The sequence below is a fragment of the Mesoplodon bidens genome (assembly GCF_964165515.1).
Source record: "Mesoplodon bidens genome assembly, chromosome: Y".
Classification (NCBI taxonomy): Eukaryota; Metazoa; Chordata; class Mammalia; order Artiodactyla; family Ziphiidae; genus Mesoplodon; species Mesoplodon bidens.
In genome coordinates this window covers 15,519,565-15,790,669 of record NC_138180.1, presented here as the reverse complement: position 1 = coordinate 15,790,669, position 271,105 = coordinate 15,519,565, and the positions used below count along the sequence as shown (strand labels likewise).

At 43.3% G+C, this 271,105-nt stretch overlaps 3 pseudogenes across 3 annotated transcripts; 2 read left to right on the top strand and 1 right to left on the bottom strand.

The window, feature by feature from the left end:
- The first annotated feature begins 43,053 nt into the window (after positions 1 to 43,053).
- LOC308609640 (transcription termination factor 1-like) lies at positions 43,054 to 69,307 on the top strand (annotated as a pseudogene). The gene is made up of 12 exons: positions 43,054 to 43,244; positions 46,262 to 46,621; positions 47,060 to 47,710; positions 49,040 to 49,266; positions 50,376 to 50,561; positions 51,499 to 51,577; positions 54,860 to 54,990; positions 58,063 to 58,297; positions 61,028 to 61,117; positions 62,711 to 62,776; positions 66,986 to 67,071; positions 67,953 to 69,307. The product of its transcript is annotated as a transcription termination factor 1-like (transcript).
- Positions 69,308 to 84,973: 15,666 nt separating this feature from the next.
- Positions 84,974 to 146,541, top strand: LOC308609639 (putative helicase senataxin; annotated as a pseudogene). Its single transcript has 25 exons — positions 84,974 to 85,467; positions 86,711 to 86,921; positions 88,890 to 88,999; positions 92,515 to 92,734; positions 93,508 to 93,627; positions 96,292 to 96,463; positions 96,598 to 96,685; positions 97,183 to 100,347; positions 109,873 to 109,972; positions 116,707 to 116,880; positions 119,196 to 119,428; positions 120,489 to 120,656; positions 121,336 to 121,620; positions 124,963 to 124,966; positions 126,660 to 126,761; positions 126,950 to 127,065; positions 128,264 to 128,335; positions 130,033 to 130,182; positions 131,357 to 131,464; positions 134,723 to 134,910; positions 135,531 to 135,623; positions 137,311 to 137,475; positions 140,925 to 141,023; positions 141,629 to 141,716; positions 145,724 to 146,541. The product of its transcript is annotated as a putative helicase senataxin (transcript).
- A 6,044-nt stretch (positions 146,542 to 152,585) lies between these two features.
- Positions 152,586 to 203,046, bottom strand: LOC308609637 (ubiquitin-like modifier-activating enzyme 1; annotated as a pseudogene). The gene is made up of 20 exons: positions 202,953 to 203,046; positions 193,424 to 193,720; positions 170,080 to 170,177; positions 169,847 to 169,993; positions 169,548 to 169,723; positions 169,324 to 169,428; positions 169,153 to 169,233; positions 168,667 to 168,822; positions 166,064 to 166,230; positions 165,745 to 165,941; positions 164,041 to 164,098; positions 163,624 to 163,819; positions 162,901 to 162,962; positions 162,592 to 162,778; positions 160,872 to 160,958; positions 160,364 to 160,456; positions 160,059 to 160,240; positions 159,671 to 159,772; positions 159,494 to 159,566; positions 152,586 to 152,686 (listed from the first exon to the last, which is right to left on the bottom strand). The product of its transcript is annotated as a ubiquitin-like modifier-activating enzyme 1 (transcript).
- Between the last annotated feature and the right edge of the window lie 68,059 nt (positions 203,047 to 271,105).

Below are 271,105 nucleotides of genomic sequence, written 5' to 3'. Positions count from 1 at the left end.
AGCTCTCTTGGGGGCATAGAACCAAGTTCAGAACTTAGCTCTTTCCCATAAAGAATTAATTATCTAGCTGGGGAGACAGAATATCTATCTATATCATTATATATATGTATTTCATATGTATGACATATATATTGCTTTGCATAGCCCCTGCATCAAAGAAAGTTCTCAGGAAACATTAGCTCTTACTCTTGTGCATGCGCGTGCACACACACACACACACACACACAGAGATAAGACAAACAATGTCATGGGTCACCCCCCTGTAAGTTTCAAGTTTCTGCACTACCCAGAAAGGTTCAGATTTGTGGGGAGGAAACCCTGAGCACGACTCAGGAGGCTTTATAAAGGAACAGTCCTGAAACTGGACCTTGAAGGGTGAAAATGTAGACTCTGATCAGGAATGGAGATTGGGAGAAACTCAGCCCTCTGGGGCCAGATGACTCGCCCCTCCTTAGATCCTAAGGTTTCATAGACTTTCACCCCAACCCGAGTTCTATTTCCTAAGACTCAGCACCGCTGCTGGGATTCTTATCATCGTCTTCACGGGGAAGAATTTATTTAGAGCCAGTGTGTCCAAATTGGATGCTCTACAAAATTAGGCAACCACACTCAACCACACTAAGAGCCTAACATCTCTAATAAATATTGAGGCTGGTGAACATTGGCACATAGGTAGAGACAAATGCAAAGAAGGTGGGCAGACAAACACACAGTCGGGCAAACAATCCATCGTAGGTCAGTAGTTATTATTATTATTTTTTTTGGCTGTACGTGGGCCTCTCACCGTTGTGGCCTCTCCCGTTGCGGAGCACAGGCTCCGGACACGCAGGCTCAGTGGCCATGGCTCACGGGCCTAGCTGCTCTGTGGCACGTGGGATCTTCCCAGACCGGGGCATGAACCCGCGTCACCTCCATCGGTAGGCAGGCGGACACTCAACCACTGCACCACCAGGGAAGCCTCCGTTGGTCAGTATTTTTATCATGTTTGAATGAAATGGGAAAACGTTATATTCCGCTATGCATTGCAGAGAATATGCCTTTGATTGCTCAGATCCTTTTATGTTCAATTTACAATGTAACTGGAGAAGGTAAAACACAAGAAAGGGGGGCTGAAACTGAGCTACCCACCTTAACGACCCAGTCTTGGCAGGCTGGTGGGCAGTTTTCATTTTTCTAGGGAAAGCTATGTGGTTGTCGAGCCCTGCAACTCTTTCTCTCTCGGTCCATTTTTTTTTTTTTTTCTTTTTTCTTCTTTTTAAATGAAAGCTTCCAGCTTCCCGGCGCCTTGGCACATCCTTCGGTGAGCAAGGGTGAGCAAGCAGGGGCTGCAGCAGTGCCCAGCCCTGTGGTCGGTTCAGAAAGGAGACCTGCTCCCTCCCATGCTTTTTACCACTGGCCCGGGTGGGGGGGTGGGAAAGATCTGCTGGAGGAGGGGCCCACCTTCCTCTTTGTTTCCCTAAAAAAGGGGGGCTTTGGCTTTGCAACGTTAATGAAGACCACAGAATGTGGGTTCCTGGGGGATGAGCTCAGCCCCCTTTTGAACACTCCTCACAGATCAGTGGTGGGAAGGCCGTTCCTCCAGGAAGAATTCTGAGTCCTGGATGAACAAGTCGGCAGTGGCTTCCAGACCTTCCAGAATCTTCCAGGCTCAAGTGCTGCTCATAGTAGAATTTAGGCCCCTTTTCCTGTATTTGAAAGACAAAGTTTTCTTGCTTTATGACTGGGCCTGCGGACAAAATTTCAACCCCCTAGTTCTTTCTCTTTTAAAAGAAAATATTTATTTATTTATTTTTGGCTGCATTGGGTCTGTGTTGCCGCGTGCGGGCTTTCTCTAGTTGTGGCGAGCCAGGGCTACTCTTTGTTGCTGCGCACGCGCTTCTCATTGTGGTGGCTTCTCTTGTTGCAGAACACGGGCATGCCGTGTTATAGGCATGCTGGCTTCCACAGTTGTGGCACATGGGCTCTAGAATGCAGGCTCAGTAGTTGTGGCATGTGGGCTCAGTAGTTGTGGCTCACAGGCTCTAGAGCACAGCCTCAGTAGTTGTGGAGCACAGGCTTAGTTGCTCCACGGCATGTGGGGTTTCCCTGGAGCAGGGCTCAAACCCGTGTGTCCCCTGCATTGGCAGGTGGACTGCTAACCACTGCACCATCAGGGAAGTCCTTGATATTATCTTTAAAGCGATGAGGAGTTTCATGGAAGGGGTGTCATGACAGAATTTGTGTTTACAAGACACTCTGGCCACAGTGTGGAAGACAGAGTCAAGGGGACTGGAGTAGAGAGGAGGAGCCAGTTGGGAGGCAGTTGGAGTAGTGCAGGTGGGAGGTGATGGCTATTTGGAGTACGGTGTGTTGGTGGAGAGAGGGGGCAGTGAAAGGATTTGAGAGCCACGGGGATGGGTTGACAAGGAAGAGAGGACGAGGGGTCAAGGATAAGCTTTGGTTTCTAATTATGCAGCTGGATGCATAATGGCCCATTTACGAGTCAGGGAACAAAGAACCAACAAGAAAATCATGGCTTTAATTTTGGACTTACTGACTTTGACATATTATTGACAAACAGGCAAGGAGAGAAGTGGCTTGAGATACACATTCCTGTGTCACCTGCATTGAGGTGGTAATGACGGTGCTGAGGGAGAAAGCGGAGGGTGGCAAGAGGAGAGGGGCTAGCCTTGAGCTTAGTGATTCTCGAAAGCTTAAAGGCCTTGTAGAGGAGGGTGAACCTGCAAAGGAGGCGGAGGGGCAGGAGGAAAACCAGGACGACGCTGTATATCACGAAAGGGAAGAGAGCGCTTTCAGATGAAGGGACTGTTCAAGAGCATCAGATGCCGTTGAGCGGCCAAGCGAGGCGTGACTGAAAACTGCTCATTGTGTTGAGCAGCGTGAAGGTCATTGGTAATGTGAGAGAGCTGCTTTGTGGAGTGGAGGGATTGGAAGGCAGATGGTGGAGGAGGGTAAGAATAAGTGGGCAGTGGGGCTTCCCTTCTGGCACAGTGGTTAAGAATCCGCCTGCCAATGCAGGGCACACGGGTTCGAGCCCTGGTCCGGGAAGATCCCACATGCCGCGGAGCAATTAAGCCCGTGTGCCACAACTACTGAGCCTGCGCTCTAGAGCCCACGAGCCACCACTACTGAAGCCCATGTGCCACAACTACTGAGCCCACGTGCCTAGAACCCGTGCTCCACAAGAAGAGCCCGTGCTCCTCAACAAGAGCCCGTGCTCTGCAATGAGAGGCCCACTCACCACAATGAAGTGTAGTCCCTGCTCGCCACAACTAGAGAAAGCCCACGCACAATAACAAAGGCCCAACGCATCCAAAAATAAATAAAATAAATGAATTTATATAAAAAAAGAGTAAGTGGGCAGTGACCATGTAAAGACAGAAGGATGGATAACTCCTTTGGGAATTTTGGCTGTGAAGGGCAGGGGAGAGACAGCAATGGGTAGAAGAAGGAGGACTGAATAAAGTGATTTAGTTTTGCTGTTGTTTTAATGGGAAAGACTTGAGCATGGTTCAGAGTCAATGGAGAGCCTCCAGTCAGCACTGAATGCACAGAAGAGAGGACGAAACTGTATTGTTTAGATCCCGGGAAGGGCCGAATGGAAGTGTTCCTAATAGAGGTGGACAGAACAGCCTTTGACAGGAGGAGAAACACCACATCTGGCCCTTCGGGGGAGGGCGTGGATAAGACATGTGCCTATGGAGGAAGTTTTGTACTTGGTGTCAGGAGGGCGGGGGAGTGTAAGTGGATGACTTGAGATGTTATCAGTAACTTATAAAACAAGAGTGCCTAGTGAGAGTGAGGTTTGAGGGCAGCACTGAGATTTGGAGAGGCCTGAAGGAGCTTTGAAATAGTCATTGTGAATCATGAGAGCGAGAAAACTGTTGGAGACTACTAAGGGGATCCCAGGCAATTTGGGAGTAGGTCATCATGAGTTTAGAGTTAAGCCACAAAAGCTGTTTTGTGATTTTCTCCAGTTACACTTGATTACCACCTAAAATATGGGGTCAGCCACTTCAGTTTGCTAGGGCTGCTGTAACACAGTACCACAGATTGAGTGGCTTAAACAACAGAAATTTGTTTTCTCTCATTCTGGAGGCTGGAAGTCCAAGATCAAGGTGTCAGCGGGGTCGGTTCCTTCTGAGTTCTGTGAGGGAGGGAGGTGTTCCAGGCCTCTCCCCTTGGCTTCTAGATGGCTGACTTCTCCCTGTGTCTACACGTCTTCCCTCTGTATGTGTCTGTGACAAATTTCCTGTTCTTACAAGGACACCCGTCATATTGGATTAGGGCCCACCCTAGTCATCTAATTGTAACCTAATCACCTCTGTAAAGACACTATCTCCATATATGGTTCCATTCTGTGGTACTGGGGGTGTAGGATTTAGCATATGAATTTCTCTGCAGGGGGGGTTCAATTCAGCCCATAATATACACACGTACACTCAAGTTTTCAGCTAAGAATATAAAAAGTAAAATTGTACCGGTGTTAATAAAGGGAAGGAAGCTGAGAAAGGGAGTCAGTTTATGAGGGAAAGGTGAAAGGAAAGAAGGGAATCAACTGTTTATGTCCAGGATGAGATGTCCAAATGACCTATTTGTTGACTGGCTACTAATACTGCAGGTTTGGAAGAAGATAATGCCATGGGAAACACACCACACTTACAATGATAGAATAGCCAGGAAACTCTATCCTGAACTTTATGGTGACATGATTTATCATGGTCTCCAGTCTTTATTGTATGAGGAAGATCAGAGAGAGACGCAGACAGAGACAGACTGACACACACCAACAGCAGTGTGGCCACACTTAGAACCCAATGGGCCAATTTTTACCCCATGCCGCTTCACTTTACCTTCGGTTTTACTTCTCTTTCAGTAGGCCTGGGATACAAATGAAGAATATCTCTTCAAAGCGATGGTGTCTTTCTCCATGAGAAGAGTTCCCAACAGAGAAGCAACTGAGTAAGTAAGCAATGAAAAGTCTAAATTGACTGTTTGCAGCATTATTTGAGACAGGACGTTGATTGAAAACTCAATCTTGAAAATAATGTATACCTCAAATTTTTAGGGACACACTTTTTAATTTAACATTAAAAAGAACCTTTATAATCTAGCTCAGCTTATAGTTTATATCATGTTCTAACAATGATCTTCATTCAATAGGCACTATGAAGATAAATACAAAAATTTGTAGTTACATGTCATAAGCTTTCTACATTTATATATATGTGTGTGTGTGTGTATTATATATATATATATATATATATATATATATATATGTATTATATATATATATATATATATATATATATATATATATATGTATTATATATATATATATATATATATAATATATATATATATTTTTTCTTGACGATAGATAGATAGATAGATAGATAAAGATAGAAAGAAAAGAGTTCGCTTCTCATTCTATTGGTCTGCTCTGGCTGCCATAACCAAATACCACAGACTGGGAGGCTTACACAACAGAAATTTATCACAACAGAAATTTATTTCTCACAGTTCTGGAGGCTGGGAACTTGAAGATTAAGATGCTGACAAGGTAGGTTTCATTCTGGGGCCTCTTCTTTCAGCTTGTAGGCAACACCAAATCTTTGTATGCTCACATGATCTCTCCTTTGTTGAGGGGGAAGTGACAGGGGAGAGAGTGAGCATTCTGGTGCCTTTCTGGATGAGGGTGCTAATCCTCTCTATCATGGCTCCACCATTATGACCTCATTTAACTGTAATTATCTCCTTATAGGCCCTATCTCTAAATATTAATACATTCACATTTGGGGTTAAGACTTCAACATGTGAACTTGGGGGCAAGGGGATAAGTGCACAGCACTCCTTTTGAAAATAACTTACATATGTATTGGTTCATCGCACTGTTGGTATCTGTCACAGCACCTTGTTTATTTTCTTCAGAGCCTTAGTCCAACTTTTAATAGTTTTACATTTGAATCTGTTCTTCCGAAGGAATCTTCCCTATTTGTGATGTTTCCGTCCATCTCCATTTGTGATTAGGGTAACACTCCTGGTTTCTCTCTACTCCCTTACTTCACTCTTCCCTTGAGAGGTGAAATGACTGATTTGATTGGTGGGCTGGAAGGATAAACGGGGCATGGGTTCCCTTCTCTTGAGGAGCCGGCCTGCCCTCTGCACACATTTTTCTGTGCTGCTCCCCACACTAAGTACAGAATCAAGCCCTGCCTGGGCAAGCTCACACACCCACATGGTTGTCCGTGCTGTCTGTAGCTGTAGACTGTTTAGATTGGTAGGGGCCAGATCCTAAGGTGTTAAATATCTTGCATATTACACCAGAATATCGTGATACCTGCCTCGGTTCAGCTCTGCCTGGGTCAGTGTAGATGAATTTATCTCATCACAGGATATTTTTAAAATTAAGAAGGAAACTTGCCCCCTGATAAAAGTCATATCCTCCCACGCAGCCTTTTATTGTGGTCTCCTGTCTGCTTCATTCTTTTGTCTTAATTTTATTGAGAACTTGACAAAGAGGGTTTCTATTTATTGTCTTCCTCAGACTCAAAATGTATCATGCATGGACTGTGAATATAAGGGATAAAAGAGAAGAGTAACATTTGGGGGAGCAATATAAACATATGATATGTGGATTTGTGTGTACACAAACACACACATATATACACAGCACATGTATGTATTTTAAGATACGTAACATGCTCACATGATTCAAAAAATTAAAAGAAGGAGGTGTAAGGTAAAAAAACAAATGATGCCCTACGTGAACTTTACTCCTGTTTTATAGATTTTTAGAAAAGATATATTTGCCTTTATCTTATGCTTTAAACAGAAGCATTCTTTCCAAAACAATTTATAATAACCTTTTAAAAATAAAAAATGAGAAGGTTGCCTTCCAAGAAATGAAAAAGGGAAAATATAAGGAGAAGAGGGAACCCATGTACACCATTGGTGGGGACGTAAATTGTACAGCCTGTGTGGAAAACAGTATGGAGGTTTCTCAGAAAACTAAACATAGAACTACCACATGACCCCGCAATTCCATTCCTGGGTATATATCAGAAAAAAAGAAAATCCCTCACTCAAAAAGATACATGCACCCCAATGTACACAGCGGTGTTATTTACAATAGCCAAGACACGGAAGCCACCTAAGTGTCTATCAACAGAAGGATGGATAAAGATTATGTGGTGTACACACACACACACACACACACACACACACAGAGACACACATACACATACAAATACAATGGAATACTACTCAACCGAAAAAAAAAGAATGAAAACTTGCCATTTGCAATAACGTGGATGGACTTGGGAGGCTATTACGCTTAGTGAAATAATAAGACAAGTACTGTATGTTATCACTTATATGTGGAATCTAAAAAGTAAAGTAGTGAGTATAAGAAAAAGAAACACACTCAGATATAGAGAACAACCCAGTGGTTCCCACTGGGGAGAGGGAAGGGGGAGGGGCAAGATAGGGTTAGGGGGTTAAGAGGTACAAGCTACTATATATAAAATAAGTAAGCTACAAGGATATATCATACAGCAGAGAGAATAGAGCCAGTATTTTATAATAGCTATAAATGGAGTTATAGCCTTTAAAACTGTAAATCACTGTGTTGTACACCTGCAACTTATATAGTATTGTACATAAACCTATACCTCAATTTTAAAAGATGCAAAAAAAAGAGAAGAATATAAGGAAAAAAGCCTCTGGTCATCTCACAATGCTAGCCCCTCAGCTAGTCTCTTTTTATCTTATTGTCATGTTTGATCAACAGATTTTATACATTGCTGTGTTCATTGTATTTTACTTCCTCTTAGTACCTAAATTACACCTTGTAACTGACTGTGTTATATCACATTTCCATCCTTAGTAAAAGTTAATTTAAATATGTAACATTTCAGATTAGTTTTGAGGAATTGACTTTGGGAATTTTATTTTTCGGAACCCAGACATTGTAGGAGTCTGTGCATATGTAATCTGGTTTATTTGCAAAGGTGTTTTAATTGGAACTGGGTGCATAGGCTATATAGAGGCTTTTGTTGCCAGTGTCAGTTGAAAAATTGAAAAGTGCAAACCTAGATTGGGGTCAACAAATTGTTTTCCTGCGAACGCTCAGGCAGCTGGAGTCCCAGCAGCACTGCGCTCAGGGGGCTGGGGGCTGAGGGCTGAGGGCTGCCTCATGAATCAGGATGTGTTTAAGATGCAGTACACGTGCTGCCCCCCAATAGTGGCTGCTTCTTTACATGAGCAGGTTTCCTCTATGGGAAAGGGCACCACAGGATGCAAGATGAATTGGAAACAGCTTCCCAGACAGGCTGGCTCTCCCGAGTGTGGTGGGTAATAGAAAGACACCACTAGCTTGGCAAATGGATCAGATTTTAAACGTGCTTTTCAGAGGTCTTTTGGTGCCAGTGTGAGGCAGAGTGGATTCTACAGGGTGGGAAGAATGCCTGTTAGGATGGCTTTAGACATTCAAATCTTGAACATTGGCCGTTTTTTTACATCTATTTTTTCCTATCCTGTCACTGCTTATTCTATGGATACTGCAGAAAACTCAGACCTACTGAGATGCGCTGGGTGGAAGATGTAAAGAGTAACTCACCAAAGATAGTCAAATAATGAACAGAGTAATGAAGACTCTCCGTCCCACCTTTCACCCAGTCCTAACTATGGTATCTCCTATCGAGCGTGATGACGTCCAGTGACACAGGGCTCAGTGTCTCCTCTGCATATTTGGGAACCTACCGCCAGCCTACCCTTGACCCAATATAAGCTGGATTGACTCTGCAAGAGGGTGTTGTTTCTAAAGCGAGGTCCTGGCCACATCCATGAAGGACTTGCAGGAGAGCTGAACGGGTGCAGTCACCATGACCCCAAGCGGGTAGTGGAAGAGAATGTCGATGGTCCGAGAAGCAGAGGGCGAGGCCCTGCAGAGAGGGTGTGGTGTGTCCACGGCCTTCCCCACAGGACAGGGGCGGGGATGGGCCCCAGTGTGGGTGCACCACGCAGCCGGCTGGGAGCTGACAGCTGGGTCCATATGATGAGTTAGCACCCAGGCCACACTAGTGGACCCCTTGCGTGTTCTCCTGCCCACCTCAGGTCAGGCAGCGCTGCTAGTAGAGAGAGGAGCCGTCTGTGAGAGGAGAGAGGGGCACATCACTCCCCAGCTTGCAGACGTTCCCAGGGCCACTTCCAGCTGATGCCACCAGAGTAGCAGCACCTGGAGCGCGAGCCACCGTGATGGTGTCCCCAGCCACTGAGACTATCCCGTGGGTGGAACAGAAACTGGCGCCTAGCTCTTAGCTGGAGAGGTCTGAGGGCAAAGGCTGGCTTGAGGCTCCGTGGCTGGGTGAGAGAGGGCGGCTTTTCCAACAGCCTGCACTCGGATGGCTGCCCGGGGACAAGCAGAGGCCTCCGGAGGGAGCTGCACGAGTCGCTGCCTGTGGGGCCCGAGAGCCAAGTGAAGGGCCGAAGGAAGGCGGCAGAGCGGGCAGGGAGGGGCGAGATGGAAGCCTTCGGCCAGACTGTGTCGTCCTTTTCAGGGGCAGGGGCAGTGCGCAGGCCCCCAGACCTGTCTCCTGAGGCCCCCCGGGTGCACTCTGGGTGGAGAACGCGAGGACCCGCCCCGACAGGAGCCACCAGCGGCCAGCGGGCAGCACAAGGAGCCTGGCTTGGGAAAATGAAGCTTGCCTTTTTCTCTCCTGTCGGATCCCCGCCCTCTCCCACCTCCCTTTTCCATCCCCCAGTGAGCAGGACTGCGGGGAGGTAAGGGGCGAAGCGCAGGAGGGGTGGAGCCAGGAGAGTCAAGGAACAGAGCACGCCGCTGAGGCCAGCACGGCCGGGGGAGGGAAGCTGTGTGTTAAGGGCGGGAAGACAGTGCGTCTAGGTTTCGATCAGACTGGCCCGAGCTCTTTAAGGGCCAGAAATGACAGGCAAGCTCCGTCGCGCCTCCTCGCGGTGCTGTCAGGGAGTGAGGGAGAGAAAGAGCTGACAGAGCGCCCAAGGCAGTGGTGTGAGAAGCAGAAGCCTCTTCCTCATGGCGCTCTCCTGAGGCCGCCTGTGGGCTGCACTGCTGGATGGGGGCCAGAGAATTAAGTAACCTGTGTTGGAAGCCTGCTGTGTAGGCTGCTAGGTAGGCCCTGAGATTTAAATGATGGGTAAATCCAGGTCCCACACAGCACGGGCCCACACACAAGAAGCCGGCCCTGGGGGTCATGGAAGACGGACGAAATGTGACAGAAACAAGACAGTTCCTTTGAAAGCATTACTTACAAATCTTGATATCAAGTGGTTTTCTTGCTCTTCCCTGGATTTTCGTCAAAGTACAATGGAAGAGGGAAGGACAAGTTTAAGTGGTAGAAAGTTCTGGTTTCATTAGATCAGATTACTCGAAGGTTTCTTGGGACTTTGACTGAAGATGGTAAACAGGTGTTTTCAAGTTTTTACAAGAAGGTTTAGGCCAGATTTTCTAAAATCCTTTCATAGGAATTTTTAAATGTTGGAAGTAGTATTATCTCAGGAAAATATGATTAAGTTTAAACTTCAGTCTATTTTCCAGGTGAACTGAGAAATCTAATTGCCTAGTTTACTCCAATATTGGTTTTGTAGAATAATTTTAGCAGGAGAGGCAGAAGAGTAACTCAGGCATAGTGTTCTCTTTCTGAGTAAAATGATGTAGGGCACGGAGTGGATGTCTTCCTCTGCCTAATTAGTCAGGGATAAGCCTTGTGATCTAAGAACGAACAACATGCTCTTGTATCCACCGTAAGGGGATGAACGGTCTCGTGCCTGTTAAACAGCAGCACAGCTCCTATTTAGTCCTTTGATTTCCAGAAACAAGAGCCCGATTCTTCCCACCCTAGTTGGCCCTGTCTGGCGCCACTGATGAGAAGTGGCAGTGGAGCCAGTTCTTAGACAGTTACCTTCAGACCAGGGCTTCCCACCCTCAAGGAATGGGAGGGGACATTTCTACCCTTTTAGTTTTTGCTGACAGGAGTAATTGTATATGTATAAATATTACAGCTTTGTGAAACAGTTGGACAAAATTGTTATTCCAGTGAATACAAAGGATCCCATCAGACCCATCTATATTTACAAATCTTGAAAGTGTAGGTTTGCTGTTTAGCTGTGCTAATGCCATTTCAGGCATTTATTTATTTATCTATCTATCTATCTATTTATTTATTTATTTTTATTGAGGTATGATTGACAGACCACATTATATTAGTTGTGGGTATACGACATAATGATTTGATATTTGTGCGAATTGTGAAATGATCACCTCAGTAAATCTAGTTAACATCTGTCACCGTGCATTGTATTATATATTTTTTTTTATTGTGATGAGAAGTTTGTAAGATGTAGGCACTTCAGTTTATTTATTACATCAAAACATACTTTAAAAGACATGTTTAGTTCAGTCAGTGCTGTTGGCTGATTAATATTTCATTTTGTGCAAATCTTAGAGGACATTCTGTGATGACAAGTATTAAGGATCATTGTGATCACACGTGTTTGGAGCATTGTGATGACAGAGATCATGGATCATTTTGAGTTCAAGGAGCATGAGCATTGTGATGACAAGAGCAGGAAGAAATGTGATCCCAAGGTTCATGGAGGACTGTGATAACAAGCGCATGGAGCATTGTGATGACAAGGTCATGTAGTATTTTGCTGACACAGGCATGGAGCATTGTGATGACAAGGGTCATGGATCACTGTGATAACATGCATCAAGGATCATTGTGCTTACAGGGTTCATGGAACTTTGGGATGACCAGGTCATGGATCATTGTGATGACAAGGTCATGGAGAATTTTGATGCCAAGATTCCCAGACCATTGTGTTGTCAGGGGTCATGGAGCATTGTGATGACAGTGGTCATGGAGCATTGTGATGACAGGGGTCATTGAGCATGATGAAGAGAAAGTCATGGATCATTGGGCTGAAACTGTTCCTGGAGTATTGTGATGACAGTGGTCATGGTGCATTGTGATGGCAAGGGAATGGAGCATTGTGCAGACAAGTTCCTGAAGCATTGTGATGAGAAGACCATGGAGCCTTGTGATGAAAAGTCTCATGGAACATTCTTATGAAAAGGGGCATGGAGAATATTGATTACAGGGGTCTGGGAGCACTCTGATGACAAGCGTATGGAGCATTGTGATGAGAAGGCCATGGAGCTTTCTGATGACATGTATCATGGAGCTTTGTGATGACAAGGACATGGAGCATTGTGATTACAGGGTTCCTGGAGCATTGTGATGAAAAGGGCATGGAGGCTTGTCATGACAGTGTTCAAGGAGCATACTGACGACAAGTGTCAGGGATCATTGTGATGACAAGTGTATTGAGCATTGTGATGACAAAGATCATGGAGCATAGTGATGAGAAGACAATGAATAATTGTGATGAGCGTCATGGGGCATTGTCATGACAAGTGTTATGGAACATTGAGATCACAAACGTTTGGAACATTCTGATGAGAGAGGTCATGGAGCATTTTGATGAAAATAGCCTGAAGCATTAAGATGATGGGCATGGTGCATCATGATGACAGTTTTCGTGGAGCATTGAGATGAAAAGGAGCATGTAGCATTGTGATAACAGGGATTTTGGAGAATGTTGATGACAAGAACATGTAGCATTGTGATGAGAAGGCCATGGAGCATTCTGGTGACATGCGTCATGGAGCGTTGTGACAACCAGGGAATGGAGCATTGTGATGGCAAGACCGTGGAGCATTTTGATGAGAAGACCATGGATAATTTTGATGACGAGTGTCTTGGAGTACTGTAATGACAAGGGACAGCATTGTGAGAAAATGTGTCATGGAGCTTTGTGATGACAAGTTTCATGGAGCATTGTGATGAAAAAGGTCATGGAACTTTCTGCTGACAAGCCTTTGGAGTATTGTGATGACAATGGCATGGAGCATTGTGATGAAAAGGGCATGGATCATTGTGATGAAAAAGGCATGGATACTTTTCATGACAGGGCTCAAGGAGCATTCTCAAGACAAGTGTCAGGGTGCATTGTGATGACAAGTGTATTCAGCATTGTGATGAAAAATGTCATGCAGCATTGTGATGACAAGGGCATGGAGTATTGTGATGACAGGCATCATGGAGGATTGTGATGACAAGTGTTATGGAACATTGTGATCACAAGGGATTGGAGCATTGTGATGACAGAGGTCATGGATCATTTTGATTTCAAGAGAAATGGAGCATTGTGATGACAAAGGTATGAGGCAATAGGATCCCAAGGTTCATGGAGGATTGTGATGACAAGCGCATGTAGCATTGTGATGACAAGGTCATGTAGCATTTTGCTGACAAAGTCATCGAACATTGTGATGACAAGGGTCATGGAGCATTGTAATGACATGCGTCAAGGAGCATTTTGATTACAATGTTCATGGAGCATTGTGATGACAAGGGCATGGATCATTGGGATGACAAGTTACGTGGAGCCTTTTGATGACAAGAGTCCCGGATCATTGTGTTGTCAGGGGTCATGGAGCGTTGTGATGACAGTGCTCATGGAGCATTGTGATGGGAAGGTCATGGAGCATTGGGCTGAAAATATTCATGGAGTATTGTGATGACAGGGGTCATGGAGCATTGTGATGGCAAGGAAATGGAGCATTGTTATTAGAAAGGAATGGAGCATTGTGATGAGAAGTCCATGGAGCTTTGTGTAGACAAGTGTCATGGAATATTCTGATGAAAAGGGGCATGGAGCATTGTGATTACAGGGGTCTTGGAGCATTGTGATGACAAGGGGATGGAGTGTTGTGATGAGAAAGCCATGGAACATTCTGATCACATGCGTCATGGAGATTTGTGAATGACAAGGGCATGAAGAATTGTTATTACAGGGGTCTTGGAACATTGTGATAACAATGGTCATGGAGCCTTCTGATGACAAGGCCGGGGAACATTGTGATGACTGGGGTCATGGAGCATTGTTATGACAGTGATAAAGGAGCATTGTGATGAAAAGGGCATGGAGCATTGGTGTGAAATATTTCATGGATTATTGTGATGAGTGGGCATGGAGCATTGTGAAGACATGGGCACGGAACACTGTGATACATGGGTCATGGAGGATTGTAATGACAAGGGCATGGAGCATTGTGATGAGAAGGGCATCGAGCATTTTGATGAAAAGTGTCATGCAACTTTGTGATGACAAGGACATCGAGCAATGTGATGAGCGGGTTCATGGAGCATTGTGATGACAATGGCATGGAGCATTGTGATTACAAGTTTCATGGAGCATTGGGATGACAAGGGAATGGATCATGGGGATGACATGTGTCATGGAGAATTTTGATGACAAGAGTCCCGGATCATTGTGTTTTCAGGGGGCATGGAGCGTTGTGATGTCAGTGCTCATGGAGCATTGTGATGAGAGGGGTCATGGAGCATTGTGATGAGAAGGTCATGGAGCATTGGACTGAAAATGTTCATGGAGTATTGTGATGACAGGTGTCATGGAGCACTGTGATGGCAAGGGAATGGAACATTCTAATGAAAAGAGGCATGGAGCATTGGGATTACAGGGGTCTTGGAGCTTTGTGACGACAATTGCATGGAGCATTGTGATTACAAGGTTCTTGGAGACTTGTGATGAAAAGGGCATGGACCATTGTGATGAAAAATGCATGGGGCCTTGTCATGACAATGTTCAAGGAGCATACTGACGACAAGTGTCAGGGAGCATTGTGATGACAAGTGTATTGAGCATTGTGATGACGAAGGTCATGGAGCATTGTGATGAGAAGACCATGTATAATTGTGATGAGGAGCATCACGGGGCGTTGTGATAACAAGTGATATGGATCATTGTGATCTCAAGTGTTTGGAGCATTGTGATGACAGAGGTCATGGAGCAGTTTGATTTCATTGTGATGACAATGGCATGAAGCATTATGATGATGGGCAAGGTGCATTGTGACGACAGGGTTCATGGAGCATGGAGAGGAAAAGGGGCACGGACCATTGTAATTACAGGGGTCTTGGAGCATTGTGATGACAAGGGGATGGAGCATTGTGATGAGAAGGCTATGGAGCATTCTGATGACATGCGTCTTTGAGATTTGTGAATGACAAGGGCATGAAGCATTGTGATTACAGGGGTCTTGGAGCATTTTGATGAAAAGGGCATGGATCATTGTGATAACAAAGGCATGGAGCCTTGTCATGACAGGGTTCAAGGGGCATACTGATGACAAATGTCAGGGAGCATTGTGATGAAAAGTGTATTGAGCTTTGTGATGACAAAGGTCATGGAGCATTGTGATGAGAAGACCATGGATAATTGTGATGACGAGCGTCATGGGGCTTTGTGATGACAAGTATATGGAAGATTGTGATCACAAGGGTTTGGAGCATTGTGATGACAGAGGTCATGGAGCATTTTGATTTCATTGTGATGACAATAGCATGAAGCATTATGAAGAAGGGCATGGTGCATTGTGATGATAGGGTTCATGGAGCACTGAGATGAAAAGTGTCATGGAGCATTGTTATGACAGCGGTCTTGGAGCATTGTGATGACAAGGGCATGGAGCATTGTGATGAGAAGGCCAAATAGCATTCTGAGGACATGTGTCCTGGAGATTTGTGATGACAAGAGCATGGAGCATTGTGATGACTGGGGATTTGGAGCATTGAGATGAAAAGCGGTATGAAGCATTGTGATTACTGGGGTAATGGAGCATTGTGATTACAAGGGAATGGAGCATTGTGATGAAATAGGCATGGAGCCTTTTCATGACAGGTTTCAAGGAGCATTCTGATGACAAGTGTCAGGGAGCATTATGATGACAACTGTATTGAACATTTTGATGACAAAAGTCATGGAGCACTGTGATGACAGTGGTCATGGAGCATTGTAATGAGAAGGTCATGGAGCATTGGGCTGAAAATGTTCATGGAGTCTTGTGATGACAGGGGTCAGGGAGTATTGTGATGACAAGGGAATAGAGCATTGAGATGACAAGACCCTGGAGCATTGTGATGAGAAGTCCATGGAGCCTTCAGATGACAATTTTCATGGAGCATTCTGATGAAAAGGGGCATGGAGCATTGTGATTACAGGGGTCTTGGAGCATTGTGATGACAAGGGCATGGAGCATTGTGATGACAAGGTGGTGGAATATTTTGATGGCAGGGGTCATGGACCATTATTACGACAGTGGTAATGGACCATTGTGATGACAAGGGCATGGAGCATTGTCTATAATGTTTCATGTATTACTGTGATGAGAGTGGGTATGGAGCAATGTGATGACAAGGGCTCGGAACACTGTGATACATGGGTCATGTTGGATTTTAGTGACAATGGCATGGAGCATATTGATGAGAAGGGCATCAAGCATTGTGATGATAAGCGTCATGGCGCTTTGAGATGACACGTTCATGGAGCAATGTGATGAGAGTGTTCATGGAGCATTGTGATGACAATGGCGTGGAGCATTGTGATGCCAAAGGTCATGGAGTTTTGTGATGACAAAGGTCATGGAACATTTTGATGACAAGGGCGTGGTGCAATGTGATGAGAAGGGCAGAGAGCATTGTGATGACAGGGTCATGGAGCAATTTGATGAAAAGGGTCATGGAACATTTTGATGACAGGGGTTATGGAATATTGTGATGTCAAGGGTCATGGAGCATTGTGATGAAAAGGGTCATGGAGCATTTTGATGACAGGGTTTATGGATCATTTTGATGTCAGGCATCATGGAGCATTGTGATGATCAAGACATGTAGCATTGTGATGACAGGGGCCATGGGAAATTGTGATGACATGGGTGAGGTAGTATTGTGATGACTAGTGATGGAACATTGTGATATCAGAAGTGAGAGAGCATTTTGATGAGAAGTGCTTGGAGAATTGTGATTACAATGTTTATGGAGCATTGTGATGACAAGTTTGTTGAGCATTGTGATGAGAAGCGCATGGCATATTGTGATGACATGTGTCATTCAGCATTGTGCTGACAAGCACATGGAGCATTGTGCTGACAAGGGTCATGGAGCATTGTGCTGACAAAGGCATGGGGTATTGTGATGACATTTGTCACAGAGTATTGTGATGAAAATTTCATGGATCATTGTGGTGACAAAGGTCACAGAGCCTTGTGATGACGAGGGCATGGACCATTGTGATGAGAAAGGTCACGAAACATTTTGATGACAGGTGTCACAGAGCATTGTGATGACAGGGGTCATGGAGCCTTGTGATGATAAGGGCATGGAGCATTGTGATGACAGAGACATGAAGAATTGGTCTGACATGTTTCATGGATTATTGTGATGACAGTGGGTATGGTGAATTGTGATGACAAGGGCATGGAGCATTGTGAAGACAAGGCCATGGGGTATTGTGAAGACAGATGTCACGGAGCATTGTGATGACAATTGTCATGGTCCATTGTGATGACAATGAAATGGAGCATTGTGATGCCAAGTGTCATGGTGGATTGTGATGACAAGTGTAATGGAGCATTGTGATGACAAGTGTCATGGAGCATTGTGATGTCAAGTGCATGGAGAATGGTGATGATATGGGCCATTCAGAATTTAGATGACAAATTCATGAAGCGTTGTGATGACAAGTGCATGGAACTTGCTATGACACGGGTCATGGAGCATTGCGTTGACAAGTGCATGGAGAATTCTGATTACAAGAGCATGTAACATTGTGATGAGAAGTGTCATGGAGCATTGTGATGGTAAGGGTCATGGAACATTGTGCTGACAAAGGCATGTAGCATTGTGATGACAAGGGTCACAGAGCATTGTGATGAAAAGTTTATGGAGCATTGTGGTGACAAATGTCACAGAGCCTTGTGATGACGAGGGCATGGACCATTGTGAGGTGTGATGACAAAGGTCATGAAACATTTTGATGACTGGAGTCACGGAACAATGTGATGACGGGGGTCATGGAGCATTGTGATGACAGGGGCATGGAGCATTGGTCTGACAATGTTCATGGATTATTGTGATGACAGTGGGCATGGCTCATTGTGATGACAAGGGCATGGAGCATTGTGATGACAAGGTTATGGAGTATTGTGAAGACAGTTGTCAGGGAACATTGTGATGACATATGTCATTGTTCATTGTGATGACAATTGCATGGAGCATTGTGATGCCAAGTGTCATGGAGGATTGTGATGACAAAGGTAATGGAGCATTGGGCTTCCCTAGTGGTGCAGTGGTTGAGAGTCCGCCTGCCGATTCAGGGGACACGGGTTCAGGCCCCAATGTGGAAAGATCCCACATGCCGCGGAGCGGCTGTTCCCGTGAGCCATGGCCGCTGAGCCTGAGCGTCCGAAGCCTGTGCTCTGCAATGGGAGAGGCCACAACAGTGAGAGGCCTGTGTACCACAGGAAAAAAAAAAAGGTAATGGATCATTGTTATGACAAGGGCTTGGGGCATTTTGATGACAAGGGTCATTGAAAATTTTGATGACAAGATCGTGAAGCATTGTGATGAGAAGCGCATGGAGCTTGCCATGACAGGGGTCATGGAGGATTGCAATGACAAGTGCATGGAGAATTGTGATGACAAGAACATATAGCATTGTGATGAGATGTGTCAAGGAGCATTGTGATGACAAGGACGTGCAGAATTGTGATGACAAGGGACATGGAGCATTGTGATGAGCAGGGCATGGAGCATTGTGATGGCAAGACCGTGGAGCATTGTGATGAGAAGACCATGGATAATTGTGATGACGAGTGTCATGGAGCACTGTAATGACAAAGGGCATGGAGCATTGTGAGGACAATTATCATGGAGTATTGTGATGACGGGGCTATAGAGCATTGTGATGACAAGGGTCATAGAGTTTTGTGATGACAATGGTAATTTAGGATTGTGATGAAAAGCGCATGGAGCATTGTGATGACATGGTCATGTAGCATTTTCTGAAAAAGGCTAGGAGCAGTGTGATGACAAGGGTCGTGGAGCACTGTGATGAAAAGTGTCATGGAGCATTGTGATTACAATGGTCATGGAGCATAGGGATGACAAGTGCATGGATCATTGTGATGACAAGTGTCATGGAATATTTTTATGACAAGAGTCCCGGATCATTGTGTAACCACAATGCTCCTTGACACATGTCATCAAAATGTGCCATGCGCTTGTCATCATCATGCTGCACAACCTTGTCATCACAATGCTCCATAAGCCTTGTCATCACAATGCTCCTTAAAACTTGTCATCACAATGCTCCATGCACTTCTCATCAAAATGCTCTCTCACCACTGATATCACAATGTTCCATCACTAGTCATCACAATACTCCCTCACCCTTATCATCACAATGTTCCATGACACCTATCATCACATTGCTACACGCACTGATCATCACAATGCTCCATGAACCCTGACATCACAATGTTCCATAACCCCTGTCATCAAAATGATCCATGACCCTTGTCATCAAATTGCTCCATGAGCCTGTCATCACAATGCACCCAGCCTTTCTCATCAAAATGCACTACACACTTCTCATGAAAGTGCTCCATGACTTTTGTCATCACAATGCTCCATGTCCCTTTGGATCACAATGCTCCATGCCATTGTTATCAAATTGCTCCGTGAAACCTCTCATCACATTGCTTCATGCCATTCTCATCACAATGCTCCATGCTCTCGTCATTAGAATTCTCCATGACCCATGTATCACAGTGTTCCGTGACCTTGTCATCACAATGCTCCAAGACCCTTGTCATAAAAATGCTCCATGACACCAGCCATCACTATATTCCACGGCCTTGTCATCACAAGGCTCCATGACCCTTGCAATCACAATGTTCCACGACCACTGTAATCACAATGGTCCATGCCTTTGTCATCTCGAAGCTCCATAACGCATGTCATCAGAATGCTCCATGGCCTTCTCATCACAATGCTCCATGCCCTTGTCATTACAATGCCCCTAGTCTCATGTAGTCAAAATGTTCCATGCCCCTTTTCATCTCAATGCTCCATCAACCCTGTCATCACAATGCACCATGCCCACCCATCATCATAATGCTTCATGCTATTGTCATCACAATGAAATCAAAATGCTCCATGACCTCTGTCATCACAATGATCCATACCCTTGTGATCACAATGTTCCATAACACTTGTCATCACAACGCCCAATGGCCCTCGTCATCACAATTTTCCATGGACTTCTCATTACAATGCTCCATTAACTTTGTCATCTCAATGCTCCCTGACACTTCTCATGAGTATGCTCCTTGAACCCTGTCATGACAAGGCTCCATGCCTTTTTCATCACAATGATCAATGTCCATTTCATCACAATGCTCCAAGAACCCTGTAATCACAATGCTCCATGCCCTTGTCATCACAAAGCTCCATGATATATGTCCTCAGAATGCTCCATTGACTTCTCATCACAATGTTCCATGCCATTGTCATCACAAAGCTGCATGACGCATGTCATCAGAATTGTCCATGGCCTTCTCATCACAATGCTTCATTCCCTTGTCATCACAATGCTCCAGTACCCATGTAATCACAATGCTCCATGCCCCATTTAATCTCAATGCCCCATGAACCCTGTCATGACAATGCACCATGCCCTTCATCATAATGCTTCATGCTATTGTCATCACAATGAAATCAAAATGCTCCATGACCTCTGTCATCACAATGCTCCAAACCCTTGTGATCACAATCTTCCATATACTTGTCATCACAAAGCCCCATGACGCTCGTCATCACAATTATCCATGGTCTTCTCATCACAATGCTCCATGACCTTTGTCATCACAAAGCTCAATACACTTTTCATCACAATGCTCCCTGACATTTGTCATCAGTATGCCCCTTGAACCCTGTCATGACAAGGCTCCATGCCTTTGTTATCACAATGATCCATGCCCTTTTCATCAAAATGCTCCAAGACCCCTGTAATCACAATGCTTCATGCCCTTGTCATTCACAAATCTCAAAGACGCATGTCATCAGAATGCTCCATAGCCTTCTCATCACAATGCTCCATCCCCTTGTCATCACAATGCTCCAAGACCCCTGTAATTACAATGGTCCGTGCCCCTTTTCCTCTCCATGCTCCATGAACCCTGTCGTCACAATGCACCTTGCCCATCATCATAATGCTTCATGCTATTGTCATCACAATGAAATCAAACTGCTCCATGACCTCTGTCATCACAATGCTCCAAACACTTGAGATCACAATGATCCATATCACTTGTTATCACAACGCCCCGTGATGCTCCTCATCACAATTATACATGGTCTTCTCATCACAATGCTCCATGACCTTCGTCATCACAATGCTCAATACACTTGTCATCACAATGCTCCCTGACACTTGTCGTCAGTATGCTCCTTGAACATTGTCATGACAAGGCCCCATGCATTTTTCATCACAATGGTCCATGCCCTTTTCATCACAAGTCTCCAAGAACCTTGTAATCACAATGCTCCATGCAATTGTCGTCACAAAGCTCCAAGACCCCTGTAATCCCAATGCTCCATGCCTCTTTTCATTAGAATGTTCCATTCCCTTGCCATCACAGTGCTCCATGACACCTGTCATCACAATACTCCATGAACATTTTCAGTCCAATGCTCCATGACCTTCTCATCACAATGCTCCATGACCCCTCTCATCACAATGCTCCATGAGCACTGACATCACAACGCTCCATGCCCCCTGAAAACACAATGATTCGGGACTCTTGTCATCAAAATTCTCCATGACACATGTCATCCCCATGATCCATTCCCTTGTCATCCCAATGCTCCATGAAACTTGTAATCACAATGCTCCATGCCATTGTCATCACAATGCTCCATGAACCCGCTCATCACATTGCTCGATGTCCTTGTCATCACAAAGTTGCATGACACTTTTCATCAAAATGCTCGATGCCCTTCTCATCACAATGCTCCATGCCCTTGTCATTACAATCCTCCATGACCCATGTATCACAGTGTTCCGTGCCCATGTCTTCACAATGCTCCATGCCCACTCATCACAATAATCCATGAAATATTTCACACCAATGCTCCATGCCCTTTTCATCACAATGCTCCTTTATCACTGTCATAACAATGCTCCATGACCCCAGTCATCACAATGTTCCCCGGCCTTGTCATCAGAAGGCTCCATGACCATTGTTATCACAATGTTCCAAGACCCCTGTAATAACAATTCTTCATGCCCTTGTCATTCACAAATCTCCATGACGCATGTGATCAGAATGTTCCATGGCTTTCTCATCACAACACTCCATCCCCTTGTCATCACAATGCTCCAAGACCCCTGTAATCACAATGCTCCATGCCCCTTTTCATCAGAATATTCCATGACACTTGTCTACACAAAGCTCCATGGACTTCTCATCACAATGCTCCATTCCTTTCTAATAACAATGCTCCATTTCCTTGCCATCACAATGCTCCATGACCCCTGTCATCACAATACTCCATGAATATTTTCAGCCCAATGCTCCATGACCTTCCCATCACAATGCTCCATGAGCACTGTCATCACAACGCTCCATGACCCCTGACAACACAATGATCCGGGACTCTTGTCATCAAAAGGCTCCACGTAACTTGTCATCCCAATGATCCATGCCCTTGTCATCACAATGCTCCATGAACATTGTAATCAAAATGCTCCTTGACGCATGTCATTACAATGCTCCATGACCCTTGTCATCACAATGTTCGATGACTTTGTCAGCAAAATGCTACATGACCTTGTCATCACAATGCTACATGCGCTTGTCATCACAATCCTCCATGAACCTTGGGATCCTATTGCCTCATACCTTTGTCATCACAATGCTCCATTTCTCTTGAAATCAAAATGATCCATGACCTCTGTCATCACAATGCTCCAATCCCTTGTGATCACAATGTTCCATAACACTTGTCATCACAATCCTCCATGATGCCTGTCATCACAATACTCCATGCCCTTGTCATCACAATGCTGCATGACATTTTTCATCACAATGCTGAATACACTTGTCATCACAATGCACCCTGACACTTGTCTTGAGAATGCTCCTTGAGCCCTGTCATGAAAAGTATCCATGCCTTTTTCATCACAATGATCCATGCCCTTTTCATCACAATGCTCCATGCCATTGTCATCACAATACTCCAAAGGCTTGTCAGCAGAAAGTTCCATGACCTTTTTCATCACAATGCTCCATGAAACTTGTCATCACAAAGCTCCATGACACATTTTCTCACAATGCTGTCCCTTGTCATTACAGTACTCCAAGACACTCGTCATCAAAATTATCCATGGTCTTCTCATCAAAATGCTCCACGGTCTTGCCATCACAATGCTCCATTCCCTGGTTGTCACAACGCTCCATGACGCATGTCACCAGAATGCTCCATGGCCTTCTCATCACAATGCTACATGTTCTTGTCATCAACATTCTCCAAAATCCCTGTTATCACAATGCTACATGCTCCTTTTCATCTCAATGCTCCACGAAAACTGTCATCATGATGCACCATGCCCATCATCTTAATGCTTCAGGCTATTTTCATCAAAATGCTCCATGACCTCTCTCATCAGAATGTTCCAAACGTTTGTGATCTCAATGTTCCATAACACTTGTCATGACAATGCCCCATGACGCTCATCACAATTATTCATTGTCTTCTCATCACTATGCTCCATGATCTTTGTCATCACAATGCTCAATACACTTGTCATCACAATGATCCCTGACACTTGTCGTCAGTATGCTCCTTGAACACTGTCATGACAAGCCTCCATGCCCTTTTCATCACAATGCTCCAGGAACCCTGTAATCACAATGCTCCATGTCCTTGTCATCACAAAGCTCCATGATACATGTCATCAGAAAGCTCCATGGCCTTCTCATCACAATGCTCCATACGCTTGTCATCAGAGTGCTCCCAGACCCCTGTAATCAATATTCTCCATGCCCCTTTTCATAAGAATGTTCCATGAGACTTTTCATCACAAGGCTCCATGGTCTTCTCATCACAATGCTTCAGGAACTTGTCTGCACAATGCTCCATTCCCTTGCCATCACAATGCACCATGACCACTGTCATCACAATACTCCAGGAACAGTTTCAGCCCAATGATCCATGACTTTCTCTTCATCATGCTCAATGACCCCTGTCATCACAATGCTCCATGACCACTGTCATCACAATGCTCCATGACCCCTGACAACACAATGGTCTGGGAATCTTGGCATCAAAATTCTCCATGACCTTGTCATCACAATGATCCATGACCTGGTCATCCCAAAGTTCCATGAACCCTGTAAGCACAATGATCCTTGATGCATGTTATCACAGTGATCCATGACCCTTGTCATCACAATGCTCCATGCCTGTGTCAGCAAAATACTACATGACCTTGTCATCACAATGCTCCATGCGCTTGTTATCACAGTCCTCCATGAACCTTGGGATCACATTTCTTCCTGCTCTTGTCATCACAATGCTCATGCTCCTTGAACTCAAAATGATCCATGATCTCTGTCATCACAATGCTCCAAACACGTGTGATCACAATGATCCTTAATACTTGTCATCACAGAATGTCCTCTAAGATTTGCACAAAATGAAATATTAATCAGCCAACAGCACTGACTGAACTAAACATGTCTTTTAAAGTATGTTTTGATGTAATAAATAAACTGAAGTGCCTACATCTTACAAACTTCTCATCACAATAAAAAAAAATATATAATACAATGCACGGTGACAGATGTTAACTAGATTTACTGAGGTGATCATTTCACAATTCGCACAAATATCAAATCATTATGTCGTATACCCACAACTAATATAATGTGGTCTGTCAATCATACCTCAATAAAAATAAATAAATAAATAGATAGATAGATAGATAAATAAATAAATGCCTGAAATGGCATTAGCACAGCTAAACAGCAAACCTACACTTTCAAGATTTGTAAATATAGATGGGTCTGATGGGATCCTTTGTATTCACTGGAATAACAATTTTGTCCAACTGTTTCACAAAGCTGTAATATTTATACATATACAATTACTCCTGTCAGCAAAAACTAAAAGGGTAGAAATGTCCCCTCCCATTCCTTGAGGGTGGGAAGCCCTGGTCTGAAGGTAACTGTCTAAGAACTGGCTCCACTGCCACTTCTCATCAGTGGCGCCAGACAGGGCCAACTAGGGTGGGAAGAATCGGGCTCTTGTTTCTGGAAATCAAAGGACTAAATAGGAGCTGTGCTGCTGTTTAACAGGCACGAGACCGTTCATCCCCTTACGGTGGATACAAGAGCATGTTGTTCGTTCTTAGATCACAAGGCTTATCCCTGACTAATTAGGCAGAGGAAGACATCCACTCCGTGCCCTACATCATTTTACTCAGAAAGAGAACACTATGCCTGAGTTACTCTTCTGCCTCTCCTGCTAAAATTATTCTACAAAACCAATATTGGAGTAAACTAGGCAATTAGATTTCTCAGTTCACCTGGAAAATAGACTGAAGTTTAAACTTAATCATATTTTCCTGAGATAATACTACTTCCAACATTTAAAAATTCCTATGAAAGGATTTTAGAAAATCTGGCCTAAACCTTCTTGTAAAAACTTGAAAACACCTGTTTACCATCTTCAGTCAAAGTCCCAAGAAACCTTCGAGTAATCTGATCTAATGAAACCAGAACTTTCTACCACTTAAACTTGTCCTTCCCTCTTCCATTGTACTTTGACGAAAATCCAGGGAAGAGCAAGAAAACCACTTGATATCAAGATTTGTAAGTAATGCTTTCAAAGGAACTGTCTTGTTTCTGTCACATTTCGTCCGTCTTCCATGACCCCCAGGGCCGGCTTCTTGTGTGTGGGCCCGTGCTGTGTGGGACCTGGATTTACCCATCATTTAAATCTCAGGGCCTACCTAGCAGCCTACACAGCAGGCTTCCAACACAGGTTACTTAATTCTCTGGCCCCCATCCAGCAGTGCAGCCCACAGGCGGCCTCAGGAGAGCGCCATGAGGAAGAGGCTTCTGCTTCTCACACCACTGCCTTGGGCGCTCTGTCAGCTCTTTCTCTCCCTCACTCCCTGACAGCACCGCGAGGAGGCGCGACGGAGCTTGCCTGTCATTTCTGGCCCTTAAAGAGCTCGGGCCAGTCTGATCGAAACCTAGACGCACTGTCTTCCCGCCCTTAACACACAGCTTCCCTCCCCCGGCCGTGCTGGCCTCAGCGGCGTGCTCTGTTCCTTGACTCTCCTGGCTCCACCCCTCCTGCGCTTCGCCCCTTACCTCCCCGCAGTCCTGCTCACTGGGGGATGGAAAAGGGAGGTGGGAGAGGGCGGGGATCCGACAGGAGAGAAAAAGGCAAGCTTCATTTTCCCAAGCCAGGCTCCTTGTGCTGCCCGCTGGCCGCTGGTGGCTCCTGTCGGGGCGGGTCCTCGCGTTCTCCACCCAGAGTGCACCCGGGGGGCCTCAGGAGACAGGTCTGGGGGCCTGCGCACTGCCCCTGCCCCTGAAAAGGACGACACAGTCTGGCCGAAGGCTTCCATCTCGCCCCTCCCTGCCCGCTCTGCCGCCTTCCTTCGGCCCTTCACTTGGCTCTCGGGCCCCACAGGCAGCGACTCGTGCAGCTCCCTCCGGAGGCCTCTGCTTGTCCCCGGGCAGCCATCCGAGTGCAGGCTGTTGGAAAAGCCGCCCTCTCTCACCCAGCCACGGAGCCTCAAGCCAGCCTTTGCCCTCAGACCTCTCCAGCTAAGAGCTAGGCGCCAGTTTCTGTTCCACCCACGGGATAGTCTCAGTGGCTGGGGACACCATCACGGTGGCTCGCGCTCCAGGTGCTGCTACTCTGGTGGCATCAGCTGGAAGTGGCCCTGGGAACGTCTGCAAGCTGGGGAGTGATGTGCCCCTCTCTCCTCTCACAGACGGCTCCTCTCTCTACTAGCAGCGCTGCCTGACCTGAGGTGGGCAGGAGAACACGCAAGGGGTCCACTAGTGTGGCCTGGGTGCTAACTCATCATATGGACCCAGCTGTCAGCTCCCAGCCGGCTGCGTGGTGCACCCACACTGGGGCCCATCCCCGCCCCTGTCCTGTGGGGAAGGCCGTGGACACACCACACCCTCTCTGCAGGGCCTCGCCCTCTGCTTCTCGGACCATCGACATTCTCTTCCACTACCCGCTTGGGGTCATGGTGACTGCACCCGTTCAGCTCTCCTGCAAGTCCTTCATGGATGTGGCCAGGACCTCGCTTTAGAAACAACACCCTCTTGCAGAGTCAATCCAGCTTATATTGGGTCAAGGGTAGGCTGGCGGTAGGTTCCCAAATATGCAGAGGAGACACTGAGCCCTGTGTCACTGGACGTCATCACGCTCGATAGGAGATACCATAGTTAGGACTGGGTGAAAGGTGGGACGGAGAGTCTTCATTACTCTGTTCATTATTTGACTATCTTTGGTGAGTTACTCTTTACATCTTCCACCCAGCGCATCTCAGTAGGTCTGAGTTTTCTGCAGTATCCATAGAATAAGCAGTGACAGGATAGGAAAAAATAGATGTAAAAAAACGGCCAATGTTCAAGATTTGAATGTCTAAAGCCATCCTAACAGGCATTCTTCCCACCCTGTAGAATCCACTCTGCCTCACACTGGCACCAAAAGACCTCTGAAAAGCACGTTTAAAATCTGATCCATTTGCCAAGCTAGTGGTGTCTTTCTATTACCCACCACACTCGGGAGAGCCAGCCTGTCTGGGAAGCTGTTTCCAATTCATCTTGCATCCTGTGGTGCCCTTTCCCATAGAGGAAACCTGCTCATGTAAAGAAGCAGCCACTATTGGGGGGCAGCACGTGTACTGCATCTTAAACACATCCTGATTCATGAGGCAGCCCTCAGCCCTCAGCCCCCAGCCCCCTGAGCGCAGTGCTGCTGGGACTCCAGCTGCCTGAGCGTTCGCAGGAAAACAATTTGTTGACCCCAATCTAGGTTTGCACTTTTCAATTTTTCAACTGACACTGGCAACAAAAGCCTCTATATAGCCTATGCACCCAGTTCCAATTAAAACACCTTTGCAAATAAACCAGATTACATATGCACAGACTCCTACAATGTCTGGGTTCCGAAAAATAAAATTCCCAAAGTCAATTCCTCAAAACTAATCTGAAATGTTACATATTTAAATTAACTTTTACTAAGGATGGAAATGTGATATAACACAGTCAGTTACAAGGTGTAATTTAGGTACTAAGAGGAAGTAAAATACAATGAACACAGCAATGTATAAAATCTGTTGATCAAACATGACAATAAGATAAAAAGAGACTAGCTGAGGGGCTAGCATTGTGAGATGACCAGAGGCTTTTTTCCTTATATTCTTCTCTTTTTTTTGCATCTTTTAAAATTGAGGTATAGGTTTATGTACAATACTATATAAGTTGCAGGTGTACAACACAGTGATTTACAGTTTTAAAGGCTATAACTCCATTTATAGCTATTATAAAATACTGGCTCTATTCTCTCTGCTGTATGATATATCCTTGTAGCTTACTTATTTTATATATAGTAGCTTGTACCTCTTAACCCCCTAACCCTATCTTGCCCCTCCCCCTTCCCTCTCCCCAGTGGGAACCACTGGGTTGTTCTCTATATCTGAGTGTGTTTCTTTTTCTTATACTCACTACTTTACTTTTTAGATTCCACATATAAGTGATAACATACAGTACTTGTCTTATTATTTCACTAAGCGTAATAGCCTCCCAAGTCCATCCACGTTATTGCAAATGGCAAGTTTTCATTCTTTTTTTTTCGGTTGAGTAGTATTCCATTGTATTTGTATGTGTATGTGTGTCTCTGTGTGTGTGTGTGTGTGTGTGTGTGTGTGTGTACACCACATAATCTTTATCCATCCTTCTGTTGATAGACACTTAGGTGGCTTCCGTGTCTTGGCTATTGTAAATAACACCGCTGTGTACATTGGGGTGCATGTATCTTTTTGAGTGAGGGATTTTCTTTTTTTCTGATATATACCCAGGAATGGAATTGCGGGGTCATGTGGTAGTTCTATGTTTAGTTTTCTGAGAAACCTCCATACTGTTTTCCACACAGGCTGTACAATTTACGTCCCCACCAATGGTGTACATGGGTTCCCTCTTCTCCTTATATTTTCCCTTTTTCATTTCTTGGAAGGCAACCTTCTCATTTTTTATTTTTAAAAGGTTATTATAAATTGTTTTGGAAAGAATGCTTCTGTTTAAAGCATAAGATAAAGGCAAATATATCTTTTCTAAAAATCTATAAAACAGGAGTAAAGTTCACGTAGGGCATCATTTGTTTTTTTACCTTACACCTCCTTCTTTTAATTTTTTGAATCATGTGAGCATGTTACGTATCTTAAAATACATACATGTGCTGTGTATATATGTGTGTGTTTGTGTACACACAAATCCACATATCATATGTTTATATTGCTCCCCCAAATGTTACTCTTCTCTTTTATCCCTTATATTCACAGTCCATGCATGATACATTTTGAGTCTGAGGAAGACAATAAATAGAAACCCTCTTTGTCAAGTTCTCAATAAAATTAAGACAAAAGAATGAAGCAGACAGGAGACCACAATAAAAGGCTGCGTGGGAGGATATGACTTTTATCAGGGGGCAAGTTTCCTTCTTAATTTTAAAAATATCCTGTGATGAGATAAATTCATCTACACTGACCCAGGCAGAGCTGAACCGAGGCAGGTATCACGATATTCTGGTGTAATATGCAAGATATTTAACACCTTAGGATCTGGCCCCTACCAATCTAAACAGTCTACAGCTACAGACAGCACGGACAACCATGTGGGTGTGTGAGCTTGCCCAGGCAGGGCTTGATTCTGTACTTAGTGTGGGGAGCAGCACAGAAAAATGTGTGCAGAGGGCAGGCCGGCTCCTCAAGAGAAGGGAACCCATGCCCCGTTTATCCTTCCAGCCCACCAATCAAATCAGTCATTTCACCTCTCAAGGGAAGAGTGAAGTAAGGGAGTAGAGAGAAACCAGGAGTGTTACCCTAATCACAAATGGAGATGGACGGAAACATCACAAATAGGGAAGATTCCTTCGGAAGAACAGATTCAAATGTAAAACTATTAAAAGTTGGACTAAGGCTCTGAAGAAAATAAACAAGGTGCTGTGACAGATACCAACAGTGCGATGAACCAATACATATGTAAGTTATTTTCAAAAGGAGTGCTGTGCACTTATCCCCTTGCCCCCAAGTTCACATGTTGAAGTCTTAACCCCAAATGTGAATGTATTAATATTTAGAGATAGGGCCTATAAGGAGATAATTACAGTTAAATGAGGTCATAATGGTGGAGCCATGATAGAGAGGATTAGCACCCTCATCCAGAAAGGCACCAGAATGCTCACTCTCTCCCCTGTCACTTCCCCCTCAACAAAGGAGAGATCATGTGAGCATACAAAGATTTGGTGTTGCCTACAAGCTGAAAGAAGAGGCCCCAGAATGAAACCTACCTTGTCAGCATCTTAATCTTCAAGTTCCCAGCCTCCAGAACTGTGAGAAATAAATTTCTGTTGTGATAAATTTCTGTTGTGTAAGCCTCCCAGTCTGTGGTATTTGGTTATGGCAGCCAGAGCAGACCAATACAATGAGAAGCGAACTCTTTTCTTTCTATCTTTATCTATCTATCTATCTATCTATCATCAAGAAAAAATATATATATATATTATATATATATATATATATATATATAATACATATATATATATATATATATATATATATATATAATACATATATATATATATATATATATATATATATATATAATACACACACACACACATATATATAAATGTAGAAAGCTTATGACATGTAACTACAAATTTTTGTATTTATCTTCATAGTGCCTATTGAATGAAGATCATTGTTAGAACATGATATAAACTATAAGCTGAGCTAGATTATAAAGGTTCTTTTTAATGTTAAATTAAAAAGTGTGTCCCTAAAAATTTGAGGTATACATTATTTTCAAGATTGAGTTTTCAATCAACGTCCTGTCTCAAATAATGCTGCAAACAGTCAATTTAGACTTTTCATTGCTTACTTACTCAGTTGCTTCTCTGTTGGGAACTCTTCTCATGGAGAAAGACACCATCGCTTTGAAGAGATATTCTTCATTTGTATCCCAGGCCTACTGAAAGAGAAGTAAAACCGAAGGTAAAGTGAAGCGGCATGGGGTAAAAATTGGCCCATTGGGTTCTAAGTGTGGCCACACTGCTGTTGGTGTGTGTCAGTCTGTCTCTGTCTGCGTCTCTCTCTGATCTTCCTCATACAATAAAGACTGGAGACCATGATAAATCATGTCACCATAAAGTTCAGGATAGAGTTTCCTGGCTATTCTATCATTGTAAGTGTGGTGTGTTTCCCATGGCATTATCTTCTTCCAAACCTGCAGTATTAGTAGCCAGTCAACAAATAGGTCATTTGGACATCTCATCCTGGACATAAACAGTTGATTCCCTTCTTTCCTTTCACCTTTCCCTCATAAACTGACTCCCTTTCTCAGCTTCCTTCCCTTTATTAACACCGGTACAATTTTACTTTTTATATTCTTAGCTGAAAACTTGAGTGTACGTGTGTATATTATGGGCTGAATTGAACCCCCCCTGCAGAGAAATTCATATGCTAAATCCTACACCCCCAGTACCACAGAATGGAACCATATATGGAGATAGTGTCTTTACAGAGGTGATTAGGTTACAATTAGATGACTAGGGTGGGCCCTAATCCAATATGACGGGTGTCCTTGTAAGAACAGGAAATTTGTCACAGACACATACAGAGGGAAGACGTGTAGACACAGGGAGAAGTCAGCCATCTAGAAGCCAAGGGGAGAGGCCTGGAACACCTCCCTCCCTCACAGAACTCAGAAGGAACCGACCCCGCTGACACCTTGATCTTGGACTTCCAGCCTCCAGAATGAGAGAAAACAAATTTCTGTTGTTTAAGCCACTCAATCTGTGGTACTGTGTTACAGCAGCCCTAGCAAACTGAAGTGGCTGACCCCATATTTTAGGTGGTAATCAAGTGTAACTGGAGAAAATCACAAAACAGCTTTTGTGGCTTAACTCTAAACTCATGATGACCTACTCCCAAATTGCCTGGGATCCCCTTAGTAGTCTCCAACAGTTTTCTCGCTCTCATGATTCACAATGACTATTTCAAAGCTCCTTCAGGCCTCTCCAAATCTCAGTGCTGCCCTCAAACCTCACTCTCACTAGGCACTCTTGTTTTATAAGTTACTGATAACATCTCAAGTCATCCACTTACACTCCCCCGCCCTCCTGACACCAAGTACAAAACTTCCTCCATAGGCACATGTCTTATCCACGCCCTCCCCCGAAGGGCCAGATGTGGTGTTTCTCCTCCTGTCAAAGGCTGTTCTGTCCACCTCTATTAGGAACACTTCCATTCGGCCCTTCCCGGGATCTAAACAATACAGTTTCGTCCTCTCTTCTGTGCATTCAGTGCTGACTGGAGGCTCTCCATTGACTCTGAACCATGCTCAAGTCTTTCCCATTAAAACAACAGCAAAACTAAATCACTTTATTCAGTCCTCCTTCTTCTACCCATTGCTGTCTCTCCCCTGCCCTTCACAGCCAAAATTCCCAAAGGAGTTATCCATCCTTCTGTCTTTACATGGTCACTGCCCACTTACTCTTTTTTTATATAAATTCATTTATTTTATTTATTTTTGGATGCGTTGGGCCTTTGTTATTGTGCGTGGGCTTTCTCTAGTTGTGGCGAGCAGGGACTACACTTCATTGTGGTGAGTGGGCCTCTCATTGCAGAGCACGGGCTCTTGTTGAGGAGCACGGGCTCTTCTTGTGGAGCACGGGTTCTAGGCACGTGGGCTCAGTAGTTGTGGCACATGGGCTTCAGTAGTGGTGGCTCGTGGGCTCTAGAGCGCAGGCTCAGTAGTTGTGGCACACGGGCTTAATTGCTCCGCGGCATGTGGGATCTTCCCGGACCAGGGCTCGAACCCGTGTGCCCTGCATTGGCAGGCGGATTCTTAACCACTGTGCCAGAAGGGAAGCCCCACTGCCCACTTATTCTTACCCTCCTCCACCATCTGCCTTCCAATCCCTCCACTCCACAAAGCAGCTCTCTCACATTACCAATGACCTTCACGCTGCTCAACACAATGAGCAGTTTTCAGTCACACCTCGCTTGGCCGCTCAACGGCATCTGATGCTCTTGAACAGTCCCTTCATCTGAAAGCGCTCTCTTCCCTTTCGTGATATACAGCGTCGTCCTGGTTTTCCTCCTGCCCCTCCGCCTCCTTTGCAGGTTCACCCTCCTCTACAAGGCCTTTAAGCTTTCGAGAATCACTAAGCTCAAGGCTAGCCCCTCTCCTCTTGCCACCCTCCGCTTTCTCCCTCAGCACCGTCATTACCACCTCAATGCAGGTGACACAGGAATGTGTATCTCAAGCCACTTCTCTCCTTGCCTGTTTGTCAATAATATGTCAAAGTCAGTAAGTCCAAAATTAAAGCCATGATTTTCTTGTTGGTTCTTTGTTCCCTGACTCGTAAATGGGCCATTATGCATCCAGCTGCATAATTAGAAACCAAAGCTTATCCTTGACCCCTCGTCCTCTCTTCCTTGTCAACCCATCCCCGTGGCTCTCAAATCCTTTCACTGCCCCCTCTCTCCACCAACACACCGTACTCCAAATAGCCATCACCTCCCACCTGCACTACTCCAACTGCCTCCCAACTGGCTCCTCCTCTCTACTCCAGTCCCCTTGACTCTGTCTTCCACACTGTGGCCAGAGTGTCTTGTAAACACAAATTCTGTCATGACACCCCTTCCATGAAACTCCTCATCGCTTTAAAGATAATATCAAGGACTTCCCTGATGGTGCAGTGGTTAGCAGTCCACCTGCCAATGCAGGGGACACACGGGTTTGAGCCCTGCTCCAGGGAAACCCCACATGCCGTGGAGCAACTAAGCCTGTGCTCCACAACTACTGAGGCTGTGCTCTAGAGCCTGTGAGCCACAACTACTGAGCCCACATGCCACAACTACTGAGCCTGCATTCTAGAGCCCATGTGCCACAACTGTGGAAGCCAGCATGCCTATAACACGGCATGCCCGTGTTCTGCAACAAGAGAAGCCACCACAATGAGAAGCGCGTGCGCAGCAACAAAGAGTAGCCCTGGCTCGCCACAACTAGAGAAAGCCCGCACGCGGCAACACAGACCCAATGCAGCCAAAAATAAATAAATAAATATTTTCTTTTAAAAGAGAAAGAACTAGGGGGTTGAAATTTTGTCCGCAGGCCCAGTCATAAAGCAAGAAAACTTTGTCTTTCAAATACAGGAAAAGGGGCCTAAATTCTACTATGAGCAGCACTTGAGCCTGGAAGATTCTGGAAGGTCTGGAAGCCACTGCCGACTTGTTCATCCAGGACTCAGAATTCTTCCTGGAGGAACGGCCTTCCCACCACTGATCTGTGAGGAGTGTTCAAAAGGGGGCTGAGCTCATCCCCCAGGAACCCACATTCTGTGGTCTTCATTAACGTTGCAAAGCCAAAGCCCCCCTTTTTTAGGGAAACAAAGAGGAAGGTGGGCCCCTCCTCCAGCAGATCTTTCCCACCCCCCCACCCGGGCCAGTGGTAAAAAGCATGGGAGGGAGCAGGTCTCCTTTCTGAACCGACCACAGGGCTGGGCACTGCTGCAGCCCCTGCTTGCTCACCCTTGCTCACCGAAGGATGTGCCAAGGCGCCGGGAAGCTGGAAGCTTTCATTTAAAAAGAAGAAAAAAGAAAAAAAAAAAAAAATGGACCGAGAGAGAAAGAGTTGCAGGGCTCGACAACCACATAGCTTTCCCTAGAAAAATGAAAACTGCCCACCAGCCTGCCAAGACTGGGTCGTTAAGGTGGGTAGCTCAGTTTCAGCCCCCCTTTCTTGTGTTTTACCTTCTCCAGTTACATTGTAAATTGAACATAAAAGGATCTGAGCAATCAAAGGCATATTCTCTGCAATGCATAGCGGAATATAACGTTTTCCCATTTCATTCAAACATGATAAAAATACTGACCAACGGAGGCTTCCCTGGTGGTGCAGTGGTTGAGTGTCCGCCTGCCTACCGATGGAGGTGACGCGGGTTCATGCCCCGGTCTGGGAAGATCCCACGTGCCACAGAGCAGCTAGGCCCGTGAGCCATGGCCACTGAGCCTGCGTGTCCGGAGCCTGTGCTCCGCAACGGGAGAGGCCACAACGGTGAGAGGCCCACGTACAGCCAAAAAAAATAATAATAATAACTACTGACCTACGATGGATTGTTTGCCCGACTGTGTGTTTGTCTGCCCACCTTCTTTGCATTTGTCTCTACCTATGTGCCAATGTTCACCAGCCTCAATATTTATTAGAGATGTTAGGCTCTTAGTGTGGTTGAGTGTGGTTGCCTAATTTTGTAGAGCATCCAATTTGGACACACTGGCTCTAAATAAATTCTTCCCCGTGAAGACGATGATAAGAATCCCAGCAGCGGTGCTGAGTCTTAGGAAATAGAACTCGGGTTGGGGTGAAAGTCTATGAAACCTTAGGATCTAAGGAGGGGCGAGTCATCTGGCCCCAGAGGGCTGAGTTTCTCCCAATCTCCATTCCTGATCAGAGTCTACATTTTCACCCTTCAAGGTCCAGTTTCAGGACTGTTCCTTTATAAAGCCTCCTGAGTCGTGCTCAGGGTTTCCTCCCCACAAATCTGAACCTTTCTGGGTAGTGCAGAAACTTGAAACTTACAGGGGGGTGACCCATGACATTGTTTGTCTTATCTCTCTGTGTGTGTGTGTGTGTGTGTGTGCACGCGCATGCACAAGAGTAAGAGCTAATGTTTCCTGAGAACTTTCTTTGATGCAGGGGCTATGCAAAGCAATATATATGTCATACATATGAAATACATATATATAATGATATAGATAGATATTCTGTCTCCCCAGCTAGATAATTAATTCTTTATGGGAGAGAGCTAAGTTCTGAACTTGGTTCTATGCCCCCAAGAGAGCTTAGGTTGGTGCAGAGTACTCAGTAAACATTCAATAAATATTTCTTGGCTGTCAACCAATCCCAAGAAATTAGCAGAGTTCACTCTGGAAGGAATGTTGAGTGAAACAATAATGGAACCGGATTCAGCAATGAACATTTTTTTGACTGCCTGATGTAGAGATATAACCAATCTGGCTTGTCATTCATTAACTAATTGTGTATCGCGGCCAAAGAGCATGGGTCTGGAAGTCAGGTGACATAAATCTCACCCCACTTCTGTGACCAGGTCAGGGTAGTGCCTTGGGTGAGTCTCTTCCCCTCTCTGGGTCTTAATAGCCTCAAAAAAGGAATTGGACTAGATGGCTGTAAGCTTCCTTCCAACCCCAGAATGACGTGATTCTATAGCTCTATCTACAAATGTACACGCTTCTTGTTTGTGACACAAAGCCCCACCGAAAAACAGAGTTGGTGAGAAATTATGAAAAACATCGGGTGCCGTGATCATTTGCACACTCTAAGGATGCTCAATTCAATAAATTCCACCCCTGTACCTAGCCTGCCTCTCCAGGGCAACAGAAGATTCAAGGCTGTCAGTGGAGCAAACCAAACAGTCTCTCCCCATAATTGTATTGACAGGATATCAGTCGAGTTCTGATGGCAGGAAGGGTGCACCCTGACAGGTTCTGTAAAGGAGCCTTGAAGGCTATTGTCGCAGGATCCTCTGTTGAGTCACAGAGTTCTGGGGAAATGAGAATCAAGCAGGGAGAAGCCTGGCTCTTTCTCTATTTAATTTTATTCTTCCCAGAGAGTCACATTTGAAGGAAAACTGGCTAACCACACGTCACTTTATACAATAGAATAGATGCCCTTTCTAATGGAAAACACCTGCATCTTCTTGTGGCCACATTAAAACATGCAGTTGTTTCAATCAGCCCCACTCAATAGCCAGCTGGCTTGGTTTTAAATGAGGCAAAGAGTTGTTGAGCTCTTGCTGATAAAATATCTGCTTGGATGTCTGAGGTTTTCACTTTTCACTTGGTTACGGTGACATCTGGCAGACATGTTCTTGAATAACTGATGTGTGTACGTTCGTTCAGGCAGTGTGTCTGCATTTTAAATGAAAAAGAAAATTGCAATCCTATTCACTGGAGAAAACAATCTGAGCACCAACCTCCCAACATGGGGGAGTCAATGACTCTTTCTCAGGTGCTATGTTCCCCCAATACAGATGCAACGTTCAGATTCAGACGGAGACAAAACCAAAATATACTTCAGTTCCAATCATTCTCCTGCAGACACCCCAGGCAGAGGGCACTCCCACCTCTGCTGCACACAATGAGAACTCGCACAGAAACAAGGGTTTGAAAATCTGGGATTGTGAAACTGACATGCCACAGTCAAGAAATCCACAAGCCATGCCTCAACAGAAATTTCAGCAATACATTATTGTTTAAAAAGATTTTTTTAAAGGCTCCACCATCTTGGATACTTTCAATCTTCTTTTCTTGAGAGCTGAAAACCTCAAAGTTTTTTTTTCATAATTTAAATTTCCTTTAAAATAGAGGAAGCTTTTTGGAGTGGTAAAAGTAAAGCTGGGCTGGGAGCCAGTGAACGAAGCTTATACCCCTGGCTCTGCCAGAACCTGGCACAAAGAACCCACCACAGACCTCCTCAGCGTCGCCAGTGTAAGGAGGGGTCTGAAGAAGGTAATAATCAAGGTTACTCCTTGCTCTCAATGTTTCTGCAGCTTTTACTTAGGCCAGATTTTAGTAGAAAAATCTGGTGGTGGTGGTCAGTATTGAAATGTGGACATAATCTTCACTGCTACTGAAACTACCTTACGGCCCATCAAGAACTGGAGGGAGAAAAGTAAGAAGGAAACACCTGCTTTCCTGACAGGAGACAAGCTGGGCACGATCACCAGGGCGCCCCCTGCTGCTTGAGCCGAGTCACCGCTGACGGGGCAGCCCTGCTCTGTGTCACATGCTCTGAAGACAGAACCCTCGGTGGTGGGTCAGTGTCTCCCGCACGTTTTCCAACCCAAAGTTCAAGTTCAGGAATTAGGACTGAATTCATCTGGAAGCTGTTCAGCTAGTGCCATCCAGAGGCCAAATACTGTCTTTCTTGATATGCAGCACGAGCAAAAGGAAAAATGGGAGGGGAAATGTTTACTTAGAGATGTATGTTATACATGTTAAACACATGTATATTGTACATACACATGTGTGTATGTGTGCATACATATGTGTATATACAAGGTGTATATATCTATGCATATACCTATATGTATGTATGTGTCTCTATGGCTATGTTATAGCTTGGGGTGTGCATCACACTTAATTCACCATGGAGAATAACTCCATTACACTGTCCATTTTGTATTTAACTAGGAAGGCGTTGGTCCCCCAGTAACTGCTTGAGTAAAAGCAATGATCAGAGGTGAGGAAATTGATTCTCCCCTTAATCCCAGAGTGGTGAACCCCATCTGTCTGTGCCATCTGTCCTCTGAGAGTGGCTCTTCTCACCTATAAATAAGTGAAGGATTTTGCTCCACTTTGGGAGGCCTAGGAAGGGGAGGTGTTAGATGGAAGGGTGCCTAGTGTGATAAGCCAGCTTCTCCCAGCTGCTGGTCCAGGAAACAGTTTGGGTAGGGCAAGAGCAGAGAATCCATGTTTTCACAGGAGCCAGTTAACTCAGCTAATTCTACCACGATGTTAAGAAAGCCCAGGTTCCCTGTACGAAACAAACAAAAAACTAACAACAACCAAAACCTCTGGGCTCTAAACAGCTCCTGGCGTTCAGATAAATAATTGTTACTGAATCCACGGTTATCACCTGCGCCGTCCACCCCCGGAATCTGGGGAACTGCGCACATTTTTAAAGGCACACTGCCCTCCAGTGGCGCAAGGTAAAATTGCTCCATGACCAGCTTCCCAAGCGCCAAACTTCAACTTGACCTTCCCTGAGGCCCCGGAAAGGGGCGTAGATGCCACGCCAGCGTTGGGTGATCACCATTCCCGAAACGTGACTAATGTAAGGGAGCGTGCGATCAAAGAGGCGGCGACCTAGTTGGAAACGGCGGCTCCCTCGCTCGTTTGTGTCTGTGGGACCCCTGGGGCAGAGATTCGCGCTTTTTGTCTCTTAGGGTCGTAATTCTGGTTAAGAGTATGATTGGGTGGAAATTAACGTGTGATGTGATGCTTCCAAGGGAGGTACAGAACACTGGCTACATAACAGCAGCCCAGGCATGCAGGGGAATCGGGACAGGCGGCCTGCACCCTGCGAGGGCTGGCTGGTGGTAAGGGTGCTGCTACCTGTCTGTCACCCTGGGGGTTCACCCTGCGTGAATACATATGCAAATAGCCGCCAACGTGGAGCACTTACCACGTGTCAGGGATCTCGCAGGGATTACCTTATACAATCTTCCCAGTCACTCCCTTTAATGAGTGCCATTATCCTCCCACTTTGAGGATGAGGAAACTGAGGCTCAGCGAGGTGATGCGGCCTGCCCATGACCGCCTGGGGGTCCAGGTCTGTCTGGACCACAGCTGGAGCTCCCAGTGCCGGGCTTGGAGCGGGGCGGTGGGGCTGGGGCAGGATGGGTGGAAACCCCCGGCCGCGTGGGTGCCCAGTGAGGGGACGAGTGCAAGAGGGTGAAGGGCGTGGGGGCGGCTCACCTTGACGATGAGCGAGCGGGTTCTGAAACATGGAATCCCGCACGACCCCCAGCCTCTCATTCTCCATGGCCGGTTGGATGTCGGCCACGGTCAGGGGCCGCCGCGGGGGCAGGCAGATCTGGCTGAAGGTGTGGCGCACCGGCTGCTTCTTCTTCCGTCGCGTGAGGTCGTGGCAGGAGGTCCTGGCCTCTGGCATCCTGGGGATCGTGGCGAGTCGACCAGCCGGCTGGATCGAGCGGCCTTCCCAGGTGGAGGGCTGGTGCGGAACTCGGAGGGGCCCTCCGCCAGTCCCGGGACATACCACCCGGACGCCGGGGTGGACACCAGACGCCGGGCTCCCTCTGGAGCGAGGCACGCCCACCTCGCGCCGCCCCCTCGTTGCAAGGAGCACTAAGACCTACAAAAGCCCCTCTGGCTCCTGAGAGCGCCTTCTGGGCTCTGCGCTGTGGATTCGAAAAGGAGAGAAAATCACGACCACCCCTTGAGGAAGAATGGAACCGTCCGTTTCCATGGTGACAGGGGACCAATGGCACTGGAACAGGGCTGGTCGATTTACTTTCAGGAAACTTTTTGGCGGCCACCTAAGTGGACGTGTTTTGAGTTTTCTTAAGTAGACCTGAGAAAAACCCAAGAATCACCACTGGGCTGTGTTAAAAGCGACGGAGTTCTAGAAGGCCAGCTACACTTGACTTCCAAGTCAAAGACACATACACCCCCCCACTCACCACGACCCCTCTCGCCGCCCCTTCCCACTTCTCCCAGCGACACACACACACACACACACACACACACACACACACACACACACACACACACACCGGGGCAGAGCGTTACGTGTTTCAGAATGAAATAGAAATCCGCATGCCAAGCCTGATGTTACTGCTAAACCACTGTGTGATCTCAAATTAGTCACCTTTTGGGTCCTCGGTATTTTCTTCTGTGAAATGTGTAGGGGGGGAAAGTCTAGAGTTGAATGAAATCAATGGTACCCAACTTTGTGCAACAGAAAAAAGGGAAGTTGAAAAATACAGATTCACTGAATCAGAATATCTGGAAATGGGATCTGAGAATCTGTATTTTAATCCTTCTTCCCCTTTGGATTTTTTTTTTTTAAGTTCAAAGCTATGGAAACTTTGAAAGAAGAGTACAAGGAAAACCCATATAGACTTCACCTAGATTGACTGGTCCTTAGTATTTGCCACGTTTACTTTCTGTGTGTGTGTGTGAACATGCACACACACACACTGCTAAACCATTTTGAAAAGATCTGCAGACAGCATCATATCTGACCCTAAATACATGTACCTGCCAAGAACAAGGACAGTCTCACACAGAACTACAATGCTATTATGTCTATGGATTTCAATGTCACAATAATGGTGCCTGGTATGCAGTCTGTATGCAAAGTGGGAAATCTGCACTTTTTAAGAGCTTCCCGAGTGATTGGTGCAGTGTTTTGGGAACCACTAGCCTGGATGATCCCTAGTCTGCCTTCTAGTTCCAGCCTTTAGTGCCGTCATTCACCCATCATTATCATCTTCATTAAATGTGCAAATATCCACAAGGCTCTGGGTAAAGGGTTCACCACAGAGAAGTTGCACAGACAACAAACCTTCACTGCACGGCCTTGCACAGCAACAGTGGACAACAGCAGCACTGCCTTTCCAGAGCAAATCAGACAGACTTCCGACTGTCCATCCAAGGCCTGAAGAGGCCCTTGGGTGGTGACAGGTGTATGATGTACGCTTTATGGTTTCTCTAGTCTGCTTCACTTTCAGACTTTCACATAAGTGCGTGTTGTGCACTTTTTAATCAAAGCTGCTTGGCAGCTCACACAGAGGAAGTCAGGTGGTGCAGCAAGGCGCAGGATACTGCAGTAGTAGGAAGATCACAGGTTTGAATCCTAGCTGGGGCCACATAAGTTCCCCTGTGACAAGTTACATGAAGCCCTAGTTTTCTCATCCACAAAGTAAGGCTGATATTACCTAATAAAGATTTCCTAAAACAGGGGGTTGTTATAGGATTCCATGAGAAATCTCTTTGCTGGTGTGATTGTCTTCACTATGCAGTAAGACTAAAAGTTTGGGTGGCATGTATACTGGCCTCGACTTGATGGCCTGCTTAAAGCTTTACTTTTAATCATAAGCTAAGTTTCTTCAGGACTCAGTGGAAATGGGAGAATCGGAATAGATCTTCAAGGTTTCTTCTACCTCTAACCTCCACCTAAGTTCAATATGCATTAGACTCCACACCGCTGACCCCCTGCCATCCCCTGACTTCACCCCTTACCTCTGTCCCCGTCACTCACGGTGCTCCCACTACCCTGGCCTTCTTTCAGTTCCTGCAGCAACCAAGTTCAGGGCCCCTGGATTTGCTCCCAGCCTGGAACACTCTTCCATCGATTTTTGTTCACCCTTTTCATTTAGAACTCAACTGTCACTCGTCCAAGGGCCTTCCTTACTATCTAACCTAGCTCTCACTGTCCCTAGTCGCTCCCTATCACATTACTCTGATCTATTTTCCTTAGAGGATAATCTGAAATTATCTTGGTTGATTAGTTTGTTTTCTGTCTTCCTCAGGTTAGCCCTCAGCATCTTGTTCACTCCTAGACTGCAGACGGACCTCAGCAAAAAAAACTGTTGAATAAATGGCATGCATGCACGAAAAAGCAAGTCGGCGGAAGGGCTCTGTCCCACTTTCTTAGTTTTAGGATCCCGCTCTACCCTGTCCCACCCCACTCGCCACAAGCCCGGGAGCAAATTGGGCAGAAAACGACGCGAGTCACAGCCCCACAGCCAGCGAGCTGCTACGGCAGGGCGATGCCGAAGGGGGCGGGCCGGAAGTGACACACCCACTTCCGCTTTCGCCACACCAGCACTTCCGGATTGGAAGGCAGGTGGCCACGCGTTCGGAAGGTAAGTGAAAGCGCCTTATAGTTGCTCCGGCTTTTTTCCCAGTTGGCGTGTCTGGGCCGAGAGGTGTGTGGCTGCTGTCTTCACCTCCCCGGAGGCCCGCCTTTGGCCCAGGTCCCCAGGGATGAGGGTGGCGCCTGTTTTCTCCGCAGCCGCTCCAGGCCCCTCCACTCGGGAACCTCTCGTTCGTTCCTCCCTCTCAGCCCCGGAACGCCCACCTCGGGGCAGAGCAGGGTCTCCAGGGCACCCCAAAGTGGGGAGGGGATCGGGACCAGGCTTGGGCACGTCCCTGAAAGGCGGGAAGTGGTATGTTCCGAATAAGTGTGAGTAAATGTATATCCATACATATCGAATGCCGGGGAATCATTTGGGAGCCAGACGGACGAGAAGATCCCAGCCCTTAGGAGGCCGGTTCTGTCCCAACGGAGCGAAGTGCAGTAGGCAAGCAGCTGGATTGTTGAGAAACATTGTAACGAGAAGGCGGGACCCAGAAGTGATGAGAGAAAGTGAGTTTCAAACTTACACCAGCTATAGCGCAGAAAGGTAACGGAGGAAAGGCATTCCTGGGGAAATGAGATGCTTTTGTAAAGTCCCTGATAACGAGAAGGATCACGGTGTATTCTGGGAACGGAAAGAAGACAGGATGTCTGAAACCCAGGGAGAAATGAGCGGTGGAGGGGTAGGCATGGACTAGACTAGCTCATGAAGGGCATGGTAGGTCTGTAAGGATTTGGAACTTTATTTTAAGAATAATGGAGGGACTTCCCTGGTGGTGCAATGGTTAAGAATCCACCTGCCGGTGTAGGGGACACGGGTCCGAGCCCTGGCCCAGGAAGATCCCACATGCCTCAGAACAGCTACGCCTGTGCGCCACAACTACTGAAGCCTGCGCTCCTAGAGCCCGTGCTCTGCAACAGGAGAAGCCATGGCAATGAGAAGCCTGCACACCACAATGAAGAGTAGCCCCCGCTCGCGGCAACTAGAGAAAGCCCACACACAGCAACGAAGCCCCAGCACAGCCAAAAATAAATAAAATAAAATAAATAAACTTACAAAGAATAATGGAGAAGCCATAAGAAGGTTTTAGTGGGACGTGACTATATATTTAAAACGTGGTGCTGAGTTCAAGAGACCAGAAGGAGAAGCATAGAAGGTATTTACAAAAAGAAAGAAAGAAACTAATGGAAGGTAAAAATACTAAAAGGAATTATCTGCTCTGTTCATTGTTATTGAGAGATCCTGAGGGAATTCCCTGGTGGTCCATTGGTTAGGACTCTGTGCTTCCACTGCAGGGGGCACGGGTTCGATCCCTGGTCAGGGAACTAAGATTCCGCCAAGCCACGTGGTGCAGCCAGAGAGAGAGAGAGAGAGAGAGAGAGAGAGAGAGAGAGATCCTGAAAGATGGGCCAGGAAAGTATCTCTTGAATTTAGTGGCTCTAAGGTCATAGGCACTCTAACTGGAGCAGTCTCAGGGGGCGTGTCTTGGAGATGGAAGCTGCAAAGAAGTGGGTTAAGAAGGGGTTTCTGTGCATCTCTGGGTGACACCAGGGAGGAAGGCCTTAACCAAAGCTCCTGTTGCCTCCGTTGGAGGTGAGATCCTGAGGCTGGTAGTTTTGGCTTATAGGTATCAGTCCATAAGTTTGTTATTCCCCATCCTTCCAGCTAGACAATTCTTATAGCTTCTTGACTACCGAGGAGAAAGTAGGTACCTTCTGGTAGAAAAGGTGCTTAAGCATTCAGACTTGAAAGACCACTGACACAGAGAGGTCTCCAGGATCTGTTGTTAAGTGAAAATAGCAAAATGCAGATCAGAATATACAGATGCTGCCTTCTCTGTGAGAAAGGAGGGAAAATAAGGACAGATTATTTTGATGTTTGAACCATGTAAACGTATTACCTTTAGTATTACTTTTAGTCGCAGAGAAATAAAATCTTAAAAATTGAAACCCAGAAGCAATACGGAGCAAGGAGAGTTGTAAGATGTGTTTGTAAAATTATATTTTTAACCATGTCTTTTGTGAAGTACATTTCTATTCCTGTACTTAAACTCCAGGATGCACGTGCTCTGTATAAGAATTGACATTGGAGCCTTATTAAACTTCATTCCAACTTATTGCAGAACTTGGACATTTTGTTGGACACTAACAAGGCCCATTCAGCCTCTTTCTCAAAGATGCGATCTACTAGTTTGAGGTCAGTGGATACTTGATGTTCCCGCTCTGAACCACAGCTGGGCTAAATGCTACAAAAGAAAAATAGTTTGCTATGAAAGTATAGCATTTGGGGAATGGACCAAGCTCAAAGGGTCAGGAAAGGTTTCTTTCTTTTCTCTCTCTCTCTCTCTTTTTGGTAAATACTTGAAACAGTATGTTTACATCCTTCAGTTGCTTGTTTTTACGCTTGTATTTTTTAAAAATAAATTTATTGATCCATTTATGGCTGTGTGGGGTCTACGTTGCTGCCCGCAGGCTTTCTCTAGTTGCAGCGAGTGGGGGGTTACTCTTTGTTGTGGAGCATGGCCTCTAAAGCAGAGGCTCAGTAGTTGTAGTGCAAGGGCTTAGTTGCTCTGTGGCATGTGGGATCTTCCTGGACTAGGGCTCGAAACCGTGTCCCCTGCACTGGCAGGTGGATTCTTAACCACTGCGCCACCAGGGAAGTCCTTAATGCTTATTTTTCAGTGAAAGGAGTCTGTATTCTTGTTCTGCCCCTTGCTTTTTAGAAAGTGAACTATTTCAGTTCACTTTAAAAGAGTAGACAAATAAGAGTAGACAAAAATATAACAAATACCCCTGTACTCGTTACTCCAGTTAAGAAATAAAAGATTGAAGATATAAGAGTAACTGGCTCTCTACTTGTCCCTAATCCCTGAATTTACCAGTTATATTCCCCATGCTCTATTCATAGTTTTACTACATATGTATCCATTCAGAAAAGATACATGAAACGATTTTGTGTTTTGAATGTAACATACATGGCATCATAATGTATGTATTCTCTTAACTCAATATACACGTCATCATAACATTTATATTGTCTTAACTCAGGATGCATGGTATCATAATGTTTATATTCTTTTAAAGCTTTCTGGAAGAAGCGATGCTCAAGCCAAGCTCTGAAGGATGAAAGGAGGCAGGGAGGGGTAGGAGACAGCGGAGAGCGGCCCAGAGTGAGGGAGTCGTGATTTATAAGACCTCAAGCCAGGGAAAGGATTGGAGCATGTTTGGGGAAGCGAAAAAAAAAAAAAAAAGTCCCGTGTAGCTGGAGCAACAGAGTTTGAGAGGAGAGGTAGAAGATGAGGCCGTGGGGGAACAAGGGCCCGATCATGGCAGAGCACTGTTCTCAATTAACTATATTTTTTCCATATCATAAAGGCAATGGAACCAGACAAGTGAATTACAGTGAGCTTGCTACACATTTAGAATAATGGAAAACTTATAATCATGACTCCAGGCTTGCCATTTGTCCTGCAGTTTCGTTTTTGTGTGATTTTTTTTTTCCTCCTGAGGCTAATGTTTAAAATGCTCTGCAAAAATAAACCATGTGGTTCTGTTTCCCTATAGGAGTAAAATGGAAGGAGGATCAAGCAGATTGGAAATCCACACTCCAGTTTTCGTCTAGAAAAAGATCAAGCATTCTGTACATAAGGAGAGACATGGGAGGCATCCCCATGAAAGATTCAGAGACTCCTCCCTGGCAAAGGAACCGGCTGACATAACTAAGGGTAAAAAAAAAAGAGAAAGGATGCCCAGCATCTTGTTTCTTCTGCTTTGAAACAATCAGAAATGTGTGATGAGCCTGAAAAGACCACTTCTATACCGAAAAAGAATAAAAAGAGAAGAAAAGGTGCTTTGGGAGTCTATAAGGAAACAGGTATTGTGTACATCCTGGTGGATAAAGAAAACATTGTGGGGGCTTCCCTGGTGGCGCAGTGGTTGAGCGTCCGCCTGCCAATGCCGGACACATGGTTTCGAGCCCTGGTCTGGGAGGATCCCACATGCCGCGGAGCGGCTGGCCCCGTGAGCCGCAATTGCTGAGCCTGCGCGTCTGGAGCCTGTGCTCCGCAACGGGAGAGGCCGCGATAGTGAGAGGCCCGTGCACCGCGATGAGGAGTGGCCCCCACTTGCCACAACTGGAGAAAGCCCTCTCACAGAAACGAAGACCCAACCCAACACAGCCATAAATTAAAAAAAAAAAAAAAAAAAAAAGAGCTGGTGACACGTACGTGCGCCGAGACAGCACGAATTGGAGAAAAAAAAAAAACTTCAATAGGTTACCAGAGTAATTCAAGGTAAACTACAAATAAAGGATAATTGAGACAGAATTAAAAAAAAAAAGAAAACATTGTGAACACACCCAAGAATTTTAGAAAGCATGTCGATGTCATTTACATTGATGTAAGCAAGCGGCAAAAGTCAACAAAAGGGCCTGAAGCACATTTAGTTACTAAGTCACGTGAAAATGAGTCAGAACTGCATGATAAAGTTCGGGGGAAAAAGCATAAAAAAACATCGGAGGAAAGTCAGGTCCTGTGATGCTGTCCAGGAGAGTCTGGGTGCAAGCATCACCCTGCCCAGATCAGAATCCCAAGAGCAGGAACCCCAGCCTCCCATGGGCCAAGAAGGTGAAATCGCACAACTACCAGTGTCTGCAGATCAAAGCAAGTCTAAGACAAGAAAGAGGAAGCGTCCAAGTGACCAGGAATTCGAGGCCTTGCCTGCGCCTGAGAGCGCTGAGAACATATACTCAGAGGGATCTCAAGTGATTGGTGCGGTCGGGACTGCAGGGGGCAATCAGGAGTCCAGTGGCCTTAAGAAAAAGTCTAAGAAAAGGAAGAGAAGATCTTCTGTTGATACTGCCGTGGCACCTGCTGGTGAGTTTTCAGTGCTCAGGACGAGCTCTGAGGACACGCGCTTTGATTCAGTGGAAGGTACTGGTACCTTGATTGAAGAAAGTGTGAAACCCAGGCCACAAGAGGAGAAACCCCAGGCCTGTTCGGAAGAGGTGCAGAGGTAACGTGTGGGTGTAGAGCCTTCTGATGGTGTGCGTCTTGGGTGTGAAGTCTGCCCGTTACCTCTTTGTTCAGCACGGCCATAGCAAGGGGCAGAAATCATAAAGAGATAGACCATCGAATGTATAGGATGTCGTGCACATTTAACTGAGTAACTTGGCAGGTACTTTGCGTTCTTCATGTACAAAATAAGGCAGTTACAGTCTGTTTTCACTAAGAATTATTCCAGCCCTGAAATTCTATGTATAAGTTTAAAAAGAATTTTAAGACCCCACAATTACCTTGTCTATATGTACAGAGAGAGGAGAAAGGATCAGAGAACTTAGAATGCTACAGAACAGGAAAAAAACTTGACTTAGGGTTCTCCCTAATAAAAGAAACTTAGATATCGTTCTTTATATAATTATCATTTAAGTATCCTGGCCGATGAGTAGATGCAGGAATTTTTTTGAAGCACTTTATTTCAGTTCCTGGGAGTTGGGACAGGTTTTCTCCCCTTTTCTACTCTGTGACGTTCTTACATTTGCTAGATTGTCCTGGCTTAAAATAGTTTCACATAGAAGTTAAATGGCAGAGGGCCCAACTCACATCATCCTCTGTGCCCTCTCTTTGGGGACATTTTTAGATCACTGATAATGATGCAGGAATGTTCTCGGCCTGTGGTTCTTAACTTGTATGGGGCTGTGGACCTGTGAAAACTGTTGACCCTTTGCTCAGACAAATACGTACAGTTTTGTTTTTGTTTTTGTTTTGTTTCAGTTTCCTGTCTGGGTGGTTAGCTGATGCCCTTGGCTAAGAACACCTTTGCACATCTGGCAGAAAGTCTGTGGGAATGAATTAGTGATAGATACATAGAAGACTATGTTTTCTTTATACTGCCAAGGGGAAAATATGTGGCCATTGTTAACTGCAAGGAAGCAATTGTAACGATGTAAACCCTGAATATTGACTTAACTAATTAGTAACCATTATTATAAAACAACTCATTGGTCGGGGGGAGGTGTCTTGAGTATCCATGGGTGTAGAAGAGGGCTGAGCTTATGAGGAAGTCAATATCTGAAACAATACAGTTGAGAAATAGTAACATAAGCAATGCCTGGTGGAAATAGGGCTTAAGGCGACATGTTTACCTTCCAGGCAGCCTCTGAGGTGTATCCAAGTTAGTAAAGCTACATTAAAGAGTTCAGACATCACAGACGGAATCAACTCCAAGATCCCTTCCAGCTTTAATGCTGTCGTAGTCAAAGGGAGAGTCACTGTAAGGAAAGAATCTGAAAGCCATTAGGGCACGTGACCTGTCAGTGTTAATCAATCCAGTTTTTCTCCTTAGATTAGAACCCACAAATGAAGAAGAAAGCAATTTGGAGTCGGCTAAAGATCCTGAAACGAAATATTTATCTGAAGGTTCGAGAGATTCAGATAATTCAGACGTGGATTTGGATTCCACTGTGAGGCAGCTCCAGGAGTTCCTCCCTGATATCAAGGAGAGGGCTGCCACTACAATTAAGTGAATATATCGGGATGACTTGGGACGCTTTAAAGAATTTAAAGCCCAGGGTAAGCTTGTGGGACTTGAATATTTGTTGAACTTTTCTATATGCGTAACTAGCCCTGACTTTCTTTTGTGAGTGGTTCATATTTATAGATTCACAAAGAGCATCCCTTAGCTACTTTCAGCTTTATCTCCTTCCAGAATCATTATCTGCACTGTAAAATTACCAAACTGAAGTGCACTAGTTTTCCTCCTCTGTGCCCAACTTCTGGTAGGGGAGGCGAGGAAAAACGGGACTAATGGATCCAGGTGATCCACAGACTAGAAGATCAAGCCCGGAAGAAGAGGGGGAGGAGGTTAAGTGGTTGAGACACTGGGACGGGGGCACAAGTGAAATCAAATTAAAACACGCATATCAACATCATCAGCTTTGATGAGGTGTAATTTCAAGGATATTAATTTGAGGGTGAGCTGGTTGTAGTGGGCATGGCTTCAGGCAACACCCAGCTTGGTCTCCTTCTTGATTTCACTGTGTTACAAGAACCTCCCAGAAAGCTTATTGGGTTTCAGAATGAACTACAAATGTAAGGTTGTGTACTGCAAGTGATAAAAGATTTTTAAAATAAGTTTAAGATTAGGAAAATGTACTGTGTAATGCAGTCAATAATAATGAGACTTGAGTGCTTTGAGTTATGACGAGGAATAGAACGTAAATTGCAGTGACATTGTCCCCACCTCCCCCCAACATATATTCGTAGAGAATATACATGTTCATGTTTGTGCCACCCAGTTCCCAGCACTGCCTTGGGGGGAGGAGGGGCAGAGGATAGTGAAGTGGGGGGGGGCGCTTCTTTTAAACTTTTATTTCAACACTGTTTGAATTTTTAATGAATATCTATTACTGTTAATTTATTTCTTAAATAACTGTGTAAAAAGGAATTGATGACACAAGAAAGGTCACATTGGAGTAGGATGGCCAGGGAAGACTTTGGGAGGACAGTGTGGCTTTGGCCGAACTCTGCAGGAGAGCCAATGTCAAGGGCACAAGTAGGGGCTGCTCCCCGATAGGTGGGGAGGAGCTGACGGGTGCTGTTGTGATTGCTAAAGACAAAACGGTGGTTCGCTTTCATTCATTTGACAGTTGTGTACCTTTTTCTCCTTCCCCAAATCCTAGGTGTCGCTATTAAATTTGGCAAGATTTCCGTGAAGGAAAATAAGCAGTTAGAGAAAAATGTGCGAGAATTTCTGTCTCTGACAGGAATCGAGAATGCAGACAAGCTGCTGTACACAGACAGATACCCAGAGGAGAAATCTCTAATCACCGACTTAAAAAGAAAGTACTCGTTTAGATTGCACGTTGGTAAGTTTAGAACTGTGGCCTCTTTGACCATCTGCAGCCTTCCAGCCTTGCACAGATAACCATGGTGAGTATTGAACACAATGCCTGGCCCGTCCAGTACATGCAGTGCATGTTAGCCGCTGCTACGTTAATAGTATTTTTATTGCCAGCCTATACGTTCAGGGATTTGGAATGTGTTCACGTCTCCCAAGGATAGTGCTTTTACAGATTTTCTAACAAATTAGATGATCAGCTTCCAGCTTTCCTACTTGGTAACAATTACGGTTTTGGTTTCTCTTCTTGACCTCTATTGTGTATTTTTTGCATACACTGCACAAAGTACTCTGGTATACACCAGAGTCTCAGACGTTTTTTTAAGTAGAGCCATTTTTGCGCTTTGAGCTGGAACCCTCCTCTTGGAGGTATCCTGGGGAAGTTAGAAGGTCACGAAGCAATGTAGGTTTGGACTGGAAAAAAAAATCTCTCTTGAATTTAAAGAGAATAATTTCTTAGGTGAAATGCACAAAGGAAAACAGAACAGTGAGCCCCTGCTGGGGGATCCTTTCATCTTTAGAGTGGCAAAGCAGGAAGAAGCTTATTCAATTGCAAAGTTTTTTTGTTTATCTTATGGGGAGCTGCTGGAGTGTGTCCTCCACCTCCAGATTACGGTAAAAGCTCTTTGCCTAATAAGGGTCTTTTCCGTGAATTTAGCAGAACAGAAGCTAGAGCCCCTACATACTAAGCATCTAGTTTCCAGAGATGGCCACGGAAACTGGGGATTTTGTATATCTGCTCCCCAAGACGGCTCTCTGCAGGACATAGGAAACCGCACCCTCCACCTGGGGTCTAGGATAGCGTGTGCTGTAAAAAGGGGCCCTTCTGGGTTTCTTTTATAATTGCGACTGTGTTTCATGCCACGCTCCGGTTGTCCCTCTGACCACCTCTCTTCCGACTTTAGGTAAGGGCATTGCCTGGCCCTGGAAACTCATATACTGTCGAGCAAAGAAGATGTTTGATGTCAACAATTACAAAGGCAGGTAAGAAAAAACTTGAGCAGAGCATTTCTCTAGTCTTTGCTGATACTGTAAATCAAAACGTACACAACAAAATCGTGAAGAGTTTCGTGTGTGAAACCAGATGTGCCGTCAGGTGTATGTCTCCAAAGTCCCTTTCAGTTTCCACCTCTTGAATAAATCTTCTGTCATCTTCCCCTTTCTAAATCCCTGGCTTTTACTTTATGCTGTCAATTGTAGCATTCTCCACGCGCTGCCTCTTAGCGTCACCTGTGCAGTTTTCTCGGCAGTCTCCTAAGTTGTAAGCTCCTTGCGAACCCAGACGTTCCTTCTCAGTGTGATGTGTGCCCTTCAGCACTGAGCCCAGTGCTTTGGGTTTTCAGTAAATATTTGAAGGTGGGGGTGAGCATTTGTGTGAGGTCATTTAAGTGTGATTCGGTAACATCAATGCAGAGCTTCATGTGGCGGTAGCCCTTCTGTCCTCCCTTTTTTCCTAAATAAAATACCCAATTATGTTCTGTTTCCAACATTCCAAATAAATCAAATGTAGACTGAGCGTCAGTGGTGGGTAAGCACTCTGCTTAAGGACAAAGGGATGAGGGAGAAAGCATCAGCTCCTACCCTTGAGGGCCCAGACAGCCACCTAGGGCTCAACTACTGATCTCACTTCCAGGAGGCAGATGGAGTGAATCTGTCACGGCCAGTTGGGTCCTACTGAGCGCCGTGATCTTGAATCAGGACATAGGTACTATCAGAACGTAACATTGATATGACCTCGGCTTCTTTTTAAAAATTTTACCAAAAGAAATAAACCGGAAGTAGAAGAAAGGCGCCTCCACACAGACTGAAACCTGCCCTCTCTTTTTCCCAAGCCCCCGCCATGTACTTTAAGGAAATTCACTAAGGGTGACATTTTAAGTGGGACCAAAATGATGCTTTTGGTAAATGAATGAGGTAACCTGTTTTTCTACCTGTTACATCACTGTGGGAAATGGCATTTTTCAAATAATGAAGGTCTGTCATTCTGATAATAAAGTTCATTCACTGGTACCATATTACTTGTGTTGTGCTGACCATTTACCCTTAAAGTATGTTTCCAACTTAAGGAACTCTTAAGTGAAAAAGCCATAGAAAGTCAAAAATCAAAGAATTGTAAGGCTCCAAGGGGCCATGGAGGTCAGTACACCTGTTTCCTCATTTTCGTACACTCTGTTTTTCTCTCATGTCCTCTTTTTTGTTGCTTCAAGGGTACTTTTAAGTCTTGTTTTAAATCTCAGGAAGACCCTGCTTGCCTTATAAAGGAAACTGCTAAAAAGCTTGATTCTTAATGGTGAAGGATTTCGCATCTCTGTTCACCATGCTCTGCATTTTAGATCCATTTCTGAGAATGCTAGGATCTTACTGTCCCCCGGTAGTTGTGGATCATCCTCATTAGAAATGGTTAGTATTTTATTAGGGCTGCTTTTGTGTTGCATTAGTAATAACATAAACTACCACTTCTGACCCCTCTTCCTTCCCACCAAAAAGGAATTATAAAATGTCATAATGATGGCTTTTTTTCCCTTAAACATTTAAGATGTTTAATCTCAAAATCTGCATATATTATAGTGCACTTTAGTTCTTTTCTTTTAATGTATTTGCTTTTATGTGGGATTGCTGCCTCTTAACTTCCTTAAACTGTGACCGATTTGTGCTAAGGCATCTGTCACATCTTTTATTTTTGTCTGTGTTCGGTCTTTGTTGTTGCGCACGGGCTTTTTCTGGTGGTGGCGAGCAGGGCCTACTCTTCGTTGCAGTTTGTGGGCTTGTCATGGCGGTGGCTTCTCTTGTTGTGGAGCATGGGCTCTAGGCGCACGGGCTTCAGTAGTTGTGGCTCTCAGGCTCAGTAGTTGTGGCGCACAGGCTTAGTTGCTCCACAGCATGTGGGATTTTCCCAGACCAGGGATCGAACCCATGTCCCCTGCATTTGCAGGCAGGTTCTTAACCACCGCGCCACCAGGGAAGTCCCTGTCTCATCTTTATTGAGCACCTGTTGTCTGTCAAGCATTACCGGGTTCCAAAGTGTAGAAAACTGACAGGGTCCCCACCCTCCGAGGACTTCCCCTCCAGAGCTGTGCTGTCCATCCATGTGACCACCAGCCTCATGTGGCCATGGAGCACTTGAACTGTGGTTAGTCCAAGCTGAGATGCGCTGAAGAGTGAAGTATACAATGGACTTAGAAGGCTTGGTGTGGAGAAGAGAGTGTAAAGTATCTCATTCATACTTTTAGGTTCTGATTACATGTTGAAATGGCTGCATTTTTAGTATATTGAGTTAAATAAGATATGTTATTAATTCATTAAAACTAAATAAAATTAGGGACTTCCTTGGTTGTCCAGTGGTTAAGACTCCGTGCTTCCACTGCAGGGGGTGTGGGTTTGATCCTTGGTTGGGGAACTAAGATCCCACATGCCGCATGCTGCCGCTAAATAAAACCCCCAAACACATGGAAGGCAGAGTGGAATGGTGGGAAGTGGTCCTTGGTGATTTGACTGAGCTCCTGGATTAAGCTCACCCTAGGGCCCACTTGTATCTGGACTTTTCAATTGCCTGAGCCAATAAATTATCTTTAAAAAAATTAATAAAATTAATTTTCACCTGACCACTAGAAAATTCTAAATGACATCTGTGGCTCATATTTCCATTGGCCAGTGGTGGCCTAGACGAAGGGTCAGATAAACCAGGGAAGCCACGAGCGTACAGTTGCCAGTGGTGACGGGGGCAGTGAGAGAGCAGCAGAGTGTCCTGTGGGAGAGGACAGCAGGACACCTCCAACCAGGTGGTCAGGGAAGCCCTCTCTGAAGATGCACCATTTAAGCTGCTTCTGAAGAGCTTGCAGGAGCTTTCCAGCGGTGGAGGGAGGCCATTCCCAACACAGGTCCAGAGGCTTCGAGGTGAGAAAGGCCGATAAGGCCAATAGGGTTGAACTTAGGGAGCACCGAGCTTTGCAGGCACAGTCAGAAGTTTGGGTTTTATTGTGTGAAGCCTTTATGGATTTGGCTGGGGAATAGCATGATCAGATTATTTGCCCTGGCCTCTGTGTAAGTGAGCCAGGGACTGCGGTGACTGACTTACAGGGTGCTCATGGTTGCGATGCCGAGACAGGAAGTATCTGGGCTCAGGACCTTGGTAGGACTGCGCTGAGCAGGTTTCCTGACAGCCCGCCCTATACGGCTTCTCCCAGCGTCGCAGCGTGCTGCAGTGAGAATAGTGGTTTTAAGCTTGTGGTTAACGCTTAGCTGTGATCTGTTTTCCCTTCCTCTAAGGTATAGCAAAGGAGATACCGAGAAGCTAAAGATATACCAGTCCCTCCATGGAAACGACTGGAGAAAGATTGGCGAGATGATGTCTGGAAGTAGCCTCTCTGTGGCCCTGAAGTTCTCCCAGATCAGCAGTTGTAAGTCGTGGTCTCTAGAGCCCACTTTGGTGAACAAATCAGCCCACAGTGGCCCAGGGCCCAGGCATCACTGCAGGCCTGTCTTCTGAGAGAGTCATCACTCTTTCAGCCATTCTCTTACTGATTCATTTATTTCTTCATGCATATTGATGCAGCCTTTATTCACCAGACTGATTTCTGCCACACGTTATGTCAGTAGCTTTCAGTGTGACTCCAACTGCCAGGTAAACTGAAACCCACTCAGCCGGTGGGCAGGAGAACCTGGGCCACCAAGGTCCTTTCCCCCAGGTGACCAGGGAAACCATCAAAGGGAGGGCCTGTTAGTCAGGGACGTTTCCCAAAGCCAGTGTCAGTCGTCTCTTGTCTGTTCTCTTCTTTCATAAAAAGCTTCCTTGGTTATATTCTTCACCTTAAAAAGTCCCCAGTTGCTTTCAGAAGACAGTCCTTAGTGGGTGTTAGCTTCAGCCCAGAGGCTCACATGCTCCGGCCCTGCAGGCAGAGCCGTGCAGCGGGTCCCAGCAAGGCGTCTGCATGTCCGCACGTGGTAAACTCTGAGGTGGTGGAGACCACGCCTTTTGTGCCACCAACTCTGGCCACCGGTGCCACGCGAAGACTCAGCACAGCCAATTCTGCCAGTTTCCAAGAAGTAAAGCAAACATCTGGATTTGCACGTGTGTGTGAAATCAAGATCTTTTTTTTCTTGGGACTCTCTTTTTTAAAATAAATTTATTTATTTATTTATTTATTTATTTATTTATTTATTTATTTATGGCTGTGTTGGGTCTTCGTTGCTGTGAGCGGGCTTTCTCTAGTTGCGGTGAGCAGGGGCTACTCTTTGTTGCAGTGTGCGGGCTTCTCAGTGTGGTGGCTTCTCTTGCTGTGGAGCATGGGCTCTAGGCGCGCTGGCTTCAGTAGTTGTGGCGCACAGACTCTAGAGCGCAAGCTCAGTAGATGTGGCACATGGGCTCAGTAGTTGTGGCTCGTGGGCTCTAGAGTGCAGGCTCAGTAGTTGTGGTGCATGGGCTTAGTTGCTCCATGGCATGTGGGATCTTCCCAGACCAAGGATTGGGCCCGTGTCCCCTGCGTTGGCAGGCGGATTCTTAACCACTGCCCTACCAGGGAAAACCCTCTTGGGATTCTCTTGATTTTTAAATATTCATCCAAATTGTTATTGGGGAAATAGTAACAATAACATTCTGTAGGCCAGATCGAAGATATCTGTAGCCTTCCAGCTTGCGGCCTCTTCCTTAGCATGACTGTGAGCATGTAGACAAGAAGAGCGAATCATAGAAGCTTTTGATGCCCTGCACCAAGGACTGGCTTTAGGAATTTACAGGTGCTGGGACTTCCCTGGTGGTGCAGTGGTTAAGAATCCACTTTTCCACTTCAGAGGGCATGAGTTTGATCCCTGGTCAGGGAACTAGGATCCCACATGCTGCAGAGCAACTAAGCCCACACTCTGCATCTAGAGAGAAACCTGTGTGCCACAACGAAGGTCCTACGTGCTGCAGCTAAGGCCGAACACAGCCAAATAATTTTTTTTAATTAAAAAAAATAGCTTAATGAGTGCAATATGTAAAAAAAAGAAAGAAAAAAAGAAATTCACAGGTGCCTTCATCAAGTACTGTGGTGACGCCATTGTAGCTGTTAATTTCACTCCAGAAACTCTTGGGGAGAGTTATTTATATAACATGAAAGTCGTTTGGTTATTCTCTTTCCACTAAATGTTTGGGAACCTCACAATTTCTTGCAGTAGGTATTACTCTTAGAAACAGGAAGAACAGCTTTCTCGAAGATAAAAAAAAGATTGCATTAAGAAAGGATTTTTTTTCTTTGCAGTTGGTTGTGTATGTGTGTGTGTGTGTGTATGTGTGTGTGAGTGTGATTGGTCCTTAAAAGGAAACTATGGCCACTTTCGTAGTTTCATTTTGATTTGCATGTAACTGATAGTTTTTTTGGTTTTGTTTTGTTTTGTTTGGCTGCGTTGGGGCTTCATTGCTGCGCGCGAGCTTGTTCTAGTTGTGGCGAGCGGGAGTTACTCTTTGTTGTGGCGTACGGACTTCTCATTGCCGTGGCTTCTCTTGTTGCAGAGCACGGGCTCTAGGTGCGCAGGCTTCAGTAGTTGTGGCATAAGGGCTCAGTAGTTCTGACACGCGGACTCTAGAGCACAGACTTAATAGTTGCGGCGCGTGGGCTTAGTTGCTCCCCGGCATGTGGGAACCTCCTGGACCAGGGCTCGAACCTGTGTCCCCTGAACTGGCAGGCGGATTCTTAACCACTGCACCACCAGGGAAGTGCATAACTGATAGTTTTATGTTTGTGTAATTGAGATGTTGCCCATTGTCTTCTGAAAAGTGTCTGATTTACCTTTTTGTTTATAAAGGCTTTATTTTGGGACTTCCCTGGTGGTCCAGTGGTAAAGAATCCTCCTTCAGATGCAGGGGACGCTGGTCGGGGAAGTAAGATCCCACATACCGCGGGGCAGCTAAGCCCGTGTTCCACAGCTGCTGAGCTCACGCACCCTGTAGCCCATATGCCACAAACTACAGGGGCCATGCACCACAACTAGAGTGAGAAAATTCACACGCCACAACTAGAGAGAAGTCCGTGCACCATAACAAAGAGCCTGCGCTGCAACAAAAGATCCCACGTGCTTCAACAAAGATCTCATGTGCTGCAACTAAGACCCAACACAGCCAAAAAAATAAAGAAAATAAATAAATTAAGGGAAAAAAAGACTATTTTTCTAGAGCAGTTTTGGGTTCACAGGTAAAGTGAGAGGAAGGTACAAAGACTTCCTACTTATCTCCTGCCCTACACATGCACGGCACACCCCCATTCTCAACACCCCCCAGCAGAGTGGTCCATTTGTTACAATCCGTGAAGCTACCTTGACACATCTTAACCCCCCAGAGTCCACAGTCCACATTAGGGTTCACTCTTGGTGTTGTAGCTTCTGTGGGTTTGGAGAGATGTCAAATGACAGATACCCCTCATCATCATTTTGTTGTTAATATTGTGTTTGAAAGCAAATAGATGAGCAACTTCAAGACCATCCTTTTATGTCAACAGAAAGAACTCATGGTGCTTGGAGCAAGACGGACACCCAGAAACTAATCAAGGCTGTTGAAGAAGTGATTCTAAAGGAAATGTCTCCCCAGGAGCTAAACGAGATGGATTCTAAACTCCAAGAGAATCCTGAAGGTCGCCTGTCAGTTGTTTGGGAAAAACTGTACAAAGGCATATCCTGGGTAGAAGTGGAGGCAAAAGTGGAAACCAGGAATTGGATGCAGTGTCAAAGTAAGTGGTAAGTTTGAGGCTTCTTACATAAATTTCAACAAGAAGCATTCCCTGCCCCTCTCTCAGCAACTTCCGGAGAGGGGTGGACTGCTGAGGTTACTAAGAATATCTGTAACTACCACGTGGAAAGCCTTACAGTAGGTCAAGAATGATCCTCTCTAATCCGCTGCTCCAACCACTTCAATATCGAAAGCTGATTTAAGTTAGCATTTAACCACCCCTGATTCATTGTGTGGCTTCTTCATAAAGAACTTGGACCTTTTTATTCTATTTATTTATTTATTTAATTGAAGTAGAGTTGATTTACAATGTTGTGTTAGTTTCTGGTGTACTAAGTGATTCAGTTGTGCATATATATTATTTTTTTTGATTCTTTTCCAATGTAACTTATTACAAGATAGTGAATACAGTTTCCTGTGCTGTACAGTAGGACCTTGTTGTTTATCTATTTTATATATAGTAGTTTGTATCTGCTAATCTGCAATTTCAAATTTATTCCTGCCCCCTTTCCCCTTTGGTAACCATAAGTTTGTTTTCTGTATCTGTGAGTCTGTTTCTGTTTTGTAAACAGAACTTGAATCTTTTTAATATTGAATATTGACTTCTGATTTCTTCACTCTGTCCCTTTCTTCATAAAACAAGATTGTTACCTATTTATAGCATGAAAGAAATACAAAATTAACGTCTGGATATTTAGGAGGGAAATCACAAGTGTAGTGATCAGTAATACCTCCACCTTTTTACTTTTGCTTTCTAATTCAGCAGTTCCTCTGTCTTCATCCAAAGCAGGGCAGTCATACTCTTTCATCCTAGAACATCTTTAGGTACATCCATCATGAAGAAGTAGTTTTGGTCCAGATGTTGCTGCATGTTCTTTGCCCAACGTAGCTTTTCCCAGCCCTGGAGGGATTCCGAGCTAACTTTCAGCTGCAACATGACAGCTTGAAGCAGTGGTTCTACAGCCCACGACCCAGGTCTCCTGTATAAACGGGGCTCCATCATCCTGCATAAAGGGGGCTCCGTCATCTTGACCATTAAAGAAGAATGAAATCCAGAGTGGGCATGTTGTATGTTAAAAGCAAACTGCTAGATTATACTGAGTATTGTTTATATACCTTACAGTTCTGCTGTAGAATATTTATCTTACTAGAAGACTACCCTCAGGAAATAAGGACAGATCATGTTTTGGGGGGGAAGTGTGTAGTATGGAGGAACCAGAGCCCTTTCTACCCCTATATCTTAGGCTTAAAAAAAGGAGTGGGGACTTCTCTGGTGGTGCAGTGGTTGAGAGTTTGCCTGCCGATGCAGGGGACATGGGTTCGTGCCCTGGTCCAGGAAGATCCCACATGCCGCGGAGCGGCTAGGCCTGTGAGCCATGGCTGCTGAGCCTGTGCATCCAGAACCTGTGCTCTGCAACGGGAGAGGCCACAACAGTGAGAGGCCTGCGTACCGAAAAAAAAAAAAAAAAAAAAAAAAGGAGTGGGGGCTTCCCTGGTGGTGCAGTGGTTAAGAATCCGCCTGCCAATGGAGGGGACACGGGTTCGATCCCTGGCCTGGTAAGATCCCAGATGCCGTGGAGCAACTAAGCCCGTGTGCCACAACTACTGAGCCTGCACTCTAGAGCCTGTGAGCCATAACTACTGAGCCTGTGTGCCACAACTACTGAAGCCCACCTGCCTAGAGCCCGTGCTCTGCGACAAGAGAGGCCACTGCAATGAGAAGCCCATGCACCGCAATGAAGAGTAGCCCCTGCTCGCCACAACTAAAGAAAGCCCACGTTCAGCAATGAAGACCCAACACAGCCAAAAATAATTAATTAATTAATTAATTACTTTTAAAAAAGGAGTGGGTTATAAAGCCTCGGTTGGAAGATGATATGTCAGTGTCTTAAAAAGGAAATGATGAAGGGGAGCCGTGCTTCAGAATCAGCATAATTAAATAACATGCAAGGGTTCTTTTTTAATTTGAAGAAAAAAGTAGGAAACTTGAATGCTGAGCATAGGTTTACTTCATGAAACATTGAAATGGCATCAGCGGGTACATTTCAAACCAGTGAACATGGGCGGCTATTAGTAAAAACTCTCAGTTTCTCTGTGTGTGCCTCATGTACCTCCCTGCTCAAGAAAGTAAATGTCACAGCTCATGATCTGTCCATCAGATTGTGACAGATTTCACTCTTCAAGAGAAGCACTTTTTAAATATTTTTAATTGGGCTGCTTCTCTCATTAGGAACTTCAGGGAACCCTTTCCCTCAGCCTTGAACTTGGGGCCTTAGAGGAATCATGGAGTCATTGATCACTTTAGTAAATCTGTGTAGTTTGGTGTTTCAGCAGCTATAATGGTAATAAGAGCAATATCTCTCTGTTTGATAAACAAGCAAAAATAAATTGAGTCTACACAGCATCCTTTAGCACCTGCAAGCAGGCTTATTCTTTTTTTTTCCTCCCTTTTATTATACTGTTTATTATGGAAATTGTGTAACACACACCAACTTAGAACTCCTTATATCCATCACTCATTTTCAATAACCATCAACTTTCTATCTCTTTATTTACCCTCTCCCACTTTAAAAAACTTTTAAAAAGGTATATTCCTGATGGTGGTAAATCTTAGCTGTGATGAGTTGCAAAAGTTATAAAGTGGTTCTGAATAAGGACAATTTAAATGAGGAAAACAAAGGACATTTTAATGGAAACTTTACCCCGAAAATAAACTGTTTTTCTTTCTTTCAATGTAGGACGGAAATTCTAACCAAGAAGAGGACAAATGGTCGGGACGTATACCGGGGACTTAATGCCCTACAGGCCAAGATCAACCTCATTGAAAGGTACAGAAATAGAAAGTGACGATATTTTACCCGTTTTCCTCTCTAGCCAAAGAGTAATTGTTAAACAGCAGAATCTGCAGTAAGATTACCACGGTTCATATTCCTGTTCCAGCACTTTCTACGTGCATGACCTTGGATGTGTTTCCTGCCTTTCTAGTTCTTGGTTTGTTCATGTTAAATGAGGATGATAATAACAGTACCTGCCTCTTAGTGTTATTGGCCGAAGAAATGAAATAATGCATGCAAAACGTAGCATGCACTCAATAAACATAGCTCTTTGAGTCTTTAAGGCTTTCACATAGACATTGCTTACTTCTGTCCATTGGAAAATGGAGGTAAATACTTCAGGCCGAGCCCTACTGCTCTCTAGCATGCATTAGTTGGCGTCACTGCTGCTTGGTCTTTAGTTTTGTCTTTGAGTTCCTGGTCCGTGCAGAGTCCTCCCTCCCCTGATCGACAGGGAGACACAGAACTGTTTTACAAAGACTGCGAGTCTAGTGGACCTGGCCTCATGTCCAATGAGGAACAGCAAAGAGCAGAAGAAACCTTTGGATTCTGGCCGCCCTGTCCAGCTTCATTATTCTTGCGCTCTGTCAGGAAGCCTGCTTCTCCTTCATTGGTGCGCTTCCTCGTTCTCCACGCTGGCGTGGCTGGGGTTTTTCTCCTCTACCAGAGACAGCAGAGACTAGCAGAGCCAAGGAGGGCATCTCACGTCAGGCAGGCCTGGGTTCCAATGTGGGTACCACCTATGAGTCATGAAACCTTGAGCCAATGACCCGAGCTCTCAACCCTGATTCCTGGCCTGTGGAAAGGACATAATCCCCTAGCTTCATCAGGTGGTGTTGAGGGTAAATGGATTAGTGGGTATCAAGGTCTTAACCCAGTGTTTGTCACTTAGTAAGTGCTGAGTACACATGTATACTACTCTTGTGTGTCTACATTGAATGGTGAAGTTGTGTTTTGGTTTGTTTGTTTGGTTGGTTTTTAATATTGTATTTATTTATTTGGTTGTGCCGTGTCTTAGTTGCAGCAGGCAGGTTCATTAGTTGTGGCATGCAGACTCTTAGTTGTGGCATACATGTGGGATCTAGTTCCCTGACCAGGGATCGAACCCGTGCGCCCTGCATTGGGAGTGTGGAGTCTTAACCACTGTGCCACCAGGGAAGTCCCTGTGTTTTTTTTTTTTTTAATTGAAGTATAGTTGATTTACAATGTTGTGTTTAACCTTTGCTATACAGCAAAGTGACTCAGTTATACATATATATATTCTTTTTCATATTTCATTCTTTTCTATTATGGTTTATCACAGCATATTTAATATAGTTCCTTGTGAAGTTGTGTTTTTTACTAGGCTTGGTGGGAGATGCAAAGGGCTCAGGAGGAGGAAGGGTGATTTTTTGGTCTGTAGCTCACCCCAAGACCTTGGGCTGACCTTGGGTTAGCATGCCAGTGACACTGGGCCTGTGTAACAGGGGAGCTGGAGCAGGGGTGAACACGCTGAGGCCTTCCAGCTCTTAATATTCTGTGAGCCCATGAAGATGTGGATCCTGTTGATTTTTGGCTTGAAAACTTAATTTTTATTTTTGCTCATAGGTTGAATGAAATAAATGTGGAAGATGTTAATGAAATAGACTGGGAAGATCTTGCTAGCACCATAGGGTAAGGCCATTTGTTTAATATTAATCTAATGAAAAAATCAGAGAGGAGTTCTAATAAATGCCTCTCAGATTTGAAGAACAGGACTGAAATTCCTGCTGCTTATGGAACTCATCTATAAATTGTATTTGTGTATATATGTATTGGGAACACCCTGTCTACGTACCAGACCAGGTAAATCAGACCAGTCCTCCCTCCGCTCCAACCACCACCTCCACCCAAAGACACCTGAGAAGAGTGAATGAAATGTGTGCAGAGTCTCTTAAAAGCTTCATGGAGCACACCAGCTATGACTGGGATGAAGAACCCATGGTCCCTTTGCCCATAATTAGCCTTTTACCATTTGCCACATTGACTTTATCATCCCTCCCTTTCCCGCTCCCTTCTACAAGGGAATAGAATTCTTTCCCTTAACCGTTTCAGTGTTAGTGGTGGACGCCATGTCCTCAGCAAGGCTGTTATTCTGCATCAGCACAGTGATCGTACTGAGGGCACCTGACACTGATGCACTACTATTGTCTAAAACACAGCCCCCATGCAAATTTCACCCAGCGTCCCAGTCCTGTCCTTTATAACACTTTCCCCCTGATTTAAGATCCAGTCCAGGATCTGTCTCCTTAGAGTCTTCTAAACAGCAGAGTTGTTCTGCCTTTTCTTTTCTTTTTTTTAATTATTGGAGTATAGTTGATTTACAATGTTTCAGGTGTACAGCAAAATGATTTCTGTTATAGATTTTTTAAAATATATTTATTATCTTATTTATTTAATTTTGGCTGTGATGGGTCTTCATTGCTGCGCGTGGGCTTTCTCTAGTTGGGGCGAGCAGGGGCTACTCTTCATTGCGGCTCGTGGGCTTTTCATTACGGTGGCTTCTCTTGTTGAGGAGCACGGGTTCTAGGCGCGTGGGCTCAGTAGTTGTGGCTCGTGGGCTCTAGAGCACAGGCTCAGTAGTTGTGGTGCACAGGCTTAGTTGCTCTGCGGCATGTGGGATCTTCCTGGACCAGGGCTCGAACCCATGTCCCCTGCAGTGGCAGGCAGATTCTTAGCCACTGCACCACCAGGGAAGTCCCTCCGTTATAGGTTATTACAAGATATTGAATATAGTCCCCTGTGCTATACACTAGGTCCTTGTTGTTTATCTATTCTATATACAGTAGTGTGTATCTGTTAATGCCTTTGTCTTCTACGATGTTGAAATTGTGGGAAAATACAGGCTAGTCATTGTGGAGAACTTGCCTCAGCTGGGGAGTTTGTCAGACGCTTCTTCACTGTTAGATTCGGGTTTTGTATTTTACACGGGAATCAGTCACGGGGGAGGCTGTGTTTGTGTCACCAGGTCACATCCCATCATGAGGCATGTGGTTCTGATTTTGATCCCCTGGCTCTGGCGGCCTCTGCCACACTGCCCCACTGTAGAAAAGTAAGTTTTTCTCTTGGTGAAAAGAAACGGCCACGGGGAGATATTTTGAGACCACATCAAGCTCCTGTTCCTCTTCGGATTTGCCTCAGTGGTTTCGGTGTGCTGTTCCTTTGCATTTCTCCTCTGAGGAGTGAGATTTCATCGGTTGTCACTGTCTGTCTTCATTGCTATGGTCCTTGCATTTTCAATCAGTTCCTGCCACTGGAGGAGAGGCCATCACTCTGAAGACCTGAGTTCACTGCTGGCCAAGCAACAGAGAGCTGGCTGGCAAAGCACAGTCCCTCTAAGCAATGCAAACTGTTGAGCATCACAGGGCTCAGGGGTTGGTGGGCTTTGGGAGGTGGGGATGTTGAGGGACTGTCTGGCCTTTAGTTCGGGAAGGGTGCTGAGGGGAACAGGGCTGCCACAACCTGGCTGCCTTTCAGAAACGTGGCTGCTGGCGTGAGGTTGTCACTGATCCATTAGGAAGGGTGTAAACTGGTTTTGCTGGTTAGTTATTTACACCTTGGGATTATGGACAAAGAACAATCAGTCCTTTTTTTTTAACTTGGAGAATTGGAATCTTTTCGTGGCAGGCCCTGTTGGGAGTCACAGACACATGCCCATGGTTCCAAACCCTTTCCTCTTCTAGCTCGTCTCAGGGGTGGGGCACCAGCTCTTGGGTGTGGGTCCCTGAGAGGGGAGGGTGTTAGGGGCTTTGAAGGAAGGCTGTCCTGCTGTGTACCCCACCAACTCCCATCCTAAGAAGTATTCATGTCGACAGGTCCCTCCCTTTGTAATATCAAACCCCTTTTGAAAAATCTGACTTTTCCAATAAATGTTTGTGTATCTTGTGACATTGCCTCAGATCACATTTCTTAAATTAAAATGGGTTTTTAATGATTTTAAGTAGAATTATATACTTAAATATTGATTGTTCTGGTTAAGGTTTAGAAATCTCAAAGCTGTAAAACAGACATCATGGCATCCAGTCAAATACCATTGGAAATAGTACATCCTCAAAGTTTTAATAACAAATTAAAACAGTGAAAATAATTAAATTAGAAGTTCGATCTCTTCAGGTTCGTTAAGCCTCCCTTGTGAATTGTTTAGGCAGGATTTTAAAGAAAGCATCTCCACCTAATGAGATGTAACACCTACTTCGTTTGAAAATGTCCAGGTCAGTTATTGTTACTTCTTGAAGCCTGAGCTTTGATCTGCAGAACAACCTGTGTGTGGGGTGCTGTGGGAAGAGGGAAGGCATAGATGCCCTAGATCTTGGGCTTTGCAGTCAGGTGGACCGGGCATCAAGTCCTGGGACTCTGCTCATAATTTAGCCAGCCTTGGGCAGGTCATTCCCTCACTTGCCTCTGCGTCACGGTTTTCTCATCTGTGCAGCGTTGTAACAGCACCGTGATGAGGACGACAGCAAGGAGACAGTGCGTGTCATGCCATGCACACGCGGCGGGCAGCTGCTGCCATGAAGAGGCAGAGAGAGCCCAGCCATCTTGTACTTCCGCATACCTAGCAGATCCAGTTATTCCCACTAATCATATAACAACTAGATTAATTAATTACTGAAACAAATATGCCACACTTTTGTGGCTTAGGAAATGAGTGCCCAGGAAGTGAAGTTAGTGATTTTCACTTTAAAAAAATATTTAAGATGTGGTTGTTTCTGTCCTACTTATTGTAAATGAAAAGTGGATTTGACTCACCAGAATATCGTAAGCATCCACTTTATTTAGCTTTGTAAAGTAAAAAATCCCGACCCCTGCTTTTGCATTGTGACAAATATATAGTTAGCCTGAAGGTAGTGGTTAAGAGTGTAGGATTTGTGAAATGTTGCCATTGGCAGCAACACGGATGGACCTAGAGATGATCATACTAAGTGAAATAAGCCACACAGAGAAAGACAAATAGCATAGGATATCAATTATATGTGGAATCTTTAAAAAACTGATACAAATGAACTTACTTACAAAACACAAATAGACTCACAGACATAGAGAACAGACTTATGGTTACCAAAGGGTTAGCGGGCGGGAGGTAGGGGGATAACTTAGGAGGCTTGGATTAACATATACACACTACAGTATGTAAAATACATAAACAATAAGGACCTACTGTATAGCACAGGGAACTATACTCAATATCTTGTAATAATCTATAATGGAAAAAAATCTGAAAATATTTTATATATATATATATATATATATGTACAACTGAATCTTTCTGCTGTACCCTTGAAACTAACACATTATAAATTAACTATACTTCCATTAAAAAACACTGATATCAAAAAAAAAGAAAGAAAAAAGTAGAATTTGGAGTGGACCCAATTGAAGTCCCAGCCCTTCCCCCCTATTCACTGTAAGATCTTGGGCATCTTCTCTTGGGTTCCCCATCTCCAAAACGAGGGATAAGCATAGGAGGCCCCACACAGAGTGGTCGTGAGGGTTATTTGTTGCTCTGCGGAGAGCCCTCAGGGTGGGGCTGAAGACAATGTTAGCATCAGCCCCTGTGAGCTAGTGTTACACCTTGTCTTCTCAACTGGTAGTTTAGATTATTCTAGTTTAGACAGAATCCGTGTTGTTGTACTTCTGTTTTTCTTCCTTTTGTGTGTGTGTGTTTAACCAGATGAACAATAGCTTTTCATACGTGTCTTATTTTTCTCACATGTGTAGACATGAGGATTAAGAAAGCTGCTTAGGTCTGTAGACCACCCCTCAATCAATGCACTTAGTACACAGGACTGAAATGATTAATTTTTAAACTGCCACTAACTTTTTGACACCTTTTCCTTTCTAAAGGGGTGTTCCTCCATCTTATGTCCAAAGTAAATTTTATAAGCTGAAAGCTTCCTGTGTTCCGTTTTGGCAGAAGAAGACTTTTCCAGGTCAGTATTTTCGATATCTGAATAGTTAAAAACGCAGCATATGGGGACACACGCTGGTAGTGTGACCTTGGGTAGTGACTTTTGGGAACCTCAGATTCTTCAAATGGAAAATGGTAAAAATTGGCAAATTATAACCCCTACCTGACAGGACTTTCAAAAGTACTAAATGAGATAATGAGCTTGAGAAGTGTGGTCACCAGGCCGCCGGGCGTTTAGCAAGCACTGGGTGAGGAGCTGCGAGTGCTTCTGGATTGCACAGCACACATGCTCACACCACATGCCTGCACACACACTGATGCACAAAAAACTGGAGGTACAGTTTCTTCTCTGCAGCCATTTGTAGGTGGTTTACATATGTAATTCCCAAACCTGGACTATCGGAGTCAGGTGGGGAACTTGGGAAAAAAGATACATACCTGGGTCTCATCCCAGACCCAGTCGATCCTAGTCTCTAGTCTGGGTCCAGAGGCTAGATTTTTCTCTAACAAGCTCACAGATGAGTCGCCAGTGGCCTGCCCAGCATCATTGTTTGGGAACCACTGGTTCGGGTAACACTGCACCCTGCAGTGTGTGACAAAATGCTCCTTGCTTTCAGCGGACAGCACTTCCTGGGTTTGAATCCTGGCTTCGCCCTCCTGACTCTATGACTTTGGATGAGCTTCATGTCTTTATGCCTCATTTGAAACACGGGTGAACAATAGTGCCTACCTCACAGCATTTTTGAGAGGATTGAATGAGTGACTATGAATAAAGCAGTTAGAGCCAGGTCTTGCACACAGTAGTGCCAGTAACAATGCATTGTCATCATCTGTGCCGTCCGTCCTTTGACCTTGGGAAGAGGCTTTGTCAGATCATCTCAAGATTCAGTTTCTTTTCTTTAGAGATTATAGACTACCTTCATGAGACTAGTCTACCGTTGCTTAAAGAAAAATTAGAGAAGAAGATGGAGAAAAACGGGACTGAGATCCAGACTCTGGCAACCCCCAAGCCAGTCTTCCTGTTTCGAGACATCTGTTGTTGTGACGATGACAGTGAGGGAGAAGACGGAGATGAACAATGTTAAGCGGCTGATACTCTCTTGTCCATTTTTCTAGGTCTGGTTGTGTTTATGTACGTGTCAATAATGCTATTTCCACTATTGATTTTACTGAAGAAGGTGCAACAGCCAAAGGAAGGGTATGAAAATAATAACATACCGTGGAACATTAAAAATTGATTCACATTTCATATTCAAGTTTGTCTGAATGTGAAAAGAAAGGCGAGTACATGAGTTGATTTAATATTTTCTGTGCTATTATATTGAAAATTATCATATTGAAAATACTTACAACTAATGGTTTTCATACAACAACAGGATCCCAAGTCCCTCTAATGGCAGCAGAGGGTAGTCATGTCCAAGGAACATTTTCTTTTTTTTTTTTTTTTTTTTTTTTGGCTGTGCCACATAGCTTATGGGATCTTAGTTCCCCACCGGGGATTGAACCCAGGCCCTCGGCAGTGAAAACGCAGAGTCCTAACCCCTGGACCGCCAGGGAATTCCCCAATGAACATTTTCATGGTGTGGATTCAACTATACGTGCATTCAGCAAAACAGAGAATGTTAACAATTTTAATAATGCATGCCATTTTTTTCTGTGTTTCAGTTGTTTAGATGTATATTTTAGTGTGTGTGCGTATTAGGTAAGTGGTACAGGGACGTTTGTGTTCCTGGAAGCTGGTTTCGGTTCCCATGTGCCTGTCATGGTGTGCGTATCTCATCTTCCCGAGTGTGATTCTAGTGTTTAAAGATAAGTATTTTTCATACAAGATGCCCTCTCAAAGCCAGTCACAGAATTCTTCTGGTGTTTAACTGGAAAAAACAAAGAATCCAGCAGTCTCTTCCATTGCTTCTGGAAAAACTGCCTCTGTTAGACTTCCCTTGCTGGCAAGGGGAATAAAGTGCCCAGGCTTCTAGCCTCATCTGTACAGGGGAGAACATAGAAAGGAAGGTGTGGGTGAGCAATATCCCATACAGTGAGGCCACCCTCTGGGCCAAGGTGCAGCACCCTTGTCTCCTGAGTGTAGCATCATGCTGTGTGATGTTGGTTAATTCATCCACAAAGCTAGACATGTTTCCAAGCTTGCCGTCATCAGAGAAGGAAGAATAGAGAGAAACAAGTTTAGGAGTCCTCATTCACCAGTATATCCACAGCACCTATCATGGTGTTGTGCAAATAATAGACACTCGATAAATATTCAGGGCACAAATGAGTATTTTCTTTTTAAAAGTTAATTAATTACTTTATTTTTGGCTGTGTTGGGTCTCCGTTGCTGCAGAGGCTTTCTCTGGTTGCGGAGAGCAGGGGCTACTCTTCATTGCAGTGCACGGGCTTCTCACTCTGGTTGCTTCTCTTGTTGTGGAGCACGGGCTATAGGTATGTGGGCTTCAGTAGTTGTGGCCCATGGGCTCATTAGTTGTGGTGCACAGGCTTAGCTGCTCCGCAGCATGTGGGATCTTCCTGGACCAGGAGGTGAACCCATGTCCCCTGCATTGGCAGGCGGACTCTTAACCACTGCGCCACCAGGGAAGTCCCAGAACAAATGAATATTTTCTTTTTAATAAGCATCTTGCCTTTAGTCACCTCCTTCTATCTGTCAAACATACCAATCTTCAGGCTGATGGGAATATAAATTACATGTTCCTTTTGGAGGACAATCCGGTAGAATACATCAAAGCCTTAAGAATGTACATATTCTGAGGTCCAGCAATTTCACTTCTAGGACCTAAAGAAATAATAGAACTAGTGTAAAAGAATGGCACATTTATAATATGGAAACTAGAAAAATGAATGTTCTTTCATAGGAAATTTACTATATATGATGGTGTATTCCTAGAATGGAATATTAGGCAGTAATTAAAGAATGATAATGAGGGACTTCCCGGGTGATGCAGTGGTTAAGAATCTGCCTGCCAATGCAGGGGACATGGGTTCAATCCCCGGTCTGGTAAGATCCCACATGCCACAGAGCAACTAAGCCCATGCACCACAACTACTGAGCCTGCGCTCTAGTGCCCGCAGGCCACAACTACTGAGCCTGTGTGTCACAACTACCGAAGCCCACGCTCCTAGAGCCCGTGCTCCACAACAAGAGAAGCCACTGCAATGAGAAGCCCACGCACCACAACAAAGAGCAGCCTCTGCTCGCAGCAGCTAGAGAAAGCCCACGCATGACAACAAAGACCCAACACAGCCATGAATAAATAGATAAATTAAAAAAAATAATGATAGTGATAGATTTGTTTAACATACAAGGTAAACAGTATCATCAACTAAAATATATACTGTTTTTCATTCAGAAGTGTACATATTATCTTCTTAATTTTGTAACAGTAAAAAAAAAATAGGGACTTCCTGGTGGTCCAGTGGTTAAGACACCTTGCTTCCAATTCAGGGGGCACAGGTTCGATCCCTGTTGGGGGAACTAATATCCCACATGCCGCGTGGTGCAGCCAAAAAAGAAAAAAAAAATGTGTAAATAGAGTTGCATTACAGAGTAACGGAGGAATTAAACCCAAAGTGTTGACAGTGGTTCTCTCCGGGGAGTGGGATTGTGAGTTTATAGGTTAGAAGTCTTGACTTGCAAGTGCCAGAAAATGAGACTCAGATAGCTCAAAGGAATCCGGGGACTCTCAGACTGAAAATCCAGAGGGAGAGGATGGATCCAGCTACTCGGAGTCCCCAAAATGTGTTTTCTTGCTGATTCTCAGCTCTCCCTTCTCCAGAGTCCACTTCATCTTCAATCCACACAAGGGGCCCCTTGGTCCTGAGGGGTGCCTTCATAGAGCCCCATGTTATCACATCCTTATTATTACTTAAATAGAGGATGCCATTCAGAGAAGAGAACAATAGCTCTTGCTTAAGTCCTGGGTTTCGTTCCCAGTGCCCAAATTAGAGCTTGTGCCCAACTCTGAGCCATCACTGTAGCCACAAAAAATAGGATGGTCTTCAACCCATCTGGGCTCATGTCTGGAGCTCGGATTTAGCTCAACCTGCCTTAAATGGCTGAAAGGGTAAATACCCCTGTGGACAATTGTTCCCAATTGTCATCTCTATTCTGCATTGTTATCACCATACAAACAAGCCATGGTGTTAGCTATCTTTTTTATTTTTATTTTATTTTTTTTGCGGTACGTGGGCCCCTCAACGCTGCGGACCCTCCCGCCGCAGAGCACAGGCTGCGGACGCGCAGGCCCAGCGGCCATGGCCCACGGGCCCAGGTGCTCCGCGGCATGCGGAATCCTCCCGGACGGGGGCACGGACCCACACCCCCTGCACTGGCAAGCGGACCCCCAACCACTGTGCCACCAGGGAAGCCCAGTATTAGCTATCTTTGATTCTATACAGGTAGAATCAATTACCACTTTCTGCTACACTCCCCCAACTGCCCCCAACTTCTAAATGCTCATGTTCCTCGAGACTTTTTGGACTCTTCACATTCTCCCGGTGCCTCGAAATAACATCTATGTGCTGATGGCTCCCAAATGTGTAGTTATAGGTCAGATTCTCCCCCAAACTCCAGGCTAAAATATTAATCTACCTACCTGCCATTTCCATTCAAACGTCTGAGCTGTTTGACCATAAGGTTAAAAAGGACTTTAGTTTCTCAGAGCAGTTTTAGGTTCACAGCAAAATTCAGAGGAAGCTACAGAGATTTCTGATATACCCGCTGCTGCCCCCCGCCATATGCATAGTATCCCCCATTACCAACATTCCCTACCAGTGTAGTACATTTGTTACGACTGAGGAACCTGCGGTGACACGTCATTATCACCCAGAGTCCATAGTTTTCATTAGGGTTCACTCTTGATATGTACATTCTATGGATTTGGACAAATGTATACTGACCTGTATCAGTCCTTTAATATCAGAGTACTTTCACTGCCCTAAAAATCCTCTGTGCTCTGCCTGAAAGCTCAGTCAGTTCACAAAGAAGATACACTAATTCTCAATCTGCACATGAATAGATGTTCTAGGGCTTCCCCGGTGGCGCAGTGGTTGAGAGTCCTTCTGCCGATTCAGGGGACACGGGTTCGTGCCCCAGTCCTGGAAGATCCCACATGCTGCGGACCAGCTGGGCCCGTGAGCCATGGCCGCTGAGCCTGTGCTCCGCAACAGGAGAGGCCGCAACAGTGAGAGGCCCGCATTCCACAAAAGAAAAGAAAAGAAAAGATGTTCTACATCATTATTCATTAGGGAAATACAAATGAGGCACCATTTTAACCCATTGGGATGACTGAAATTTAAAATACTTACAATAGGGGTAGTATTGACAAGGATGTGGAGCAAATGGCAGTCTTATACTTTGTTTACGGTAATTGAAGATGGTAAAATCACTTTGGAAATGGCTTGTAAATTCTTGTAATGTTAAAGGCACACCTACCCTGTAACCCAGCAATTCCACTCCTGCATATTTATCCATGTTAAATGAAAACATATGAGCATAAAAAGACTTGTACAGTAGTGTTCACAACAGCTTTATCTATTAACAGTGGAAAACTTGAAACCACCCAATATTCATCAGTAGATGACTAAAAGAAAAAAACCCAATTGTGGTGTATTCATTGAATGATACCCTTCTCTGCAATAAAAATGAATTGCTGATACATACAGTAACATCTGTGGACTTCATACACTTCCTGTTGAACAAAAGCAGATGGTCAAAAGAATACATAGTGTATAATTCCATTGATAGAGTTCTAGAATAGTCTAAATTAATCTATGATGATAGATATGTTGATAGAAGTCAAATCAATGTTTCCATTGGGTGAATGGGGAGAAGATTTTCTGCCAAGTGTCCCAAGGGCACTTTTCTGGCAGGAAGAAAATGTTTTATATCATGATTAGAGATGGTTACATGAAATTATGGAGTTGTTAAAATCTCTCAACCATACACCTAAAATGTGTACTTATTGTGTATAATTGTCTATAAATTATATAAAGTTGACAGAATAATGGACTAAGAGGCTACAATGAAGGTTAATGATGATGAAGTCAATAGAAATTATAATATAACAAATAATTTAGTAATTCATTAAGAACAGATCCATTTCAAATAGAAATAATGTGTAACATGTTCTTGGATTGTTGATGATCCAAATAATGATGAGTAATGAGTCAAATGATCAAACTGGAAAAAGTACTGAAATTTTGACATAAAATACTGACATATAAAACTCACAATCTGGGCTTCCCTGGTGGTGCAGTGGTTGAGAGTCCGCCTGCCGATGCAGGGGACACGGGTTCGTGCCCCAGTCCAGGAAGATCCCACATGCCGCGGAGCGGCTGGGCCTGTGAGCCATGGCCGCTGAGCCTGCGCATCCAGAGCACAGGCTCCGCAACGGGAGAGGCCACAACAGTGAGAGGCCCGCGTACCGCAAAAAAAAAAAAAAAAAAAAAAAAAAAAACTCACAATCTGAATCTAAAAATGAGAAAATCTATGACAACCTAGTAGTAATGTGTTATCAATTCCAAGTACTTAGGTTCAATCATTACACCAGAAACTTTATGTGTTCTGAATTCTTACAGCTTATCTGTGAAAAAAGGCTTGATCCAAATTTTTTAAACTTGACAATCCTAAAATGTGCATATTATCAAACGAAGTATTAATTTGAAATGTTCATAAACACAATAAAATTTCATCAATCTTACTAGAAAAGAGACTGAATTACATTTGTGTTCCTTGTATAGAAAATGATCTTCAACCTCATTGCTGAGATAAAAGTGTATGAAGCCCAAATATATAACTTTTATAGAGTTGTGTTTGCAGCTTAAATATTTTTTTTCTGAATTTTTAGTATTTGTGGGGTTTGTCCATTTAAAAAAGTTGTGATTTTTGCTATTCATTTCAAATAAATATTAAAGACACCCCTCAAGTTGTGTAAACTTTGGGCTCTACAACTCCTGAGCATACCTTGGGTCAATGAATCTCTGAGTATAAAAAGCAATTCACGGAAAAATGCATTCAGTCTAATTTGATAAAGCTCAAAAACACGCTAAGCTTCAAATATTTACAGATTAAAGACAAACGTGGTAATATTATAAGGAAAGACCCACAGCGGGCTCCAAAGCAGGATGAAATTATGGCTTCAGTGGCCCTAGGCACTTTTTGCCTTCAGGGGCACTCTCCTCCTTAAAAATACCAAAATTTATATTTTATGACTGTATTGGTGTAAAGACAAATAAATGGTAAATATTAAAAGATTTTCTTCAACGTAATATTCCACTTGTTTTTCTGATTTTATAAGAAGTTAAAACATTTCTGTGTGTCCCTAGCCCAAGCTACCCTGTAAAATGGATGGAGGAGCCCCTCTGTTCAGGATTCACGGTAATATTCCGTTTCTTACACTGTGGTGAGTAGCTTAGCATTTTATAAATATCCTTTCATGGCTACTTTAATAAAAACGTATGTAATACATTCTTCAAGGATACACATTAAAATGGTTATCTCAGGGAAATAGAGATTCCGGTGATTTTTTTTCCATCTTCTCTTTCAGAAAAAGTTTTTTTTTTTTTTAATAGCCAGCCAGATCCCTATTTTACAAAAGTATTAATATTATTTTAAAAAGGATACCTACGCAAGTTATAGTGCAATATAGTTCCGCACAGTTTTGTAACTTTCGTATTTAAACACTGGATTTGAATTTGGCCAACACAGTCCGCCTGACAGAGAAAAATCTAGAAACGAGAATAACAGTCTTTGCCTCCCGCTGGGATTGTTAAATTTCCATAATAGGCATCGGGGCTTTCCGATAAGCCACGCCCTCTTTCTGGAATGTTCTTCAGCAGGACCCTGCCCACTTCTTCCCTGGCTCACCCCTTCTCATTCTTTGGTTAGGGTTTTCTGCTCAGTAAGATCGTCGCTGGCTGACCGGTCTGGATCGGGCCTAACTCAGCCTCTGCTTTCCTTTAGAGCCTTGATCAGAACTAGTAATTATTTGTTTTTCTGTCTCCTCTATTAGAGTATAAGCTAGTGGTGACGCCTCATCGTCGAAGTCAGCAGTAAGCGTTAAAAGAAAAAAAAAAAATGGGTAGGCTTCCCAGGGGGTTTTACTGTTATATTCTGTACTGTTTTTCCTCTTTCCAATACTTAATGTATCCCTTTTCTATGATACAAAGTATATACTTCCCCCAAAGTACGTGTTGATTACATATTATATTTTAGGTCTCTAAAGGAAATCGAAAGAGAAAAACAATTCCTTCGCAACCCGTAACACCCCTGCTGAAACTCCTGAGGCGTCTAAAAGGGAAGAAAAAGGACTGGGCGGAAAAGACAGCAGGGTAAGCGTCCAGGTCGCCCGGGGTGGGCGCATCGGTGGGCGGCCGCTACCCGGAGAAATCCGGGTCAAGGCCGCGGTGGAACCTCGGCCTCAAGCTTTCCCCCAGACCCCGCCCCTCACGGACGCTCCTGATTGGGCGGCCCTGGGAGCCCGGAAGTGACGCCACGCCGGGCTTCCCGGCCTCCAGGCGGAGCCCGGGCGTGTCTCTTCCCACGCCCCGCCCCTCGGGGCACCAAAACAAGAAAGCGGCGGCCGGGGCGGGGCCTGCGGACGGCCGACGCCACGCAGAGGGCGGGTCCTGCGCTCGGGGCTTCTTCGGTTGGGTGGTCGGTTACGGATGTTGGCGACTGATCGCAGGCCCGCACTTCCGTTCTCGGCCGACTGTTGAGTTGAGGCACGGAGGCGGAGGCTGGTTAGCGGCCGGGGGGAGGCCGAGACGGGTGAGGAGAGCGTTGAACTCACGGCTGCTGGCCCGGTGAGCGTGGGAGTGCGCACGGTGTAACCGTCGCAGCGTGTGAGGCCCGGGCGGGTGGGGTAGGGGCGGCGTGAGCTCGGCCGCGTCCCTCAGGACAGTTGCGGCGCCCATTGGGGCGCCCTCCGGTCCTCTCCCTTCGCGTCGTCTGCAGTGCCGTCCCGTGTGAGCTCTTCTGAGTCTGGGAGCTGCGTAGTTTCTGTGGGAGTGAGTGGGGTGTCTCACTACAGAAAGTCTCTGTCCGCTCGGCGCCCCCTGCTTTCTCCTGCTGGGGTTCGTGCCTTTGGAGAGTGTGCCCCTCCCGAGTGGCCACCTGAGCCCTCCCTGCCCCACCTGAAGGCGATGGAGCGCTGACAGCCAGCCAGAGGGCCCTTTGCCGTCCTCCCCACCTTCCAGGAGCGACGATGTGCCAAGACCTGTGTGGCCCAGAAGGAATCGGGCCCGAGGCTCGAAGGAAGAAGAACCCTTGGCTGGTCAGTCAATGCGGCAGAGGTGTTAGCTACTGACGATCGTAGGGCTGAACTCACCTGCTAATTGCGGGACTTAATGACAAAGTGCCTCGCTGTCCCCAGCGTGGGGACGAGGTCCCCCGTGGAGCCACTCCCCCTGTGGAGTCAGAATGGCAGTTGCACTGTTTCTTCATTCCTTGTTAGATCCACAGGCATGTTGTCTAACCTCTGGGAGCTTGAGCCCTGTCATCAAATGGTAATATTTGGTGGTTCTTTATAAGGATTGATGTGAAGCCCAGGTGAGAGAGCGAGTCTAAAAACCACTTCCTCAGTTTTGTTTTGTTTTGCTTTTTCAGAAATGTTGGGGCCCAGAGTCTGGTTATATATGAATGCAGATCCTCACCCATTCTCAAATAAACCCAGGAATCTCGACTGAAAGGATGGCTTCGCTGTAGGCCATTACCCCAGGTAATTATTTGGTTTTTTTAAATTTTAAATGTTTACATGTTTTATTATTTATTTGGTTGCATTGGGTCTTAGTTGCAGCAGGCGGGCTCCTTAGTTGTGGCATGCGAACTCTTAGTTGTGGCATGCATGTTGGATCTAGTTCCCAGACCCAGGGATCGAACCTGGGCCCCCTGCATTGGCAGCGCGGAGTCTTAACCAGTGTGCCACCAGGGAAGTGTCGGCAGTTATTTGTTAAATAGACACTTAAGACTTTTTTTTTCAGGCACTTATTATGTGCCAAGCACTGAGGAGTAAGACAAAAGAAAAAAAAAATACAGAACGGATCCTTGCCCCCTAACACACGCAGAATTGCTGAGGATGGAGCTTGTAGGTGGGAGACAGATAAGTAAACAGCTCAGCCTAACATGGTAAATGCAGTGATAGAGACCATGTACAAAGTCCTGAGGGGATAGAGAAAAAAGTCATCAAAGACAGATTGGAAGGGAGGGAATGAGTCAGACAAGCCTCCAGGCATGATGATGCTCAGAGGTAGTTCTCAAATCTGGCTCCTCCCACCCCCGCCCCCGAAATATTTACTTATTTATTTATTTTGGCTGTGCTGGGTCTTAGTTGTGGCTTGCGAACTCTCAGTGGCGGCATGCATGTGGGATCTAGTTCCCAGTCCAGGGCTCGAACCCCGGCCCACTGCATTGGGAGTGCAGAGTCTTACCCCCTGGACCACCAGGGATGTCCCCCAAATCTGGCTTTTTATCAGACGTACTGGTGGAGTCTTTTTTAGAACGCATCTGAATTTTCTCAGTGGTATCTCACCATGTGCCTTTGCTAATTTTTTTTGCCAAGTTCCTTTGGTGAGTCTGAGGCACATCCAGGGTTAAGAAGCAGGCAAAGGTATGAAGAGTAGGTGTCCAAGGCAGATGGAAGAGCTTCCATAAAGGCAGGTAATGCCAAACACCAGGAAGCATTTTAGGATGTGCAAGTGAGGGGGAATGTCAAGAGATGATGCTGAAGCCAGGTCATGGAGAGCCTTGTGTGGTGAGGTCAGAAATTTTAATTTTATCGGCCAAAGGTAGAGGAGTCATTTGTGCTTTTAGAGTCTGGTTTTGGCTTTGGCCTTTGGCAGCACTTTGGAGGAAGAATTGATGGTGGATCAAACAAGAGGCAGATCATTTAGGTTTCTTCTGTAATCCAGACAAATAATGAAAATGTATTGAACTAAGGAAATGGCAGTCTCACTGAGAGTAAAGTACAGAGGTAATCAAGGTGGTAGACTCTATAGAACTTGTAGAGATGGGGGCTAAGGGAGGATAGCATAGGAGAATTCACAGGTTACTGGTTTGAAAAGTGAAGTCATGGTAATACCGTGGATACAGAGAATACAGGACAGATAACACATTGACGGGAAGGACTTTGTTCTGTTCTGGTCCTGTTTACTTTGAGGCAACTGTCAAGTGAGTATAGATTCACTGTACAGTTGGATATTGAGTACGGTCAGCCTTCCATATCTTTGGGTTTCCCATGTGTGGATATAGAGGGCCAACTGTGTTCCCTGTACTCCACTATTTTATGGAAGGGACTTGAGCATCTGCAGATTTTGGTGTGCATGGGGGGTACTCCTGGAACCAATCCCCTGCAGAAACTGAAGGGCAGCTGTATATCTTTGTGGAATTCTAGGCTAGGCTATCATTTATTGAGTAGCTGAAACACAAACATGGCATTGAGTTTTACCTACGTTCTCAGTCTTTGGGGAAGCTTCATTATAAATAGTAGTTGAAGAAATAGGTTGAATTGTCACCCACAAAGAGGATATTGAATGAAGGGTTAGAGTCCTGAGGACAAACCTTTGGAAATGTTGATATGAAGCAGGGGGAAAAGGAACAGATGATTATGGGGGCTGGGTAGAGGAAGTGAGAGAAGAATGGTGTGTTGTCGTAGCTAAGGAATACATGCTTAGCAGTTTCATATGCTTTAGAGGAGTCCATTAAAGAACCTACTGGATTTGGTATTAAAGAGATTATTAGGGACTTTTGTGAAAACATTCAGTGAAACATAAGGTAGAAGCCAGAGTGCAAAGGAGCTAAAGAAGTGAATCTAAATTATTTTTTCAAGGGGAGTTCCCTGGTGGTCCAGTGGTTAGGACTCGGCGCTTTCACAGCCGTGGCCCGGGTTCAATCCCTTGTCAGGGATCTAAACTAAGATCCCTCGAGCCGCTCAGCGTGGCCGAGGAAAAAAATAAATAAAAGCAATTGTGAAGAAGTTTAAAATAAATAAATTTTCAAAAAGTTTAGCTAGGAAGGATAGAAGAAAGTGATTGTTATTTGAAGTTTCTGGCCAGCTATTATTGATAAATGATATCCCCTGGATAAGTCAATAGAAAATTACAGTTATACCTCTGGTGAAGCATCCTATGTTATTGGCAAAAATACTGTCTCGCTGATGCACAGGAGCCGCTCTTACTTCTGTCATGCAGCTTGAGGATTCCCTGGACTCCCCCATTTGTAGTTCAGTAATGATTCCAAGCAGTAAAAACACTGATGAACTTAACAAAACTGTCCTCCAGAAGAACTGAATTGTACAAAAATTTGCAAGATTCATAGTCATCTACCAGCAGTTTTCCCTTAAAAGAAAAATTTCAGTATACCCTGTTCAGATTTTTTTGGGCTTAGCTATCAGGCCAATGATGATTTTAGTTTTAGGAACATAACCACACCCACTTATGGCCTTTGAGAGGAACTATGGAAACATGTTTCTATTGTTGATTTGCTGTAGCACTGTTCTCTCTGTTTTCTAAATTCCATGGCACTTATCTGTTATATGGCAGTACCTCCTATCTACTTTGAGAACATTTAGTTTGCTTTCTGGAATGTGGAAGTAAGCCAGCTCTCTGAGTGAGTGAAATAAAAAGCAGCCTCCATAATTTTTTTTTTTTACTAGAAAGTTTATTTTGCTAACTAACTTCTCTGTTAATAATTATTTTAAAGTATACAACATTTTGGGCTTCCCCGGAGGTGCAGTGGTTGAGAGTCCACCTGCCGACGCAGGGGACACTGGTTCGTGCCCCAGTCCTGGAAGATCCCACATGCTGCACGGAGCGGCTAGGCCCGTGAGCCATGGCCGCTGAGCCTGCGCGTCCGGAGCCTGTGCTCTGCGACGAGAGAGGCCACAGCAGTGAGAGGCCCGTGTACCGCAAAAAAAAAAAAAAAAAAAAAAATGTATACAACATTTTATTTGTACTTCAGTACCTTGATTTTTTCAAAGTTGCAGTTGACTGCAGTCTTGTTTCCTGCTCAAGTCAAGCTTGAAACAACTGATGTTTGAGAAATCTTCCCTGAGTTTCATTTTCTGTCCTTGCATTGTCTAGAAGGGTGAAACTTGTTGAATTAGTACATCACTGGAAAAACACAGCTTCTGCAGACTTTTAACTTCCTGGTATTATATTACTGGTTTTTCAAGTATGAGAAGTTCTTTGAGTGAAATTTATATTCTGCAGAAACATAGTGTCTATTCTGTTACTTCATATTCCCTAGTTTGCAGCACCCTTAAAAAATGTAATTGAATTAGAATTAGTGTTAGGAAAGGGCAGGACTCTCCAGCTGAACTAGCATATTACTTTTTTAATTTTTCACACAAGGACTGTGTAACTCATGCTATTTTTCTGCTCTACTTTACAAGAAGCTCCTAAATTAGGCCTTATTGAAATTAAATTTCTTGTACATAAGTTTTGATTTCTCTCCCTTTCTAAATTGCCTTCTAAAATGGCTTTTTCTTTATACTTTAATGTTGAAAGCTGCCCTGCATTCTTTTCAGAAGCCTGAAGAAAGTATACAGTTAATATTTAATAAATTTTAAAAATCAGTTCACAAGACAAATCCATGTTTTTGATTGTACAGAAACTATAAATACTGTCAAGATGTGATCAGTTTCCCATTAGCAGAGCTTATTATGCACTCTGAATTTTTGGGTGGTAATGCATTCAAAAATGTAACATTGTCAAGTTTCTGTACCCAAGTATTCAATGACTTGGGTCATGTTTCTTAACCTTTTATTGTCCCTTCTCCCTCTCTGAAAGGAAACGTTTAAGACATTTCTTTCCTATGAATTTCCCGTGAATTTTAATCCCACCAATATATATTATATACTTCTTTACGTAATGTCCATATACCTGTGCTTTATATGTAAAAAGAGTAGGATGTGTTCCACTAACCAGTTTTCATCTCCTTGAGGATGATGTCACTCCTGATGAGAATGCATGGGTTAGGATCATCCAGTTAGGCAATGAACTTCATTGGGTTTACAGTTGGGTTTGTAACTTTTTTCCCATCAGGCTGATATACATTCATTAGATAATGAAGGTCAAGTTTTCAAGACCGGTTTTGTTGGGTAATTTCCTGGCCCAATTCCCAATAAAATGTTTCCATACGATAGAACACTTGGTTTGATTTCCCTTGGGTGTGGTTTTCTCCATTTTTGTCAAAGACTGGCTAATAGCTGTTTGGCTAATACATTGAGTTTGTCTGATGTTTCTCGCATGAATAGACTGGGGTTGTGGGTTTGGGGAAGCATACTGCAGAGTTGAAGTTCCTGCCTCATCACATTGTGTCAGGGGTTACCAACACGACTTAACCACTGGTGATGTTAACCTTGATCACTTGGTTTGAGGTTGTGTTTGCCAGGTGTCTCCACCATAAGTGTGATTTTCACTTTGCATCCTTTCTTATTTGGAAGTGTTTCACCAAGTCCAGCCCTCGCTCAAGATAGGGTGGGATTAAGCTCCACTTCCTGGAATGGGGAGTATCTGTATATATTATTTGCAATTCTTCCATAAGGAAAGTTTGTTCCTTCCCCCACATTTGTTTATTCATTCATTTGTATCAGTATGGATTCATGTATATTTATACTGTGGGTTATAATCCAATATTACATTATTTTGTTACTCAGATTGTTTCAGCTTTGGCCGCTGGGAGCTCTTCAGGTTGGTGTCTATTATGTCCCTTTGACATGCCCCCATCCTTTTGTGTTTTGTGCACGTTGTTTCTGTTCCGGGCTTCCCTGGTGGCTCAGTGGTTGAGAGTCTGCCTGCCAGTGCAGGGGACACGGGTTCGAGCCCTGGTCCTGGAAGATCCCACATGCTGTGGAGCAACTGGGCCTGTGCGCCACAACTACTGAGCCTGCGCTACAGAGCCTGCAGGCCACAACTACTGAGCCTGTGCTCTAGAGCCTGAGAGCCACAACTACTGAGACCGCATGCCACAACTACTGAGGCCCACGCACCTAGAGCCCGTACTCCACGAGAGAGGCCACCGCAATGAGAAGCCCACACGCCACAACAAAGAGTGGCCTCTGCTTGCTGCAGCTGGAGAAAGCCAGCACGCAACAACGAAGACCCAACACAGCCAAAAATAAATAAATTAACATTAAAAAAAGTCCCCCACTATTATTGTGTTACTGTTGATTTCCGCTTTTATAGCTGTTAGCAGTTGCCTTACATACTGAGGTGCTCCTATTTTGGGTGCATATATATTTATAATTGTTATATCTTCTTCTTGGGTTGATCCCTTGATCATTGTGTAGCATCCTTCCTTGTCTCTTGTAACATTCTTTATTTTAAAGTCTATTTTATCTGATATGAGTATTGGTACTCCAGCTTTCTTTTGATTTCCATTTGTCTGGAATATCTTTTTCCATCCCCTCACTTTCAGTCTGTAACTGTTCCTAGGTCTGAAGTGGGTCTCTTGTAGGCAGCATATATATGGGTCTTGTTTTTGTATGCATTCAGCGAGCCTGTGTCTTTTGGTTGGAGCATTTAATCCATTCATGTTCAAGGTAATTATTGATATGTATGTTCCTATTACCATTTTCTTAATGGGTATGGGTTTGTTTTTGTAGGTCGTTTTCCTTTGTGTTTCCCACTTAGAGAAGTTTCTTTAGCATTTGTTGTAGAGCTGGTTTGGTGGTGCTGAATTCTCTTTGCTTTTGCTTGTATGTAAAGCTTTTGATTTCTCCGTTGAATGTGAATGAGCTCCTTGCCAGGTAGAGTAATCTTGGTTGTAGGTTCTTCCCTTTCATCACTTTAAATATATCGTGCCACTCCCTTCTGGCTTGTAGAGTTTCTGCTGAGAAATCAGCTGTTAACCTTATGGGACTTCCCTTGTATGTTACGTGTCGTTTTTCCCTTGTTGTTTTCAGTAATGTTTCTTTGTCTTTAATTTTTTGTCAATTAGAGTACTGTGTGTCTTGGCGTGTTTGTCCTTGGGTTTATCCTGCCTGGGATTCTCTGCGCTTCCTGGACTTGGGTGGCTATTTCCTTTCCCATGTTAGGGAAGTTTTCGTCCATCATCTCTTCAAATATTTCCTTGGGTCCTTTCTCTCTCTCTTCTCCTTCTGGGACCCCTATAATGTGAATGGTGTTGCGTTTAATGTTGTCCCAGAGGTCTCTTAGGCTGTCATCATTTCTTTTCATTCTTTTTTTCTTTATTCTGTTCCACAGCAGGTGAATTCTACCGTTCTGTCTTCCAGATCACCTATCCGTTCTTCTGACTCAGTTACTCTGCTGTTGATTCCTTCTAGTGTATTTTTCATTTCAGTTATTGTATTGTTCATCTCTGTTTGTTCTTTAATTCTTCTAGGTGTTTTTTCTTTTAATTCTTGTAGGGCTTTGTTAAACCTTCCTTGCATCTTCTCGATCTTTGCCTCCATTCTTTTTCCAAGGTCCTGGGTCATCTTCACTGTCATTTTCCTGAATTCTTTTTCTGGAAGGTTGCCTATCTGCACTTCATTTAGTTGTTTTTCTGGGGTTTTATTTTGTTCCTTCATCTGGTACAAAGCACTCTCTGCCTTTTCATTTTGTCTGTCTTTCTGTGAATAGGGTTTTCCTTCCCCAGGCTGCAGAATTGTAGTTCTCCTTGCTTCTGCTGTCTGCCCTCTGGTGGCTGAGGCTACCTAAGAGGCTTGTGCAGGCTTCCTAATGGGAGGGACAGGTGGTGGGTAGAGCTGGGTGTTGCTCTGGTGGGCAGAGCTCAGTCAAACTTTAATCTGCTTATCTGCTGATGGGTGGGGTTGCGTTCCCTCCCTGCTGGTTGTTTGGCCTTAGGCGACCTAGCACTGGAGCCTACCTGGCTCTTTGGTGGGGCTAATGGCGGACTCTGGAAGGGCTCCCACCGAGGAGTACTTCCCAGAACTTCTGCCACCAGCGTCCTTGTCCCCACGGTGAGGCACAGCCACCTCCCCTCCTGCCTCTGCAGGAGACGCTCCAACACTAGCAGGCAGGTCTGGTTCAGTCTCCTATGGGGTCACTGCTCCTTCCCCTGGGTCCCAGTGCTCACACTACTTTGTGTGTGCCCTGCAAGAGTGGAGTCTCTGTTTCCCCTAGTCCTGTCAAATTCCTGCAATCAAATCCTGCTAGCCTTCAAAGTCTGATTCTTCAGGAATTCTTCCTCCCGTTGCCGGACCCCCAGGTTGGGAAGCCTGACATTGGGCTCAGAACCTTCACTCTAGTGGGTGGACTTTGTGGTATAAGTGTTCTCCAGTTTGTGAGTCACCAGCCCAGCAATTATGGTATTTGATTTTATTGTGATTGTGCCCCTCGTCATTGCAGCTTCTCCTTTGTCTTTGGATGTGGGGTATCTTTTTTGGTGAGTTCTAGTGTCTTCCGGTTGATGATTGTTCAGCAGTTAGTTGTGGTTCCGGTGCTCTCGCAAGAGGGAGTGAGTGCACATCCTGTACTCCGCCATCTTGAACCAATCTCTGAAATTAATTTCATTTAACCCTTTTTACTTGAGTTTGGATGGTGGAGGCTCTGATGGTAGTATAAAACCCCAAATTGGAGACAGTTGAAAACTGTACGTTTCAAACTTAGTAGGAATAGTTTTGTAGCTATTATATTTGCAGCCATTACAGTTTATACTGCCTTGACGAGCAGTGAGTTATGGGCAGCAGTTCATACACACATGTGCAAAGTCATGTGTATATATACTTCCAAACCAAGAGAAAATTCTTCTCTATATGAGTTTTTGTTATTGGTATGGACTAATATTTGGGGATTTCTAAGGTTTCCAGGGATTTCGGGAGCAGGGCCTCAGGGAATGTGAAAGGTTTCCTGAGCTTTTCACTTGACTCCAGTACATGATTAGAACACTCCAAAATCTGTACTTTGAAAACATTGATAATTCTATGTCTCTGTATATAATTTCCCATCAGTACTGTATAGTTTTGAGCCGGCTTTATAACACAGCTGTATGTTGCCTTATGATGTTTATTACTAACTGCTTTCATTTCATTATTTTTCATGTGTCACAGGTAAAGTTTTTACGAGTAAGCTCAGATTGAGTTTAGCCAGTGATTGATAAGCTGGCCAGCAGAATGTTCTGGATGTGGTCGAGGCACATTGTAAGTTGAAGACATGATCATTAGTAGGAAATGTACCCATTCTCCACCAGAATAGGCCTGAAGTGTTGTGTGTTTTTTTTTTTTTTTTTCTTTAGTCTTTCCATGTCTTCTTTTCTGGATACAGGTACAGAATGAGCACATGTTGTTGGTGTACACCAGGTGGTATTTCCACCATTGACTTCCTGCAACGCTATGCATCCAAGACCCACTCCAGTGAATTTCAAACAGCTGATGAAGACCTCTGCTACTGCTTAGAATGTGTGGCGGAATACCACAAAGCAAGGGATGAATTGCCATTCTTACATAAGGTACTTTACATTAATTGGGCAGTATTTTTCAGAGCTTGATAACTAGGAAGAGAATAAATTTAAACTCTGTTGGAAGCATTCAGGGAACTGAAAACGTGATTTAAACTGTGAATGCTAATATACGTGTAGTATGTAACTCATAGCCTGGTAGATAGTAGGTGCTGAATAAATGCTTATTGATTGATGGAATTGAATTGAAATCTAAAGCAGAATTTTATAATCCTCCACTTTTAGACATTTTGATGTGAAACAGTTTCATGAAATGAAGTGACGTATGGGGTTTTTTGGGGTTCATGTTTTAATGTCGTTGTGTTTGACTTTCTTAACAGCCAGGTATCTGAATGGCTTGGGTTATTCTTTTATTGGCTAATAGTTCTTTTTTTCCCCTCTCTTCATTTTTTAATGTTAAGTGCTATAAATCAATAAAGACAAACATTTTTTTTCATTCACAGGAACCAAAGTGAAACATATAATTTTAAATATGTGGCTTTGAATATTGGTTTATTATATTTATCTGGTGAGAAATGGAATACAGACCATAGAGTTACGTATAATAATATAGAAGAGAGGAGGGGATGATAAGTTATGAACATTTTGAGGAAAACTTTATGTTTACAAAGTTGCCTAGCGATGAAGCTAACCAATGCCTTTATGCTAAAGCTGATGTTTCAAGGTAATTACCTATGGCTGGAACGTAGGAGGGAAGTCAGAGAAGGCCCAGCTTGTGTAAAGAAGCTCCAACTTCTCATTTCCTTTTCAATAGAGTATAGTTGACAGTGCTGTTGATAACAAAACTCTGCAAGAGCAATGTTGTAAACATCTCATGCTCTATGTACTCATGTTCATGTATCATAAAAGCCACTTTTATGTTCAGTGACTGTTTTCTTTAAATCTAATATAATTTTTTTTTTTTTTTTTTTTTTTTTTTGGTACGCAGGCCTCTCACTCTTGTGGCCTCTCCCGTTGCTGAGCACAGGCTCCGGACACGCAGGCTCAGCAGCCACGGCTCACGGGCCCAGCAGCTTTGCGGCATGTGGCATCTTCCCGGACCGGGGCACGAACCCGTGTCCCCTGCATCGGCAAGCGGACTCTCAACCGCTGTGCCACCAGGGAAGCCCTGGTACTTCTTTAAACTTCTGAATTTTTATGCTTAGGAAAAGGCTTTCTAGAAGGATCGTCACATCCAGTATATTTTGTTGCTAATAAGATATAAAGCACACTGCCCGTTTTTCTTTTCCTGTAGGTTTTATGGGAATTAGAAACCTCACGTCTCATAAATCACTTTGAAAAGGCCATGAAGGGAGAAATTGGAGACGATGACGAGTTATATATAGTAGACAACAATGGAGAGGCACAGCTGTTTGACCTTACTGGCGAAGACTTTAAAAATAAGCTTCGAGTTGCTCTTCTTGAAATACTGAAATATCCTTATTTGCTTTTACATGAGCGTGTTAGTGAGTATCTTGGGTGTTTCACAGTTGTATCATTTTTATATTTTAAGAATTGTAAGAATTTGGGTTTATCTATATTGAAAATCTGTTTCTTAAACATATACTTAGGATACTTTTTTTTCCAAACGTTTTATTTTGAGCATTTCCAAACCTAGAAAAGTGAATTACACAGTGAATACCATATACACACCACATAGATTGTACAGCTGCTGATATCTTGCTGTATTTGCTTTATCACATATTTATTCTTCTATCCATTCAATTAATTTTCATTCTTGGAATTTGTCTGTAGCAGGGTTTTTCATACTTGGAACTGTTGACATTTTGGACTGGATAAATCTTGGTTCCTGAGGGACATGCTGTTTATTGTAGGATGTTTAGCAGCATCCCTGGCCTCTCTCCACTAGATGCTGGTAGTGACTTGCTCTCCCCATTACCCTAGTTGTGACAAGCAAAATTGTCTCCAGATATTGCCAAACATCCCTTGGGAGTTGGGGGTCAGGGCCAGTGGGGGACAAAATCGCCAGGTTGAGAACCACTGGTCTGTAGTAGTTTTCAGTAATCACAATGGCATAGCATATTATGTCTGCCTAGATTTTGGCCATTTATATTTGCATTTCTTAATATGAATCTCTTGAAGACATTTTCCTGATCTGTCAAATCTAACGAAATAACAGTACCTTTAAGGCACCCACTACTGTATCTAGTCCACATTCAGATTTTCCCAGTAGTTGCAAAATGTGTTTTTTGGATGATTTATTTAAATTAGAGTCCAATCAGGGACTGTGCATTTGGTTCCATTTGGTTCCATATTTCTTACATCTCTTTTAATCCAGAATAGTTTACTTTTACGTATGTGTGCACAGGTATAGATATAGTTAGATAAATAGATAGATGGATAGATAGATAGATAGATTTTTTTGTCATAACTTTGACTTGCTGAGACCAGATGGTTGCCCTAAAGAATAATGTGCTTCCTGGACTTTTCTGATTTCTTCCTTGTCATGTTATTTGACTTGTTTCTCTATCCTCTGTATTTTCAGTAAATTGAAAAGTATATCTAAAGATTTATTAGATAAATCAGTTCTTTCTAAATAAATTCAAAATAACTAGATTTTTAAATTCGAACAAGTCATTTTTCAAACATTTATTAAAGAGTACCATATCCAGAAAACTATATAAGCTTGATTTTTCATAAACTAAGCATACTTGTGTAGCTGGCACCCAGGTCAGAAACAAATCATCATCAACACACCAGAAGCTCTCCTCTTACTTTTCCAGTCATTGTCCCTCCTTCCCAAAGCTAACCACTGTCACTACAATATTCTTTGAAGCTTGACAAAATAAAGTTGATTCATCTGATATGGTAAACGTATGAGTCTATTCAGTATACTTTTGAAAGAGTGATGAAGAAATTTCCATGAAGCAACAGGGATTAAGATAGTGCTGGTACAGATAGACTCATGGAGCAGTGTAGAGACTCCAGAAGTAAACCGAATATATTTGGGGAATTTACTCTTTGCTGATGATAGCATTTCAAACCAGTGGAGAAAATGGATTACTCAGTAACTGAGAGTAGGACAAAATAGCCATTTGTGGGGCAAAGCTGATTTTATCCCTGTGGTACAAGATAAAGTCCTCATGGATCAAAATGTAAAATGCTAATGGAATTGGACCTATAGCCATACTTCTAAGAAGGTGCTCTCTGGAGATAATTATGCCCAGTGTGAAAAAAGATGTTTGTACTAGGAAAGTCAGAGCAATTCATAGGCACACACTATGATCAACCTACCGGTCTTTCAGCAGCTAAATATCATTCCTACATTTACAGCATTTTTATGCCTCAGTTTAAAAAAAAAAGGAGCAACTTTTCATTTACTTACAGAGCAACTGAAGGAGCCAAATTTAGGGAATCTTGATACGTTGATAAGATTTATGTCTTATGTTTACTGCCTTATTTTTTCTATTTAGATGAATTATGCGTTGAAGCACTTTGCCGGATGGAACAAGCTAACTGCTCCTTTCAGGTTTTTGACAAACATCCAGGGATCTATTTGTTTTTGGTCCATCCCAATGAAATGGTGAGTGTGAGTGTTAGGCAGTGGAAGAGGGGATATTTTATTTTTGCACCTATATTACAGATAACTATAATAGAGGTTTTTGATGTGTACTTTGTTTAAAATATTTGCCAAAGTTATTCTCTTGTTGTTGTAACATTACTGTAGTTCAGGAGGGGGTGCCGGGGGGCTCAAAGAAGAGGGTTAAAAGAGTAGGGAAACAGTTCTGACAGGTGATGCTTCAGTTTAAAAGACAAATGAGGGAATAATCTGAACTTTCAGTGTGTTGACCTGAACTAACGAAGAAGGAGAGTTCTCTCTTGCTTTTCTTGCTTGCCTGCCCCGCTCCAAGCACATGGAAATGCCAGTCAAAACACTTGAAATAATTATTTTGCTAATAGATGAGATTTTTAACAGGTGATGGGGTAGAGGGGAGAACAAGGAGATTCAGTTCTTAGGTGCCAAACAGGAAGAGGAACATGAGAATCAGAACAGTAGGTAGACAGAAGCAGAGAGCAACACCAGAGGCTTGGAACCTGACTTTGAGCTGATTGCTCGAGTTTGAGGACTTAACATCATGTGGCGAGGCAGCGTGTGCAGTAGGACCTGTGCACATTGGCCTCTAGAACTGAGTTACAACGTTAAGACAATAGCCACGAAGGGTTGCTCTGCCAATAGAAGGATAGTAAAGAGGCTTTTTTTTTAAGTGGCGAAGAAAGAACACGGTAATGGGGTTTCCAGTCAGAATGGTGGTGAATTTCTGTCTCCTTTGTGCCAAACCCAAACAATGATAGAAAAGAATTCAAAAAGTGGAATTCTAAAAGGTATAGTCCCACTTTTTAAAGGGTAAATGTTTCTTTGGACCAGTAATGGAACAGAAATACAAAGTGATACATGGTGGAAACCTGTATGTCGGCCTGGGTGGCTGTAGGTAGCAGGGGACTGAGTTTGTGCATGATAATAAGAATTACAAGTCTACTCCAGGCAAGGGTAGAACCAGAGTCGAGGCCTGTGCTTAAAATAAAGGTGGGGCTTTCCTGCCTGTGAAAGAAGACTGACAGAAAGTACAGCCAGCTGCTCTCCGGGACTGGCTTTCTTAAAGCTGCAAAGCAGTAGAGGAAGCAGGTCCAGCTGAGCAACCAGGACCTGGGCCAAGCACTTGCAGACTGGGTGACTGGGTCTGCAGGGCCAGGAATGACTGTATTCTTCATTATATATGTGTTTTTGTAGGTGAGGAAACTGAGTCAGGAGACTTAACCACAGTTACACAGGCTAGTATGGTGACTGGGATTTGTATATAGGCAGCCTGATCCAGAGCCCTAATGCTTTTTTTAAAGTTTTTATTTGAAAATACTTTAAAATTTTCAGAAAATTCTCAAAAATAAATAAAAGTAGAAAACACCTGTATATTCTTTAGCTGTATTCACCAATTACTAATGTTTCACTCCATTTGTTCTATCATTTGCTTTCAGTTAACTACAAAGCTGTTTGTTTTCTGACCATTTGAGAGTAGGTTGCATGTATCATAGCCTTTTGCCCCTAAATACTTCAGTGTATATTTCCTAAGAATAAGTATATTCTCACAATATTATAAACTTCAGTGACTTTAACATTGACACAGTAAGGTCTGTTTTCCAGTTGTGTCGTGTGATCCAGTGTACTTTGTAGCATTTTCCCCCTGTACTCCAGTATCCAGACCAGGATCAGGATTTACATGTAGTTGTGTTACATTAGTCTCCCTTAATCTGTAACATTTCCGCAGCCTATCTTTGTCTTTTATGACAATTACATTTCTGAAGAATAGTCATTTCTGCCTCCCTCCCATTTACAAAAAATAGAATGCTTTTCATTTTGGGTTTGTCTGATGCTTGCGCATGGTTAGGCTTCGGTTATACGTTCCAACTGGAATACTACATAAGTGAAGGATGCTATGTCCTTCTCAGGCTGTCAGATATACGGCATGCCATATCATCCGGCCTCTCATGGTGATGTTAATTTTGATCATCTAGTTGAGGTGTTGTCCAGTTTCTTCACTGTACAATGTCTATTTCTTAAGTACTCTAAGATCACATAAATACCTTACTCCTCACCAAAATGTTCTCCTAAATTTAGCATTACCTGATGGTTCTTCCCTGAGCCAGTTTTTCTAAGATTGCAAAATAGTTTCAACCCCAGCACTTTACACGTTTACCAGTCAGCACTTGACATTGATTATACTATAATCAAGAGCCATTTTCCCTGCTCTTCATTTATTCATCTGTTTATCATAAGTTATAGACTCATTGATTCCTTTGTATTTTTTTTCGATAGCTTAAAATCCATTACTTAATTATGTTGGCATAGAGCCCATTCTTTTGTCCACTAGTTCTATGTTTTGCAAACTTTTCTGCCCATAACCTAAGTAAAAATATTCTTCATCGAGTTCACACACATATAGACATACGTGACCTAAACATTTCACAAAACAGTACTTACTGTTACTATGAAGGACGCCCACTGATTTTTTTTAAAAATTTTATTTAGTTTTTAAGGTTGGTTGTGATCACTAAATTCAGTTTGTAGTGCAGAATAAATTTAAAATCACTTCCCTATGCTATATCGCCATGTAGAGGTGACCTTTGATTTCTTCTGAGGTTTCTCTTTTCATTTTTCCTTTTTTAACTTTCTATTATGGAACATTACAAACATACAAAAATAGATTGGTGTAGTGAACCCCCACATATCCATCACTGTGCTTCATCTGTTATCAATATGTGGTCAGTATTCTACTCCTGTTTAGTTACCGCAAATCTTAGACATCAGAGCATTTCATCCATAAAATACTTTAGTTCGTGTATCAAAAAGGTAAGTGCTCTTTTAAAAGAACAATTACATCGACACACTTATAATAATAATAATAATATATTTCTAGTCAGTATTTGAGTGGAAGTTACTCTCTCAAAAATGCTTTATCAGGGTTAGATCAAATCAGGATCAAGTAAGGTTCACATGTCGCATTCCAGTTGACCCTTGAGCAACAGGGGTTTGAACTGCATGGGTCCTCTTATACACAGATTCTTTTTAATAGCATGTAGTATAGTACTACACAGTTCGAGGTTAGTTGAATCCATGATGCAGAACCAGGATATGGAGGGCTGCCAACTATGTTATATTCGAATTATATTAGTGTATTCAACTACGCAGAGGGTAGGTGCCCCTAACCCTTGTGTGTTGTTCAAAGTTCAATTGTAATTAGTATCTTCCGTCTTTTTTTTTTTTCTGTCATCATGGACCTTTTGGTTTATTTCCTTTAAATGTCTGAAAATCATGTATTTTTCCTAAAGTACTTTATTCTATATGATAGTTTTTTTCTTCCAGTTTTATTGAGGTATAATTGACATACAGCACTGTATAAGTTTAAGATATACGGTGCAATGATTTTTTTAAAGTATTTGATGTATCTTGTGTCCTCTGTAATCTGTAGAGAATCTTATTTTAACTGTATTCTTTCTGTAGACAATTGTGTGTTAAATGAAGTAATGAATGTGTTACACTTTTAGGTTTCACGTTGGGCTATCCTGACAGCAAGAAACTTGGGGAAAGTGAACAGAGATGATTATTATGACTTACAGGAGGTTTTGACTTGCCTTTTTAAAGTTATTGAGTTGGGGCTTTTCGAAAGTCCAGACATTGATACTTCTTCTGTCCTTGAGAAGGGTAAACTGATTCTTCTGCCTTCACACATGTATGATACTGCCAACTACAAAAACTATTGGTTAGGTGAGTATTGTTCCTACACACATATAATTAGTATTTTCCAATATTTCTTATGATTATCCTGCAAGGGAAGGGATCTCTTCTGGTAATCTGATCAAAATTGCTAAATAAAGGATTTCATAGTTCACAATTCTTGTTCTGTCATTAAATTGACTATTACAACATCTTGTCTTTAAACATTTCTTATCCTAGAAATCATCTGTGTAAGAGGTACATTTTCAAGTATGGCAAATAGATCTTTTATTTAAGGCAGTATTAGATGTTACCGTATTAGCACAGCAGCTGAACTTAATAGGGTTTTGATCTCTTGAAACAGAGGTTTAATACCTCTTTTCCCATCTGTAAAATATTTCCTGGGAGAAAGCGATACTAACTTTGGTTTTCATCAAGTTGTATATTGACCTAAAGTAGTTCTGTCCTACTTCATTGATTCAGAGTCTTACAGTCATGTGTATATTTGGCAGTGACTGGTACTTGAAATATAGTGATCTTAAAATTTAAGGGGTCTTTGATATTATGAGATGCAAATTGTGTGGTAGTCATTTTGGAAATGGTTTTCTAACCAGGTTCGTGCCAGTTTCCCTTTTTATTCAGTCTAAAGTTCTGTTCTTAGGAGGAGGAGTTGTATATGAATATCTCAGACTTCAATGTCTGAGGCACTGGATACTGTTTGGTTTCATCTTACTGCCTTGTTATTCTTTTTGCCAACTAAACTGGAGAAGACATTAGAACAGTTTTATTTAATCAATTCAAGAAAACTATACGTGATCTTACAGGTATCTGCATGTTGCTGACCATTCTTGAGGAGCAAACCATGGATTCACTGTTGTTGGGCTCAAACAAACAGAATGATTTTATGCAATCAATACTTCACGCCATGGAGAGGCAATCAGATGGTAATAAACTTTATTTGCTGACTATTGTGATGATGGTGCACTTTGAAAATACTAGTGTCACTGTAAGAACTTGGGTGTATGATGTGGAGGAAAGAAAGAATGACCGTTTTATGGTTTTGGTCACAGAGTCAGAATTTTTAATTGGAAAGGACCTTTAGAGTTTAACTCGGCACGTTACTTTCATAAAAGAAGAAACTGAAGCCCAAGGAAGTTAACTTACTTTTGAAAAAAATAATTAATTAATTTTTGGCTGTGTTGTGTCTTTGTTGCTGTGCATGGGCTTTCTCTAGTTGCAGCGAGTGGGGTCTACAGATTCCTTCTTTAACATCTTTATTGGAGTATAATTTCTTTACAATGGTGTGCTAGTTTCTGCTGTATAACAAAGTGAATCAGCTACACATATACATATATCCCCATGTCCCCTCCCTCTTGCGTCTCCCTTCCACACCCCCATCCCACCCATCTAGGTGGTCACAGAGCACCAAGCGGATCTCCCTGTGCTCTGTGGCTTCTTCCCACTAGCTATTTTACATGTGGTAGTCCATGCCACTCTCTCACTTCGTCCCAGCTTACCCTTCCCTCTCCCCGTGTCCTCACGTCCATTCTCTATGTCTGCATCTTTATTCCTGTCCTGCCCCTAGGTTCTTCAGAACCTGTTTTTTTAGATTCCATATGTAAGTGTTAGCGTACAGTATTTGTTTTTCTCTTTCTGACTTACTTCACTCTGTACCACAGACTCTAGGTCCACCTGCCTCACTACAAATAACTCGATTTCGTTTCTTTTTTATGGCTGAGTAATATTCCATTGTATGTATAGCCACATCTTTATCTATTCATCTGTCGGTGGACACTTGGGTTGCTTCCATGTCCTGGCTCTTGTAAATAAAGCTGCAGTGAACATTGTGGTACATGACTGTTTTTGGATTATGGTTTTCTCAGGGTATATGCCCAGGAGTGGAATTTCTGGGTCGTATGGTAGTTCTATTTTTAGTTTCTTAAGGAACCTCCATACTGCTCTCCATAGTGGCTGTATCAATTTACATTCCTACCAATAGTGCAAGAGGGCTCCCTTTTCTCCACACCGTCGCCAGCATTTGTTGTTTGTAGATTTTTTGATGATGGCCATTCTGACTGGTGTGAGGTGACACCTCATTGTAGTTTTGATTTGCACTGCTCTAATGATTAGTGGTGTTGAGCATCCTTTCATGTGTTTGTTGGCAAACTGTATATCTTCTTTGGAGAAATGTCTGTTTAGGGCTTCTGCCCATTTTTGGATGGGGTTGTTTATTTTTTTGATATTGAGCTGCATGAGCTGCTTGTAAATTTTGGAGATTAATCATTTGTCTGTTGCTTCATTTGCAAATATTTTCTCCCATTCTGAGGGTTGTCTTTTCATCTTGTTTATATTTTCCATTGCTGTGCAAAAGCTTTGAAGTTTCATTAGGTCCCATTTGTTTGTTTTTATTTCCATGTCTCTAGGCGGTGGGTCAAAAAGGGTCTTTTATGTCATAGAGTGTTCTGCCTATGTTGTGGCAGGCGGATTCTTTACCACTTCACCACCAGGGAAGTCCCCTCTTTAAGAAACATTCCATAATTGTCTTCACCTAACTAATGACTTTCTTCCTTATTTGAGAGCTTCCTAGACATAAGACAGCTTCAGTAGAGGATAAAAAAGTATATGAGCAGTTCTACACGAACGACTATGATAAAAAAAAAAGTAGACTCTAAGAGCCCTGAGGGAAATAAAGCAGAAAGTTCTAAGGTTGACAGTAATTGGGTGAGTTAGAGCACTTGCCTCCTAAGAATACTGCGGAAGATGACAGGTGGTGCTAACAGTGAAGCCATTCTGGTTCTCACTTGGAAAAAGCCAGCTATCTGTTTTTTTCTGTAGGTGGTGTATCTTTATGTGAGTGTCAAAAATAAATCTGGAAAGAAAGAGTAGAGTAAGATCTTACAGATGCTTGACTGAGGGCTTCTAATTTCCTTAGAAGACATTAAGGAGCAAGTGAAGGTCTTTGAGCAGGGCAGTGTTTTGCCCCTGCATGTAGAGAAGAGGGGAAGGACCGGGCATAAGAGTGTGTGAGTAATGGGAATTCCTGCCAGTTGGATGGAATGGAGATAACAACAAAGCCATGTTGAGAATGGATGGATAAAGAGTATGTATCTCTGCTTATCCAGTGGATGAGGGGTTCAGTCCTTTATTCCAACCGAATGACACACACAATTCAGGATTTCTCATATCATGGACTTTGTTTAGATCTGAAAATACCAAGTTTTTCTTTCTCTCCCTTTTTTTTTTTCTACTTTACCTCTGTTATTTATTGAAGGATGGGAGTATAAAGGTCTGGAAGAAGCAGAGGAGGAACGATTCTTTCAGGTTGGCAAATAGGGTGAGAAAGTTGAGTTTATCTGGACTATCTCAGTTTGTTCCACACAACAAGATTTCTTAACAGAGGTGTATTGCTTTAAAAAAAAAATGCAGACATTATTTAAAAGTTTGCCAGGTTTCTAAAACCTGTAGTTGACAACACTTTACTTTAAATTACTTCCTGCTTTGCTTTCAGTTTTGTTGCTACCCAGGTAAAGAATGCTTAATTCTCAATATATTTTAGTCCCTTTCTCTAATTGTGTTGTAATTTGGCAAATTACTCCATTGTGTTTCAGATGATAGTGTGGATCCTTTCTGGCCAGCGTTACACTGTTTCATGGTGATTCTGGATCGTCTTGGATCTAAGGTCTGGGGTCAACTGATTGATCCTATTGAGGCATTTCAAACCATTATCAACAATGTGAGCTACAGGAAAGAGATCCAGAACATACGGAACAGCTCTGTGAGGTTCGTTCAGTTCCTGTGTCAGGATTTCCAACAATCTGTATGAGGAAGTCTACTATAATTGACTTTAACAGTAGGATTTTTCTCTTCTTTTTACCCTTCATTTCAGTAATTTCTATTTGTTCTTAATATTTAAGGACCAAGTCAGAACCGGAGTCATATTTAGATGATATGGTGACTTGCAGCCAGATGGTATACAATTATAACCCTGAAAAGACCAAAAAGGTATAAAACATTTTGAGAATTCAGATGATATTGTATTGCCTTTATATTGTATAGTCAGTGTTTTATGTGGTTAGTTGCATTGCTGATTTTATGATATGTAGCTATTCTGAATCAACTGTTGCATAAAACAGTTTCTGATTGAACAGTAGCTCATGAGGAAAAATGGTCTGTAATGAGAGCATGCACAGTTTGGGAGATTAATTTTTAAGTACATTTTGGAAGGGTAGAACATTTATGGCATGAGGGAGATAAATCACATGACTAGAAATCAAAACCAACTGAAGGAAAGAGGTCCAGAGTACATGGAGGTTTTGTAAATTTAAACTTTTCATGAAAGCTTCACCTCAAAATTGGACTGTTTTCAATTTCTTGGGGGTCCATATATGTACATCAACACAGGAAAGTTGAGCAGTGTATTTTCTTGTTGGCAACTTTTGTGTTAAACCTGTCATGAATGGTGCTTGTTTATCTGAATGTCAGTATCTCTTTCATTTTAGGATTCAGGGTGGAGATCAGCCATTTGCCCAGATTATTGTCCTAACATGTATGAAGAAATGGAAACATTAGCTAATGTGCTTCAGTCAGATATCGGTCAAGACATGCGTGTTCATAACAGCACGTTTCTGTGGTTCATCCCCTTTGTGCAGTCCCTCATGGATCTTAAGGATCTGGGTGTGGCTTATATAGTGGAGGTTATTCATCATCTGCATTCTGAAGTCAAAGACGTCCTCAACCAGACGGACGCCGTGTGTGACACAGTCACTGAGTTTTTCCTTCTGATTTTGGTGTCAGTGATTGAACTGCATAGAAATAAAAAGTGTTTGCATTTGCTGTGGGTTAGTTCCCAGCAGTGGGTGGAAGCCATCGTAAAATGTGCCAAGCTTCCCACCACCGCGTTTGCTCGGAGTTCTGAGAAGTCATCTGGAAACTGCTCCAAAGGCACAACAATGATATCTCTGTCACTGCATTCAGTGCCATCTAACTCTGTACAACTTGCTTGTGTGCAGCTGATCAGAAGTCTCCTTAAAGAAGGCTATCAGCTTGGGCAGCAGACTCTTTGTAAGCGATTCTGGGATAAGCTCAACTTATACCTACGAGGAAATATATCTTTAGGTTGGCAGTTGACTAGTCAGGAAACCCATGAGTTACAAACTTGTTTAAAGCAAATTATTAGAAACATAAAATTCAAAGTGCCTCAGTGTAGCACTTCTGTGGATCTGACTCCTCCATGTAAAACACCTCCTGCATCTTACAATAAAGAAGAAAGTGAACAAACAGGGAAGAAGTCTAAAAAACAAAGGCACTGTCTGGAAAACTCCAGCCCAACATTCTCTAAAGAACCGATGAAAGCTGATGCATGTCAAGTGAAAGAGAGTATTTTCAGCAAGGCACATAATGCCATAGAAGAGGATAATGAGCAAACTTATCTAAAAGATTTGAAACTCAAAGACCATCTCTCAGCTGAGTTGTGCTTGAAGCCGAGTAGTAAAAGGCTTGTGAATGAAAGAGCTCGAGGCCAAGTTAAAGTAAGTACAGGGAAGCATAAGTCTGTAAAAGAGAATTCCTCATATACCCCACAGAATTGTACTTCAAGAAATGGTCCAGAAAAGGTATTTGACAGAGGAATAATCACATCAACAGGTTTGTTGACTGATTCTAGCAATGACTCTCTGGAAAAAGTGTCCACATCAGATGAGGATTTCTCTTTAAAGGATGATGCTCTTGGCAAAACCTCAAAAGCAAACACTAAGGCACATAAAGATGAAATCTGTGCTAAGTTATTGCATGTAATGAAAATGTAAGACAGGAAAAGTACCACTTTAGAGGAAAACCTGACTGTATCTAGCATTGAAAGTTTCTGTTCAAAGAAAGATACAGGAGCTCAGAAAGGAGATGGCTTCATACACAATCTCTCTTTAGGCCCTAGTGGTGTTCTGGATGATAAAAATGGACAACAAAAACCTGAAAACAGTTTACTGCTGAAAAAGAAACAAGTACAGGAAGAAGAGTTGGGCATTTTCTCCACCCCTGATATCAGTTGTCAAATACTAGAATGTCATGTTGGTAATAAAGATTTGGTCTCATTCACAGAAATGACCAATATTTTTGTGGAGAAAACACCTCCCTTTAAAGATCCTGTGACTGGACTTGAATCAAGAGATATGGGAATTAGCAAGAGTACTGTTGAGTTTTCTTCTGATTTAAGAGAACAGGTCCTTAGCATCAGTCCTAAGTCTGACCCTTTAACAGATTCTCAGATAGACAGCGACCTCCACATACTATCTTTAATAGCTCAAGCCAGTGTTACTAAGTTCCCATCAGGTTCAACCCAAAGAAGTTTATCCCAGCTACAAAGAAAAGTTAAAGATGATAGAAGATGTTTGACAGCCAACCAAAATAGTGTCAGGGAAACCTGCTCTGGACACGTCATTATTATTTCAGAATCTGATGAAGATGATGATGATGATGAAAGAATTGTGGGTTTTAAGAAACACATTAAACAGGGTAAGACGTGCATTGAGAAAGGATGTCCAGAGCATCATACTTCAATAGCTAACACAAATGTGGAACAGAATGTAATAAAGGAAGAAAATACAAGGTCCCTTTTGCGGTTTGAGGAATCGGATTCTCATTTTTTTGAGATTGAAAGTCCATGTGAAGTGTTTTCAGTTCGGCAAGATCAGAGACCAGACAACAAGAATTCAGTTCAAGAGAATGAAGAGAATTCGTGCTTGACTCATGTAGGGGATATCACAGATGATTGGGGTTATGGTCCAGCTTATGTACCTGAAGAGGTCATTAAAAAAGCAGCAGAGGCAGCTTTGAAGGAGGGAGAACCTGAATGCAACAGTGACATAGAGGAGGATAATATATTTTTAACACAATGTGATCCAGAAGATATGGATTTATGTTCACAAATGGAGAAAGAGAATGATGAACTCATTGAAGTAGTTCATGGAAAAGATAGAGTCCAGGTAGAAGAAGATTCTGTGAGTCGGCCTCAGTTGGAATCTTGGAGTGGCACAAAATGTAAATACAAAGATTGTGTGGAAACACTGGAAAACCAGGGTGAATACTGTTCCAAACACTCTGAAGCTAAAGCAGCAGATGAAGATACATTTCGTAGACCTGGCTTGCCTCTCTCTTCATCTAAACCTTCGAGACCTCCCACTGCTAAGATATTTACCTCCAGTAGTACTTCACGAATTGCTGGTCTTTACAAGTCTTTGGTAAATACGTCAGCACTCTTACCAACTCTGCAAAATAAGTCAAGTGGGGTACAATCTGCTTTGAAAGTACCACAGCCAGTCTCTGTGGTGTCTCAGAAGCCAGTGGCTGAAATGAAGGGTTTGTGCAACGTTCTCCAGTGTCATACTCCAAATAATTCCAACAGGCAAGGCTACAAAGTTCCATTTTGTGAAAACGGATCTTTTTCACCTTCCTCTCCGGTAAACGTTTTCTTGTCAGCACAGTCCATCTCTGACACCTTCGTTAAAGAGGTCTTAAAATGGAAATACGCAATGTTTGTGGACTTTGATCAGTGCGGACCCCCTTCAACTCTTTGTCAGTCCATCACAAGACCTGTGCCTGTGAGATTTCAAGATGGTAGAGATTATTTTAATGTGTTTTTCCCTTTGATGATCCTGAATACTTTTGAAACTGTAAGTATATGTTCTAATCGTATACCTTCAGACTTTGAAATTACATTTCTTTACCATGCTGAGTACGGCTAAAATAACTGATCGCATTTTGATTTAGATGTAGCTTGTAGATTTCATGTTGAACAGACATTGTGCCCCACACTGTTCTAGATGCCGGTGATACAGAGGAAACCCTTAAACTCTGCCCTTCTGGAGCTTACAGACACAATTCAGAGTGCTAGTTTACCAAGTCCAGAGGTGGCACAGGAGGAGGAAACGTTTTTCGGTGTAAAATAAGGGAAGACTTCTCAGAGGACATAGTCTCTCATCTGCGTTTATTTTTTTGAAAAGTATTTGTGTAAACCTTTACTGAAGTTTTCTTGAGGAGGTAGCAAAGGGCAAGTTACACTGGTCAGCACAAAGCAGTAAATCCCAAATTTCTCATCTGTCTTCCCAACTTCTTAGGCCTCATAGCAGCCTTTAGCTGCCCCCCTACCCCAACACATCCCATTCTGGTTCTTCTCTCTTTCTTACTGCCTGACTGGGATTGCCAAGAAAAATATAGGATTCCCAGTTAAATTTGAACCTCAGAAAAACAGTAATTCTTTAGTGTAAACATCCACCTGCACTTTGAAGGATGTTTTTGGTGTTCTCACAGCAGGTCGATTTTTCCTTTTTTTCAAATTGGTTAAAAAACAAAAACCCAAAAGGTGAGTGTGCAACAAGACTCTTCAAAACCAAGAGCACTGAGGTAAATACCCACGTATTCAGTCAGCAGATCCTCGGGTGCCTGATACTTGCCCAGTACTATCACAGACCTGGCGGGGGTAAAGTGGTGAACACGACAGACAAGGCCTCTGCCTTCTGGGAATGATCATTTCAGATCGGGACAAAAGGCTCTAGAGTGCTCTAGAATGATCTAGAACAAAAGGGAGCAGGCACTTGAGACTGAAAGGTGAGACGGCCTCTGTGAGCGATGGTATTCACACCGAGACCAGAGTGAGCAGAAGGAGTTGGCCATAGGAAGTATATCGCAGGCAGAGAGACTGCAAAGATCCAGCTTAGAATTGTTAAAGGCAAAGGAGATGTACTGCACAAAGAGGCAAGTTGGTGTCAATTTATGCCCTAAATTTCAGCCATTGTCGTAAGAATTATTTTACTAGTGTTTCAGAACCATTAGAAACAACTAACTGATAAAGGCTCTTCAGTCTCTCTCCTTAAGAACAATGTGAAATAGTATTACAAGAATGATTTTCTTACCTTACAAAATCGTTAGTTCAGTGAACAGTGTATACAGTTAAATAAGCTGGGGAATATACAGAGATTTTCTTCATCTTGGAGCTTATTTTTTTTCTTGAACGTTTATCCTTTCCAGAAAACACTAAATTGCTTAGAGGCCATTCATAGCCCTTAAATTTAGGACACATTTGTGATTTTATTTTTCCCTTAGTTCAGAAGTATTTATATGTTTATCTTTAAGATTTCTTCCTTCAGGACATTTCTGTAGCCAGAACCTTTTCAAAACAGAATGAGCACAAGTTCCGTTTGTATATACACAAAGTTTAAGATAGTCAAATACTTGTGGAAGGCCCATTATTAAAAAAAAAAAAATCAGCCACTCTCACCTCCCCAAGTAATTATTTTTGATCCTTGAGGGATGCTTTTGTTATTTACTTCCATATTTCTAAATAACATGCCACTATTTTGACTTGTTAAGTTTTCAGTACTAGACATTTTCTGTAATTACCCACTACAGGAAGTACCCTCTCTTCCCAGCCCTGTGTTCACACACACCTCTCCTGTTTTCCCATCCTCACTATGGAGTAGTCTTGTAATTTTTAGGTCAGTATTTGTTATTATTTTGACGATATAAAAGGTGTCCACTGGGCTTCCCTGGTGGCGCAGTGGTTGAGAATCTGCCTGCTAATGCAGGGGTCACAGGTTCGAGCCCTGGTCTTGGAGGATCCCACGTGCCGTGGAGCAGCTATGCCCGTGAGCCACAAGTACTGAGCCCGCGTGTCTGGAGCCTGTGCTCCCCAACTAGAGAGGCTGCGATAGTGAGAGGCCCACGCACTGCGATGAAGAGTAGCCCCCGCTTGCCGCAACTAGAGAAAGCCCTCGCACAGAAACGAAGACCCAACACAGCAAAAATAAATTAATTTAAACAAAAGAGAATAAGGTCATTGAATTAAAAACAAAAGTGTCCGCGACTAAGTCATGTGGTAGTTGTAACTACTTTTCGTTTCCGACTCTTTGCTTTCTCTGGATTTATTGTTTACTTAATTTTCTATGTACTTATTACTAATTTAGCTTCAGGCTGTCTCCTGGATGTTTAGGTCTCTCAGTATGATCAGGCACATCAGATAGTTGATAAATTTCATCTTCTTGGTTTAGGATGGTTAACCTGAAATGCTCACCATCCTCATCCTAGGGCTTGCATTTCCTTCTTTCCTGTGTTGGATCTTTGTCTCCTGTACCCAGGGTTGTCTGTTTTTGTCACCCTCTCATTTTAGTAAGGCACATCCTTCAAGCTTCCTGAGAAAAGAATGCGTAGGAGATAAATTTTGAAACTTTGCATGTCTTAAAATTTCTTTCTATTTTGCCATCTCTGTCTTTGTTGTTGTCATCGTCATTCTCCTTCCTTGGAGACTTTCTCAGCGTCCAAGTCTATTGAAACAATTTTTGAGCATATTTTTAGTTTCACAGTACTCTTGTCCTCTCATTATTCCTTTTTATAGGATTGTGTGCTTTCTTCATGTGCACAGTATTTTTTACTACCTGAAGTTAATTAATGATAAGTTTAAAGTTAGTTGAAAGTTTTCTTCTCTTTTCATTGTCCCTGTTTTCCCAGTTGCTTTTTTCCTATTCATTTTAGTGTCTACAGACCTTTCATGTTAACTCCTTTCTTCACATGTCTAATGATTTTTGTTGGTTTACTCACATTTAAGAACAGGATACTAACAAGCAGATTGGAGCATTGTTCATAATAGCCAAAAGTTGTAAACAGCCGAGATGTCCATCAGGAGATGAATGGGTAAACAAAACATGGTATATGCCTACAATGGAATATTAGTCTACTATTAAAAGGAATGACCCGTTCTATGTACTTTTACCTGTTCTTTGATGAGCCTGGAAAATATTATGCTAAGTGAAAGAAGCCAGGTACAGAAGGCCACACATTGTGTAATTCCATTTATATGAATTTTCCAGAATAGGCACATCCGTAGAGACAGAAAGTGGATTAGTAGTCGCCAGGGGATGGGTGAGGGAGGGGTGTGGGAATTAGGACTGACTGCTAATAGGTATAAGGCTTGTTTGGGGATGTTGGGAATGTTCTGGAATTAGATAATGGTGATGGTTACACAAAATAGTGAATGTACTAAAAACACACTGTAGTGTGCACACTTTAAAGTGGTGAATTTTATATTGTGAAATATATCTCAACTTTTTAATGCTATAAGAAAAGAGGATCCATTTAAATAATGACAGGTCAAAAGAGATGCTTAGGAAAAGAGATACTTTTACTAAAATGGTCCTTTATTATTTGCACTGTGGAAGTCAAATGTGATCTGAAGGACACCATCACATGGTGAAATCCAAATTAGTTTCATTCTTTATATTAAGATTACATGCTTAGGTATAGTTATAATCTATATTTTGTTACATGTAAGATTTTAAAACAGATTAGAAGCTCTGAGTGAAAGGGATAGGCTTGTTGACCATTTGGCATTTTATTGGGAAGCCTCATCCCCACCCTCATGTCACTGTTTTTAGTCTTTTCTTTTCCCCTCTTAGTGAGGTCAGATTTCCCCAAGAAGAATCTTCAGATCGATTGCCTGGAAAGCATAGGCTTGATGGGGAGCTGACTGTGGGGTGAGGGTGGGGGCAGAGGGAAAGGTCCAGGCATTCAGTATCTAAATATTTGCTTAATTCCCTGTTTAAAAATTATTTTATTTTATTTTTAAAATTATTTTATTTATTTTTGGCCGTGTTGGGTCTTCGTTGCTGCACGTGGGCTTTTCCCTAGTTGTAGCGAGGGCTTCAGTAGTTGTGGCTCAAAGACTCCAGAGCGCAGGCTCAGTAGTTGTAGCACAAGGGCTTAGTTGCTCCATGGCACGTGAGATCTTCCCGGACCAGGGATAGAACCCGTGGCCCCTGCATTGGCAGGCAGATGCCTAACCACTGTACCACCAGGGACGCCCCCCTCACCTTTTTTTTTTTTTTTAAGTACAGTATCCCCTCTCTATCTGCTGCCCCACAGGCAGAGACGGTCACACTTTATAGAAGTGAAACCACTCTAGCTTTTTGCTAGGAACAGGGATGGGCAGTCTCCCTTCAGCCCTCCTCCTCCTAGAGGTGTATGTCAGACACTTCCTTCTTAGAGTTCAGCTTCTTGGACTTGCTGAGTTAGTTAACCATTCATCCATCTGCTTACCAGCTTCCCAGATTTTGATACTCTTGCCTCGTCTTCTGTTCTCTTCATCCTAATGAATTAATCCTGTTGTGAAAAATCCCTTGGGTGTTTTAGTGGGGTTTCAGGGGAATGAAAGGAAACGCCTGTGTTCAATCTGTCATCTTTACCATGAAGTTTTATCTTGTTCTTTTTTTCTTATTTTTGCAATCTTGTTCTTTTTCTTTAACCATGTAGTGAAACAGCATTGTTTTAGCATTTCTAGTTTATATAGGCCAACATTTATTAATGGTGTTATTAATATACCTTGATTCCTTTTTTTTTTCCCACTGTAACGTGTGGCTTGTGGGATCTTAGTTGCCTGACCAGGGATTGAACCTGGGCCCTCAGCAGTGAAAGAAAGCACTAACAACTGAACTGCCAGAGAATTCTCAGATACCTTGATTACTTTTAATGTTTATTCTTTCTTATAAGCCAGAGACTGTGGCATCAACCACAGTCTTGGGCCAAGGCTTCTTATCCTCATTTGGATGTAATTTGACTTCATAATATTGTTTGTTAATGGAATGCTGAAGTGTGTTTAGAGTCCTTTGACAGAAATGTGGTTGGTATCCTATTTAGGACATGAAACGCAGTGTTTGGTTATCCAGTTCTTATGTCTTATTGCAGGTGGAATGCAATGACATTGCGTAGAATTATCCCTTGCCCCAAAGGGCAAACGAGCAAATTCAACTTTTAGAAATATGAGTCTCTTGAATAAAAAAAAAAATCCCACAGGACTCAGAGGCAAAAAGTATACAAGTCAATTTTCACAGCAAAGTAAAGGAGCTGTTACAGTGGAGGATTCCTGGACTGAATGTCAATATTATGACATAGTGTGAGTCTGTTTCGTGTTTGGTAATTGCAATCATTGTTGCTTTTGTTGTGGTCATCCATTTGCAATGCTTGGTGTCAGTTTATTTATCTCTTGTAAAAATAAAATACAGTGTGTGGGGGGGAAAAAAAGAAATATGAGTCTTTTGTGTACTGATGTGACTGATAGAAGATATATTAGTTTTTAATCCTTACGTTTAACACACAAAAATATTAGATAAATGTGCACTAGTTTGACAGGGACCAATTTTTTTGGTCAGTTTTGGCAAATACTCTATTTTCTTAAAGTTTTGGTTTGCTGGCTCTGTCTGCAGTCCCCTTCGGTTACCTGTGTGTGCATGCACGTGTATGCAGAGTGTAATTGGCAGCTGCTTTTTAGGTTGTGTAGACAAGGAGCAGGCAGAAAGGGGGCCCTTCTGGAGTACCAGCTGTGATTCTTAGTGCCCACACCCCTTATAGGGAGAGTGCACCATTTTTAGCTAATTTCCTGTTATAATTTGTTCTGTGAAGGAAACAAAACAGGTTGATATGATGAGCGACATTGGGAGGCTGCTTTTGAGATCGGGCTGAGAGCCAGGAGAGGAGGGTTTTGTGCAGAGGAGGGGGGAGGGTCAAGACTATAATGCTTTGAAGTAGGCCTAACTGAGCATATGTGAGCAAAGAGATTAGGCTGATGTGACTGGAGTGAGGTAACTTAGAGGTAAAGGGAAATGAAGTAAGATTGCAGAAATCAGTCAAGAGCTGGATGGTATACAACCCTGTAAGTGCAGGTTGGGGTTTCATTCTCAGTACAGTGAGAAGATGTTGGAGGATTTTTAGTTGGTTGGTGTTTAGGCTGGGGGAGTAGCAATATGTAATAGTTTACTTTTTTGTTTTAAAGAAAACATTCTTAGTTGCTCATTAGAGAATAACTGTAGAAAGGTAAGCATAGATGCAGTAGACCTGTCGGGGGCTATTATAATAGCCCAGGAGAAAGATGATGGTAGCTTGATCTAGGTGGTAGCTATGGAAATAAAGAGAAGTGAATTCATTGGGCGTAAATTTTGGAGATAGTACTCAGTACTTATCTTTTTTAAATATATATAGAAATTTATGTGATTCATTTTTGGCTGGGTTGGGTCTTGGTTGATGCACACAGGCTTTCTCTAGTTGCAGCGAGCTAGAGAAACTCTGCATAGCATCCCCCATTATCAACATCCCCTACCAATGTAGTACATTCGTACAACTGATGAACCTACATTGACACGTCATTACCACCCAGAGTCCATAGTTTTCATTAGGGTTCACTCTTGATTTGTATATTCTAAGGGTTTGGACAAACGTATAATGACATGTAGCAGTCCTCTAATATCAGAGTACTTTCACTGCCCTAAAAATCCTCTCTGCTCTGCCTGTTCACCCCTCCACAGTCTCAACCCTGGCAATCACTCATCCTTTTACTGTCTCCATAGTTTGCTTTCTCCAGCATGTCAAATAGTTGGAATCACACAGTATGTAGCCTTTCCAGATTGGCTTCTTTCACTTAGTAATGTGCATTTCAGGTCCTTCTGTGTCTTTTCATGGCTTCATAGCTCATTTCTTTTTAGCACTAAATAATATTCCATTGTCTGGTTGTACCATAGTTGGTTTATCCGTTCACCCACTGAAGGGCATCTTGGTTGCTTCCAAGTTTAGGCAGTTATGAATAAAGCTGCTATAAATATCCATGTGCAGGTTTTTAACGTAAATATAAGTTTTCAGTTTATTTGGATAAATAGTGAGGGCACTATTGCTGGATCCTACAGTAAGAATATGTTTAGTTTCATAGGAAACCACCGAACAGTCTTCCAAAGTGGTGGTACCATCTTGGGAATTTCCTGGTGGTCCAGTGGTTAGGACTCTGCACTTCCACTTGCAGGGGGCACAGGTTCGATCCCCGGTCAGGGAACTAAATCCCACAAGCCACGTGGCTCAGCAAAAAAAAAGAAAAAAAAAAAAAGGTAATGGTGCTATTTTACATTCCCACGAGCAATAAATGAGAGTTCCTACTGTTCCACATCCCCGTCAGCATTTGGTCCTGTCAGTGCTCCAGATTTTGGCCATTCTAATACGTGTGTAATAGTATCTTGTTGTTTTAATTTGCATTCCTTTGATGACATAAGATATGGAGCATTTTTTCATATACTAATTTACGGTCTGTATATCTACTTTGGTGAGGTGTCTGTCCAGGCCTTTTGCACATCTTTTTCATCAGGTTGTCTGTTTTCTTACTGTTGAGTTATTTTTTTTCTTTTTTAAATAAATTTAGTTTATTTATTTTTGGCTGCATTGGGTCTTCATTGCTGTGCACAGGCTTCCTCTAGTTGCAGCGAGCAGGGGCTACTCTTTGTGGTGTGCGGGCTTCTCATTGCAGTGGCTTCTCTTATTATGGAGCACGGGCTCTAGGCATGTGGGCTTCAGTGGTTGTGGCATGCGGGCTCAGTAGTTGTGGCTCACGGGCTTAGTTGCTCTGTGGCATGTGAGATCTTCCTGGACCAGGGATCGAACCTGTGTCCCCTGTGTTGGCAGGCAGATTCTTAACCACTGTGCCACCAGAGAAGCCCTTCTCCTTCACTTTTAAAGGATAATTTTTCAGGATTCCGAATTCTAGATTGGTAGGATTTTTTCTTTCAACAGTCTAAATATTTCACTACTCTCTCCTTGCTCGCATGGTTTCTGAGGAGAAGTTAGATGTAATTCTTATCCTTCCTCCTCTATAAATAAGGTGTTTATACCCACAGGCTTCTTTCATGATTTTTTTTCCCTTTATCTTTGATATTTCATATTCCTGAAGGTTGAATATGATATGCCTAGGTGTAGTTTCTGGCATTTATTCTGCTTGATCTTGGAGCTTCCTGGATCTGTGGCTTGGTGTCTGATGTTAATTTTGGAAAACTCTGAGTCATTATACCTCAAATACTGCTTCTTTTTCGCTCTCTCTTCTTCTCGTATCTCCATTATGTGTATGCTGCATCTTTTGTCATTATCTCACAGTCTTGGATATTCTGGGGTGTGTTTTTTTTTTTACCCATTTTTTTCTCCTTGCTTTTCAGCTTTGGTAGCTTCTATTGCTGTAGCCTCAAGCTCAGAGATTGTTTCTTCAGCAATGTCCAGTGTAGTAATGAGGCCATCAGAGGCAACCTTCATTTCTGTTACAGTGTTTTTGATCTCTGGCATTACCTTTTGATTCTTTCTACTTTACATCTCATTCATTACATTACCCATCTATTATTTCATGGCCTCCTTTTTTCATTAAACTCTTAGTATATTAACTATAGTTTAAAAAAAAAAATCCTGGTCTGATAATTCCAGTATTCCTGCCATATCTGACAGGTTTTAGTGCTTCTTTATTCTGTGCAAACTGTGTTTTTTGCCTTTGAGTATGCCTTGTAATTTTTTGTTGCAAGGCAGACGTAATCTACTAAATAAAAGGAACGGCAGTAAATAGGCCTTTAGTGATATAGAAATGAGGTATGGGGGAAGGAAGACCATTCCATAGTCCTATGATAAGGTGTCACTCTTTTAGTGAGCCTTTGCCTCTGGACTAAGAACTTTACACCACATGCTTCTTAGTTTCCCCCCACCTCCTTGGGTGAGACAGGATGGTTAGAATGGGCTGGAGCTGGTTTTCTTCCCTCAAGTAGTTTAAGCTCTGATAAAATCCCAGCAACTTTGACTCCGGTAAAATAGCATCTCATAGATCAGGCCTTGTTAAGAAGGTCAAGAATGCTCTGGTGTATTACACAATGGTTCCTTTACCCCAGTCCCCACCAACCCCCCACCCCCGCTGGAAGCACACAGGGAATTTTCTCCAGTGTTCACTGTGAGGGCCTGTTCGAGCTCCTAGAGGTAAGACTCACCAAAGTGTGGAGTCCCTTTTATGACTGGGTCCCCCTAGAGTTTTTAAGAGAGGTCATGCTGAGCCTCCAACAGTTTGTCGCATCCAGTTCAGGATTTCCTCCTGGCATGGAGGTTTCTACTTAAGAGTTTTCTGCGCTGGCAAGTTGTGATTGTCTGTATCCACCTTTTTGTCTCTTTTTACTTGTTAGGATGGAGTGGCGACTTCTAAGTTCCTTACATGCCAAGCTGGAAACCAGAAGTCCCAAATTAATTTTTAATGTTTGTGTCACACAGGAGTTCTAGGTTCTGGATTTTATGGTTGCTTACTTTGGAAAATTTTGCCGTTTAACATTGGCTTTTCAGATGTTTTTGCTTTCTTAAGTTGCTTTTTTTGCTTTGCGTAGGTGGCACAGGAATGGAACAGCTCTCCAAACAAAGAGAAATTCCATCAGTTGCATTTACGAAAATTTCCTGCTGATTATAAAAAATACTGGGAGTTTGTGGGTAAGTTCTTTCTTATGTAACTTGGGCTCTACCATATAATAATTGGAGATTGCTATTTGAGGGAACATAATAATTGCTTGAATTTTCTGGGATATAGGTTTCCTGAGGTGAATTTGTAAGCTCTTACAAAGAGTATGTTTAAAGTCTTTACTTAATGAGGATAATTACTGGGACAGTTATAAAATTCATGGTTTTAACCATTGTGCTAGCAGAATACCTCAGGCCAAAGTGTCCCTAGATGCTGGGCAAGGGAGAGAGAAGGTGAGCGAGGGAGTTTGATTGGCGGGGGCGGAGGGGGTGTTGACATGATCGTGCGTACAGATTCTGAGTAAATCTCTCTGCCGTCTCTGCTCTCACTTCATGAGTTGTCTGGAGCAGGTGTCACAGTTATGTCTTAGTTATAAATAAACCAAGCATTTAGAACCCTTTAAAATAAAAAGTATAAATTCTCCGTCTGTCTCCTTCCCCCTTGCAGTCCATCCCACTCCATAGATTCACTTAAGAAAAAAAGCATGTACATATATTTGGGGGGGAAGGTATTATATGTTCACTGTAGATTATTCAGATAATATTAGCCAATAGTAAAATAAACATCACTCACAGTTCCCATCATTCAGAGATCATCTTATGAACATAGTAGTGTATATCTTACTGCTAGACTTCCTATTCATCTGAGTGAAGGGTGGGTGGGTAGGGTTATTTTACCTAAGTGACTTTTTTCATGTATTTATTCAGCAAATATTTACTGACTTTATACTACCTGATAGTGTATGATTCTAGATGCTAGGTATGTAGCTGTGATGAAAACATAAAATTCCACCTTCGTGAAGCTTACATTTGACTTATTTTCATTTAGTCTATTATAAATGTCTTTTCAGAGATAAATAATAATAGCATGTTCAGTGTTTGTAGTTATTCCATTGTAAGTGTATTCCATAGTTCTCTTTAACCAGTAATTTCTAGTTAGACATGTACATTACTTATGATTTTTTACTGTTACACTGAATAAATCCCTTTGCTAGATCAAACAGTGTGTGCATTTTAAGACTTTCGGTTCATATTGCCTCTGTCTACCAAAAAGAATACCATTTTCACTTCTGACATAAGAATGTAAGAATGTATCTCTTCTCATTTGCTAGTTTAAACTTATCCCCCAGTTTTATATGGAACATGTATCTCATTTGAAGTTGTAGTTTTTGTCCTCAAATCTTTATTGGTCTTTTATATTCTTGGGGGGGGGGGGCGGATAATTGTCTGTTCATGCCTTTTGTCCTTTTTTTTTTCTCTTAGGGAGGTTATTTTCTTACTTGTATGCATTGTTAATTTTTTTCAATTTCATTATTTGCTGTTCAGTTTCACATGCACTTTTTGAGGCAGACAATTTTTATCTTCACATGTTCAAAAATACCGTATTTATTTCTTTACTGTTCAGTTGGTTTTAGAAATCAGATAAATACTTCCATATTTTCTTGTAGTAGTTTTATATTTCTTTCTAATATTTAAATCACTGATTTATCATCCATTTATCTTGATGGTATGATAGAATCACATAGCATTTACTCTTGTGTCTGACTTCTTTCACGTAACATGTCTTCGTAATTCATCAATTTTGTGTGCATCTTTGGTATTTTTTTCATTGCTGTGGTGGTATTTCAATATGTGACTGTGTCACAATTTTACTGTTGATGGACATTTTTATGATTATTATTTTAAAGAAGTTTTTTTTGTCAGTGCCATGCAGCTTGTGGGATCTTAGTTCCCCGACCAGGGATTGAACCCGGGCCACAGCAGTGAAAGCGCCGAGTCCTAACCACTGGATCGCCAGAGAACTCCCGTTAATGGACATTTTTTCAGCAGTTTAGGCCTGTGTGTCAGGGCTCTCCAAGTCCATGCCCAAGTTCAGTGATTCGCTAGGAAGACTCACAGGAATTATATTCCTGCTCATGGCTGTGACTTACTATGGCAAAAGGATACAAAGCAAAATCAGCAAAGGGAAAAAGGAAACCAGGAGCAAGTTTCCAAGAGTCATTTCCCAGCGAAGTCACACAGGACACACTTAATTTTCCCAGTAGTGGGCTGCGACAACCCATGTGACACATTATCTACCAGGGAAGCTTAGAGACCCAGTGCCTAAAACACCCTCTGCCTAGCCCACATTCATGACTTTCACAAGTAAAGTGGGTGTTTGACATAAGCTGTAGAGAAAAAATTTGGCAAACAGGTAAGGTACAGTGAGCCATTGTCATCAGCAAATGATGAGAGCTGTCTGGAAAACCAAGTTCCCAGATTCCAAGGGGGCCAACCTTGTAAGCAGGCCTTTCTAATGATAGCAGCCTCAGGCCTTCTTCTACACACAGCATTTTATGAATAATGCTATTATGGTCATTCATGTGTCTCTTCGTGTTATGCAAGGGCATTTTTGTGGAGTCTGTCTCCTGAAGTGGGTCTCAGAGTCTCAGGGTATTATGCATGAGCTTAACATGAGTAGATAATGCCAAGCTAGTCGTGCAGAATGACACACCCCACCAGCGTATGGAAGTCACGTTGCTCCATGTCTCTGCCAACACATTTGTGTTGATTGTGCTGTTCATTTTAGCCATTGTAGTGTGTGTGTATTGATGGCCATTTGTGGTTTTATTTTGTAATATCCTGGCTATCAGTGAGATTGAGCACCTTCTCATATATTTAGTAGATGCTCAAGTAACCTCTCTAGGGAAGCACCTATTAAAGACTCTTGTTCATTTTCTGTTAGTTGTCTTTTCCTTACTGATTTGTAGCAAGTTCTTTATGCAATCTGGATATAAACCATCCTCCCACTTTGGCTTGCATTATGTCTCTCTTAGTGATGTCTTTAAAATTCTTATTTTATTCTTGTTTAGACTTTATTTTTTAACATAACAAATGCATCTGTGTATTTTTTATGGTTAATGGTCTGTGCCAAAGGTTTAAGAAACCTTTCCCTGCTGCAGGTCATAAATATATTATCTTAACATCTAGAACAGGTGTCAGCAAACCACAGCTTGCAGATCTACCCTGTATCCTGTTTTTATACTGCCCAAGAGTAAGGTTCTTACATTTTTTTAAGCTTTTGAAGAAAAGATGATGATGAATATGCAACAGACACCATGTGTAGCCTGCAAAGAAAAATCTGGCTCTTTACAGAAAGTTTGCCAATCCCTTTTCTAGAGGCTTCGCTGTTTTGCCGACCTGGAATGGATTTTGTACACGAGTAAGATGTAGGGGCCATGTTTCATTTTTTTTTCCCTAATGGAGATGTAATTACCCCAGTAGTGTTTATTGAAAAGATTATCCTTTCTCCATGGTCTGCAGTGTCATATTTGTTACAAATCTAATGTCCATTTAATGCACTCGCCTTTTTCTGGACTCCTTTCTTCTTTGTTGGATCATTTGCCTACCTTTCTGCCCATATCACATTGCTTAATTTTACTTAATTAAGCTTTATTATAAACATTAATGAGCAAGTCTGCTTACCTTGTTTGGCCTTAAGATTACGTTGGCTATTCTTGTCCCTTTGCGTTACCATGTAAGTTTTAGAGAAAAAAAAGATGTGGACATTTGTTAAGAATTGACATCTTTCTAATACTGATTTGAATACGATACATACTGTCAGTTATTTAGGTTTACTTTCAGTAATGTTTTACAGTTTTCTAGGGAGAGGTTTTGCAGATCATCATTGGTTAGATTTTTTTTCTTTTGGTGTCATAATTATTTAAGTGACTATCTCTAATAGAGATGGACCTAAAAATTCATAGTGTTTTTGCTGATAATTCATTATTTTGTTGCTAAAGTATGAACCATGATTTCTTAATATTAGATAGCTAGACAGTGTTCAAGTTTTCCGTTTCCTCATAAAGAACAATTTATTTCAGCCTGCTTGAATTAAGATCCAAGTTAGGTCCACTCACTGACATTGTTAATATGTCTTCTTCAATTACAATTGTCTCCTTCATGGATCCCTCCCGCTTTGTAATTTATTTTTTGAAGAAATTGTGTTGTTGACACTGTAGAATTACAGGGTCTGTGTCTGGGTCTTGCTGATAGCATCCCCCTGGTGGTGTTTAGTATGTTTTTCAGTCCTTTGTACTTTTTGTAAATTGATAGTTGGATCTAGAGGCTTGATCAGTTTCATTTGACCTAATATTTTTGGCAAAACTAGTTCATAGCTGAGGTTGGTGTGTTCCTTTATCAGGAGGTGCTTGATCTCTAATTTCTCTTTTTGTAATACTTATAACCATTGATCCTTAATGCCTAGATTAATTATTTTACTAAAGGATACAAAATGGTGATATTTTTATTTGATCATTTCTTCATTTATTTGCTATTGTAGTTCTGTAAAGAAAAAGTGCTCTATTTTATTTGATTACTCAGTAGTATACTTTATAAAGAAGGGTAGAATAAGTATTGATACTTGACTCCTGACCAGTTTTCAAAATAATGACTTAATTCTCTGCAAGTGCTGGGTTGACCAGTGAACTTTAAAAAAATGTTTTTTCGTTATGAACACATGGACTTAAATACACTTGTTTCAAGTCTTTGTAATTGGTTTCTTCAAGTTGGCTCCTGAGCCCTTTAGACAGGCTAGTCTTTGAGAGCTTTCTTGCTACCTGATATAACCGATACCATCTATATGTTTTATCCTGTATGTGAGCTTTCAATTTTCTAAGTAGCCGTAGTATCTTTGGGTAGAAAAAGTTATTTCAAGATCAGTATTGGCATGTTATATGCTGTTTACAAGTAATACATGTAAAAATAAGGATACAGAAAGGTTAGAAGAGGAAGATTGGAGAAAGCTACTCATGCAAACCCAACTAAAAGAAACTTGTTTTGCTCTGTTAATACCAGACTAAATAGACTTTACGGCAGAAGAGCATTATTTGAGATTAAAAGCGAGTATTTCACAATGATAGCAAGTTCAGTGAACAGAAGATAGGACCATTTTGAATACCTAATAAAATATATAAAGAAAAAACTGATAGAACTAGAGTGTACTCTTTACATATATGTGAGACCTTTGAACCATTCATTTTTTCTTTTCTTTTAGTTTGGAAATTATACGTCAACTTGTACCTCTTTTGCCATTTAGTAGTTTAGGTGAAAACTTAGAGCGTACATGATTCAAAGTTTACAGATTTCATCGATACTTTAAGTGTCTCCATAGATAAGGCAAAATCTTAAAAAACTTTAACCCTGTTTATCTGTTCCACTTTGTATATTATTATTGTTACGTATTTTAACTCTATATTTTAAACTGTGTTATACATACAGTTGGTCCTCTGTATTTGCGGGATTTGCGTCATCGGATTCAAGCGTGGATTGAAAATATTCAGGGAAAAAAAATTCCAGAAAAACATGTTTGCTATGCACCAGCACCTATTTACATACCACTTATGTTGGATTTACAACTATGTCCATAGCGTTTGCATTGTATTAGGTATTATAAGTAATCTAGAGATGATTTAATGTGTACTGGAGGATGTGCGTGGGTTATATGCAAATACTATGCCATTTTACATAAGGGACATGAGCATCTGAGGATTTTGGTGCCTGCGGGAGTCCTAGAACCAATTCAAGGACTGTACTCTGTGTAGTGCCTTGTGCAGCCCTTTTTTGTTTGTTTGTTGATTCTAGTAGTTCATGTATTCTCTCCTGGTGCTTTGCTTATTTCTAATATGTTGGTCATTGTCTTTGGAAAGCTATTTAAAAAATAATCAGGGGCCTAGGATGATAGGATGTCCTCTTCCAGAGAGGATTTTTCTTTGCTTCTGCCAGGATTCTGGGAGTACTAGCAATGTGGGATCATCTTAATCCGGCTTAAAGGATTGAGCTTTCCTGAAGTACTCGGGTGAATTGAAGCTGCCTTCATTGTTGGGTGTAGTCCTTCATGGTCCCTACCTGAAGCTTGAGGGCTACCAGGATGCCTACTTTATCTATGCAGGCCCTGGACTCCAGTTTTTGTCTCTTTTTTTTGTACAAGGCTATCCCAGGTACTGCTCAAATTCCTGGCTGCCACTCCCTGAAGAGTTCAGATGTTTCTAGGGAAAATACTGGGCTGACCCTTACGGATCTCCACCTTGTTCTGGATCTCAACAGAGTGATTCTTCATTGTTGTATTTGCTCTCTGATGCCTTCAAATAGACATTTCTTACATGATGCATTTTTAAAATTCTTTTTTGACTTAGTAGTTCAGTCTACTTAATCCTAGTACTTCGTGCTTTGGTTCAGTATGTTGCTGCTGGATTTGGCAGTTGGTACTGAACTTTTTTTAATTTTAGAGCTTGCTCTGTTTTCCCAGCCCCATTTATTTTACTACTGTCCTTTCCCCCTTGTTTGAAATGCCACTAGTAGGCTCAAAATTCTTACGTGTACATGGATCTGTTTCCAGATTTTCTCTCGGGATTTTGAAAGCAGGGCACAAAAGTGAAAATTCCTTGATTAAAAACTAAGGTAAACTTCAAGGAAAAGAAATGTATTAGCTACTTTTGAATATTATGACTTCATCTATTTTGGCTTTGTAGCAGGTTTTAAGAAGACTTTTATAATGCTGTGTGATCAATATTTGTCAATGCTGACTAGCTTAGACTATCATTTTGAAGTATGTACAAAGTCCGCTAGTGCTGTATACTTGCTTGAACTTAGTACAAGCGTTTAATATCCTTTAATCTCATGTAAAATAATTCTGTTAGAATAAATGCTGGCTTCTTCTTGTGTTATAGTTTATCTTGAGGAATGTGAACTAGCTAAACAGCTTCATCCAAAGGAAAATGATTTGGTGTTTTTGGTTCCTGAAAGACTAAATGGAGAGAAGAAGGATATAGAGAGACATCGCCTGCAAGTTCCCCGTGAACATTACTGTGGCTATGTTCATACGTTCCGCCGCACTTCAGTCAGTAAGTACCTAATGAGACATGGAAGAGAAATCTGTCAGCAGCTCATCTTTTCATCTCCCTCTAAATTAGGCTTTACTAGCCATGTATTTGCTATACATTTACCAGCCCTCTATTTGCTGTCCATTTACCAGATGTATGTTTGCTCTATGTTTACCAGACTGTATTTGCTAGGTTGATTACTTACCATTCAGAGTCCTCTTTTAGTTTTTCTAGACTCAGCTGGAAAAGGCCCAGCACGTATTGCTTTAGACTTAGGATTTTAAAGCTTTCTTTTGTAATGTCTTCTCCTTCTAGTAAATGCCTTCATCTGTCAGTGTGTTTGTTATAAAACAGACAGTTTGCAAACCATCTGTTTGTTAAATCACATTCCAGCCTTGGTTTGGGGGCTAATTATTGATGAGCAGACCAAACACAGAAGTAATTGTAAGGCAACTGGAGGGGTTTACTGTTTCATCACTCCCATCCATTGTGGTGTAGGGACTTCTCTCCCTAAGGTAGCATAACAAAAATAATGTTAGCTTGAATTTAAGGACTACTGACTGTGTGCCAGCCAGTGTGCCCTGTCCTTCCTGTACACATTTATCATCTTTTCCCAGAGCCCTGCAAAGCAGAATGGTTTGTTCCCTGCTCATTGGGAAATCAGAGTTCAGGGATGTTAAGTAACATATCCAAAGGCATCCTTACTATTAAACACTCGGTCCAGAATTGAAACCTAATTTTGTTTGACTACGAAGTCCACATGCTTGATATATGCCAAGCTGCCTTTTTGACATTGCTGCTCTCTTAGTCTCTGTTACGGGAAGCGAATATGTGATCATTATTCCTTCCCCTTTTTGTATCATATCTTAAAAATAGCAACAAAGCTCTTAGAGTTTAACATCGTGCCGCATCATAACTGGTGTGCCATGTCCACTATTGTGTGGTCAGAGCTCAGTTCTTTGTGCAAGATGCATTGAGCACCAGGGATATCTAGCTTCATCTGTGCTTTCAACTCTTACAAGTGGTTACATTTGCCAAAGTTCTGTTTCTAAGATTTAGCAATGGTTTCTGTCTCCTTCCCGGAACTCCTCATGCATCCAACTACCTGACGTCTCCATTTGGAGATATTAGACATTTCAAACCTACTCCAAAAGGAAGCACTTGATTTACTGCCTGACATCTGCTGTTGCTCCGTTTTTTCCCAACTCAGCATGTGGGACCTCCATCCCATTCTTCCAGTTGCTCAGCCCAAAACCTCAGAGTCATCCTCGAGTCCTGCTTTCCCTCGCACGCTCCATCTAATGCATCAGGAAGTCCTGTCGGATCTTCCTTGGCCATATATCCTACATCCAAGTGCCACCTCTCCTGCTGCCTCCTGGCCCACGTGACCATTCACTTTTACCTAGATTTTAGCCTCTTAAGTTGTCTTCTTGTGCTTTTTCCATTGCAGTTTATTCTTCATTCGCGATAAGTGATTCTTTTACTGTGTGACTTAGCGTGTGTCACTTACCTGCGCGGAGCTGTCCTGTGCTCTTGACCTGACTCAGAGTCATGTTCAGAGTGGTTAACTGCAGAGCCCTCTGAAGTGTAGCTGCATTTACCGTCTTGGTCTTCTATCTCGCTTCTCCCTGCTTTTCCTTCTAGCCATTCTGGCCTTCTCCCTGTTGTGAAAATAATCCAGGCACCTCGCTGCCCCATTGTCTTTGCAGTTGCTGATTCTCTGCCTGTAACCCACTTTCCCCGGTTACGGGCATGGCTCACTCACTTAATGCCATGGCTCTGCTCAAATATCATATCAGGAAAACCTCCCCTGACTCTCCTGTCTACCACAACACTCCCTCACAACCCTCATCACTTCCTCATCCCCCTTCTCGGCTTTCTTCCTAGCACTTACCATCACCTGACATGTTTATTTGCTTATCTGCCCCCTTCTTCTAAAAAATAAGCCTCCAGAGGACAGGAATGTTGCCTGGTTCTTAGGAGGCAGTCAGTAGATACTTACTGAGAAAATTATTTAAATGATGTATAAAAAACATGTTACAGGGCTTCCCTGGTGGCGCAACAGTTGAGAGTCCGCCTGCCGATGCAGGGGACATGGGTTCATGCCCCGGTCTGAGAAGACCCCACGTGCCACAGAGCGGCTAGGCCCGTGAGCCATGGCCGCTGAGCCTGCGTGTCCGGAGCCTGTGCTCTGCAACGGGAGAGGCCACAACATTGAGAGAGGGCTGCATACCACAAAAAAAAAGTTACAAAACAGCTTGTTCTGAATAACCTTTTTAACTGGACACTGTTATTCACTGGTAACTGAAATTGCTTTTTCTCCTTCTTGATAATAGTGCGTAATGGGAAATCTGAGTGTTCCCTTTCCATCCAGACTCAACATAATTTACCAGTCAATTTAAATGAATTCGTGAAATGTCTTGTAATCAGCTCTCTGGTGACTACACAGAGGAAGTTGAAAGCCATGTCTTTGCTGAGTGGTCGGAACCAACTGGCCAGAGCCGTTCTGAATCCAAACCCCATGGACTTCTGTACAAAAGATTTACTAACTACAGCATCTGAGAGAATTGTGAGTGACAGTCATTTGATAACAGGGAAAGTCAGAACATTTCATGTCAAGATGTTAAAGCATGTTATTTTTATCTGTCACACATTCCCTGTTGTCTACAACAAAGACATAGTCACCATGTGTGCCCAGTGACGTTTTTAGTGCTTAGTTTTCTTTAATATTGCAAAGTAGTTCTTTGTGTTAAGTTAGTCAGCTTACCTCAGGAAAAAAGGTAGAGTCCAAAAAGGAATTGAAAACATGCTTGCAGAGCAGCATTAAAATGTGAGGTGAACATCCTACTTAACTGTTTGTTAGGTAATTAAATACAGGAGTAAGAGGAGGTTTAATGGAATGACTTTTGCATTTGAATGATCAGTGGAGCATTGACTGGTACTGTTGTCAGTGTGACGACGAAGTTGTGATTTTTGTGTGAACACATATTTCTCATTGTTGTAAGAGTTGGGTGTAAGTTCCAGGAAATTAACACAGAGACAGGCGGAAGGAAAGGAATGTTATTTGAACCCCTGTCTTGTGTTAGGACTTTCATATGCATTTTCTCAGTCAGTTCCCACCCTCTAAGGAATCCCAGATTTAATGATTGTCAAAGCCTGAAGCCCAGAGAGGTTAGGAGTTTAGAGACCTAGCTTTTGAGTGAAACTGAGGTGTAGACTCAGATCTGACCCCAAATCCCTGTTGTTTTGACTGTATCACTTGTGTTAGCAAAGGAAGTCTTGGAATGTTTTTACTGTCTAAAGAGAGGATTGACTAAAATGGGAAGAACCACGGAATAAAAAGAAGAAAAGTACAAAACAGTTTATTGTGATCATCTTTATAAGAATCACAAATAAAAATATAGTTGTTGTGGTTGTAGTTGGACTGAGGCCTGTAGACTCATCAGTAGCTCTTTCCAGTAGTGAAAGTGGTTCTTAGATTAAGGGTCATTTTGGGGTTTTGCCTGATCATCACCAAAGCTTCTGTCTGACAAAGGTCAGCAGCAGTTCAAACAGATGTCTTCCACTCTCTCGCTCTCCTGTGCCATCCCAGGAAGAACCGCTCGTTCTCACTAGTGTCTTTTGTATAGATTGCCTACCTAAAAGATTTCAATGAAGACCAAAAGAAAGCGATAGAAACTGCATATGCCATGGTGAAACACTCCCCAGCAGTTGCCAAGATCTGTCTGATTCATGGACCACCCGGGACAGGAAAATCAAAAACCATTGTGGGCCTCCTGTACCGCCTACTGACAGAGGTAGAGTGTGCACGAGGGCATCTGTGCCCTTAATTGAGTATGTTGTTTTACTTTAACGTGTAAATAAGTACTAAAGTGTGTTTTTCCCTTCACTTCTGTGTATCTTTTGGATACTGTGTGGAACTATATCAGATAAAGCGGTAGCAGAGGTAGAGAAGGTTATAAGAACTAAAAGGAACAGAAAATGTTATCTTGTGTGAAACTAATTCTATGGGCTAGAATAGTGGTCTTCGGGCTTTATTATAGGTCACGGCTAATCCCAGGAGACAATCTTGAATGTATTCCTGGGTTACATTTTGGATTGAACATTGAATAAAATAAGTGGATAGTAAGGTAAGGCTCAGAGAAGTTAGATTTTATGCCAGAGTAATTTTTTTTTTTTTTCGGGCACACCATGCGGCATGTGGGATCTTAGTTCCCCGACCAGGGATCAAACCTGGGCCCTTGGCAGTAAGAGCACTGCGTCCTAACCACTCGTTGGCCAGGGAATTCCCGGCCAGAGTAATTTTTTAACATCAGTGTAAGATGTAGGTGCTTTTATTTACTTTTAACTATTTATTAGGGGAACTTTCAAATATATGTGACAGTAGAGAAGAACTATAACACTGCACAATAGAGCTTATCAGTATTGTTTGTTTTTTTTGTTTGTTTGTTTATTTGTTGCAAATTGTCGAACCAGAGGAGGGGGCATTCAGATGAGAACTCCAATGCCAAAATCAAACAAAACCGTGTCCTTGTGTGTGCACCTTCCAATACAGCTGTTGATGAACTTACGAAAAAAATTATGCTTGAATTCAACGAGAAGTGTAAAGACAAGAAGAATCCTTTAGGTATGATACTTATGTGGGCTTTTCATTTGTTTTTGTTTTCAGTGTTTAGTGTGGTAACTTTGAATGACAAAGAGCAAGCCAGTTCTGGTCATTTTTTCTACTTGAGGCTGTGGCCCATGTGTACTTACTGCTTTGTTTACTGAATATTTTGGAGCATTTATTCTGTGCCAGGCCCTGTGCCGTTTGAAACACCTTAGAGCAGCCCTTGATTCAGTTGTGTAGGGGTTAGGGAAGACTTTTAGAGGAAATGATATCTAAGATGAAACTTGGAAGAGCAATGAGGAAGTGAAGTGGGGAGAGGACTCTGGTGGAACTTACTGTACATAAAAAGGACCAGAAGCCAGAGAACCGTGGATGGTTCAGCCTAGCTAGAATATAACGAGCTCCACCAAGGCAAGGGCTTTTAAAAATGTGTTCATTGTAGTAACCCCCGTGCCTGGAACAGTGCCTGGCACTCAGTTGGGACTTAGTAGATGTTTAGTGACACAAAAGCTAGAGCAGTCATCACTTATGGTTACCGAGTGCTCACTATGTGTCAGTACTCAGAGTAATCCTCTGAGCCATGCAATAAATAACCTATCTACATTTTATAGGCGGAGAAGCTGAGGAGTTGAGATGTAAAGTATACCACAGGGACAAATCTTTTCAGTACAGTTGACAGATTGAAGAGCATTGCCACCGAGGATTCGGAATGCTTGAGCGAATGTGTAAAGTCATTTCTGTGCACTTAACCTTAACACCTCCTCTCACACCAGCCATCCTGAGTGGCGTGGTTATGGCTCTGGGTCGGGCTGCTCTTCTAAGCACATGTATCTCATCTTCCCTAAGCAAATTTTATTTTCCTTGATGTTACCTGGCAGTGACCTAAATCAGTTAAGATTCAATTAGGCTTCAAATAATAGACACTCCAACTACAGTGGCTTAACTATGATAGAAGTTTATTTCCTTCTTACTCAGAAGCCCAGAGATGGGCAGCTGAGGGATGATACTGGCGTGATGACTCTACTTCCGAGTCTTCAGAGACCTAGGGTCTTTCTACCTTGTTGCTGCACTACGTGGGACCCCCCCACTCCCTAGTGCACCTCATGGTCAGAAACAGCTGCTCCAGCACCAGTATTCCCATCTAGCAAGTGCAAGGAAAAAGGGACAGATATACTAGCTGTGCTTTAAGGAATGTTCTGAGACGCTCCCAGTAGCACCTCTGCTTATTTCCTTTTGGCCAGAACTTAGTCCCGTGGCCACACCAGCTGCAGGAGCAGCCAGGATGTGTCGTCTGTCTTCGCAGGAATCACACATATTTCCCCTTTTATTGCACATGTATTAGCTACATCTAGAGGTCATTTGCTTTTAAAACTGAAAATGCATTGTGAACGGCAACTTTTCTACTCACCATTATGTTTGTGAGAACTATGACTTTATGTATCGCTGTATATGGATACGGTCATTCATGTTAACTGCTATAGGGTGTCTCATCTATGAGTGCACAGTTCATTCGTTATCCATTGATAGAAATGTAAGTTCTTTCCCTTTTTTTTTTTTGTTATTTCAAACTTAATTCCTGTACTTGTGCCTGTTTCTCCAGTGCAGGATGAAAACGTTTACTGCAGTGACTGAGTTGTATTGTGTTGTACTGTACAGCAGCTGAAGGGAGTACACTGGAGTACTGTGTTCTTACTCACGTCTCCTGAGTATTCATACAGGCTGCTAGGGCAGTGCTTTCACACTGTGGCTTGTGACCAGTTAGTGGATTGTGAAATCAGTTTAGGGAGATCAGAACCAGCATACTTACACAAGATAAGATAGAACAGAAGAGAACAGAAAAGATTAGAGTGTAGGTAGTGAGGGGTAAAGTATTGTATTGTGAAACCTGTTTTATTGGTGAGGTATGAGTGTGCTGGCTTTCAATGTGAAGTGTACCTCATACTATAGATCACGGTCAAAAGAGTTTATAAAAACACTGGTCTAGTGTATATATACCTAGAAATGAGAATGCTGGGTTGAAGGATTTGTGCTGATTCTAGATAGTGCCCGGTTCTGCTCCAAAGTAGTTGTATCAAATTATACAACCGAGAACAGTTCCCGCATGGTTTTCACTTTCCTTTCCCTGAGGGAGGGTAATAAGCCCTTTTTCAGGTGTGGGCTGACAACACGAGAAGGCTGGGACGAAGGTGGCACAAGTGTAGTGTCTAGGTTGGATTTTTAATATTTTTGTTAGAGAGAAAATGACATCTCTTGTCAGTAAAGACGGCTTTTTTCTTCTTATTCAGTACTTTCATTTCTGCTTCTTTTCACTGTGTCCAGTGGTCCTGGGTGTCCTTTACAGAAATACCTTGGACATCTCACCATTAAGTGTGATGTTTGTTCCTGGGGTTTGGTATATACGCTTTTATCAGGTTAAAAAAGTCCCCACCTAATTAGAGTTTTTTAATGAATGGGTGTTGAATTTTACTGCATGCAGATTTTTTTCATTCATATACCCCTCCCCCTCACCATATGGCAGTGCAAGCACAGAGTCCTAACCAGGGAATTCTGCTTTTCTTTTCTTTCTTTCTTTCTTTCATTCTTTCTTTTCTTTCTTTTCCTTTCCTTTTTTTTTTTTTTGTGTGTGGTACGCTGGCCTCTCACTGTTGTGGCCTCTCCCGTTGCGGAGCACAGGGTCTGGACGCGCAGGCTCAGTGGCCATGGCTCCCGGGCCTAGCCGCTCCACGGCATATGGGATCTTCCCGGACTGGGGCACGAACCTCTGTCCCCTGCATCGGCAGGCAGACTCTCAACCACTGCGCAACCAGGGAAGCCCCTTTTCTTTTCTTTCTTTTCTTCTTTCTTTCCATACCCCGAGGCTTAAGGGATCTGAGTTCCCCGACCAGGGTTTGAAACCAGGCCCATGGCAGTGAAAGTGCCGAGTCCTAACCACTGGACTGCCAGGGAATTCCCTACAATGCTTTACTAATTTGAAAATATCTTTGATTCCTAGAATAAGGTCTGCTTGGTTGTGTACTATGATTTTTTTACCACATTGCTGGATTGCTATTGATTTTTTTAACTGACGGCAGCCTATAATTTTTCTTTGTCATATCTTTGGTTTTAGTATTGAAGTTATACAGACTTTAAAAATGAAGTTATACAGGGCTTCCCTGGTGCCGTAGTGGTTGAGAGTCTGCCTGCCGATGCAGAGGACATGTGTTCGTGCCCTGGTCCGGGAGGATCCCACGTGCCACAGAGAGGCTGGGCCCATAAGCCATGGCGGCTGAGCCTGTGCGTCTGGAGCCTGTGCTCCACAATGGGAGAGGCCAGAGCAGTAAGAGGCCCGTGAACCACAAAAAAAAAAAAAAAAAAAAAAAAGAATTTATACAGACATTTATTTGGGATGTTTCATATATGACAGGGAATTACCTGTTACTTGAAGGTTAATTTGTTTTTAGTGTTGTCTTTTGGGGGGCTTCTTGTTTGTTTGTTTTTTGTCTGTTTTTTGACAGATGGGTAAGTTTCTGTGTGCTGAATGTCTTTAATTGTTGGTTTATTCAAGTTTTCTACATTTGAGTGAGTTTTGCTAATTCATATTATTCAAGAAGAATCTCCACGTCACCTTAGGTTTTCAAATATATTGGTATAACATTGTTCACTGTATTCTCATTTTTAAAATCTCAACTGTATTTTGGTTGGGTCACCTTTGTCATTCTCTGTATTATGTGTTTAGGCTCTAAGTCCACATGTGGCATGGGCCTATAGTTGGAAAGTCCTAGAAGAGAGTTTTTTTTCCCAGCTAAGCCCAGGCCAAGATAGATTCATGTCGTTTTCATCCCTCCACCTCTTCCATGCCCTCTTGCTTTCTAGTGGACGTTAAAATCCAAGCCCCCATTGTAAAATTTCTATATGTTGATTGGAATGGTAGTTTTGCTGATGTAGATATTTGTCAAACTCTGTAGAACTAAGGATTTTTAAATCTCTGCATTTGATTGTATGTAAATGAAAAAACAAACACCTAAGCATCTAGAGAGTGACCAGCCCTCACCCTGTTCCCTCCAGGGAAGCCACAGCAGCTCAGGGGCTTTCACCTCTGTTTTTCACCTTTCTCTTTGTTTTTGGCCCCTAGGAATTTCTCTTACATCCTTCTGAGCTCACCCTGCAATTTAAAGGATGTCTGTTTTAATTTCTGGAGCATTTTTAGATGCTTATAGTGGCTATAAATCTCATCCACCTTTCTGGTAGAAACACAAGTTAGCAATTTTGACACCTTCAAGTAAATGTTGGTCAGAGAAGATGGCTTCAAATTTTAGAAGAATGAGCTGAACTAGGAACAAAAATATGTGTGAACAGCTGTATAATGAGTTCATTTATTCATTCAGTGTATGTTTATTGTACTTACGTGCCAGCTGCGCTTCTAGGCTGTGACCAAAACAAAACCTGGTTCTTATGGGACTTGGATTCAGTGGAAGGAGATAGCAAACAAGTATGTGATGTGTCAGATTGGGATAAGTGCTAATAAACGCTGCATGATTGCTATAGTTTAGTAGTTCAGTGAAGCAGTGGGAGACTTTTAGATTAAATAATATCTGAAATGTGCTAACCTAAAATTAAAATGTGGTTAATAAACCAGTTAAATGATGCTGACAGTTTTTGGAATTACCATATTCCAGAATTTCCAGCATCTTGTGTCCCTTAGATCCTGGAGTGGCATTGTGATGTGGAACAGTGTTTCAAAACCGTGGTTCTCAGTATTCTGCAGAAAAGCATTTGATGGTCCTGTAAGATTCTGTTTGGGGAATTCAGACCTGCATTAATAGAGAAAAGTCTTCATCTTCGAAATATCCTATGGTCAAGAAATTTGTTTTATTTTCACTCGCCATTTCCCAAATACATTTTACCATGGAGTGATGTATAGAACATAGTTTGAGAAGCATTAGTGTAATAGAATCTCAACTCTGCAGTGTACTGCTTGTGCAACCTCAGTAGCTTTTATTAGGTGGAAATAAATCCTTGCCTTATAGGATTCTTATGAAGCAAATCTAAAAGAATGTGTGTGGAACCTCTAGCGCAGTTCCAGGTATTTGGTTGATTAATAGTTCATGTTAGCTCCTTTCTCTGATTGTTAATATATTTGCTTAGAAATAATTATTATGTACAGAAATTGACAGCATTCTTATTAACCTCTAAGTGTGACTTCTATCAACAGGAAACTGTGGAGATATAAATTTAGTACGTCTAGGTCCAGAAAAGTGTATTAATACTGAGGTCCTAAAATTCAGTTTGGAGAGCCAAGTTAACCACAGAATGAGTAAGTACTGAATAAAGGTATATATAAATTGATTTCTGTTTCTTTTTGTATGGTAGAAAATGGCATGGGCATTAAAGGTAATTTGGAGACCCTAGAAGTAGTCTAGTTTTGAAAGCTAGTTTTCCTTCTCATTTGTATGCATATGTGTGTATTTGTTAGAATCAACAGCTTTTTATCTTTTTTTAAAGAAAAAGACTTACCTTCTCATATTCATGAGATTCACAGAAGAAAGGAATTTCTAGATCATCAACTAGATGAACTTTCTCGCCAGCGTGCTTTATGCCGAGGTGGAAGGGAACTACAGGTATCTAAACATGTCTTGATCAGTGTTTTTTAAAAGCTCATAGATAAACTAGTTGGTGAGTATTTGATGCCATTCTTTCATTGTGGAATAGCATAATTTGTGTACAAAAATGTACACAGAGATGGTATGCCTTACATTCGGGGTTAACCTTTTTTTAAAAGAACAAGATAGTAAATATTTCAGACTTTGCAGGCCACGTGCAGTCTGTTTTAGCCACTGAACGCCACTGTTAATAGCATGAAGGCAGAGTAGATAACACGTAAGTGATGCCCCAAGGGTTGGCCTGCTTAAGCAGAAAGCGTACCTGCAGTACTCTGAACAGAACTGAATCATACACACTATTAAGAATTTATTGGACTTCCCTGGTGGTCCAGTGGTTAAGAATCTGCACTTACACTGAAGGGAGCTCAGGTTCGATCCCTGCTCAGGGAACCCTAGTTCCTCATGAGCATCCCTCATGCTGCACAGGGTGGCCACAAAAAATAAAAGAATTTATCAAATTAGCACCTACTGATTGAAGCATGGGGTGCTGGTTGTCGGGTTGCTGGACAATGAGCTGATGTTTAAAAACAGACCACAAGAGAAAGCGAAATAGAGAAGTTTATTTTCACAGGTCTTGAGGAAGGTATAAGGCATGTCTCGTGGGGCATGACAGGCAGGTCAAGGGAGAGTGCAGACAGAGAGAGGCAGGCCCTGGCGCACATGTCATTATCAGAGTCCATGCGTGGAGTACTTTGGGGTTCCCAGGCTAGGGCTGGATTGGCCAATTTTAACTGAAAGAGCAGGGTTTTGGTAAGTAGCTTAGAGGGTCTCTTATCTAAAGGGCATATAAGGGGAAGGCACTGGATGGCAGAGGAGACTGTTGATCACAAGAGCTTATGTTGGCTGGTGGGCCGGTGACTCCACGGGCTGCCATCTAGGGCGTGCATGTGTGTGAAGGGGCCTAGTGTTAGTTTGGGGTCTCTGCAGGCTGCTTGGCCAAACAAAATGGATGCCAGGGCATCAGTACCATGGAGTAGCTTAGCTAAACTCTGACACACAGCAATACAGAAAGACTGGTATAGAGAAAACACACTGGGTGAATCAGTTTTTCATTGGTAAAGTACTGGCTCACCCTTTTGAAATGTGAGACAGTCCATTGGAAAGCATTTTAAAATGCTTAATTTAATTTTAATGATGGCATTCTGATTTTTTCCAGAGGCAAGAATTAGATGAAAAAATGGCCAAAGTTTCACAAGAAAGGCAGGAGCTTTCTTCTAAAATTAAAGAGGTAAGTAGTTCACCTGTAGCACTTTACTGGTATTACTTTTTCTTTTCTAAAATTATGAAATAGTTCAGACAACCTGTGGTCTTTTCTCAATTACATTTAAAAATTTGGGGGAATTCCCTGGCTGTCCAGTGGTTAGGACTCTGCTTCCATTGCAGGGGGTGTGGGTGTGATTCCTGGTCAGGGAACTAGATCCCATGTGCTGCAACTAAGAGCCCGCATGCTACAACTAAAAGATCCCTCATGCTGCAACTAAAAGATCCCACACGCTGCCGGGAAGATCCCACATGCCACAACTAAGACCCAGCGTAGCCAAATAAATAAATAAATAAGTAACTATTTGAAGATACAGGAAAAAAAAATACACATCTGAATTCAGGTAGAGTGACAGTGGCTGGGATGTGGCCCAAGAAATATAAGCACCTTTTTTCTCAGTTTTTGGCTGAAAGCATACACTCCTTTTCCTTGTTTCTGATCACAAAAAATCCTTCTATAACATGTATAAATTTTCCCAGTTTTCTTTGGATATAAAAATATCAACTAACATTTATATTGGTCAAAGCTAGAATGAGCCAGGTGTGTACCCCATCACCAGCATGCAGCCCTTAATGAAATGAATTGGCGGTCAGGGAAAGAGAGGGTAATACTCAACCGGTAATGGTATTTGTATTTTTGAGCTGTGGTTTTCCTCTTGAATGTATTATTGACCTTCTCTGTGTGGCTAAATAAATATAATTGAACTTAATGTGTATTTCCACTAGCAGTTTGTTTATTTAAATCAAAAGTTATGTGGAAAGCTTTTTATTAAAACTTTAAGCTGAGCCCAAAATTAATCTTCCCACATTTAAGGATGAAGTCCATGTTTACCTGTATTATGGTTTTTGCCGCTGATCACATTGTTCTGTGGGCCATTAAATTAATTGTCCTTGGCAGTTTTACTCATTAGATAGCTGAGAGGAGAGGTATGTGACAGTTAACATGTGAGCACCAGAAGGCCACAGTTGCCACCCTCTCTTCACATACATGCCTTGGCCTCCATGGTTGAATCTATCACATGTTCAGGGATGATTCACGACAGCTTTTTCAGGAGGGGAGATAGGCTACCTGAATCTATGATGAGAGTACTAGTTTATTAATTTGAACACTGAATGATATGCATTGTGAGGTGTCATTCATACTGTTAGTCTCCATCACAGTTTATTCCATTATAGTCTGGACCAAGGTTGTTGGATTCCACTGTGGAACTAGAATGCTTGTCAGTTTCACAGGCGTTTTTGTTGGTACTATCCCTTATAAAAGAACAATATTACATACTTAAAAACTAACAGCAAAGTGTATGTTCAGGCTTAGTTCTGATCCTGGTTTTACTCAGATAATTGCTTCACAACTCAGTAGAATTACTTAATCTTTGCTTATTCTGATACCTTCCCTCATACGTCAGGCTGTAAGAATTGTAATCCACTTCGACCAAATTAAACCTGAATAAATTTTTCTTAATGGGCTTATTATTAACTCATGTTCTGAGATTAGACTCCACTGCAAAGTGTTCTTTCTGGTGGCTTCTGATTATCTTGAATGTTTCTTCTCTTTTCTAGGCTTGAGGTTCCTACCTAACATTTACTAGACATTATTCTGCCACATAATAAGTGTAGTTAAGAATTTATATACAACTGAATGTTGATGAACTTTTATTCTCTTAGGTTCAAGGATGCCCACAAAAGACACAGAACATCATCATCTTAGAGTCCCACATCATCTGCTGCACACTGAGCACGAGTGGTGGTTTGCTGCTCGAGGCTGCTTTCCGTGGGCAAGGGGGTGTCCCCTTTAGTTGTGTCATTGTTGATGAGGTCAGTAAGCAGTCGGCCATACAGCTTTGCTAGGAGTAAGGAGTAAGTCTTAGATGAAGAGTGGCTGCCGAGATGTTGACAAAGTGGTCTTTGCATCTGATTTTGACCTGCCATTACATATGTATTCTCTTATGTTGAAATACGCTGCTAATGACCCACCACGATGAAAATTGCTTTTTCAGTATCGGGACTGTAGTCTTAGAGATTCCTGATTGTTCTTCATAAAATCCCTCCCAAGGATTATTCTAGCTCCTGCTTGGGATATCTCTGGTTACCTTTTTTTTTTTTTTTTTTGCGGTACGTGGCCCTCTCACTGTTGTGGCCTCTCCCGTTGTGGTGCACAGTCTCTGGACGCACAGGCTCAGCGGCCATGGCTCATGGGCCCAGCTGCTCCGCGGCATGTGGGATCTTCCCGGACCGGGGCACGAGCCCGTGTCCCCTGCATCAGCAGGCGGACTCTCAACCACTGCGCCACCAGGGAAGCCCTCTGGTGACCTTTTGAAGCATTTTTAATATAACTCTGGACAGCTCTGAGCCACCGTATTTTCAGCTAACATCTTTATTTCTACTTCATTCATTGAGCAAACATTTATTGGGTACCTACTGTTTGCCAGAATGTAGAGCCAGAAGACAAAAGAGATGGAAAATGAGGTACAGAGAACCCATCCATGAGATCCAAGATCCAGTATTCACCAAAACGAAGGAATAGAAAAGATGGAAGTGATGAAATAATTGAAGGAAATGCCATTGAATTGAAAAGAAGCTTGAGTCTTGCAACTGAAGCGGCCTACTGAGGAGCAAGGAAGAGAGAGGGGGTGGGGCACACAGACACACAGTCCCCCCAGGCATGTGCCCAGCAGGGACAAAGAAGACAAACTGGGGACATGACATGGCCCTTCTTGCTTATGGGCTGCTTCCCAGGTGGTAGTGGCACCTGAGTGGTGGCTGACTTCAAAACGTGTGTGGGTCTTTTTCCCCCGCTTCGGCATTTAGAATGTTTTTGTTGTTTTGTTTTCTAACCAAAGGAAGTTCTTATTTTTGATCTTTGGTGCAGAAGGAGAAAGTGTATGTTTCTGAATGGTTAGGACACTTGTGAATTGGATAGACTGTATATGGATAAATAAATAATAGAGATAATTCTGATTATGTCTCCATTCTGTACTCTCTTACCAAGGCCGGACAGTCTTGTGAAGTTGAAACTCTTACTCCACTCATACATCGTTGCAACAAGCTCATCCTTGTAGGAGATCCTAAGCAGCTCCCTCCCACAGTCATTTCTATGGTATGTTTTTTCACATTCGTGTTGCTTTAAAGTGGTAGGGGCTTGTTTGGGTTTTTGTTTTGTTTTGTTTTGGGCGGCGGGGCGGTCTTTCTTGGATCATCATCTCTTATTTGCAAGGATAAATAGGGAATGGCTGAGAAAAGAGAACCACTGTTGAGAGCCTTCATAGTGAAAGTCTCCGGAAATGTTCCTTTGTTCATAATGTGCTTATGTGTGTGTGACAGGAGCAGTGTGAGTGTCACAGACCAGAAGTTTAGGAGGAGGATGTCCCATGTGCAGTGGGCTGTTCCTTTGGGAAAGGCAGTGTGCAGCTGTTCTAAGGGCTGTATCTGATTTATTTTAGTAACATAAACACCAAAACAATAATAAAAGAAAAACTTTAAAAGCAGGGAATAGAATCCAACCTCCTGATTTATCTTTCAATATGTGCAAATTTGAGGAAAACAGTATAAAGAGAAATTATTCTTACAGTAACGTTTTCAATTTTAGGATTCTGTATCCTATAGCACAGGAAAATGCCGGTGTCCCTCACATCCTCTGAAAGGGAAGGTGGTGAAAGGAAAGAGGTTGTGGGCTGTGCTTGTGGGAAGATGAGCACCAAAGTTGTGGTTCCCTTCACTTCGTTTCTTAAATCTCACTAAAGATGGCTCCTAGAAATGCACAGCAGAATCAGGATTCAGATGTTTTGGGTAATCTTCATAGGTCTAGATGACGGTTTTGAAGTTTAATGAAATTTGAGCATTTTACTGATACATAGATTATTTGTACAAATATAGAGTAGTGGCTGCATAAACTGTCCCAGAGAACAGACCATTTTCACAGCATTTCTGTTACGTTATGGAAAGAAAGCAGGTTTTTTTGGTTAGTATTGTTTTTGACTTTGGAATCATCAAAATGATAGTGCAGTTCTTTGACGTCTGGACACTCGTGCGTGACTGTTCAAGGGAGTAGCCTAGGAGCGCCCATGTCCCTGAGTGAAAACCTTGTCCATAGGACAGAGCTGCTGTGGGGGGTTCTGCTTGTGGAGACCTAGGAGGAGCCAGCTCTGCCCTGCATTCTTTGAATAGTTGCAGTATTTCAGAAACCTACTGATTTAACTTCCTGAAGGGCCTTAGCACGTGGTTAGTGAAAAGGGTTGTCGATAGGCCTCAACTTCACTGTCTCCTTTGGTGATTGATTAAAAACAGCAGAAATGAGAAAAATCCTTTCGGGCTTTTCTTACTGTTGCAAAAATAATAGAGGCTTATTGAGAAGATTCAGAAAATAATTACAAAGTTAATTTTCTCAGCATGCCTTTCTAACCCTAGGGATAAGTACTATGAACAGTTTAGTGAGTATTTGAACAGTTTGTGGGCATGTGTGTTGACTTTTTTTCAGTCTGTGTTCATTGAGTGCCAGGCTAATTCAAGCACTGTTTTTAAGTTCTGGCGTCATGACAGTGACGAAAATTGACAAAAATCCCTGGCCTCTGGCTTCCCTGGTGGCACAGTGGTTGAGAGTCCGCCTGCCGATGCAGGGGACACGGGTTCGTGTCCCAGTCCGGGAAGATCCCACAAGCCACGGAGCGGCTGAGCCATGACTGCTGAGGCTGCGTGTGCGGAGCCTGTGCTCCGCAGCGGGAGAGGCCACAACAGTGAGAGGCCCGCATACCACAAAGAAAAAAAAAATCCTTGCCCTCATGAAGCTGACATTCTAGTGGGTAACAGACAGTAAATAAGTTACTAGATTCAGAATGTCAGATGGCTATAGGGAATGTATAAATTTGTGTATATGTATGTAGTTTTTTTTTTTTTTTAATTTATGGCTGTGTTGGATCTTCGTTTCTGTGTGAGGGCTTTCTCTAGTTGTGGCAAGTGTGGGCCACTCCACATCACGGTGCGTGGGCCTTTCACTATCGCGGCCTCTCTTGTTGCGGAGCACAGGCTCCAGACGCGCAGGCTCAGTAATTGTGGCTCATGGGGCCAGCTGCTCCGTGGCATGTGGGATCTTCCCACACCAGGGCTCGAACCCTTGGGTCCTGCATCGGCAGGCAGACTCTCAACCACTGTGCCACCAGGGAAGCCCTGTATGTAGGTTTTGACCTTGTTTAAAGGTGGAAGAATCAGTCTGTACCAAATTACCTTTTTTTCCAGTCAGTAAATAGATCAGGGATATATGTTCATGTCAAAACATAAAAATCTCCATCATTTTGTAGGATGGACTCAGGTTTTTTTTCTGGAAGTAGATGTGTTACCTCATATAAACCTCTTTCTTTTTTCACAGAGTGAAATAAATGCGGTTTTTTAGCTAACTTGAATAGATAAATTTTGGGGGATATAGATGAAATTGCCAAATGTCTACTAAAATATTCTCTTTAATTATACAAACCTATTTAATATCACATATGTAAATAATCACATATATAACTAATATAAATAAGAAGTAACGCCTGTTTTCTCCACTCTGATAGTTTGTGAAACAGGTTTATTAAAACTTTGCACATACATCTTCAACGCTCATATTGTCAACGTCCCTCATAAAGATTGCATCATCCTAGTGGGTTTTCCAGAGCACATTTTTTGCTTCTAGATTATTTAAGACGTAATACTTTTTGAATCTTGATATGATGCTACCATTGAAAAGTATATCCCAAGGCACGACCGTGATAACATTAAGACAGTTTTCTTCGTTTGTCAATTAAGTCACTGTGTTTCAGATCACAGGTTTGTAACCCTTTCTTGGATTTATGAAATCAACTTAATTGCCTGTGTCCTCCACTAGAATGTAAGCTCTGTGACATTTGATCTTCACTGTAGACTGTCAGCACCCCAAATTTTAGCTGCTTGGTATATGATGGATGGATGAAGAAAGTGGTCTTTCAGAGGCTTATTTACAATGGCATTCATTATTTCTAGTTGTGATAGCATAGCCCAGAAATAATTGTTAAAATCTGGGTTACAGTTCTTTGCTGCTTTTATCATTGATTCTTTCAGGGGACCCCTGTTAGCACCTATAAAATAGCGAGAGTTGTGGTCATTCACAAGATCACATCTCGTTCATAAGCAGTATGTGGGTTTTCTAAATAAGGGGAAAATACCTTAACTTTTGTAGTCAAGCTACATGGCTTTTCTAGGGCTGGAGTCGGAAATATCTTCTCTCTCTGAATCTTTGGTTGTTGGTAATACCTTGTATATTTGAGAGGTCAGTGATTTTTTTTTTAATAGTGGGAAAAGTACACATGAATTCTTGCAGATTATTGTTTTGTTTTCCTCCTTTCAGAAGGCCCAGGAGTATGGCTATGACCAGTCGATGATGGCCCGCTTCTACAACCTTCTGGAAGAGAACGTGGAGCACAACGTGATTGGCAGGCTGCCTGTCTTACAGCTCACCATTCAGTACAGGATGCACCCAGACATATGTCTCTTCCCTTCTAATTACATTTATAACAGGAACTTGAAAACAAATAGGTGAGCTCTGTTCATTGCATGTTCACCTGTTTTATTTGTAGGTTTGGCTGCTTAGGAAGAATAGCTCTTTTGTTGTGCTTTTAGGTCTTGTTATTAAAAACACAAAGGTTTAATAATTTTAATTACAAAAGTCCTATTGATTGTAGCAAATGCAGATAAATGAAAAGAAAGGGATAAACCCAACCCCTATTGATACTACCCAGAAGTAATCACTGGTAACATTTTGTTATATCTACTTCCAGTCCTTGTACTATGCACATCTTTTTTTTTTACTTTTTCTCCTTTTTTTGGAGGAAAAAAGCACACCATGCTCTACATAGTATACTGTAGCATGCTTTTTTCACTTACTGTATTATGAGTAACTTTCCAATCATGATTGTTATATTTTAATTTACATGGGTCATTCTCCCTAGTACTAGAATAGAAATGAAATTCACCTGCTACCTCTCACTAAAATATGTTATTTACAAGTATTTAATTTTATTTAAAAAGAAGGTCCTTCTTGTCCTCTTAACTTTCCCTTGCTCTCTTCCACAGAAAGAACAAATAGTAATAATAATTCTAAAACATTTTCTCTTGTAATTTGACTTGCATTCTAAATGGTGGCTGCTCTTTTGTAGAATGACAGAGACCATTCGGTGTTCATCTGACTGGCCATTTCAACCCTACCTCGTGTTTGATGTTGAAGATGGTTCAGAAAAGCGGGATAATGAGTAAGTTCTCCTTTTTCTTCAGTCCCCACTGATGGTCCCAGAATTTTTGTATTGTTTCTGTTCATATTTAAATTCAAAATACTTTCCATATAAATCTCTCTGCCTAGTGTCAGTGCACAATCATTTTCTTTTAGCTGGGTTGATAACTTCACCTTTTCAATCATAAATTACTGATGTCTTTATATATTTCAGTCTTGATTTTTTTTTTCTTAACTGGGTAATGGGGGTTATGTTACCTAAAATGCGGTCAGCACTTCAGTAGATCCATGCTGAGATCCCAGCTGTGAGTAAAACAGACGTGGCCCCAGTGCAAGGCTGCTGTGGTCCAACAGGCGAGACAGACATTAACCAGGCCATCACCGTGGTGATTAATGGTTCCAGTTGGGTTAAGTATTGTGACGGATAAGTACAGATACAGTTGAATCAAGGTGTGAGGCAGAGGGTGGACAATACTTCCAGCATGTTGGATTGTGAATCAGGTGGTTTGTGAATGACAGCACAAAAGGAGCAGTGGTTGCTAATTAGCAAGCACCTCAGAGGAGCCGGGGCTTCTTGTGAGAGAATAAAGGAGGAGGAGCCCGGAGGCTGCATTTGTTAGCACAGATAGAAATGCCACCCCTGCATCATGACGTATGAAGAAATAGAAATTCCACCTCTGTGTCAAGAGAGAGCTGCAAAGCAAGTGGTGTCCTCCATGAGAATAAGATATTAGTTAATAGTGGTGGAAGGAGGGGCCCCTCAGTGAAGAAGTTAGAAATACGGAGCAGTTGGCTGGGGGGTTGCTATTCCAGAGGGACTGTGGAAGTTGTAGTGGGGTCTGTTGGAATGGAGCAGGGGATTGAGAGTTTACCGCATAAGTATTATGGAGATGGATGTTCACGGGAAGAGAGTTGGCCTGAGAGGTGACCAAATAAAGCTTTCAGGTATGGAAAAGAAAGCTAGCTGACTGGCTTGTCCGTATAGTAAGTCTTGAAATTAGAATAGTGAATATTTAAGGCTTTAAAGTGAGACAGATAAGGTAGCCTCGGGAATAAAGTTGCGCGTGCAGGGCATCCCCCAGTGTGCACACATGTTGCATTTGGTATGGTGATGAGGGAACGCATTGTAGTTCAGGAGATGAGTTGGGAGTGCAGGATGAGGCCAGCAAGGACAGAGGACGTGATCCTGCTGTAGGGCCCCGTGTTTGTTCATCTCTGGGAGCCGGGTCACATTTAGTCCGTGTGGCTGCCATTCTCTCGGTCATGTGGTGCATGATCTGCATGACCTGTGGTGGGGAATGCAGGAAGGTAGTACATCTGAAGCACTTTTCTCAGTGTTGGGAAGATAGTCAATCCTTAATGTTAGCTATTCATTAGTCATATCTTCATTATTATTATGAATACTTTCGTTCTCACTGTGGCTATCCCTGTTTTAATAAGTGAAGAAACTGGTGCCTTAACATCACGTAACTCGAACCACTTTTCTCTCCTACAACTTTGTGTTTCACTGGGCAGTTATTTTTATATTTATTCATATGTACAATATTAATGGTCATTATAACAGCCTCTTTGAATCACTGCTGACTGAATAAAGATGAAACCTACCTATGTACCCTTTACTGTAGTGGAAAACAAAGTGGAACTTAACTTAGCAATTGGACTGCTATTAGTTTTGATGTGTTGTATTTTTTTGTTTTCATCTTATTTAGCTCATATGTAAATGTTCAAGAAATAAAACTGGTAATGGAAATAATTAAACTTATGAAAGACAGAAGAAGGGATGTTACTTTCCGAAACATTGGCATAATAACCCATTACAAGGCTCAGAAGACGATGATTCAGAAGGATTTGGACAAAGAGTTTGATACAAAAGGGTGAGGCATCTCTATTTTTACAGATATTTTGAGTTTTTCTGTTGAATTAAAAAGAAGAAAGAGGGGATAGAAGGAAAGAAGCAAAGGAAACTTAACTCTAGGGAGTGGTCTTAGACCCTGGTAGTATAGAACAAGGAGACTAGGACCCTGGCTCCATAGACTTGTGCTGGGAGGGAGTGTGGTTACACGTGTAGCCCCTGCAGATGGAGTGCCTCCTGCCAGTTCAAATGTCATCACCGTTACACTTGACAATGGAAGTGACTGAGAAATTCTTCAGGCCTTTACCTTTAGTTGGATGACTTGTTATCTGAATTCTAACTCTACTGAGAATCATGTATTCACATTTTCACTTACAATAAATTATTTAACCCTTTTAGTGCCTTCATGTATAGGGTGAAGATCATGTTTTTGTCTCCTTTATACCTCAACAGTAAAATAAAAAATTAAATATTAGAAATCCATTAACTCAAAAGTTTCTGCACCTAGAAACACACAAAGTACCAAAATTGACTCTAGGAAAAGCCAGAAACTTTGGATAGACCTATTAAATGTAAAAAGAGTGAGTTAGTAATCACTTTCCAACAGAGAAAAACAGAGGATCAGGCTTCACAGGTGAATTCTGTCCAACATTAAGAATTAGCACCAGTCCTATGCAAATGCTTCCAAAAAATAGAAGGGAACACTTTCTAACTCATTTTATGGGGCCATTATTACCCTGATACCAAAGCCATGGAGACATCACCAGAAAAGAAAACTATGGACCAATATCCTTTATGAATATGGATGCAGAAGTTCTCAACAAAATAATGGCAGCTGAACTCAACAGCATATTAAAAGGATTATTTACCACAGCCAAGTGGAATTTATCTCAGGAATGCAAGGTTGGTTCAACATATGAAAATCAGTCAGTGTGATATACCGTATTAAAGGGGGAAACCCCACATGATGGTGATCATCTGAATAAATGTGGAAAAGACATGTGACTGAATGCAGTAACCTTTCATGATAAAGATACTCAACAAACTAGGAAGAGAAGGGAACTTCCTCAACCTAATAAAGAGCATCTATGAAAAACCCACAGCTAACACATCATACTTGATGCTAAGATTGAAAGCTTTCCCCCTATGATGAGGAAGGATGCCACTCTCTACTCTCTCTACTTGCACTACTTCTGTGCAGCACTGTATTAGAAGTTCTATGCAGAGCAATTAAGCAAGAAAAGGAAATAAATGGCATCCATATTGGAAAAGAAGAAGTAAAAGTGTCTCTTAACAAATGGCATAATCTGGGACTTGCCTGGTGGTCCAGTGGTTAAGACACCATGCTTCCACTGCAGGGGGCATGGGTTTGATCCCTGGTCAGGGAACTAAGATCCTGCATGCTGTGTGGCCACAAAAAATCCAAAAACAAACAAACAAACAAAAAAACACACGCAAAAAGCTAACAACAACAACAAAAAAAAACAAAGAGCATACTCTTACATCTAGAAAAACCTAAAAAAATCTATGCAAACTACTGGTCCTTATAAACAAGTTCAGCAGAGTTGTAAGGTACAAGATCAGTATACAAAAATCAGTTGTATTTCTTTACACTCTAGAGAAGTCTGAAAAGGAAAATTTCTTAAAATTCCATTTACACTAGCATCATAAAGAACAAAATACTTCGGAGTAAATGTAACCAAAGAAGTGTGAGCTCATACACAGAAGGACAAAACGTTGTTGAAAGAATTTAAAGTACTAGATAAATGTAAAGACATTTCATGTCCATGGATCGGAAGACTTAATATTGTTAAGAGGGCACCATTCCCCAGGTTGATCTACAGATTCATTGTTACCTCTGTCAAAATTCCAGCTACCTTCTTTTACAGAAATGGACAAGCTTATTCTAAAATTCACATGGAAGTGCAAGAGACCCTAAATAGCTTGACAGAGAACAGTGTTGGAGGGCTCACACTTCCCTCTTTCAAAATTTACTACAAAGCTATCAACACTGGTACTGTCATAAGGGTAGACAAATATAGACCAATAGAATAGAAGTGAGATTCCAGAAATCAGTCCATACATTCATGGCCAGTTGATACTCAACAAGGGTGCCAAGCCTACTCATTGGGGAAATAATAGTTTTTCAACAAATGGTGCTGGAATAACTGGATATCCACCCGCAAAAGAATGAATTTAGACCCGTGTCTCACACTGTATAGAGTAATTAACTCAAAATGAATGAGTGCTCTGAGTCTAAGAGACAAAACTATAAAACTTACAAGGAAACAAAGGTAAATTTATATGACCTCAGATTAGGCAACAGATTCTTAGATATGATACCCAGGCACCAGTAACCAAAGGAGAAGTAAATCGGCCTTCATAAAAATTAAAAACTTATGTGTTTCAAAGGACACACTATCAAAAGAGTGAAAAGACAACACACAGAGTGGGAGAAAATACTTGCAAAATATTTATCTGACAAGTCATATCCAGCATATATAAAGAACTCATACAACTTAATAAAATGATAATCTAACTTTTTAAGCGGGCAACGGATGTGAAGAGCATTTCTCAAGATAAACAGAAATCCAACAGGCACATGAAAAGCTGCTCCACATCATTTGTCATGAGGGAAATGCAGATCAAAACCACAGTGAGGAGATATCATTTCACACCCACCAAGATGACTATCATTACAAAAAAAAAAAAAAAACAATAACAAGTTTTGGAAGGGATGTGGAGAAATTAGAATACTTACACATTGCTGATGAGAAACTGCAGAAAACAGTTTGGCAGTTCCTCCTAAAGTTGAACATAGAATTACCACGTGACCCAGCAATTCCACTCCTAGGTACATACCTGAAAGAATTGAGAAAGGGTTCACACAAAAGCTTGTACATGAATGTTCGTAGCAGCATTATTCATGATAGTCAAAAAGTGGAAACAACCCAAATGTCCCAAAATGGTACATAGGTAAGAAGTAAATTGTGTATCTGTACAAGCGAATAGTCAGTCGTGGAAGGAATGAAGTACTGTTACCAGTCTACGACACGGATGAACCTTGAAAACATTATGCTAGGTGAAGGAAGCCCAACACAAAAGGTCCCATATTTTATGATTCCATTTATATGAAATTTCCCATGTAGAAAAGTCCATAGAGACAGACAGTAGATTAGTGGTTGCCAGGGCCTGGGGAGGGGGAGATAGAGACTGATGGCTGATAGGCACAGGGCTTCTCTCCTGGGTGATGGACATGCTATGAAATTAGATAGCGGTGATGACTGCACACTGTAGTGAATGGACTCAACACCACCAAATGGTGTGCTTTAAAATGGTGAATTCTGTGTTATGTGAATTCTACTCCAGTTTTAAAAGATAGCACTACAAAAGTAAGAAATACTACTGTATAAATATGTATATTTAATAATTATCTTTTTTCAGCAAATATGTTTCTCTCTTCGTAAATAGGCCAGCAGAAGTAGATACCGTGGATGCCTTCCAGGGTCGTGAGAAAGACTGTATTATTGTTACATGTGTCAGAGCAAATGCCATGCAAGGCTCAATTGGGTGGGTAACTGTCATCATTGATTCTTTGCTTGTTTATGATCCAGAGTTAGATCTTTTTAATCACTGTTAGAGAATACCATCATTTGCTCTATTTTCTTTTATAAAAAATTGAGTAATATCATGAAGGTTTCTTTTTTAAGTTGTGAAGTTGATCCACTGTTAGGTCTGCTTCTCTTGGTACCTTGTGTATTAACCCATGTCACAGTGTGAATCTGTTGTTTCACTTGATAAGAGTGAAACAGATTATTGAATCCAGTATATTTTGCAGGGGCATGCTCCTCTCCATGGTATGTGTCATAATTGATCTACTATCATATTTTTAGGATCTTTGAAGGCTTAAAAATCATACCATTAAAATTTCCAATATCTCATCCAAGTCAAAATAGGAAATCGACAGACAGATGCATCACTTTGAAGGAAAGCACTGGGCCTCTTGTTTGTTTGCTGTCCTTAATGGGAATTGCTTCTGTGTCGGGTCCTGCACCACGAGCTTAAAGCAGGAGCCCAAGAAAAGCTGTCTGAAATGCCTGTGTCTCACCTACACTGACATGCCGAGTCTTTCTGAAGAAAGAAGTAACTCTTTTTTTTTTCCTTCTATTGCTTAGGTTTCTGGCAAGTTTGCAGAGATTGAATGTCACCATCACACGAGCCAAGTACAGCCTCTTCATCCTGGGACATTTGAGGACCCTGATGGTAGGTACATTCTAGAGGACCGGGGAACTCCAGAGTTTGCTCATGATGACTGATACCGGGTTGAGGTTTTGTTTTTATTTTTCATCAAAGTGGAAATGATTTTGAGGCTACAAACAATAATGAGCCTCTTCCCACTGGTTGTTTTGTCCTCCAGCAGCTTCTTCCTGGGAGCTTTTATAATGCCTAAACCGCTCACCCTTTCTTAGCCCAAGACCCAGGTATCCGTAGTGTACTCTCAAGATGAGCTTTAAAAAAATTGTATCTACATCGTAGAATTGTTAAGAAGACATGTAAACCCATATATGTAAAGTGCTAGAAGATGGGTTAGCACTTAGTAAACACTCAGTAAATGTGGCTATTAGCCTAGCTTAATGCCAGAGAGAGGGGGAATTTGCAGGAAAGTGCTTGGATCTTCATTTCTGTCTTGGCACTTAGAGCAGCACTGCTTGCTGTTTCCCTTGAGGGGTGAGTGGCATCAGAGCTCATCCATGCGTACAGATACTCCTGTAGAAGGAGGGGCAAGTTTACATGTGTAGTCGACAAATAGTAATAGTACAGCTTAATTTGGTGAACCACAGCTAGATAAAGCATGTATTTGCCTGCCTCATTAGGTGTAATAACTCAGTTTCTCTAATTTCTGTATTTAACAGAGTCATTGTTTTATCTCAGGAGAGGTGCCAACTCAGTAGGATTTTCCCCTGTTTTGGTTAGTTCCACCAGAGGGCGCCCAAATACAGTCTTTCTCATTCAGCTCTTACCTAGATTTGTGGTCTTCAACCTTTGTTGTTTGTGTACCCCCTTGAAAGAATGTTTAAAAGCTGTGTATCCTCCGCTTTTAAGTTTATATTGAAAATGTTTCATCGTTAAGTGTTGATAAAGACTTTGTTTCTAATGTATTGTAAATATTTGACATTTTAAAAGAAAGCTATTAAAAATAAATCCATTATGCCACTCTTAAATATATCCAGTGGAATAGAGAGCAGTGCTATTCTTTCTGCTCTTTAAAATTGAATTGCCATTTATACTGTTTAGGATAAAATTCAGTGGGGGTAGTTTATATATTTTCATAATTAAAAGGCTTTCTGTTAATATGACTATTAGGCTTTTCTGCCACAAAAACTTTACATGTAAATTTGAAAATTTAAAGAATTGGTTTTCATAACGATTTGGGGAAACTGTGTGAAGGGTGTGTGGAACCTCTGGACTGTTTTGGTAACTTCCTATGAATGTATAGTTACCTCGAAGAGTTTTTTAAAAAAATATATTTTTCCTGTGACCATAAGGATCTGAGTATTAACAAATGATATCTTGTCAGTTGAGTAACATATTAACAATTACTCTTTTCACACAGTTGAATTTTGATAATGTTCAAACCCGAAAAGTAAAATGTTTATAGAGTTGTGTCTCTTAGATGCCCTGATTGCAGGAGCCTTCATGGGCACCCCTCTGTTTACCACCCCCTCTATTTGACACCCAGGCATGTTTACCTCCCCTAGCTGTGTGCCCTGTGGTCAGATTTGGGACAGGTGAGACTTGTGGTTGTGAAGGATGGAGTGGAAGGGCAGAAAAGCCCCAGGAGGACATAGGGAACTGGGGTTTGGAAGCTGAGGTTTGGAAATTGATTCCCAGAAAACGTGCTCACATCCCCCCGAGTAAGTCTCTGTGAGCCCCAGAGTCACCGTCACGCAGATTTGAAGACCACTGACGTCTAGCTGCAGTATAGACGTTATTATCTTCACTCTGGGAAGCCAGTGTGGCAAAAAGAGACCGACAGAACAGAGTAGAAAAACTTCCAGTTTATCATTTGGACTTCGCAATCCAACTTGCGTATTTGTCCTTGGGCTTCCCCCTTCCCTAGCCTCTTTTTTTTTTTTTTTTTTTTTTTTTTGGTTTTTCAGCCCAGTTTCCCTTATGGAGATAGAATCAGTGATTAAGGCACTCGGTTTCCTCTGAGAAATCAAGACTAATAGCCCCTTCTCAGAACTGTTTTTGTGATCTAGGGATTGGATTAAACAGCAAGTTTAGGTGCAGTAGAATTGGCAGAAATAGCAGCAAGGCCATCTGCTTTACATCTGCTTTCCAGCCACAGGGTAGGACTCTCAAGAGCTCTCCTGAGTCAGGGAGATCTGAGCCTGGTACTGCTTACATGCACCTTCCTGATGCATGCGGTCACCGTACCGTGCACTTGATTTACGTGACTTACTTTAAAAGGCCCTGTGAGGTCTGCATTGCCACCATAGTTTATCAAATCCAAGAAGCCAATAGTTATATAATGTGCGTCATTATTTTATGCTCCACTATTGAACTGTGACACTTTATTTTCACTTAGAATTTTTGTCTTATAGTGACTGAAAGAACTCTTTTAGACTTTAGACAGATTTTTATTGGGTTGTCCAGAAGGTTCATTTGTTTCTTTTCTGTAGCATCTGAATGAACTTTTTGGCCAACCCAGTGTCATATCACTCTTGTTCATACCTAGGAAAAACAGCAAAATAGGTAGACTAAGATACCCCTGAAAGCATCTCACTCTCAGACTAACACTCTGGTCGTCCCCATTCACCATCCCATGTACCCTTGCTGATGCTCGAACCATTCCCTGTGCAGTCAGAGGCATGTCATGAGAGGGCCCCACTGTGGTCCCGGGGTTTTTTCCAACTTCTGATCTCCATTCTCCAAGTTGTAGTGCTGGTACTTTCTTGTCTTATCAGAGGATGTCTGTGGAAAGATTTTTCAGGCAAGAGCCAGGACTCATTCTTTGTAGAAGTGGTTTGTTGACTAAAAGTCAAGCGGTTGTAGTCGCCCAGCCATGAATTCCTCCAGGATTACATACATGGAAACTGCTGTCTGGCCTAGAGGCACCCTAAAGTCAGAAATGGTAAAATGTGAAAATAAAGTGCATTTTATTTATTTTATTTTATTTCAACGCACATTTTAGAGTCATTTAAATAAAATACTATTCATACCTTACAGTGAGGAAACAGGCTCAGAGAGGTCAAGTGATTTGACCAAGGTCACACAGCAGGTCAGTACTATGTATGCAGCTTCACTGCTATACCCTTACCCACCTTCATGAATAGTGCAGGAGCCCCCATGAGGGGAGCTATCCTTTCCTTCTCTTTCCTTCAGTCTCTGTCTTTTTTTCCTCCCTCATACTCTCTCTTTCTTCTGTCTAAAGAGGCCCAAGTTCTGATGGTTGTAAAGAAGCAATTTATTGCTGAGGAAACTCTAAAAGGAAGAGAGGAGAGATGCGTGAGTTGGGTTTTTGTTTTGTTTTTCCGTTTAGATGTGCTTTTCATAATTTAAGCTCTTCTAGAAAAGAGACACAAGTGAGACGACATCTTTGGAATAGTTATCTCAGCAGATTAAGATGGTTTAGCCCTTGGGAGTTTGGGAAGCCTTTGGGAATTTGATGCAAGCTGTGGTCCTCTTTCTAGAACAGTCAGCATGCACTCAAGAGTTAGAGCTTTCTGAAACCAAGCCTTCCTCTTCCAGAATGTTAGCCTTGGCTGGAGACAGGCAAGACTCTAGGGTCAGCAGTGTCAAAGGGAACTTGGTGGGATGACAGAGCCCTTCTGTGTCTGTGTTGTCCAGGATACTAACCCTAGTCACATGTGTCTGCTGAGCACTTGAAATGTGGCTGGTGCAACTGAGGAAATGAATTTTTAATTTTATTTAATTGAAGATTAAAGAGCTACATGAGGCTACTGGCAGTTGGTACAGATTTGCATGACAGCTAATTCACCACGTGGCCTGAGTATCAGTGGTAAAATGAGGGAAGTACTTTCTTAGAGGTGGTTCCCAGTGTTCTGTTCTAGCAGCATGGCTTTATAGTTTTGTATTCGACCTTATTTTTCCTTTCAGCCTTGTCTGAAAAGTAATGGATTCTTGAGAATCTGTTCACGAAAGTATACTTACTATTTGTTCAGAAGTGAAAGCTGGAACCTCTGCTTCCCAAGCATATGAGTGTTTCTTTGGGATGTAATTTTCTTCCTTCTCTTTGTTTCAAGGAAAACCAGCATTGGAACCACCTGATTCAGGATGCGCAGAAGCGTGGTGCCATTATTAAGACTTGCAACAAAAACTATAGACACGATGCAATGAAGATTCTGAAACGCAGGCCCGTACTGCAGAGAAGTCTGACTCACCCTCCTGCTATCACCCCAGAGGTGTCCAGACCCCAGGGCAGAGTGCCCAGCAACAAGCTAGACAGTGAATTTGCCAAGATGTCTCTTGCTTCTTCCCTGTACCCCTCACCCTCTGAGTCCAAAGAAGCCACTGTCACTGTTACTGCAAAGGACCCTGAAAGGTCACCCCTTCAGGACTGGCTTCGGGACCCACGACTGCTTAGGAGGATGGGCTTGGGCTGTGAAGCCAAAGGGAAGTGCCTCTGTGAGCTGCAGCCCTCGAGCCCCCGGTATCCTGGAGCAACGCCTCCCTCTGGAGAGCCAGGCTCCCCCGGAAGTCACCAGGATCTGACCAGTATCAGGCAGCAGTCCTCCGCCAAGGGAGCTGCTGTGAACAACCACAGACCTCATATGCAGTGTGATCCTCCAGCTGCTAGTACCAATACTTCCACGAGTGAGAGAAGATGTGCCCAGGAAGGGGAGGCACTCAGCCACAGGAGGGAGACCAGGGCCTTCACCAAGGGGGATCAGGAGAGGCGTGGCTCTCTGAGCCACCACACAAAGAGGAACTCAGGCTGGGACGAGAGGGGACTGGAGGAGGAGGACAGTAGCTTGAAGAAGAGGAAGCTTTTGTAGTGGAGCCAAATGAGACTGTCAGCCACAAGCATTACTGCACATTTCAGATGACCAGCTAGTAGGACTGTCCAGATAAGATTATTTTTTTTTTCCTTAAAGGAGTTTGTGTGCTGTTGGAAAACAGAAAATGTATCCTAACACATGGGCCTCTTGGTCATCTTCAGTACATTTTGTCAGTTGCAAAAGCTTTCAGAAGGCATTTGTGTATCAGTAATAATGTCCTCGAAGTCGAAGACTTAAAATGTTGATCTCTTGTTCTTCTGTAGGAAAGGTCAGACTGGAGGATTTTAAGAGGATGCTGTAAAAGTTGGAATGTATATTTGTATAGCAAAGAACAGAATCCTCTTAAAATTTAATCTGGTAGACAGCTTTTCTTTCCCCTGCTTAAAATGTTAATCATTTTCAACGGAACCAACCTTATATTTAAAAAAAAAAAAAGATGGGAGCAGGGCAGTTCCTTTTAGAGATTGTTGTAGCAAACAGACGTTTTTAACAGCCCAGGTGGCCTGAGAGAAGTGAGTCAATGCGTTGGGTCAGAGTCCTTTTAAACCAACTGGAGTGTCCTGGGCAAGACCCTGGGAAGCAGAGCTCTGTTAGGTGAAGTTCCACTCCTGCACCTTTTTAGACGAGGCACCTTGGCACAGGATGTTACATTTCTGTGATGAGTTTGTCTGCCCATTGTAGTCAGCACGTAGTTCTCTAGCTAAAATTCTCATTCTTCGTGAGATAGAAGAATGTGAAATGAAAGAATAATTCTTGAAATGTCATTCAGATCCCCCCAGCATATTGTGAATTTCCTGCAACTGGTGGGTTACAAATCCAGTGGTTGCCAAGTATTGGAGCAGTGCTGGGGTGGCTTGTGGAAGCCTGGGGATCACCAAGAGAAACCAATTCATGAAAATCTGGATGTTTAACATCTTCCCAAGGGATACTGGTCACCAGGCAGCTTGAGAACCAGTTAGGGCAGACCAGATACAATATTTTAGGCAGGAGAGAAACATCCTCTAAAAAGCGAAGGATGGGAGAGGAGTGCAAATGCTTGGGAGTTGAGAACAGGGAGAGAGTTGACAGATTGCCTGTCATCTTTGGAAACCATCGTAAGTGACGCAAATACACCGCTGTGGTGGAAGATCTGGTTAGAGGGGTTGTGCTTCTGTGAAAGGAGGTGGCCATGGTGGGTGGTGATTTGAGAGACTTGATGGAGGGCAGGGCTGCCTAATGTCAAAGTCCAGTTTTCCAAGCGCACACACACTGATGTTGAGGTATCACAGACTGAGAATCTGTGTTAGTAACAGTTGACCATTGTTTGAACTAGCGGTTTGTAGTGAATGCTTTGCAGCCCTAGTTAATTTGGGGGAGAAAGCATGCATTCCTGAAGACGAATGTGCACCATTTGAAACTTTTTCAGTCATCTGCTTTTTAAGCAAAAAGGGCTTTGTGTTCATCAGGAATTCTACTGAAGCAGGTTATTAAGAGCTTTCAAAAAAAACATTTGGTTGCCAAAGGTTTAAGCATGCTACTTCTTTGTTACCCTTGTCCCTCCCTCTGGTTTCCAGACCTCTGCTGATGGGATTGAACACTCCTGTCACTCGGGGAGCACGTGCTCTGTCCCCACAGTTAGCCCCTGCTCCCTGTTGACAGAGGCGGGCTGAGCCCCACTCTGGGTAGGGGCTTCGTAAGCTTCCTGCCTGGCCTTTGGCAAGAAAGCTCATTGTTTCTTTAAGTTTACTTTCCTGCTATCTTGGTAAAATGCTTCATTTAGCAGACACTTGTAGTGACAATGTAGAGAATCTAAAACCTGTAAGCTTAGAGAAGAGGCATGCTGGAAAGAGCTGGGGTCAGGAACTTCTCCCACTCCGCTCACACAACACGTGAAGTAAGTGCTCCCCACCGTACGTACTTTGCTGCCCCACCCAAACGATGTTATTTCCAGTTAAGTTTGGTGCCTGTTCTAACACGTTGTGTTCACTTTTGGTCCACCTTCCACCTGGTCTGGCAACGTGAGAATTAGTGCATCATCTCTGGTAATGAGCAAGCCTGTGTCCTGACAGCCTCTCCCAGCAGGAAACAGTCATACCTGACATTGCATTGGAATCGATTGGTGGTTCCTGTTGATGTATGTATTTGCATGAAGCATTTCATATATACAGTGTGGCCTTTCCTGATGTGGCTGTCAGTGCAGTGTTGTTGATTGGTGGTTAACCTTACTGCAGGTGAAAAATGCAGCTGTTAGTTTCGTCCTTGCCCTGGCGTTAAAGAAAGTGGCCTTCTTTCAGTCTTAGTTCTTTGAACATGCATATATTGTACTTAAAAATTTATTTTGCTTCTTTGCATATAATTTGCTTTGGATTTACTATGCATAGTTTATTGAGTTTCTGTTTTCGTGTATTATCAGGAGGAAATTTGATAAGTACATGTGATTAACCTCCTGTAAATGAGTTTTACAACAAAATTGTACTAAACTATTTTCTAAAGTTAGTTGTACAGATTGATAATTTTTTGGCTGTAGTTTTGATTTGTTCTATGCTCTGAATTCCTAGCTGGGATTTGGCAAGCAATAGCCCTGTTGTCTTTGTTAAAACCTGAACATTAAGGGAAAATGGCAGAATTAAAAGTGGAAACAAGAAAACTGACGTGGTTTAGGAGTTATGTGTTTTTGAATGAAGGTTCAAGGTACTTCCCAGATACTCCATTTAGTCTGCCATTAGATTTATTTTATGCCACAATTATCTGGTGGGGATTTGTTTTATTCAGGTTTCTCATCCAGTCCACAACCCCAGCTCTCCTTGCTTCTCAGCTGTTCTTGGAATCTTACCCGTAAGGTTGCAGGGTGCACTGTGGCTAGTTGTGGTGTCAGTTACACGTTGACGTTTGGTCCAGAAACGCACGCTCACCTCCAGGCTAAGATTGGGGAGCGGGTGAGAGAGGAGGGATGGATGAACAGTGACCCACGAAAGGAGCTCCCGGGGCGCCAATGGGGGCGCAGGGAATAGATGGCCAAGTTGGGGGTCACCACTGCTGGTTACAAAAGTACAACTCGTGTTATAAAAGCAGTGGCTTCAGGGGGTGCAGTCAGATGTGCTGTGCTCCGCCAGGACATGGGCACCATCAGCTTCGCTGTGCCTCCCACTCATTCCAGATGGAGGCACCAACCACCCACGAGCGTAAAGTGACATACGTGTTCTGGGGCGAGATCAGCTTGCCAAGTGACCTGATGGGAGGTGAGTGCTCTGCGATGGCCATTTTATTTGTGGAATTTGTTACTGCAGCAGCTGGAGCAGTGATTTTTAAAGTCCCTCCTGAGCAACACGCACTGTCCCCACCATCTCCTGGGGTTCACCATTTATTTTTTGAGGAATAAATAATTCAGGGAGGAAACTAAAATTTAGCTTCAGCTTAAATAGAATTCCCAATGTTCTGCAGCACCGTGAAGGCTGGTTCTGTACACAGGGGGTCCCTCCATAACTCTGAAAGGACCTGAGTTATCGTCACCCTGTCCTGCTGTACAGAAGGCATTTGCCAAGTCAAATGGCATAAATGGTGTCTGCAGTTGGAAGGTGCTCGGAACCACAGGAGCTGCCTTTGTGCTCTCTTCGTTAGAGCTTGGGCCCAGCCGTGCTGGTGGACACTGTTGCCTTTGGTCTAAGGAGTCTTGCTGCAAATCAAATTGTTAGTAGTTTTCAGCCTGGGAGGTGCACTTTGGAGTCACCTGGGGGAACTTCAGAAAAATTCCCACTCCCGGGCCCTACTGTAGAATTCCTGATTTCATGGGTCTGGGGGCAAGTACTTGTCGCCTTTTCCTTTTTTAAACTTAAGCTTAAACTCACTCTCAGGTGTTTCCGTCGAGTGGCCAGCCTTGTGGCCTGGCTCCTAAGGGTTCAGGAGGGAGGGGGAGCAGCCTTGGGGCCCATCGGGGTCACGTGTGCCTTCCTCAGTAATGGTCCCCCCACGGGCCCTGAGTGGGGCGAGGCCCACCACCAAAAACCATCTGGCCATCTCTGCTTTTGTTCAGAAGGAGATTCCCAAGGGCTGCAGAGTGGGGCTGGGGAAGGAGGTCTGGGAATATATCCAGAGAAAACCATAATTTGAAAAGATACGTGCACCCTGATGTTTATTGCAGCACTATTTACGATAGCCAAGCAACCTAAATGTCCATCCCCAGAGGAATGGATAAAGAAGATGTGGTACATATATACAATGGGATATTACTCGGCCATAAAAAAGAACAAAATAATGCCATTTGCAGCAACATGCGTGGACCTAGAGATGGTCATACTGAGTGAAGTAAGTCAGAGACAAATATCATATGATGTCACTTATATGTGGAATCTAAAAAAATGGTACCAATGAACTTATTTACAAAACAGAAATAGAGTCATAGATGTAGAAAACAAACATGGTTACCGGTGGGAAGGGGAGGAGGAGGGATAAATTGGGAGATTGGGATTGACATGTACACACTACTATGTATAAAATAGGTAACTAGTAAGGACCTACTGTATAGCACAGGGAACGCTTCTTGTTAGTCTGTAACGGCCTCTATGGGAAAAGAATCTAAAAAAGAATGGATAAATGTGGATGTATAACTGATTTGTTTTGCTGTACAGCAAAAACTAACACAACATTTAAAATCAACTATACTCCCATAAAAATTATTTAAAAAAACACAAAACAAAAACCACACTGCCACCATTCAGGTCACAGGGACATATTTGGGTTCCTCTGGTCAGAGGGATGGGTTTTCTGTGAGGATTTTCCCACAGTCCCCGCTCACACGGGCCTCTTTTCCTGGTCCTCCAGAAAACTACAAAACATTGCTGCTGCTTCCTTTACCAAATACCCACCCTGGTCATTGCAAGTATCTGAAATAGTTAATTCTGATCTTTTTTTTATAGTCTACTGCCATAAAAAGGCATAAGGGCATCACTGTTTTTTTTAAGTGCATTTATAAATTAAATCTTTTATTTTTTTAAATTAAACTTTTTTAAAGAAAAAATTGGAAAATTTTATTTGAGCCGAATTTGAGGATTCTAACCCAGGAAGAGCATCTCAGAAAGCTCTGAGAACTGTTCCCTAATTTTCTTTTTAAGCCCTTTAATTGCCACCTCTTCTAGTATTTAACCTGATCTAGTGAATCTAATAAACTCATAAACACGGTGAATCTCTAGTTCTTTTAAAAATACCATTTACATACGTACACTAATATGTATAAAATGGATAACTAATAAGAACCTGCTGTATAAAAAAGTAAAATAAAATTCACAATATAAAAAAAGAAACCAGAAAACCTGAGGTTTCTTTTCCTCACATCAAAAAATAATAATAATAAAACAAATAAATATCATTTAATACAATGTTCTTAAATTTTCCATTTAATCCTAAACTGAGTTATTTAGTAGGTTTCTAATTGAAATAACAAAACTAATCTGAGATGAATATGCCAAATTCTCTTCAATGTTAAAAACGAGCCATCAAATACACTTTAACACATACAATTTGATCTAAAAACATCACTATCGTTTTAATTTACTACATCATCTCAGATTTAATTTTCAGTCTTTACAAAGTTAGAAAGCAGCCACTAAGGGAAGTTTTTATCTTCCTGCGTGAATTAAGGTTGGCATCCCAAGCAAGTTAAAAAACAAATATGTGACCTGGGAATGGTGTATGTCCACAGTGATTCTCAGACCACTGATTGGCACAGACCTGGCTCTTAAAACTTTTGTGAAATAAATCATACATATCAGAGTGTATATAAGTGATGTAAAAGGAAAGACATAATAAAATAGACACTCGTGTACCCCACACCCCATCGTAAGTAACGGCACTGCTGACACCTGGAAAGGTCACTCCATGTTTCTTCCAGACACTCCGCCCCACCACCCCCTTCCACCTAGTTGTAACCCGAATTCTGAATTCTGTAGTTTGTATAAAGTTTCACTGCACACCCCCAAATTATACTTACTTAATTTTGATGTTTATGTGTTATATACAATGGGTATTCTGGAGCTGACTTTTCTCCCCCTCATCCTTATATTTCTGATATGACTAGCCGTTATCCACTCTTTTTGGGTGGAGGGTAGTATTCCATTTTAGGAACACACCCAAGTTAGCCCGTTCTACTCTGATGGACTTTGGGGTTGTTACTGCTTTTCCTGTCACATTCCTCTGGTACCCACGTAGAAGAGTTTTCCCAGGCAGTGCTTAGACCTTTGTCACATAGGGACACAGGACAGGAAGGCACTCCAGAGCACCCAGACGTGGATGTTTCTGGGCTTGAGGCTGTGACATCAGAGCTCCAGACAGCAGCACGGTCAGATGCTCCCTTCCCCAGGAAGCAAGCCAGGAGGACTGCATGCCAGATGGGGACTGATTGGAGCCCCGCCCTTTGCATCATAATCCCCTTATCCCACCAGTAAACCCCTTGGTCACAGGAGCCAGACTTTGTGGGTTCCATTCTTAGTAACATAAGTGCCTTGATTGGAGTACTCCTTACCTAGCAATCTAAGGTAGTTAGGGGTCTAGAGACACATCCTGTGGTCCTAGCGATGTTGGAATTACACCCACCTCTCTGGGGCAGAGTTTCAGCGCCAGATGTAAATAGATCCCGGTAGCTGGGAACTGTCCACAATGTTATGGTTAGGTGGGGGTTATAGTTTTTTTTTTCTGTATACGTGTATATATGTGTGTGTGTGTGCGTATATTTGAACAGAGTAAAGAGGCAATGGAACAGGAAGCATAGGAATTCTATGGAATGGGAGAAAAGATTTGCCAACTACATGACAGCTAAGGGACTAATGTCCAAACATAAAAGGACACAATTAAAACAAAAGCTGAATAATCTAATTAAAAAGTGGGCTGAACACTTTAGCAGATATATTCCTCTCATAGGAGACCTATGAATGACCAACAGACACATGAAAATTTGCTCAAGTTCTGTACTAGTAAGAGAAATGCAACATAAAACCACAAAAAGATATCGACTCACACATTTTATAGTGGTCATTATGAAAAAGACAAGACATAAAAGTGTAGTCAAGCATGTAGAAAAAAAGAGAACACTTACAGACTGTTGGTGGGAATGTAACTTAGTACAACCACTATGGAAAATAATTCGGATGTTCCTCAAAATAGTAAAAACAGTACCACCATATAACCTAGCAATTCCATTTCTGAATATACATATTTGAAGGAAATGAAATTAGTTACTTTACTGAGATATTTGCACTCCCTTGTTCACTGTATTAATATTTACCTAAAATATGCAAGGCATAGTCATTAACTATGTCATTGTTTATCAATGGTTAAATGAATCCTTTTAATGTGCTGTTGCATTCTCTTTGCTAGTATTTTGTGGAGGATTTTTGCATCTATGTTCATCAGTGACATTGGCCTGTAGTTTTCTTTCTTTGTGACATCCTTGTCTGGTTTTGGTATCACGGTGATGTTGGCCTCCTAAAATGTGTTTGGGAGTGTTCCTCCCTCTGCTATATTTTGGAAGACTTTGAAAAGAATAGGTGTTAGCTCTTCACTAGTTGTTTGATAGAGTTCGCCTGTGAAGCCGTCTCGTCTTGGGCTTTGTTTGTTGGAAGATGTTTAATCACAGTTTCGATTTCAGTGCTTGTGATTGGTCTGTTCATATTTTCTATTTCTTCCTGATTCAGTCTTGGCAGGTTGTGCATTTCTAAGAAGTTTTCCATTTCTTCCAGATTGTCCAATTTATTGGCATAGAGTTGCTTGTAGCAATCTCTCATGATCTTTTGTATTTCTGCAGTGTCAGTTGTTACTTCTCCTTTTTCATTTCTAATTCTATTGATTTGAGTCTTCTCCCTTTTTTTCTTGATGAATCTGGCTAATGGTTTATCAATTTTGTTTATCTTCCCAAAGAACCAGCTTTTGGTTTTCTTGATATTTGCTGTTGTTTCCTTCATTTCTTTTTCATTTATTACTCATCTGATGTTTTTGCTTTCTTTCCTTCTGCGAACCTTGGGGGTTTTTTGTTCTTCTTTCTCTTATTGCTTTAGGTGCAAGGTTAGGTTGTTAATTTGAGATGTTTCCTGTTCCTTAAGGTAGGATTGTATTGCTATAAACTTCCCTCTTAGAACTGCTTTTGCTACATCCCATAGGTTTTTGGTCGTCATGTCTCCATTGTCATGTGTTGCTAGGTATTTTATGATTTCCTCTTTGATTTCTTCAGTGATCACTTCGTTATTAAGTAGTGTATTGTTTAGCCTCCATGCGTTTGTATTTTTTTACAGATCTTTTCCTGAAATTGCTATCTAGTCTCATAGCATTGTGGTCGGAAAAGATACTTGATAGAGTTTCAATTTTCTTAAATTTACCAAGGCTTGATTTGTGACCCAAGATATGATCTATCTTGGAGAACGTTCCATGTGCATTTGAGAAAAATGTGTATTCTGTTGTTTTTGGATGGAATGCCCTATAAATATCAATTAGGTCCACCTTTTTTAATGTATCACATAAAGCTTGTGTTTCCTTATTTATTTTCATTTTGGATGATCTGTCCATTGGTGAAAGTGGGGTGTTAAAGTCCCCTACTATGAATACGTTATTGTCGATTTCCCCTTTTATGGCTGTTAGTATTTGTTTTATGTACTGAGGTGCCCCTATGTTGGGTGCATAAATATTTACAATTGTCATATCTTCCTCTTGGATCGATCCCTTGATCATTATGTAGCGTCCTTCTTTGTCTCTTGTAATAGTCTTTATTTTAAATTCTATTTTTTTCTGATATGAGAATTGCTACCCCAGCTTTCTTTTGAATTCCATTTGCATGGAATACCATTTTCCATCCCCTCACTTTCATTCTGTATGTGTCCCTCGGTCTGAAGTGGGTCTCTTGTACACAGCATATATATGGGTCTTGGATTTGTATCCATTCAGCTTGTCTGTGTCTTTTGGTCGGAGCATTTAACCCATTTACCTTTAAAGTAATTATCAGTATGTATGTTCCCCTTCCCACTTCTTAATTATTTTGTATTTGTTTTTGTAGATCTTTTTCTTCTCTTGTGTCTCTTGCCTAGAAAAGTTCCTTTAGCATTTGCTGTAAAGTTAGTTTGGTGGTGCTGAAGTCTCTCAGCTTTTGCTTGTCGTTAAAGTTTTTAATTTCCCCATCAAATGTGAATGAGATCCTTGTTAGGTAGTGTAATCTGGGTTGTAGATTTTTCTCCTTCATCACTTTAAATATGTCCTGCCACTCCCTTCTGGCTTGCAGGGTTTCTGCTGAAAGATCCACTGTTAACCTTATGGGGAATCTCTTTTGTGTTGTTTGTTTGTTTGTTTGTTTTCCCCTGCTGCTTTTAATATGTTTTCTTTGTATTTAATTTTTGAGAGTTTGATTAATATGTGTCTTGGCGTGTTTCTCCTTGGATTTATCCTGCATGGGACTCTGTGCTTCCTGGATTTGATTAAATTTTTCCTTTCCCATATTACGGATATTTTGAACTATAATCTCTTCAAATATTTTCTCAGTCCCTTTCGTTTTCTCTTCTTCTTCTGGGACACATATGATTCGAATGTGGTTCATTTAATATTGTCCAAGAGGTCTGTGAGACTGTCTGCAGTTCTTTTCATTCTTTTCTCCTTATTCTGCTCTGCAGTTTTATTTCCATTATTTTACTTCCAGGTCACTTATCCATTTTTTCTGCCTCAGTTATTCTGCTACTGATCCATTCTACAGTATTTTTAGTTTCATTTATTGTGCTGTTCATCATTACTTGTTTCTTCTTTACTTGTTCTAGGTCTTGTGAAATGTTTCTTGCATTTTCTCTATTCTATTTCACAGATTTTGGATCATCTTCACTATCATTATTCTGAATTCTTTTTCAGGTAGACTGCCTATTTGCTCTTCATTTATTAGGTCTGGTGGGTTTTTACCTTGCTCCGTCATCTGCTGTGTGTTTTTCTGTCTTCTCATTTTGCTCATCTTTCTGTGTTTGGGGTCTCCTTTTTGCAGGTTGCAGGTCCGTAGTTCCCATTGTTTTTGGTGTCTGTCTCCAGTGGCTAAAGTTCATTCAATGGGTTGTGTAGGCTTCCTGGTGGAGGGGACTCTGGTGCCTGTGTTCTGGTGGGTGCAGTTGGATCTTGTCTTTCTGGTGAAAATTTCCAGGTCTAGAGTTGTGTTCTAGGGTATCTGTGGCCTTATTATGATTTCAGGCAGCCTCTCTGCTAATGGGTGGTGTTGTGTTCCTGTCTTGCTAGTTGTTTGGCATATGGTGTCCAGCACCATAGCTTGTTGGTTGTTGAGTGAAGCTGGGTCTTGACATTGAGACGGAGATCTCTGGGAGATTTTCACCATTTGATATTATGTGCAGCTGGGAGGTCTCTTGTGGGCCAGTGTCCTGAATTTGGCTTCCCCACCTCAGAGGCACAGCACTGACTCCTGGCTGAAGCACCAAGAGCCTTTCATCCACATGGCTCAGAATAAAAGGGAGAAAAAGTAGAAAGAAGGAAAGAAAGAAGGAAGGAAGGAAAGAAAGCAAGAAAAAAGAAAAGATAGATAAAATTTAAAAAGTTATTAAAACAAAAATAGAAAATAATTATTAAGGAAAGAAATATTTTATAAGTAAAAAAAAAATTGACAGACAGAACCATAGGACAAATTGTGAAAGCAAAGCTATACAAACAAAATCTCACACAGAAGCATACACATACACACTCACAAAAAGAGGAAAAGAGGAATAAATAATATATCTTGCTCACAAAGTCCACCCGTCAATATGGGATGAACCATTGTCTATTCAGGTATTCCACTGATGCAGGGTACATGAAGTTGATTGTGGAGAATTAGTCCGCTGCTCCTGAGGCTGCTGGGAGAGATCTCCCTTTATCTTTTTTTGTTTTTGTTGTCTGTGTTTTGTTGTTTGTTTTTGTTTTTGACCCTGGTGTGAAATATCTTTTAAAAATATATTTTTTAATTAAGTGTACTTCCATTTATTTATTTATTTTTAACTGTACTGGGTTTTCATTTCTGTGTGAGGGCTTTATCTAGTTTTGGCAAGCAGTGGCCACTCTTCATTACAGTGTGCAGGCCTCTCACTGTCGTGGCCTCTCTTGTTGTGGAGCATAGGCTCCAGACGTGCAGGGTCAGTAGTTGTGGCTCACGGGCCTAGTTGCTCCACGTGGCATGTGGGATCTTCCCAGACCAGGGCTCGAACCCGTGTTACCTGCATTAGCAGGCGGATTCTCAATGATTGTGCCACCAGAGAAGCCCCCCTTTCTCTTCTTTGCTCACACAGCTCCTGTGTTTCCGCTATGAATTTGGCCCTGCCTCTGCATGTAGCTTGCCTGAGGGTGTCTGTTCTTCGCTCAGACAGGACAGGGTTAAAGGAGCCACTGATTCAGTGGCTCTGCCTCTCTCAGGCCGTGGGGATGGAGGCATATGGATGCAGGTCTGGCCTGTGGTGTCCAAACCTGGCGTGACTTTGCAGCAGCCTGAGGTGCACAATTAATTCTCCTGGGGAAGTTGTCCCTGGATCTCGGGACCCTGACACTGGCGGGCTGCTCTGCTTCCTGTTCACGGAGGCATGAGGAGGGACCTGTGCTTCTACACAGGATTCTAGGTGGTGGCAGCAGCAGCCTTAGCATCTCATGCCCATCTCTGGGGTCACGCTGATAGCCACAACTCGCACCCTTCTCTGGAGCTCCTTTAAGTAGCGCTCTCCTCGCGCACCAGGAATCAAAGAGGGTAGAAAATGTCTCTTGCCTCTCTGGAAGCTCCAGACTTCTTCCCGGACTCCCTCCCAGCTAGCCGTGCTGCACTAACCCATTCAAGCTGTGTTCACACCGCCAACTCCAGTCCTCTCCTTGCGCTCTGACCCAAGCCCGAGTCTCAGGTCCCAGCTCCTGCATGCCCCAGCCATTTAGCAGACCAGCCTCTTGGGCTGGTGAGTGCCAGTCATCACCGATACTCTGTGTGGGAACCTCTCTGCTTTGCCCTCCGCACCCGTTGCTGTGCTCTCCTATGTGGTTGCAAAGCTACACCCCTCAACCACCAGCAGTCTCCGCCCACAAAGGGGCTCCTAGTGTATGGAAGCCTTTCCTCCTTCACAGCTCCCTCCCACTGGTGCAGGTCACATCCCTATTCTTTTGTCTCTGTTTTTCCTTTTTTTCTTTTGCCCTACACAGGTACGTGGGGAGTTTCTGGCCTTTTGAGAGGCCTGAGGCCTTCTGCCAGTGTTCAGTAGGTATTCTGTAGGAGTTGCTCCACGTGTAGATGTATTTCTGATGTATCTGTGGGGAGGAAGGTGATCTCCGTGACTTACTCTTCTGCCATCTTCCTGAACTCCCCCTCTATTTCTTTTATAAACAGAGAGGACAAAGGAAAAAATAGCAAACCAATGGTTTACCAGAACAGGTGGATTTAATCTTTTCTCATAAGCTTGGATGTGAGGCAAATTCCATGCTGGTGGGAGGGGCTGAGCCTTTCATACTATCACCTGAACCTGCAGAGCTAAAGAAAGGCTGGTCTTTCCCACAGACAACAGGGTACGGGCGTTTGACAAAAGAAGGATATGACACACTTGGATTAATAACTCTTTATTAAGAATTCCAACTCCAAACAGTAGAAAGCAGCAGCAACAACAAAAAGTCCTCAGAAGAACTTAAGGCTCAGCATTTGCGACAACTATAAGAGAAAGGGAAATAGATTGATTTGACTGAGAATGAGGTAGATGGGTGTAGAGGGAATAGCGAATGGTGTATCATACATAGGGGACATCCAAATCATTGCCGCTCTAGTTGCAGCACAGCTCAAGAAACAGTGCTTGAATGTGGTGTCCCAGCTTTTGCTTTGATACTCGTTTCACTATTGCTGACATCCTGGGGTGAGGAGAAAGAGAGTCTGTGAAGTAAACAGAGAGGAAAGACTTACAGAGACAAAGTTAAGAGAACAGTGAAGATGAGTTGCATAGCTAGCTGATGTTTCCCAACCCAGGCAGGACCTGTTTCTGTTTGCACACTGACCCAACTCAAGCCTGAGTTGATCTTTGATCTTACTTGCTGTCTTGATAAAAGAGTAGAACATAGATACACCCTGGAACAGCATGATGATCTCTAACTTGTACTCTGTCTGAAGAGGGTGGAAACAAGGATGGGCAACAGGGTCACTGGGATGGACAGTACCAGTAACCTGGTCAACCACCACCACAGGTGCAGTGAGTGAAAGGGTCTTACCTTAAAATAGTCAAGGAACTGCTTGAGGGGCATCTCTTCACCATTAGGCTGCAGCCACTGTACCTCAAAGCAATCCCACAGTGACCACTGCTGGTTGTAGTATTATGGGACAAAGCACAGAGTAAAGCACAAAGAGTAAAATGGGAGCAAGCCCTAATCATACGCTCCTCTTCATTTCACAAACATGCCAGTTCCATTCCTACTTTGCACAGGTTCAAACAATGAACAAAGGATACACAAAATTAAAAAAGCCTCTCACCAGGTATGATGAAAACTAGAGCCTGTTCTACCGAAATAAGATACACACAACTTCTACGCATGCACACACACACATAGCATCAATCACTGATGGGCAACACCAAAGGATTCTATAAAAGCAAGCCCTTACCTGGTGATGGTGTGGGGCAAGGGGCTCAGAGAAACGGAAAAAAAAGGAAGGGCCAAGTTGATGAAGCTGTTCTTATAGGACTCAAGCTGTTGGTGTCCCTGAACTACCTTGTACAGCTCCAGACCTGCAAGGCCAACTATAGCTGCTATGGCTGGAATGATCTTCCCTGCAATCAGCTTGATCTGTAATACAGAAGGTGATGAGAAGACGTAGTTGTTAGAGACGTTCAAGGTCTACAGAAGACTTCAAATGTGGCAGAGTTAAACTTGGAAAAGGATGCAAGGTTAGGTATAGACTATTGTAATCTTATGCCGGTCAGCAGGGGGAATGTTATAGCTCTCTGCCCGGAGACTCGATACAGCCACAATGAAATGCATATGAAAGTTGCTGTCATCATCCTGTTGTGAGTGGAGAGAGAGGAAGAACAGGAGTGACAGAGTTAAGGAGAAAAAGTTTTCCTGGATACTGGGACCTGAGGTATATTCACCTCAGTTACCTGCCAGACCAGCCAAATACTAGCCCAGACCACAAAAGATACTTGGGTCATCCGATGCAGGAGAAACGGGTCCGTGCACCAGTCGGGGAAGATCCCACATGCCAGGGAGCGGCTGGGCACAGGAGCCATGTTTGCTGAGCCTTCACATCCGGCGCCTGTGCTCAGTAATGGGAGAGCCCACAAGAGAGAGAAAGCCACGTACCGAAAACAACAACAACAACAACAACAACATAATTAGAGTCAGGCCTGTAATCCCCAAAAAAGCTTAGGGTGGCTCAGCCATTTCTCATACACGGTTGAGGTCCCCATCACAGCACCTTCTCAAAGTTGATGGGGTAGATCTTGAACCCAGGGAGGCTCTCTGGTTGGTCAGCATGGCTTGAGCTCCTGCAGGTGATTATCCACTGCGGAAAGGGAGGAAGTACACGTTAGTCCTTAGATACATGTTAAATCCCTGTTCACGGTCTGAGGTGCCAGCAGGAATCCAGGGTGGGGCAGAGATGTTCAGGCAGATAAAGGATTTGAAAAGGAGAGACATCATGGGAAAGAGAAAAGAAGGGGGAAAGATAGGGCAGAAAACATGTCAGAAAAGAAAAAGGTAGACAGGTGTGTGGGACATGGAGATCTGTAGAGACACTGAGGGCAACAGGTAAATCCACTAAGAAAGGATATAGACAGCAGCATTAATCATGACAGATAAGAGGTGAAAGCACAGAAGTTGTTCACTGCTGAATGAGTGGACAGAAAAATGTGATCTATCCATCCAATGAAATATTAAGCCTTAAAATCCATTCCATTAAATATTAAGCCTTCCAAACTGGAAGTCTACTATATTTAAAGATGGTAAATCCTTTGTGTTTCTTACCACAATTAAAAAAAAAAAAGGGAGTCAATGAGAACATACTTCAAGAGAAAGACATAGAGAGAGATGGGGAGACATGAAGGAAGATACGAGGGAAAACAAGAGACAGAGGGATAAGAGATACAGAAAGGAACATAGGGGGAAAGTGTACAGACAGCAAAGAAGAGAGTAATATGAAATGGGAGAGACGTGAAAAAAATCTGAAGAGGGAGACCAAGGAGGATAAATGTGAAGATTATGAGAACGTTCAGAGAATGGGAAAGTTCAAAACACCTGAAAGGGAGACACGTAGGGAGATAAATAAAGAGAGTAGTTATTTAGGAAGGGAAATGCGGGGCATACATCAGGAGGGGAGAGATATACAGAGGAAGAAATTGAAGGATATATACAAAGAAGATGAAATGTAGAGGAAGACTTACAGAGCATGAGACAGAATACGGTAGAGGGGGGGAAATTTGAGTTGGGGGGTAGTTAGAGATGGGGAGATGAGGAGGGCTATCTAGATAGGGAGATGAGGAAAGATATATGGAGGTTAAAAATAGGTTAGGCCTTCCCTGGTGGCCCAGTGGTTGAAAATATGCCTGCCAGGGCAGGGGACAGGGGTTCGAGCCCTGGTCTGGGAAGATCCCACATGCCACAGAGCAAGTAGGCCCGTGAGCCACAAGAAGTGAAAGCCCTCACACAGAAACGAAGACCCAACACAGCCTAAATAAATAAATAAATCAGTAAATAAATAAATAACAATAGGGTAAACAGGCATACCAAAGAAGGGGGGAGGTGGATGAGGAGATCTATAATGAAATGAATCAAGGAAGAAATCAAGGCAGAGAGCCTACTGGTAAAGATCATATCCATTTGTCCCTGCATATGGACACAAAAAGAAACAGAGAAAGAACAAAACAAAGCAAACATACACACAGAAAAGAGCTGGACAACTGGTGCACCTGAGGGAGAAACAGTGGGAAGAACAAAGTAGTAGGGCATCAGAGAACTTGCCTCAACCAACCAACCTTATTTTAAATTGGAAGAAGCAAGGACCAAAGGACAGTGTGGATTAATCTCAGGCCTGAGATCTCAGAGCAGAGCCAGTGGCAAAACACAAGTACAGGGGAGGCTTGCATAGGTAGGTGATAAGTAGGATGCTAGCTCTAGGCCAACTAGATAAACATCCTCACCAACACACGAAGTGGTCTGCAGCTCCTGGTCAGAAACATGGATCTTGACACCAGACTTCGGGGTGAACTCAAGGGCCTGCACAGACTGAATGAGTATGATCACAGAAGCTCGGTCCTGAGAGCCCCTCAGCCCATAGGCCTGGGCAAACAGGTTGGCAGCAGCTATCACCTAGTCCAGATGCAGGGGCTAAGAGAAGGCAAGGTATGGAGGGGTAAGCATATCAGTACTCACCTAAGGAGCTGCAGCCTCCTTCCCATCCACGTACCCACATTTGACCCGACTGTAGGAGACCTGAGGGAGGAGACTTCATTGCTGACATCAAAGATGAGCGGCTGTGCACAGACCAGAAAGGGGCTCCTGAGCTTGTAAGCTAGGAAAACAGAAAGATGTGGGAGAGTGGGACCTGAGAGGAGAGGTCTTTCTCATAATTGTGACTCCTCATTTTCAAGCCCGGAAGTCCCAAATTAGTATATCGCTGGGCACTCCCTTTGTGCCAGACACAGAGCTATTTATGAAACTTTTATGGATTGCCAGTCGTGTAGTAACATATTTAACTTATTAACTTAGTAAATATAAATCAACCCTCATAGAACTCTCATGAAATTAGGTCACCATTATTCCAACTTCCTACATGAGGCTACTAAGGCACAGAGAGAAAATACATGATTAGTCCCAATATCAAATGCAGTTGAGACTTGAAGCCACCTAGGTCCTGTGCTCTTAACACAAAAATTTCTCTTCTACAATCTCTATAGCCCTGACAGGGAATCTGGAATGACTCATGTCATATCTAAGGGAAATAGGTACCAAGTATGTTGCTTGAGAGAACAGGGCTGGGCAGGTAGAGGAGAGAGGTTGGGAGGAACAGGTCTTTGACTTCAAAAATCACTCACTTAATCATTTAATGAGATCTCTGGGACTTGGTGGTCTTGCCACAAATGGATGAACTGCAATGAACCATGTCAAAAGCATGTAACAAACTGCTTCCAGTAAGCCTATTCTGACAAATGGAGCCCAGAAGAGTGTAATACCTGGTTCGGAGGAAAGCTGTGCAGCAGCTGACTGATGTTGTTGGAGCACTGGTTGTGCCAGTGCTAGTAAGCCCACGTCACACAGTCAGCCCATGTATGTGGCCGCTGAAGCACCAGGCTGAGCTGCACAGCCTGCAGCACCTCTAGGGTTTGGATGCCTGCCAGGTGCAGTGTTTGCTCCACAAACTTTGAATCCCTATCAAGAATTAGAGAGGACACAAACTCAGAGTTACACAGTGATCCCAGAGGGAGCTTAACAGCATGAAAAGTCAGTGCTGACTCCCAAATGTATAAGGCCCAAGGAATCATTAGATTATTTGAAAAGTAGACCAGGTCCTAAGTGTTACAATGGTTACAGAATGCTTTGACTGACAGGCAGCAGACACGGTGAGCGAGGATTTGGACAGAATTACTCACATTAGGTACTGGTTGACGTTTTCTGCTGGCTGCTTGAAGAGACCTTCAAACTCATCCACTGCAGACAGAGCAAATCAACACTACGTGGGTTATGGGAAACAAATAAGTTTCTGAAGGCCTTAGGACCACCATCAGGAAATACAGCAAATAGGAAGAGCATGGCTGTTATGGCAGAACAGAGGAAGAAAACCCTCCCAATCTGTCTCGTCAAACTTGTCAAGCCCTCACCACTACAATGTAAAAACCTATGATCTTAATCTGGGAAGAGGTTTACACACAAGTGTACATTCATGCAGAATTTATTAAGATGTACACATTACCCTAGGTATGTCATGCATCAATTCAAGAAAAATTTCACACCAAGAATAAAACATGAACGATCTCTATGCAGGTTCTGGGGACTGGGAAGAAAGTAAGATAGAGGTTTGACCCCTGTGAATTCGGAGGTCGATAAATAGTCACTGGTGAAGTGATCTGGAGCACCTTGATGCTCGAAATCCAGGTTCAAAGGCCAGCTGTGCCACAGTCTTGTGACAATCAGGCATATCTGTACTTGTGTTTCCTAATTTTAAAGACAAACACTGTAACAGTAAAACTACACCTCATGGAGTTAATAAGAAATAAGCAAACATGTACACATTTAAAGCTTAGTTTGAAAGTCACAAGGGCATATTAAGTATACATGTTTTTCAGAATTCCTGTGCGAGTTACTACTGTCATTCCAATTTTACAGATAAGGAATCTGAAGCATGAAGTGGTTAAGTCCAAGGGCACATAGTATATTAGTTTTAAAATCCTTTTTATTGGCCTTTCTGCGTACTGGGTAGAGAGAAACACAATAATAGAACCATAACCTAGGAGAGGATTTATATGTATAGAAATGAACACACACACACACAAACACATCTCTTTCTCCGTCTCTCTGTATCTACACACACACACACACACACACACACACACACACCAACATGGGATGCATGGAAAGGGAGAAAGACACATACTGAACTGACTCCACAAGTATAAACTCATCCCTTCTGGAAGGAAAAGTGACAGACTGAACTGTTACTGCTCATTTTCTTCCTGTTCCCATACTTCCTAAACATAGCCTCAAAGACTGGGTTAAGAATCATTTTGATAAAAGGATGGTTATTTGTGGTTTGAAAGGGGACTGTAATTAGGGCCAAGTTCTGAGGACCAGTTAATGGGGTGCTTTTACTTTGTCAATGTACATGAGAGTTATGCTCTTTTGTATGTATGTGTACTATATAAACCCAACTATGCTGACAAACTATTAAACATATTTTGGGAAACAATTAGAAAATTATTCCTAAATATGGACTTAATATTAGAGATATCTAAATAACTAGCAGAGATGATATTAAGTTAATTTTGTTCAACGACAAAATAGTATCCTGTACACAAAGAAACATATCCTCACCGTTTAGATATACACTTCTCACATAAAGTATTTCACATGGTATAAATAATACTTCCCTGTATGCTTGCAAAATAAAAATTTCAAGTTAAAGAAATCATTATGAAAAGCGTTAGGCTCCTAGGTTTAAAGTGAGTGAAGGAGAGTTAAAGAGAGGGCAGATATTACATACACTGAGGCTTCATCATCGGAATAACAAGAGTTTGGCAACTGAGACACTGTCCCAGTACATATCTGTTCCACCTCTTTCTCCCTGCAAGGCTGATCACCTGCAAAGTGTGCTCGATGACATTCGGGAAGTTCTTCAGTGTGCACCTGGGGATGGACTTGTCAGGAGGGTCCTGGCTGGAGCTGTATGACTCTGTCAGGAAGGGGATAAACCCTTACACATTACCCTTGGTACCCAGTGTGCCTGACTCCAGAAGAGGCTTTCGGTACAACACACAGCAGCAGTCCATATACGTGCCTGTGAGAAAGTTGCAGCAGGTGAGGGTGGGGAAAATAACATCAGGATAGGACACGGTGACACACACTCCCTAAAACACACACATTACTCTCGCCTCGTCCTCACCCATCCCCAAAACTCACGGGCATCCACATTGTCCGAGGCATTGTCCACACCATCCAGGTTTTGGAGGAATTTATCAATCATACACATGCTCTGTGTGAGGGCCCACACAGTTCTGATGGCTCATCACACGGATGTGTGCGTTTATCTGGTTCACAGCTGCAGCATCTGTATCAGACTTCAATTTCTGGGTAGTGATGGAGAAACAGAACTGTCATTCACATAATCACCCAACAAAACTTTACAGAGCTGTTCTGAAAACTGATTTAAGTAATGATGCACAAGACCTAGGCTCTGAGGTCAGGAGGCTCTGTGGTCTATGACAAATGCCACACAGCTTGGGCTAGGACAAATGAGGAATGGCGTGAATAAAAAAGGAAAACAGTGATACAATAGGAGACAATGGGTTGAGTATCTGTTCTTTTGTCTACCGAACATCCACTGTTTTTCGTTACTAGCACCCCGAGTTGGAATGCATTCACGCAAAGAAAACCAAGGTCCTCTGAACTTACAAAAACAAAAAGGATCCTCTGAAAGTCCAAGTCAGATCACATTCCTCTCCGCAAAGCCCTCTATTGATTCCCACTTTCACTAAGGGTGAAATGAGCTGGTCCCTATTCCTTTGACAACCTTCTCTCTTACCATGATCTATCTCTGTCTCTACTACTTAAACATAGCAGTCATATTCCAAACTCAGGGTTTTGCTCACACTGTTAACTTCACCTGGCATACTCTTCCCTGAGATTTCTTCCTGTTCTCGTATACCATCTTTAATTCTCTGCGGTTATACCACCTTTCCAATGTGGATTTCCTTTACCACACTGCAAACCACCCTCTCATGGCACTTCCAGTTCTATATCTTGATTTTCATTCTTGCCCCTACACAGTATGTTTCACCTTGTTATGTTCTAACCACATACAGTGCTATTGTATTTATTATTTGCTCTAGCAGTTGTCCAAAATGAAGTTAAAACAAAGTTTGTGGTTTCTTTTTTATCTGATGCACAGCTATCAGGATTTCCTACGTTTGATATTTAATCTGAGAACATTTTAAAATATTATTACTCCATTTAAAATTGGAGGGGCTTCCCTGGTGGCACAGTGGTTTAGAATCTCCCTGCTAATGCAGAGGAAATGTTTTTGAGCCCTGGTCTTGGAAGATCCCACATGCAACGGAGCAACTAGGCCAGAGCCACAACTACTGAGCCTGCGCGTCTGGAACCTGTGCTCCACAAAAAGACAGGCTGCACTAGTGAGAGGCCCGTGCACTGCGATGAAGCATGGTCCCCGCTTACCACAACTAGAGAAAGACCTCACATAGAAAGGAAGCCCCAACACAGCCAAAAATAAATAAATTAATTAATTAATAAATATGGAATAATTCCATTATATACTACAAACACTATGAAAGAAACTCCAATACAAAGCGTTAATGACAGGAGTCAATCTGTATTTACAGTTTTACAAATTTTACTTATATAATGTCTTAGAAGATAGCTGAATTTTCGTTATTTACTGACTTTAATGTATTACATGTTTTGCTTGAAAGATGTCAGGGATATCCAGCCTCACAGAAAAAAAAAATCAATAACATTTTCAGATGACTGTTGATATTTAAAATTATATATATATCAAAACTTGACAAGCGATATTTCTTTAAAGTTTAGTTGAAAGGTAAAATACTGATCCACATCAATACCCACTGTCTTTCTCTGTATTTTGAATGGCTCTTTAGTTAATGCACAGTTCTGTATCATCATGAATTGGTCTGGTCATTTGGAAAATACTGTGTTTTTGGGTTATGGACAGCCTCCTAGAACAGAGTGGAAAATTACCCTTTCACCTGATAAAATGAGGATAAAAAGGACATAATGTCTTAGTATTCTTAAAAGAGTTGTGATCTTTTGGACTTGAGGAAAGAGTGCTGCCAACCTCCACTGCATTAGAGAATCTCTCATTTACTATGTCTTCTCACTAGACAAAAGCAGAAACCTTTCATTTGCTATCTTATATATTCTAACTACTTAAGTAGTACCTAGTATTTGCATGATAAAATGAAAGGAAAGATAAACACTGGCCAGGCAAAATAACACTGAACTTTACAGAGACGCCCCAGATAGATCCCTCTATAATCTAGCTTCCAGAGTTCCACATTAGCCGTAACCAAAAACCAAAGAAAAAAAAAGATGGCTGGGGACAGGTTTAAACTCACAAATGAAAGATGTAATAAGTTTTCAATAAATATCTCCTGGAAGAAAGAGTGAGTGGTAGAGAAAAGAAATAAGGTAAGAACTGAAGGAAAGAGACAAACAAAAAAGTCCTAAGGTGGGCTTCCCTGGTGACACAGTGCTTGAGAGTCCACCTGCCGTTTCGGGGACATGGGTTCGTTCCCTCATCCAGGAAGATCCCACATTCCGTGGATCGTCTGTGCCCATGATCCATGGCCGCTGGTCCTGAAGGTCTAGAGCCTGCGCTCCACAATGGCAGAGGCCACAACAGTGTGAGGCCCGCATACCAAAAAAAAAAAAAAAAAAGTCCAAAGGCAATAAGGCAGATAACCAGAAAAAGACAGGAGAAAAGTGAAAAACAAAGCTGAACCACATACCATATCCATTCCACTCACCTTGATATCCCAAGGTTGGAACAGAAACTGTCGATTCAGATTGGATTTTACTATGGTGTCCATGTCTGTAATGGTGATTGCCACACCCTCCCCACAGCCTAGCCCAGTCATGGCAAAGGTCTTGAGTAGCTCACAGCGAACGGCCCCTGCACCCACCTGGGAGGTGGCCAAGAAGAGAGACACAAGATGGTTAGGGTCACTGGGTAACAAAACCACTCCTCACTCCTCACTACCCCTGCAGATGGCAAGAGAGGGTAAGAGGATCTATGACTGCATATTTAAGTCACAGTGCCATAAAAATCCATGGTCCTCTAAGGAAAGAGGCACAAGACCAGGATATAAAGGACCTGGTGCGAAGAAAATGGAAGAGGGATGAGATGAGGGTACAAGCCAACACCATCCCTTGTACACCACGAGGAGACTCCAGAAGAGGTGGCCAGAGCCTAGGGGACCTAAAGGTAGCTTTTGACCACAAGGTTCTCTCACCAAGAAGTATCTCTGCTTACCCAGCTTCTCTTGCAGGTCAGAGCCAAATACAGCCACCTGCCCATCATAATGGTTCTGGCACTGAGTCATGTGAAGGGAAGAGAGGGTTAGGGAAAAGCCACGTTAAAAAGATCCACAATAATGTCTTCTCCATGGGCCCAAATCACATACTGGAAGGCACGTGTCCTCTGTAAAGGCCTCTTTTTCCACAGGGAGACACTCAATGGCATCAAAGTACAGCTACTGTATAACAGGCATAAACTTTCCAGAGCAGCCCTGAGGAGTCGGTTAGAAAGAGAATGTGATCGCTGGTTAATCAGAGCTGGAAAGCAAGCAGCAGGGCTGGAAAGGAACCTGGCCCAGGCCCAGCACTGTCCGTCTCCACTCACGCTGACCTTCATAAACTCCTGGGCAGCCACACAACCAGTGAAGGAGTTGATGGGTGCCAGATCCCCAGGGGCCATATAAGCCGGCTTCTGGATGAGGTCTTCATCCAGACTGTTTTGCTGCACTGCTGGCAGAGCTTGAGAATTCAAGCCTGTGCTAGGGTCACCAGTTCTGTTGCATCCTCCTGGAAGGAGTAAAAGAACAATCACACCACTGTGGGGAGAGGGAGAGGTAGAAAAACTAAGTAGATGAAAAGGCATAGAGCAGATTTGGTTCAAGGACCTGGTTGGCTTGCCCACCCATCTACCTCATTGTGGGGCCGAGAGGGCTGACCATGCTGGGCACGGAACTGGTGCAGGACCTGGAAGCCAATTTGTAGCTGAGGAGGGCGAGAATACTTGACAAAATTTGTTATCACAAAGTCCGGCTCTGCCTGTGAAGTAGGCAAGGTTTTCTGTGAAGAACAAGATATCAGAACCAAAAAAGTAAAATCGTGGAGATGCCTGGAACCCTACAACACACCCTCCTGCTCATAGTCACAAAGCTTATCCTCTTAGTTACTTTGACTTGACTGACAATGCCTCCACAGATGTAGTCAGAGAAATTGGAGGTATCACAGATACTAAAGGTGTAGGGACCTGGGGGATGAAAAGAATGAAGGGTTATCTGTCAATTCATTCCCTCCCAAGATCAACAGCACTATCAAAACAGGAATATGAAAACCTCCCACCTTCTTCCTCACCTAACACCCTCCCCCATACAGTGGGAGTTTGGAGTTAACAGATATAAGCTATTATATATAGAATGGGTAAACAACAGGGTCCTACTGTAGAGCACACAGAAATCTATTCAGTATCCTGAGATAAACCATCATGGAATAGAATATGAAAAAGAATGTATATATAGATAACTGAGTTACTTTGCTGTAAAGCAAAAAGTAACTAATTTTTAAATCAACTATACTTCAATTAAGAAATAAAAATAATGTATCGTACATCATAAAACAAAATCAAAAACGAAAACACAATGCTGATTTCTTCAGACAACACAGGTATTCTATGCCTAAATGCCACTCTAGAGAAAAAGAAGTAAGGCCTGAAAGGATCAGATGGCAACTACATAATTTCTCTAGAACAGACTCAAAAATATTAAAGGAACACAAAACACAACTCAAAAACGCTAACATTCACAATTACCTTCCATCCATCAACACTTACCAGAAACTTACCAGCAACATCTGTGGCTTTAGTTTTCATTAAATTTGTAAATTTTTTGTCCATTATTTCTTCAAAAACTCTTTTGGCCCACCCCTTTCTTGGGAATTTCTTTGACATGTGAAATATATTTATAATAGATGTTTTAATGTTCTTGACCTGTGATTTTACATAACAGATGTGATTAACAAATTAACACACAAGAAAAAATTAGGAAGTTTAACAAAGTAGAAGAAACTATGCAAAATACAAAAGGTGTGTGTGTGGGGGGAAAGTCAAACAAGTCAAGTGCCTTAATACTCATGTATTTGGAGTTCTGGAAAGAGATAATGGTATGGCAGTGAGCTCCGAAAGTAATATTTTCAAAAAACATGTGGGCAGAAATTTTCCCAATTTCATAAAACTATAAACCCATATTTAATAATTACTTAATAAACTGCAGAAGAGACATGGAGAAAACTATACAAATGTATATAATGTATTATATATATATATATATATATATATATATATATATATATATATATATATATATATATATATATATTCCTCTGTGCTCTGTTTTTTCCGAATCCCATGTTTTGGTACGTTGTGTTTACATTTTCATTCACTTCAGAGTATTTTCTAATATCTCTTGGACACTGTTTGACTCTTTTATTACTTAGGAATGCATTGTTTAATTTCCACATATTTACAAGTTTTCACATGTTCCTCCTATTACTGATGCCCATTATTCTTTCCTTTGTGGTCAGAGAACAATTTGGTGTGATTTAAATTATTGACACTTGTTTTATGGCCTAACGTGAAGTCTATCCTGGAGAACATTCCTAGTTCAAGTGAAAGGAAATTGTATTCTTCTGTTCTTGGGAGGAATGTTGTATACATGTCTGTTAAGTGCACTCGGTTTATATCATAGTTTTGTTTAGGTCTTCTCTTCCCTTGGTGATCATATGTTTTGTCATTCATTTGGATATGCTGTTGAACCTATTTATCTCTCTCTCAAATTTTGTAAGTTTTTGATTCAGGTATCTGGAACTTTTTTGTTAGGTGAGCATTTGTTTATAATTCTTGTGTATTTCAACAGATTTACCCTTTTATCAATAATATATTATTAATCTAATATAATAATACAGTAATATATACTGTCCTTTGTCTCATTTTTTTATTTAAAATCTGTTTTGTCTGTTGTTAGTATAGTCACTATAACTCTCTTTCGAGTTTTCTTGGCATGAGACTTATCTTTGCAACATTTTACTTAAAATCTATTTGTTTCACACTAAGATTTGTCTCTTTAACAACATATAGGTGGTCATGTTTTTAAAAAATCCATACTGACAATCTGCTTTTTAATTGGACATCTTCTAGTGTACCACTTTTATGGTTATTTGTTATTTCTTTTACTATATACATTTTAGAGCCATTTTATTAGTGGTTGCTCTGGAATTAGGTTGTTATAAAGTAAACTGACAGTTTCTAACAACCAAGTTCACATTAATACCAACTTAATTTCAATATATGAATTTTTTCTTTTATCTAGTTTATCCTTTTTCTTGTGTTGTTCTTATCATAAATTACATCTTTATACACTTTTTACATCAGCACCAATTAATTTTTTTTTCCTGTGGAGTAATGCTTTAAATCAGGTAAGAGAAAAAAGTAACTGCATTTGTTTACTATTGTTGCTTTAACACATTTTCAGGAATTCAATTGTTTAAAACTTTACAAATTGTTCTCATAAAATACTACATGTTAGAAGTCCCAAATCCATTTTACTGGGCTAAAGTCAATAAGTTGGCAGGATTGGGTCCATCTGGAGACTCTGCTGGGAGAATGTATTTCCTTGCCCTTTTTTTTTTTTTTTTTTTTTGCTTAGTGGTTGCTAGTATTCCTAGTCTAGTAACCCCTTCTACTACCTTCAAATACATCAGTTCATTATCTACTTCTGTCATCACATTAACTTGTCCTCTGTCACCGACATCTCCTTCATTCCTCTTATAAGAAGCATTTTGATTAGATCCACCCAAGGTAACCCAAGAAAATTTCCCATCTGAAGACTCTAATATAATCATATATGCAAAGTTTTCTGCATAAAATAACATACATGTCCTGGGGATTAAAATGTGGGCATATTGGGGGACTATTATTCAGACTACAATCATACAAACAAAAAAATCGTTTAAATTATCCTCTATATTTACCTATATAATTACTTTTACTGATGTTCTTTCTTTCTCTGGATTTGAGTTATCATCAAAGTGTCTTTCATTTTAGTTTGTACTCTCTCCAAGAATTATCTCATCTTGTAGGGCAGATAGTTAGCAATAAATCCTCTCCGTTTTGTGCTTATCTGGAATTGTCTTAATCCTGTCCTCAGTTTCAAAAGATGGCGTTGCTGCATATAAAATTCTTGGTTGACAGTTTTTGTTTTTTTTTCTTTTAGCACTATGAATGTATCGAAGTGTTTTCTGTCCTGCATGTTGTCTGATGAGTAGTCTTTTTTTTTTTTTTTTGGCTTAATTGAGAATCTCTTACATGTCATGGGTTGCTACACAGTGCTTTCACAATTCTCTCTTGGTTTTTGGCTTTCAGTAGTTTATGATATGTGTTGCTATGGATCTCTTTGAGTTTAACCTGCTTTGAGTTTGTTTAGCTGAGCGAATCTGTATAATGATGTTTTGCATCAAATTTGGGATGTTTCTTGGCATTAATTCTTAAAACTTTCTTTCTGCACCCATAATTATTTTGACAACTCCCCAGGTTAAAGTACATCTGCACTGGGTGACCTCCAAATTATGTCAAATATAGACAGTCTTGCAAACGCAGAATTCCAAGGAACATCTCAGTCACATCAGATAATGATAAATCTTTGGAGATGAGGTTCTGAAAGAATTCTCACTTTGTTCTTCTCCTTCTGGTGGCTACTCGGATGCAAAAGGAATGCATACTCTTTCAATATGTACTATTATTATGCTGGAAAAAAGGAGGATGGGATTGTGACCATTTAAAGTCTCTAGAGCTTGCTGATCTTACCAAGATTCAGTCATTTTTAAACACGTAAATACTTCCCTAGTTCCCGTGAAATTTTGTCAATTTCCAGAGTTCTGAAAAAGTTGAGTCTGACAACTTTGTAGGTTTGTAATGTAAAGAATTTTTGGAGGGCCTTACACTATCATCTTCTGACATAACTCATTAGCTGTCCTTTCTGAGGAAGAAACAATGATCCTTTCGTGTTCCAGCCCGCAGTTGGCACAAGAGAAGTGTTGGACCCTTACAGTAATTCTTTCCATGATTATCAGCTGTGTGACCTGAAGACAGGGACCTCACTTCTCTGGGCCATCTATAAAATGAGGATAATGATTGTAACTTTCCCCATTGGTAGAGTTTAAATGACTAAATATGAATAAAGGGCATAAAAAGAGTGTGACCCAGAGTACATCCTACCTAATTAACATTAGTAGCTGGAATACTATTAAATTACCTGGTGTATTATGACACCTGATAAAGACTTACATTCACCACACTGTAAAGATCATGTAAGTATTTGCTGTTCTTCTTATCATCACCTTCATACCACCAATGGATGCTGAAAAGAAATTGCCTGTGATCACACAGCTGGGAGAGAACAATGCTGGATTTTTCATTTAGAAACTTTGCAGGTAACTGACATACTGGACCAGAAGGCTTTCCCTTCCTCATATACAGAAGTATGTACTTCTTCGCTAGACACAAGGCTCACAACTCTGTAACCCGTTAGGGAAAATTATACATAGTTTATGTACATGAATGAGCAAAGGCCATACTCTTCATGATAGATGTACATCTGTCCTAAATAGAGCCTCTCTAAATTGGGACTATACTTTCCCTCATGAATAACCAATGCATGTAATTTTGCATGATAATACTGTGTCCCAGCAGCACAACTGTTCTTTCTCCATTCCTGACAAGAAGGGCGCCATATGTTCATGAATGGTAGTAAAACTATAGAAAATGAAGTCCTAATGGTACCCTGTTTCTCTCCAGATCCCAGTTGACTATCTCCAGTATCCTTTCTTAGCCTGACTTGAAGACTATCTTTACGAGAAAAGTGATTTCCGATGAATCGAATCTTATTGACACAGATCACCAAATGCTTGGAGGACCCTATAATGGAACTTGGGTCACAAAAGTCATTCTGGCAAGATCCCAACACTTGTACTAGGACCCTTACTTAAACAATATTCCTCAAATCCTGCCTTGATTAGAAATCTCCAATTTTACCCAAATCCACCTCCCTTTGGAGAACATTGCAAATACCATGTGCTATCGAAACATGGCCACCAATGACCATCTGCCAAATATTCCTAAGCCCTGGGGCAAAATGATATGCCTCCAAAGAGACATCCAAATCCCTCCTCTCAGTCCCTAAACACCACCTCTATAGGTCCCCTCCAGAATAGACATCCCCTAAATGGCACCATGGGCCATAGATGCAAAGACATACCTCAGGGTATACCTGAAGTTTAGATCCTTTCTACAAATGACATGTAGGCTTTTAGACAACTTGAACTCCTCTTGACTCATGAAACACTCTTATTTACCATTGCAACAAAAAGAATAGGAATAAACATACCCGGGGAGAGAAAAGAGTTGTATGCAGAACACTATAAGATGCTGATGAAAGAAATGAAAGGTGATACAGATGGAGAGATATGTCATGTCCTTGGGTTGGAAGAATCAACATTGTAAAAATGACTATATTACCCAAATCAATCTACAGATTCAATGCAATGCCTATCAAACTATCAATCGCATTTTCCAGGGAATCAGAAGAAAATATTGCACAATGTGTATGGAAATAAAAAGACACCGAATAACGAAAACAAACTTGAGAAAGAAAAACGGATCTGGATGAATCAGGCTCCTGCACTTCAGACTATACTACAAAGTTACAGTCCTCAACACAGTATGGTACTGACAGAAAAACAGAAATATACATCAATGTAACAGTATAGAAAGCCCAGAGATAAACCCACTCACATATAGTCATCTTATTTTTGACAAAGCAGTTAAGCATATACAATGGAGATAAGACATCCTCTTCAACAAGTGGTGCTGGGAAAACTGGACGGATACATGTCCAAGAATGAAATTAAAACACTCACTAACACCATACACAAAAATAAACACAAATGGATTAAAGTCCTAAATGTAAAGTCAGACATGACCAAACAATTAGAGGAAAACTTAGGCAGAACACTCTATGACATAAATCACAGCAAGATTCTTTTTGACCCACCTCCTAGAGAAATGGAAGTAAAAACAGAAATAAACAAATGGGACCTAGTGAAATTTAAAAGCTTTTGCACAGCAAAGGAAACCATAAACAAGACCAAAAGACAACCCTGAGAATAGGAGAACATATATGCAAATGAAGCAACTGAAAAATGATTAATCTCCAAATTTTACCAACAGGTCATGCAGCTCCAAACCAAAAACACAAACAACAATCCAAAAATGAGCAGAAGATCTAACTATACAGTTCTCCAAGGATGATATACAGATTGCCATAAAACACATGAAAGGTTGCCCAATATCATGAATCATTAAAGAAATGTAAATCAAATCTACAATGAGGTATCACCTCACATTAGTCAGAATGACCATCAACAAAAACGGTACAAACAATAAATTCTGTAGAGGGTGTGAAGAAAAGGGAAACTTCTGGCACTGTTGTTTGGAATGTAAATTGTTACAGTCACTACGGAGAAAAGTATGGAGGTCATAAGAAACTACTACTAGAAATAGCATATGATCCAGCAATCCCACTACTGTGCTTATACCCTGAGAAAACCATAATTCAAAAGGAGTCATGGAACACAAAGTTCATTACAGGTCTATTTACAATAGCCAGGACATGGAAGCAACTTAAGTGTCCATGGACAGAAGAATGGATAAAGAATGTGTGGCATATATATATAAAATGGAATATTACTCAGACATAAATAGAAATGAATTTGAGCTCTTTGTGGTTAGTTGGATGGACTTAGAGTCTGCCATATTTCGTGAAGTAAATCAGAAAGAAAAAAGAAAAAACTGTTTGCTAAGACTTATGTACGAAATCAGAAAATAAAAAGGTTCTGATGAACGTAGGGGCAGGAGAGGAATAAAGATGCAGATGTAGAGAATCGACTTGATAACACTTGCAGGGGCAAGGATAAGCTGGCACGAAGTGAGATAGTCATATAGACGTACATACACTACCAAATGTAAAATGGATAGCTAGTGGAAAGCAGCTGCATAACACAGGGAGATAAGTTCAGTGCTTTGTGACCACCTAGCTGGGTGAGATAGGGATGGTGTGAGGAAAATGCAATAGGGAGTGGATAAGGTAATATATGTATATCTATAGCTGATTCACTTTGATATACAGCAGAACCTAATGCAATATTGTAAAGCAATTATACTCCGATATAGGTGTTAAAAAAAAGGAATATGCTGTCTATAAGAGCCATTTTAACTTTAAGGACACACATAAGCTAAAGGTGTGGGAATACAAACTGATAGTGCAAACACTTTCCAAACAAGAGCAGGACTGGCTCTCCCAATCTCATGTAATACAGACTTTCAGTCACAGTAAATAAGGTCAGTATAAAATAATAATGGATCAATTTATCAAGAGGTTATAATAATTGTAAATATATATGTACTGAATGTTGCATGATTAAACAAATATTTAAATCAACCATTAAGAGATCTGATAGGAGAAAACAACAGTAAAAATAATAATACTAAGGAACTATATTATCCCACTTTCTACCTTAGAAAATTAATAAAGACACAGAAGGTACCTAATAAACTTATAGAGAACTTCCATTCATCAGAACCAGAATCCACATGCTTCTTAAGTGCTGATGGAACATTCCCCCTGATAGTCACTGCCTTGGTACATAAAGCAAGCCTTAACAAATTTAAGAAGATCAAAACCACATTGAACATCCTGTTTTATCATAACGTTATGAAGCTAGAAATCAGTAACAAGAGAAAAAGTGAAAAATTCCTAATATGTAAAATTAAACAGCACACACTGGAAAAATCTATGGGTCAAGGAAGAAGTCAAAAGGGAAATCTGAAACTACCTTCACATAAACAAAAATGACAACATACTAAAACTTTGGGGATGTAGCATAATCAATCTAAAGAGTGAAGTTTTAGCATTCATAACTTCTTTTATTAAGAGAAAAGAATGATCTTAAATAAACGACATATCCTTATACATGAAGGCCTAGGGAAAAGGAACAAATTAATTTCCAAGAATAAAAGGAAGAAATATGAAATTTTCAAATGGAAATGAATAAAACAATAATCATATAATTATTTAAAAACTGAATCCAAGAGCTGGTATTTGTAAAGCATAATAAAATTGACAAACTTTAGCTAGACTAATGAAGAGAAAAAAGAACTTAATAAATAAAACTTTAATTGAAAGAGGAGAAATTGTGACTGACACCCTAGCATACAAATAATAATAAAGAAAGCTAAAAAACAGGGTCACACAAATGCATAAATCTCCACTAACTCTAATGTACCATGTTGCAAGACCATCACGAAGAAGACAAAAAAAAAAGTATGTCTTGATCATACAAATGATGAATTAGAAAATTGATTCAGTATTCAAAACTCTCCAAACAAAGAGAAGTCGAGGATCAGATCATTTCATGGGTGAATTCTACTGAACATTTAATGAAGATTTATTGCCAGGCCTTCCCAACCCTACCAAATAACTAAAAAAGAGGAAACATTTCCAAACTCATTTTATAAAACCAGCATTTATCTGATTAACAAAGCCAGATAAAGATATAACAAGGGAATCACAAAACAAAACAAACAAAAAACGCAGAACTTACAGGCCAATATACTTGTACATATTGATCGAAAAATTCTCAAGAAAATTCTAGCAAACCAAGTTCAATAGCACACTAAAAGGATCAACATGATAAGGTGGGATAACTCCTAAGGATGTAAGGGTAGTTAACATATTAAAATCAATACTTTTAATTAACCACAGGAACAGCATGCAGAAGAAATGTTTGAAAGTATTTTTTAGACTTTCTTGATTAACGCTCTCAACTAACTGTGTAGCGAAGAAACATTTTAAATGTAATAAAGGTCATATATTAACAAGCCCACAGCTAACATCATATTCATGGTGAAGAGCTGAAAACTTTTCCTCTCAGACAGGAAGAAATAAAAAATGCCCACTATCACCACTCCTATTCAACATAATATTAGAATACCTAGCCAGAAGCATTAAGCAAGAAAAAGAAAAGAAAGGGATCAAAAGTGGAAAGGAAGAAGTAAAAATGCCTCTGTTGGAAGATAAAATATGCTGTATGAAGGAAATCCTAAAGTCTCCACCAAAAACCGCATGAAATTGTTAATACTAATAAACAAATTCAGTAATGTTGTTGGCTGTGAAACAAAAATACCAAATTAGTTGCATGTGTATACACTAACAAGAAAATAGCAGACACAAAAATAAAGAAAACACTTCCATTTACGGCAGTACCGAAAACAATAAAATGTTAGGACTACATTTAAGCAAGGAGACAAAAACATCTGTACACCTAAAAATATGATATTTACAAAAACTGAAGAAGACACAAGTGAATAGAAACATATCCCATGTTTCTGAATTGAAAGAATGAATACTGTACAAATGTTCACGCTACCTAAAGCCATCTATAGTTTCATTTGAAACCCAGTAAATTTTCAATGGCAATTTTCCTAGAAATAGAATAAAAATCCTAAAAATTGTACAAAACAACAAAGGAACCTGAAAATAGCCAAAACAATTTTCAGCAAGATAAACAAAGCTGGTTGCAACTCACTTTCTGGTTTCAAACTATTATACAAAGTTATGGTAATCGAAATAGTGTGAAATTAGCATAAAGAAGACAATAGACCAATAGAATAGGACTGACAGCCCAGAAATAAACTCAGCCATGTCCAGTCAACTAACATTTGACAAGGACGACAAGAATAAACAATGGAGTAAAAATAGACTTTACACTGAGTGGTGTTGGAAAAACGGGATATCCACACAGAAAAGAATAAAATTGAACACCCATCTTAGACGATTCAAAAATTAACACAACATGAACAGAAATCACAACATGCCTAGAATTAAACAGAAAATAATCTCCAAGGCATTTGTCTCAGCAATGATTCTTTTGGGTATGATACCAAAAGTAGAAGGAACAAAAGGAAAATTCAACATGTGTGACAACATCAAATTTAAAAGCTTCTGCACAAAAAGAAACTTGAACAGAGTGAAGAGGCATTGAACAGGAGGCATAAGAATTCTCCTATGGAATGGGAGAAAAGATTTGCCAACAACATGCCTGCTACGGGACTAATGTCCAAACATAAAAGGATTCAATTAAAAAAAAGCTGAATAATCTAATTAAAACGTGGGCTGAACACCTTAGCAGATATACTACCTTCATAGGAGACCTACAAATGACCAAGAGACACATGAACATTTGCTCAACATCTGTAATAGTAAGAGAAATGCAAAATAAAACCCCAAAGAGATGTCAACTCACACATTTCCTAGTGGTTATTATGAAAAAGAAAAGACAGAAAAGTGTAGTCAAGCATGTAGAAAACTGGGAAAACTTACAGACTGTTGGTGGGAATATACCTTAGTACAACCACTACATAAAATAATTAGGATGTTCCTCAAAGTACTAAAAATAATACCACCATATAACCTAGCAATTCCATTTCTGAATATACATATTTGAAGGAAATGAAATCAGTTACTTTACTGAGATATTTGAACTCCCATGTTCACTGTATTAATATTTACCAAAATATGCAAGGCATAGACACTAACTGTTTATCAATGAATAAACGGATTAAGAACTGTATATATTACCACAATGAATATTATACAGCCATATAAAGAAAATCCTGCAATTTGTGACCACATGAAATCAACTTGTGGGCATTATGCTTAGTGAAACAATCAGAGACATAAAGACAAACTGTGTGGTCCCACTTATTTATTAAATCTAAATGGCAGAGGTCATCAAAACAGAGAGTTGATATGTATTTAATAGGTGTGGGTTTGGGAAAAATAAGGAGATGAGAGTCAAAGAGTACAAATGTCCTGGTATAAAATATGTAGATTCTTGGGATCTAAGTTACAGCATAGTGACTTAGTTACCAACACTTTATTGCATATTTCAAGGTTACTAGGAAAGTAGATCTTAAATGTTCTTACAGCACACACACAAAAATGGTAACTATGTGAGGTGATAGAAGTATTAACTAACATTATTATCACATTATTTCACAACATAGATGTAAGTCTAATCATCATGCTGTGTACCTTATAATTACCAAGGTTATATGTCAATTATATCTCAATAATGTTGGGGAAAATGTATTAAAGATAGGACCTAAATGTTTCAAAGCCTTTGAGTAAAGATAAGGAAAAAACTTCTCAAGATTGGCCTTGGCAATAATTTCTTGACAATGACAGCAGGAGAGAAGGCAACAAAATTAAAAGTTAAGTGAAGTGAAATTGACCTGAAACATTCCTATATAATAAAGGAAACAATCAACAGAATTAACAGGCAATCTATAGAATAGTATAAAATATTTACAAACACGTACCTTAGAAGTGGCTAATATCCAACATACATAAGGAAAGTGCAAAACCTCAGTAGTGGGATATCACCTCATATCTGTTAGATTGGCTATTATCAAAAAAGAGAAGACAGCAGGCATGACAAAAGGGAACCACCTTACACTCTTGTTGGGAATGCTGTTTGGTGTAGCCACTCTAGAAAAGAGTTTGGAGGTTCCTCATAAAACCAAAAATTAGAACTACCAAATCATCCAGAACAAAATCTTTGGTTATTTATAAAATGGAAGGAAAAATGCCGACTCTAAAAAACACCTGAATACCATGTACACTGCACCATCATTCTCAAATGCCATACCAGGATAACTACACACTTAGCCTGAATAGATGGATAAAGGAAAGGTGCCGCAGCAAGTTATTTTGTGTGGCAGGAAATAAAAGTGGCACAATAAAAATATATTCAGGCATACTAGTAATAAAATGGTGCCTTTGTAACAAAATGGGTGCACCTTAAGGGCACTATGTTAAGTCATCATCTCTAATAGTAAAAGATGTTGAGAAGAAGTATGATGAAAGAAGAAGTAAGAAGTACTTAAGAAGTAAATCAGACAAATAAAAACAAAAATGGTGTAATCTCACTTATAGGAAAAAAAATTAATCTTCGTTGCAGGTTTTTCTCCTTCATCACTTTAAATATATCCTGACAGTCCCTTCTGGCTTGGAGAATTTAACAACTGTCCTTCACAATCTCTTCCAAAATATAGCAGAGGGAGGAACACTCCAAAACTAATTCTATGGTGCCACAATCACCCTGATACCAAAACCAGGCAAAGATATAATAAAAAAAAGGAAAACTACAGGCCAATATCACTGATGAATATAGATGCAAAAATCCTCAACAAAATGGTAGCAAACAGAAGCCAACAGCACATTAAAAGGATAATACACCATGATCAAGTGGAGTTTATTCCAAGAATACAAGGATTCTTCAATATATGCAAATCAATCAACGTGACACTTCATATTAACCAATTGAAGGAGAAAAACAATATGATCATCTCAATGGATGCAGGGAAACTTTCGAAAAAATTCAAACCCAATATATGATAAAAACCCTCCACATAGTAAGCATAGAGGGGAGTTTCCTCAACATAATAAAGGCCATATATGACAAACCCACAGCAAACATCATCCTCAATGGTGAAAAACTGAAAGTATTTTCATTAAGATCAGGAACAAGACAAAGTTGTCCACCCTCACAGCTCTTTCTCCACATAGATTTGGGAGTTTCAGACACAGCAATCAGAGAAGAAAAGGAAATAAAAGGAATCCAAATCAGAAATGAAGAAGTAAAGCTGTCACTCTTTGCAGATGACTTGATACTACACATAGAGTATGCTAAGGATGCTACCAGAAGATGAATAGAGCTAACCGATAAATTTGGTAAAGTAGCACAATACAAAATTAATGCACAGAAATCTCTGGGATTCCAATAGGTTAATGATGGAAAATCTGAAAGAGAAATTAAGGAAACACTCTCATTTACCATTGCAACAAATAGAATAGAAGGAAACATACCCAGGTAGACAAAAGACCTGTATGCAGAAACCTATAAGATGCTGATGAAAGAAATGAAGGAGGATACAAAGAGATGGAGATATATACCATGTTCTTGGGTTTGAAGAATCAACATAGTGAAAATGACTGTATGACATAACGCAATCTACACAGTCAATGCAATCCATATTAAAATACCAATGGCATTTTCGAGGGAACTAGAAGAAAAAAATTCACAGTGTGTATGGAAAAAAAAAAAAAACATGCCGAATAGCCAAAACAATCTTGAGAAAGAAAAACAGAGCTGGATGAATCGTGCTCCTGGACTTCAGACTATACTAAAAGCTACAGTAATCAAGACAGTATGGTACTGGCACAAAAACAGAAATATAGATCAATGGAGCACGGTAGAAAGCCCAGGGGTAAACCCACAGATATATGGTCACCTTATTTTTGATAAAGGAGGGAAGAATATACAATGGAAATAAGACATCCTCTTCAACAAGTGGTGCTGGGAAAACTGAATGGCTACATGTACAAGAATGAAATTAGAACACTCCCTAACGCCATACACAAAAATAAACACAAATCGATTAAAGGACTAAATGTAAGGTGAGACACTATCAAACACTTAGAGGAAAACATAGGCAGAACACTCTATGACATAAATAACAGCAAGATTCTTTTTGACCCACTTCCTAGAAAAATGGAAATAAAAACAAAATTAAAGTAATGGGACATAGTGAAAAAAAATTTTTCACAGGAAAGGAAACTATAAACAACACGAAACGACAACCCTCAGAATGGGAGAAAATATTTGCAAATGAAGCAACTGAAATAGGATTAATCTCCAAAATTTACCAACAGCTCATGCAGCTGTAAACCAAAAAACACAAACCATCCAAAATGGGCAGAAGACCTAAATAGACATTTCTCCAAAGATGATACCCAGATTGCAATAAAACACATGAAAGTTTGCTCAACCTTTCATGTTGAGCATGAATCATTATAGAAATATAAATCAAATCTACAATGAGGTATTACCTCACACTAGTCAGAGGAGCCGTCATCAAAAAATCAATATACTATACATTCTTGAGAGAGTGTAGGGAATAGGAAACCCTCCAGCACTGTTAATGGGAATGAAAATTGTTACAGTCACTATAGAGAACAGTATGGTGGTCATTAAGAAACTAAAACTAGAACTAATATATGACCCCACAATCCCACAACTGTGCATATACCCTGAGAAAACTATAATTCAAAAAGAGTCATGGACCACACAGTTCATTACAGGTGTAATTACAATAGCCAGGACAGGGAAAAAGCTAAGTGTCAATCGACAAATGAATGAATAAAGAAGGTGTGGCATATATATACAATGGAATATTACTCAGAGATAAAGAGAAATTAAATTGAGCTATTTGCAGTTAGGTGGATAGACTTAGAGTCTATCATACTGTGTGAAGTCAGAAAGAGAAAAAGAAAAACACTTTGCTAACACATATATATGGAATCTAAAAAAAAGTTTCTGATGAAGGTAGGAGCAGCACAGGAAAAAAGATGCAGATGTAGAGAATCGACTTGAGAACATGGGGAGTGGAAAGCGTAAGCTGGCACGAAGTGTGAGAGTGGTATGTACATATATACACTACGAAATGTAAAATAGATAGCTAGTGGAAAGCAGCTTCATAGCACAGGGAGATACGTTCAGTGCTTTGTGACCACCTAGCTTGGTGGGATAGGGAGGGTGGGAGGGAGATGCAAGAGGGAGTGGATATGGGAATATACCTATAGCTGATTCACTTTACTATACAGCAGAAACTAACACAACAGTGTAAAACAATTATATTGCCATATAAATGATAAAAAAAACCAATATGCTGTCTAAAAGAACCATTTTATCATTAAGGACACACATAAGCTGAAGGTGAGGGAATAGAAATTGATAGTCCAAACAGTTTCCAAACAAGTGCAGGACTTGATCTCCCAATCTCAGGTAATACAGACTTTCAGTCAAAGTAGGTCACAAGTGATAAATAAGGTCAGTATACAATGATAATGGATCAATTTATCAAGAGAAAATAATAATTGTAAATATATATGTACTGAACGTTGCGGGATTAAACATATATTTAAATCAACCATTAAGAGATCTGATAGAGGGCTTCCCTGGTGGCGCAGTGCTTGAGAGTCCACCTGCCGTGCAGGGGGCATGCCTTCATGCCCCGGTCTGGGAAGAACCCACATGCCGTGGAGCGGCTGGGCCCGTGAGCCATGGCCGCTGAGCCTGCACGTCCGGAGCCTGTGCTCTGCAGCGGGAGATGCCACAACAGTGAGAGACCCGTATACCCACAGCCCCCCACAAAAAAAAAAAAAAAAAAAAAAGATCTGAGAGGATAAATCAACAATAAAACAAATAATAGTAAGTGACTGTATTATCCCACTTTCTACCTTAGAAAATTAATAAAGAAACAGAATGTACCTAATAAACTTATAGAAAACTTCCATTCAACAGTACCAAAATTCATATTCTGCTTAAGTGCTGAAGGAGCATTTCCCAGAATGGACACTGTCTTGAAACATAAAGCAAGCGTTAACAAATTTAAGAAGATCAGAGTCACATTAAGCATCTTTTTTGATCATAATGTTATGAAGCTAGAAATCAATAACAAGAGAAAAAGAAAAATCCCTTATATGTAAACTTATACAACACACACTGGAAACATATATGGGTCAAGGAAGAAGTCAAAAGGGAAATCTGAAACTACCTTCAGATAAACGAAAATGACAACATACCAAAACGTTTGGAATATAGAAAAATCAGTCAATGGATGAATTAATTTTAGCAATCATAGATTCTTCTAAAAGAGAAAAGAATAATCTAAAATAAACCACTTGTGCATATACATGAAGGACTGGGAAAAATGAACAAATTAAGCACCAGGAATAAAAGGAAAAAAATAAGAAAGATTCAAATGGAAATGAATAAAACAAATATCAGATAATTAGGAAAAACTGAATCCAAGTGTGGGAATTTGGAAAGGATCATAAAATTGACAAGATTTAGCAAGACTAACGAAGAGAAAAAAAGAGCTTAATAAATAAAACTTTAACTGAAAGAGGAGAAATTGCAGCTGACACCATAGCATACAAATAGTTATAAAGAATGCTAAAAAACTGGGTTACACAAATGGATAAATCTCCAAAAACTCCTATATAAAACATAGCAAGACAATCATGAAGAAGCAAAAAACAAACAAACAAAAAATATCTTGATCATACAAATAATGACTTAGGAAATTGAAGCAGTATTCAAAACTCTCCCAACAAAGAGAAGCCCAGGATCAGTTAGTTTCACTGGTGAATTCTACTGAACATTTAATGAAGATTTATTGCCAGTCCTTCCCAAACTCTCCCAAATAACTACAAAAGAGGAAACATTTCCAAACTCATTTTATAAAACCAGGATTTTCTTGATTAACAAAGCCACATAAGGAAATAGAAGGGAACACAAAACAAAACAAAACAAAACAAAAAGCACAGAACTTACAAGCTAATATCCTTGTACATATAGATGCAAAAATTCTCAACAAAATTCTAGCAAACCAAATTCTAAAACACACTAAAATGTTCAACATGCTAAGGTGAAATAATTCCTGGTGATGCAAGGGCAGTTAACATTTTTAAATCAAAAATTTTAATTTGGGCTTCCCTGGTGGCGCAGTGGTTGAGAGTCCGCCTGCCGATGCAGGGGACGCGGGTTCGTGCCCCGGTCTGGGAAGATCCCACATGCCGCAGAGCGGCTAGGCCCGTGAGCCATGGCTGCTGAGCCTGCGCATCCGGAGCCTGTGCTCTGCAAGGGGAGAGGCCGCGACAGTGAGAGGCCCGCCTACCGCAAAAAAAAAAAAAAAAAAAAAAAAAATTAATTTACGACACGAATAGCATGCAGAAGAAATGTTTGAAAGAATTTTCTAAATTTTCTTGATTAAAGCTTTCAACTACCTGGGGAGAGAAGAAACATTTTAAATGTAATAAAGATCATATATTATCAAGCCCACAGCTAACATCATATTCAAGATGAAAAGCGGAAAACTTTTCCTCTAAGTCAGGAAGAAATAAAAAATGCTCACTATCACCACTTCTCTTCAACATAATAGTAGAATCCCTAGCCAGAACCATTAGGCACGGAAAAGAAATGAAAGGGATCCAAAGTGGAAAGGAAGAATTTAAAATGTCTCTGTTTGAAGATGACATATTCTGTATGCAGGAAATCCTAAAGACTCCACCAAAATCCCATGAAACTGTTAGAACTAATACATGAAATCAGTAATTTTGTTGGATTTGAAATAAGAATACAAAATTAGTTGCATTTCTATACACTAACAAGAAAATACCTGACAGAAAAAAAAAAAACACTTCCATTTACCGCAGCACCTAAAACAATAAAATGTTAGGAATACATTTAAGCAAGGAGACAAAACCATCTGTACACCTAAAAATATAACATTTACAAAAACTGAAGAAGATATATATAAATAGAAAAGTATCCCATATTTCTAAATTGAAAGAATGAATACTGTTAAAATGTTCACGCTACCTCAAGCTATCTATAGTTTCAATGGAATCCCAATCAACATTTCAATGGCAATTTTCCCAGAAATAGAATAATAATCCTAAAAATTGTACGAAACAACAAAGGACACTGAAGATAGACAAGGCAATTTTCAGCAAGATAAACAAAGCTGGGTGCAACTCACTTCCTGGTTTCAAACTATTATACAAAGTTACGGTAACCAAAATAATGTGAAATTAGAATAAAAACAGACAAAATACCAATAGAATAGGACTGAGAGCCCAGAAATAAACTCAGCCATATCCAGTCAACTAACACATGACAAAGAAGACAAGAATGAACAATGGAGTAAAAATAGACTTTACACTAAGTAGTGTTGGAAAAGCTGGATATCCACATGGAAAAGAATAAAATTGAACACCCATCTTAGATGACTCAAAAATTAACACAACGTGAACAGAAATCACAAAATCCTTAGAATTAAACAGAAAAAAATCTCCAAGGCATTTGTGTCAGCAATGATTCTTTTGGATATGATACCAAAAGTAGAAGGAACAAAAATAAAATTCAACATGTGTGAAAACATCAAATTTAAAAGCCTCTGCACAAAAAGAAACTTGAACAGAGTGAAGAGGCAATGGAACAGGAGGCATAGGAATTCTCCTATGGAATGGGAGAAAATATTTGCCAACAACATGCCAGCTACAGGACTAATGTTGAAACATAAAAAAGACTTAGTTTTTTTTAGAAAAGTTGAATAATCTAATTAAAAGGTGGGCTGAAGATCTTAGCAGATATATTCCCCCCATAGGAGACGTACAAATGACCAACTGACACATGAACATTTGCTCAACCTCTTTAATAGTAAGAGAAATGCAAAATAAAACCACAATGAGATAGCAACTCACGCATTTCATAGTGGTTATTATGAAAAAGAAAAGACATAAAAGTGTAGTCAAGCATGTAGAAAACAGGGAACACTTACAGACTTTTGGTGGTAATGTAACTTAGTACAACCACTATGGAAAATAATATGGATGTTCCTCAAAATTCTAAAAATAATACTACCATATAACCTAGCAATTCCATTTCTGAATATACATAATTGAAAGAAATGAAATCAATTAACTTACAGAGATATTTGCACTCCCATGTTCACTGTGTAAATATTTATCTAAAATATGCCAGGCATAGTCACTAACCGTTTATCAATGATTAAATGGATTAAGAAATGTATATATTATGACAGTGGATATTATACAGTCATATAATGAAATTCCTGCAATTTGTGACCACATATAATCAACTTGCAGGCATTATTCTTAGTGAAACAATCAGAGACATAAAGACAAACTGTGTGATCCCACTTATTTATGAAATCTAAATGTCTGAGGTCTTCAAAAAAAAGAGTGTATACGTATTTAATAGGTGTGAGGTTCGGAGAAATAGGGAGATGATAGTCAAAGAGCATAAATTTCATGTTATAAAATGTGTAACTTCTTGGGATCTAAATTACAGGATAGTGACTTAGTTACCAATACGTTATTGCATGTTTAAAAGTTACTCGGAAAGTAGATCTTAAATGTTCTTACAGCACACACACAAATTTGGTAACCATGTGAGGTGATAGAAGTATTAACTAACATTATTATCACATTATTTCACAGCATAGATGTAAATCTAACCATCATGCTGTGTACCTTAAAACTGCCAACGTTATATGTCAATTGTATCTCAGAAATGTTGGGGAAATTGCTTTAAAGATAAGACCAAAATGTTTCAAATCCATTGAGAAAAGATAAGGAACAAACTTTTCAAGATTGGCCTTGGCAATAATTCCTTGGCTATGACAGCAGTAGAGCAGGCAACAAAATCAAAAGTTAAGTGAAGTGAAATTGAACTGAAACATTCCTATATAATAAAGGAAACAATCAACAGAATTAACAGGCAATCTACAGAATTGCAGAAAATATTAGAAACACATACGGGATAAGCAGCTAATAACAAACATACATTAGGAAAGTGCAAAACCTCTGTAGTGGAATATCACCTCATATCTATTAGATTGTCTATTATAAAAAAAAAAGAGAAGATAGCAGGCATGACAAAAGGGAACCCTCCTACATTCTTGTTGGGAATGCTGATTGGTGTAGCTGCTCTAGAAAACAGTTGGAAGATTCCTCAAAAAGCTAAAAAAGTAGAACTACTAAATCATCCAGAAAAAATCTTTGGATATTTTTATAGAGGAAGGAAAATCACCGAGTCATAAAGATACCTGCATCCCATGTACACTGCACCATCATTCTCAAATGCCATAACAGGAAACAACACACTTAGGCTAAATAGATGGAAAAAGAAAATGTGGCACAGAAAAGTATTTTGTGTGGCAGGAAAAAAAATGTGTCACAATAAAAATATATTCAGGCATAGTAGAAGGAAAATGCTGCCTTTTGTAACAAAATGGGTGCACCTTGAGGGCACTATGTTAAGTCAACATCTCTAATAGTAAGAAATGTTGAGCAGAAGTACGACGAAGTGAGAAGTACTTAAGAAGTAAGTCAGGCATATAAAAACAAACATGGTGTGATCTCACATATTTCAAAAAAAAATAATCTTAGTTGCAGGTTTTTCTCCTTCATCACTTAAGATGTCCTGCCAGTCCTTTCTGGCTTAAAGAGTTTAACATCTGTCTTTCTCAAACTCTTCCAAAATATGGCAGAGGGAGGAAAAGTCCAAAACTAATTCTATGGAGACACCATCACTGATACCACAACGAGACAAAAATATCACAAAAAAAGAAAACTGCAGGTCAATATCACTGATGAATATAGATGCAAAAATCCTCAACAAAATAGTAGCAAACAGAAGCCAACAGCACATTAAAAGGAAAATACACCATGATCAAGTGGGGTTTATTGCAGGAATAAAAGGATTCTTCAATATATGCAAATCAATCAACGTGATACACCATATTAAAAAATTGAAAGAGAAAACACATGTGATCATCTCAATAGAAGCAGAGAAAGCTTTTGAAAAAATTCAACACCAGGTTATGATAAAAACCCTCCACACAGTAGACATCGAAGGAAGATTCCACAACATAATAAAGGCCATATATTGCCAGAGTCCAGCTCTAGTGAGTCTCGGGATACCCGAGGGATGGATAGCGTCGGCAAAGGAAATAATTCTATTACACTTCTTAAAGTATCAGCATTGCATGTTTCTCTTTCTCATGTCTTTATTCTTCATTCTTCCTCTATTGTTTACAATCACAGGTTTATATATCGTAGTTGATTACATTACCAGGTACGTGGACAAACAATCTTAGCACAATCAAACCTGAAAATATTCTATAAAGATTTTTTAAAACAAACATCCCCTAGTTTCTAGATGTCCTATTAAAATATTTCCCCAAGTTCCCATTAATCACAGGTTGTTTCTTAGTAACCAAGCCAAGCAGTTCTATGATTATTTCAATTGTAAAATTTGGAGCTACTTGTTCCTATTTTTCTTCTTGCATGTGCATCCTTTTACAATGGTTCCAGGAAAATATTTACAATGTACCTGCATGCTCTTTCTCGTTGTTTCCTTCAACTGAGACAGCGTTTTCTCCCTATCCGGGCAACGAATTCTGCTCTAGTCATTTGTTTTTCTATAATTAATTTTCCTTTATAATAGAACGATAAATTTCCTATGTCATCATCAGGAACTCAGCCCATGGCCATAACTCCATACTAGAGGGTGTTTTTCACAAAAACATCCCCTTAGCTCCAGGCTCTTAATTCTTTACCATTTACACAGAGCTTTAGTGGGTACTTCCCATCCTATGATAGTTTCAGGAGGGGGAGTCCTAGAGGAATTTTTTTTCACCTGGAGCAACATCCCCCCAAAATTGCCCCTGTATGTTAAGTGATTATCATAAAACATAACAACGGAGCTGTAGTCCACCTTACTGACACGGCACTGCCTTGCAGTGCCTTCCGTTGCTCATGACTTTGTCATGGTGCAATCCCTCCAGGATGGCTTCCGACATCACCCCCTTTTTTATTTTTTAAAAGTGCAGTATGTAGCTCCACAGAAAGTTGTTTGATGCTTTTAATAATTATTCTAATGATGACTGGAAGTAAAAATATCAGAATTAGTACAACAACTGCCATGATTCCTCCATTAATGAGCATTGAGAATAAGGTTTTATGTGACACAAATGACTTAATACTTTCAAAAAATTTCTGAGCAGACTCTGCCAGAGATAAACCTAAGTTTGTATTTCCTATGTCATGAATCTCTTGATGTAATTTAGTAGGGGCTAAACTAGCATCTGTTTGGTTCCAAACTCCCATAATATGAGTACGAATTTATTCCCAAGAATATAATGATTCATTCACTTTTAGAGGAGTAACACAAATCCATCTATATTTTTTATGACACCTCAAAGCTAATCTTACTTTGAGCTCTGTTAATTCATGCCCTATGTGTAAAATTGCTTCTTCTAAGGCATCCACCTTTGCTTCTAACTTTCTGTCTATAACCTCCTGAGTAGCCAGAGCTAAAGATTCATTTTTTGAAAGCTCATTTACATGTTGAGCTGTATGTACATGTTGAGCTAAGGAACTTATTGAAAGAGAAAGTGATGCTATTACAGCTATAAATGTAGATATTGTAAGAATTAAAGCTGCAACAAGTCTCTTTGAATGTAATAAAAGTTCAGTTTCATGCAAAACTTGTAAGCCATAATCATCATACGAGGCAGAGGATAATTTTACAGGCAACATAATGTATGGCGGTCGTTTAAGAATCATTAAAACTTGTACATTCATAGAGGGATTTATACAACTTGTCGAAATACAATCATAGCAATGTGTCCAAAAAGTAGAATCAGAAGTATTTTAATAAATATTTAGATCCACATATTTTGGGGCTACCAAGAATACATAAGGTGCTGACACACAAGCCTGCATAGAATAAATGCCCATATTTTTAGGTCTATGAAGAATAACTGGTGGTGGTGCAGCAATAGCTTTCCAAAGCTGGGTCTGTGCATAATACATACTCTCTTGAGCCATAGATAGTATAGGAGGCACACATCCTCCAGTGTGCCATCTATTAACAAGCATAGAAGCAGGAATGAGTGTATTATTCCAATCATAATGTGCATGATGTTGTAAATAAGATCTATAATCCTTACATGGATCAGGATTATTCCAATCATGCACATTTTTTTGTGGTATCCTCTATGGGAGTATCAATTCTTGAAGAATATATACAATAATTCCATGTAGGAAATCTGGTATTGGTATCTACAGCGTCCCAGTTACTATCCAATTGGTCTTCCGGAGATTGTAATATAGATGATTGTACTCCTGTATGGATACCATAAGGAGGATTACAAGGAAGAAATTTTAAAGATGAGAGGAAGGTTGATTATAAGTTGGATCTTCTCCAGGTGCTAGGTAAATCAAAGACCAAAGAAGTCTCTTATTAGATTGACTCAAAGGAGAAGCAGTAAGCTGTCCTTTAAGAAAAACCGGTATACATCCATCCTTACGAGAGGCTACAGAGTTATTAATTGATGGAAATATAAAACATATAGTATGGAACCCTGATTTTCCATGAAATGTAAAATTATTATTTGTTTTAAATTTATTATATGGATAGGAGTTTATGGCTCCTCCCATTAACCTGGACATAGTAGTAGACACTGGTATACCCTCATTATCCCAGGCTACAGTTTGTAAAATCGGTGGATCAGGGAGATATGTCCAATAAGATTTATCCAAAGCATTTCCCCTAGTTACCTGGCAGGCCAATATAGCAAGCATAGCAACAAAAAGATTTCCAGGTGTTAAGGTAGCTCCCTGGTCTGTTACCACTTTATCGGCGTCATCAGCAAGCGTTTAATCTGACCCCACGTTGGTGGATTCGAAGTTCTTGTAGAGATGGCTTGTGTCTTGCGAGGTCTTGGGTGCGGACGCGGAAGACAAAGAATTGGTCTCTCTCCAATGGTGAGCTTTTGTATCTGCTGCAGCAGCGGTTCTTTAGCTGATGGTGATTCATTAGCTGACGTCTCCGGCTGTGGTGCCTTGTGCCTGACTGGGAAGTGGTAAGGCGGGGTCGGAGGGCCCGACATGTCTGATGAGACGGTCAGGCACCCACAACGGCGAGTCAGCGTCCTGTGGAAATACACAAGCATACCCTCAGCCGCTGGTTAGAAAATATCAGGTCCTTTCCATTGACGAGTGAGCAGATCCTTCCATTTCACCCTATGTTTAGGTTTATTAATATCGGGATTCCAATGCCTCATCATGGCAGTATTACCTTGTGAATCAGTATTCAAATTATTTAATACAAATAGTGTGTGTTGAAGATGTGATGTGGAGAAGTGTATTTGAATTCCCCTTGCTGTAAATTTGTAATTTGAACTTTTAAAGTATGATGGGCTCTTTCCACTATTGCATGACCCTGAGGATTATAGGGGATTCCCATAGAATGGGAAATATTAAATTTTTCACAAAAGTCTTTAAAAGCCTTAGAAATGTAGGCAGGAGCGTTATCAGTTTTTAGAGCTTTTGGAATGCCTAGAAAGGCAAAACAGAAAAATACGTGTTGCATAACATCCTTAAAAGCTTTCCCGGTTCTTGCTGAGGCAAGAATTACATGAGAATAGGTATCCACAGAACCATGTACATAAGATAGCTTTCCAAAAGTTGGCACATGAATTACATCCATTTGCCATAACATATTAGGTAATAATTCTCTAGGGTTGACCCCCATGGGCAAACTGGATGAATAAGTTGGACAATGTGGACAATTTTTAATTATAGATCTGGCTGTCTCCCGGGGCAGTTGAAATTGATATCACAGAGCTACGGAATTTTGATGATGCAAATTATGTGAAGCTTGTGCCTCCTCAATACAAGGGAAAGCGACAATTCGTGTCAAAAGGTCAGCTTGGCGATTACCTTCACATATGATTCCAGGCAAGTTAGAATGTGACCTTACATGACCGACATAATAAGGTAAATAACGTGCCCAAACTTGTTTTTGTAAAGAAGCTCACAGTGATAGTGCCAATGGTGGCGGTGCCCACGGTGACACTGCCCACGGTGACAATGCCCATGATGACAGTGCACATGGAGACAGTGCCCACGGTGCCATTGCCTATGGTAACAGTGCTCACAGTGACAGTACCCATGGTAACAGTGACCACGGTGAGAGTGCTCATGTTGATAATGTCCATGGTGAGAGGTCTCACTGGGACAGTCCGCATTGTGCCAGTACCCATAGTGACAGTGCTCATGGTGACAGTGCCCATGGTGACAGTGACCATGGTGAGAGCGCTCGCGGTGGTAGTGCTCACAGTAATAGTGCTCATGGTGACAGGGCCGATGGTGACAGTGCTCACAGTGACAGTGCCCATGGTGATAGTGCCCATGGTGAGAGTCCGCCCATTGATAGTGCCCATGGTGGCAGTTCCCATTGTGAAAGTGCTCATGATGACATTTCCCATGTTGGTAGTTCCATGGTGACAGTGCTCATGGTGATAGTGACCATGGTAACAGTGTACATGGTGGCTGTGCCTTTGGTGACAGTGCCCATGGTGATATTGCTCATGGTGACACTGCTTATGGTGATAGTTCTTATGGTAATAGTGTGTATGGTGAAACTTGACACAGTGACAGTGCTTATGGTGACAGTGTTCACAGCGATAGTGCCGATGGTGAAAGTGCCCATGCTGACAGTGCCCATAGTCACAATTCTCACGGTATAGTGCTCATGGTGACAATACCAGGGTGACAGAGCTCATGGTAAAAGTGCTCATGGTGGCAGTGCCCATGGTGACAGTACCTAAGGTGACAATTCCCATGGTGAGAGTGATCATGGTGAGAGTGCTCATGGTGACAATACACAGGGTGTCCTGCCCATGGTGACAGTGATCATGGTGAAACTGCTCATGTGGACAGTGCCATAAATGACAGTTCTCATTGTGGCAGTGCTCATGGTGACTGTGCTCAGAGGGACGGTGCCCATTGTTACAGTGCTTATGGTGATAGATGTCACGGTGGCCGTGCCCACGGTGACAGTGCCCACGCTGACAAAGCCCATGGTGATACCTCCCATTGTGACAGTGCCCACAGTGAAAGAGCCCACGTTGACAGTGCCCAAGATCACAGTGCCCATAGTGAGAATTCTAATGTAGACTGTGCCCTTTGTGACAGTGCCCACTGTGACAATGCCCATTGTGACTCTGCTCACGGTGACCGTACTGATGCTGACAGTGCCGATGGTGATAGTGCCAATAGTGAGAGTGCTCACAGTGAAACTGCCCATGGAGACACTGCCCATGGTGATAGTGCTCATCGTGACATCCCCTCGGAGGCAGTGCCAATGGTGAGAGTCCCCGTGGTGACAGTTCTCATGGTGAAAGTGACCCTATTGACTCTGTTCATGGTGACAATGCTCAAGGTGATAGTCTCCATGATGACAGTGCCCATGGTGACTGTTCACATGGTGACAGTGCCTATGGTGATAATGCAATTAGTGACAGTGCTCATGGTGAGAGTGCCCATGGTGATAGTGCCCATGGTGAGAGTCCTTACGTTGATAATGCCCATGGTGGTAGTTCCCATTGTGAAAGTGCTCACGATGCTGGTGACCATGATAACAGTGCAGGTGGTGGCAGTGCCCTTGGTGACAGTGCCCATGATGACAGTACTCATGGTGACAATTCTCACGGTGATAGTGCCCATGGTGACATTGCACATGGTGGCATTGAAAAATGGTGAGAGTGCCCATGTTGACAGTTCTCATGGTGACAGTGCACATGGTGACAACCCACGCAGACAGTACTCACGGTGATATTTCTCATGGTTGCAGTACCCATGGTGACAGTGCTCACAGTGATAGTGCACATGGTGGCAGTGCCCATGGTGACAGTGCCCATGGTGACACTGCCCACAGCACTATTGTCTATGCTGACAGTGCTCATGGTAACAGTGCCCATGAGACAGTGAGTAAGGTGAGAGTGCTCACAGTGATATTGCCCATGGTGACAGGGCTCATGGTGACAGTCCGAATTGTGTCAGTACCCAGGGCAACAGTGCTCGTGGGGACAGTGACGACAGTGAGAGTGCTGACGGTGATAGTGCTGACGGTAATAGTGCTTATGGTGACAGTGCAAATGGTGACAATACCCATGGTGAGAGTACTCATGTTGAAAATACCCATGGTGGCAGTTCTCATAGCGACAGTTCTCATGGTGACAGTGCTCATAATAGCAGTTCCCAAGGTGGCAGTGCTCGTGGTGACAGTGCTACTGGTGACAATGCACTTGGTGGCAGTTCCCATGGGGACAGTACCGATGGTGACACTGTGCATTGTTACAGTGCCCATGGTAACCGTGCTCACGGTGATAGTGCACATCGTGACAGTGCCCCTGGTGGTAGTTCACCTGGTGACAGTGCTAAATAGTGACAGTGCACATGCTGACAGTGCTCATGGTGATAGTGCCCACGGTGACAATGCACACGGTGATAATGGACATTGTTACAGTGTTCATGGTGACAGAGCCCAAGGTGGCAGTGGCCATGGTGACAGTGCCCACAATGACAGTGCCCTTGGTGACAGTGCCAACAGTGACAGTGCCCATGCTGACACTTCTAACGGTGGCAGTACCCATTGAGACAGTTAGATTGGTGAGATTTGTCACAGTGATAGTGCCCATTGTGACAGTGCTCACAGTGACAATGCCCATGGTGCCAGGACCCATAGAGACATTCCACATGGTCACATTTCTCAGAGTGCATGTGCCTATAATGATATTACCCATCTTGACACTGCACATGGTGGCAGTGCAAAATGGTGACAGTGCCCATGGTGACATTGCTCATGGTGACTTGGCTTACATTGATAGTCCTTATGGTCACAGTGTGCATGGTGACACTGCACAGAGTGACAGTGTTCATGGTGACAGTGTTCATGGTGATAGTTCCCATTGTGAGAGTGTCCATGGTGACAGTGACCATAGTCACAAATCTCATGCTGTAGTGCTCACAGTGACAGTGCCCAAAGTGAAAATGCCCAGGGTGACAGTACTCATGGTGAGAGTGCCCATGGTGACAGTGCCCTTGGTGACATTGCCCATGTTCACAATTCTCACAGTGATAATGCCTATGGTGAGAGTACCTAGGGTGACAATGCCCATGGTGACAGTGCCCATGGGGTCATGCCCATGGTAGAGAGCGCTCATGGTGACTGTGCCATGTTGGCAGTGCCATAAATAACAGTGCTCATTGTGGCAGTGCTCATGGTAACCGTGCTCATGGTGACATTGCCCTTGTATACAGTGTTTATGGTGTCAGTGTCCACGGGGACAGTGCCCACGCTGACACAGCCCATGGTGATACTTCCTATTGTGACAGAGCCCACCCTAACAGTGCCCAGGGTGACAGCGCCCAGTGTGACAAGGCCCATGGTGACAAGGCTAATGGTGACCGTGCCAATGGTGACAGTGCCGATGGTGAGAGTGCCAATAGTGACAGTGCTCATGGTGAAACTGCCCATGGAGACATTGCCCATGGTGATAGTGCTCATTGTGGCAGTGTACATGGTGACCATGCTTATGGTGACAGTGCCCCTGGTTACAGTGCTTATGGTGATAGATGTCACGGTGGCCATGCCTATGGTGACAGTGCCCATGCTGACAAAGCCCATGGTGATACTTCCCATTCTGACAGTGCCCACTGTGACAGAGCCCATGGTGACGGTGCCCAATATCACAGTGCTCATGGTGAGAGTGCTAATGGTGACTGTGCCCATGGTGACAGCGCCCATTGTGACAACACCCATTGTGACAGTGTTCATGGTGACCATGCCGATGATGACAGTGCCGATGGTAATAGTGCCAATACTGAGAGTGCACAGGGTGACACGGCCCATGGAGACCACTGACAATGGTGATAGTGCTCATCGTGACAACCCCTAAGGGGCAGTGCCAATAGTGAGAGTATGCATGGTCACAGTTCTCACGGTGGAAGTGACCCTGTTGAAATTGCTCATGGTGACAGTGCTCAAGGTGATAGTCTCCATGTTGACAGTGCCCATGGTGACTGTTCTCATGGTGACAGTGCCTATGGTGATAATGCTCTTAGTGACAGTGCTCACAGTGACAGTGCCCATGGTGACAGTGACCACGGTGACTGTTCTCACCATGATAGTACCCATGGTGACAGTGTTCATGATGACAGCCCGCACTGAGGCTGTGCCCGTGGTGACAGTTCTCAGGGTGATAGTGCTCATGGTGATAGTACTCACGATGACATTGCCCAAGGAGACAATACTCACGGTGTCAGTAATCATGGTGAAAGTGCCCATGGTGGCAGTTCTCATAGGGACAGTTCTTGTGACAGTGCTCATGGTGGCAGTGCTCGTGGTGACAGTGCTCATGGTGGCAGTGCCCATGGTGAGAATACCAATGGTGACACTGCACATGGTGACAGTGCACATAGTCATGGTGCCTCTGGTGGCAGTGCAAAATAGTGACAGTGCCCATGGTGATATTGCTCATGGTGATAGTGCCCATGGTGAGAGTGCCCATGGTTATCATGCTCATTGTGACAGTGTCCATGGTGACAATGCCCCTGGTGACAGTGCACACCGTGAGAATGCCCATGGTGGCCGTGCCCATGGTCAAAGTTCTTATCATGATAGAGCTACGGTACCAGTGTTCATGATAATAGTGCCCACGGAGGCAGTGCCCACAATGAGAATGCCAAAGATGAGAATACTGACTGTGACAGTTCCGATGGTGACTTTTCTCTCTGTGACAGTGCCCTTGGGGAGAGTTAGCGTGGTGAGATTTCTCACGGTGATAGTGCCCATTGTTTCAGTGCTCACAGTGACAAGACCCATTGCGCCAGTGCCCATCATGACATTGCTCATGGTGATAGTTCTCATGGTGAGAGTGCCCATGGTGATATTACCCATGGTGAGAGTACTCAGTGATAAAGTGCTCATGGTGACAGTGCCTAAGTTGATAGTGCACATGGTGGCAGTGCAAAATATTGACAGTGCCCATCATGACATTTCTTAATGTGATAGTCCTTGCAGTGACATTGTGCATGCTGACACTGCCTACGGTGACAGTGCTTTTGTTGACAGTGCTCATGGTGATAGTGCCAATGTTGGAAGTGCCCATCGTGAAAGTGCCCATGGTGACAGTTCTTATAGTGAGAGTGGTCAGAGTGGCAGTGCTCATGGCAAAGTGACCATGGTGACAGAGCTCACGGTGACAGTGCCCAAAGTCACAATACCCATGGTGACAGTGCTCAGACTGACAGTTCTCATGGTGATACTGAGAATGATGACAGTGCTAATGGTGACATTGGTCAGGGTTGCAGTACCCATGGTGATAGTGCTGAAACTGACAGTGCCTATGGTGATAGTGCCCATGGTGAGTGTGCTCACGTGAATAGTGCCATGGTGGCAGTGCCCTTTGTGAAAGTGCTCATGATGACAGTGCCCATGTTGGTAGTTCCCATGGTGACAGTGCTCACGGTGATAGTGACCATGGTAACAGTGCACAGGGTGGCCGTGCCCTTGGTGAGAGTGCCCATGATGACAGTACTCATGGTGCCAGTGCTCATGTGATAGTGCCCATGGTGACAGTGCACATGGTGGTAGTGCACATTGTGGCAGTGGAAAATGGTGACAGTGCTCATGTTGACAGTTCTCATGGTGACAGTGCAAACGGTGACAACCCATGCTGACATTGCTCACAGTGACAGTGCACATGATAGTAGTACCCGTGGTGACAGTGCTCACAGTGGTATTGCCCATGGTGGCCTTGCCCATGGTGACACTGCCCACGGTGACGATACCCATGATGACAGTGCCCATGGTGACAGTGCCCACGCTGCCATTGCCTATGGTGATAGTGCTCACAGTGACAGTACCTATGGTAACAGTGATCACGGTGAGAGTGTTCATGGTGATAGTGTCCATGGTTACAGTGCCCATGTTCACAATTCTCACAGTGATAATGCCTATGGTGAGAGAACCTAGGGTGAAAATGCCCATGGTGACAGTGCCCATGGTGTCATGCCCATGGTGACAGTGCTCATGGTGACAGTGCTCATGATTGCAGTGCCATAAATAACAGTGCTCATTGTGGCAGTGCTCATGGTGGCCGTGCTCATGGTGACAGTGTCCATGTTTACAGTGTTTATGGTGATAGATGTCATGGTGTCAGTGCCCACGGAGACAGTGCCCACACTGACAAAGCCCATGGTGATACTTCCCATTGTGACAGTGCCCATTGTGACAGTGCCCATGATGACATTGCCCAGTGTGAGAAGGCCAATGGTGACAGGGCCCACAGTGACCGTGCCTGTGGTGATAGTGCCAACAGTGAGAGTGCAAATAGTGACAGTGTTCAGGGTGAAACTGCCCATGGAGGCAATGCCCATGGTGATAGTGCTCATTGTGACAACCCCTCAGTGACAGTGCCAATGGTGATAGTCCCCGTGCTGACAGTTCTTACATTGAATGTGACCATGGTGATATTGCTCATGGTGACAGTGCTCATGGTGACAGTGCTCAAGGTGATGGTCTCCATGTTGACAGTGCCCATGGTGACACTTCTCATGGTGACAGTGACTATGGTGAAAATTCTCATAGTGACAGTGCTCACGGTGAAGTGTCCATGGTGATATTACCCATGGTGACAGTACTCATGGTAAATGTGCCCATGGTGACACTGCACATGGTGGCAGTGTAAAATAGTGGCAGTGCCTATGGAGATATTGCTCATGGTGACATTGCTTACGGTGATAGTGTGTATGGTGAAACTGCACACAGTGACAGTGCTCATGGTGGCAGTGTTAATGGCGATAGTGCTGATGGTGAATGAGCCGATGGTGACAGTGCCCAGAGTCACAATTCTCACGGTGTAGTGCTCACGGTACAGTGCCCAGGGTGACAATAAACAGGAAGACTGTACTCATGGTGACAGTGTTCATATTGGCATTGCCCATGTTCACAATTCTCACAGTGATAATGCCTATGGTGAGAGTACCTAGGGTGACAATGCCCATGGTGACAGTGCCCATGGGGTCATGCCCATGGTGACAGTGCTCAGGGTCACAATGCTCATGGTGGCAGTGCCATAAATAACAGTGCTCATTGTGCCAGTGCTCATGGTGACATTGCCCGTGTTTACAGTGTTTATGGTGATAGATGTCACGGTGTCAGTGCCCATGGGGACAGTGCCAAGGCTGACAAAGACCATGGTGATACTTCCCATTGTGACAGTGCCTACGGTGACAGTGCCCATGGTGACAGCACCCAGTGTCACAAGGCCCATGGTGACAGTGCTCACGGTGATGGTGCCCATGGTGACAGTGCCGGTGGTGAGATTGCCAATAGTGACAGTGCTCATGGTAAAACTGCCCAAGGAGACATCGCCCATGGTGATAGTGCTCATGGTGACAACCCCATGGTGACAGTACCAATGTTGGTAGTCCCCGAGGTGACAGGTCTTACATTAAATGTGACCATGGTGACAGTGCTCAAGGTGATAGTCTCCATGTTGGCAGTGCCCATGGTGACAAATCTCATGGTGACAGGGCCAATGGTGAAAATTCTAATAGTGAGAGTGCTCATGGTGACAGTGACCATGGTGATATTACCCATGGTGACAGTACTCATAGTGAAAATGCCCATGGTGACACTGCACATGGTGGCAGTACAAAATGGTGAAAGTGCCCATGAGGATATTGATCATGGTGACATTGCTTACGGTGCTAATCCTTACAGTGAGAGTGTGTATGGTGAAACTGCACACAGTGATAGTGCTCATGGTGACCGTGTTCACGGCGATAGTGCCAATGGTGAATGTGCCAATGGTGACAGTGCCCATGTTCACAATTCTCACAGTGATAATGCCTATGGTGAGAATACCTAGGGTGACAATGCCCATGGTGACAGCGCCCATGGTGTCATGCCCATGGTGACAGTGCTCAGGGTCACAGTTTTCATGGTGGCAGTGCCATAAATAACAGTGCTCATTGTGCCAGTGCTCATGGTGACAGTGCCAATGTTTACAATGTTTATGGTGATAGATGTCACGGTGTCAGTGACCACGGGGACACTGCCTAGGTTGACAAAGCCCATGATGATACTTCCCATTGTGACAGTGCCAACGGGGTCAGAGTCCATGGTGACAGTGCCCAAGATCACAGTGCCCATGGTGAGAGCGCTAACGGTGACTGATCCCATGGTGACAGCACACAGTGTGACAATGCCCTTTATGACAGTGCTCACGGTGACCGTGCCTATGCTGACAGTGCTGATGTTGATAGTGCCAATATTGAGAGTGCTCACGGTGACACTGCCCATGGAGACACTGCCCATGGTGATAGTGCTCATCATGACAAACCCTCGGAGGCAGTGCCAATGGTGAGAGTCCCCGCGGTGACAGTTCTAACGGTGAAAGTGATCCTGTTGTAATTGCTCATGGTGACATTGCTCATGGTGATAGTTTCCATGTTGCCAGTGCCCATGGTGACTGTTCTCACGGTGACAGTGACCAGGGTGACTGTTCTCACCATGGTAGTGCCCATGGTGACAGTGTTCACGGTGACAGTCCGCATTGAGGCTGTGCCCATGGTGACAGTGCTCAGGGTGATTGTGCTCACGGTGATAGTACTCACGTTGACAGTGCCAAAGGTGACAATAACCACGGTGACCGTAATCATGTGAAAGTGCCCATGGTGACAGTTCTCATAGTGACAGTTCTTGTGACGGTGCTCATGGTGGCTGTGCTCATGGTGACAGTGCTCTTGGTGACAGTGCTCATGGTGGCAGTGCCCATAGTGAGACTACCAATGGTGACACTGCCCATGGTGACAGTGTACATGGTCATGGTGCATCTGGTGGCAGTGCAAAGAGTGACAGTGCCCATGGTGATATTGCTCATGGTGAGAGTGCCCATGGTTACATTGCTCATGGTGACAGTGCCCCTGGTGACAGTGCACACCCTGAGAGTGCCCATGCTGGCCGTGCCCATGGTGACAGTTCTTATCATGCTAGTGCTCACGGTAGCAGTGTTCATGGTAATAGTGCTCACGGAGGCATTACCCACAATGAGAGTACCCATGGTGAGAATACTGACTGGGACAGTTCCCATGATGACTTTTCTCTCTGTGACAGTGCCCTTGGGGACAGTTAGCGTGGTGAGATTTCTCACGGTGATAGTGCCCATTGTTTCAGTGCTCATAGTGACAAGACCCATTGCACCAGTGCCCATCATGACATTGCTCATGGTGATAGTTCTCATGGTGAGAGTGCCCATGGTGATATTACCCATGGTGAGAGTACTCAGTGATAAAGTGCTCATGGTGACAGTGCCTAAGTTGATAGTGCACATGGTGGCAGTGCAAAATATTGACAGTGCCCATCATGACATTTCTTAATGTGATAGTCCTTGCAGTGACATTGTGCATGCTGACACTGCCCACGGTGACAGTGCTTTTGTTGACAGTGCTCATGGTGATAGTGCCAATGTTGGAAGTGCCCATCGTGAAAGTGCCCATAGTGACAGTTCTTATAGTGAGAGAGGTCAGAGTGGCAGTGCTCATGGCAAAGTGACCATGGTGACAGAGCTCACGGTGACAGTGCCCAAAGTCACAATACCCATGGTGACAGTGCTCAGACTGACAGTTCTCATGGTGATAGTGCCCATGGTGACAGTGCACATGGTGATACTGAGAATGGTGACAGTGCTAATGGTGACATTGGTCAGGGTTGCAGTACCCATGGTGATAGTGCTGAAACTGACAGTGCCTATGGTGATAGTGCCCATGGTGAGTGTGCTCACGTGAATAGTGCCATGGTGGCAGTGCCCTTTGTGAAAGTGCTCATGATGACAGTGCCCATGTTGGTAGTTCCCATGGTGACAGTGCTCACGGTGATAGTGACCATGGTAACAGTGCACAGGGTGGCCGTGCCCTTGGTGAGAGTGCCCATGATGACAGTACTCATGGTGCCAGTGATCATGGTGATAGTGCCCATGGTGATAGTGCACATGGTGATAGTGCACATTGTGGCAGTGGAAAATGGTGACAGTGCTCATGTTGACAGTTCTCATGGTGACAGTGCAAATGGTGACAACCCATGCTGACATTGCTCACAGTGACAGTGCACATGATAGTAGTACCCGTGGTGACAGTGCTCACAGTGGTATTGCCCATGGTGGCCTTGCCCATGGTGACACTGCCCACAGTGACAATACCCATGATGACAGTGCCCATGGTGACAGTGCCCACGCTGCCATTGCCTATGGTGATAGTGCTCACAGTGACAGTACCTATGGTAACAGTGATCACGGTGAGAGTGTTCATGGTGATAGTGTCCATGGTTACAGTGCCCATGTTCACAATTCTCACAGTGATAATGCCTATGGTGAGAGAACCTAGGGTGAAAATGCCCATGGTGACAGTGCCCATGGTGTCATGCCCATGGTGACAGTGCTCATGGTGACAGTGCTCATGATTGCAGTGCCATAAATAACAGTGCTCATTGTGGCAGTGCTCATGGTGGCCGTGCTCATGGTGACAGTGTCCATGTTTACAGTGTTTATGGTGATAGATGTCATGGTGTCAGTGCCCACGGAGACAGTGCCCACACTGACAAAGCCCATGGTGATACTTCCCATTGTGACAGTGCCCATTGTGACAGTGCCCATGATGACATTGCCCAGTGTGAGAAGGCCAATGGTGACAGGGCCCACAGTGACCGTGCCTGTGGTGATAGTGCCAACAGGGAGAGTGCAAATAGTGACAGTGCTCAGGGTGAAACTGCCCATGGAGGCAATGCCCATGGTGATAGTGCTCATTGTGACAACCCCTCAGTGACAGTGCCAATGGTGATAGTCCCCGTGCTGACAGTTCTTACATTGAATGTGACCATGGTGATATTGCTCATGGTAACAGTGCTCATGGTGACAGTGCTCAAGGTGATGGTCTCCATGTTGACAGTGCCCATGGTGACACTTCTCATGGTGACAGTGCCTATGGTGAAAATTCTCATAGTGACAGTGCTCACGGTGAAGTGTCCATGGTGATATTACCCATGGTGACAGTACTCATGGTAAATGTGCCCATGATGACACTGCACATGGTGGCAGTGCAAAATAGTGGCAGTGCCTATGGAGATATTGCTCATGGTGACATTGCTTATGGTGATAGTGTGTATGGTGAAACTGCACACAGTGACAGTGCTCATGGTGGCAGTGTTAACGGCGATAGTGCTGATGGTGAATGAGCCGATGGTGACAGTGCCCAGAGTCACAATTCTCACGGTGTAGTGCTCACGGTACAGTGCCCAGGGTGACAATAAACAGGAAGACTGTACTCATGGTGACAGTGTTCATATTGGCATTGCCCATGTTCACAATTCTCACAGTGATAATGCCTATGGTGAGAGTACCTAGGGTGACAATGCCCATGGTGACAGTGCCCATGGGGTCATGCCCATGGTGACAGTGCTCAGGGTCACAATGCTCATGGTGGCAGTGCCATAAATAACAGTGCTCATTGTGCCAGTGCTCATGGTGACATTGCCCGTGTTTACAGTGTTTATGGTGATAGATGTCACGGTGTCAGTGCCCATGGGGACAGTGCCAAGGCTGACAAAGACCATGGTGATACTTCCCATTGTGACAGTGCCTACGGTGACAGTGCCCATGGTGACAGCACCCAGTGTCACAAGGCCCATGGTGACAGTGCTCACGGTGATGGTGCCCATGGTGACAGTGCCGGTGGTGAGATTGCCAATAGTGACAGTGCTCATGGTAAAACTGCCCAAGGAGACATCGCCCATGGTGATAGTGCTCATGGTGACAACCCCATGGTGACAGTACCAATGTTGGTAGTCCCCGAGGTGACAGGTCTTACATTAAATGTGACCATGGTGACAGTGCTCAAGGTGATAGTCTCCATGTTGGCAGTGCCCATGGTGACAATTCTCATGGTGACAGGGCCAATGGTGAAAATTCTAATAGTGAGGGTGCTCATGGTGACAGTGACCATGGTGATATTACCCATGGTGACAGTACTCATAGTGAAAATGCCCATGGTGACACTGCACATGGTGGCAGTACAAAATGGTGAAAGTGCCCATGAGGATATTGATCATGGTGACATTGCTTACGGTGCTAATCCTTACAGTGAGAGTGTGTATGGTGAAACTGCACACAGTGATAGTGCTCATGGTGACCGTGTTCACGGCGATAGTGCCAATGGTGAATGTGCCAATGGTGACTGTGCCCATAGTCACAATTCTCACGGTGTATTGCTTACGGTGACAGTGACCATGCTGAAAATACACAGGGTGACAGTATTCATGGTGACATTTCTCAAGGTGATAGTGCCCATGGTGAGAGTGCCCAAGTTCACAACTCTCACGGTGATAGTGCCCATGGTGACAATACCCAGGGTGACAGAGCTCATGATAAAAGTGTTCACGGAGACAGTGTCCATGGTGACAGTACCTACGGTGAAAATTTCCATGGTGAGAATGCTCATAGAGACAGTGCCCATGGTGACAATACCCAGGGTGTCCTGCCCATGGTGACAGTGACCATGGGGACACTTTTCATGAGGACAGTTCCATAAGTGACATTACTCATTGTGGCAGTGCTCATGGTGACCATGCTCATGGTGCCAGTGCCCATGGTTACAGTGCCTATGATGATAGATGTCATGGTGGCCTTGCCCACGGTGACATTGCCCATGCTGACAAAGCCCATGGTGATACTTCCCATTGTGACAGTGCCAACGGGGGCAGATCCCATGGTGACAGTGCCCAAGATCACAGTGCCCATGGTGAGAGTGCTAACGGTGACAGTGCCCATGGTGACAATACACATTGTGACAGTATTCATGGTGACATTGCTCATGGTGATAGTGCCCATGGTGAGAGTGCCCATGTTTACAACTCTCATGGTGATAGTGCCCATAGTGGCAATACCCAGGGTGACAAAGCTCATGGTAAAAGTGTTCACGGTGACAGTGCCCATGGTGACAGTACCTAAGGTGACAATTCCCATGGTGAGAGGGCTCATGCTGACAGTGCCCATGGTGGCAATACCCAGGGTGTCCTGCCCATGGTGAGAGTGATCATGGTGACACTTCTCATGAGGACAGTGACATAAGTGACAGTGCTCATTGTGGCAGTGCTCATGGTGACCATGCTTATGGTGACAGTGCCCATGGTCACAGTGCCCATGGTGAGACTGCTAATGGTGACTGTGCCCATTGTGACAGCACCCAGTGTGACAACACCCATTGTGACAGTGCTCACGGTGACCGTGCTGACGTTGACAGTGCCAATGGTGATAGTGCCAATAGTGAGGGTGCTCATGGTGAAACTGCCCATGGAGACACTGCCCATGGTGATAGTGCTCATCGTGACAACCTCTCAGAGGCAGTGCCAATGGTGAGAGCCCCGGTGATGACCGTTCTCATGGTGAAAGTGGCCCTGTTGAAATTGCTCATGGTGACAGTGTTCATGGTGATAGTGCTCAAGATGAGAGTCTCCATGTTGACAGTGCCCATGCTGACAATTCTCATGGTGATAGGGCCAATGGAAAAAATTCTCATAGTGAGAGTGCTCACGGTGAAAGTAACCATGGTGATATTACCCATGGTGACAGTACTCATAGTGAAAATGCCCATGGTGACACTGCACATGGTGGCAGTACAAAATGGTGACAGTGTCCATAGTGATATTGCTCATATTGATAGTGCCCATGGTGAGAGTGCCCATGGTTACAGTGCTCATGGTGACAGTACCCATAGTGTCAGTGCCCCTGGGGACAGTGCACACCGTTAGAGTGCCCATGGTGTCTGTGCCCATGGTGACAGATCTTATTGTGAAAAATCTCACCCTGCTAACTCTCCCCAAGGGCACTGTCACACAGAGAAAAGTCCCCATGGGCACTGTCACAGTCAGTATTCTCCCCTTTGGCACTCTCATTGTGAGCACTGCCACCGTGAGCACTCTTACCATAAACACTGCTACCGTGAGCACTATGATGATAAGAACTGTCACCATGGGCACAGCCACCATGGGCACTCTCACGGTGTGCACCGTCACAAGGGGCACTGTCACCATGGGCACTGTCTCCATGAGCACTGTAACCATGGGCACTCTCACCATGGGCACTATCACCATGAGCAATATCACCATGGGCACTGTCACTATGCGCACTGCCACCAGATGCACCATGACCATGTGCACTGTCACCATGGTCAGTTTTCACCATTGGTAGTCTGACCATGGGCACTGCCACCATGAGCACTGTCACAAGAACTGTCACTATGAGAACTGCCACCATGGGCACTTCCACCATGATTACTGTCACCGTCGGTATTGTCACCTTGGACACTGTCAACGTGAGTACTATAACTCTGGGCACTATAACCCTGAGCACTGTCACCATGGGCACAGCCTCAATGCGGACTGTCACCACGAACACTGTCACCATGTGCACTATCATGGTGAGAACAGTCACCGTGGTCACTGTCACCATGGGCACTGTCCCCGTGAGCACTGTCACTAAGAGCATTATCACCATAGGCACTGTCACCATGAGAAGAGTCACCATGGGCACTGTCAACATGGAGACTATCACCTTGAGTACTGTCACCATGAGCACTGTCACCATGAGCAATTTCAACAGGGTCATTTTCACCGTGAGAACTGTCACCAAGAGGACTCTCACCATTAGCACTGCCTCCGAGGGGTTGTCACGATGAGCACTATCACTATGGGCAGTGTCTCCATGGGCAGTGTCACTGTGAGTACTCTCTCAATTGACACTATCACCATCGGCACTGTCAGCATCGACACAGTCGCTGTGAGCACTTTCACAATGGGTGTTGTCACACTGGGTGCTGTCAACATGGGCACAGTCACAGTTATCACTCTCACCTTGGATACTGTTATCTTGTGCACTGTCACCATGGTCTCTGTCACCGTGGGCACTGTCACAATGGGAAGTATCACCATGGGCTTTGTCATCGTGGACACTGTCACCGTGGGCACAGCCACCGTGACATTGATCACCATAAGCACTGTAACCTTGGGCACTGTTCAGCATGAGCACGGTCACCATGAGCACTGACACAATGAGCACAGTCACTTATGGCTCTGTCCACATGAGCAGTGTCACCATGATCACTGTCACCATGGGCAGGACACCCTTGGTATTGTCACCATGGGCACTGTTACCATGAGCACTCCTAGCATGGGAATTGTCACCTTAAGTACTGTCACCATGGGCACTGCCACTGTGAGCACTTTTACCATGAGCTCTGTCACCCTGGGTAAAATCACCATGGGCACTGTTACCATGAGCATGGTCACTATTAGAATTTTCACCATAGGCTCTCTCACCGTGAGAACTGTCACCATGGTCACATTCAATGTAAGAACTGTCACCACGGGGACTATCACCATTGGCCCTGTCACTGTGGGGTTGTTACCAAGAGCAGTATCACCATGGGCAATGTATCCATGGGCAGTTGCACCATGAGCACTGTCACTATTGGCACTCTCACCATCGGCACTGTCACCATGAGCAGTGTCACCATGGGACTTGTCACACTGGGCGATGTCACCATGGGCACTTTCACAATGGGAAGTATCACATGGGCTTTGTCAGCATGGGCACTGTCCCCGTGGGCACTGACACCGTGACATCTATCATCATAAACACTCTAAACATGGGCATTGTCACCATGAGCACGGTCACCATGAGCACTGCCCCAATGAGCACTGTTATTTATGGCACTGCAAACGTGAGCACTGTCACCATGAGCACTGTCCCCATGGGCATGACACCTTGGGCACTGTCTCCATGGGCATTGCCACACTAGGTACTCAAACCATAGGCATTATCACTGTGAGAATTGTGAACATGGGCACTGTCACCATGGGCACTATAACCCTGAGCACTGTCAACATGAGTACTGTCACCCTGGGTATTTTCACCATGGGCACTGTCACTATGAGCACTACACCATGAGATTTGGGACTATGGGCACTGTCACCATGTACACACCATGTGAACTATCACCATAAACACTGTCACCATGAACACTGACACTGCGTGCAGTGTCATCATGTGCACTTTCAGCGTAATGACTATCACCATAAGCAAAATCACCATGAGCAATGTCATCATGGGCACTATCACCCTTTTGCACTGCCACCATGTGCAGTGTCACCATGGGTAATATCACCATAAGCAGTTTCACCGTGAAAAATGTGACCGTGAGGAATGTCTCTATGGGCACTGGAACCATGGGCATTGTCACTGCGAGCACTGTCCCAACAGGCACTATCACCATGAGAAATCTCACCATGCTAAGTGTCCCCATGGGCACTGTCACCATGCGAAGTGTCACCATGCACATTGTCACTGTCGGCACTCACCACGGGCACTGTCATTGTGGGCACTGTCACCATGGCCACTGCCACCTAGAGTTCTGTCACCATGAACACTGTAACAATGCCTATTATCACCATGTGCACTGTCACCATGGCACTATCACCATGAGCACTGTCAGCAAGTGCACTGTCACTATTTAGCACTGTCACAAGGTGACCTACCACCATGGGCACTGTCACGATGTGCACTATCACTGTGAGCACAGTTACCATAGGCACTGTAACAATGCCCAGTGTCACCATCAGTACTGTCCCCATGGGAACTGCCACCAAGAGTACTGTCACCACGAGCACTGCCACCTTGGGCACTGCTATTATGAGCACTGTCACCATGAGAATGGTCACTATGAGAACTGCCACCATGGGTATTTTCAACATGAGTACTCTCACCATGGGTATTGTCACCATTTGCACTGTCACCATGAGAACGGTCACTATGAGAACTGCCACATGGGTATTTTCAACATGAGTAGTGGCATCATGGGTATTGTCACCATTTGCACTGTAACCATGAGCACTATTACTGTGAGCAGTATCACCGTGAGCACTCTCACTATTGGCACTATCACGATCGGTACTGTCGTGGGCATTTATTCTATGCAGGCTTGTGTGTCAGCACCTTATGTATTCTTGGTAGCCCCAAAATATGTGGATCTAAATATTTATCATAATGCTTCTGATTCTACATTTTGGACACATTGCTTTGATTGTATTTTGACAAGTTGTATAAATTCCTCTATGAATGTACAAGTTTTAATGATTCTTGAACGACCACCATATATTATGTTGCCTGTAAAATTGTCCTCTGCCTGGTATGATGATTATGGCTTACAAGTTTTGCATGAAACTGAAGTTTTATTACGTTCAAAAAGATTTGTTTCAGCATTAATTCTAGGAATATCTACATTGATAGCTGTAATAGCATCATTTTCTCTTTCAATAAGTTCCGTAGCTAAACAAGTACATACAGCTCAACATGTAAATGAGCTTTCAAAAAATGTATCTTTAGCTCTGGCTACTCAGGAAGTTATAGACAGAAAGTTAGAAGCAAAGGTGGATGCCTTAGAAGAAGCAATTTTACACATAGGGCAAGAATTAACAGCACTCAAAATAAGATTAACTTTGACGTGTCATAAAAAATATAGATGGATTTGTGTTACTCCTCTAAAAGTGAATGCATCATTATATTCTTGGGAACAAATTCGTACTCATATTATGGAAGTTTGGAACCAAACAGATGTTAGTTTAGACCTTACGAAATTACATCAAGAGATTCATGACATAGGAAATACAAACTTAGATTTATCTCCAGGATAGTCTGCTCAGATTTTTTTTGAAAGCATTAAGTCATTTGTGTCACATAAAACCTTATTCTCAATGCTCATTAATGGAGGAATCATTGCAGGAGTTGTACTAATTATGATATTTGTACTTCCAGTCATTGTCAGAATAATTATTAAAAACATCAAACAACTTTTCGGGGAGCTACATACTGCACTTTAAAAAAAAATGAAAAAGGGGGAGATGTTGGAAGCCATCCTGGAGCCACTGCACCATGACAAAGTCATGGAGCAATAGAAGGCGAAACTGCAAGGCAGCGCCATGCCAGGAAGGTGGACTACAGTTCTGTTGTTATGTTTTATGGAAATAAATTTACATATAGGGGCAATTTTGGGGGATATTGCTCCACGTGAAAGAAAAAATCCTCTATGACTCCCCCTCCTGAAACTACAACAGATTGGGAAGTACCCACTAAAGCCCTGGGGAAATGGGTAAAGAATTAAGAGCCTGGCACTAAAGCCATGTCTTTATGAAAAACACCCTCTAGTATGGAGTTATGGCCATGGGCCAGAGTTCCTGATAACATAGGAAATGTATGGTTCTATTATAAAGGAACATTAATTATAGAAAAGCAAATGACTAGAGCAGAATTGGTTGTTAGGATAGGGAGAAAACACTGTCTCAGTTGGAGGAAACAACAAGAAAGGGCATGCCGGGTATATTGTAAATATTTTCATGGAACCCATGTAAAAGGCTGCCCATGCAAGAAGAGAAATAGGAACAAATAGCTCCAACTTTTACAATTAAAATTATCATATAACTGCTTGGCTTAGTTACTAAGAAATAACCTGTGATTAATGGGAACTTGGGGAAATATCTTAGTAGGACATCTAGAAACTAGGGGATATTTTTTTTTTTTTTTTTTTTTTTTGCGGTATGCGGGCCTCTCACTGCTGTGGCCTCTCCCGTTGCGGAGCACAGGCTCCGGACGCGCAGGCCCAGCGGCCATGGCTCACGGGCCCAGCCGCTCCGCGGCATATGGGATCCTCCCAGACCGGGGCACGAACCCGTATCCCCTGCATCGGCAGGCGGACTCTCAACCACTGCGCCACCAGGGAGGCCCTAGGGGATATTTTTTAAAAAACAATCTTTATAGAACATTTTGAGGTTTGATTGTGCTAAGACTGTTTAGCCACGTACCTGGTAATGGAATAAACAACAATATATAAACCTGTGATTGTAAACAATAGAAGAAGAATAAAGAATAAAGACGTGAAAAAGAGAAACATGCAATGCTGATACTTTAAGAATTTTAATAGAATTATTTCCTTTGCCGACACTATCCATCCCTCTGGAATCCCTGGACTCAATGGAGCTGGACTCCGTCAAGTGCACATGGTAATACTGCCAATGGTGACAGTGCTCATGGTGATATTGCCCATGGTTGCAGTACCCATGGTGACAGTGCTCAAACTGACAGTGCCCATGGTGACAGTGTCCACAGTGACCATGCCTATGATGACAGTGCCCAAGGTGACAGTTACCATTGTGACATTGTCTATGGTGACAATGTTCACGGTGAGATTGCCCATGGTGACAGTGACCACGGGAACAATGCTCACGGTGATAGTTCCCATGGTGACATGGCTCACGGTGAGCCTCCGCATTGTGCCAGTGCCCATGGAGACAGTGCTCATAAAGAAAGTGCTCATGGTAACACTGCTAACGGTGACAGTGTCCATGGTGAAAATACCCATCGTGATAGTACTCATCATGAGAGTGCCCCTGGTGGCCATACCAATGGTGAGAGTGCCCATGGTGAAAGTACTTATGGTGATAGTTCTAACGGTTACAGTGTTCATGGTAATAATGCTCACAGTGGCAGTGCCCACAGTGACAGTGCCCATGGAGAGTGCCGACAGTGACAGTGTCCATGGTGACAGTTATCACGGTTACAGAGCCCATGGTGACAGTTAACATGGTGAGACTGCTCACTGTGATAATACCAATTCTGACAGTGCTCATAGTGCCAAGGCCCATGGCGCCAGTGCCCATTATGACATTGCTCACGGTGATAGTTCTCATGGTGACAGTTCCCATGGTGATATTATCCATGGTGACAGTACTCAGTGATAAAGGGCCCATGGTGACAGTGCCCATGGTGATAGTGCACATGGTGGCAGGGCCAAATGGTGACAATGCCCATGGTGATATTACTCATGGTGACATTGCTTACGGTGATAGTCCTTAGGGTGATAGTGCACATGGGGACACTGCACACAGTGACAGTGCTCATGGTGACAGTGCTCATGGATGCAGTACCCATGGTGACAGTGCTCACAGTGACAGTTCCCATGGTGGCAGTGCCAATGATGACAGGGCCCATGGTGATAATGCCCAAGGTGACATTGCCTACGGTGACAGTGCTCATGGTGACAGTGCCCATGGTGACAGTGAACACGGTGAGAGTGCTCACAGTGATAGAGCCCATGGTGATTGGGCTCATGGTGAAAGTCCGCATTGTACCAGTGCCCATGGTGACAGTGCTCATGGTGATAGTGCTTGCGGTAATAGTGCTAATGGTGACAGTGCAAATGGTGCCAATACCCATGGTGACAGTACTCATATTGAAACTACCCAAGGTGGCAGTGTTCGAGGTGACAGTGTTCTTGGTGTCAGTTCCCATGGGGACAGTACCGATTGTGACACTGCACATTGTGACAGTGCCCATGGTAACTATGCTCACTGTGACAGTGCCCATGTTGAAAATGCCCATGGTGAGAGTATTCATCGTAAAAGTTCCCATGTGGCAATTCTAATAGTGACATTTGTCACAGTGACAGAGCTCATGGTGACACAACAAATGGTGTCAATACACATGGTGACAGTACTCATAGTGAAAATACCCATGGTGGCAGTTCCCATGGCGACAGTTCTCATGGTAACAGTGCTCATAATAGCAGGGCCCAAGGTGGCAGTGCTCGTAGTGAGAGTGCTCTTGGTAACATTGTTCACGGTGAGAGTTCTCATGGTGACAGTGTCCATGGTGATATTGTGCATGGTGACATTGCTCAAGGTGATAGTCCTTGTGGTGATAGTGCACATGGTGACAGTGCAAAAGGTGACAATACCCATGGCGACAGTACTCATGGTGAAAATAACCATGGTGGCAGTTCTCATAGTGACAATTCTCAGAGGGACAGTGCTCATAATAGCAGGGCCCAAGGTGGCAGTGGTCGTGGTGACAGTGCCCATGGTGACAGTGCACTTGGTGACAGTCCCCATGGGAACAGAACTGATGGTGAAAATGCACTTTGTGACAGGGCCAATGGTAACCTTGGTCTCGGGGATATTGCACATGGTGAGCGTGCCCATGGTGACATTGCCCATGGAGACAAAGCTCAGTGTGACAATGCTCATGGTGACAGTGCTCATGGTGGAAGTGCCCATGGTGACGCTGCTAATTGTGGCAGTGCTAATGGTGACAGTGCGGATGATGACAGTACTTGTGGTGATAGAGTTCACAGTGGCTGTGGTCATGGTGATAGTGCTCATGGAGGCAGTGCCCTCAGTGATACTGCTCATGCTGGCAATGCCCATGATGACAGACGTATGGTGACAGTGCCCACCATCGCAGTGCAATGGTGAGAGAGCTTACGGTGACATTGAAACTGGTGACAGTGTCCAAGAAGACAATGGCCATGATGACAGCACCCATGTGCCAAGGCCCATGGTGACAGTGCCCACGGTGACAGTGTCCATGGTTACAGTGCTCATGGTGACACTGCCCATGGTGGCAGTGCCCCTGGTGACAGTATTTATGATGTTGCTGCTCACGGTAGCAGTGTTCATCATTATAATGCTCATGGTGGCAGTGCCCACAGTGACAGTGCCCATGGTGACAGTGCCCATGATGACAGTGCCCATGGTGAAAGTGCTTACCTGGAAAGGGTCCATGATAACAATACCGACAGTGGTAGGGACCCTTGTGACAGTGCCCATAGTGACAGTGTTAATTGTGAGAATGCCCATGGTGACAGCACCCATGTGACAAGGCCCCTGGTGACAGTGCCTACGATGAAACTGCACATGATGTCAGTGCCCATGGCGACAGTGCCCATGGTTACAATGTTCATGGTGACACTGGTCATAGTGGCAGTGCCCCTGGTGACAGTGCACACCATGAGTATGCATATGATGGCCATGCTAATTGTGATAGTGCCCGTGGTGACAGTATTTATGATGATACTGCTCACAGTAGCAGTGTTCATTGTAATAATGCTCATGGTGGCAGTGCCCACAATGACAGTGCCCATGGACATTGCCAAAAGTGACAGGGCCCATGGTGACACATACCACAGGGAGACTGCTCATGGTGATAGTGCCCATTGTGACAGTGCTCAGAGTGACAAGGCCCATGGCGCCAGGGCCAATCATGTTATTGCTCACGGTGATAGTTGTCATGGTGACAGTGCCCACGGTGATATTACCCATGGTGAGAGTACTCAGTGATAAAGTGCCCATTCTGACAGTTCTCATGGTGATACTGCCCATGGTGAGAGTGCACAGGGTGATAATGCCAATGGTGACAATGCTCATGGTGACAGTGCTCATGGTTGCAGTATCCATGGTGACAGTACTGAAACTGACAGTGTCCCTGGTGACAGTGTCCACAGTGATAATGCTCATGGTGATACTGCCCGTGGTGACACAGTGCTAATGGTGAAATTGCCCTTGGAGAGAGTACACATGTTGACAGTGCCCTTGGTGACGTTCTCATGTTGACAGTGCTCACAGTGATAGTGCCCATGGTGACATTGTGCATGGTAGCAGTGCCTAAGGTGAAAGTGCTGACAGTGACAGTGCCCATGCTGACAGTTCTCATGGTGATAGTGCCCATGGTGACAGTGTTCATGGTGACATCACAAATGGTGACAATACCCATGGTGACAGTACTCCTGGTGAAAATACCCATTGTGGCATTTCTCATAGTTACCATTCTCATGGGGACAGTGCTCATAATAGAAGTGTGCAAGGTGGCAGTGCTCATGGTGACAGTGCTCTTGGTAATATTGCACACGGTGATAGTTCTCATGGAGACAGGGCCCATGGAGATATTACCCATGGTGACAGTACTCAATGATAAAGTGCCCATGGTGACAGTGCCCAAGGTGATAGTCCACATGGTGGCAGTTCAAAATGGTTACAGTGTCCATGGTGGCATTGCACATGGTGACATTGCTTAAGGTGATAATCCTTGCGGTGATAGTGCACATGGTGACAGTGCAAATGGTGACAGTACCCATGGCGACAGTACTCATGGTGAAAATACGCATCGTGGCAGTTCTCATAGCGCCAGTTATCAGGGTGACTGTGCTCATAATAGCATGGAACAAGGTGGCAGTGGAAGTGGTGACAGTGCTCATGGTGACAGTGCCCTTGGTGAAGGTATCCATAGGAACAATACTGATGGTGACACTGCAATTTGTGACAGAGCCAACGGTAACCTTGCTCGCAGTGATAGTGCACATGGTGAAAGTGCCCAAGGTGACATTGCCCATGGAGACATGGCTCACTGTGACAGGGCTCATGGTGACAGTGCTCATGGTGGAAGTGCCCATGGTGACACAGGTCATTGTGGCAGTGCACATGAGGACAGTGCCGATGATGACAGTGCTTAAGGTGATAGAGTTCACAGTCGCTGTGCTCATGGTGATAGTGCTCATGGAGACAGTGCCCTTAGTGACAAAGCTCAAGCTGGCAATGCCCAGGTGATAGACGCATGGTGACAGTGTCTACAATCACAGTGCAATGGTGAGAGAGCTCACGGTGACAGTGTAAATGCTGACACTGCCCACGAGGACAATGGCCATGGTGGCAGTGCTCATGGTGACAGTGCCCATGATGACAGTGTCCATGGTGCAAGTGCTCAATTGGAAAGGGCCCATGATGTCAATACCCATGGTGGTAGTGCCCCTGGTACAGTATCCATAGTGAAAGAGCTAATGGTGAGAATGCGCATGGTGACAGCACCCATGTGAAAAGGCCGCTGGTGACAGTGCCCATGGTGACACTGCCCATGATGTCAGTGCCGATGGTGAGAGTGCCCATGGTTACAGGGCTCATGGTGACATTGCCCATGGTGGCAGTGCCCCTGGTGACAGTGCACACCATGAGTATGCACATGGTGACCGTGCCAATTGTGACAGTGTCCATGGTGAGAGTATTTATGATGATAGTGCTCACAGTAGCAATGTTCATCATAATAATGCTCACGGTGGCAGTGCCCACAGTAACAGTGCCCGTGGACAGTGCCAAAAGTGACAGTGCCCATGGTGACAGTTCTAAGGGAGACAGTGTCCATGGTGACAGGTACCACAGTGAGACTGCTCACGGTAATAGTGCCCATTGTGACAGTGCTCATAGTGACAAGGTCCATGGCGCCAGGGCCAATCATGATATTGCTCACAGTGATAGTTGTCATGGTGAAAATGCCCATGGTGATATTACCCATGGTGAGAATACTCAGTGATAAAGTGCCCATGGTGACAGTACCTATGGTGATAGTGCACATGATGGCAGTGCAACATGGTGACAGTACCAATGGTGACATTGCTCATGGCGACATTGCTTAACGTGATAGTACTTGCGGTGATAGAGCGCATGTTAACACTCCCCACCATGACAGTGCTCTTGGTGAAAGTGCACACGGTGACAACCCAAGATGACAGTGCTCATGGTGAGAGTGCTCATGGTTGCATTATCCATGGTGACAGTGCTCACAGTGACAGTGCCTATGGTGGCAGTGCCCATGGTGACATTGCCCATTGTGACACTTCCCCACGGTGAAACTGCCCGTGATGACAGTGCGTATGGTGAAAGTCACCACGCTGACGTTGCCTATGGTGACAGTGCTCAGGTTGATAGTGCCCTTTGTGACAGGGCTCTTGGTGAGAGTCCGAATTGTGCCAGTGCCCATGGTGAAATTGCTAACGGTGATAGTGCTCACCACAATAGTGCTCATCCTGACAGTGCAAATGGTGACAATACCTATGGTGAGAGTACTCATGGTGAAAATACCCATGGTGACATTTCTCATGGCGACATTGCTTAACGTGATAGTACTTGCGGTGATAGAGCGCATGGTAACACTCCCCACCATGACAGTGCTCTTGGTGAAAGTGCATACGGTGACAACCCATACTGACAGTGCTCATGGTGACAGTGCCTATGGTGGCAGTGCCCATGGTGACATTGCCCATTGTGACACTTCCCCACAGTGACACTGCACATGATTACAGTGCCCACCGTGAAAGTGCCCACGCTGACGTTGCCTATGGTGACAGTGCTCATGGTGATAGTGCCCATGGTGACAGGGCTCTTGGTGAGAGTCCGAATTGTGCCAGTGCCCGTGGTGAAAGTGCTGACGGTGATAGTGCTCACCATAATAATGCTCATGCTGACAGTGTAAATGGTGACAATACCTATGGTGAGGGTACTCATGGTGAAAATACCCATGGTGAGAGTTCTCATAGCGACAGTTCTCATGGTGACAGTGCTCCTAATAGCAGTGCCCAAGGTGGCAGTGCCCGTGGTGCCATTGCTTGTGGTGGGAGTACACCTGGTGGCGGATCCCCTGGGGACATTACCGAAGGTGACTCTGCACATTGTGACATTGCCCATGGTAACTTTGCTCACAGTGATAGTGCATATGGTGACAGTGCCCATGATAGTATTGCACCTGGTGACAGTGCCCATAGTCACAATTCCCATGGTGTAGTCCTCACAGTGAAAGAGCCTAAGGTGACAATACCCAGGGTGACATTCCTCATGGTAACAGTGCTCATGGTGATAGTGCCTTTGGTGACAGTGTCCATGATCATAATTCTCACGGTGATAGTGCCCATGGTGACAATACCCAGGGTGACAGAGCTCATGGTCACAATGCTCACCGTGAATGTTCCCATGGTCCCAATACCTACCTAGGGTGTAATGCCCATGCTGAGAGTGCGCATGGTGACAGTGCCCATGGTGACAATAACCAGGGTGTCATCCCCATGGTGACACTGCTCATGTAAGCAGTGCCAGAAGTGACAGTGCTCATTGAGGCATTGCTCACGGTGACAGTGCTCACTGTGACAGTGCCCATGGTGGCAGTGCCCTGGATAACAGTGCACACCTTGAGAGTGCCCATGTTGGCCATGCCAATCGTGACAGTGCCCATGGTGACAGTACTTATGATGATAGTTCTAACGGTTGCAGTGTTCATGGTAATAATGCTCACGGTGGCATTGCCCACAGTCACAGTGCCCATGGTGACAGTTATCACGGTGACAGTGCCCATGGGGACAGTTACTATGGTGAGGCTGCTCACTGTGATAATACCAATTCTGACAGTGCTCATAGTGACAAGGCCCATGGCGACAGGGCCCATTATGACATTGCTCACGGTGATAGTTCTCACGGTGACAGTTCCCATGGTGATATTACCCATGTTGACAGTCCTCAATGATAACCTGCCCATGGTGACAGTGCCCATGGTGACAGTGCCCATGGTGACATTGCTCACGGTGATATTGCTTACGGTGATAGTCCTTATTGTGATAGTGTGTATGGGGACACTGCACAAAGTGATAGTGCTCATGGTGACATTGCTCATGGTGACAGTGCTCATCATTGCAGTACCCATGGTGACAGTGCTCACAGTGACAGTTCCCATGGTGGCAGTGCCAATGATGTCAGGGCCCATGGTGACAATGCACATGGTGACAGTGCTCACGGTGACAGTGCTCACAGTGACAGTGCCCATGGTGACAGGACTCATGGTGAAAGTGCACATTGTACAAGTGCCCATGGTGAGAGATTTCACAGTGATAGTGCTCGCGGTAATAGTGCTCATGGTGACAGTGCTACTGGTGACAATACCCATGGTGACAGTACTCATGGTGAAAATACCCATGGCGGCAGTTTTCATAGTGACAGATCTCAGGGTGACAGTGCTCATAATAGTAGGGACCAAAGTGACAGTGCTCATTGTGACAGTGCTCATGGTGACAGTGCACTTGTTGAGAGTTCCCATAGGAACAGTACCGAAGGTGACACTGCACTTTGTGACAGAGCCAAAGGTAAACTTGCTCACAGTGATAGGGCACATGGTGAAAGTGCCCATGGTGACATTGCCCATGGAGACATGGCTCACTGTGAGAAAGTTCATGGTGACAGTGCTTATGGTGAAAGTGCCCATGGTGACACAGCTCATTGTGGCTGTGCACATGGGGACAGTGCCGATGATGAGAGTGCTTAAGGTGATAGAGTTCACAGTGGCTGTGCTCATGGTGATAGTGCTCATGGAGGCAGTGCCCTTAGTGACACTGCTCAAACTGGCAATGCCCCGGTGATAGACGCATGGTGACAGTGTCCACGATCACAGTGCAATGGTGAGAGAGCTCAAGGTGAGAGGGCAAATGCTGACACTGCTCACGAGGACAATGGACATGGTGGCAGTGCTCATGGTGACAGTGCCCATGATGACAGTGCCCATGGTGAAAGTGCTCACCTGGAATGTGCCCATGATGTCAATACCCATGCTGGTAGTGGCCCTGGTACAGTACCCATAGTGAAAGAGCTAATGGTGAGAATGCCCATGGTGACAGCACCCATGTGACAAGGCCGCTGGTGACAGTGCCCATTGTGACACTTCCCATGATGTCAGTGCTGATGGTGAGAGTGCCCATGGTTACAGTGCTCATGGTGACACTGCCCATGATGTCACTGCCGCAGGTGACAGTGCACACCATGAGTGTGCACATGGAGACCGTGCCAGTTGGGACAGTGTCCATGTGACAGTATTGATGATGATAGTGCTCACAGTAGCAATGTTCATCATAATAATGCTCATGGTGGCAGTGCCCACAGTGACAGTGCCCGTGGACAGTGCCAAAAGTGACAGTGCCCATGGTGACAGTTCTAAGGGAGACAGTGTCCATGGTGACAGATACCACAGTGAGACTGCTCACGGTGATAGTGCCCATAGTGACAGTGCTCATAGTGACAAGGTCCATGGCGCCAGGGCCAATCATGATATTGCTCACAGTGATAGTTGTCATGGTGACAATGCCTATGGTGATATTACCCATGGTGAGAGTACTCAATGATAAAGTGCCCATGGTGACAGTGCCTATGGTGATAGTGCACATGATGGCAGTGCAACATGGTGAGAGTACCAATGGTGACATTGCTCATGGTGACATTGCTTAACGTGATAGTACTTGCGGTGATAGAGCACATGGTAACACTGCCCACCATGACAGTGCTCTTGGTGAAAGTGCACACGGTGACAAACCATACTGAGAGTGCTCATGGTGACAGTGCCTATGGTGGCAGTGCCCATGGTGACATTGCCAATTGTGACACTTCCCAACGGTGACACTGCACATGATGACAGTGCCCATGGTGAAAGTGCCCACGCTGATGTTGCCTATGGTGACAGTGCTCAAGGTGATAGTGCCCATGATGACAGGGCTCTTGGTGAGAGTCCGAATTGTGCCAGTGCCCATGGTGAAAGTGCTAACGGTGATAGTGCTCACCATAATAGTGCTCATGCTGAGGGTGCAAATGGTGACAATACCTATTGTGAGGGTACTCATGGTGAATATACCCATGGTGACAGTTCTCATAGCGACAGTTCTCATGGTGACAGTGCTCCTAATAGCAGTGCCCAAGGTGTCAGTGCCCGTGGTGCCATTGCTAGTGGTGACAGTACACCTGGTGGCAGATCCCCAGGGGACATTACCGAAGGTGACTCTGCACATTGTGACATTGCCCATGGTAACCTTGCTCACAGTGATAGTGCACATGGTGAGAGGGCCCACGGTGGTATTTCACCTGGTGACAGTGCCCATAGTCACAATTCCCATGCTGTAGTACTAACGGTGACAGAGCCCATGGTGACAATACCCAGGGTGACTTTACTCATGGTGACAGTGTTCATGGTGATAGTGCCTATGGTGACAGTGTCCATGATCATAATTCTCACGGTGATAGTGCCCATGGTGACAATACCCAGGGTGAAAGAGCTCATGGTCACAATGCTCACGGTGAATGTTCCCATGGTCCCAGCACTTAGGGTGTAATGCCCATGCTGAAATTGCTCATGGTGACAGTGCCCATGGTGACAATACCCATGGTGACAGTACTCATGGTGAAAATACCCATGGCGGCAGTTTTCATAGTGGCAGTTCTCAGGGTGACAGTGCTCATAATAGCAGGGACCAAAGTGACAGTGCTCATTGTGACAGTGCTCATGGTGACAGTGCACTTGGTGAGAGTTTCCATGGGAACAGAACAGAAGGTGACACTGCACTTTGTGACAGGGCCAATGGTAAACTTGCACTCGGTGATCGTGCACATGGTGAGAGTGCACATGGTGACACTGCTCATTGTGGCAGTGTTCTTCGTGACAGTGCCCATGATGAGAGTGCACATGTTGAAAGTGCTCACCTGGAACTTGTCCATGAAAACATTACCCATGGTGATAGTGCCCATAGTGACAGTGCCCATGGTTACAGTGCTAATGGTGACACTGCCCATAGTGGCAGTGCCCCTGGTGACAGTGCACACCATGAGTATGCACAAGGTGGCCGTGCCAATTGGGACAGTGACCATGGTGACAGTATTTATGATGATATTGCTCACAGTAGCAATGTTCATCATAATAATGCTCATGGTGGCAGTGCCCACAGTGACAGTGCCCATGGACAGTGCTGAAAGTGACAGTGCCCATGGTGACAGTTCTCACTGTGACAGGGCCTGTGTTGACATTGCCATGATGACAGTGCCCATGATGAAAGTGCTCACTTGGAAAGTGCCCATGATAACATTACATATGGTGATAGTGCCCATGGTGACAGTGCCCATGGTTACAGTGCTCATTGTGACATTCCCATGGTGGCAGTGGCCCTGATGACACTGCACACCATGAGTATGCACATGGTGGCCATGCCAACTGTGACAGTGCCCATGGTGACAGTATTTATGATGATACTGCTAACAGTAACAGTGTTCATCGTAATAATGCTCACCGTGGCAGTGCCCACAGTGACAGTGCCCATGGCACAGTGCCAAAAGTGACAGTGCCCATGGTGACAGTGCCCATGGTGACAGATACCACAGTGAGACTGCTCACGGTGATAGTGCCCATTGTGACAGTGCTCATAGTGACAAGTCCCATGGCGTCAGGGCCAATCATGATATTGCTCACGGTGATAGTTGTCACGGTGACAATGCCCATGGTGATATTACCCATGGTGAGAGGACTCAAAAATAAAGTGCCTATGGTGACACTGCCTATGGTGAGAGTGCCCATGGTGGCAGTGCAAAATTGTGACAGTGTCCCTGGTGATATTGTGCATGGTGATATTGCTTAAGGTGATAGTCCTTGCGGTGATAGTGCACATGGTGACAATACAAATGGTGACAATACCCATGGTGACAGTACTCATGGTGAAAATACCCATTGTGGCAGTTTTTATAGCGACAGTTCTCAGGGTGACAGTGCTCTTAATAGTTGGGTACAAGGTGGCAGTGCTCGTGATGAGAATGCTCATAGTGACAGTGCAGTTGGTGACAGTTCCCATGGGAACAGTACCGATGGTGATACTGCACTTTGTGACAGAGCCAATAGTAAGCTTGCTCTAGGGATAGTGCACTTGGTGAGAGTGCACAGGTTGACATTGACCGTGGAGACACGGCTCACTGTGACAGTGCTCATGGTGACAGTGCTCATGGTGGAAGTGTCCTTCGTGACGCTGCTCATTTTGGCAGTGCTCATGGGGACAATGCTGATGATGACAGTGCTTATGGTGATAGAGTTCACAGTGGCTGTGCTCATGGTGATAGTGCTCATGGAGGCAGTGCCCTCAGTGACACTGCTCATGCTGGCAATGCCCACGTTTATAGACGCATGGTGACAGTGCCCACCATCACAGTGCAATGGTGAGAGAGCTTACGGTGACAGTGGAACTGTTGACAGTGCCCACGAAGACAATCGCCCATGTTGACAGTACCCATGATGACAGTGCCCATGTTGAAAGTGCTCACCTGGAAATTGTCCCTGATAATATTACCCATGGTGTTAGTGCCTCTGGTGACAGTACCCATAGTGAAAGTGCTAATGGTGAGAATGCCCATGGTGACAGCACCCATGTGACAAGACCCCTGGTGGCAGTGCCCACGGTGACACTGCCCATGATGTCAGTGCCCATGGTGAGAGTGCCCATGGTGGCAGTGTCCCTGGTGACAGTGTACACCATGAGGATGCACATGGTGGCCATGTCAATTGTGACAGTGTCCATGGTGACAGTATTTATGATGATACGGCTCACAGTAGCAATGTTCATTGTAATAATGCTCATGGTGGCAATGCCCACAGTGACAGTGCCCTTGGCACAGTGCCAAAAGTGACAGTGCACATGGTGACAGTTCTAAGGGAGACAGTGTCCATGGTGACAGATATCACAATGAGACTGCTCACGGTGATAGTGCCCATTGACACAGTGCTCATAGTGACAAGGTCCATGGCGTCAGGGCCAATCATGATATTGCTCACAGTGATAGTTGTCATGGTAACAATGCCCATGGTGATATTACCCATGGAGAGAATACTCAGTGATAAAGTACCCATGGTGACAGTGCCTATGGTGATAGGGCACATGATGGCAGTGCAACATGGTGACAGTACCAATGGTGACATTGCTCATGGCGATATTGCTTAACGTGATAGTACTTGCTGTGATAGAGGGCATGGAAACACGTCCCACCATGACAGTGCTCTAGGTGAAAGTGCACATGGTGACAACCCAAGCTGACATTGCTCATGGTGAGAGTGCTCATGGTTGCATTACCCATGGTAATAGTGCTCACAGTGGCAGTGCCTATGGTGGCAGGGCCCATGGTGACATTGACCCATGTGACACTTCCCCACGGTGACACTGCCCGTGATGACAGTGCCTACGGTGAAAGTCCCCACGCTGACGTTGCCTATGGTGTCAGTGCTCAGGTTGATAGTGCCCTTGGTGACAGGGCTCTTGGTGAGAGTCCGAATTGTGCCAGTGCCCATGGTGAAATTGCTAATGGTGATAGTGCTCACCATAATAGTGCTGATGCTGAGAGTGCAAATGGTGACAATACCTATGGTGAGAGTACTCAGGGTGAAAATACCCATGGTGACAGTTCTCATAGCGAGAGTTCTCATGGTGACAGTGATCCTAATAGCAGTGCCCAAGGTGTCAGTGCCCGTGGTGCCATTGCTAGTGGTGACAGTACACCTGGTGGCGGATCCCCTAGGGACATTACCAAAGGTGACTCTGCACATTGTGATATTGCCCATGGTAACCTTGCTCACAGTGATAGTGCACATGGTGACAGTGCCCATGGTGGTATTGCACCTGGTGACAGTGCCCATAGTCACAATTCCCATGGTGTAGTCCTCACAGTGACAGAGCCCATGGTGACCATACCCAGGGTGACATTACTCATGGCGACAGTGCTCATGGTGATAGTGCCTTTGGTGACCGTGTCCATGATCATAATTCTCACGGTGATAGTGCCCATGGTGACAGTACCCAGGGTGACAGAGCTCATGGTCACAATGCTCACGGTGAATGTTCCCATGGTCCCAATACCTACCTAGGGTGTAATGCCCATGCTGAGGGTGCGCATGGTGACAGTGCCCATGGTGACAATAAGCAGGGTGTCATGACCATGGTGACACTGCTCATGTAAGCAGTGCCAGAAGTGACAGTGCTCATTGTGGCATTGCTCACGGTGACAGTGCTCACTGTGACAATGCCCATGGTGGCAGTGCACTGGGTAAGAGTGCACATCTTGAGAGTGCCCATGATGGCCATGCCAATCGTGACAGTGCCCATTGTGACAGTACTTATCATGATAGTTCTAAGGGTTGCACTGATCATGGTAATAATGCTCACGTTGGCAGTGCCCACAGTCACAGTGACCATGGTGACAGTTATCACGGTGACAGTGCCCATGGTGACAGTTAGCATGGTGAGACAGCTCACTGTGATAATACCAATTCTGACAGTGCTCATAGTGACAAGGCCCATGGCGACAGGGCCCATTATGACATTGCTCACGGTGATAGTTCTCACGGTGACAGTTCCCATGGTGATATTACCCATGTTGACAGTCCTCAATGATAACGGGCCCATGGTGGCCCTGCCCATGGTGATACTGCACATGGTGACAGTGCCCATGGAGACATTGTTCACGGTGATATTGCTTACGGTGATAGTCCTCATTGTGATAGTGTGTATGGGGACACTGCACACAGTGACAGTGCTCATGGTGACAGTGCTCACGGTGACAGTGCTCATCATTGCAGTACCCATGGTGACAGTGTTCACAGTGACAGTTCCCATGGTAGCAGTGCCAATGATGACAGGTCCCATGGTGACAATGCCCACAGTGACAGTGCTCACGGTGACAGTGCTCACAGTGACAGTGCCCATGGTGACAGGGCTCATGGTGAAAGTCCACATTGTACATGTGCCCATGGTGACAGCGTTCACAGTGATAGTGCTCGCAGTAATAGTGCTCATGGTGACAGTGCAACTGGTGACAATACCCATGGTGACAGTACTCATGGTGAAAATACCCATGGCAGCAGTTTTCATAGTGACAGTTCTCAAGGTGACAGTGCTCATAATAGCAGGGACCAAAGTGACAGTGCTCATTGTGGCAGTGCTCATGGTGACAGTGCACTTGGTGAGAGTTTCCATGGGAACAGACCCGATGGTGACACTGCACTTTGTGACAGGGCCGATGGTAAACTTGCACTTGGTGATCGTGCACATGGTTAGAGTGCACATGGTGACACTGCTCATTGTGGCAGTGCTGTTCGTGACACTGCCCATGATGACAGGGCCCATGTTGAAAGTGTTCACCTGGAAATTGCCCATGAAAACATTACCTATGGTGATAGTGCCCATTTTGACAGTGCCCATGGTTACCGTGCTCATGGTGACACTGCCCATGGTGGCAGTGGCCCTGGTGACAGTGCACACCATGAGTATGCACAAGGTGGCCGTGCCAATTGGGACAGTGCCCATGGTGACAGTATTTATGATGATATTGCTCACAGTAGCAATGTTCATCATAATAATGCTCACGGTGGCAGTGCCCACAGTGACAGTTCCCATGGACAGTGCTGAAAGTGACAGTGCCCATGGTGACAGTTCTCACTGTGACAGGGCCTGTGTTGACGTTGCCCATGATCACATTGCCCATGGTGAAAGTGCTCACTTGGAAAGTGCCCATGATAACATTACCCATGGTGATAGTGCCCATGGTGACAGTGCCCATGGTTACAGTGCTCATGGTGACACTCCCATGGTGGCAGTGCCCTGATGACACTGCACACCATGAGTATGCATAAGGTGGCCATGCCAATTAGGACAGTGCCCATGGTGACAGTATTTATGATGATACTCCTCACAGTAGCAGTGTTCATCGTAATAATGCTCATGGTGGCAGTGCCCATGGCACAGTGCCGAAAGTGACAGTGCCTATGGTGACAGTGCCCATGGTGACAGATACCACAGTGAGACTGCTCATGGTGATAGTGCCCATTGTGACAGTGCTCATAGTGACAAGTCCCATGGCGTCAGGGGCAATCATGATATTGCTCACGGTGATAGTTGTCACGGTGACAATGCCCATGGTGATATTACCCTTGGTGAGAGGACTCAATAATAAAGTGCCTATGGTGACACTGCCTATGGTGAGAGTGCCCATGGTGGCAGTGCAATATTGTGACAGTGTCCCTGGTGATATTGTGCATGGTGATATTGCTTAAGGTGATAGTCCATGCGGTGATAGTGCACATGGTGTCAGTACAAATGGTGACAATACACATGGTGACAGTACTCATGGTGAAAATACCCATTGTGGCAGTTTTTATAGCGACAGTTCTCAGGGTGACAGTGCTCATAATAGCTGGGTACAAGGTGGCAGTTCTCGTGATGAGAATGCTCATAGTGACAGTGCAGTTGGTGACAGTTCCCATGGGAACAGTACCGATGGTGATACTGCACTTTGTGACAGAGCCAATAGTAAGCTTGCTCTAGGGATAGTGCACTTGGTGAGAGTGCACAGGTTGACATTGACCATGGAGACACGGCTCACTGTGACAGTGCTCATGGTGACAGTGCTCATGGTGGAAGTGCCCATTGTGACGCTGCTCATTGTGGCAGTGCTCATGGGGACAATGCCGATGATGACAGTGCTTATGGTGATAGAGTTCACAGTGGCTGTGCTCATGGAGGCAGTGCCCTCAGTGACACTGCTCATGCTGCCAATGACCACGTTTATAGACGCATGGTGACAGTGCCCACCATCACAGTGCAATGGTGAGAGAGCTTACGGTGACAGTGAAACTGTTGACAGTGCCCACGAAGACAATGGCCATGGTGACAGTGCTCATGGTGACAGTGCCCATTTTGACAGTGCCCATGATGACAGTGCGCATGGTGAATGTGCTCACCTGTAAAGTGCCCGTGATAACATTATCCATGGCGGTAGTGCCCCTGGTGACAGTATCCATAGTGAAAGCGCTAATGGTGGGAATACCCATGGTGACAGTACCCATGTGACAAGACCCCTGGTGACAGTGCCCACGGTGACACTGCCCATGATGTCAGTGCCCTTGGTGAGAGTGCACACCATGAGTATGCCCATGGTGGCCGTGCTAATTGTGACAGTGTCCATGGGGACAGTATTTATGATGATACTGCTCACAGTAGCATTGTTCATCATAATAATGCTCACGGTGGCAGTGCCCACAGTGACAGTGCCCATGGCACAGTGCCGAAAATTACTGTGCCCAGGGTGACAGTGCCCATGGTGACAGATACCACACTGAGACTGCTCATGGTGATAGTGCCCATTGTGACCGTGCTCATAGTGACAAGTCCCATGACGTCTGGGCCAATCATGATATTGCTCACGGTGATAGTTGTCACAGTGACAATGCCCTTGGTGATATTAATCATGGAGAGAGTACTCAATAATAAAGTGCCTATGGGGACACTGCCTATGGTGATAGTGCAAACGGTGGCAGTGCAAAATGGTGACAGTGTCTATGGTGATATTTTGCATGGTGATATTGCTTAAGGTGATAGTCCTTGCTGTGATAGTGCACATGGTGACAGTACAAATGGTGACAATACCCATGGTGACAGTACTCATGGTGAAAATACCCATTGTGGCAGTTTATATAGCGATAGTTCACAGGGTGACAGTGCTCATAATGGCAGGGTACAAGGTGGCAGTGCTCGTGATGACAATGCTCATAGTGACAGTGCACTTGGTGACAGTTCCCATGGGAACAGTACTGATGGTGACACAGCTCTTTGTGACAGAGCCAATGGTAAGCTTGCTATCGGGGATAGTGCACTTGTTGAGAGTACACAGGTTGACATTGACCATGGAGACACGGCTCACTGTGACAGTGCTCATGGTGACAGGGCTCATGGAGGAAGTGCCCATGGTGACACTCCTCATTGTGGCAGTGCACATGGGGACAGTGCAGAATGATGACAGTGCTTATGGTGCTAGAGTTCACAGTGGCTGTGCTCATGGTGATAGTGCTCATGGAGGCAGTGCCCTCAGTGACACTGCTCATGCTGCCAATTCCCACGGTTATAGACGCATGGTGACAGTGCCCACCATCACAGTGCAATGGTGAGAGAGCTTACGGTGACAGTGAAACTGTTGACAGTGCCCACGAAGACAATGGCCATGGTGACAGTGCCCATGTTGACAGTGCCCATGATGACAGTGCCCATGTTGAAAGTGCTCACCTGGAAAGTGTCCCTGATAACATTACCCATGGTGGTAGTACCCCTGCTGACAGTACCCATAGTGAAAGTGCTAAAGGTGAGAATGCCCATGGTGAAAGCACCCATGTGACCAGGCCCCTGCTGACATTGCCCACGGTGACACTGCTCATGATGTCAGTGCCCATGGTGAGAGTGCCCATGGTTACAGTGCTCATGATGACCCTGCATATGGTGGCAGTGCCCCTGGTGACAGTACACACCATGAGTATGCACATGGTGGTCATGCCAATTGTGACAGTGTCAATGGTGACAGTATTTATGATGATACTGCTCACCGTAGCAGTGTTAATCGTAATAATGCTCATGGTGGCAGTGCCCATGGTGGCAGTGCCCGTGGTGCCATTGCTAGTGGTAACAGTACACCTGGTGGCAGATCCCCTGGGGACATTACCGAAGGTGACTCTGCACATTGTGATATTGCCCATGGTAAACTTGCTCACAGTGATAGTGCACATGGTGACAGTGCCCATAGTCACAATTCCAATGGTGTAGTGTTCACGGTGACAGAGCCCATGGTGACAATACCCAGGGTGACATTACTCATGGTGACAGTGTTCATGGTGATAGTGCCTATGTTGACAGTGTCAATGATCATAATTCTCACATTGATAGTGCCCATGGTGACAATACCCAGGGAGACAGAGCTCATGATAACAGTGCTCATGGTGAATGTTCCCATGGTCCCAGTACCTAGGGTGTAATGCCCAAGCTGAGAGTGCTCATGGTGACAGTGCCCATGGTGACATTTTCCAGGGTGTCATGCCCATGGTGACACTGCTCATGTAAGCAGTGCCAGAAGTGACAGTGCTCATTGTGGCATTGCTCACGGTGACAGTGCTCACTGTGACAGTGCCCATGGTGGCAATGCCCTGGGTAAGAGTGCACACCTTGAGAGGGCCCATGTTGGCCATGCCAATCGTGACAGTGCCCATGGAGACAGTACTTATGAGGATAGTTCTAACGGTTGCAGTGTTCATGGTAATAATGCTCACGGTGGCAGTGTCCACAGTCACAGTGCCCATGATGACAGTTATCATGGTGACAGTGCCCATGGGGACAGTTACCATGGTGAGAGTGCTCACTGTGATAAGACCAATTCTGACAGTGCTCATAGTGACAAGACCCATGGCGACAGGGCCCATTATGACATTGCTCACGGTGATAGTTCTCACGGTGACAGTTCCCATGGTGATATTACCCATGTTGACAGTACTCAATGATAACGGGCCCATGGTGGCACTGCCCATGCTGATAGTGCACATGGTGACAGGGCCCATGGTTACATTGCTCATGGTGATATTGCTTACGGTGATAGTCCGTATTGTGATAGTGTGTATGGGGACACTGCACACAGTGACAGTGCTCATGGTGACAATGCTCACGGTGACAGTGCTCATCATTGCAGTATCCATGGTGACAGTGCTCACAGTGACAGTTCCCATGGTGGCAGTGCCAATGATGACAGGGCCCATGGTGACAATGCCCACGGTGACAGTGCTCACGGTGACAGTGCTCACAGTGACAGTGCCCATGGTGACAGGGCTCATGGTGAATGTCCACATTGTAGAAGTGCCCATGGTGACAGTGTTCACAGTGAGTGTGCTCGCGGTAATAGTCCTCATGGTGACAGTGCCACTGGTGACAATACCCATGGTGACAGTTCTCATGGTGAAAATACCCATGGCGGCATTTTTCATAGTGATAGTTCTCAGGGTGATAGTGCTCACGGTGATAGCACTCACGTTGACAGTGCCCAAGGTGATGATACACACGGTGACAGTAATCATGGTGAAAGTGCCCATGGTGCCAGTTCTCATAGTGACAGTTCTTTTGACAGTGCTCATGGTGGCAGTGCTCGTGGTGATAGGGCTCTTGGTGATAGTGCTCATTGTGACATTGACCATGGTGAGACTACCAATGGTGACACTGCCCATGGTGACAGTTCACATGGTGAAAGTGACCACAGTGACAGTTCTAACAGTGATAGTTCCCATGATGACAATGCTCATGGTGACAGTCTACATTGTGCCATTGCTCAAGGTGACAGTGCTCACAGTGAGAGTGTCCATGGTGACAGTTAACACGGTGAGAGTGCTCACGCTGGTAGTGCTCACAGTAATAGTGCTCATACTGATAGTGACGACGGTAACAGTGCTCACAGTGACAGTGCCCATGGTGATAGTGACCATGGTGAGAGTCCGCACGTTTACAGTACCCATGGTGGCAGTTCCCATTGTGAAAGTGCTCATGATGACATTGCCCATTTTGGTAGTTCCCATGGTGACAGTACTCACGGTGACAGTTCTCACAGTGATAGTGCCCATGGTGACATTTCACATGGTGTCAGTGAAAAATGGAGACCCTGCCCATGTTGACAGTTCTCATGATGACAGTGCACATGGTGACAACCCATGCAGAAAGTACTCATGGAGACACTTCTCATGGTTGCAGTACCCATGGTGACAGTGCTCACAGTGATAGCACCATTGATGCTAGTGCCCATGGTAACAGTGCCCATGGTGACAATACCCATGATGAGAGTGCCCATGTTGCCAGTTCCCATGGTGCAATTGCCTATGGTGACAGTGCTCATGGTAACAGTGCCCATGGTGACAGTGACCACGGTTAGAGTGCTCACAGTGATAGTGCCCATGGTGACAGGGCTCATGGTGCCAGTCCACATTGTGCCAGTCCCCACGGTGACAGTGACCACAGTGAGAGTGCTCACCGTCATAGTGTTCAAGGTAATAGTGCTCATGGTGATAGTGCAAATGGTGACAATACACATGATGACAGTACTCATGGTGAAAATACACATGATGGCAGTTCTCATAGCGACAGTACTCATGGTGATAGTGCTCATATTAGCAGTGCCCAAAGTTGGAGTGCACATGGTGACAGTGCTAATGGTGACAGTGCTCTTGGTGGCAGTTCCCATGGGGATAGTACCGATGATGACACTTTGCATTGTTACAGTGCCCATGGTAACTGTGCTCACGGTGATAGTGCACCTTGTGACAGTGCCCATGGTGGTAGTTCACCTGGTGACAGTGTTAAATAGTAACAATGCACATGCTGACAGTGCTCATGGTGATAGTGCCCATGGTGACAGTGTACATGGTGATAATGGGCATTGTTAGAGGGTTCATGTTGATAGAGCCCAAGGTGGCAGTAGACATGGTGACAGTGCCCACAATGACAGTGCCCATGGTGACAGTGCCGACAGTAACAGTGCCCATGGTGACCCTTCTCACAGTGAGAATGCCCATAGGGATATTTAGCATGGTGAAATTTGTCATGGTTATAGTGCCCATTGTGACAGTTCTCACAGTGACAATGCCCATGGTGCCAGTGTTTATAGAAACATTCTGCATGATCACATTTCTCACGGTGAAAGTGTCTATTGTGATATTACCCATGGTGACAATGCACATGGTTGGAGTGCAAAATGGTGACATTGCCCATGGTGACATTCCTCATGGTGAATTTGCTTACCATGATAGTCCTTACGGTGACAGTGCACATGTTGACACTGCACAGAGTGACATTGTTCATGGTTACAGTGTTCACGGTGGTAGTTCCCATGGTGAGAGTGTCCATGGTGACAGTGTCCATAGTCACAATTCTCATGGTGTAGTGCTCACAGTGACAGTGCCCATGGTGTGAATACCCAGGGTGACAGTACTCATGGTGACTGTGCTCATTGTGATAATGCCTATGGGAACAGTGCCCATGTTCACAATTCTCACAGTTCTAATGCCTATGGTGAGAGTACATAAGGTGACAATGCCCATGGTGACAGAGCCCATGGTGTCATGCCCATGGTAACAGTGCTCATGTTGACAGTGCCATAAATAACATTGCTCATTGTGGCAGTGCTCATGGTGACCCTGCTCATGGTGACAGTGACCATGTTTACAGTGTTTATGGTGATATATGTCAAGGTGTCAGTGTCCACGGGGACATTGCCCACGCTGACAAAGCCCATGGTGATACTTCCCTTTGTGACAGTGCCCACGGTGAGAGTGCCCATGGTGACAGCACACAGTGTGACAAGGCCCATGGTGACAGTGTTCACGGTGACAGTGTTCATGGTGAAACTGTCCATGGAGGCGTTTCCCATGGTGATAGTGCTCATGGTGACAACACCTCTGTGACATTGCCCATGGTGATAGTGTTCATGGTGACAACCCCATGGAGACAGTGCCAATGGTAATAGTCCCCGTGGTGACAGTTCTTATGTTGAATGAAACCATGGTGACATTTCTCATGGTCACAGTGCTCATGGTGACTTTGCTCAAGGTGATGGTCTCCATGTTGACAGTGCCCATGGTGACTGTTCTCATGGTGACAGTGCCTATGGTGAAAATTATCATAGTAAGAGTGCTCACAATGACTGTGCCCATGGTGATATTACCCATGGTGACAGTACTCATGGTAAAAGTGCCCATGGTGACACTGCACATGGTTGCAGTGCGAAATGGTGACAGTGTCCATGGTGATATTGCTCATGTTGACATTGCTTATGGTGATAGTACTTACAGTGACCGTGTGTATGGTGAAACTGCAGACAGTGACAGTGCTCATGGTGACGGTGTTCACGGCTAGAGTGCCGATGGTGAATGTGCCCATGGTGACAGTGCCCATAGTCACAATTCTCATGGTGTAGTGCTCATGGTGTTAGTGCCCATGTTTACAGTGCTTATGGTGATAGATGTCAGGGTTGCATGGCCCACGGTGACAGTGCCCAGGCTGACATAGCCCATAATGATATTTCCCATTGTGAGAGTGCCCCGGTGACAGAGCCCATGGTGACATTGCCCAAGATCACGGTGTCCATGGTCAAACTGCCAATGGTGACTGTGCCCATGGTGACAGCGACCAGTGTGACAACACCCATTGTGAGAGTGCTCACAGTGATCGTGCCGATGTTGGCAGTTCCAATGGTGATAGTGCCAATAGTGAGGGTGCTCATGGTGAAACTGCCCATGGAGACACTGCCCATGGTGATAGTGCTCATCATGACAACCCTTCGGAGGCAGTGCCAATAGTGACAGTACCGGTAATGACAGTTCTCATGGTGAAAGTGACCCTGTCGTAATTGCTCATGGTGACACTGCTCATAGTGACAGTGTTCAAGGTGATAGTCTCCATGTTAACACTGCACATGGTGACTGTTCTCACGGTGACAGTGCCTATGGTGATAATGCTCTTATTGACAGTGTTCACAGTGACAGTGCCCTTGGTGCCAGTAACCACGTTGACTGTTCTCACCGTGATAGTGTCCATTGTGACCCTTCATGGTGACAGTCCGCATTGAGACTGTGCCCGTGGTGACAGTGCTCAGGGTGATAGTGTTCACGGTGATAGTACTCAAGTTGACAGTGCCCAAAGTGACAGTAATCATGGTGAAAGTGCTCATGGTGGCAGTGCTCGTGGTGACAGTGCTGTGGGTGACAGTGCTCATGGTGGTAGTGTCCATGGTGAGACTACCGATGGTGACACTGCCCATGGTGACAGTGCACATAGTCATGGTGCATCTGGTGGCAGTGCAAAATAGTGACAGTGCCCATGTTGATATTGCTCATAGTTATAATGCCCATGGTAAAGGGCCCACGGTTACAATGCTCATGGTGACAGTGCCTATAGTGACAGTGCCCCTGGTGACAGTGCACACCGTGAGAGTGCGCTTGGTGGACGTGCCCATGGTGACAGATTTTATCATGAGAAAGCTCACCATGCTAACTGTCCCCAAGGGCACTGTCACAGAGAGAAATGTCACCATGTGGACTGTCACAGTCAGTATTCTCCCGTTTGGCACTCTCATTGTGGGCTCTGCCACCGTGAGCACTATTACCATGAACACTGCTACCGTGAGCATTATCATGGGCAGTGTCACCATCGGTAGTCTCACCATAGACACTGCCAACAAGAGCACTGTCACAAGAACTGTCACTATGAGAGCTGCCACCATGGGCACTTTCACCATGATTACTGTCACCGTCGGTATTGTGACCTTGGGCACTGTCAACGTGAGTAATATCACTGTGAGCACTATCACCCTGAACACTGTTACCACGGACACAACCTCAATGCAGAGTGTCACCGTGAACACTGTCACCATGGGCACTATCACAGTGAGAACAGTCACCGTGGTCACTGTCTACAGTGGGCACTGTCACCGTGAGCACTGTCACTAAGAGCATTATCACCATAGGCACTGTCACCATGAGAACAGTCACCATGGGCACTGTCAAAATGGAGAGTATCACCTTGAGCAGTGTCTCCATGCATACTGTCACCATGAGCAATTTCAACAGGGTCACTTTCACAGTGAGAACTGTCTCCACGAGAACTCTCACCATTGGAACTGCCTCCGAGGGGTTGTCACGATGAGCACTATCACCATGGGCAGTATCTCCATTGGCAGTTTCACCATGAGCAGTCTCACTATTGGCACTATCACCATCGGCACTGTCAGCATCGGCATGGCCACCATGAGCACTGTCACAATGGGCGTTGTCACACTGGGTGCTGTCACCATGGGCACAGTCACTGTTATCACTCTCACCATGGGCACTCTTATCTCAGGCACTGTCACCATTTGCTCTGTCACTGTGGGCACTGTCACAATGGGAAGTATCAAAATGGGCTTTGTCATTGTGGGCACTGTCCCCATCGGCACAGCCATCGTGACATCGATCACCATAAACACTGTAACCATGGGCACAGTCACCATGAGCACTGCCACAATGAGCACTGTCACTTATAGCACTGTCCATATGAGCAATGTCACCATGATCACTGTCAACATAGGCAGGACACCCTGGGTTTTGTCACCATGGGCACTGTTACCATGAGCACTCTCAGCATGGGAATTTTCACCTTAGGTAATGTCACCATGGGCACTGTCAGCGTGAACACTTTTACCATGTGCTCTGTCACCCTGGGTATTGTCACCATGGGCACTATCACCGTGAGAGCTGTGAACATGGTCACTTTCACTATGGGCACTATCACCATGAGCAATGTCCCCATGAATACTGTCACACTCTGTTTTTTCCCCATGGGCACTGTCACCGTGAGCACTACACCATGGGAATTGTGACTATGGACACTGTCACCATGGACACATTCACCATCGGCACTCTCACTATGAACACTGTCACCATGAGCACTGTAACAGTTTCACCATACACACTATCACCGTAAGGACTCTCACCGCACACAATGTCATCATGATCAATATCACCATGGGCACTGTCACCATTTTGCATGGCCACAATGTGCAGTGTCACCATGGGCACTTTTACCATGAGTACTGTCACCATGGGTAATATCACCATGAGCACTGTTACCATGAGCACTGTCACTATGAGAATTTTCACCATAGGCACTGTCACCATGAGAAATCTCACCATGGTCACATTCAACATAAGAACTGTCACCACTGGGACTATCACCATTGGCACTGTCACCGTGTGGTTGTCAGCATGAGCACTATCACCATAGACAATGTGTCCATGGGCAGTTTCACCATGAGCACTGTCACTCTTGGCACTCTCACCAATGGCACTGTCACCATGAGCAGTGTCACCATGGGACTTGTCTCAATGGCCGCTGTCACCATGGGCACTTTTACAATGGGAAGTATCACCATGGGCTTTGTCAGCATGGGCATTGTCCTTGTGGGTACTGACACCGTGACATCTATCACAATAAACACTGAAAACATGGGCACTGTCACCATGAGCATTGACACCATGAGCACTGCCACAATGAGCACGTTTATTAGTGGCACTGCCAACGTGAGCACTGTCACGATGAGCACTGTCACCATGGGCATGGCCCCTTGGGCACTGTCACCATGGGCATTGTCACCCTAGGTACTCTCACCATAGCCATTATCACTGTGAGAATTGGGAACATTGGCACTGTCACCATGGGCACTATCACCATGAGCACTGTCACCATGATTACTGTCACCCTGCATAACTTCACCATGGGCAGTGTCACTATGAGCACTACACCATGAGAATTGTGACTATGGGCACTGTCACCATGGCCACTCTCACCATTGGAACTATCACCGTGAACACTGTTACCCTGAACAATGACACTATGTGCAGTGTCATCATGGGCACTTTCAGCGTAAGGATTATCACAGTAAGCAAAGTCACCATGAGCAATGTCACCATGGGCACTGTCATCATTTTGCACTGCAACCATGTGCAGTGTCACCATGGGTAATATCACCATAGGCACTATCACCGTGCAAAATATGACCATGCGGAATGTCTCTGTGGGCACTGGCACAATGGGCATTGTCACTGTGAGCACTGTCACAACAGGCACTATCACCGTGAGAATTCTCACCATGCTAACTCTCCCCATGGGCACTGTCACCGTGAGAAGTGTCACCATGGGCACTGTTACTGTCGGCACTGTCAGCATTTGCACTGTCATTGTGAGCACTGTCACCATGGACACTGCCACCTTGGGTTCTGTCACCATGAACACTGTAATAGTGCCCATTATCACCCTGTGCACTGTCACCATGGGCATTATCACCATGAACACTGTCAGCATGTGCACTGTCACTATTTAGCATGTCACCAGGTGAACTACCACCATGGGCACTGTCGTGATGTGCACTATCAACGTGAGCACGGTTACCATGGGCAGTGTAACTATGCACAGTGTCACCATCAGTACTGTCCCCATGGGAACTGCCACCAAGAGCAGTGTCACCATTAGCACTGTCACCACCTTAGGCACTGCTATTATGAGCACTGTCACCATGAGAACTGTCGCTATGAGAACTGCCACCATGGGTATTTTCAACATTAGTACTGTCACCATGGGTATTGTCAACATTTGCACTATCACCATTTGCATTATTACCATGAGCTCTATCACCGTGAGCACTCTCACGGTGCTCACTGTCTACATGAGCACTGTCGCCATGGGTACTGGCACAATGCGGACTGGCACCATGAGCTCTCTCACCATGGGCACTTTCACTGTGAGCACTCTCACCGTGGTCACTGACACCATGGGCACTGTTACCATGAGCACTGTCACCATAAGCAATGGTGCCATGGGCACTGTCCCCATAGGAACTGTCATCATGGGCAGTGTCACCATGGGCACTGCCACCATGGGCATTATCACTGTGAGCACTGTCACCATGGGCACTGCACCCATGAGAACTGTCACCGTTAGTACTGTCTGCATGGGATTTCACCATGAGCACTGTCACAATGAGAAGAGTCAACATGGGCACTGTTACCATTTTTCACTGCCACCATGTGAAATGTCACCATGGGCACTTTCAACATGAGAACTATCACCATGAGTACTGTCATCATGGGCACTGTCACCATGGACACGTCCACCATGTGCACTGTTACCATGGTTACTATCACCATGAGCACTGTCACCATGGTAACTACCAACATGGACAATGTCATCAGGAGCACTTTCACAATAGGAACTGCCACCATGGGCACTATCAATGTGCAGACTCTCACCATGGGCACTATCGCCATGGGCACTGTCACCATGAGCATTTTATCACTGATTACTGTAACCGTGGGTAATATCACCATGGACACTCTCATCGTGAAAACTATTACTGTGAGCAATGCCATGATGGGCACTGACGCCGTGGATCTTGTCACTATGAAAATTGATACAATGGGCACTATCACCTTGAGAAATCTCACCGTGCTCACTGTCCCCAAGGGCACTGTCACAGAGTGAAAAGTCACCATGGGCACTGTCAAAGTCTGTATTCACACCCTTGGCACTCTCATTGTGGGCAATGCTACCATGAGCACTATTAACATGAAACTGGTACCTTGAGCACTATCATGATAAGAAGTATCACCAAGGGCCCAACCACAAAGGGCAGTCTCACAGTGTTCACTGTCACCATGGGCACTGTCACCATGAGCACTGTAACCATGGGAACACACCATGGGCACTATCACCATGAGCAATCTCACAATGAGGACTGTCACTATATTGCATTACCACCAGATGCACCATGACCATGTGCACTGTCACCATGGAGAGTGTCACCATCGGTAGTCCCACCATGGGCACTGCCACCATGAGCACTGTCACCAAGAACACTGTCACCACTAGCACTGCCAACATGAGCACTCTTACAAGAACTGTCATTATGAGAACTAACACCATGGGAACTTTCTCATTGATTACTGTCACTGTGGGTCTTGGAGCATTGTTATGACAAGGGTCATGGAGCCATGTGAGGAAAAGGGTACGGAACACTCTCATACATGGGTTATGGAGGATTGTAATGACAAGGTCATGGAGTGTTGTGATGAGAAGGGCATCGAGCATTGTGATGACAAGCGTCATGGAACTTTGTGAAGACAATGGCATGGATCAATGTGATGATAGGGTTCATGGAGCATTGTGATGACAAAAGCATGGAGCATTGTGATACCAAGGGTCATGTAGCTAAGTGATGACAAATGTTATGGAGCATTTTGATGAGAAGGGCATGGTGCATTGTGATGAGCAAGGCAGGGGGCATTGTGATGACAGGTTCATGGAGCAATTTGAAGAAAAGGGTCAAGGAACATATTGAAGACAGGGGTTATGGAACATTGTGATGTCAGGGGTCATGGAGCATTGTGATGATAAGGGTAGGTAACATCGTGATGAGAGGGGTCATGGAACATAGTGATGACAGGGGTGAGGGAGAATTGTGAAGACTAGTGATGGAACAATGTGATATCATTGGTGAGAGAGCATTTTGATGAGAAGTGCATGGAACATTGTGATGACAAGGTTTATGGAGCATTGTGATGACAAAGTTGTGGAGCATTGTGATGACAAGAGCATGGCACATTGTGATGACATGGGTCATGGAGCATTGTGTTAACAAGTGCATGGAGCATTGTGATGACAAGGGTCAAAGAGCATTGTGATGAAAAGTTCATGGATTTCGTGGTGACAAATATCACGAAGCATTGTGATGACTGGAGTCACGGAGCATTGTGATGACAGGGGTCATGGAGCATTGTGATGACAAGGGAAAGGAGCATTGTGATCACAGGGGCATGGAGCATAGTTCTGACAAGTTTCATGGATTATTGTGATGACAATGGGCATGGCACATTGTGATGACAAGGGCATGGAGCATTGTGATGACAAGGTCTTGGAGTTTGTAAAGACAGGTGTCAGGGAGCATTGTGATGACATATATCATGGTCCATTTTGATGAGAATGACGTGGAGCATTGTGATGCCAAATGTCATGGAGTATTGAGATTAAAAAAGTAATGGAGCATTGTGATGACAAGTGCTTGGAGCATTGTGATGACAAGGGTCATAGAGCATTGAGATGACAAGGGCATGGTGAATTGTGATGAAAAGGGCCACTGAGAATTTGGATGACAAGGTCGTGAAGCATTGTCATGACAAGCGCATGGAGGTTCCTTTGACAGTGGTCATGGAGCACTGCGATGACAAGTGAATGAAGAAATATGATGACAAGAGCATGTAACGTTGTGATGAGAAGTGTCATGGAGCATTGTGATGACAAGGACCTGGAGAACTAAGATGACAAGGGACATGGAGCATTGTGATGACCAGGGCATGGAACATTGTGATGGCAAGACAGTGGAGCATTGTGATGAGAAGATCATGGATAATTGTGATGTGGAGCGTCATGGAGCACTATAATGACAAGGGGCATGGAGCATTTTGATGACAGGTGTCATGGAGCATTGTGATGACAGAGGTCATGGAGCTTTGTGATGCCAAGGGTCATGGAGCATTCTGATGACAAGCTTGTGGAGTATTGTGTTGACAATGACATGGAGCATTGTGATGAAAAGTACATGGAGCATTATGATAAAAAAAGGCATGGAGCCTTCACATGACAATGTTCAAGGAGCATTTTGATGACAGGTGTCAGGGAGCATTGTGATGACAAGTGTTTTGAGCATGGTGATGACAAAGTTCATGGAGCATTGTGATGACAAGGACATTGAGTATTGTGATGACAGGCTTCATGGAGCATTGTGATGACAAGTGTTATGGAACTTTGTGATCACAAGGGTTTGGAGCATTGTGATGATTGAGTGAATGGAGCAGTTTGATTTCAAGGAGCATGGAGCATTGTGATGACATTGGGATGAAGCAATGGAATCCCAAGGTTCATGGAGGATTGTGATGACAAGGGTAATGGAGGATTGTGATGACAAGCACATGGAGCATTGTGATGAAAAGGTCATGTAGCATTTTGCTGACAAAGGCATGGAGTATTTTGATGACAAGTGGCATGGAGCACTGTGATGGCTAGCGTTACGGAGAATTATGATTACAGGGGTCATGGAGCATTGGGATGACAAGGGCATGGGTCATTGTGATGACAAGTGTCATGGAGCATTTTGATGAGACGAGTCCCGGATCATTGTGCTGTCAGGGGTCATGGAGCATTGTTATGACTCTGGTCATGGAGCATTGTGATGAGAGGGGTAATGGAGCATTGTGATGAGAAGGTCACGGAACATAGTGCTGAACATGTTCATGGACTATTGTGATGACAGCTATCATGGAGTATAGTGATGACAACGAACTGGAGCATTGTGATGACAAGGTCCTGTACCATTTTGATGAGAAGACCATGGAGCCTTGAGATGACAAGTCTCCTGGAGAATTCTGATGAAAAGCGGCATGGACCATTGTGATTACAGGGGTCTTGGAGCATTGTGATGACAAGGGCCTCGAGCATTTTGATGAGAAGACCATGGAGCATTCTGATGACAGGCGTCTTGGAGCTTTGTGATGACAAGTGAATGGAGCATTGTGATTTCAGTGGTCTTGGAGCATTGTGATGAAAAGGGCTCGTATCATTGTGATGATAAAGGCATGGAGCCTTGTCGTGACAGGGTTCAAGGAGCATACTGATGACAATTGTGAGGGAGCATTGTGATGACAAGTGTATTGAGCATTGTGATAACAAAGGACATGGAACATTGTGATGAGAAGGCCATGGATAATTGTGATGACGAGCATCATGGGACGTTGTGATGAAAAGTGTTATGGAACATTTTGATCACAAAGGTTTGGAGCATTGTGATGACAGAAGTCATGGAGCATTCTGATTTCATTGTGATGACATAGCATGAAGCATTATGATGATGGGCATGGTGCATTGTGATGACATGGTTCATGCAGAATTGAGATGAAAAGTGGCATGGAGCATTGTTCTTACAGTGGTCTTGAGCATTGTTATGAAAAGGGCATGGAGCATTGTGATGAGAAATCCATGGACCATTCTGATGACATGCGTCATGGAGTTTTGTGATGATAAGGCCTTAGAACATTGTGATATCAGGGGTCATGGAGCATTGTTATGACAGGGGTAAAGGAGCATTGTGATGACAAGGGAATGGAGCATTGGTCTGAACAATTTCATGGATTATTGTGATGAGGGTGGGCATGGAGCATTGTGATCACAAGGGCAAGGAACACTGATGCATGGTTTATGGAGGATTGTAATGACAAGGGCATGGAGCAATGTGATGAGAAGTGCATCAAACATTGTGATGACAAGTGCCATGGAACTACGGAATGACAAGGGCATGGAGCAATGTGATGAGAGGTTTCATGGAGCATTGTGAGGACAATGACATGGAGCACTGTGATGGCAGGGTCATGGAGCAATTTGATGAAAAGTGTCATGGAACATTTTGATGAGAGTTGTTATGGAACATTGTGATGTCAGGGGTCATGGAGCATTGTGATGATAAGGCATGTAGCATTTCGATGACTGGGGTCATGGAACATAGTGATGACAGGGGTGGGGGAGTATTGTGATGACTAGTGATGGAACATTGTGATATCAGTGGTGAGAGAGCATTTTGATGAGAAGTGCATGGAACATTGAGAAGACAAGGTTTATTGAGCATCGTGTTGAAAAGGTAGTGGAGTCCTGTGATGACAAGCGCATGGCGCATTGTGATGACAAGGTCATGGATCAATGTGGTGATCATCACATGGAGTATTGTGATGACAAGGAACTTGGAGCATTGTGCTGACAAAGGCACGGAGCATTGTGATGACAATGGTCACAGAGCATTGTGATGAAAAGTTCATGGAGCATTGTGGTGACAAAGGTCACAGAGCCTTGTGATGACAAGGGCATGGAACATTGTGATGACAAATGTCATGAAGCATGGTGATGAGTGGAGTAAAGGAGCATTGTGATGACAAGGGCATGGAACATTTTGATGACAGGTGCATAGAACATTGGTCTGCCAAGTTTCATGGATTATTGGGATGACAAGGGGCATGGTGCATTGTGATGAAAAGGGCATGGAGCATTGTGAGGAGATATGTCATGGACCTTTGTGATGGCAATGGCATGGAGCATTGTGATGCCAAGTTTCACGGAGGATTATGATGAAAAATGTAATGGGGTATTGTGATGACAAGGGCTTGGAGCATTGTGATGACAAGGGCATGGAACATTGTGATGACAAAGGCCTTTGACAATTTTGATGACACGGTCATGAAGCATTGTGATGACAAGCGCATGGAGCTTTCTATGACAGGGTTGATGGAGAATTGTGATGAAATATGCATGGAGAATTGTGATGTTAAGAGCATGTAACATTGTTATGAAAAGTGTCATGGAGCATTGTGATGACAAGGACGGGGAGAATTGTGAGGACAAGGGACATGGCACATTGTAATGACCATTGCATGGAGCATTGTGATCAGAAGACCGTGGAGTATTGTGATAAGAAGACCATGGATAATTGTGATGAAGAACATCATGGAGCACTGTAATGACAAGGGGAATGGAGCATTGTGATGACAGTTGTCATGGAACATTGTGATGACAAGTGTCATGGAGAATTATGATGACAAGGGTCTTGGAGCATTCGGATGACAAGCTTGTGGAGTATTGTGATGACAATGGCATGGAGCATTGTGATGAAAAGGGCATGGAGCATTGTGATGTAAAAGGCATGGAGCCTTTTCATGACAGGTTTCAAGGAGCTTTGTGACGACAAGTGTCAGGGAGCTTGGAGATGACAAGTGTATTGAGCATTGTGATGACAAAGGTCATGGAGCATTGTGATGGCAGGCATCCTGGAGTATTGTGATGTCAAGTGTTTTGGAACATTGTGATCACAAGGGTTTGGAGCATGGTGATGACAGATTTCATGGATCATTTTGATTTCAAGGATCATGGAGCATTTTGATGAAAATGGCATGTAGCATTTTGATCCCAAGGGTAATGGAGGATTTTGATGACAATGGTAATGGAGTATTGTGATGACAAGCACATGGAGTATTGTGATGACACGGTCATGTAGCACTTTTGTGACAAACGCATGGAGCATTTTGATGACAAGCGTCATGGAGCACTGTGATGACAAGCTCACGGAGCATTGTGATTACAGAGGTCACGGAGCATTGGGATGAAAAGGGCATGGATCATTGGGATGACAAGGGACATGGAGGTTTTTGATGCCAAGAATCTGGGATGATTGTGTTGTCAGGGGTCATGGAGCATTGTGATGACAAGGGTAATGGAGCATTGTGATGAGAATTTCATGGATCATTGGGCTGAACATGTTCATGGTGTATTGTGATGACAGGGGTCATGGAGCATTGTGATGACAAGGGAATGGAGCATTGTGATGACAAGGTCCTGGAGCATTTTGATGAGAAGACCATGGAGCCTTGTGATGAAAAGTCTCATGGAACATTCTCATGAAAAGGGGCATGGATCATTGTGATTACAGGGTTCTTGGAGCATTTTGATTACAAGGGCATGGAACATTGTGATGATAAGGCCATGGAGCATTCTGATGACATGTGTCATGGAGCTTGGTGATGAGAAGGGCATGGAGCATTTTGATTACAGGGGGCTTGGAGCATTGTGATGAAAAGGGCATGTATCATTGTGATGAAAAAGGCATGGAGCTTTGTCATGCAAGTGTTCAAGGAGCATACTGACGAAAAGTGTCAGGGAGCATTGTGATGACAAGTGTATTGAACATTGTGATGAAAAAGGTCATGGAGCATTGTGATGAGAAGACCATGTTTAATTGTGATGACAACCGTCATGGGGCATTGTGATGACAACTGTTATGGAACATTGTGATCTCAAGGGTTTGGAGCATTGTGATGAAAGAGGGCATGGAGCATTTTGATTTCAAGTAGGATGGAGCATTGTGATGAAAAGGGCATGAAGCAATGTGATCCCAAGTTTCATGGAGGATTGTGATGATAAGCTCATGGAGCATTTTGTTGACATAGTCATGGAGCATTTTGCTGACAAAGGCATGGAGCATTGTGATGACAAGGGTCATGGTGCACTGTGATGACAAGCATCAAGGAGCATTGTGATTACAGAGGTCATGGAACATTGGGATGACAAGCGCATGGATCATTTTGATGAAAAGTGTCATGGAGCATTTTGATGAGAAGAGTCCAGGATCATTTTGTTGTCAGGGTTCATGGAGCGTTGTGATGACAGTGGTCATGGATCATTGTGATGAAAGCCTCATGGAGCATTTTGATGAGAAGGTCATGGATCATAGGGCTGAACATGTTCATGGAGTATTGTAATGACAGTGGTCATGGAGCATTGTGATGAGAAGGAAATGGAGCATAGTGATGACAATGTCCTGGAACATTTAGAAGAGAAGACCAGGGAGCCTTTTGATGACAAGTTTCATGGAGCATTCTGATGAAAAGTGGCATGGACCATTGTGATTACAGGTGTCTTGGAGCATTCTGATGACAAGGGCATGGATTATTGTGATAACAGGCATCATGGAGCGTTGTGATAACAGGGGTAATGGAGAATTGTGATGACATGGGTCATGGAGCATTGTGATGAGAAGCCCATGAATAATTGTGATGACGAGCGTCATGGAGCACTGTAATGACAGGTATCATGGAACATTGTGATGACAAGGGTCATGGAGCATTCTGATGACAAGCTTGTGGAGAATTGTGATGACAATGGAATGCAGCATTGTGAGGAAAAGGGCATGGAGCATTGTGATGAAAATGGCATGGAGCCTTTTCATTACAGGGTTCAAGGAGCATTCTGATGACAAGTGTCAGGGAGCATTGTGATGAAAAGAGTATTGACCATTGTGATGACAAAGGTCATGGAGCATTGTGATGACAAGGGAGTGGAGTATTGTGATGACAGGCATCATATAGCATTGTGATGACAAGTGTTATGGAACTTTGTGATCACAAGGGTACTGAGCATTGTGAGGAGAGAGGTCATGGATCATTTTGATTTCAAGGAGCAAGGAGCATTGTGATGACAAGTGCATGAAGCAATGTGATCCCAATGTTCATGGAGGATTTTGATGACAATGGTAATGGAGAATTGTGATGACAAGCACATGGAGCATTGTGATGACAAGGTCATGTAGCATGTTTCTGAAAAAGGCATGGAGCATTTTGATGAAATAGGTCATGGAGCCCTGTGATGACAAGCGTCACGGAGCATTGTGATTACATGGGTCATGGAGCATTGGGATGACAACGCATGGAGCATTGTGATGAGAAGGCCATGGAGCAGTCTGATGACATGGGTCATGGGGTTTGTGATGAGAACGGCATGGAGAATTTTGATTACAGGGGTCTTGGAGCATTGTGATGGAAAGTGTATGTATTATTGTGATGAAAAAGGCATGGGGCCTTTTCGGGGCAAGTTTCAAGGAGCATACTGACGACAATTGTCAGGGAGCATTGTGATGACAAGTGTATTGAGAACTGTGATGAAAATGGTCATGGAACATTGTGAAGAGAAGACCATGGATAATTGTGATGACGAGTGTCATAGGGCGTTGTGATCACAAGTGTTATGGAAAATTGTGATCACAAGGGTTTGGAGCATTGTGAAGACAGAGGTCATGGAGCATTTTGATTTCATTGTGATGACAATAGCATGAAGCATTATGATGATGGGCAGGGTGCATTTTGATGACAGGGTTCATGGAGCATTGAGATGATAAGGGGCATGGAGCATTGTGATTACATTGTTCTTGGAGCATTGTGATGAGAAGGCCATGGACCATTCTGATGACATGCGCCATGGATCATTGTCATGACAAGGGCATGGATACTTGTGATTACAGGGGTCTTGGAGCATTGTGATGACATGGCCGTGGAATATTGTGATGGCAGGGGTCAGGGAGCATTGTTATGACAGGGGTAATGGAGCATTGTGATGACAAGAGCAAGGGACACTTTGATAAATGGGTCATGGAAGATTGTAATGACAAGGGCATGGAACATTGTTATGAGAAGAGCCTCAAGCATTGTGGTGACAAGCGTCATTGTGCTTTGTGATGACAAGGGCATGGATTAATGTGCTGAGTGTTTTCATGGAGCAATGTGATGACAATGGCATGGAATATTGTGATGACAAGGGTCATGGAGCTTTGTGACTACATATGTCATGGAGCATTTTAATGAAAAGGGTGTGGTTCGTTGAGATGAGAAGGGCAGGGAGCATTGTGATGACAGGGTCATGGAGCAATTTGATGAATAGGAAGATGGAACATTTTGGTGACATTTGCTATGGAACATTGTGATGTCAGGGGTTATGAAGCCTTGTGATGAAAAGGGACATAGAGCGTTTTGATGATAGTGGTTATGTAACATTGTGATGTCAGGGGTCATGGAGCATTGTGATAATATGGGAATGTAGCATTGTAATGACAGCTGTCATGGAACATTGCGATGACAGGGGTGAGGGTGTATTGTGATGACTAGTGATGGAACATTGTGATATCAGTGGTGAGAGAACAATTTGATGATAAGTGCATTGAGCATTGTGATGACATGGGTCATGGAGCATGGTGCTGACAAAGGCATGGAGCATTGTGATGACAAGTGTCACAGAGCATTGTGATGAAAAGATCATGGAACATACTGGTGAAAAATGTCACAGAGTTTTGTGACGATGACTGCATGGACCATTGTGATGACAAGGGCATGGAGCATTGTTCTTACAAGTTTCATGGATTATTGTGATGACAGTGGGCATGGCCCATTATGATGACAAGGACATGGGGCCTTGTGATGACAAGGTCACGGTGTATTGTGAAGAGAGGTGTCTGGGACCATTGTGATGACATATGTCATGGTCCATTGTGATGACAATGACATGGAGCATTGTGATGCCAAGTGTCATGGAGGTTTGTGACGGCAAAGATAACAGAGCATTTTGATGACAAGGGCTTGGAGCATTGTGATGACAAGGGCTTGGAGCATTGTGATGACAAGGGCCATTGAGAATTTTGATGACAAGATCATGAAGCATTGTGATGACAAGCACATGGAGCTTTCTATGACAGGGGTGATGGAGCATTGCGTTGACAAGTGCATGGAGAATTGTGATGACAAGATCATGTAACATTGTGATGAGAAGTGTCATGGCGCATTGTGATGACAATGACTTGGAGATTTGTGCTGACATGGGACATGGCGAATTGTGATGACCAGGGCAAGGAGCATTGTGATGGCAAGACCGAGGAGCATTGTTAAGAGAAGACCATGGATAATTTTGCTGATGAGCGTCATGGAGCACTGTAATGACAAGGGACATGAAACATTGTGTTGACCAGTGTCATGGAGCATTGTGATGACAGGGGTCATGGAGCATTCTGATGACAAGCTTGTGGGGTATTGTGATGACAATGGCATGGAGCATAGTGATGAAAAGGGCATGGAGCATTGTGATGAAAAATTCATTGATGCTTTCATGACAGAATTCACGGAGCATTCTGAGGACAAGTGTCTGGGAGCATTGTGATGACAAGTGTATTGTGCATTGTGATGACAAAGAGCATGGAGCATTGTCATGACAAGTTCATGTAGCATTTTGCTGACAAAGATATGGAGCATTGTGATGACAAGGGTCACGGGACACTGTGATGACAAGCATCACGGAACATTGTGATTTCAGGGGTCACGGAGCAATGGGATGACTGGGGCATGGAGCATTGTGATGAGAAGGCCATGGAACATCTGATGACATGCGTCAGGGAGATTTGTGATGATAAGTGCATGGAGTATTGTGATTACCAGGGTCTTGGATCATTGTGATGAAAAAGGCATGGAGCCTTGTCATGACAGCGTTCAAGGAGCATATTATGACAAGTGTTAGGGAGCATTGTGATGACAAGTGTATTGACCATTGTGATGACAAATGTCATGGATCATTGTGCTGAAAAGACCATGGATAATTTTGATGACAAGCATCCTTGTGCATTGTTATTACAAGTGTTAAGGGACATTGTGGTCAATAGGCTTTGGAGCATTGTGATGACAGTGGTCATGGAGCATTTTGATTTCATTGTGATGACAAAAGCCTGAAGCATTATGATAATGGGGCTGGTGCATTTTGATGACAGGGTTCATGGAGCATTCAGATGAAGAGTGGCATGGAACATTGTGATTAAATGTGTCATGGAGAATTGTGATGACAAGAGCAGGGAGCATTGTGATGAGAAGCCCATGGAGCATTCTGATGACAGGCATCATGGAGATTTGTGATGACAAGGGCATGGAGCATTGTGATTAAATGGGGTTTTGGAGCATTGAGATAACAAGGCCGTGGAACACTGTAATTGGAGGGGTCATGGAGCATTGTTATGAGAGGGGTAATGGAGCCTTGTGATAACAAGGGCATGGAGCTTTGGTCTGAAAAGTTTCAGGCCTTATTTGGATGAGAGTGGGCATGGAGCATTGTGATTACAAGGGCACAGAACACTGTGATACATGGGTCATGGAGGATTGTAGTGAAAAGGGCATGGAGCATTGTGATGAGAAGGGCATCCTGCATTTTGATGATAAGAGTCATAGAGCTTTGTGATGACAAGGGCATTGAGCAATGTGCTGAGAGTGCTCATGGAGCAATGTGATGACAATGGCATGGAGCATTTTGATGCCAAGTCTCATGGAGTTTTGTGATGACAAATGTTATGGAGCATTTTGATGAAAAGGGTGTGGTGCATTGTGATGAGAAGTGCAGGGATCATTGTGATGACATGATCATGGAGCCATTTGATGAAAAGGGACATGGAATATTTTGTAGACAGTGTTTAGGGAAAATTGTGATGTAAGGTGTCAAGGATCATTGTGATGAAAAGGGTCATAGAGCATTTTGATGACAGGGGTTATGGATCATTGTGATGAAAAGGGTCATAGAGAATTTTGATGACAGGGGTTATGGAACATATTGATGTTAGGGGTCATGGAGCATTGTGATGATAAGGGCATGTAACATTGTGATGACAGGGGTCATGGAACACTGTGACGACATGGGTGAGGGTGTACTGTGATGACTAGTGATGGAACATTGTGAGATCAGTGGTGACAGAGCATTTTGATGAGAAGTGCATGGAGCATTGTGATGACAAGGTTTATGGAGCATTGTGATGACAAGGCTGTGGAGCATTGTGAGGACAAGTACATGGCACATTGTGATGACATGGGTCATGGAGCATTGTGACTCCAAAAACACGGAACATTTTAATGACACGTGCCAGAGAGCATTGTGATGAAAAGTTCATGGAGCATTGTGGTGACAAATTTAACAGAGCCTCCTGATGATGAGGGCATGGACCATTGTGATGACAAATTTTATGAAGCATTGTGATGACTGGAGTCAAGGAGCATTGTGATGACAGGGGTCATGGTGCATTGTGATGACAAGGGAATGGAGCATTGTGATGAGAGGGGCATGAAACATCGGTCTGACAAATTTCAATGATTATTGTGATGACAGTGTCCATGTCGTATTGTGATGATAAGGGCATGGAGCCTTGTGATGACAAGGTCAAGGAGTATTGTGAACACAGATATCAGTTAGCATTGTGATGATATATGTCATGGTCCATTGTGATGACAATTGCAAGGAACATTGTGAGGCCAGTTGTCATGGGGAATGTGATGACAAGTTCTGGGATCATTATGATGACAACGGCATGGAGCATTGTCATGACAAGGGCCACTGGGAATGTCGATGACAAGGTCGAGAAGCATTGTGATGACAAGCGCATGGAGCTTGCTATGACAGTGGTCATGGAGCATTTTGATGACAAATGCATGGAGAATTGTGATGACAAGAACATGTAACATTGTGATGACAGGTGTCATGGTGCATTGTGATGACAAGGGACATGTAGCATTGTGATGACCAGGGAATGGAGCATTGTGATGGCAAGACTTTGGAACATTGTGATGAGAAGACAATGGATAATTGTGATGATGAGCGTCATGGAGCACTGTAATGACAAAGGGAATGGAGCATTGTGAGGCAGGTGTCATGAAGAATTGTGATGACAGGGATCATGAAGTAGTGTGATGACAAGGGTCATGGAGCATTCTGATGAAAAGCTTGTGGAGTATTGTCATTACAAGATCCTGATCATTGTGATGACAAGTTCATTGAGTATTGTGAAGACAGGTGTCAGAGAGCATTGTGATGACATATGTCATGGTCCATTGTGATGTCAAGTGTCATGGAGGATTGTGATGACAAATGTAATGGAGTATTGTGATGACATGGGGTTGGAGCATTGTGATGACAAGGGCATGGAGCATTGTGATTGCAAGGGCAATTGAGAATTTTTATGAGAAGGTCGGGAAGCATTGTGATGACAATTTCATGTAGCTTGCTATGACAGGCGTCTTGGAGCATTGTGATGACAAGTTCATGGAGAATTGTGATAACAAGGACGTGGAGAATCCTGATGAAAAGGGACATGGAGCATTGTGATGACCAGGGCATGGAGCTTTGTGATGGCAATACCGTGGAGCATTGTGATGAGAACACCATGGATAATTGTGATGACGAGCATCACGGAGAACTGTAATGACAAGGGACATGGAGCATTATGATGACAGGTGTTATGAGCATTTTTATGACAGGGGTCATGGAGCATTCTGATGACAGGATTCATGGAACATTCTGATGACAAGCTTGTAAACTATTTTGATGACAATGGCATGGAGCATTATGATGAAAAGGGCATGGAGCATTGTAATGAAAAAGGCATGGATCCTTTTCATGACATGGCTCAAGGAGCATTTTGACGATAAGTGTCATGGATGATTGTGATGACAAGTGTATTGAGCATAGTGATGACAAATTTATGGAGGATTGTGATGACAAGGGCATGGAGTATTGTGATGACAGGCATCATGGAGAGCTGTGATGACAAGTGTTATGGAACATTATGATCACAAGGGTTTGGAGCATTGTGATGACAGAGGTCATGGATCATGTTGATTTCAAGGAGCGTGGAGTATTGTGATGACAGGAGTATGAAACAATGTGATCCCAAGTTCCTTGGAAGATTGTGATGACATGCACATAGAGCATTGGGATGACAATTTCATGTAGCATTTTGCTGACAAAAGCATGGAGCCTTGTTATGACAAGGGTGATGGAGCACTGTGATGAAAAGCGTCATGGAGCATTGAGATTACAGGGGTCATGGAGCATTAGGAAGACAAGGGCATGAATCTTGGTAATGACAGGTTTCATGGAACATATTGATGACAAGAGTCCTGGATCATTGTTGTGTCATGTGTCATGGAGCGTTCTGATGACAGTGGTCATGGAGCATTGTGATGACAGGGTTCATGCAGCATTGTGATGAGAAAGTCATGGAGCATTAGGCTGAAAATATTCATGGAGTATTGTGTTGACAGGGGTCATGGAGCATTGTGATGACAAGGGAATGGAGCCTTATGATGAAAAGCTCCTGGAGCCTTGTGTTGAGAAGACCATGGAACCTTGTGATGACTAGTGTCATGGAGCATTCTGATGAAAAGTGCATGGATCATTGTGATTACAGGGTTCTTGGAGCATTTTGATGACAAGGGCATGGAGCATTGTGATGAGAATGCCATGGAGCATTCTGATGACATGCGTCATGGAACATTGTGATGACAAGAGCATGGAGTATTTGATTACAGGGGTCTTTGAACATTGTGATGAAAAAGGCATGGATCATTGTGATGAAAAAGGCATGGAGCCTTGTCATGACATGGTTAAAGGAGCATACTGACGACAAATGTCAGGGAACATTTTGATAAGAAGTTCATTGAGCATTGTGATGACAAAGTTCACGGAGCATTCTGATGAGAAGATTATGGATAATTGTGATGACGAGCGTCATGGGGCATTGTGATGACAAGTGTTATGGAACATTGTGATCACAAGGTTTTGGAGCATTGTGATGACAGAGGGCATGGAGCATTTTGATTTCATTGTGATGACAATACCATGAACAATTATGATGATGGGCATCGTGCATTGTGATGACAGGTTTCATGGAGATTTGAGATGAAAAGGAGCATGGAACATTGTGATTACAGGGGTCTTGGAGCATTGTGATGACAAGGGCATGGGACTTTGTGTTGAGAAGACCATGGAGCATTCTCATGATACATGTCATGGAGCTTTGTGATGACAAGTGCATGGAGCATTGTGATTACAGGGTCTTGGAGCATTGTGATGACAATGTTCTCGGAGCCTTGTGATGAAAAGGCCATTGATCATAGTGATGGGAGGGGGCATGGAGCATTGTTATGACAGGGGAAATGGAGCATTGTGATGACAAGGGCATGGATCACTGGTCTGAAATGATTCATGAATTATTTTGATGAGAGTGGGCATGGAGCATTGTGATGACAAGGGCACAGAACACTGTGATACATGGGTCTAGGAGGATTATAATGACAAGGGCATGGAGCATTGTGATGAGAAGAGCATCGAGCATTGTGATGACCAGCGTCATGGAGCTTTTGGAAGGCAAGGGCATGGAGCAATGTGTTGAGAGTGTTCATGGAGCATTAAGATGACAATGGCATGGAACATTGTGATGACAAATGTCATGGAGCATTTTGTTGACAAGGGCGTGGTGCATTGTGATGAGAAGGGGAGGGAGCATTGCGATGACTGTGTCATGGAGCAATTTGATGAAAAGGGTCATGGAAAATTTTGTTGAAAGTGTTTATGGAAAATTGTGATGTCAGGTGTCATGGAGCATTGTGTTGAAAAGGGTCATGGAGCATTTTGATGACAGGGATTATGGAACATTGTGATGTCACATGTCATGGAGCATTGTGATAATAAGGACAGGTAGCATTGAGATGACAGTGGTCATGGAACATTGTGATGACGTGGGTGGGGGTGTATTGTGATGACTAGTAACGAAACATTGTGATATCAGTGGTGAGAGAGAATTTTAATGAGAAGTTCATGGAGCATTTTGATGACAAGGTTTATGGATCATTCTGATGACAAGGTTGTGGAGCATTGTAATGACAAGCACATGGCACATTGTAATGACATGTGTCATGGTACATTGTGCTGACCAGCGCATGGAGCATTGTGAGAACAAGGGTCATGGAGCATTGTGCTGACAAAGGCATGGAGCATTATGATGACCAGGTTCGCAGAGCATTGTGTTGAAATTTTCATGGAACATTGTGGTGACAAGAGTCACAGAGTCTTGTGATGACGAGGTCATTGACCACTCTGATGAAAAAGGTCATGAAGCATTTTGATGACTGGAGTCAAGGAGCATTGTGATGACACCAGTCATGGGGCATTGTGATGAAAAGGGTATGAAACATTGTGATGACTGCTTCATGGAGCATTGGTCTGACATGTTTCATAAATTACTGCAATGACAGTGGGCATGGCGCATTGTGATGACAAGGGCATAGAGCATTGTGATGACAAGATCATGGATTATTGTGAAGAGAGGTGTCAGGGATCATTGTAATGACATATATCATGGTCCATTGTAATGACCATGGCATGGAGCATTGTGATGCTAATTGTCAAGGAGGATTGTGATGACAATGGTAATGGAGCATTGTGATGACAAGGGCATGGAGCATTATGATGACAACGGCCATTGAGAATTTTGAGGAGGATGTGTGAAACATTGTGATGAAAAGTGCATGGTACTTGCTATGACAGGTGTCATGGAGCATTGCAATGACAGGTGCATGGAGAATTGTGATGAAAAGAGCATGTAACATTTTGATGAGAAGTGTCATGGAGTATTGTGATGACAAGGACATAAAGAATTGTAATGATAATGGACATGGGGCATTGTGATGACCAGGGCATGGAGCATTGTGATGGCAAGACCATGGAGCATTGTGATGAGAAGACCATGGATAATTGTGATGACGAGAGTCATGGAGCACTATAATGACAAGGGGTATGGAGCATTGTGATGACACGTGTCATGGAGCATTGTGATGACACGTGTCATGGAGCAGTGTGATGAAAAGTGTCATGGAGCATTCCGATGACAAGCTTGTGTTGTATTTTGATGACAATGGCATGGAGCATATAGATGAAAAGAGCATGGAGAATTGTGATGAATATGTCATGGGGCTTTTTCATGACAGCCTTCAAGGAGCATTCTGATGACAAATGTCAGGGAGCATTGTGATGACAAGTGTGTTGAGAATTGTGATGACAAATATCATGGAGCATTGTGATGACAATGGCATGGATTATTGGGATGACAGGCATCATGGTGTGTTGTGTTGACAAGTGTTATGGAACATTGTGATCACAAGGGTTTGGAGCATTGTGATGACAGAGGTCATGGATGATTTTGATTTCAAGGAGCATGGAGCATTGTGATGACAAAGGCATGAAGCAATGTGATCCCAAGGTTAATGGAGGATTCTGATGACATGAGCATGGAGCATTTTGATGACAATGTCATGTACCATTTTGATCAAAAATACATGGAGCATTGTGATGACAATTTCATGGAACACTGTCATGACAAGCGTCACAGAACATTGTGATTACAGGGGTCATGGAACATTGGGAAGACAAGGACAAGGATTACAGTGCTTACAAGTGTCATGGAGCATTTTGATGAAAAGAGGACGGGATCATTGTGTTGTTAGGGGGCATGTATCATTAGTATGAAAAGTTGGACGGATTATTGTGATGAGAGATTGCAGGGAGCATTGAGATGACAATGGCATGGAACACTGTGATTCATGGGTCATGGAGGATTGTAATGAGAAGGTCATGGAGCATTGTGATGAGAAGGGCATCGAGCATTGTTATGCCAAGGGTCATGGAAATTAGCGAGGACAAAGGTCATGGAGCATTTTGATGACAAGGGTGTGGTGCATTGTGATGAGAAGGGCAGGGAGCATTGCGATGAGAGGGTCATGGAGCAATTTGATGAAAAGGGTCCCAGACCATTTGATGACAGGTTTAATGGAACATTGTGAGGTCAAAGGTAAAGGAGCATTGTGATGAAATGGATCACGGAGCATTTTGATTACAGGATTTATGGAACATTGTGATGTCAGGGGTCATGAAGCATTGTGAGGATAAGGGCATGTAGCATTGTTATGGCAAGGGTCATGGGACATTGTGATGACAGGGGTGAGGAAGTATTGTGATGACTAGTGATGGAACATTGTGATATCAGTGGTGAGAGAGTATTTTGATGAGAAGTGCATGGAGAAATGTAATGACAATGTTTATGGAGCATTGTGAGGACAAGCTTGCGGAGAATTGTAGTGACAAGTGCATGGCACATTGTGATGACATGGGTGATGGAGCATTGTGATGATAAAGGCATGAAGCATTGTGATGACAAGGGCATGGAGCATTGTGTTGACAAGGGCATGGAGCATTGTGATGACAAGGTCATGGATTATTGTGAAGAGAGGTGTCAGGCAGAATTGTGATGACATATGTCATGGTCCATTGTGATGCCAATGGCATGGAGCTTTGTGATGCCAAGTGTCATGGAGGATTGTGATGACAATGGTAATGGAGCATTGTGATGACAAGTGCTTGGAGCATTGTGATCACAACGGTCATGAGCATTGTGATGACTAGGGAATGGAGTATTGTGATGACAAGGGCTTGGAGCATTGTGGTGACAAGGGTGATGGAGCATTTTGATGACTAGGGCATGGACTATTGTGAAGAAATTCATCATGGAGCGTCCTGATGACAAGTGTTATTGAAAATTGTGATCACAAGTGTGTGGAGCATTGTGATGAAAAAAGCATGGAGTCTTTTCATAACAGGGTTCAAGGAGCATTCTGATGACAAGGGTCAGGGAGCATTGTGATGACAAGTGTATTGAGCATTGTGATGACAAAGGTAATGGAGCATTGTGATGATAAGGGCATGGATTATTGGGATGACAGGCATCAAGAAGCTTGTGATGACAAGTGCTATGGAACATTTTGATCATAAGAGTTTGGAGCATTGTGATGACAGAGGTAATGTATCATTTTGATTACAAGGAGCAGGGAGCATTGTGATGAAAAAGGCATGAATCAATGTGATCCCAAGCTTCATGGAGGATTGTGATGACAAGCGCATGGAGCATTGTGATGACAAGGTCATGTAGCATTTTGCTGACAATGGCAAAGAACATTGTGCTGACAAGGGTCATGGAGCATTGTGATGAGAAAACCATGAATAATTGTGATGACTAACATCATGGGGCGTTTTGATGACAAGTGTTATGGAACATTTTGATCAGAAGGATTTGGAGCATTGTGATGTCAGTGGTCAGTGATCATTTTGATTTCATTGTGATAACAATAGTATGAAGCATTATGATGATGGGTATGGTGCATTGTGATGAGAGGGTTCAAGGAGCATTGAGATGGGGAGTGGCATGTAGCATTGTGATTACATGGGTCTTGGAGCATTGTGATGACAAGGGCATGGAGCACTGTAATGAGAAGCCATGGAGCATACTGATGACATGCATCATGGAGCTTTGTGATGACAAGGGCATGGAGCATTGTGATTACATGGTTCGTGGATGAAAAGGTCACGGAGTATTGCAAAGACATGTGCCAGTTAGCATTGTGATGACATATGTCATGATCCATTGTGATGACAATTGCATGGAGCATTGTGGTGCTAGGTGTCATGGTGGATTGTGATGACAAGGGCTTGGAGCATTGTGATGACAAGGCCAGGGAGCATTGTCATGACAAGGGCCATTGAGAAATTTGATGACAATATCTTGACGTAATGTGATGAAAAGCACTTGGAGCTTGCTATGACTGGCGTCATGTGCATTGTGATGACAAGTGCATGGAGAATTGTGATGACAAGAACATGTAACATTGTGATGAGTGGTGTCATGGTGAATTGTGATGAAAAGGACCTGGAGAATTGTGATGATAAGGGACATGTAGCATTGTGATGACCAGGGAATGGAGCACTGTGATGGCAAGTCCTTGGAACATTGTGATGAGAAGACCATGGATAATTGTGATGCTGAGCGTCATGGAGCACTGTAATGACAAGGGGAATGGAGCATTGTGAAGACAGGTGTATTGGAACATTGTGATGACAGGGATCCTGAAGTAGTGTTATGACAAGTTTCATGGAGCATTCTGATGAAAAGCTTGTGAAGTATTGTCATGACAAGGGCCTGGAGCATTGTGATGACAAGTTCATGGAGTATTGTGAAGACAGGTGTCAGGGAGCATTGTGATGACATATGTCATGGTCCATTGTGATGATAATGGCATGGAGCATTTTGATGCCAAGTGTCATAGAGGATTGTGATGACAAATGTAATGGAGTATTGTGATGACAAGGGCATGGAGCATTGTGATGACCAGGGCATGGAACATTTTACTGGCAAGACCATGGAGAATTGTGATGAGAAGTCCATAGGTAATTGTGATGACGAGTGTCCCGGAGCACTGTAATGAGAAGGGGAATGGAGCATTGTGATGACAGGAGCCATGGAGCATTCTGATGTCAGGGGTCATGGAGCATTCTGATGACAAGCTTGTGAACTATTGTGATGACACTTGCATGGAGCATGGTGATGAAAAGGGTGTGGAGCATTGTGATGAAAAATGTTTGGATCCTTTTCATGACAGGGTTCAGGGAGGATTTTGACGATGTGTCATGGATCATTTTGATGAGAAGTTTATTGAGCATTGTGATGACCAAGGTCATGGAGCATTTTGATTACAAGGGCATGGAGTATTGTGAAGACAGGCATCATGGATCATTGTGATGACAAGTGTTATGGAACATTGTGATGACAATTGTTTGGAGCATGGTGATGACAGAGGTCATGGATGATTTTGATTTCAGGGAGCAGTGATCATTGTGATGACAAGAGCATGAAGCAATGTGATCCCAAGTTTCATGGAGGATACTGATGACATGAGCATGGAGCATTTTGATAACAATGTCATGTACCATTTTGATCACAAAGGCATGGAACATAGTGATGAAAATTTCATGGAGCAATGTCATGACAAGCGTCACGGAGCATTGTGATTACATGGGTCATGGAACATTGGGATGACAAGGACAAGGATCACTGTGATGACAAGGGTCATGGAGCATTTTGATGACAAGAGGCCCGGATCATTGTGTTGTCAGAGGTCATGGAACTTTTTGATGACTGTGGTCATGGGGCATTGTGATGACAGTTTTCAAAGAAGGAGCATTGTGATGAGAAATTCATGCAGCATTCGGCTGAAAATATTCATGGAGCATTGAGATAACAAGGGAATGGAGCACTGTGATGACAATTTCCTGGAACATTTTGTTGAGAACACCATGGAGCCTTGTGATGACAAGTGTCATGGAGCATTCTGATGAAAAGTGGCATGGAGCATTATGATTAGAGGGGTCTTGGAGCATTGTTATGACAAGGGCGTGGAACATTGTGATGAGAATGTCATGGAGTATTCTGATGACATGCGTCATGGAGCATTGTGCTGACAAGAGCATGGATCATTGTGATTACAGGGGTCTTGGAGCATTGTGATGGAAAAGGCATGGAGGCTTGTCATGAGAGGGTTCAAGGAGCATACTGACGACAAGTGTCAGGGAGCATTGTGATAACAAGTGCATTGAGCATTCTGATGACAAAGTTCATGGAGCATTGTGATGAGAAGACCATGGATAATTATGATGATGAGCGTCATGTGGCGTTGTGATGACAATTTTTATGGAACATTGTGATCACAAGCGTTTGGAACATTGTGATGACAGAGGTCATGGAGCCTTTTGATTTCATTGTGATGACAATAGCATGAAGCATTATGATGATGGGCATGGTGCATTGTGATTAGAGGGTTCATGGAGAATAGAGATGAAAAGGGGCAAGGAGCACTGTGATTAGAGGGATCTTGGAGCATTGTGATGACTAGGGCATGGAGCATAGTGATGAGAAGGCCATGGAGCATTCTGACTACATGCATCATGGAACTTTTTGATGACAAGTGCATGGAGCATTGTGATAACCGGGGTCTTGGAACATTGTGATGACAAGAATCATGGAGCCTTGTGATGACAAGGCCATGGACCATTGTGATGGGAGGGGTCATGGAGCATTGTTATGACAGGTATAATGGAACATTGTGATGACAAGGGCATGGAGCACTGGTGTGAAAAGTTTCATGGATTATTGGGATGAGAGTGGGCATGGAGCATTGTGATGACAAGTACACGGTACACTGTGATACATGGGTCATGGAGGATGGTAATCACAAGGTCATGGAGCATTGTGATGAGAAGGGCATTGAGCATTGTGATGACAAGTGTCATGGATCTTTTTGATGACAAGGGCATGGAGCAATGTGAAGAGAGTTTTCATGGAGCATTGGGATGACAATGGCATGGAGCATTGTGATAACAAAGGTCATGGAGCATTTTGTTGACAAGGGCATGGTGCTTTGAGATGAGAAGGGCAGAGAGCATTGCAATGACCGTTTATGGAGCAATTTGATGAAAAACGTCATGGAACATTTTGATGAAAGGGTTCATGGAAATTTGTGATGTCAGGTGTCATGGAGCATTGTGATGAAAAGAGTCATGGAGCATTTTGATGAGAGGGGTTATGGGACATTGTGATGTCAGGGGTCATGGAGCATTGTGATGATAAGTGTATGAAGCATTGTGATGACAGGGGTCATGGAAAATTTTGATGACAGGGGTGGGGGTGTATTGTGATGACTAGTAATGAAACATTGTGATATCAGTGGTGAGAGAGCATTTTGATGAGGTGTGCATGGAGCATTGTGATGACGAGTTTTATGGAGCATTGTGATGACAAATTTGTGGAACATTGTGAAGACAAGCGCATGGAGCATTGTCGTGAAACGGATCATGGAACACTGTGCTGACAAGCGCATGGAGCATTTTGATTAGAAGGGTCATGGGACATTGTGTTGACAAAGGCATGGAGCATTGTGATGAGCAGGTTCACAGAGCTTTGTGATGGAAATTTCATGGAGAATTGTGGTGACAAGAGTCACAGAGTCTTGTGATGACGAGGTCCTGGACCACTGTGATGACAAAGGTCATGAAACATTGTGATGACTGGAGTCACGGAGCATTGTTATGACAGAGGTCATGGAGCATTGTGATGACAATGTTATGTAGCATTGCGATGACAGCTGCATGGAGCATTGGTCTGACCTGTTTCATGGATTATTGTGATGACATGGGCATGGCACATTGTTAAGACAAGGGCATGGAACATTGTGATGACAAGCTCATGGATTATTGTGAACACATTGGTCAGGGAGCATTTTGATGACATATATCATGGTGCATTGGGATGACAATGGCATGGATCACTGTGATGCCAATTGTCATGGAGGATTTTGATGACAATGGTAATGGAGCATTGTGATGACAAGAGCATGGAACATTGTGATGACGAAGGCCATTGAGAATTTTGATGAGAATGTCGTGAAGCATTGTGATGAAAAGCGGATGGAGTTTGCTATGACAGGTGTCATGGAGCATTGCGATAACAAGTGCATGGAGAATTGTGATGACAAGAGCATGTAACAGTGTGATGAGAAGTGTCATGGAGCATTGTGATGACAAGGAAATGGAGCATTGTGATGAACAGGACATGGAGCATTGTGATGGCAAGACCGTGGAGCATTGTGTTTAGAAGACCATGGATGACTGTGATGAGGAGCTTCATTGAGTAGTATAATAACAAGCTGTATGGAGCATTGTGATGACAGGTATCATGGAGCATTGTGATGACACGTGTCATGGAGCACTGTGATGACAAGTGTCATGGAGCTTTCTGATGACAAGCTTGTGAAGTATTGTGATGACAATTGCAAGGAGCATGGTGCTGAAAAGAGCATGGAGCACTGTGATGAAAACGTCATGGGGCCTTTTCATGACAGCGTTCATGGAGCATTATGATGACAAGTGTCAGGGAGCATTGTGATGACAAGTGTATTGAGCATTGTGATGACAAAGTTCATGGAGCATTATGATGACAAGGGCATGGATTATTTTGATGACAGGCATCATGGAGTGTTGTGATGACAAGTGTTAAGGAACATTGTGATCACAAGGGTTTGGAGCATTGTGATGACAGAGGTCATGGATGATTTTGATTTCAAGGAGCATGGAGCATTGTGATGACAAGGGCATGAAGCAATGTGATCCCAAGGTTCATGGAGGATTCTGATGACATGAGCATGGAGCATTTTGATGACAATGTTATGTACCATTTTGATCACAAAGGCATGGAGCATAGTGATGACAATTTCATGGAGCACTGTCATGAAAAGCATCACGGAACATTGTGATTAAAGGGGTCATGGAGCATTGGGATGACAAGGAAAAGGATCACTGTGATGACAAGGGTCATGGAGCACTTGGATGGCAAGAGGCCGAGATCATTGTATTGTCAGGGGGCATGGATCATTTGTCTGAAATATTTGACAGATTATTGTGATGAGAGTGGGCAGGGAGCTTTGTGATGACAAGGGCACAGAACACTGTGATTCATGGGTCATGGAGGATTGTAATGAGAATGTCATGGAGCATTGTAATGAGAAGGGCATCGAGCATTGTTATGCCAAGGGTTATGGAAATTTGTGATGACAAAGGTCATGGAGCATTTTGATGATAATGGCGTGGTGCATTGTGATGAGAAGGGCAGGGAGCATTGTGATGAGAGGGTCATGGAGCAATTTGATGAAAATTGTCATGGATCATTTGATGACAGTTTTAATGGAACATTGTGAGGTCAAGGGTCATGGAGCATTGTAATGAAATGGGTTACTGAGCATTTTGATTACAGGGTTTATGGAACATTGTGATGTCAGGGGTCATGTATCATTGTGATGATAAGGGCATGTAGCATTGTGATGGCAGGGGTCATGGAACATTGTGATGACAGGGGTGAGGGAGTGTTGTGATGACTAGTGATGGAACATTGTGATATCAGTGGTGAGAGTGTATTTTGATGAGAAGTGCATGGAGCATTGTGATGACAATGCTTATGGAGCATTGTGATGACAAGCTTGTGGAGCACTGTGAGGACAAGCACAGGGCGCATTGTGATGACATGGGTGAAGAAGCATTGTGATTAAAAGGGCATGGAGCATTGTGATGAAATGTCATGGATTATTGTGAAGAGAGTTGTCAGGGATAATTGTGATGACATATGTCATGGTCTATTGTGATGACAATGGCATGGAGCATTGTGATGCCAAGTGTCATGGAGGATAGTGATGACAAAGATAATGGAGCATTGTGATGACAAGAGTTATGGAAAATTGTGATCATAAGTGTGTGGAACATTGTGATGAAAAAAAGCATGGAGCACTGTGATGACAAGCGTCACGAAGCATTGTGATTATAGGGGTCATGGAGTAGTGGGATGACAAGGGCATGGATCATTGTGATGCCAAGTGTCATGGAGCATTTTGATGACAAGAGTCCCAGATCATTGTGTTGTCAGGGTTCATCGAGCGTTGTGATGACCATGGTTCTGGAGCATTGTGATGACAGGTGTCATGGAGCATTGTAATGGGAACGTCATGGAGCATTGGGCTGAATATATTCATGGAGTATTGTGATGAGAGGGGTAATGGAACATTGTGATGACAAGTGAATAGAGGATTGTGATGACCAGTTCCTGGAGCATTGTGTTGAGAAGTCCACGGAGCCTTGTGATGACAAGTGTCATGGAGCATTCTGATGAAATGGGGCATGGAGCATTGTGATTACAGGGGTCTTGGAGCATCGTAATGACAAAGGCATGGAACATTGTGATGAGAAGTCCGTGGAGCATTCTGATGACATGTGTCATGGAGCTTTGTGATGACAAGGGCATGAGGCATTGCGATTACAGGGTTCATGGAGCATTGTGATGGAAAGGGCCTGGATCATTGTGATGAAAAATGCATGGAGCCGTGTCATGACAGGGTTCAAGGAGCATAGTGACGACAAGTGTCATGGAGCATTCGGATGACAGTTGTATTGAGCATTGGATGACAAAAGTCATGGAGCATTGTGATGATAAGACCAAGGATAATAGTGATGATGAGCGTCATTGGGCATTGTGATGACAAGTGTTATGGAACATTGTGATCACACGGGTTTGGAGCATTGTGATGACAGAAGTCATGGAGGATTTTGATTTTATTGTGGTGACAATAGTATGAAGCATTATGATGATGGGCATGGTGCATTTTGATGACAGGCTTCATGGAGCATTGAGCTGAAAAGGGGCATGGAACATTGTGATTACATGGGTTTTGGAGCATTGTGTTGACAAGGGCATGGGACATTGTGATGAGAAGGCCATGGAGCATTCTCATGACATGCGTCATGGAACTTTGTGATGACAAGGACATGGAGCATTGTGATTACAGGGTGCTTGGAGCATTGTTATGACAAGGGTCATGGAGCCTTGTGATGACAAGGCCGTGGAAAATTGTGATGGCAAGTGTTATGGAGCATTGTTATGACATGGGTCATGGAGCCTTGTGATGTCAAGCACATGGAGCTTGCTATGACAGGGGTCATGGAGCATTGTGATGACAAGTACATGGACAATTGTGATGACAAGAGCATGTAACAGTGTGATGAGAAGTTTCCAGGAGCATTGTGATGACAAGGACGTGGAGAATTGTGATGACAATTGACATGGATCATTTTGATGAACAGGGCATGGAATGTTGTGATGGCAAGACCATGGAGCATTGTGAAGAGACAACCATGGATAATTGTGATGACATGCGTCATGGAGCACTGTAATGACAAGGGACATGTAGCATTGTGAGGGCAGGGGTCATGGAGCATTGTGATGACAAGGGTGATGGAGCATTCTGATGACAAGCTTGTGGAGTACTGTGATGACAATGGCATGGAGCATTGTGATGAAAAAGGCAAGGAGATTTGTGATGAAAAAGGCATGGGTCCTTTTCATGACAGTGTTCAAGGAGCATTCTGATGACAAGTGTCACGGAGCATTGTGATGACAAGTTTATTCAGCATTGTGATGACAAATGTCATGGAGCAATTTGATGATAAGACCATGGATAATTGTGATGACGAGCGTCTTTGGGCATTGTGATGAAAAGTCTTATGGGACATTGTGATCACAATGTTTTGGAACATTGTGATGACAGAGGTCATGGATCATTTTGACTTCATGGAGCATGGAGCATTATCATGACAAGGAAATGAAGCAGTGTGATCCTAAGGTTCATGGAGGATTGTGATGATAATGGTATTGGAGTATTGTGATGACAAGCGTATGGAGCATTGTGATCACAAGGTCATGTAGCATTTTGCTGACAAAGGCTTAGAGAATGGTAACGACAAGTGTCATGGAGCACTGTGATGATAAAAGTCATGGAACATTGAGATGACAAGGGCATGGATCATTGTGATGACAGGGGTCATGGAACATATTGATGACAAGAGTCCCTGATCATTGTGTTGTTATGGGTTATGGAGCACTCTGTTGAGAGTGGTCATGGAGCATTGCGATTACAGGTGTCATGGAGCATTGTGATTGAAAGGTCAGGGAGCATTGGGCAGAAAATGTTCATGGAGTATTGTGATGAGAGGGGTCATGGAGCATCTTTACGACATGGGAATGGAACATTGTGATGACAAAGTCCTGGGCATTGTGATGAGGAGACCATGGAGCCTTGTGATGACAATTCTCATGGAGCATTGAGGTGAAAAAGGGAATTGAGCATTGTGATTACAGGAGTCTTGGAGCACTGTGAAGACGAGGGCAAGGAGCATTGTGATGAGAAGGCCACGGAGCATTCTAATGACATGTGTCATGAAGTTTTGTGATGACAAAGGCATGGAGTATTGTGATTACAGGGATCTTGGAGAATTGTGATGAAAAGTGCATGGATCATTGTGATGAAAAAGGCATGGAGCCTTGTCATGACCGGGTTCAAGGAGCATACTGATTACAAGTGTCAGGGAACATTGTGATAACAAGTGCATTGAGCATTGTAATGACAAACGTCATGGAGCATTGTGATGAGAAGACCATGGAAAATTGTGATGATTATTGTCAAGGGACGTTGTGATGACAAGGGTTATGGAACATTGTGATCACAGGGGTTTAGAGCATTGTGAGGACAGTGATCATGAATCATTTTGATTTCCTTGTGATGACAATAGCATGAAGCATTATAATGATGGGCGTGGTGCATTGTGACGACAGGGTCCACGTAGAATTGGGAAGAAAAGGGGCATGGAGCATTGTGAATACAGGGGTTTTGCAGGATTATGATGACAAGGGCATGTAGCATTATGATTACATGGGTCTGGGAGCATTGTGATGACAAGGGTCATTGAACCTTTTGATGACAAGGCCGTGGAACATTGTGATGGTAGGTGTCATGGAGCATTGTTATGACAGTGGTAATGGAGCATTGTAATGACATGGACATGGAGAATTGGTCTGAAAAATTTCTTGGATTATTGAGATGCGAGTGGGCATGGAGCATTGTGATGACAAGGGCACAAAACACTATGATACATGGGTCATGGATGATTTTAATGACAAGGGCAGGGAGCATTGTGATGAGAAGAGCATTGAACATTCTGATGACAAGCGTTCTGGAGCTTTTCGATGACAAGTGCATGGAGCAATGTGATGAGAGTGTTTATGGAGCATTGTGATGAAAATGGCATGGAGCATTGTGATGCCAAGGTTCATGGAGTTTTGTCATTACAGAGGTCATGGAGCATTTTGATGACAAGGGCATGATGCTTTATGATGAGAAGGGCAGGGAGCATTGTGATGACAGGTCATTGAGCAATTTGATGAAAATTGTAATGGAACATTTTGATCACGGATTTATGGAACATTGTGATGTCAGGGGGCATGAAGCATTGTGAAGAAAAGGGTCATGCAGATTTTGATGACAGTGGTCATGGACCATTGTGATGTCAGGGGTCACAGAGACTTGTGATCATAAGTGCATGTAGCATTGTGATGACAGGGGTCATGGAACATTGTGAAGACAGGGGTGAGGGAGTATTCTGATGACTAGTAATGGAACATTGTGATATCAGTGGTGAGAGAGCATTTTGATGAGAAGTCGATGGAGCATTGTGATGACAAGGTTTACGGAGCATTGTGATGCCATGGTTGTGGAGCATTGTGATGACTAGTGCATGGTGCATTGTGATGACATGGGTCAAGGAGCATTGTGGTGACAAGCGCATTGAGCGTTGGGCTGAGAATGGCATGGAGCATTGTGATGACAAGGGTCAGAGAGCATTATGATGAAATGTTCATGGGGCTTTGTTGAGACAAAGGTCACAGAGCCTTGAGATGAAGAGGGCATGGACCATTGTGATGACAAAGATCATTAAGCAATTTGATGACTGAAGTCATGGAGATTTGTTTTGGCACGGGTCATGGAGAATGGTGATGACAAGGGCATGGAGCATTGTGATGAGAAGGTCATGGATTACTGTGAATACAGGTGTCAGGGAGCATTGTGTTGACATATGTCATGGTCCACGGTGATGACAATGTCATGGAGCATTGTGATGTCATGTGTCATGGAGGATTATGATCACAAAGGTAATGGACCATTGTCGTGACAAGTGCTTGGAGCATTGTTATGACAAGGGTCATGGAGCATTATGATGACAAGGGCCATTGAGAATTTTAATGACAGGTTCGTGAAGCATTGTGATGACAAGCACATGGAGCTTGCTATGACAGTTGTCAAGGAGCATTGCGATGACAAGTGCATGGAGAAATGTGATGACAAGAGCATGTAAATTGTGATTAGAAGTGTCATGGAACAATGTGATTACAAGGGACATGCAGCATTGGGATGACTAGGGCATGGATCATTGTGATGGCAAGACCGTGGAGCATTGTGATGAGAAGACCATGGATAATTGTGATGACGAGCGTCATGGACCACTGTAATGAAAAGGGGCATGGAGCATTGTGAGGACAGGTGTCATGGAGCATTGTGATGACAAGTTTGTGGAGTATTGTCATGACAATGGCTTGGAGCATTGTGATGAAAAGGGCAACAATCATTGTGATGAAAAAGGCATGGAGCATTTTCATGAAAGGTTTCAAGGAGTATTCTGATGACAAGCGTCACGGAGCTTTGTGATGACAAGTGTATTTAACATTGTTATGACAAAGCTCATGGAGCATTGTGAAGAGAGTCAACATGGAGCGTTGTGATGACACGTGTTATAGAAGGTTGTGATTACAAAGTTTAGGATCATTATGATGACAGAAGTCATGTATCATTTTGACTTCAAGGAGCATGGAACATTGTAATGACAAGGGCATGAAGAAATGTGATCCCAAGGTTCATGGTGGAATGTGATGACAATGGTAATGGAGAATTTTGATGACCAGTGCATGGAGCATTGTAATGACAAGGTCATGTAGAATTTTGCTGACAAAGGCGTGGAGCATTGTGATGACAAGTGTCATGGAGCACTGAGATGACAAGCATCACAGAACATTGTG